This window comes from Chiloscyllium punctatum, chromosome 17, assembly GCF_047496795.1.
Source record: "Chiloscyllium punctatum isolate Juve2018m chromosome 17, sChiPun1.3, whole genome shotgun sequence".
Taxonomy (NCBI): domain Eukaryota; kingdom Metazoa; phylum Chordata; class Chondrichthyes; order Orectolobiformes; family Hemiscylliidae; genus Chiloscyllium; species Chiloscyllium punctatum.
The window spans coordinates 41575903-41844839 of record NC_092755.1 but is presented as its reverse complement, the minus strand read 5'-3'; the positions used below and the strand labels follow the sequence as shown (position 1 = coordinate 41844839).

At 42.7% G+C, this 268937-nt stretch overlaps 2 protein-coding genes, 1 long non-coding RNA gene and 1 pseudogene across 4 annotated transcripts; 2 read left to right on the top strand and 2 right to left on the bottom strand.

Moving 5' to 3' along the window:
• Positions 1 to 25488: 25488 nt before the first annotated feature.
• On the bottom strand, positions 25489 to 168044 carry LOC140487759 (glutathione hydrolase 1 proenzyme-like). 2 transcript variants are annotated; one of them, XM_072586992.1, is made up of 13 exons: positions 167986 to 168044; positions 122312 to 122482; positions 119895 to 120025; positions 112458 to 112550; positions 108801 to 108993; positions 92139 to 92299; positions 59153 to 59308; positions 49894 to 50030; positions 46593 to 46780; positions 42843 to 42970; positions 35905 to 36017; positions 34715 to 34828; positions 25489 to 26540 (listed from the first exon to the last, which is right to left on the bottom strand). In XM_072586992.1, the coding sequence occupies exons 2-13, from the start codon at positions 122476 to 122478 to the stop codon at positions 26388 to 26390; spliced, it is 1734 nt and encodes a 577-aa protein (XP_072443093.1). In that variant the 5' UTR covers positions 122479 to 122482; positions 167986 to 168044; the 3' UTR covers positions 25489 to 26387. The 2 variants fall into 2 exon arrangements, with proteins under 2 accessions (XP_072443093.1, XP_072443092.1); XM_072586991.1 differs by lacking the exon at positions 167986 to 168044 and adding an exon at positions 129314 to 129377.
• LOC140487639 (general transcription factor II-I repeat domain-containing protein 2B-like) lies at positions 166225 to 166976 on the top strand (annotated as a pseudogene).
• Positions 168045 to 168218: 174 nt separating the features above from the next.
• Positions 168219 to 247545, bottom strand: LOC140487638 (putative glutathione hydrolase light chain 3). The gene is given in 10 exon segments (XM_072586926.1): positions 168219 to 168359; positions 193846 to 193965; positions 196306 to 196418; positions 197159 to 197163; positions 197451 to 197638; positions 207631 to 207767; positions 221428 to 221558; positions 239652 to 239819; positions 242278 to 246785; positions 247436 to 247545. Coding segments are annotated over 9 exon segments (1062 nt in total). The 5' UTR covers positions 242337 to 246785; positions 247436 to 247545.
• Positions 247546 to 247608: 63 nt separating this feature from the next.
• On the top strand, positions 247609 to 253237 carry LOC140487758 (uncharacterized). The gene is made up of 2 exons (XR_011962938.1): positions 247609 to 247854; positions 251883 to 253237. It is a non-coding gene; the product is annotated as an uncharacterized lncRNA (long non-coding RNA).
• Positions 253238 to 268937: the final 15700 nt, after the last annotated feature.

Below are 268937 nucleotides of genomic sequence, written 5' to 3'. Positions count from 1 at the left end.
CTCCCCCTGCCTCTCTCCCTCTGCTCCCGTACAGCCTCCCCCTCCCTCTCCCTCTGCTCCCGTACAGTCTCCCCCTCCCTCTCTCCCTCTGCTCCCTTACAGTGTCCCCTTCCCTCTCTCCCTCTGCTCCCGTACAGTCTCCCCCTCCCTCTCTCCCTCTGCTCCCGTACAGTCACCCCGCCTTCTCTCCCTCTGCTCCCGTACAGTCTCCCCCTCCCTCTGCTCCCGTACAGTCTCCCCCTCCCTCTCTCCCTCTGCTCCCATACAGTCTCCCCCTCCCTCTGCTCCCGTACAGTCTCCCCCTCCCTCTCTCCCTCTGCTCCCATACAGTCTCCCCCTCCCTCTCTCTCTGCTCCCGTACAGTCTCCCCCTCCCTCTCTCTCTATTCCCTACAGTCTCCCTCCCTCCCTCTCTCTCTGCTCCCGTACCGTCTCCCCCCCCTCCCCCTCCCCCTCCCCCTCCCTCCCTCCCTCCCTCCCCCTCCCCCTCCCCCTCCCCCTCCCTCCCTCCCCCTCCCCCTCCCTCCCCCTCCCCCTCCCTCCCCCTCCCCCTCCCCCTCCCCCTCCCCCTCCCCCTCCCCCCTCCCCCCTCCCCCCTCCCCCTCACCCTCCCCCCTCCCCCTCACCCTCCCCCTCACCCTCCCTCCCCCTCCCCCTCCCTCCCCCTCCCTCCCCCTCCCCCTCCCTCCCCCTCCCTCCCCCTCCCCCTCCCTCCCCCTCCCTCCCCCTCCCTCCCCCTCCCTCCCCCTCCCTCGCCCTCCCTCCCCCTCCCTCCCCCTCCCTCGCCCTCCCTCCCCCTCCCTCTCTCTCTCTCTCTCCCTCCCTCTCTTTCTCTCTCTCTCCCCCTTCCTCTCTCTCTACTCCCGTACAGTCTCGCCCTCACTCTCTCTCTGCTTCGGTACAGTCTCCCCCTCCCTCTCCCTCTGCTCCCATCCAGACTCCCCCCCCCCCCCCCCCCCCCCGTCTGCTCCCATGCAGTCTCTCCCCCTCCCTCTCTCTCTACTCTAGTACAGTCTCCCCCTCCCTCTGCTCCCGTATAGTCTCCCCCTCCCTCTCTCTCTACTCTAGTACAGTCTCCCCCTCCCTCTGCTCCCGTATAGTCTCCCCCTCCCTCTCTCTCTCTACTCCCGTACAGTCTCCCCCTCTCCCCCTCCCTCTCTCTCTGCTCCCGTGCAGTCAATAGACAATAGGTGCAGGAGTAGGCCATTCTGCCCTTCGAGCCTGCACCACCATTCGATATGATCATGGCTGATCATCCTTAATCAGTATACTGTTCCTGCCTTATCTCCATAACCCTTGATTCCACTATCCTTGAGAGCTCTATCCATCTCTTTCTTAAATGAATCCAGAGACTGGGCCTCCACTGCCCTCTGGGGCAGAGCATTCCACACAGCCACCACTCTCTGGGTGAAGAGGTTTCTCCTCATCTCTGTCCTAAATGGTCTACCCCGTATTTTTAAGCTGTGTCCTCTGGTTCAGCATTCACCCATCAGCGGAAACATGTTTCCTGCCTCCAGAGTGTCCAATCCTTTAATAATCTTATATATCTCAATCAGATCCCCTCTCAGTCTTCTAAACTCAAGGGTATACAAGCCCAGTCGCTCCAGTCTTTCAGCGTAAGGTAGTCCCGCCATTCCAGGAATTGACCTCATGAACCTACGCTGCACTCCCTCTTTCCTCAAATTTGGAGACCAGAACTGCACACAGTACTCCAGGTGTGGTCTCACCAGGGCCCTGTCCAGCTGCAGAAGAACCTCTTTGCTTCTATACTCAGTCCCTCTTGTTATGAAGGCCAGCATGCTATTAGCCTTCTTCACTATCTGCTGTACCTGTATGCTTACCTTCATTGAGTGGTGTACAAGAACATCCAGATCTCTCTGTACTGCCCCTTTACCTAAATTGATTCCATTAGGTAGTAATCTGCCTTCCTGTTCTTGTCACCAAAGTGGATAACCATACATTTATCCACATTAAACTGCATCTGCCATGCATCTGACCACCCACCTAACCTGTCCAGGTCACCCTGAAATCTCCTAACATCCTCCTCACATTTCACCCTGCCACCCAGCTTAGTATCATCTGCAAATTTGCTAATGTTATTACTAATACCATCTTCTATATCATTAATATATATTGTAAAAAGCTGCGGTCCCAGCACTGATCCCTGCGGTACCGCACTGGTCACTGCCTGCCATTCCGAAATGGAGCCATTTATCACTACTCTTTGTTTCTTGTCAGCCAACCAACTTTCAATCCAAGTTAGTACTTTGCCCCCAATACCATGCGCCCTAATTTTGCTCACTAACCTCCTATGTGGGACTTTATCAAAGTCTTTCTGAAAGTCCAGGTACACTACATCTACTGGATCTCCATCGTCCATCTTCAGAGTTACATCCTCAAAAAATTCCAGAAGATTAGTCAAGCATGATTTCCCCTTCATAAATCCATGCTGACTCTGACCTATCCTGTTACTACTATCCAGATGTGTCGTAATTTCATCCTTTATCATCGACTCCAGCATCTTTCCCACCACTGAGGTCAGACTAACTGGTCTATAATTTCCTGTTTTCTCTCTCCCATCTTTCTAAAAAGTGGTACAACATTAGGCACCATCCAATCCGCAAGAACTGATCCCAAATCTTTCGAACTCTGGAAAATAATCATCCACGATTTCTCGAGCCACCTCCTTCAGTACCCTGGGATGTAGACCATCAGGCCCTTTTCAACCTTCAGACCTAACAGTCTCTCCTACACCAATTCCTGGTAAATATAAATTCCCGTCAGCCACTGTTACCTCAGGGAGATTGCTTGTGTCTTTCCCAGTGAACACAGATCTGAAGTACCAATTCAATTCTTCTGCTGTTTCTTTGTTCCCCGTAATATATTCTTCAAGGGCCCAGCTTTAGTCTTAACTTTTTTGCCTTTCACATAGCTTTTACTATCCTCCTTTATATTTTTGGCCAGTTGACCTTCGTACTTCATTTTTTCTCTGCGTATTTCCTTCTTAGTAATCCTCTGTTGTCTCCCCCTCCCTCTCTCTCTGCTCCCATGCAGTTTCCCCTTCCCTCTCTCTCTCTGCTCCCATGCAGTCTCTGCCTCTCTCTCTCTCTGCTCCTGTGCAGTCTCTGCCTCTCTCTCTCTCTCTCTCTCTCTGCTCCCGTGCAGTCTCCCCCTCCCTCTCTCTCTGCTCCCATGCAGTCTCTGCCTCTCTCTCTCTCTCTGCTCCCGTGCAGTCTCTGCCTCTCTCTCTCTCTCTCTGCTCCCGTGCAGTCTCCCCCCCTCCCTCTCTCTCTGCTCCCATGCAGTTTCTCCCTCTCTCTCTGCTCCCATGCAGTCTCTGCCTCTCTCTCTCTCTCTGCTCCCGTGCAGTCTCTGCCTCTCTCTCTCTCTCTCTGCTCCCGTGCAGTCTCCCCCCCTCCCTCTCTCTCTGCTCCCATGCAGTTTCTCCCTCTCTCTCTGCTCCCATGCAGTCTCTCTCTCCATCTCTCTCTGCTACTGTGCAGTCTCTCCCTCTCTCTCCGTCTGCTCCCGTGCAGTCTCTGCCTCTCTCTCTCTCTGCTCCCGTGCAGTCTCCCCCTCCTTCTCTCTCTGCTACTGTGCAGTCTCTGCCTCTCTCTCTCTCTCTGCTCCCGTGCAGTCTCTGCCTCTCTCTCTCTCTCTCTGCTCCCGTGCAGTCTCCCCTCCTTCTCTCTCTGCTCCCGTGCAGTCTCTGCCTCTCTCTCTCTCTGCTCCCATGCAGTCTCCCCTCCTTCTCTCTCTGCTCCTGTGCAGTCTCTGCCTCTCTCTCTCTCTCTCTGCTCCCGTGCAGTCTCCCCTCCTTCTCTCTCTGCTCCTGTGCAGTCTCTGCCTCTCTCTCTCTCTGCTCCCGTGCAGTCTCCCCTCCTTCTCTCTCTGCTCCTGTGCAGTCTCTGCCTCTCTCTCTCTCTGCTCCCGTGCAGTCTCCCCTCCTTCTCTCTCTGCTCCTGTGCAGTCTCTGCCTCTCTCTCTCTCTGCTCCCGTGCAGTCTCCCCTCCTTCTCTCTCTGCTCCCGTGCAGTCTCCCCCTCCCTCTCTCTCTGCTCCCGTGCAGTCTCTCCCTCTCTCTCTGCTCCCGTGCAGTCTCTCCTCCTCTCTCTCTGCTCCCGTGCAGTCTCTCCCTCTCTCTGCTTTCGTGCAGTCTCTGCCTCTCTCTCTTTCTCTGCTCCCGTGCAGTCTCTCCCTCTCTCTCTCTTCCCGTGCAGTCTCTCCCTCTCTCTCTCTCCTCCCGTGCAGTCTCTCTCTCTCTCTTCTCCTGTGCAGACTCTCTCTCTCTTCTCCCGTGCAGACTCTCTCTCTCTTCTCCCGTGCAGACTCTCTCTCTCTTCTCCCGTGCAGACTCTCTCTCCCTCTCTCTCTTTGCACCCGTGCAGTCTCTCCCTCTCTCTGCTCCCGTGCAGTCTCTCCCTCTCTCTCTGCTCCCGTGCAGTCTCTCCCTCTCTCTGCTCCCGTGCAGTCTCTCCCTCTCTCTCTGCTCCCGTGCAGTCTCTGCCTCTCTCTCTTTCTCTGCTCCCGTGCAGTCTCTCTCTCTCTTCTCCCGTGCAGACTCTCTCTCCCTCTCTCTCTTTGCACCCGTGCAGTCTCTCCCTCTCTCTGCTCCCGTGCAGTCTCTCCCTCTCTCTCTGCTCCCGTGCAGTCTCTCCCTCTCTCTGCTCCCGTGCAGTCTCTCCCTCTCTCTCTGCTCCCGTGCAGTCTCTGCCTCTCTCTCTTTCTCTGCTCCCGTGCAGTCTCTCTCTCTCTTCTCCCGTGCAGACTCTCTCTCCCTCTCTCTCTGTGCACCCGTGCAGTCTCTCCATCTCTCTCTCTGCTCCCATATAGTCTCCCCCTCCCTCTCTCACTACTCCTGTACAGTCTCCTCCTCCCTCTCTCTGCTCCCGTACAGTCTCACCCTCTCTCTCTTCTCCCGTGCAGACTCTCTCTCCCTCTCTCTCTGCTCCCATGCAGTCTATCCCTCTCTCTCTCTGCTCCCGTGCAATCTCCCCCTCCCTCTCTCTGCTCCAGTACAGTCTCCCCCCCCCCCCTCCCCTGTTCCCGTACAGTCTCTCCCTCCTACTCTCACTACTCACGTACAGTTTCCTCCTCCCTCTTTCTCTGCTCCCGTGCAGTCGCTCTCTCTCTCTGCTCCGGTGCAGTCGCTCTCTCTCTCTGCTCCCATGCAGTCTCTCCCTCTCTCCCTCTCTCTCTGCTCCTGTGTAGTCTCTTTTTCTCTGCTCGAGTGCAGTCTCTCTCTCTCTCTCTCTGCACCTGTGCAGTCTCTCTCTCTCTGCTCCCGTGCAGTCTTTCCCCCTCTCCGTCTCTCTCTCTCTGTTCCCATACAGTCTCTCCCTCCCTCTCTTTGCACCCGTGCAGTCTCTCTCTCTCTCTCTCTCTCTCTCTCTGTTCCCGAGCAGTCTCCCACCCCTCACTCTCTCCCTGCTCCCGTGCAGTCTCCCCCTCTCTCCCTGCTCCCATGCAGTCTCCCCCTCTCTCTCTCTCTGCTCCCGTGCAGTATCCACCTTTCTCTCTTGCTCTCTCTCTCTCTGCTCCTGTGCAGTCTCTCCCTCCCACTCTTTGCACCCATGCAGTCTCTCTCTCTCTTTCTCTGCTCCCGTGCAGTTGCCCTTCATGTCCTGTCTAAATCTTTCTCCTCTCACCTTAAAAATATGCCCCCTAAGATTGAAATCCCCTGCCCTGGGGAAAAGACTCCTGCTGTTCACCTTTTCTATACTCCTCATGATTTTATAAAACTCTATAAAGGTTTTATGTTCCAGTGTAATAAGTCCCAGCTTACCCAGCCTCTCCTTATTACTCAAACACTCCATTCCCTGCAATATCCAATGTCGCAACTCCTGTACTCAAAGGACTGAGCAATGAAGGCAGGCTTGCTGAATATCTTCTCCACCCTGTCTTTATGTGACATAATATTCAAAGAGTTATGTGCATGAGCCCCTCGGTGTCTCTGTTCTTTCAATTGAGTAAGTCCTGCCTTTGTTTGTTTTGCCAAAAATGCAAAGCCTCGCATTCATCCAAATTAAACTCCATCTGACACTCTTCAGCCCAGTGACCCAATTGATCAAGATCTCTTTGTAATCTTAGATTACCTTCTTCACTGTCCACAATACCACCAATTTTGGTGTCATCTGCAAACTTACTATCTTTTGGACAAAAGCATTGTAGGTCAGGCAACATCCTAGGAGCAGGAATGTCAGATTTTCAGGCAGGACCCTTCATCAGAACTGGGGAGGGTGAAGGGGCTTGAGAAATAAATATGGGGAGGAGGGTGGGGCCCCTAAAATGCCAACTATCCAGCTTCTTGGATGCTGTCTGATCAGCTGTGCTTTTTCCAGCATCACACTTTATCAATATAAATTACATAAATGGACCCAGCACCAAGCCATGAACACTGCTGGTAGCAAGTCTCCAGCCTGAAAAACAAGAGGGGAAGAGAAGAGAGGGATGGTCAGATTGTGGAGATAGGAGACAGCAAGACCTGGCTATGTTAACAATCAATAGATCAGAGAGGTGGATGGATGGAACTTCACAGTACTTTCTACAAAGTCAAGGCACAATGTCAGAGATTGGCAGGTGAGTGCCTGATCAGCCTGCACTGGCTGAGGAAAGCCCAACTCCCGTTTCCGCAGCCCCCCCGCCATCAACCCGCAATCTCACCATATTCTACAAAGAGTTCATTGAGAGTGCCATGAGCTGCTGCATCACTGCATGGTTCAGGAATTGCACCGTCTCGATTGTAAGACCCTGCAACAGATAGTGAGGACAGCTGAGCAGATCATCGGGGGCTCTCTCACCTCCATTTACACCACACACTGCATCAGAAAGGCTAGGAGCATTGTGGAAGACCCCACACATCCTTCACTCAAACTCTTGTCCCACCTGTGATCTGGCAGAAGATACTGGAGCATACGGTCTCTCACGGCCAGACTGTTCAATGGTTTCTTCCCTCAAGCCATCAAGCTCCTTAACACAGTATAATCAGACTCTTTCCCATCTGAAATTCTTCTGTATTGCTGCTAGAAAAATGTCAATTATTTATCATTCTTCTGTTACACTGTAACTTGCGGGTTTTACACTTCTTATGCACTTTATGCCATGTACAATTGTATAGTTGGTGCTGTCCAAGTAGCACTCTTGGTACTGGAGGAACCGGCACCACTCCCCACCTCTTCCTCCACTACATTTATGACTGCATCGGTGCCACCTCGTGCTCCCGCGAGGAATTTGAGATGTTCATCAACTTCACCAACACATTGCACCCCAACCATCTCTGACACCTCCTTTCCCTTCCTGGACCTCTCCATCTCTATTAATGATGACTGAGTTGACATTGACATTTTTTACAAACCCACCGACTCCCACAGCGACCTGAATTACACCTCTTCCCACCCTACCTCCTGCAAAAATGCCATCCCGTATTCCCAATTCCTCCGGCTCCAACATATCTGCTCCCAGGAGGACAAGTTCCACCATAGAGCACACCAGATGGCCTCCTTCTTTTGAGACCGCAATTTCCCTTTTCACATGGTTGAAGATGCCCTCCAAAGCATCTCATCCATATCCCATACCTCTGCCCTCAAACTCCACCCCTCAAACCTTAACAAGGACAGAATTCCCCTGGACCTCACTTTCCACCCCACCAACCTTTGCAAAAACCACATCATCTGCCAACATTTCCGCCACCTCCAAATGGACCCCACCACCAGGGATATATTTCCCTCCCCACCCCTTTCCACCTTCCGCAAAGTCCCGTTCCCTCTGTGATTACCTGGTCAGGTCCACGCCCCCCTAAAACCCACCCTCCCATCCTGGCACCTTTCCCTGCCACCGCAGGAATTGCAAAACCTGCGCCCACACCTCCTCCCTCACCATCATCCAAGACCCCACATCCATCAAAGTTTTACCTGCACATCCACCTATACCATTTATTATATCCATTGTTCTCCTCAGCACTGGGGAGATTGGACGCCTTCTCGCAGAGCGCTTTAGGGAACAGCTCCAGGACACCTGCACCAATCAACCACACCGCCCTGTGGCCCAACACTTCAACTCCCCCTCCCACTCCCGAGGACGTGCAGATCCTGGGCCTCCTCCACCGCTGCCTCCTCACCACCAGACGCCTGGAGGAAGAACGCCTCATCTTCCACCTCGGAACACTTCAACCCCAGGGCATCAATGTGGGCTTCACCAGTTTCCTCATTTGCCCTCCCCCCACCTTACCCCACTTCCAACCTTCCAGCTCAGCACTGTCCCCATGACCTGTCCTACCTGCCAACCTCCCTTCCCACCTATCCGCTCTACCCTCCTCTCTGACCTATCACCTCCATCCCCACCCCCATTCACCTATTGTACTCTTTGCTACCCTCTCCCCAGCATCCCCCCCCCCCCCCCCACCCCATTTATCTCTCCACCCTGATGAAGGGCTCCCTGCCTCTATTCCTGATGAAGGGCTTTTGCCCGAAACATCGATTTTCCTGCTCCTCGGATACTGCCTGACCTGCTGTGCTTTTCCAGCACCACTCTGATCTAAACTCTGGTTTCCAGCATCTGCAGTCCTCACTTTTGCCTACTGGAGGAACACTGTCTCGGTTTTACTGTATCGGTTGTATATGGTAGAAATGACAACTAAAAGCTACTCTATTCTGATCAAAACATTTTGAAGTGTCTATTCTTGTTTAAAATATGAAAGTGGTTAAAACTAGTCCTGAGTAAATTTAGATCTGCGATTAATTGTGAACATTTTGATTGAAGAATGCAAGTCTTGGAATAGATATGGAGGCATTAGTTAAAATTAATAGTTTATACTGGATTCTGAAAGAGAGAATGGAGTTTTTTTTTAATCATAGATAATATCTTACCATTCCTGTGCAAGTAAGATGGTTCAGATACTTAGTTTGTCTTTTGGGAGCATGTAGCAATTGTCTCCAGCTGATCAATCACAGGACCTTCAAGTTTGAGAGGCAATGTGGAACATCAGGGAAAATAAGAAGTTCCACAGAAGTGAAAGTTCAGCATCGTAGGTGTGCCGCCATCCAAGAAGTGTAGCATAAGGCAGGACGCCCAGCAGCTTTGGGGACTGTTATCTTAGAGACTGTAAAGTGTGAGTATACCTTGAAGGAGTGCATTCCAGATGATGGCATCTTTGGGCATGCATGTGCAGCCAGAGGGCAGCGAAGTGTAGAAATGTTGGTGTCCCCAGTCCCCTGGTGTTTCTGCAAGATTTCCACATGTTGTGTTGCCTCATAGTAGAGGACATCAACGAGATAGCCAACCATATTCTGTATGGGGAGGGTCATGGGCCAATGGTTATGGTACACATTGGTTCTGTAACAGACCATATATTTTTCCTTTTGTATTATCAAGTGGAAAATCAGTCAGACATTGGCATATAACTAAGGCACGCAGGGAGAGTTATTTGCAGATACGTTACTTTTTGAAACAGCGATGTTGTTAGTAGAAAATCAGCCAGATATTGCTGTACAACTAAGATATACAGGGAGAGTTATTTCATCTGTAGTTTGCAGATGTGTTGCTTTTTGAAGCAATGCGGTTGTTGCTTCATCAGAGTTGAGAACGTGGTGTTGAAAAAACACAGCAGGTCAGGCTGCATCTGCAGAGCAGGAGAATCAAAGTTTTGGACATAAACCCTTCATGCCCGAAACGCCGATTCTCCTGCTCTTTGGGTGCTGCCTGACCTGCTGTGATTTTTCCAGCACCACACTATCGATTCTGATCTCCAGAATCTGCAGTCCTCACTTTCTTCTGTTACTTAATCAGACAGAGTGGCACCAGGAATCTTTGTGTCAAGGGGAAAGCCGCCTAGAATCAGCTTATGGATTGGTCCAGGTGCAGTTAATAACAGATCTGAGAGACGTTCAGCAAATAAGAAGCATTGCTCACCATTTCCATGTGTGTGTGAATGAAAAATCTAGAGGCTCTAAAGAAAATATCCTAATTAAAGAAAAGACCCAGGTCCACCCAATCAACTATTCAATCAAATGTTACGGAGACAACATTGTATTACCATCAGTAAAAAAAATTTTTTAAAAACTACAAAAAATTATTCAACCCAGCCTTGTGGTATAGGCTGTTGATCCACAGAATTTGTTTTCCTGTCTATACTTTTCCACCCATACTTCCTCTTTTGTCTGTCATATATATGAAGATAGGATATTGGTGCAGTCTCTTCTGGAATATTGTGTCCAGTTCTGTAAGGCCTGTTATAGAAGCATATTATTGAACCAGAGAGTGTTCAGAGGAGATTTACTTAGATGTTGCTGGGTATGGAAGGTTTGAGTTATAAAGAAAGGCTGGATAGGCTGGGACTTCTTTCACTGGAGTGTAGGAGGTTGAGGGGTGACATTATGGAGGCTTATAAAATCATGTTAGGTATGGATAGGATTAATGGTAGGTGTCTTTTCCCTAGGATGGGGGCACATTTTTAAGGTAGGAGGAGAGAGATTTAGAAAAGACATGAGGGGCAAATATTTTACAGGGAGGACTAACCTTCCTGAGTAAATGGGCACAGTTACAATGTTTAAAAGACACTTAGGTTTTGAGAGATATGGGCTAGGACCAGGCAGGTGGGACTAGTTTAGTTGGGATTCGGCATGGACTCATTGGATCAAAGGATCTGTTTCTGTGCTGAAAGACTCTATGACTCTGTGTTTTGGGGATTTAACGGGGTATGGTTTAAGTTGCATTTTAGCAATTAGAAATCCAGTCATTAAAGAATAAGTTTGTTTATAATAATGGAGTTATTTTCCTGTTAATGAAACCTGGTATTTTGTTCCTAATAGCAGTCTGTCAAATGAATTGATCATTTAGTGGTTTAATTAGCTCATTACACATTTATGATTTGTGGGTCACAATTATCAGTGCACTCTTCCCAAATTCACAGAGTTCATAACAATATCAATCACAGCTCTTCAAAAGCTAGTGTGCTTCCAAATAAACCTGTTGGACTACAACCTGGTATTGTGTGATTTTTAACTAACAACATGGAGAGTGTGATTGAGGTCGCATGGCCGGGTTCTTAAAATAATGAGGTAGAACATGAAAAATTCAATCTCAGAATCATTCCTATCTTTACCATGGACTTATGAATTCACTGGAGTTCACAAGGTTAAGTCCATTCCCAATGTTAGCACTGGTCTATCACCTGTCGATCACTATTCAAATATTTGAAATGACGCGTTTATCAAAGACAGGACTCTCCAAGGTGATACAATTTCAAGTCAACACTATTATTATTTACGGAACCGTGAACAGAATTTAAGGGAAACACTATTTGCCCATGCTAACAAGTACCAATCATCTCAAGTTACCAAATGTAGCACCATTCCTAGTGTTAGCCTGGACTGGATCAATCCTAGTTTAATATGGAGGATAGGACACACTGAGCTGTCACCAAGTACAGGTGTTAGGAAAGTCATGCTCAAAATTAATATATTAAACATCAAAGTGATGGCTGGGCATGTGATATATTGCTGCTGTGGTATGTAGGAGCTGATGGACACCAATACAATCCACAATGAGCACATTTGTAGCTAGTATTGATTGTTGGAGGTACTTCAGCTCAGAGTTGATGACCTAGAAACCGAGGTGTGGACACCGCAACACATCAGGCAGAGGGAGAGTTACCCGAACACTGTTTCTTGAGACAGTCACACTCCTTATAGAAAATGTAGTCTGTGGCCAAAGGTAGAAGGATATGACTGCAAGTGAGGTATCCAGTAGTAAGAGTCCCGCAATTTCTTCATTGGGTCATATCTGAATGGTTGAGCCACTGCTCTGAGACAGCTGGAGAACATACTGTCCTCTCTCCCAGGATCACAGCAGCAGTCATGTTCACAACACTGACAATCCAGCAGTGCTGGTTGGTACCTGTCAGCGAGCCATCACAGACCACTGCTGTGATCTTCTGATGTTCGAAAGAAGAGTCACTGAACCTGATTAATTCTGTTTTCCATCCATAGATGCTACCAGATCTGCTGAGTTTTTTTACTGCAATTTCTATTTTTGTTAAAGGAATGCACAAGGATGACTTGTTGAATTTGTGTAGAATTTTTAAATATTAGTTCATGGAATGTGGGCATTGCTGGCTAGACCCAGTATTTACTGTCTATCTCTAAATTCCTAGAGGACACTACTGTGGGCCTGGAATTACATATAGGTCTTCCCTAAAGGACCATCATGGATCAGAAGAGTAAAGTTGGTTAAAACCTGATAATTTTATTTCAGGAATCCAGCCAGCTGAATGCTGTGAAAGTATTGAACTGACGGATGGTAATTGGTGGCATCCTTGTACAATGTGGATTTTGGGCTGTGTTCACAGGTATCAGGGTCAACAGAGGCCCTCATTAACCATTTATACAGAATGTGAATGTGTCAGCTAACTCATCCTTTTCTCCTCTCCTTGTCCTCTGCTAGTTGTGCAGTCATGGTGGTTATGAAACCTGCAGCAGTGGGACCTTTGCTTCACGACTCAACTGTTTGTTGTTAGTGATCTACAGAGTTATTGTACATATGCTGGTCACATCTGATTCACTTGCAGAGGGGAGTCATGAACTCATTATAGAGATGGTCCTCCAGTTCTCACCCCATGGCTTTGCATGGTGATGGAAGAATGCTGGCACAGCAGATGGCACATAATGAACACTGCCAGGATAATAGGTATCCAGCAGTCACACTCCAAATGCACATTCAGCCTTTGATAACCTTTACAGTTGATGTACATATCAGCATTGAGACTTGGTGCCTTATAAAGCCACCTTGTGCTAAGTTTCGATAGTGGATTCAGTGGGACTTAACAAAAACCTCTATGAATTAAGACTATCATCGATTGTCACAGATTAGGTGCTGGAAGACTGGAGATTGGCTACTGTGGTGTCATTGTTTAAGAAAGGTGGCAAGGACAAGCCAGGGAATTTTAGACCGGTGAGCCCTACGTCGGTGGTAGGCAAGCTGTTGGAGGGAATCCTGAGGGATAGGATGGACATGGACAATACAGGGAGAACTAACCATTTGGTTACATAACTGGCTCAAAGTAGAAGACAGAGGGTGGTGGAGGGTTGTTTTTCAGACTGGTCACCAGTGGAGTGCCACCAGTGGAGTATAAGAGGTACAGTTTGTAAGTTTGTAGATGACACCATAATTGAAGGTGTAGTGGACAGCAAAGAAGGTTACCTCAGATTAAAATGAGATCTTGATCAGATGGACCAATGGGATAAGGATTAACAGCTGGAGTTTAATTTTGATAAATGCGAGGTGCTGCATTTTGGGAAAGCAAATCAGGGCAGGACTTATACACATAATGGTAAGGTCCTAGGGAGTGTTGCTGAACCAAGAGATTTTGGAGTGCAGGTTCATAGCTCTTTGAAAGTGGAGTTGCAGGTAGATAGGGTAGTGAAGCAGACATTTGGTATGTTTTCCTTTATTGGTCAGAGTACTGAGGACAGGAGTTGGGAGGTCATGTTGTGGATGTACAATTTAAGCTACTTTTGGAATATTGCATGTAATTCTGGTCTCCTTCCTATTGGAAAGATGTTGTGAAACTTGAAAGGGTTCAGAAAAGATTTACAAGCATGTTGCCAGGGTTGGAAGATTTAAGCTACAAGGAGAGGTTGAATAGGCTGTGGCTGTTTTCCTTAGAGTGTTGGAGGCTGAGGAGTGATCTTATAGAGGTTTATAAAATCATGGGCATGGATAGGATAAATAGACAAAGTCTTTTCCCTGGGTCAGGGAGTCCAGAACTAGAGGGCATAGGTTTAGGGTGAGAGGGGAAGGATATAAAAGATACCTCAGGGGCAACTTTTTCACACAGAGGGTGATGCATGTATGGAATGTGCTGCCAGAGGAAGTGGTAGAGGCTGGTACAACTGGAACATTTTAAAGGCAATTGGATGTGTATATGAGTAGGAAGGGTTTGGAGAAATATGGACCAAGTGCTAGCAAGTGGGTTGGGATATCTGGTCGGCATGGACGAGTTGGACTGAAGGATCTTTTTCTGTACTGTACATCTCTAAGACCTATGACTTGTCAAAGCTACTGCGTTTCCAATTATTTAACTTCAAACTAGCCAAATTCTTTAATTGTTTGTGATAATACTTGGATTATTCAGTTACAGTCTGTGGCACAGAGAAGTATCAGTAAGCTGAGGAATGAGAGGGGTGTAAGAACTGAATCAAAGAATTCTATTGATTTAAGAAAAGGAGGAGGCCAGTGAGACTTCAAATGTAACCAGTCTTGGGCTGAAAAGTGGCAAGTAACATTCACGCTACACAAATGCCAGTCAATGACCATCTCCAATAACAGGCAAGATTTCCACCATCCTTCTACATTGATCATCCTTCATTGACCATCTACAGGTCAATGGTATCACCGTCAATAAAGTATGGTGCTGGAAAAAGCACAGCAGTTCAGGCAGCATCTGAGGAGCAAGAGAATCAAAGTTTTGGACTTAACCCTTCATCAGGGCCCATGAAGGGTTAAGCTGGAAAAATCAACTCTATTGCTCATCAGATGCTGACTGATCTACTGTGCTTTTTCCAGTACCCACTTTATTAATTCTGACTTCTCCAGCATCTGCAGTCCTCACTATCTCCTAATGGTATTACCATCCCTGAATCCCCCATTATCAACATCCTGGGGGTTACCATTAACTGAAACTCTACTGGACTCGCCATGTAAATACAATGGTTATAAGAACAGATCAGAGACTAGGAATACTGTAGTGAGTAACTTACTTCCTAACTCCCTAAAGCTGACTCACCATCAACAAAGCACAGTAGGGTGTGTGATGGAACACTCCTCACGTGTCTGGATGAGTGCAGCTCCAACAACGTTCAAAAAGCTTGACACCATCCAGAAAAAAGCAGCCTGCTTGACTGGTACCACATCCATCACCTTCAACATTCTCTCCTTCTCCCACTGATGCGCAGGGGCTGTAGGGTGTACCATCTACAAAATGCACTTCAGAAATTTACCAAGGCCTCTTAGATCTTCCAAACCCATCTTGAAGGACAAGGGCAGCAGATGCATGGAAGGTTCCAATCTTCAAGTCTAACAGTGAGAGCTGGTACGTGTTTGGCTGTACAGGCAGTTTCCAGTCAGAATCACTGAATAGCTAGGTGAAGCAGGAATCCATGTTGATTCTTCCCATTCCTAATACAGCAGTGAAGCCCACATAGTCCCAGCTGCAATTAACACAGCACAGGATGGAATCAAACCTGCTGGTCTATAGAATTTGGTATTAGATATAGATTTTATTGTCACATGTACTCGGGTACAGGAATAAAGAGTACATTGGAAAGCATACAAAGTTGCCATTCTCTGCTGTCATCTTAATATACAATGACGTTATCATTGATGCTTGTGATTTCTTAACGCCAACAGAGAATAGGAGACACCTTGATGTATCACAGCTCTGTAGGCAAAATCAAGCATTGCACACCGATTCCATTGCAGGGATTTTGTGGTTAAATTCAACCATGATCGATTGATTGATAGTGCAAACTCAAGGGTCTGAACAGCCTCCTATTCTTGTGCTCAGAAATCTCACACTGATTTCATTGCAGAGATATTCTGAGGCAGAATGCCTCGGCTGTGGATGCTGCCATTGCCACCTTGCTCTGTGTTGGACTCATGAATGCACACAGCATGGGGATCGGGGGAGACTTCTTCATGACCATTTACAACGCACAAACAGGTAGGTGCCATGTTGTCTGCTAATTTGAGATTCTCCATGCAGCCCAGATGAACAATCCCTAGGCTGTTGCAGACAGATCAATTAAGATGCTCCATAGGACAACAGGGTGGCTCAGTGGTTAGCACTGCTGCCTCACAGTGCCAGGGACCCGGGTTCTACCCTCTGATAACTGTCTGTGTGGAGTTTGTACATTCTCCCTGTGTTTGTACGGGTTCCCGCTGGGTGTTCCAGTTTCTCCCACAGTCCAAAGATATGCAGGTTAGGTGGATTGGCCGTGTTAAATTGCTCACAGTGTTCAGGATGGAGTGTCGCTCCCACTTTGGATCCTGCCAAATCATTCCCAAGAGCAAACTGAATTCCTGGAACTGACTCCCTGTCAATCACTTTCACTGTAAGTTCCTCAGTCTTGAGTTGGCTCTCCAGCCTGATCTTACTTAGCGGAATGCTAAATTTCTGTCCATCTATCCCACAAATTATTACACTCTTGGTTAACAGATCAGAAAGAGTACATATTCGCTCATCCCTTACTATCAGCAAATGATTAGATCCTGTATCTCTCAAAATTATAACTTCTTGTCCTTCTCCTCCTGTTCTTTCATAGAACATAGAACATAGAACAGTACAGCACAGAACAGGCCCTTCAGCCCACTGATCCTCATGTATGCACCCTCAAATTTCTGTTACCATATGTATGTCGAGGAGTCTCTTAAATGTCCCCAATGACCCTGCCTCCACAACTGCTGCTGGCAATGCATTCCATGCTCTCACAACTCTCTGTGTAAAGAACCCGCCTCTGACATCCCGTCTATACTTTCCTCCAACCAGCTTAAAACTATGACCCCTCGTGTTAGTCATTTCTGCCCTGGGAAATAGTCTCTGGATATCGACTCTATCTATGCCTCTCATTTCCTTGTATTAGGCCCCCCTCCTCCTCCTTTTCTCCAATGAAAAAAGTCCTTATAAGATAAGCCCTCCAGTCCAGGCAGCATCCTGGTAAACCTCCTCTGAACCCTCTCCAAAGCATCCACATCTTTCCTATAATAGGGCGACCAGAACTGGACGCAGTATTCCAAGTGCGGTCTAATCAAAGTTTTATAGAGCTGCAACAAGATCTCACGACTCTTAAACTCAATCCCCCTGTTAATGAAAGCCAAAACACCATATGCTTTCTTAACAACCCTATCCACTTGGGTGGCCATTTTAAGGGATCTATGTACCTGCACACCAAGATCCCTCTGTTCCTCCACACTGCCAAGAATCCTATCCTTAATCCCGTACTCAGCTTTCAAATTCGACCTTCCAAAATGCATCACCTCGCATTTATCCAGGTTGAACTCCATCTGCCACCTCTCAGCCCACCTCTGCATCCTGTCAATATCCCGCTGCAGCCTACCACAGCCCTCTATACTGTCAACGACACCTCCAACCTTTGTGTCATCTGCAAACTTGCTGGCCCATCCTTCAATTCCCTCATCCAAGTCATTAATAAAAATTACAAACAATAGAGGCCCAAGGACAGAGCCCTATGGAACACCACTCACCACAGACTTCCAGGCAGAATATTTTCCTTCTACTACCACTCGCTGTCTTCTGTTGGCCAGCCAATTCTGTATCCAGACAGCTATGTTCCCCTGAATCCCATTCCTCCTGACCTTCTGAATGAGCCTACCATGGGGAACCTTATCAAATGCCTTGCTAAAGTCCATATACACCACATCCACAGCTTGACCCTCTGAGTAAACTTTACCCACAGAGGTGAATCCTTTGTAGAGATCAGGTACTAACTCCATACCCAGTCCCTGCCTGGGCTGTGCACTCTCCTACAGCTCTTCAGTTCTTCTAGGGGTGTCCTTTATTACTTTCACTAATGCCACTGGTTTAGCTTGTTTTACCACATCTTTTCCCACAGTACCTTTCTTTAATAACCAGCACTGTGTCTTTACGTGTCCCACCTTCTGGTGGTGAAAACACCTTTTCCCAGTGCCCTTCTTGAACCACCAGCTGTGTAATTTTCTGTGTCCCAGTCCATTACAGTGAAAACACCTGAGGCCTTTCACCTCCTCCACCCTCTTGGGATTCTTTAACCTGTGGTAAAATTAGATTAGATTAGATTACATTACATTACAGTGTGGAAACAGGCCCTTCGGCCCAACAAGTCCACACCGACCCGGCGAAGCGCAACCCACCCATATCCCTACATTTACTCCTTACCTAATACTTCGGGCAATTTAGTATGGCCAATTCACCTGACCTGTACATCTTTGGACTGTGGGAGGAAACCGGAGCACCCGGAGGAAACCCACGCAGACACGGGGAGAACGTGCAAACTTCACACAGTCAGTCGCCTGAGGCGGGAATTGAACCCGGGTCTCTGGCGCTGTGAGGCAGCAGTGCTAACCACAAAATCTTACCAGCATACTTTCTTTTGGAGTGTAGGATCCCCCCTTCTCCCAACTTCTATCTCACACAGGATGAAATTCTGGCCAGATGCTTGTCTTACGCACTAACATGAGCTCATCTGCTAATTCTGCTGCTCCTCTCACTTCCTGAATTTTCTGTTTCTCCATGTGAATTTTTGCCATCTCTGGAAGTGAGGTCTTAAACTCCTCTTGCAGAAGAATCTCTCTTAGAGCCTCAAGATCTTACCTATTTTCAAAGCAAGCACCCATCAATCAAAATGACTATGTTTAATTCTTTCAAACGCAACATAAGTCTGACCTGGTTCTTTCTTTCTGTTTCTGAACCACTGTCTATATGCTTCTGGTACCAATCCATAAGTACTTAAAATAGCCTGTTTGACTCTTGATAACCTCTTGACCCCTCATCTGGATGCACAGCAAATACCTCACTAGTTCTGCCAACCAGTTTAGTCTGAATTACCCATATATTACCCATATATTACCCATATATTACCCATATATCCTCAGATCACTCCATCTGACGAGTCAATTTTTCAAATGAAATAAAGAAGGCCTCAACATCTTTCTCATCAAAATGTGGCCGAGTTTTGACACATTTATATTTATCACTACCTTCTCTTTTAATCACCATCCTGTTAACTTTGCTGACTAAGTCACAACTTCTCAAGTTCAAATTCTCTCTTTCTCTTTCCCTTTCTTTTCTATCTCTTTGCTCAGATAAGAACCTTCTCTTTTTCCTCTCTCCCCCTCTTCTCTCTCTCTCTCTCTTTCTCTCTCCCTTTGTTTATCTTCTAACTTCATTTTCCTCAATTGTAATCTAAGTTTTTTTTACCTTTACTGCACTTGTCTCTGACACACCTAAGTGTTTGAGTAACTCCCCTACAATTTCAGCTTTACTTTTGTCCTTGGTTAAACCCAAATCTGACTTATTTGCTAATTCTAAAAGTATGAACATTTTCTTTCCTTCTATACTTTCTTGGCAAATTTGAGATTCATCTTCAAATCCCAGAATCTCTTTAGCAATTTTAAGAGCCTCACTTTTAATTTAATCAACCACAAGTCACCAAAATTAAATAAATTGCCTTACCCACATTTTATTTAAAGATCTGGGACACTACCCTGTAGGTGTTTCAATCTGCTGGGATTTTTCATACCTTCAAATCTGTCTAAACCAGTTCAAATCCCAGTTGAGCCTCCAAACTGTTATGACATGGGGTAAACCCCTCAACTAATTTAAAACCCGCAACATAGAAAAGATTTATTCCATGCAGTAATCAGTGCAAATTTGAGAGATCAAGAAATATTTAAAGTAAAAATTAACAAATTTATTTCTTAAAGTATAATAGAGAACAACTATTTACAACTCCTTCCTCTAACCTTTCTTTTACCTTCCCTTCTACAACACTAGTCCAATAAAACTCCTGTTTAAGATTTAGAAAACAAAATTTCTTATCTCAAAACCAGGCAGCTTTTGGTTCTTCTCTGTATTCCTGACTTCTTTTCTTCTTCTTGAGGATTCTACTTCATAGGTTACTGATCAATAAAGGTTCTCTTAAGAGAGGTATTTTTCAGGCAGTCATTACATGGCTGTTGGCAGTTCTCCTCCCAACTGTTAAATTTTCCATGGTCTTGTATCCCCAAAACATTGCTTTATGTCATTTAAGACTGTCAATATACTCAATTCAAACTTGATTGGAGTTTGGTATTTTGGGGTATAACTTAAACTGATTGGTCGAATTCAAATTTGTTTTTGTCTCCAGGCAACCAGCTAATCGAGTTGTTCAACCAAATGTTACTTTTTTTTTCAGAACACTTGGTGCTGTCAGGTGCTACTTGGTGCTACTTACTAATAACTTTCTTAAAGGTACAGTGCACCCACATCTTCATAACAATAAGCCATATTTTAGTTTCAGTTTGAAGGCTGCACAACCCAAACCAATACTCTAAATTCCTGATGGAAACAGGGATAACTATAATTACAAAAAAAAGCATTACCTATGGCTATGAAAGAGCAGTTAAAGTTCAGAATACCAAATTTCCTGCCGAGCCACTATTCTGGCATATGACAGAAATGACACTGAGTTCAAGACATCTATGGCCATCTCTTACCCAGCTTTAATTATCATACTAGAACAGAATCCAAAAGGGCATGTCATGTGTGTCAATTATTACTACTAAATTCATCCCAGGATTGCGGCACGGTGGCTTAGTGGTTAGCACTGCTGCGTTATAGCGCCAGGGACCCGTGTTCAATTCCCAACTTGGGCAACTGTCTGTGTGGAGTTTACACATTCTCCCTGTGTCTGCGTGGGTTTCCTCCGGGTGCTCCGATTTCCTCCCACAGTCCAAAGATGTGCAGGTTAGGTGAATTGGCCATACTAAATTGCCCATAGTGTTAGGTGCATTAGTTAGGGGAATGGGTCTGGGTGGGTTGCTCTTTGGAGGTTCGGTGTGGACTTGTTGGGCCGAAGGGCCTGTTTCCACACTGTAGGGAATCTAATATAATCTAAAAGTCTCATATTTCAAGGTGGAATTGGAGACCCTTCAGAGACAGACCTTGAACATACCTGGCCATATGCATGTACAAATCTAAAGGCAATAAGTCTTTCTGAGGTACACAGAAATACCTACAGACATTGTAATTTCACCAGTCAGCAACACATACAAGTAGTGTCTATTCCCCTTATAGAATAATGTAATCATTTTTTGATTCATTCTGTAGATTTGAGCATTGTAAATATGAGGACAGTGTAAAAAGCAAGGAATTTACAACAAAACCTGAATTAAACACTGGTTCTGTCTCAACAGTTTCCAGTTCTGAGCACCATACTTCAGGAAGAATGTGAAGACATTATAGGGGGTTCGGTTCCAGGGGTGATTGGAGACCATAGGACTTGTTCTCCTTGCTAATGAGAAGATCAAGAAAATGTGTGTGAGAGGTGTGTGAGATATTGTATTATGAGATATTGTGTTATCGGCTATCTTTATTAACTCATTCACCAGCTTACTGTATTCATTAATACGGGGTTCCTGTTCATAACCCTTTACTAACCAGTTATTTACTATAACATGGTTTCACTCATTCATTCGTGAAACCATGGTTCTATAGTGGCCAAATTTAAAAACAACCCTTTTAAACTCATTGCTGCATTTCTACATGTTATCAGCTCTTGCTACCTCTGAATAAGTGCAACATACAGAACCATACCATCCCCATCAAGTCTCCACGAAACATTATAATATTAATCAGCCCTTCCCAACCCATCTCCTGGACCTGAATAGATTAAATACCTTTTAACTGGGCCATTATCCCTTTAAGCGTTTCCATGAAATTGCATGAATGAATGAAACTCATATAAGCAAATAGTAAATAAATCTCAACTGCAGTGATCAGTTTAATATCCTTTATTCATTTATTAAGTATAGGTACACTTTTTAACTTATTAGAACTTATAGGCCTAGTATTTTAACAAATATTTACTAACATAAAAGATGAAGGGACTAACACCTCCTAATTATAAATTAGATTCCCTATAGTGTGGAAACAGGCTCTTCGGCCCAACCAGTCCACACCGACCCTCTGAAGAGTAACCCACCCAGACCCATTTCCCTTTGACTAATGCACCTAACACTATGGGCAATTTAGCCTGACCAATTCACCTTACCTGCACATCTTTGAACTGTGGGAGGAAACCGGAGCACCCAGAGGAAACCCACGCAGACACTGGGACAATGTGCAAACTCCACACAGACAGTCGCCCGAGGCTGGAATCGTATCCAGGTCCCTAGTGCTGCGAGGCAGCAGTGCTAACCACTGAGCCACCATGCCGCTCACTTATGCAAGCAGACCGGACAGGCGTCCCATCAGAAGTAGCAGCCAGCACTTAGCATATCTCCTGTATTCCAGGACAGAAGCCCTTCAATCTGTTGTGTACTAGAGATAAAAAATGTAAAATCATAGTAATGGAATTTCAATATATTTAAGAACTGTGTATAAAGGAGCTCTTGTAAGAACAGTATTTCGGGATTCTATTGCCGCCTCGAATATGTGCTGTGATTGCTGAATAAAAGAGGCTATTTTCACCACTCACTGATCTCTGTCATTATTTGAACATCATCCCACTGGTGTTTGCATAATCATGAAGAATTCTGACAGAAAAGATAGGATGAAGCTGTTTCTCATAGCAGAAAGAACGAGATTAAGAGGAACAAGTTCAAGGTGACTGACAAAAGAAACAAAGGAAGAAGTTTCCTTTCCTAATGGACATTAGTGAACCTGTTGTGTTTTTACAATATTCCAACAGCTTCATTTTCAGTTTCATACATATCAGCTTTTATTTAAAGATTTGTAAACTGATTTCAAGTTCTGAAACTTTCAGTCACACTTTCTGCATTATTAGGAATACCTGTCCAGTAATATAACCACTACGTCATCACATCTGATGTTTTAGCTTAGAAAAGGAAGCATTACTTACTCATGATGTCTCATCCACTGTTTCAAATTATCAATAGGTGTCAGACATGAGTCAATAAGAGAACCTGAGAAATAATTGGTGTACTGACAGCTCTCAATTCATTCCATGCCAGTAGATAAACAATTGCAAAACATGATGAAATCTGTGAGATGAGATTGTAGGAGGGGCTTTAAAGTGATCAATGAAATTTTGGAAAAATAGTACAGTATGCATTTTATCCTCTATTGCATAGTGGTACAAATTTCAGTAAATATTTCAGATATGAAAGGACTTCAATGGTAGGTGAGTGTTGTTGATATGTTATTGTCTTTTCATGTTTGGGTATGTTTGGGTAGTACAAAGGGTTCTTGTACAGAGAGGTACACACATAGCCAACCTGGCTGTTGTTATAAACAATAATGTCTACTGCAATCTACCATAGATCAAATGACAGTGACTGTGCCAAATGTTAAGTTCCATTAAACAAGGTATTGGCAGCTTATGGCTGGTCACACTGGTGACATGGATGAATTGGAAATAAATTTAGAAGTGCCCACTTATCTACTGAAGAGAAAAGTGAACAGTGAGAAAGGAATATACAGGACACATTCCTTGATCGTTGACAGTTCCTTCAAACTTGATAAAGCTGGAATTGGCACAGTATTTGAGGAGCAAGAAGGTCAATGTTTCACGCTGGACCCTTCACTGGGACTGGGGAGGGGAAGGGAGCTGAGTGTAACTTTAGGGTTGGAAAAAGGGAAGTGAAAAATGAGTTATCTATTATATACAAAGGAAAGCTGCATGGAGAGTACAACGAACTGACTGTCCACAATGAACAATTGCAGGTTCCTCATTTGCCACTAAAATTAGCATTGATCCCTACCCCTCCTCTGGTGTCATTGCTCAAGAATCAATAAATCACTGAAATATATTTCTTACATTCAGCTCTGGGCATTCTTGGCATGTGCAGTTTTCAAAAGTTTTATTTCTGCTAATACTTGTTTCTTGTTGAATCAAACAGATATATACTCCTTTATTGTGAGTTATTTGAAAATCTATTTATTTACAATTTACTTATTTACTTTAAAGTGAATGGTAGATGAAATTCTCAAAGCTTTATTCAGGCACATTACAGCTTTAAAATATGAGTTGCTCCTTTTTTTAACTAATTCATTTTTTTATAATTGGCTCTCAGACACACATTCAAAAAGGCAACTCACCATCATTTTTTCCCAGGCAGCGAGAGATTAGCAATAAATGACGGCCCAGTCACTGAAACCCACATCTTATGAACAAATAAATATTCAGGTTATCTACATACATTAAAACAAACAGTGGTTCTAATATCAACCCTGAGGAACATCACAGGAGTCTGAAACCACAGTTTTCTGTTGTTTGTTCCAAGCTAATTTTATATTTGCATTGTCACTGCCCCCTCAAAATCTGATGCACTTTATATTTGTTACCACATCTATTGTGTGGTACTTCATTAAATGCTTTTAAAAATGTATATTATGATCCATACATTTTCCATAAACTACTTAATTCTGTCTCATTTTATTTTCTTGCCTTATCTGGAGAGCTCAAACTTTGGATGCTGTTCCTATATTTCTCCTCACAACAGTGTGGTCTCCTCTGAACCATCACATTGATATATTAAATGACTATTTGATCCGGCAGTTTTTCAATTTCAGCCTATCAGGATCAAATCTCTTTTCAACTACTGAAATTAGCCATTTTACTGTCAATTATTTTTATCTTTGATTGTATTTATTCCTTTTTTATACCTATTCTAACCTGATGATATTAATAAGTCTTTAAACCCAAGTATTCCACTTACCCAATTTCATTCTCTAATTCTAGTTCCTTCCTCATTAGCTGGAAACATAGCAATCAGAAAGCTCTCTTGTACATATTTTAGGAATTCATCTTCTTTTGCCCTTTACACTGTTATGTTCCCAGTTGATATTGGGGTAATTGAAATTTCTCAATATCACGACACTGTAGTTCTTATATCCTTAATTTGTCTGAAAATGTGCTTGTATATAACCTATTTGATATTTGGTGGCCTGTAGTATACACTGAGAATAATTCCACTATTGCTCCTTAATTCTGACCAAATAAACTCTGTTTTTGATCCCTCATCTATACCAGTTCTTTTTTTAAGTGTTCAACTTCAGACATACCACTATGGCTTCATGATTTTGAGATACTGGATCTCACAAAAGTACCACTTAAACGTAAATACGTTGACATGTGGAACTGATGAGCAAGTGTGTTTTTGGAGCTGGATACAAAGCATGGTCTAAAAGTATCTCTCTTATTCCAGTATTGATAGAATTATAGCAATATAATACAATAGCACTGTTAGTCTAATTGTACTACTTTTCCTAATAACAATGCAATTTTCTCCTCTTCAAGTATTTATCTTTGAAAGTTTTTTTTAACCTGTCAGACAATGAACTTAAACATAAAGGATTCTCAAAATGTTTTCAAGGAAACATTCAGGACAAAGCAACATTCGTGATTGGCACCCCATCCTAGAGCTTAATAGTACTTCTCCACAGGTACTCATAATAGCAGGGAGTACTACCTACAAGAAGCACTGTAGTGTCATTAGTGACATGGGCAGCAGGTGCTTGGGAGCATTGCTACCTACAGTTTGCCCTCCTAATCACACAGTATTCCTGACTTTGAAATACGTTACTGTTCCTTCATAAATTCTAGATCAAACTCCTCAATTCTTTCCCTCAGGGCAAATGAATTGCAGTGATTCAAGAAGACGGCTCAGCACCACTTTCTCATGGTCATTTATGGATGAATTATAACTGCCAGTCTTGTTAGTGAAACCCCAGTATCCATGATTAAATAAAAATGATGCAAAACAAAATTTAGGTTTTATAATTTATTGACAGTTGCATAATATGGCAGTGAAATAGTTAGTAGAATTATTCACAGCAAGAGAGGAACATAATTGCAAGGATTAGAGCATTCTAAAAGAATAAAAATAGAGAAAAAATGAATATGTTAAAGAACTCTGAGGACAATTTGTTTCAAGATCACATAATTCACTAATTTTGTCAGTTAGAGAAATGACTAGATGACATTGATTATATTGAATACAAAAGATTACATCCAGTCCATAGAATAGCAGCAATAAAAGGGGACAGAACATCTCAAGAGGTTTTCCTGCTTGTCTGCTAGAACTTTGGTTCAGGAGCTCATGTGTCAGCAGCGTTTATGTTCATTATCTGGCATTGCTTCCACTGAAGGTACTAAGATCATTAGTAAGGTACTAAGGTACGAAGAAGAGTGCAGAAAGTCACCCTTGTGTATGTATTGATTGAGATCTGAGGTCCTGAGAGGTGTGCAGCTTCTCAGTTTTAATTTGGGTTTCGTTCCCGTTACCACCGCCCACCTATTGGACCCAAATAATCCAGCTTTGAATTCATTGCCTGGAAATTGTTAAACTGAATAACAGATAGAAATTTTTTCCAGCAACTTAACACTTGGATCTGATGAAAATAAGATTAATAATTGACAAAGCCCTGCCTTCAACACAAGGCAATCTCTTTGTAACACCCTATTGGGTCCTGCTTTATCAAGACAGATCTTTGCAGAATAAAAATACAGTAAATATCTAATATATATTGGCTTGATAAGCTTGATAAAATGACATTGCTTATTAAGTACTTTCACTCATCGTCACTCCATTAGTTAATTATTCATGAAACCCCATATCATGCTGCTGTAAATATGAACTTTAACACCATTCTGCTGATCACAGTCCCACAGGCCCATCAGTAACCTGCAGGTTTGCCCCCTTTACGGTAGTCTGATTCAGCAAACCACTTTCCTTCATCTCTAACGATGGCCTGGACTACACCGCCTGATGTAAGCTTGGTTATCATCTTCAATGTGTGGTGTCTCTCTTGCAAGCCTTCTTGCACAGCCTACAAAACCAACAAAAGTCAGTAATTGTGAATTCATTATCAAAGTTTTGACATAGTAATAAAAATAAATATTCCAGATGTTTCCTGATATGGGAAGGTATAGATGAGGAGTGGATATAATGGATGAAGTTGTGCGGTACCAGTGAGTCTTTATGGCTCTTCAATTAATTCATGGCTAATCTGTACAACAACCGAATTTATATGCTTTTGACCCAGAACTTTATTATTAATGTTTGTTTTAAAAGCTTTAATTTTTCCCTAGCACCTAAAGTCATTTTAGAGAAGAGAATTCAGTGGACCAAATCTTAAAGTTTTTGTGGTTGTCTCAGTTTTCAGGTTTCACAGAGGCTCACTTTCCACAAAGCCTAGCAAGATTTCTTGTCATATCTTTTAAATTCATCTCATTAACCATCTACCCCTCCCCATGATGATCCTCACAACTGATTCTAATCCCATTCTACTACTCACCCTCATCTACCCAGACATTTGGCTTTTGATAATGGCAGACTGGTCAAGAGAATAAGAGCCAATGAGATCCAAGGCAAAGTGGCACATTGGATTCAAAATCATCTGAAAGGCAGAAAGAAAAGAATGATGATAGAGGGATGTTTCTGTGACTGGAAACTTGCTACTTATGGAGCTCCACAGGGATCATTGCTGGACTCCTTGCTGTTTATGGTGTAAATTATGACTGGACTTAAATGTAGGGGTATGATCAAGAAGTTTATGTATGACATAAACATTGGTTTGGTGATAAATTGTGAACAGGATAACTGTTAAGTGCAGGAAGTTAGCAATGGACTGGATATGTGGGTAGAGCAATGGCAAACAGAATTCAACCTGAAGAATTGTGAGGTAATGCACTTATTAGATTAGATTACAGTGTGGAAACAGGCCCTTCGGCCGAACAAATTCACACCAACCCTCTGAAGAGCAACCCACCCAGACCCATTCCCCTACATTTATCCCTTCACCTAACACTACGGGCAATTTAGCATGGCCAATTCACCTAAACTGCACATTTTTGGACTGTGGGAGGAAACCGGAGCACCCGGAGGAAACCCACGCAGACACACGGGGAGAATGTGCAAACTCCACACAGACAGTTGCTGGGGAGAGCTAAACATTATTAATGATAGAACCGTGGAAAGTATTGAACATCAGAGGGACTGTAGTAAGCATGTTAGATGAATTGTCCATGCTAAGCTGCCCTATAGTGTCCAGAGATATGTAGTCTGGTGGGTTAGCCATAATACAATGTGGGGTTAAGGGAACAGGATGGTGGTGTTGCTGGGTCTGGGTGGGATACTCTTTGGGAGAGGTCAGTGCAGAAATACGAGGGCTAAAAGGGGCAATCAAATGTCCTTTGCAAGTAGGATTAATTTGAATCCCCAAGTATTTTATATGTATATAAGAGAGTAAGTAAGGAAAGGTAGGTCCACTTCAGGACAAAGGAGGAAATTTATGTGTATAGCCAGAGGAACTACTTGAGATCCTGAATGTGTTCTTTGGCTTGGTATTCATGAAGGAGAAGGATATGGTGAGATTAGTTAATATTCTGGGACATGTTGATATTAAGGAGATATTGGGTTTTCTTGAAAAACTTCAAGGTAGATAAGTCTCCAAGGCCTGATGGGATTTAGAGTCATCGAGGCATAGAGATGTACAGCATGGAAACAGACTCTTTGGTCCAACCCATCCCAACCCAATCTAGTCCCGCCTGCCAGCACCTGGCCCATCTCCCTCCAAACCCTTCCTATTCATATACCCATCCAAATGCCTTTTAAATGTTGCAATTGTACCAGCTTCCACCACTTCCTCTGGCAGCTCATTCCATACATGTACCACCCTCTGGGTGAAACAGTTGCCCCTTAGGTCCAGGATTTATCCCAGGATACTGAAGGAGGCAAAGGAGGAGATTGCTGGGATCTTCGCAGAGGTCTTTGTATCCTCTTTAGGCACAAGCAAGGTCCCAGAAGAACAGCCAATGTCGCTCTTTTGTTCAAGAAGGGCAACAGGGATAATCCAGGAATTTATATGTCGGTCAGCCTTAGACCAGTTGTAGGGAAATTATAGAAGAAGATTCTTAGGGATAAGATTTAACTCACATTTGGAGAAGAATGGACTTATTAGGGATAGATGTTTTTGTGCTGTACTGTTCAATGTTCTATTTTCTAAATACTTACTTTGGCTCCTATTTCTTATGATCTGTCAGTCTGTTTTCATACTCTGTCTTGGATTCCCTTATTTACAAACAACCTGACATCTGTCATTAGCACACTTTTTATTATCTATCGCATCGATCATAGAGGGAGTTTTGCATTTGCTGCCCACCGCCCCTCCCCATCCCTACAACCCTCCTTTCTGTTCATGGGAATATATCTTGAGTGGACCTGAACTGTCTCTTTAAATATATAGTACAGTTCAGGTACAATTTTATCTGCCAGCTTTTGATTCCTGTTTACCTTGACCAGATTCATTCTTACTGAGTTGAAGTTGATTTTGCTCCAATTAATTATACTTACTCTGTTCTTTCCAAAACCAAACTCTTGTGATATGAAAATTGTTCTCTAATGATACTCTACTGATAATTGCATCATAAGTCCAACACATTCCCAAGAGCCAGCTACAGCAATCCTTCCCTCTGGTCTTGAAACATACTCATCTAGAAATTCTCTTGCGCACACTCTATGAATTTCTGCCCTGTTTGCCCTTTTTCATTACTATAATCCCATATGAAAGCCCCCCATTATAGCTATCATAGAATTCTTACACTTTTCTGTATTGCCCTTGCAAATTTGTTCCTGCACATTTTTCCAACAAGTTTATGGCTTGTACAGTACACCAAACAATGCAATTGTACTTCCTCTGTCTCTCTCTCTCACTAGCACTGCAGTGTTTTTCTTAAATAATACTGCCACCTACTTTCCTTCCTTCCTAAACTTTCCAAAACAACTTGAGGCAACCATTAATATTTAATACATAGTCTTGCCCTTCTTTGTGAATCCATTATTGCCACAAACATTTGGGTTTGCCAATCACCAACCTTTTTTACTACTTTTTATGTACTCACATACATGCACATTAACCCTAAGTCAGACTTCATTACTTTTCTTCTTACTTTGAAGCAAGCTAATATATTCTAGTGTTATATGTTTCTCCACTTCTCTGTTCAACTTTGTGACCCTCTTTTATACTTGTCCTGATTCCCAGTCTCACAACTGCCAAGTTGGTTTAATTCCTCCCCAATAGCATTGATAAATCATCCTGCAAGAAAGTTAATCCTTTGTCTATTTTGGGGCAACCTCTTCAGCCTGAATAGGCTCCATAGCCCCTAGAATTTATGTCATTGTCCCAGATATTGAAAGCCCTCTGTTTTGCATCTTTTCACCAGTCAGGCATTCACCTATTCCATCCTCCTAGTTCAACATTTATTTGTGCATGATAATGCAGAGTAAACTAAATATTATTGCTTTTGTGGTTCTCCTTGATAACACCCCAAATTCTGACTGCAGGACCTTATCCTTCTTTCTACCTATGTCATTGGTACCAAAGTGGACCACAGTAATTAGCTGTTCACCCTTCCTGTTCAGGATGTTCTGGATCTGCAAATTGACAATCTTGAACCTGACATCAAGAAGGCAACATACTATTTTGCCTGCATCAAAAAATGCTTGACTGCTTCCCCAGCTATCAATTCTGTTATCATTACTGAGCTTCCAGTCTGCTCTGTGCTCCTGGATATAGTGGAACCAGCGATAATGCTACAGATTTAGCTCTAACTGTACTTCCCTAATATACCAGAATTTTCACTAATATCACCTCTGCCCTGGAACCTCATCCCTCCAACTGCAACAAGAATTGAACCCCCCTGGTCCTCACCTTCCACCCCACCAATCTCTGGAAACAACACAGTCTCCTCTGCCACTTCCACCACAGTCTGACCCATCACCAGAGATATATTTCCCTCCCCACCCCCACAGCATTCTGCAGAGACCATTCCTTCTGCGACTCCCTTGTTAGATCCATGCCCCCCTCACCAACCCCCCCTATCTACTCCCAGCACCTTCCCTTGCCACTGCAAGAGGTGCAAACCTCCTCCTCCTTCACCTCTATCCAAGGGTCCAAAAGATCTTTCCACATCTGGCAGAGATTTTCCTACACATCTAAACATTTCATCTCCTTTGTCCGTTGCTTTTGATGTGGTCTTCTTGACATTGTGGAGGTAGGATGCCAACTTGCAGAACGTTCCAGAGAACCTCTCTGGGAGACATATGCACCAAACAACCCCATCGCATTGTGGCCGACCACTTCAACCACCCCCCCACCCCCCCCCAAGTCCAAGGACAAGAAAGTCCTGGGCCTCCTCTACAGCCAAATCCTTGCCATCTAACTCCTGGAGAAGAGCACTTTATTTTCCACCTTTAAACCCTCCAAACACATGGCATCACATCAGTTTCACCAGTTTTCTCATCCCTCCGTCACCTCATCTGAGATCCACCCCTCCAACTCAGGCCCGCCCTCTTGAACTGTCCCACCTTTCCATCTTCTTGTCGGCTCCACCCTCCACTCTGACCTATCACCATCATGCCACATCTGCACATACCTATCGCATTCCAAGCTACCTTCCCCCAGCCCCAACCTTCTCCTATTTATCTCTCAGACCCCCTCCCTACACCTCCACATTCCTGATGAATGTCAACACTCCTGTTCCTCGGATGCTGCCTGACCTGCTGTGCTTCTCCAGTGCCACACTTTTCAACACTATTTAATTATTTAGTAAATAATAAAACTTACTATTTAAAATAAGAAGGACTGATCTGTTGCTTCCCTTCTGCTGATGGCACTTGAAGATTGAACTGAGATATTAATTTTCTGAAAATTTAGAACGGACTTGTATTACTACCTCTTACAATTTATTTACAACTTCATCTTCTGAATTTGATTTTGATTAGGCACTGATTGTAATCGTGTGAAAAATTATATAATTATAACTTTAACTGCAGTTTTTAATGATCTGCACTAATTGTCCCAGAAGCTTTAAACTGTAGGAGTAGAAATTGAGAAAGTACAAAGACTAAAAAAAGGTGGGGTGAGAATCTGGTGTTGTTGACTATTGGTAGTGAAACATCAGAAAGAAATGGCTAAGAAGGACTAGGTAGGTGGACAATACCAGATACTGAATGGATGGATGATAGTGACACAGTAAACAGAGTGATAAGCCTTTGGTCTCTCAAGGCTTATGACTAATTGTGAATGTGAAATGCTCAGTAGTATTATTTACAACTCCTCAAGTAGTGAGACAAATCATGTTCGTGTACAGCAAGTTCTGAATAATATTGAGGCTTGAGCTCATAAATGGCAAATGTTAGGCAATAATCATCTCCACCAAAAGAACAGGTAGGAAGATCGTATGAGGAAAGGCTGAGGCACTTGAGGCTGTTTTCATTGGAGAAAAGAAGGTTTAGGGGTGACTTGATAGAGGTGTACAAGATGATTAGGGGTTTAGAAAGGGTTGACCATGAGAACCTTTTTCCACGTATGGAGTCAGCTATTACGAGGGGGCATAGCTTTAAATTAAGGGGTGGTAGGTATAGGACAGATGTTAGGGGTAGATTCTTTACTCAGCGAGTCGTGAGTTCATGGAATGCCCTGCCAGTAGCAGTGGTGGAATCTCCCTCTTTATGGGCATTTAAACGGGCATTGGATAGGCATATGGAGGATAGTGGGCTAGTGTAGGTTAGGTGGGCTTGGATCAGCGCAACATTGAGGGCCAAAGGGCCTGTACTGCGCTGTATTCTTCTATGTTCTATGTTCTAACATTTAACCTTCTTTCCTTGACATTCACAGACACTGCCATTACTTTATCCTTGAGCATAAATACCTGAGTGTTACCATCAACCCGAAACTAGGCAGGTGTTATGAAGTGGTGGCCGAACCCCTATGTTAATTAACCAAAACTCAAATAAGCTTACTTGCCTCATAATCTGTTAAAATATGAATGACAGAGAACTCCCAAATTCCACTATTTAAAAAAATAACATCAATTTATTTTCTAACTCTAAAAGTGAACATTAAACAAAAACTGTTGACAAATCTAAGCCCCCCTTTCTCTTAACTGCTTGCTGTCTGACTCCAACTCTATAAAATAGGCTATTCCAATAAGACACTAATTAAAATTACATTAACTTAATCTCAAAATCACACAGTCTCTGTCTTCTTCTATGTCTTCACTCTTTTGGCTGCTTATCTCCCTGGGCCATCTTCTTTCTCTTTATTGCAAGTATGTTTCACATGAAAATACACCTTTGATAGAGAATGCCTTCTAATTTCCTGAGGAGCAAGATGTTAAATAGGTAGTTAGTTCTCTGGCTTTATGGTAGTTGCTTTCCCGCTAATTTTCAAAATGACTAATTGTGGATGTGAAATGCTCAGTACTTAGTATTATTTACAACTCAAGTAGTGAGACAAACCATGTTCATGTGCAGCAAGTTCTGAATAATATTGAGGCTTATATTGAGGTTTATAAACCTCCCCCCCACCCCCCTGGGACACATTAAATTCTTATAATTTTATTGGCTTCCAGGCGTCAAAACAATAAAATTCAAATTGCATTAGCTTCTGGTATCCTGGGCATAATCTGATTGGTTAAATTCGAATTGTTGTCAAAGCAACAACCAAAACTCAGGTACCCATTTAAAAGCCAGTTGTTACATTTGGAACAGACTGACCTTTAGCTGGCAGCTGCAGCTGTACTTTAAATTCAGAAAAGCACTTTCTATCTGAAAGTGACCATACACGCTTTTGATTTTGTAACATTGGGAAAACCATAATAAGTCCTGTGGCTATAGGAGCAGGTTCTGTGTTTTCTGAGGTGAGTTATTTAGCTCTTGACACCACAAAGCCTGTCCATTATCTACAAGGCATCAGTTGAGGGTTTTATTAGAATTTCCCTGAATGGTTTGTTTCTAGTAATACTCAAAGCTCTGCAACATCTAGGACAAAGTAGCCCTCTTGATCAACACCCCAACCACCACCATTCACTCCCTCCAACACCGGTGTACAACGACACTAGGATATACAATAAACTGCACTGCAGCTAATTGCCAAATCTTCTTCAATAGCACTTTCCAAACCTGCGCCCTCTAGTCCCTAGAAGAATAAGGGCAGTAGATATACGGGAACATGACCACCAGAAGTTCACCCCCCAAGCCACACATCACTGTTGCTTCACAGTTACAAGCACTAGGGGAGGTGGGGAGGGGGTCACGGTAGCTCACTGGTTAGCACTGCTGCCTCATAGTGCCAGGGACCCGGGTTCAATTCCAGCCTCGGGCAACTGTGTGGAGTTTGCACATTCTCCCTGTGTCTGCGTGGGTTTCCTCCGGGTGCTCTGGTTTCCTCCCACAATCCAAAAATGTGTAGGTTAGGTGAATTGGCCGTGCTAAATTGCCTGTAGTGTTAGGTGAAGGGGTAAATGTAGGAGAATGGGTCTGGGTGGGTTACGCTTTGGTGGGTCGGTGTGGACTTGTTGGGCCGAAGGGCCTGTTTCCACACTGTAAGTAATCTAATCTAATCTAATCTAATCTAAAAGTATTCACGTGATTTGACCATCTTTTAGAGGAAAATTAGATAAACCACAAAGTTATTAAGGTGCAGAAGGATGCCATTCAGCCCATCACATCTGCACTAACTCTCCCAGCATTTCACGTGAGTTCTATTAATTAATTCTGAACCCTAACTACTTGCTGTGTGAAAACCTCACATTTTCTCACCTCACATTTGCTGCTTTTGCAAAAACACTTTAAATCTGTCCCCTCTGGCTCTCGATCTTACTACAAACAGGAAGAGTTTCTCCCTATCTAATCCAATCAGACTTCTCATGATTTTGAAAGACTGTATCAGATGATTTCAGCTCTTCAAGGAAAACAGAAATATTTGAAAAACATTGAAACAAAGAAAGACACAGGGCTCATTTGTGGAGTGCAGTGAGTGTAGCTGACACACACATAAATGAATGCATTGCAAGTTTGTATATTTCCATGATGGTAGATACCATAGGAGATTCTTGCAGCCAGAGAGGTGGGAGATGAATGGAAATCTGTAATTTACAAACCTGATGGCAATAGTAAACAACATCTAGTTCATACATTATGCACAAAATGTACACAAACCTTCTCCATAGCTTCTTCAACTTGAGTCACATTGGGGAATAGTTGATTGTGAACTCTGGGTTCATTCACAGCTTTCTTAACATTGTAATTAAACCACAGCACGTTCATTATAACCTACAAATATAAGAAGGAACAGTGAATGAATCAAATGACAAGTTAGACTTCCTCACAGTCTCCTAATATTTAGTCATAGAGTCATAAAACACAAAAACAAGCCCTTCAGCCCAACTTGTCCATGCCAACCAAGTTTCCTAAAATTGACTAGTTCTATTTGCCTGAATTTGGTATATATCCCTCCAGATCTTTCCTATTCATGTACCTGTCCAAATGTATTTTAAATGCTGTAACTGTGTCTGCCTTTACCACTTCCTCTGGCAGCTTGTTCCACTTACGCATCACCCTCTGTGTAAAAAAGTTGCCCATTAGGTCCCTTTTAACTATTTTCTCTCCCACCTTAAACCCAGCAAAACCTAAACCCTTTGATTTTGAATTAGGCTATCCTGGGGAAAGACCTTACCTAAGCTATGCTCTTCGTGACTTTGTAAGTCTCTATGAGGTCACCCTTCAGCTTTCCACACTTCAGGGAAAAAAGTCCCAGCCGATCCATCCTCTTATTGAGTTGGCATAGTGGCTCAGTATTTAGCACTGCTACCTCACAGTGCCAGAGACTAGAGTTCGATTCCAGCCTTGGGAAACTGTCTGAATGGAATTTGCTGATTCTCTCCGTACCTGCGTCAGTTTCCTCTGGGTGTTCCAGTTTCCTCCCACAGTCCAAAGATGCGCTGGTTAGGTGGATTGGCCATGTTAAATTGCCCATAGTGTCCAGAGGTTTGCAGGTTAGGTGGGTTCACCATGGAAAATGCAGGGTTAGAGGAATATGGAAGGGGGTGGCTCTGTGTGGGATGCTCTTTGGAGGATTGGTGTGGACTTGATGGGCTGAATGGCCTGCTTTCACACTGTAGGGATTCTAATACTCAAACCTTCCAGTCTCAGTAACATTCTTGTAAATCTTTTTTTACACGCTTTCCAGTTTAATAACATCCTTCCTACAGCAGGGAGACCAGAATTACACATAGTACCTCCAAATATGGCTTCATCAAATGTCTTATACAGTTGCAACATGATGTCTTAACTCTTTTAACCTGTTTCCATGCACTCCGTTTAGATCCTCATATTCCATTAATACATACCAGAGCAGTTGCTGTCGTGATTTTTGTTCCTCCTGATCCTCCCACCACCATTTTCACTGACTTGTTTTTATCAAGTATAATGACGGGGCACATAGAGGATAGAGGTGTTTTACCTATTGAGAAAAGAATATTTTTTAAAGCGTTATGGTCAATTGCATTTAGGAATATGTTTATTAAGTATAATATTGAATACTGGGGCATTGAAAAGTGAATCACACTTCAATTATCATGTGTAGACTTTTTAAAAAGAAATTCTTCCGTGGATGTTGGTATCACAGCAAGGCTAACATTTAGTCGCATCTTTAATTGCCATTAAGAAGGTTCTGCTGTATTAAATTCTTAATGGCTTCGTTCATGTGGTGTATGTTTCCACTGCTGTCACATGACAAAATCAGCTTGTATCAAGGAAATGGGACAGTAAAAAGATATATATTCCCTCCTTGACCTTCAAGACCTGTCTGCGACTTTTGGCATGTTTGACCACATCATTCCCCTCTAACCGTTTCCCAGCTGGTGGGACTGCTCTCACCTGTTTAGATTCTTATCTGTCTAATGGTAACCAGCATGTTGCTTGCAATGCTCATCTCTCTTCCCTCTCTGTTACTCTTATATACTCCAAGGATTTATATTTGACCCCTTCCTATTTCCCAAATACATGCTGCCCCTCAGTAACACCATACAAACAGGATTAGGAATAGGCTATTCAGACCCTTGAGCCTGCTCAACTATTCAATAAGATCAGTGTAATTTGATTGTGCCCTCATCCATATTTCTATCCCTGATAACTGTTCACCGTCTTGCTGAACAAGAAAGGATGAAATAGGCAAACTCAGTTGTCAATCTTCCTTCAAATCTTCTGGGGACTAGTTCCGAAATTGTGAGTCAAGCAACAGTCTGACATAGTCATACTCATGAAATCATACCTCTCAGACAATGTCCCAGACACCACTATTACCAAGCCTGAGTATGTGCTGTTCCGGTGGACATAAAAGGCATAAAAATATCAATTGTTGTATAGGTGCAGCTGCAGTGCTGTGGAGTATAGTTTTTGATCTAGCAGCAAAGAAGGAACACTAATGTATTTCTGAGTCAGTACAGCTTGGTGGGAAACTTGCAAGTCTGCTGTCCCCATGCAGCCCTTATTCTTGCAAGTACTAGAGATGGTGGTTTGCAATGCGCTGGAAAAGAACCTCAGTGGGTTGTTGCTTTACATCTTGCGGTGTAATTGACGGAAAGAGTGAATGTAATAGTCGAGGATGTAGTGCAATTCAATTGATTGTTTTGTCATTGATAGTATTGAACTTCTTGTTAAAGCTGAAACCATTGAAAATGGAGAGTCTCGCTTGTGTCTTTTAGATACTGAACAGCGTTTAGGGTGCCAAAAGGCAAGTCTTGAGCTTAGAATATTCAGCCTCTGAACTGTTCTTGTAGCTGTAGCTTTTAAGTCCTGTTCCAGTTATGTTTCTGGTCAGTGGTAATCCCCATTTGATGTCAAATATCAAGAGCAGGTTGTTAGAATCTCTCCTAATGTGGATGATTATTGCCTTCTAATTGTGTAGTATGAATTCATTTTCTACTCATCCATCTGAGGCTGAATATTTCTCAAGCCTTGTTGAACACAGGCATGAACTGATTCATTATCTCTGGAGATGTGAATGCAACTGAACATTGTGTAATCATCTGCAAACATCTCCACTTCTGAAGGTGTGGTCATTGAAAATGTTTTTGAAAAAAATGGACCTGGCTAATCACAATGAAAAACTTCTGCAGTCTGATTGTCAACCAATAATCATAACAATTTTCCTTTGATGTAGTCCTGACTCAAGCCAGTGAAGACATTTTCCTGATTTTCATTGAATGTCAATTTGACTGAGGCAACTTGACACTACACTTGGTCAAATGTTGCCTTCATGTTAAGGACATGTCTCATCTCTGAACTTCAGATCTTTGATGCTTTTTTGGATGAAGAGGTCTGAAACTGGATGGTTCAGGTTGGTCCCAAACTGAGTACTGATAGACAAGTTATCAGTAAGTATCTTCAGCATTTTCTATAATATTTCCAGTATTATTGTTATTGTTAAGTGTTTTTCATAATACAATTGCTGACATTTCTCCTCATTGTTGATAATTGAAATTAAACTGATGGGTGGTCAATGGCAGATTGGTTTAGTTCTGTCTTTTGTGTTCAGAGCATAATTGGGTAGTTTTCCACTTTGTCATATTGTAATGTTGTACCTATATTGAAACAGCTTAGCTAGATGTGCAAGTCTTGGAGCACAAGTCTTCAACACTAAAGCTAGATGTTGGCCATGGTCCATGTTCATTACTGTATTCAATGTGCTTAGGATTCCTGCTCTTTGGAAAATTATATGGCATCATTCACAAATAGATGTGACAGAACAGCAGAATTTTGATGTGATCTGGAGAATTGTGAGGCTATTTAGTTTGCAATTTGGGATTAGTGGTTACATGATATGTTTCACATGAATCCATGAAAACTTACATTTCCTTATTGAAAATGACACCCATGCAGAGGGACAATTGGAGCTTTTTAGACTGGGTTTGATAGGTTTTTGTCAATTATGGATAACAAGGCATCTGGAAAAATGTTGAGCAATTGGAATTAAAGTCAGCGATATGATTTAAGTTTTTACAAACTCATTCAGAAGATACAAGCATCTCTGGCTAGGTCAGAATTTATTGTCCATTTGCAATTGTCCTTCAGAAGATGTTGCTGAGCTGATTTCTTGAACTGCTGCAGTCCATTTGTTTTAGGGACACCCACAAATGCTGTTAAGGAGGAAGTTCCAAGAATTTTACCCCAACACAGTAAAGGAATTGAGTGGCAGAGCAGGCCTGACTGGTTGAACGACCTTTACTTGTTCTTAACATTCTATAAAAATTGACAAATATAAATGTCATTCTGCTATTTTTAAAGGGTACAAGGGGAAATTTAGGGGACAAAAAATAAATTAGTAACATCTGTGGTTTAGGAATGATTCCCACCTTGGGCAACTGTCTATATGGAGTTTGCACATTCTCCCCGTGTCTGCGTGGGTTTCCTCCGGGTGCTCCGGTTTCCTCCCACAGTCCAAAGATGTGCAGGTTAGGTGAATTGGCCATGCTAAATTGCCCATAGTGTTAGGTGAAGGGGTAAATGTAGGGGAATGGGTCTGGGTGGGTTGCTCTTCGGAGGGTCGGTGTGGACTTGTTGGGCCGTAGGGCCTGTTTCCACACTGTAAGTAATCTAATCTAGATAAGAGTTTATCGTAAAGAATAGAATAATTGAAAAAAACATCTGCCATCAGACACAGACAGCATAGATTTATAAAACTTCAGCACTGTGATCAAGAGTAACTGAGGGAGTGACAATCAGAGGTACGCTGTTTCCCATTTCTGTTGGATCCTACTTCTGCTGGTGGGAGAATAGGGTTGGGAAATGACATGAGAGCAATCCAAATACAACAGGGACAAGGAAACCCAATTTTCTCTGGAGCAAGGCCTTCTAGAACATAGAACAGTACAGCACAGGAACAGGCCCTTCGGCCCACAATATTGCGCTAATCATGACACCAAATCCGTTCTGCCTGCCATTGGTCCAAACCCTCCATTCCTTGCATATTTATATAAGTCCCTTAAATGCCTGTACTGTATCTGCCTCCACCACCACCCCTGACAGTGCATTCCAGACCCCTACCACTCCTTATGTAAAATAACTTGTCCCTCACATCTCCTTTGAACTTTCCCCCTCTAAGCTTAAATGCATGTCCCCTAGCATTAGACATTTTAACTCTCGGAGAAAGATTCCGACTGTCAATCCTATCTATGCATCTCATAATTTTATAGACTTCTGTCAAGTCCCAGCTCAGCCTCTGCTGCTCAAGATAAAACAACCCAAACTCATACCCTGTAAACTAGGCAGCATCCTGGTAAACCTCTTCTGCACCTTCTCCAAAGCTTCCACAAATTTCCTGTAATGTGTAACCAGACCTGAATGCAATATTTTAAAGGTGGTTTAACCAAAGTCTTGTAAAGCTGCAACATGACATCCTGACTCTTGTACTCAATTCCCTGACCAATGCCATATGCCGTATGCTTTCTTTACCACCCTATTTACTTGTGTGGCCATTTTCAGAGAGCTTTGGACTTGAGCCCCAAGATCCCTCTGTATGTCAATGCTGTTTAGTGTCCTGTATACTTTACCTTGACATTTAATCTCCCAAAGTTCAGCACCTCACACATATCAGGATTAAACTCCACCTGCTGTTTCTCTACCCATATCTGCAATTGATTTATATCCTATTGTCTCCTTTGATCACCTTTTAAACTATCCAAAACTCCACCAATCTTTGTATCGCCTACAAACTTACTAACCCACCCATCTACATTTTCATCTATATATCTCACAAACAGCAGAGGTCCCAATATACATCCCTGCGGGACACCAGTAGTCACAGACCTCCAGCCTGAAAACACCCTTCCATCACTACTCTCTGTCTTCGATGAGCAAGCCAATGCGGCCATGTCGCTGTGGTTCCCATGTATCTTAACCTTCTGGATGAGCCTACCATGAGGCACCATGTTGAAAGCCTTACTAAAATCCATGTTAACAACATCCATTGCTCGACCCTCATCAATCATCTTTATCATATCCTTATATTCTATCAAAATTCTATCAAGTTAGTAAGCTTTATCCTGCAGAGTGTGGCATAACATTCTTTTCGGGTATATCCAAATACAGAAAGGGGCAGAAAAGATCGATGGAACTGTAAAGTTCAATCCAATTTAATCTCCTGCCCTTGAAACCTTGATTTGAAAAGTGCTGTCTGTGACACCTTTTTTAAAAATCTGCTTGGAATCTCAATAAATGCTTGTATAACCTCAGTGCTATCACTATATAACTGATGCTGATGGATTGTTTCCATGACTTTATCACAGTGGGATAATATTAGTTCTGAAGAAGTATCAAAATGATAATTCTGTTTTCTCTTGCCAGATGCTGCTAAACCTCTGAGTTTCTCCACAAATTTCTGTTTTTGTTTCAGCATTTGCTGTTCTTTGTTTTATATTAAAATAAGTTCAATATTGGAGGTCTAAGACATTATTAAAGGATTAACGGTTTTTGATGTTAGCTAATGAATACAAATATTAATTTATTTAATTTCTTAAGTAATTGAGGGGACTTAAATGTACTCAATGAACTTTTAGATATTTTCATAAAGTGAAATCTGTATAGATATCTAAAATTTCATTTGATTTCTTCTTAGCATAACTCTGGAGGTCTTCCTACTTAGTGACTTGGCATGAAGGATGCAACAGCAAAGACTGGCATGCTGGCATTGGGGTTATAAGAGGCCATGGGTCATGGGATTGACATGCTTGGGGACGTGCAGAGTAGAATGGGGTTGGCATTGATGTGGGGCATTGACAGTGGATGGGGTCGCAGCTAGAGGGGCAAATATTTAGTACCTCAACTGAGACAGAATCCCAGAGAATTGACCACCTTATAACCAGCTCAGCTTAGCACTCAGTGGCTCCTATGGCAGACTCTGATCAGTTATCAGAGACACCATTTAAAGATCTACCCAGTCTGGTGTTTTAATACCATTCCACTTTTAACACCCTTCTTGTGTTATGCATGCCTGGAACTTCAGAATGTTTTCAGCACTCAGGACAAAAATGAAGTATTTTAATGTAAACACTTTAGATAAAATATTGCTGAATATATGGACTGTACTGTCTAGGAAGACAGTGGGGATGGTAAATGTTGGCATGTTCAAGAAAGAAAGGACAGATATTTGGCAGGGGTACGGGTACGAGTAATAGAATAACATTGGGCTATTTAAACTAAACTGTGTGTCACCCCTTACTTATTATTCTCTTTTACCCATCTATCATATGATGATATATCACATCTTATCCTTAGTTTCTCCATTTAAAAGGAACAAGTTGTGGTTCAATACGAACAGCATGCATTCAAGACCAATGCTTTATGCTGAAGCACTAAAGCTAAGCTGATGGTGTATTGTTCTCTAGCCGGCCTTTTAGGTAGTTGTGAAGCATTATATAACACAACTTGAAGAGAAAAAGTATTTTCAACAGTGTCCCATTCAGTTTTTAAATACATAGTATTCATAAAAGCAGTTTATCTTGCTATTCCATGTCAGTTTTTACAGGAACTGGCTGTATTTTTTCTGCTACTTTTTCTGCACTGCAATGGTGACTTCAAATCAAAAGTACTTCTTTGCTTAAAGATGCTTCACATGGTCCCAGTGACATGAAAATTGATATCAAGTTACAAGGTAGCCTTTCTTTGAAATAAGCAGTGACAGTAAAGTGTTCAAACTAAGTTATCTCAGCTGCTGCTGTGATGGAATTAAGCTAACGTGGAATGTATAAAATATGTTAAAACCTTCCCTGTAGGTTGTTAACCTACAGAATGTATTTTTTACTCATTGTTGGAACATTTGTATTTGTATTTTTTGATATATCTGAACTTTTTTTTGCATTAACATCCCAAAAGAAGGTAGCTATGTTTTTGAAAGCGGTTTAAAAACAGAGTAATAAGTAAGATTAAGATGAAATATTCCATTTGAAGAGTCACCAGCATTGAAATAGTGAGCTGAGTGGTCTCTTTCTGAGCTGTAACTTTGATGCTTCACTCTACAATTTGAAAAGGTGGCGGAAGCAAACTCCATCATAACTTTGAAAAGGGAGGAAAAGATTTCAGGACTCCAAGAAAAAAGTGCAAGGGAATGGGACTCATTGGATAGCCCTGTCAAAAGCTGACACAAGCATGATTGACTACACAGCCTCCTTCTCTTCTTTAAGATTCTAATTTTTTAGTGTGAAAAACATGCATGTCTCTTTAAGCAAGATTATAGTCTAGCAGCACTAAGTTTAATTTCCGTTGTTTGAGTCTACTGATCAAAACAGACCTGGCATGATGAAGTTGGCTGGGGAAGGTGGAACATCAAACCCATTCAGAATGCCTGGTGAAGAAAAGTCATCCATTTCATTATTGAAAATGATTCCATTTTTGCTGGTCCTCACCTTTGACCCAAAGCTGCAAAACAACAAAAATAAGACTTTATTTTAATAACACCAAAGATTCCTTATTCCATCCATTCATTATATAGAAACAGCACTCATTTATGTCTCAGTGTTCAACACCCACCCAAAGACAGATTAATACCAATTATCGCTACTTACTTTCATGCAAGTATTTTAAAATCCATAATCTATATGAATGATTTGAATTTGAATATAATATTCCCAAGTTTGTAGATGACAGTAAATTAGGTACGAGTGAAAGCTGTGTAGATTAGATTACTTTAGATTAGATTACTTACAGTGTGGAAACAGGCCCTTCGGCCCAACAAGTCCACACCGCCCCGCCGAAGCGCAACCCACCCATACCCCTACATCTCCCCCTTACCTAACACTACGGGCAATTTAGCATGGCCAATTCACCTGGCCTGCACATCTTTGGACTGTGGGAGGAAACCGGAGCACCCGGAGGAAACCCACGCAGACAAAGGGAGAATGTGCAAACTCCACACAGTCAGTCGCCTGAGGCGGGAATTGAACCCAGGTCTCTGGCGCTGTGAGGCAGCAGTGCTAACCACTGTGCCACCGTGCCGCCCACCAGATTTAGAGGATTTAGAGAGGCAAATGAATGAGCAAAAATTTGGCAGTTGTAACATAATGGAGTGAAATATGAGGTTATCTATTTTGATAGGTGGATCATGTTCTAAGAGACAGCATATTTTCATTTTTTGGGCAATAAAATGAAATGGAAGTTGGACAGCTTTAATTATAGAGTCATACAGAAAATTTTGCAACTTGAAAAATAGGCAAAGCACCATTGAGTTGTGCCACACAATTTTGTGCTCTCGAAACAAAAAGTGGGAATTGGGGGGGGGGGGGGGAAGTCAATACTGAACAATACCAGGTATCTTTCAAGTTGAAGAAGTTCTGTCTGGTAACCACTTTGATTTGTTGAGTGTCAAATTGAGTGCAAAACGCCAAGAACATGAGAGAGTGAAAACATCTAGCATCCTCTCTTTCTATGGGCAAAAAGGCAGAAAACAGCAGAAAGTTTGAAAGAAAGGATTCACAAAAGGGAAGACCTAAGTACTTGAGCAACCACTGAATTGAACAATGATCATAACCATACAGACAACATCATCTCACCATTGCAAACACCAAAAGGAGTATGAGAGAAAAAACACTTTCCACTTTGTGGTCTGGTCTTTTTTTGTTCAGAAGTCATTTTTTTCCATGCACAGTATATTTGTTAAATTGTTTGGGCTGAATTCTATCAGACATCACTGAAATGTCAATTTTGATGGGTTTTGAGGAGGGTTTCTCTCCTAGCAAGACTTCACCACTTTCTCTGAAATGCATTTCATTCGCTGCGCACAGTGCCTTTACGGTGCCCTGCTAAGCCTTACTTTCTTCTTGCACGTCCAGTGCAGAGTCCACCAGCTCACCAAACAGTTTTTCGATTTTATATCTGACATAAAAAATCAGAAGTTACGAACAACATCTCATCTTTTGCCTGGGCAGCCTGCAGGGCAAAGGACTCAACATTGAGTTCTCCAATTTCAAATAACCTCCCTTCCTATCCCTGATTCCCTTCCCAGCCCCTCCTTTCATTCCTCTGACTGACCCTTCCTTCCTGCTACCAACCGGATTCGTTTCTCCCATCAACCTACCTGGTCACTCACTCTACCTATGTACATTATCCCTACCTCACCACCTTGCCCCTCTCCCCACCCAAAACGTTCCCCCATCATTTTTCTGCTCCTCGGATGCTGTCTGACCTGTTGCGCTTCTCCAGCACCACACTCTCAACTCTAATCTCCAGCATCTGCAATCCTTACTTTCGCCCATTTGACCCAATTGGTCTATTCTGTTGTTTATCGTCTTTTGATCTTACTTCATTTCATCCTGTCAGCATATCCTTCTCCCTTTCTCCCTCAGGTACTTTATTAGTTTCCCTGAAAGATATCTATGCAATTCCCCTTGAATAAAGTGAGGACTGCAGATGCTGGAGACCAGAGTTGAAAAATGTGGTGCTGGAAAAACACAGCAGGACAAGCAGCATCTGAGGAGCAGGAGAATCGAAGTTTTGGGCATAAGCCCTTCTTCAGGAACGTCGATTCTCCTGCTCCTCGGATAATGTGGTGTTTTTCCAGCACCGCATTTTTAATTCCCCTTGAATAGCAAGCTCCAGACTTCAACAGTCTTGGGGGTACTATGGTTTTTCCTGACTTCTTTATGATGTTTATTGGTAATTATCTCATATTTATGAAACTTTAGTTTCATACACGAGCAGATGTGAAGACATTTATATATCTCCTACATTATATATTCCCCTATATTTATATGTCAGGGAATGGGTCTGGGTGGGTACGCTTCGGCGGGTCGGTGTGGACTTGTTGGGCCGAAGGGCCTGTTTCCACACTGTAAGTAATCTAATCTAATCTCTCCTATTAAGAATTTACCATCTCAGATTTTAAAAGTCACACTTTCTCATTCTTGGAGAAAAGGGCCTCTATCTCTTTTTCGATAATTATAACCTACAGTTTTAGAATAAATCTTCTTTGCATGTTCTCTTGTGACTCTATCTTCTTTTTGTAATATGGAGACCAGAAATGTGCACAGTACTCTAAATGTGAATAGATGATACCACTCTGTACCAATTGCAGCCCATGGAGGCACACTAGCTCAACTGCATTACTACTCAAAATATTTTGCCTGCAACTCCTCAGTTCACCTGTAACACAGCAGGATCAATAGTCATATTTTAATTTAATTGCTGCCTCTTTGTCTTTAATTAATTCAGTGGTGCTAGCATTGCTAACTCACTGAGGTCAGGAGCTGAATGGTCCTGGCACAACCCATGCTGAATATTAGTAAACAGGTTACTCCTTTCCACTTGGTAGAACTGCCAATATCCTCCTTCAAAATCTGTTGATGATTGAGAATAGACGGATAGGGTGGTATTTGGTTGGGTTGGGTCTGCTTTTTGTGCACAGGGCAATTTTCTGTGTTGTCAGGTAGATGTCAGTACAGTAACGGTACTGAAACAGCTTGACCAAGATTCTTCATCCTATGTTGAGAAGAACTAGGTAGATAGTAATAAGGAGATAGACTGAGTCAGAAAGGGGTAGATATGGAAAGCCAAATCAGAGGTGGTGGGACCCAGTGCATACAGATATGAATGAAGAATGATACTCCATAGGCCATTATGGGAGCTTCAGACAGGTGAATGTTAGGTAAAGTCCTATAAGAACTATAATATGAAAGTACTTGCAATGAAAAAGCAACTTCAATGGCAAAAGTATAACCTAAGAATTCTACAGCTGACTAAATACTTCTGATCTATAGTCACTGTCATTATGTAGTAAATGATAAAAGGTAAAGTTATGGTGACTGACAAGTGTAGGGAATCATCATTCTCTTTCCTTTATTCTTTTGTGGGATTATTTCTCTATCTTCCCTTATTACAGCTCCTGTTGTGGCTAAAAAGAGCTATGGAAAAGTTCATATACCAAATGATTCACCCCATTACTCTCTCATGCCCAACTTCAGCAGGACCAAGAAGAAACATCAAGGGGAAGACGCAAATAGAGATATTATCACCGTGAATGAATATTTTAAGACCAGTAATCTCTTACTATAAATTAATGGTGCTGGTTACTGACACTGCGCTGCCATCCTCTGCTACAAGGGACAAATGGGATGTCCCATGACCATCGGTGGTGTAGAACTCAGGCTCATAGTATCCTATAGGATGTGTTGTATTGTCTGTGATTTTACTCCACAGCTTTGTCGCGAAATACTCTGAAGTCATATTGGAAATAAGCTGTTAGTGAAAAGAATCCAAAGAATAAAATGATTAGTATAGAAAAGTGAATCTCTCTCTTCAGAAATTAAGATTTCAATGCTGTCTAGGCTAAATGGATCAAAGTCTCTCTATCTTCTAAATGTTCAGGTTTTCCATAAAATGGGCTTGTGAAGGCTCAACCTAAAGTGCAAAAACACACAAGTCAAATTTAAAGGTTCAGTCTCAGGACAGAGGATAGTTGATGTTAGAAATGTGGTGTCACACAGGATAGTCAGATATGCTTCTCTGACAGTAACCTGAGGCATGTCAGTAAGGCAGTGTTCAGTTTGTGCAGCAAGTTCCAGCAACTGGTGCACATCATTTCAGAAACTAGGCTGCTTCTTCAGAGAGGATTCGCAGTGAGAGCTTCTTCAAGGAAGGCATCCTTGCAAGAAGGGCTCATACCCGAAACATCAATTCTCCTGCTCCTTGGATGCTGCCTGACCTGCTACGCTTTTCAAGCAACACATTTTCAGCTCTGCTTCTTCAGAGAATCATAATGGGCTACTATGATTCTATGAATGTTTCTAAACGAAGGCACAGAAACTTGAACCCTTTCAAGTTTCACAACATCTTTCCGATAAGAAGTCAGAATTGCACGCATTATTCCAACAGTGGCCTAACCGATGTCCTGTACAGCTGCAACATGACCTCCCAGCTCCTGTACTCAGTACTCTGACCAATAAAGGAAAGCATACCAAACATCTTCACTATTCTATCTATCTGCGACTCCACTTTCAAGGAGCTATGAACCTGTACTCCAAGGTCTTTGTTCAGTAATATTCTCTCGGACCTTACCATTAAGTATACAAGTCCTGCCCTGATTTGCTTTCCCAAAATGCAGCACCTCACATTTATCTGAATTAAACTCCAACTGCCATTTCCTAGCCCATTGGCCCATCTGATCAAGATCCTGTTGTAATCTGAGGTAATCTTCTTCGCTGTCCCCTAGACCTCCAATTTTGGTGTCATCTGCAAACTTACTAACTATACCTCCTATGCTCACATCCAAATCATTTATATAAATGACAAAAAGTAGAGGACCCAGCACCGATCCTTGTGGCACTTCACTGGTCACAGTGGAATCTGAAAATAAACCCTCCACCACCACCCTCTGTCTTCGACCTTTTGAGCCAGTTTTGTATCCAAATGGCTAGTTCTCCCTTTGTTCCGTGAGATCTAACCTTGCTAACCAGTCTCCTATGGGGAGCCTTGTCAAATGCCTTACTGATTCCCTATAGTGTGGAAACAGGTCCTTCAGCCCAATAAGTCCACACCGACTCTCCGAAGAGCAACCCACCCAGGTCCTGGGGATTTATTCACCTTTATGTGTTTCAAGACATCCAGCGCTTCATCCGATGTAATATGAATGTTTTTCAAGGTTTCACCATCTATTTCTCTACATTCTCTATCTTCCACATCCTTTTCCACAGTGAATACTGATGCAAAATACTCATGAAGTATCTCCCCCGTTTTCTGCAGCTCCACACAAAGGCCGCCTTGCTGATCTTTGAGTGGCCCTATTCTCTCCCTAGTTACCTTTTTTGTCCTTCATGTATTTGTTAAAAACCCTTTGGATTCTCCTTAATTCTATTTGCCAAAGCTATCTCATGTCCCCATTTTTCCCTCCCAATTTCCCTGATTTCGAGTGAAACATTTTAATCTAGGCAAGATTCTAGTGAATCTCTTCTATACTCTCTCAAATGCAATCACATCATTTCTGTAGTGTGACAACCAAAACTGCAGACAGTACTCTAGTGGTGGTCTAATGAACATTATAAATGAAAACTGAAAGAACTGTGAACACCTGAAATCAAAAACAAAAACAGAAATTGCTGAAAAAGCTCTGCGCGTCTGGCAGCACCTGTGAAAAGAAACCAGAGTAAACATTTTGGGTCTGGTGACCCTTCCTCAAAACATTTTAAATAAGCCACCGTCATAACCTTGCTTTTGTATTTAATGCATTGATGAAAAATGACATATGTCTTTTTAACTGCCTTATCTAGTTGTCCTGCTGCCTTTTAAGGATCTATGGATATGCACACCACAGTCACTCTGATTCTCTATACACCCCTTATCTTGTTATTCCACCCAAAGTACATTTTTCAGGATTAAATTCCATTTGCTCTATTAAACCCACCTAATCAATCCATCTATTTGTCCTGTAAGCTCAGGCTTTCCTCCTCAATATTTACCACACCAGCAATTTTCCTGCCATCTGTAAACTTACTGATCAAGCCTAGATCATTGATGTGCTTAACAAACAGCAAGGGATCCAGCATGAACCCTGTGATACTCTACTTGACAAAGGCTTCCAGTCACAAAACATCCTTCGACCATTACCCTCTGTTTCCTGACACTAAGCAAATTTTGGACACGATTTGTCAAATGGCCCTGGATCCCTATGGGTGCTTAGCTTCTTAACGAGTCTGTCATATGAGACCTTGTCAAAAGTCTTACTGAAGTCATCAACTGCATTACACTCACCTGCATCTCCTCAAACAATTCAAACAAATTTGTTACATAATCTTCCATTTAAAAAACCATGCTGACTATCCTTGATTAATCATTGTCTTTTCAAGTGGAGATTGATTTTGTCTCTCAGAATTGTTTTCTAGTAATTTCCAACTGTTTCCAATGTTAGATTCACTGGCTAGTTGTTTCTTGAATTATCCCTACCATAGAACTTGAATAATGGTACCATATTAGTTGTGCTCCTCTGGCCAAGGTTTTGAAAGTTAATGTCAGAGCTCTTGTCTCCCACAGCAATGTTCTCACTTAAAACCTTAACTGTCTTCCAGCTCCACATACAGATTGTCACTTTAATCCCTTGAGTTAATTATCAATGAATTTGGTGTCTCCAATCAATCTTACAAACCCATCACATAGTTCTGGGAAGCCCAGAAGATGACGGAAGAAACTTCAGTACTTTTCCAGTCTCATATGCATATGATTACCTAGACATGGCCTAACACACACTCATGGACATTCAAGGTGGGACAGGAATGAATGACAATTCAGTTAGCATGCAGTGTGACTGTACAAGATGAAGTTGTTGCAATTAACTGAACAACATTAGGCTGATAGTTTACCTCAGTCATGTTGACAAATAATGGGTCTCCCATCAAGCTTCTCTTTGCATACCCAAATTTAAATGCTTCAACTATTCGATGATATGTCAAGGCTCTCTTTTCCGGGGAAGAAACACTATCTGAAGTAAAACTATAACCTGTAAATGAAAAGCAAATTGAGATAAAACATGGGAATGCAATTATCTAACTAAATTCCACTAATAATCCAAGTAATTTGGGATAAAGATCTGTGCCATTTTAATGTGAGATCAAAACATTAATGAAGTGCAAGTAAGTTCTACTAATTTGGATAGAAGCCAATGTTCCAACATTCTTATTACATGAAAGGAAATTCAGGTACATTAGTCTTACATCAGAAGGTAATAATTGATCACCGAGAGAGTTTCCCGGATAAAATAATCTGTTAAATGAGAGTCAACACATTTTCTGAAAGGAGAGATCCTATCCACTGTCCCACATGAAACAACTTCTCCGTTTGATTCGGAAAGTAACTTGACTGATTGCCACAGTCACAATCCCAGTCATACTTCCCTACTATTGGTGTGCCAGAGGCCAAGGGCTATAATGGTTCATGAAGACACTTCACCAATGCCTTTTCAGGAAACTTTAAGGATGGACAGTCAATGTTGGCAAAGCCAGCAATCCCCACATTCCATGAGTGAATAATAAATAAAGGAAAGCTGTATCCTATGTCCCCATGAGAGTTTGTGTGGACCCATATTAAAAGTTGGCCAGTAGCATTGTAGATGTAGACAAACTACTTCCAGTGGAAAACAAACAAGTACCTCAGCAGAAGGAGCATCGAACTAATTCAAGGACTTGTACTACCAAAGCCATGACTTAAAATAGGACAGTTTTTAATTTGGATACATCATATAGAACATAGAATAGTACAGGCTCTTCAGCTTACGATGTTGTGCCGAGCATTTATCTTGATCTAAGATCAATCTAACCTACATACCCCTCAGTTTTCTGCCATCCATGTGCTTGTCCCTAATGTCTCTGACTCTACTACCACCACTGGCAGTGCATTCTATGCACCCACCACTCTGTGTAAAGAACCTACCTCTGAAATCTCCCTCCTGGAGATTTCTTCCTCCTATCACCTTAAAATGATTACTCCTCGTGACAGCCTTTTCTGCCCTGGGGAAAAGTCCATCCATGCATGTCTCTCATGTATGCCTCTTCATTTCCTTGTACACCTCTATCAAGTCACCTCACTTCCTTCTTGTCTTCAATGTTAAAACACCCTCCCTCACTCAACCTCTCTTAATAAGACAAGCCCTCCAATCCAGGTAGCATCCTGGTAAATCTCCTCTGCACCCTCTCTAAAGCATCTACATCTGTTGCCTAATGAGGCAACCAGAATTGGACACAATATTCCAAGTGTGGTCTAATCAGGGTTTATTAGAGATGCAGCAAAACCACACGGTTCTTGAACTCAACCCCCTGCTAATGAAAGCCAACATAGCATACATCTTCTTAACAACCCTATTAACTTGGATGGCAAGTTTGATGGATCTATGCACACTGACCTCAAGATCCGGCTGTTCCTCCACACTGCCAAGAATCCTGACTTTAACATTGTATTCAGCATTCAAATTTGACCTTCCAAAATTAATCACTTTGTATTTATCCAGGTTGAACTCCATCTGCCAATTCTCAGCACAGCTCTGTATCCTGTCACTGTCCTATTGTAGCCTGCAACAGCCCTCCACACTATTTACAACACCATCGACCGTTTTGTCAATGGCAAACTTTCTAACAAAGCCTTCAACTACTCCATCCAAGTCATTTATAAAAACTACAAAGAGCAGAGGCCCAAGAACAGATCTCTGCGGGACACCACTGGTTGCTGATCTCCAGGCGAAATATTTACCATCCACTACCACTCTCCAATTCTGTATTCAGACAGCCCAATTTCCCTGTATCCCATACTCTGAACTTTCTGAATGAGTGTATCGTGGGGAACCCTGTCAAATGTTGTACTGAAATCCATCTATAGGGAGGAGAAAGTGAGGACTGCAGATGCTGGAGAACAGAGTCAAAAAGTGTGAAGCTGGAAAAGCACAGCCGGTCAGGCAACATCTGAGGACCAAGAGAGTCAACGTTTCGAGGATAAGCTCTTCATCAGGAATGTTCCTGATGAACGACTCTCCAGCTCCTCAGATGCTCCCTGACTGGCCGTGTTTTTCCAGCACCAGACTTTTTGACTGAAATCCATATACACCATATCCACGGCTCAACCTTGGTCAACCTGTTATTGACAAACTAGTTGTATTTGTTGGCTGAATTTCTAAAATAAGCATCTCAACTTCTGAATCAACTAGGAGACAAAGCAAAATATATTTGCTTTTAAAAATGTATGTTTTCTGTGCAGAGTGAAGTTCTGAGATCCTGCTCTCCCATGTTGTGCTAATTCCTTTTCCAGTTGGAATAAGGTGGTGGAAATGTTGCACTTTCAGCACCCAATGCTCTCCCAATTGAACTCGTTTGGGAGATATTCAGAGGCAATAGCAAATGGCTGACTAGGGATAGCTCATTCTAATCTTGTGTTTGCATAATAAGAACTCTGCCTCTTTTTATGACTTGGAGATGCCAGTGTTGGACTGGGGTGTACAAAGTTAAAAATCACACAACATCAGGTTGAAGTAGGAGTGGTGCTCTGAAAACTAGTGTGCTTCCAATTAAACTTGTTGGACTATAACCTGGTGTTATGTGATTTTTATCTTTTTATGACAATTGCATTCTCACATCCAGGCTGCGCTTTCACAATCATAATGGTGAAAGGACCAATGAACATGAGCTACCTTCTAACCAATCGCTGGGCTGCCTGTACAGATGCATGGTGTACCACCAAGCTGCTGAAAATTCCACTTTTAACTGAAAGGATCAACTTTTTTAAAAACTCTTCCATCACTCCCTTTTGACATTTCCCATGACGAGTACTGTTCTCCACCAATGATCTTTGGAAATGATCCACCTGAACCAATTAGATACTGGAGTTCGCCATTCAGGGTCTCTGAAGGCTCACCTGCCATTCAGTTAGGTCATTGCTGACCTATATATTATTTGCTTTTATTAACTTCCATTGTCTTTCTTTGATTTTGTAAACCTTGATACCCGCCTAGCAATCTATCCATTTAGGCATTGACGTTTTCAATTGACCTGCCTTTAGTAGTTTGTTTAGAGAAGACTGTTCCAGATTTCCACAATATTTTGTTTGAAGAAGTAGCTTCTGACATCATCCCAATGAATTTAGTTCTAAAGCTGTGGTTACAGTTCTATGTTCTGCCCAGTCCCACCAGACGGAATCATTTTTCTCTCGATATGAGCCTGAGCAGTGTGGTTGGCTGCACACTAGGGCAAGATTGTGCTTTCCAAATACTGGAGAGATTAGAACCTAGAACATAGAACATTACAGAGCAGTATAGGCCATTCGATCTTATCCTACATTATTCCATTTTCATCCAAGTGTTTATCCAATGACCATTTAAATGCCCTTAAAGTTGGCGAGTCTACTACTTTTGCAGGCTGGGCGTTCCATGCCCCTACTACTCTCCGAGTAAAGAAACAATATCGGACATCTGTCCTATGAGTATCACCCCTCAATTTAACATTATGTCCCCCCAGGCTAGTCATCACCATCTGAGGAAAAAGGCTCTCACTGTTTACCCTGCCTAACCCTCTGATTATCTTATATGTCTCAAATTAGTTATGGCTATTTATGCATAAATATTACAGCAACCATTAGGTGAGGGCAGGCACGTGGTTAAACATAATCTGAGATACCTATCTTGCCTTGCAGATTCATTAAGGGTCATGAAGTTGCTGAATTTCAGCAGTATATGCAAACTAAACTCACTTCCAGATTAAAAAAAGACCTTGATCATTTTAACCATTCATTAATCAGTGTGTTTGATGTTTATTACTGCCTGACAACCTTTCTGGCAGTAACAACAGTTATCATCATGTGAGGTATTAGTACTTGGAAATTCTAAAAGCAGCTATTTAAACTATTTTTTAAACATTGTCTTTTTTTCTCTCTGAATCATTTCGTATCTGATTTGCCATTGAATTGATCCATTTAAGTTACACTTGCTTCTCAGTCTTTCTGATTGTATTTGTTCAATAATTTAGTTATGTAGTTTCTTATTCATTCAGTCAGGTACCAGATTCCATATTTCCTTCATTGTAGTGGGAAAGAAACCAGAATTTGGTTGTTTGGATATTGTTCTCATTATTTTACAAGGATTTAATATTTCAATGCAGAGCAAATCAGTAAACTGTTGCCTCTGACAGTTGCTGGTCGATTGAATACTTTCCTGATCCAGATTTTTCAGCAGCTGGGTATCTGGGTGGATGGGTTTACCTCTGCATATTTAAGCTTATATCAAAACATGTAAAAATGTATTTAGATTTGAAAAGCCATGGCTTATGTATTGTGACAAGTTTAGTTCATATTTGCCGTATGAAGCAGTCAAATCCTTGCCATTCGTGTTGTATCAGACAGGTGAAGTCTTTCTTCTTTGTGAAATTAATGACACAGCAGCACAACTTGAGCATTTTAAAGATATTTAACCACATGCCTGCTCCTTGCATGAAGATGCTGTACCATTTATGCACAAATAATGCTGAGCACTGTGTTGTTACTATAGAAACATAGGAACAAGACAGGAAGTAGGCCATTCAACCATTCAAGACTGCTCTACCATTCATTACAATCATGGCTCATCCTCTCTCTCAATGCCATATTCCTGCTTTTAAAATCTTAACAAGTTATCAATCTTTTTCATTGATGTAGTCAGTAGCTTGGCCTCCACAGCTTTCTGAGATAGTGAGTTCCATTGGTTGACTACCTTCTGGGGGAAGAAATTTCTCCTCATCTCAGTCCTAAATGACTACCCCTGTGATCCCTGTTATCCAATCAACCCAGTGGAAACACCCTCCCCACATCTAGTCTGACTAACGACAATGACAGCATAAAGTATGCAATGAAGTCAGCAAGTAGTTAAGAAGGCAACTGGGATTTTGGCCTTTATTGCCAGGAGGTTGAAGTTTAAAAACAGGAATGAGAGGTGATCTTATTTAGACATACCAGATTCTGAGGAGGCTTGACAGGGTAGATGTTGAGAATAAAAGCAAAATATTGCAGATGCCAGAAGTCTGAAGCAAACACAGTGCTGGAGAAACTCAGCAGCATTTGTGGAGAGAGAATTTGAGTTAATGTTTCAAGTCCAATATGATTATTTATTATGTTCTTGTGATCAATTCCTGTTCACCTGATTCTGAGACCTTCAGTGTATTTCTGCAATTGTCTCAGTAGGGATTACAATGACAATAATTCAGCAGGTCAGATCTTGATATTGATTTTAATTAAGAGATGGATTATCATAATTAGCTGTTGAACCTTTTCAAGCAGTTATCCCTGGAGTTGCTTAAAAGCCCCAGTGAGTTATGACAGGATTGAATTAATACAGTCATTGCTTGAATTTCTACCGATAGTGCTGGTACATTGTGGATGTGTGTTTTGCGCATTCAGCAAATTCAAGCCATGGTGCATTGATTTTGTGGTTCCTGAAAGCAATATCATTTTGGATTCAGTATTCTTTCCTCACCTTCTCCACCTACCCTCTCTTCCCTCCAATACAAAAACTGCTACTAACAGAATAGCTCAGCTGTCCCTGCCACTTAGTCACAAGCCCCGAAGGAAGCATGTTAGCCATCATGGGGAAAGATTTTCTTTTCATCTTTAATTGTTTTTTTCTGTTCTGCATCCCTGTATCCATTTAAATAAGACTGTTCAAAATAAAGCTGTATTTTATAAACTTAAAATTGAAATTCAATTATGAGAAATCTAATTGTAATTTTGCAGCCATTAAGCAACAATGACTCCACTTGGCTCCACTTCCAAACAGTACAACTTGCTTTGTTTCTCGTTCATTGCCTTGATGTGTTAAAGTATTCGCTGAGAAATTTTTTTTTCTGGAGCAGCGAGGAGAGAGGGAGAGAGGAGTCGGGGGCTGGCAGGGTGTAAGTTTCCCACTTAAAAAGGACTTACCTCAAGAGTCAGGCCTTTTTGTTTCGCAGCAGCAAGAGCTGGGAATAGTTGGGAATACCTTGTGAATAGTTGGAGCGCACACTGAGCAGGAGAGGACACGGCACTGCTGAGTAAGTGAAGTAATATATTTGGAAGTGCATCCAACTCCAGTTCCTTGAAAACCGCGTTAGGGAACTGGAGCTGGAGCTGGATGAGCCAATATTTTTAAAACTGAACAAGCTAATATCATGTCAGCAGAAAAAATAAGCTTTGGATAGAAGTACATCATTGGTTACCGATATATTTTAATCCATACATGCCCAGTTTAAAATAATGTTCAGCAAATATTTTGAGTAAACTCCTTTCTTGGTTCATGTGTGATGTGAATAAGGTTACTGTCTCTTGACTACCTTGAAAAGCAGTCTGTGACAAGGATATGTAGGCAAAGGTAATGGAGTTCTTTTGAGTAAACATCAGAAGTTAAAATTGCAATGTCAAACACAGAGATCCCAATGCTTTAGGTACCTTTTAATATCTTTGAAGAAAGGATTTAAAAAAGGCATGGGGGCCTTTTGTGTACACAATGTGGTTCGTGTGTGGAATGAACTGCCAGGGAAAGTGGCGGATGCAGGTAGAGTTACAACATTTAAAAGATAAGTTCATGAATGAAAAGGTTTGGAAAGATGTGGGCCAAGTACAGAGAGGTGGGACTAGTTTAGTTTGAGAATATGATCAGTGTAAACTAATTGGACTGAAGGGTTTGTTTCCATGTTGTATGACTGTATGGCTCTATGTCTTTATGAAGCTGTCTCATCACATCCTCAAAGAACTCAATAAAGCTTGTGAGGCATGATCAGCCCCTCACAAAGCCATGCTGACTATCTTTAATAATCTTTAATATATAACATATATAAATCCAATAAAGAGATGGGAGTAGAAATATTTCTTAAGGGCTTTGGATTTGGAAAAATTTGGATGTAAGGAATTCCCTAGGTGAGCTGAAGCAGTGCATTGGTGGAAATCTACTGAGTAGAATGATGCAAGGTTTGTACTGAGTCCCTGTATTCCTAATTTACAACGATGCCTGGATTCAGAAATAAAACTTTATATTTAAACAAAGTACAGTTGACCCTAAATTAAGAAAGCAGTTGATTACTAAGGCACCCAAAGAACTGTGGTAGCAGCGAGTCAAGATTTGTAGATGAAATTCAGTCTAGATAAATAATGATTCTAAGTGTAGCTTTTCATTTTATGTGTAATCCAGAATAAAGTTATAAAGCTTATACAGCATGGAAAGAGGTGCATTAGCCCACCATATCTATGCTGGTCATAAAAAAAAAGATCTATTCTGAGCCAATAATCCGTCAGTTGCCCATAGTATTGCCCATTGTATGCTATGGCATTTCAAGAGTTTGTCTAAAAAGCTTTTAAATGTCTTCAGGGTTCCTGCCTCCACCATTCTTTTTAGGCAGTGAGTTCCAGATACACACAACCCTCTGAGTGAAAACATTTTTCCTCAAATCCCTTCTAAACCTCCTGCCCCTCGCAAGTAAAATTGTGCACCGAATTATTGACTTCTCACTTTGAGGAAAGGTTTCTCCCTAACTATTCTATGCAGCTCAGCTCAATCAGATCCCCCCCCTCAGCCTCCTTGCTCTAAGGAAAATAACCCTTCTCTTCAAAGCTGAACAACCCCAGCCCAGGCAATATCCTGATGAATCTTTGGCGTACCATCTCCAGTGCAATCACATCCTTCCTATAATTAGATTAGATTACTTACAGTGTGGAAACAGGCCCTTCGGCCCAACAAGTCCACACCACCCCGCTGAAGCGCAACCCACCCATACCCCTACATCTACCCCTTACCTAACACTACGGGCAATTTAGCATGGCCAATTCACCTGACCTGCACATCTTTGGACTGTGGGAGGAAACCGGAGCACCCGGAGGAAACCCACGCAGACACGGGGAGAATGTGCAAACTCTACACAGTCAGTCGCCTGAGGCGGGAATTGAACCCAGGTCTCTGGCGCTGTGAGGCAGCAGTGCTAAGCACTGTGCCACTGTGCCGCCCAATGTGGCAATGAAAACCAATATTCCAGCTGAGCCTGACCTAGCATTAAATACAGCCATTATAAGCTCCCTGTTCTTGTGTTCAATTCCTCAACTTCATGGCTCTGAACTGGTTCCAGGAGTAGCAGTGAGAAACCCTAGAGAAATAGCAGGTTGAACAGTTTTCAGTCCCATTAAACAGCAGCAACGACGGGTCTGACAATGTAAAGCCTTACTCAACAGTCTTTGAACTGAATGGACAACCATTCAGCTCAAAAGAGGCAACAACACTAAGTTATGTCTTGTAACAGCTGGGGAATCCAACATTGTTTTCAATGACCAATGGGTGGGGAACCCTAACCTTCACCAGGCCAAAGACTTTTGCACATGACTGTACCTCCTAACCTGGATTCAAAACTGTCTTCCAGCTCACTAACTTTTTGTCCATCCCTCATCCCAAATTTATTCCTCCTTCACACCCCTCGAGCCCTAGGCACACATTTCAGATTTAGTTTGTTTTTGAATATTTGATCAGGAAAACAATGGAATTAGAATAGCTGTGCTGACTCCATATCTTCTGCCCTCAATTGCCACGTACCCGATGAAGATTTTCTAAGCACTCAGTTACATCTCATTTATAAATAGTTATTTATAAATAGTCCAAAGATGTGCAGGTCAGGTGAATTGGCCATGCTAAATTGCCCATAGTGTTAGGTAAGGAGTAAATGTAGATGTAGGGGTATGGGTGGGTTACGCTTCGGCGGGGCGGTGTGGACTTGTTGGGCCGAAGGGCCTGTTTCCACACTGTAAGTAATCTAATAAATCTAATAAAATAAAAAAATCTAATCTAATCTAATCTAATCTAATCTAATAAATCTAATCTAATCTAATAGTAAGTAATCTAATAAATCTAATAAATTTCACAAACTGATGTGGGAAACATGAAGCTTGAGGAAGTCAAATATAATCGCTGGAACAAATAATGAAATCAATACTGGAAGTCTGAGCAGGTTATAACTCAATGATCTGGTGCACAACCAAAGGAGGATTTCTGTGGACCTTATTTATAATAGGAACGACAGAGAAGCTAATTACATTTTATTTCTGGCAAGTCCTGTTGGTATTACTTATACTGCTGACCTAAATGTCACTGCTGTGATATCTCACCCTTCAGGATGTTCAGTATTAATCCGAGCACAAGTCCACTGGAAGGAGCGTTGGGCACAAACAACGTGTGGTCACCAATTGATATGTTTACCATATCTTCAGATAATGCATAATGAGCTTTGTATTCTTTCAGATCTTCAAGAGTTATAATCCCACCTGAAGAGGAGAAAAGAATTCAATACAAAGATGTCAAATAAATATTTCATCATATAGGAGGGTAGACGTAAGCACATTATCATCACAGTGGTCAACTGTCCCCCATCTTACTCAGTTTAACTAGCACAGCATACAACATGACAAAATGGAAAAATCAGTTTATATGTAATTCTGAGGAAGGTCATAATAGCCCATATAAAGGTACTCTTAAGATGTAAGCATTGCAGTATTTACTTCCTATTTCTGTTATTTTAGATGAGATGATGAAAGTCTTCCTGAATTGCTAGAGTCTGTGTTGAGGTGATCACAGTACTGTGAGGGAGCTACTTCAGTGTTTTGACCAAGTCAGAAAGAAACATGCCCAATTTAAAATGGTGTTCAACTTGGAAGACAAGTTGGAGATGACAGTGTTCCTTTTTGCCTGTTGCCATTGCATTTCTAAAAGAAAATCATATTTAGTTAACTTACTGAGATTTTTTGAAGAGGTAAGGGGAGGGTTCATAGGATAGAATTCCGACAGTATAGAAAGAGGCCATTCGGCCCAACAAAGTCACACTGACTCTCTGAAGAGCAACCCAACCAGAGCAATTCCCCTACATTTCCCCTGACTAATGCACCTAACTACATGTCCCTGCACACTATGGGCAATTTAGCATGGCCAATTCACCTAACTTGCACATGTTTGGATTGTGGGAGAAAACCAGAACATCCAGAGAAACCCACATAGATATGGAGAGAATGTACAAACTCCACAAAAACAGTTGCTGAAGGCTGGAATCAAATCCAGGTCCTTGGTGCTATGAAGCAGCAGTGTTGACCACTGAGCCACCATGTTACCCGTGATGAAGGTAATTCTGTTGATGTAGTGCATATGCAATGAGAGAAGTATCAGATGATACATTTTAGTTGAAAGAACATGTAGACATTGTACAAACACTTCAAAGAGCGAACAGGAATAGAGAGACCTAGGTGTGTGCATATATATGTACATAAATAATTAAAGACAGCAGGAGAGGTCAAAAGAGTGTTTAATAAAGCATATCATATCTTAGTCTTCATTAAAATGGTCATTAGTACGGGAGCAGGAGGTTATGCTGAACTTGTATGATACACTAGTTAGACCTTGCCTGGAATATTATGTACAGTTCTGGGTCCCACTCTTTAGGAAGGAAGTGGGCACATTGTTGTTGAGGAGGTTTTAAACGAATGTGGCAGGGGGCTGGGAACTAGAAGAGAAGACAAGTAGACTGTGAGGTAGAAGAACAAATAGGTAAACAGATTATGGAAAGATGTAGAGACAGGAGGGTAGTGGTGATGGGAGATTTTAATTTTCCCAACATTGACTGAAATACACTTAGCGTCAGACGTCTGGATGGGGTAGAATTTGTTAGAAGCATCCAGGAGAGTTTTCTAGAGCAGTATGTCAATAGTCCAACGAGGGAAGGGGCCATATTGGACCTGGTATTGAGGAATGAGCCAGGACAGGTGGTAGAAGTTGCAGTGGGGGATTTCTTTGGCATCAGTGACCACAATTCTGTAAGTTTTAGAATACTCGTAGACAAAGATGAGAGTGGCCCTAAGGGAAGAGTACTAAACTGGGCCAAGGCCAATTATATCAAAATTAGACAGGAGCTGGGAAATATGGATTGGACACAGCTATTTGAAGGGAAGTCCACATTTGATATGTGGGAGGCTTTCAAAGATAGGTTAGAGAGAGTGCAGGATAGGCATGTCCCATTGAAGGAGAAAATGAGGACTGCAGATGCTGGAGATCAGAGCTGAAAATGTGTTGCTGGAAAAGCGCAGCAGGTCAGGCAGCATCCAAGGAGCAGGAGAATCGACATTTCGGGCATGAGCCCTTCTTCAGGATTGAGGAAAGTGTGCCAAGCAGGTTAAGATAAAAGGTAGGGAGGAAGGACTTGGGAGAGGGGTACTGGAAATGCGATAGGTGGAAGGAAGTTAAGGTGAGGGTGATAAGGTGAGGGTGATAGGCCGGAGTGGGGGTGGGGGCGGAGAGGTCAGGAAGAAGATTGCAGGTTAGGAAGGTGGTGCTGATTTCAAGGGTTGGGACTGAGACAAGGTGGGGGGAGGGGAAATGAGGAAACTGGAGAAATCTGAGTTCATCCCTTGTGATTGGAGGGTTCCTAGGCAGAAGATGAGGTGCTCTTCCTCCGGCCGTCGTGTTGCTATGGTCTGGCGATGGAGGAGTCCAAGGACCTGCATGTCCTTGGTGGAGTGGGAGGGGGAGTTGAAGTGTTGAGCCGGGTGTCCCAGAGGTGTTCTGAAACATTCCGCAAGTAGGTGGCCTGGCTCCGCAATATAGAGGAGGCCACATCGGGTGCAGCGGATGCAGTAAATGGTGTGTGTGTGGAGGTGCAGGTGAATTTGTGGTAGATATGGAAGGATCCCTTGGGGCCTTGGAGGGAAGTAAGGGGGGAGGGGTTGGCGCAAGTTTTGCATTTCTTGCGGTTGCAGGGGAAGGTGCCGGGAGTGGATGTTGGGTTGGTGGGGGGTGTGGACCTGACGAGGGAGTCATGGAGGGAGTGGTCTTTTTGGAATGCTGATAGGGGAGGGAAGGGAAATATATCCCTGGTGTTGGGGTCTGTTTGGAGGTGGCGGAAATGGCGACGGATGATACGATGTATATGGAGGTGAGTGGGGTGGTAGGTGAGGACCAGTGGGTTCTGTCCTGGTGGCAATTGGAGGGGTGGGGCTCAAGGGCAAAGGAGCAGGAAGTGAAGGAGATTCGGAATGCTGATAGGAGAGGGGAGGGAAATATATCGCTGGTGGCGGTTCAGAACGCTGATAGGGGAGGGGAGTTTCCCCCCCAGACGTGATCAACGATGCTCTCCACCACAACTGCAATCTCCCCCCAGACGTGATTGACGATGCTCTCCACCGCATCTCCTCCACTTCCCGCTCCTCCGCCCTTGAGCCCTGCCCCTCCAATCGCCACCAGGATAGCACCCCACTGGTCCTCACCTACCACCCCACCAATAGCCAAGAGGAAAAGGGAAGCATATATAAGGTCCAGGCAGCTAACAACAGAATGGGCTCTGGAGGAATATCGGAAGAGTAGGACCAATCTTAAACGACGAATCAAGCGGGCTAAAAGGGGTCATGAAATGGCTTTAGCTAGCAGAATTAAGGAGAATCCCAAAGCATTTTATTCTTATATAAGAAGCAAGTGAGTAGCTGGAGAAAGGATTGGTCCACGAAAGGATAATGAAGGAAGGCTGTGTGTCGAACCTGAGAGAATGGGTGAGATTTTGAATGATTACTTTGCATCAGTGTTCACTGAGGAGAGGAACATGATGAACGTTGAGATTAGAGATAGAAGTTTGATTAGTCTGGATCACATTGACATATGTAGGGAAGATAGGTTGGGTATGCTAGAGGTTATTAAGGTGGACAAATCCCCAGGACCGGATAGGATCTATCCCAGGTTGCTGAGGGAGGCGCGAGTGGAAATAGCTGGGGACCTGACAGATATCTTTGTGGCATCCTTAAACACAGGTGAGGTGCTGGAGGACTGGAAGGTTGCTCATGTTGTCCCCCCGTACAAGAAGGGTAGTAAGGATATTTCCGGTAACTACAGACCATTAAGCCTGACATCGGTGGTGGAAACGTTGCTGTAGAAGGTATTGAGGGATAGGATCTATTTATATTTAGAAGAGAATGGGCTTATCAGTGATAGGCAACATGATTTTGTGTGGGGGAGATCGTGCCTCACCAACTTCTTTGAGGAAGTGGCCAAGTTGATAGATGAAGGAAGGGCTCATGATGTCATATAGGTAAAAACAATGACTGCAGATGCTGGAAACCAGATTCTGGATTAGTGGTGCTGGAAGAGCACAGCAGTTCAGGCAGCATCCAAGTAGCTTCGAAATCGACGTTTTGGGCAAAAGCCCTTCATCAGGAATAAAGGCAGTGAGCCTGAAGCGTGGAGAGATAAGCTAGAGGAGGGTGGGGGTGGGGAGAAAGTAGCATAGAGTACAATGGGTGAGTGGGGGAGGGGATGAAGGTGATAGGACAAGGAGGAGAGGGTGGAGTGGATAGGTGGAAAAGGAGATAGGCAGGTCGGACAAGTCTGGACAAGTTATGGGGACAGTTACTGAGCTGGAATCTGCCCTCACTCCCAGCTCTACACCCACACCAGATCCCAGCTCCCAGCCCTGTCGAGTTTTCACCATCCCCCCAGACCTCACTGAGGACGAACGATCAGTCCTCAGCAAAGGACTCACCTTCATCCCCCTCCGTCCACGCATCAATGAATTTAATACACACCGTGATGTCGAACAATTCTTCCATCGCCTCCGCCTCCGAGCGTACTTTCACAATCAGGACTCCCGCCCACCTTCTGAGGACCCCTTCGCCCACCTCCAACACACTCCACCACCTGGACACCCCACGCTGGCCTATTACCTGCCCTCGACCTCTTCATTTCCAACTGCCGCCGGGACATTAACCACCTCAACCTGTCGTCCCCCCTCCCCCACTCCAACCTCTCACCCTCACAACGCGCAGCCCTCCAATCCCTCTGCTCCAATCCCAACCTCACCATCAAGCCAGCGGATAAAGGGGGCGCAGTGGTAGTCTGGCGCACTGACCTCTACACCGCTGAAGTCAAACGCCAACTCGAGGACACCTCTTCCTACTGTTCCCTCGACTATGACCCCACCCCCCCATCACCAAACCATCATCTCCCAGACCATACAGAACCTCATCACCTCAGGAGATCTCCCACCCACAGCTTCCAACCTCATAGTCCGGGAACCCCGCACTGCCCAGTTCTACCTCCTTCCCAAGATCCACAAGCCTGACCACCCTGGCCGACCCATTGTCTCAGCATGCTCCTGCCCCACTGAACTCATCTCTACCTACCTCGACACTGTCCTATTCCCCCTAGTCCAGGAACTCCCCACATACGTTCGAGACACCACCCACGCCCTCCACCTCCTCCAAGACTTCTGTTTCCCTGGACCCCAGCACCTCATCTTCACCATGGATATCCAATCCCTCTACACCTCCATCCGCCATGACCAGGGCCTCCAAGCCCTCCGTTTTTTCCTCTCCAGACGTCCCCAACAGAACCCTTCCACTAACACTCTCATTCGTTGGGCGAACTGGTCCTCACCCTTAACAATTCCTCCTTTGAATCCTCCCACTTTCTCAAGACCAAAGGGGTAGCCATGGGCACACGTATGGGCCCCAGCTATGCCTGTCTCTTGGTTGGCTACGTAGAGCAGTTGATCTTCCGTAATTACACCGGCACCACTCCCCACCTCTTCCTCCTCTACATTGATGACTGCATTGGAGCCACCTCGTGCTCCCGCGAGGAGGTTGAGCAATTCATCAACTTCACCAACACATTCCACCCTGACCTTAAATTTACCTGGACCATCTCTGACACCTCCCTCCCCTTCCTGGACCTCTCCATCTCCATTAATGACGACCGACTTGACACTGACATTTTTTACAAACCCACCGACTCCCACAGCTACCTGGATTACACCTCTTCCCACCCTACCTCTTACAAAAATGCCATCCCGTATTCCCAATTCCTCCGCCTCTGCCGGATCTGCTCCCATGAGGACCAGTTCCACCACAGAATACACCAGATGGCCTCCTTCTTTAGAGACCGCAATTTCCCTTCCCACTTGGTTAAAGATGCCCTCCAATGCATCTCATCCACATCCCGCACCTCAGCCCTCAGACCTCACCCCTCCAACCGTAACAAGGACAGAACGCCCCCTGGTGCTCACCCTACACCCTACCAACCTTCGCATAAACCAAATCATCTGCCGACATTTCCACCACCTCCAAACAGACCCCACTACCAGGGATATATTTCCCTCCCCACCTCTTTCCACCTTCCGCAAAGAACGTTCCCTCCGTGACTACCTGGTCAGGTCCACACCCCCCTACGACCCACCCTCCCATTCTGGCACTTTCCCCTGCCACCACAGGAACTGTAAAACCTGTGCCCACACCTCCTCCCTCACCTCTATCCAAGTCCCTAAAGGAGCCTTCCACATCCATCAAAGTTTTACTTGCACATCCACTAATATCATTTATTGTATCCGTTGCTCCCGATGTGGTCTCCTCTACATTGGGGAGACTGGGCGCCTCCTAGCAGAGCGCTTTAGGGAACATCTCCGAGACACCCGCACCAATCAACCACACCGCCCCGTGGCCCAACATTTCAACTCCCCCTCCCACTCTGCCGAGGACATGGAGGTCCTGGGCCTCCTTCACCGCCGCTCCCTCACCACCAGACGCCTGGAGGAAGAACGCCTCATCTTCCGCCTCGGAACACTTCAACCCCAGGGCATCAATGTGGACTTCAACAGTTTCCTCATTTCTCCTTTCCCCACCTCACCCTAGTTCTAAACTTCCAGCTCAGTAACTGTCCCCATAACTTGTCCGGACTTGTCCTACCTGCCTATCTTCTTTTCCACCTATCCACTCCACCCTCTCCTCCTTAACCTATCACCTTCATCCCCTCCCCCACTCACCCATTGTACTCTATGCTACTTTCTCCCCACCCCCACCCTCCTCTAGCTTATCTCTCCACGCTTCAGGCTCACTGCCTTTATTCCTGATGAAGGGCTTTTGCCCGAAACGTCGATTTCGAAGCTATTTGGATGCTACCTGAACTGCTGTGCTCTTCCAGCACCACTAATCCAGAATCATGATGTCATATACATGGACTTTAGTAAGGTGTTTGATAAGGTTCCCCATGGTAGACTAATGGAGAAAGTGCAGTCACATGGTGTGCAGGGTGTTCTAGCTAGGTGGATAAAGAACTGGCTGAGTAACAGGAGACAGAGATTAGTAGTTGAAGGGAGTTTCTCGAAATGGAGAAAGGTGACCAGTGGTGTTCAACAGGGGTCAGTGTTGGGGCCACTGTTGTTTGTAATATGCATAAATTAATTGGAAGAGGGCACTGTTGGTATGATCAACAAGTTTGCAGATGACACAAAGATTTGGGGAGTAGCAGAAAGCATAAGGGACTGTCCGAGAATACAGGAGGATATAGATAGACTGGAGAGTTGGGCGGAAAAGTGGCAGATGGAGTTCAATCCAGACAAATGTGAGGTGATGCATTTAGGCAAATCTAATTCTAGAGCTAATGATACAATGAATGGAACAGCCTTGGGAAAAGTTGATGGGCAGAGAGATCTGGGAGTGCAGGTCCATTGTACAGGTGGATAGAGTGGTCAAGAAGGTATATGGTATGCTTGCCTTCATCAGACGGGGTATTGAGTATAAGAGCTGGTAAGTCATGTTAAAATTGTACAAGACATTGGTTGGGCCGCATTTAGAATACTGTGTACTGTTCTGGTTGCCACATTACCAAAAGGATGTGGACACTTTGAAGAGGGTGCAGAGAAGGTTTACGAGGATGTTGCCTGGTATGGAAGGTGCTAGCTATGAAGAGAGGTTGAGTAAGTTAGGTTTGTTTTCATTAGAAAAAAGGAGATTGAGGGGGGACCTGATTGAGGTTTACAAAATCATGAAGGGTATCGACTGGGTGGATAGAGACAAGCTTTTTCCCAGGGTGAAGGATTCAATAATGAGAGGTCACACTTTCAAGGTGAGAGATGGAAAGTTTAAGGAGTATATACGCAACAAGTACTTTACACAGAGGCTGGTGGGTGGCTGGAATGTGTTGCGAGCAGAGATGGTAGAGACAGGCACGGTAGATTCATTTAAGATGCATCTGGACAGATGCACGAGTTGGTGGGGAGCAGAGGGATCCAGATGATTAGGAATTGGGCGACAAGTTTAGACAGTAGATTGAGATCGGCTCAGGCTTTGAGGGCCAAAAGGCCTGTTCCTGGGCTGTAAATTTTCTTTGTTCTTTGTCCTTTTGTTCATTGGAGAGAGAGCAAAAAGATTTACAAGAATGGTTCTAGAGATATGGAAATGCAGATACAAAGACAGATTGGAGAGGTTGGGACTGTTTTCCTCAGAGGGGGAAGGCTAAGTGAAGATTGGATAGAACTGTTTAAAATCACAAGGACTGGACAGAATAGACAGGATGAAACTGTTCCCACTCACAAAAGTTCAAAGAACAAGTGAGGACAGATTTAAAGTGATTTGTAGAAGAAGTACATGTGAGGTGAGAAATTCTTTTCACACAAATGAAATGCTCTGCTCAGAAACGTTCAATAGATGCATTCAAGAGAGCATGAGGTGATTTTTTAAAATGAAATAATGTGTAGAGTTATGGGGTAAAGGTTGCAAAATGGAAGTAAATCATGAAATCGATTCATCAGAGAGCCTGTGCAAACACTACCAGGGATCTAGGTATAGTTTGAGCCTTGTAAGACTGTGTGGAGTTTACACATTCTCCCCCTGTGTCTGTGTAGGTTTCCACCAAGTTTCCTTCTTCAATCCCAATGTGTGCAGATTAGGTGGAATGGCCATGCTAAATTGCCCCAAAGTGTCCAAGCAAGATGAATTAACCATGGGAAATGCAGGGTTATGGGGATGGGGTAGACCTTGGTGGGATACTCTTCTGAGTTGGGGCAGATTTGATGAGCCTCATTCTGCACTGTAGTGATTCTGTAGTAGAAGTCTGCTGTTGGCAACCAGCCACATCTCACATTGTAATCACTGAAAACTTTAAACTTTTGTTTCCATCTAATAATTATTCAGGGACTCAGGTTTCAATTCAAACTAAATGAGTTCAAATCCGCAATGGAAACTGTTTGAATTTAAATTCAATAATCAATCTAAAATTACAGGCTGCTCTCACCAATGGTGACTATGACAACTATTACCAATTGGTTTATGAATGTCCTTTATAGAAGGAAATCTGCCTTCCTTCACTTCCATCTAGGGCCCTAAACAGTCCTTCCAGGTGAGGCAGAGGTTTACCTGCCTCTCTTCCAACCTAGGTGCATCAGGTGCTCCTGATGTGGTCTTCTCTACATCAGGAAGACCTAACGTAGACTTGGGGAACGGCTCACTGAGCATCGCAGCTGGGTCCGCAGGGTCCGAATGGATCTCCCTATCATTGTCCATTTCAATTCTCTTAAGCAATCCCTTTCTGACATGACCAACTGTGGCTTCCTCCATTGCCGAAACAAACCACAGCCCCTGTTGAAGGAACAATACCTTATCTTCCGCGTGGGCACCCAACTGCCCGGAGGTCTCAACATTGAGTTCTCCAATTTCAAATAACCTTCCTCCCCATTCCCCTACACCCTTCCTAGCCCAACCCCCTCCCTGCCACTGCTCCCTGCCACTAAACAGATTCATTCCTCCCATTGACCAACCAGTCATATCCTCTACCTATCTTCACCTATCCCCCACTTCACCACCCTGGCCCCACCACCCCACTTATCCGCAGCTCCCCTCACACCCACCCCAGTCCTGAAGGAGGGTTACACCCAAAACGTCAACTTCTGCACCTCTGCTGCCTGGCTTACTGTGTTCTTCCAGCCTCCTGCCTGTCTCCTTAGGATTCCAGCATCTGCAGTTGTTTTGTCTCTAACCATGTTTGTTCCTTACTTGGTTTAGGAGAAAGTGAGGACTGCAGATGCCGGAGATCAGAGTCAAGAGTGTGGTGCTGGAAAAGCACAGCAGGTCAGGCAGCATCCGAGAAACTGGAGAATCAACGTTTTGGGCATAATTCTTGTTGAAGAGCATAAGCTTGAACATCGATTCTCCTGCTTCCCTTACTTGGTCTTGCCTATATCTGCCTTACGTTCTACAGCCAAGTGGTTGATTCTTAACTGAGTCTGAAATGACCTAGCAAACAACTCACTTCAAAGTCGGTCAAGGATATGCAGCAGATGCTGGTCTTGCCAGCGAAATCCATATCCCATGAAAGAATAAAGAAAAAATTTAGGAAATTCTCGTGATGAGAAAAAAATCATTCAGCGCAGTGAATCTTATTGCTGCTAAGTAATATAGCTTATTTCCCAGGTTTTTGATATCTGTGTCTTTGCCAGGCCACCAAATGCAGCTCATTGTGAGCATTTTCGTTTTCTCAAGCTTATTTATCTTAGCATCTAAAAACACTTAGTCATATGCCTTCTTCATTGATTTCCAAATTTCTCTGAAGCTATTTTCACCTTGTCTATTTATCTACCTTTTTGCATTTTAACCATCATTGTGTCTCTAGTCTGTAATGCACAAGTTTCACAGGGTATCCTCATACCTCATGTCTTATGTCCTTAATATCTAGGATGAGTTACCATTGCCACTTTTGTGCAAAAATAGAATAGGCTGATGTAATAGCAAGAAATATAGATTAGATTACTTACAATGTGGAAAGAGACACACTGACCCACCGAAGCACAACCCACCCATTCCCCTACCCCTACATTTACATTTACCTAACACTACAGGCAAATTAGCGTGGCCAATTCACCTAACCTGCACATCTTTGGACTGTGGGAGGAAACTGGAGCACCCGGAGGAAACCGACACAGACATAGGGAGAATGTGCAAACTCCACACAGTCAGTCGCCTGAGGCGGGAATTGAAACCAGGTCTCTAGCGCTGTGAGGCAGTAGTGCTAACCACTGTGCCACCGTGCCACCCACAGATCTTTTCTAAATACACAAACTTCTCTCTGGTTGGACTCAGGCCTAGCAGAAGGAGCTGTTGTGGCTCTCCTTTCAGTCTGGAAAGAATCAGAATCTACAGAAAGGTGTCTAGGCCGAAACAGATAGTTTATTTTCCTTCCTCTGTGGGCCCAGGAAAGATGGGAATCTTTCTTCAGGTCTAATACAGAACAGGCTCACTCTCCTATCTATGATGCCCTCTGTCATCTCTGTCTCCTAACCTTCCTCTCTGATGCCCTGAATGAGGTGAAAGATTCACTGTTTCAAGGTGGTGTTTTGGGGAGTAACAGAAAGCCATGACATCCTGGCCATTGTTTATCCCTGAGCCAATCCAGTAAAACCAATTATCTGACAGTTATTGCTGTTTGGGAGCTGCTGCTGCTATGTTTCCAACATTGTAGTGGATACATTTCACAAGTAATTTATTGTAAAGTGTTTTGAGACAATGTGAGATCATGTAAAGTATTAACCAGGATTTCTATTAGTGTATTTTACATTGCATTCGATAATATTTCACAGATTGTTCTTGGAATTTGTGGTATTTATTCCTGTCTATAATTTGACATGTCTTGGGATGTTTTTCTATTTTCATTAATTGAGAAAAGCATGGTATAAATATAAACCTGTGTAGATTATTTCTTTAACTATACCTTTTTAAAAGTTTTTGTCAGTCAATTGTCATTCCTCTGGGGTTATAAAATATCTCCTTATCTCTATCTTCACTAGCTCTGCCTTGATCTCCGTCGTCCTCAGGACTGGTTTCGGGTTTTAGTGGGCAGGGTTTCCCATCTGCAGGTTGGTGTAAAGGATGCCAATAGTAGCACACCGTTAAAACAATTGCCTCTGTGGAGAGGTCCCATTAACAGCGGTGGGTGATGTGTGTTTTTACAGTCTTCTCCCCAATCTTAATCATGTATGATACCAGTCCAATTTTTTTAAAAGATAATTCCTGGGATCCATGGAGAGCTGACATTGAAGATCCTTATGTGGGCAGTCTCTTCCAGTGGAACTGGACTGTGTGGCTTATGTCCACCATGGCCCCTTTGTTAGGCTCATTGCTTAAGTTCAGCCTGATGCCCAGGTTTAGGAAAGTCAGGTTAAGCATGGTCTAAAAGTATTAGCCATTAGTAGTTCTGCCAAGGCTACACCTATCATCATATGAAATTGTTATCTTATAGTTGAAGAGGAAACATGCAAGCTTTGTTTCCAAAGAACTTGTAGTTTGTTTTCTCATGCTTCTTTTAAACATCTGGACTGCCTGCTTGACTAGCATATCCGAGAATAGGTGTTGTGCAAGTCTGCCTTCGCCCATTTATCTTGGTGAAGTTTTTCTATGGTGTTGTAGGAGTTAATCGAAGCTGTTCAGTGCATGTTAATCGATGTTGAATGGGTGTTGATAAGGATTAAGAACATAGAGCCCATAAATGGCCCTGTGAAGTCTGCGTGGACTCGCATCCAGGGTCTCTCCGGCTATTCCCAGTAAGGCTGCGGTTGGGGCCTTCTGGTTTTCCTTTGCCTCTCTTGACCAGGCTTTTGATATCTGTGTCTTTGCCAGGCCACCAAATGAAGCTCCTCGTGAGCATTTTCATTTTATAAATTCCTAGGTGGCCAAACAGCAATTCTTAAAGTGTCGTCGCAGGTTCAAACTGGAGACATCCACCCAGGCTACCACAAGGTAAAGCCATCTTCTTAATTCATGACATCTTGAGATATAGGGTTGCAACTCTTCTGTAGGACTTCCTTGTGGCCCTAATTTTAGGTAAATATGACAGAGCTTTGCCAACATAGGGTCCTTTTGGGTCCAAGTCTGGATTGGTTTGGCAGATAGTGGTGAAGTGTCTATGAAGCTCAAACTCACAATGACTTCATCCACTTTCAGAGGTGAAGGTAGGCTAATGGGTAGCAGGTGGCTCAAGGCATCCATTATCACTTTATGTCACCCTGGATGATGTTCCAATGTATATTCTTGAGCAATTAATAGCTGTGCCCAGTATTGAACCACATCTGGTTCAATCAGTAGCTTCCTTTGGGACACAATACAGAGGAACCTCGATTATCTCAATTTCAATTATCCGTATATTGAATTATCTGAAGGAGATCTCGAAGTCTTGATAAAAGCATGACATCAAAGAGGTGTTTCCACTTTCAATGCACCTTTCATTTACAATGATTAAATATGAACTCGGCTCACTGAAATGCTGCCTAGAAAAGTCCTGGATATTGATGGGAGTGCAGGCACTGTCTCCAAATGACAGATTGCCTATCCTCTCTCTCTCACCACACTTACCCTGAACCCCCCCTTCCCCAGATAATCTCTCCAACATTGTCCTGTACAGGACAAAGGTGGAAACTGACAAAAACGTTGCTGCAAAATGTTGTGTGTGTTTTTTTTTGTGTGTGTATGTGTTTGGAGACTCACCCCCACAAAGGCAGCAGCAGTCTAACTGTTGGTGTCCAGCCTCTCTACCCAAGAGACAGGGGAGGACAGGAGCAAGGGGGCTAGGGTGGATGGGTTGGATGTGTGGCGGGGTCGGACATGGGGTGGGGTTTGGGGGGTCATGGTTGAGGGAATTTGGACAGAGTGGGGGTTGGGGGCCAAGGTTGTAGCAGTTGGAGGGGTGGCATGGACAGGAACGGGATTGGGGGAGTCGGACAGGGTGGGGTGGATGGTGCGGGGTTGGGGAGGGTTGGACAGGGCGGGGTTGGAAAGGGTCGGATGGGGGCGGGGTGGACGGGGCGGGGTTTGGGCTGGGTCGGATGGGGTGGGGTGGACAGGGGCGAGGGTTGGGGGGTTGGACGGGAGCCAGCGTTGGGGGGGTCATATGGGGGGTGGGGTTGGAAGTTCAGGTAGGGGATGGTGTTGGGGGGGTTGGATGTGGGTGGTGTGTCAATCCCATTGCACTGATGGTGGTGTGGGGGTCGGGAGGCTTCAGCAATGCTGCAGGTCTTTTACACATGTGTGTGTGTCTGCTCAGAAACCAACCCTTAGACAGAGAGAGGGAGCAAGGTGGGCAGAGAGAGGAAAAAGGAAACTTCAGAAAACACCGAGCCCCAGAGGAGAGGCATTAAATCAATTAACCAAATAATCAATTATCCGAATGAAATAGTGCCATTCCTCATTTGGATAATCAAGGATCCTCTGTATTTATTAATTCCATAAGCTGTGCAGTCCTTAACATTTCCCAAAGTACTCACCCATACACGTAGTGTTCCAGCAATTTCCGCAGTCTCATCAAGGATTCAGTAAGCGGTTCCCTTGGAAGTCTATTTATCATGTTAACATGTTACACTGAAGTATATCAAATTGTTTAGGACCATAGTGGTCTGCTACCATATCTATCAGTTCATCAGCGCTGTGGACGCTGGGTAGGTTGCATTCTTTCTGAAGCAGAAATTCACGGCCCAACAGGCAGACGGGAGAATGGCCTTTTGTCAATGATCACCTTCTATCCTGTTTGTAAAAATATGTCATTCTTTCAGTGTACTGAGGCCAATCCTCCACAACAGCATCATAAGGCTGCAGTTTCCCAAAGAGCATCATTTTCAATATTTCCTCATCACGACCTTATCAGGTTCTTTGAAAGGCAAGGCTGTCTGAAACACTTCTTGACTCTCATCACTAATAGAGTCATAGAGTCATAGAGATGCACAGCATGGAAACAGACCCTTCGGTCCAACCTGTCCATGCTGACCAGATATCCCAACCCAATTTGGTTCCACCTGCCAGCACCTGGCCCATATCCCTCCAAACCCTTCTATTCATAAATCCATCTAAATGCCTCTTAAATGTTGCAATTGTACCAGCCTCCACCACTTCCTCTGGCAGCTCATTCCGTACACGTACCACCCTTTGTGTGAAAAAGTTGCCTGTAGGTCTCTTTTATATTTTTCCCCTCTCACCCTAAACCTATGCCCTCTAGTTCTGGACTCCCGACCCCAGGGGAAATACTTTGCCTATTTACCCTATCCATGCCCCTCATAATTTTGTAAACCTCTATGAGGTCACCACTCAGCCTCCAGTGTAATGATTCAAGAAGCCTGACTGGAAAGGGACATCATTTATTGCTGAACACCAAAGTAGACTCACTACTCGTGGCATACATAGGCTAGTACCAGCTCAAATGCAGATAATTCTGCAGTTCCATCCCTGGGTCTGCTTTATACATATCTCAGGTGATGAGTTCCAGGCCATTGTCTGTTACCGATGGAACTCATACTCAATAAGCTCCACAGGGAGATTAATTAGAGGTTCCCTGTGGGCCTTGTAGGGGTTATGTTTTCACCCCCTTATCAAGAATCTGTCTATAAAAATATTCAAAAACTCAACTTCCATTGTGTTTTGTGGAAGAAATTTTCAAAGATTCACAATCCTTTTTGAGAAATATAATTTTCTTTATCTTTGTCTTAAATGGACACTGCTTTATTCTGAAACAGGATTAAATTTCCCAAAAAAACCAAACATACTTTCCACATCCACCCTGATAAGATCCTTTTGTGGTTAAATCAAGCCACATTTCACTCTTCTAAACTCCAGTGAATACAAACCCCTAGCCTATCCAATCTTTCCACATAAAACAACCAGCCCATTAGTTTCATAAACATTCCCTGAACGGCCTCTCTAATGCATTTACATCCTTTCTTAAATAAGGAATACTGTACACAGTATTCCAGATGTGCTTTCACCAGTGTCCTGTATCGCATAGAAACATAGGATATAACAACCATTCAGCCCCTCAATCCTGTTCTGCCATTCAGTATGATCATGGCTGATCATCCGAGTACTTGTTCTTGCTTTCTCCCCATTCCCTTTTTTCAAAAAATAAGTAAAACTTGTCGGTTCCAGAAATACACCAGGCATTAGCACTTTCCCACTGGATGTTGCAATCTTCATAACGATAATATCCGTATTTCTTTTCCAGAATTCTGAACTTCCTGTTATTTACATCTGCATTGGTTTCTTGATTTTCCTCCAGCCAGATTTTTCCCAGTCTTCTGTATTCATGTCAGCCTCATCATTAATTGAAGCATCACCATCCCACTTTTGTGTTCAATTCCCCTCACAGTAAATTGGCTTTCCAAACTGCTTGCTATACCTGCATACCAACCTTTGCAATTCATATACGAGGACACACAGATTGTGTGGTGCACCTCAGAGATCTGCAATCTCTCACCACTGAGCTAATGTGCTTCTTTTTCATTCTTGCTGCCAAATTGGACAATCTCACAGTTTTCCACTTTATAATTCATTTACTAGATTTAGCCTGTGCGCTAAACTATCATATTCCTTTGTAGCTTTCTTGTGTCCTCTTCACAATTTACTTTCCTATCTGTCACTGTGCCTAAATTAAATTGTGACATAATTAAATATTAATCACAGCCACATGCATACAGAATTCACTCAGTTTGAGTTAATGTTACCACTACTGAGGTATGACAATGATGACAACGTTGAATTTTTTTTTAAGATGACAGGTCTCTTTCATGCCCCTCACCTTCATCAGGCTGTTCAAGCACCTCACAAGCATTGCTACAAGAAGGGGATGAAGATCCATGTAAGGACAGTTCATGACAGGACACAGGTACACCATCCACCATCTCAAATATAGAAACCTCAGTAAGAATGGAAGGCAGGCAGCTGGGATCTCACATGATGTTTCACACATCATAAATGATTAGGAGCAGGGTGTGAAAGATGGACAGCTGCACAGAATCACCTGCACAGAGTACAGGATGCTTCAAGCTGCACAGCTAAGGTTCCATCAACAATTTTGGAACAGCCCCTTTCAGAGGCACTGCACACGATTGAATGAGTCCATCTCTAACTTCAGTGCTATGACGTGTGAGGGCTTTTGCTCTGATGTCTTTGTCCACAGAACGAGTGATCACCTGAATGGTGCATCAGACATAGCTCCCACCTGTGGCTTTCACTATTATTCCACCCAGAATAGCATTACTGGTGACCCAGGGTGCAGAACCTAGAGGATGCTGGGTTTGTATCCCAGCCATAGTCATAGTAACCAATGTGGTGTTGCAAGTTCCGGAGGTATTGCCTCTTATTTGGCCAGCAACTCTAGGTGGGTGGGATTACCTGCTTCAGGTTTGTAACTTCAGCAGAAAACCCATCAGCAGTCAGCTGCCTGATTAGAACATAGAACTGTACAGCACAGGAACGGGCCCTTCGGCCCACAATATTGTGCCGAACATGATGCCAAATGAAACTACTTCGTTCTGCCTGCCCTTTGTCCATATCCTTCCATTCATGTGCTTATCTAAAAGTCCCTTAAATGCCCTTATTGTATCTGCCTCCACCACTACCTCAGCAGTGAATTCCAGACTCCTACCACTCTCTGTGCAAAAACCCTGGCCCTTACATCACCTTTGAAATTTTCCCCTCTCACCTTAAATGCATGCCCCCCCCCCCCCCCCCCCCCGAGTATTAATATTTCAACTCTGGGAAAAAGATTCTGACCATGTAAAATGCATCTCATAATTTCATAAAATTCTATCAAGTCTTCTCTCAGCTTTCACTGTTCAAGAGACAACAACCTGAGCTTTCCTAGCCTTTCCTTATATCTCATTCCCTTTAACCCAGGCAGCATCCGAGTAAAGCTTTTCTGCACACTCTCTCCAAAGCCTCCACACCCTTCCTGGAATATGGTGACCTGAACTGAATGCAGTACTATAAGTGTGGTCTAACTAAACTCTTTTAAAGGCACCCTGACTTGTGTACACAATTCCCTGACCAATAAAGGCAAACATGCTATGCACCTTCTTCACCATTCTCTCTACTTGTGTGGCCATTTTTAAGAAGCTATAGACTTGAACCTCAAGATCCTTCTGTACATCAATGCTGTTTAGGGTCCTGCCATTAACTGTACACGTTTCCTTAACATTTGATCTCCCAACGTGCAGCACCTCACACTTAACATAGAACAAACATAGAACATAGAACAATACAGGACAGAACAGGCCCTTCAGCCCACAATGTTGTGCTGAACATTAGCTGCTTTTAGAATTTCCAAGTACTAATACCTCACATGATGATAACGGTTCAGTGCCAGAAAGGCACGGTGGCACAGTGGTTAGCACTGCTGCCTCACAGCGCCAGAGACCCAGGTTCAATTCCTGCTCCAGGCGACTGACTGTGTGGAGTTTGCACGTTCTCCCCGTGTCTGCGTGGGTTTCCTCCAGGTGTTCCGGTTTCCTCCCACAGTCCAAAAATGTGCAGGTTAGGTGAATTGGCCATGCTAAATTGCCCGTAGTGTTAGGTAAGGGGTAAATGTAGGGGTATGAGTCTGGGTGGGTTGCGCTTCGGCGGGATTGTGTTGACTTGTTGGGCCGAAGGGCCTGTTTCCACACTGTAAGTAATCTAATCTAAAAGGTTGTCAGGCAGTAATAAACATCAAACACACTGATTAATGAATGGTTAAAATGATCAAGGTCTTTTTTTAATCTGGAAGTGAGTTTAGTTTGCATATACTGCTGAAATTCAGCAACTTCATGACCCTTAATGAATCTGCAAGGCAAGATAGGTATCTCAGATTATGTTTAACCACGTGCCTGCCCTCACCTAATCGTTGCTGTAATATTTATGCATAAATAGCCACAACTAATTTGAGACATATAAGATAATCAGAGGGTTAGGCAGGGTAAACAGTGAGAGTCTTTTTCCTCAGATGGTGATGACTAGCCTGGGGGGGACATAATGTTAAATTGAGGGGTGATACTCATAGGACAGATGTCCGATATTGTTTTTTTACTCGGAGAGTAGTAGGGGCATGGAACGCCCAGCCTGCAAAAGTAGTAGACTCGCCAACTTTAAGGGCATTTAAATGGTCATTGGATAAACACTTGGATGAAAATGGAATAATGTAGGATAAGATCGAATGGCCTATACTGCTCTGTAATGTTCTATGTTCTAGGTTCTAATCTCTCCAGTATTTGGAAAGCACAATCTTGCCCTAGTGTGCAGCCAACCACACTGCTCAGGCTCATATCGAGAGAAAAATGATTCCGTCTGGTGGGACTGGGCAGAACATAGAACTGTAACCACAGCTTTAGAACTAAATTCATTGGGATGATGTCAGAAGCTACTTCTTCAAACAAAATATTGTGGAAATCTGGAACAGTCTTCTCTAAACAAGCTACTAAAGGCAGGTCAATTGAAAACGTCAATGCCTAAATGGATAGATTGCTAGGCGGGTATCAAGGTTTACAAAATCAAAGAAAGACAATGGAAGTTAATAAAAGCAAATAATATATAGGTCAGCAATGACCTAACTGAGTGGCAGGTGAGCCTTCAGAGACCCTGAATGGCGAACTCCAGTATCTAATTGGTTCAGGTGGATCATTTCCAAAGATCATTGGTGGAGAACAGTACTCGTCATGGGAAATGTCAAAAGGGAGTGATGGAAGAGTTTTTTAAAAAGTTGATCCTTTCAGTTAAAAGTGGAATTTTCAGCAGCTTAGTGGTACACCATGCATCTGTACAGGCAGCCCAGCGATTGGTTAGAAGGTAGCTCATATTCATTGGTCCTTTCACCATTATTGGTGGAGAACAGTACTCATCATGAGAAAAGTCAAAAGGGAGGATACAGAGCTGGGCTGAGAATTGGCAGATGGAGTTCAACCTGGATAAATACAAAGTGATTAATTTTGGAAGGTCAAATTTGAATGCTGAATACAATGTTAAAGTCAGGATTCTTGGCAGTGTGGAGGAACAGCAGGATCTTGAAGTCAGTGTGCATAGATCCATCAAACTTGTCATCAAAGTTAATAGGGTTGTTAAGAAGATGTATGCTATGTTGGCTTTCATTAGCAGGGGATTGAGTTCAAGAGCTGTGTGGTTTTGCTGCATCTCTAATAAACCCTGATTAGACCACACTTGGAATATTGTGTCCAGTTCTGGTCGCCTCATTAGGCGACAGATGTAGATGCTTTAGAGAGGGTGCAGAGGAGATTTACCAGGATGCTGCCTGGATTGGAGGGCTTGTCTTATTAAGAGAGGTTGAGTGAGCAAGGGTGTTTTCACACTGAAGACAAGAAGGAAGTGAGGTGACTTGATATAGGTGTACAAGGAAATGAGGGTCATAGATGAAGAGGCATACATGAGAGACATACATGGATGGACTTTTCCCCAGGGCAGAAATGGCTGTCACGAGGAGTAATCATTTTAAGGTGATAGGAGGAAGGTATAGGGGAGATTTCAGAGGTAGGTTCTTTACACAGAGTGGTAGGTGCATGGAATGCACTGCCAGTGGTGGTAGTAGAGTCAGAGACATAGAACATAGAACATAGAACATAGAAGAATACAGCGCAGTACAGGCCCTTCAGCCCTCGATGTTGCGCCGATCAAAGCCCACCTAACCTACACTAACCCACTATCCTCCATATACCTATCCAATGCCCGCTTAAATACCCATAAAGAGGGAGAGTCCACTACTGCTACTGGCAGGGCATTCCATGAACTTACGACTCGCTGAGTGAAGAACCTACCCCTAACATCAGTCCTATATCTACCCCCCCTTAATTTAAAGCTATGCCCCCTTGTAATAGCTGACTCCATACGTGGAAAAAGGTTCTCACTGTCAACCCTATCTAACCCCCTAATCATCTTGTACACCTCTATCAAATCACCCCTAAACCTTCTTTTCTCCAATGAAAACAACCCCAAGTGCCTCAGCCTTTCCTCATAGGATTTTCCTACCATACCAGGCAACATCCTGGTAAACTTCCTCTGCACCCGTTCCAGTGCCTCCACATCCTTCCTATAGTATGGCGACCAAAACTGCACACAATATTCCAGATGCGGCCACACCAGAGTCTTATACAACTGCAGCATGACCTCAGGACTCCGGAACTCAATTCCTCTACCAATAAAAGCCAGTACGCCATATGCCTTCTTCACTGCACTATTTACCTGGGTGGCAACTTTCAGAGATCTGTGTACATGGACACCAAGATCCCTCTGCTCTTCCACACTACCAAGTAGTCTACCATTAGCCCAGTAATCCATCTTTTTATTACTCTTACCAAAGTGAATCACTTCACACTTAGCTACATTGAACTCCATTTGCCACCTTTCTGCCCAGCTCTGCAGCTTCCCTATATCCCGCTGTAACCTGCCATATCCTTCCTCACTGTCTACAACTCCTCCGACTTTCGTATCATCCGCAAACTTGCTCACCCAACCTTCTAACCCTTCCTCCAGGTCATTTATAAAAATGACAAACAGCAATGGTCCCAAAACAGATCCTTGCGGAACACCGCTAGTGACGGCACTCCAAGATGAACCTTTGCCATCAACTACTACCCTCTGTCTTCTTCCAGCCAGCCAATTCCTAATCCAAACCTCCAACTCACCCTCAATGCCATATCTCTGTATTTTCTGCAGTAGCCTACCATGGGGGACAAGCACATGGATGGCAGTAAAATGAGGGGTATGTAGGTTAGATTGATCTTAGATGAAGATAAATGCTCGGCACAACATCGTAAGCTGAAGAGCCTGTACTATTCTATGTTCTATATGATGTATCCAAATTAAAAACTGTCCTATTTTAAGTCATGGCTTTGGTAGTACAAGTCCTTGAATTAGTTCGATGCTCCTTCTGCTGAGGTACTTGTTTGTTTTCCACTGGAAGTAGTTTGTCTACATCTACAATGCTACTGGCCAACTTTTAATATGGGTCCACACAAACTCTCATGGGGACATAGGATACAGCTTTCCTTTATTTATTATTCACTCATGGAATGTGGGGATTGCTGGCTTTGCCAACATTGACTGTCCATCCTTAAAGTTTCCTGAAAAGGCATTGGTGAAGTGTCTTCATGAACCATTATAGCCCTTGGCCTCTGGCACACCAATAGTAGGGAAGTATGACTGGGATTGTGACTGTGGCAATCAGTCAAGTTACTTTCCGAATCAAACGGAGAAGTTGTTTCATGTGGGACAGTGGATAGGATCTCTCCTTTCAGAAAATGTGTTGACTCTCATTTAACAGATTATTTTATCCGGGAAACTCTCTCGGTGATCAATTATTACCTTCTGATGTAAGACTAATGTACCTGAATTTCCTTTCATGTAATAAGAATGTTGGAACATTGACTTCTATCCAAATTAGTAGAACTTACTTGCACTTCATTAATGTTTTGATCTCACATTAAAATGGCACAGATCTTTATCCCAAATTACTTGGATTATTAGTGGAATTTAGTTAGATAATTGCATTCCCATGTTTTATCTCAATTTGCTTTGCATTTACAGGTTATAGTTTTACTTCAGATAGTGTTTCTTCCCCGGAAAAGAGAGCCTTGACATATCATCGAATAGTTGAAGCATTTAAATTTGGGTATGCAAAGAGAAGCTTGATGGGAGACCCATTATTTGTCAACATGACTGAGGTAAACTATCAGCCTAATGTTGTTCAGTTAATTGCAACAACTTCATCTTGTACAATCACACTGCATGCTAACTGAATTGTCATTCATTCCTGTCCCACCTTGAATGTCCATGAGTGTGTGTTAGGCCATGTCTAGGTAATCATATGCATATGAGACTGGAAAAGTACTGAAGTTTCTTCCGTCATCTTCTGGGCTTCCCAGAACTATGTGATGGGTTTGTAAGATTGATTGGAGACACCAAATTCATTGATAATTAACTCAAGGGATTAAAGTGACAATCTGTATGTGGAGCTGGAAGACAGTTAAGGTTTTAAGTGAGAACATTGCTGTGGGAGACAAGAGCTCTGACATTAACTTTCAAAACCTTGGCCAGAGGAGCACAACTAATATGGTACCATTATTCAAGTTCCATGGTAGGGATAATTCAAGAAACAACTAGCCAGTGAATCGAACATTGGAAATAGTTGGAAATTACTAGAAAACAATTCTGAGAGACAAAATCAATCTCCACTTGAAAAGACAATGATTAATCAAGGAAAGTCAGCATGGTTTTTTAAATGGAAGATTATGTAACAAATTTGTTTGAATTGTTTGAGGAGATGCAGGTGAGTGTAATGCAGTTGATGACTTCAGTAAGACTTTTGACAAGGTCTCATATGCCAGACTCGTTAAGAAGCTAAGCACCCATAGGGATCCAGGGCCATTTGACAAATCGTGTCCAAAATTTGCTTAGTGTCAGGAAACAGAGGGTAATGGTCGAAGGATGTTTTGTGACTGGAAGCCTTTGTCAAGTAGAGTATCACAGGGTTCATGCTGGATCCCTTGCTATTTGTTAAGCACATCAATGATCTAGGCTTGATCAGTAAGTTTACAGATGGCAGGAAAATTGCTGATGTGGTAAATATTGAGGAGGAAAGCCTTAGCTTACAGGACAAATAGATGGCTTGATTAGGTGGGTTTAATAGAGCAAATGGAATTTAATCCTGAAAAATGTACTTTGGGTGGAATAACAAGATAAGGGGTGTATAGAGAATCAGAGTGACCGTGGTGTGCATATCCATAGATCCTTAAAAGGCAGCAGGACAACTAGATAAGGCAGTTAAAAAGACATATGTCATTTTTCGTCAATGCATTAAATACAAAAGCAAGGTTATGACGGTGGCTTATTTATAATGTTTTGAGGAAGGCTCACCAGACCCGAAATGTTTACTCTGGTTTCTTTTCACAGGTGCTGCCAGACGCGCAGAGCTTTTTCAGCAATTTCTGTTTTTGTTTTTGATTTCAGGTGTTCACAGTTCTTTCAGTTTTCATTTATAATGTTCATTAGACCACCACTAGAGTACTGTCTGCAGTTTTGGTTGTCACACTACAGAAATGATGTGATTGCATTTGAGAGAGTATAGAAGAGATTCACTAGAATCTTGCCTAGATTTAAAGTGTTTCACTCGAAATCAGGGAAATTGGGAGGGCAAAATGGGGACATGAGATAGCTTTAGCAAATAGAATTAAGGAGAATCCAAAGGGTTTTTAACAAATACATGAAGGACAAAAAAGGTAACTAGGGAGAGAATAGGGCCACTCAAAGATCAGCAAGGCGGCCTTTGTGTGGAGCTGCAGAAAACGGGGGAGATACTTCATGAGTACTTTGCATCAGTATTCACTGTGGAAAAGGATGTGGAAGATAGACAATGTAGAGAAATAGATGGTGAAACCTTGAAAAACATTCATATTACATCGGATGAAGCGCTGGATGTCTTGAAACACATAAAGGTGGATAAATCCCCAGGACCTGATCAGGTGTACCTTAGAACTCTGTAGGAAGCTAGGGAAGTGATTGCAGTGCCTCCTGCTAAGATATTTGTATCATCGATAGTCACCGGTGAGGTGCCAGAAGACTGGAGGTAGGCTAAAATGGTGCCATTGTTTATGAACGGTGGTAAGGTCAAGCCAGGGAAGTATAGACCAGTGAGCCTGACGTCGGTGATGGGCAAATTGTTGGAGGGAATCCTGAGGGACAAGATGTACATGTATTTGGAAAGGCAATGACTGATTAGGGACAATCAACATGGCTTTGTGCATGGCAATTCATGTCTCACAAACTTGATTGAGTTTTTTGAAGTAGTAACAAAGAGCATTGATTATGGCAGATCTGCAGGGGCGGCACAGAGTCTCAGTGGTTAGCACTGCTGTCTCACAGCGCCAAAGACCTGGGTTCAATTCCCGCCTCAGGCAACTGCCTGTGTGGAGTTTGCACATTCTCCCCGTGTCTGCGTGGGTTTCCTCCGGGTGCTCCAGTTTCCACCCATAGTCCAAGGATGTGCAGGTTAGATGAATTGGCCATGCGAAATTGCCCTTAGTGTTAGGTGCATTTTCAGGGGTAAATGTCGGGGAATGGGTCTGGGTGGGTTGCTCTTCGGAGAGTCGGTGTGGACTTATTGGGCTGAAGGGCCTGTTTCCACACTATAGGGAATCAGTAAGGCATTTGACAAGGTTCCCCATAGGAGACTGGTTAGCAAGGTTAGATCTCATGGAACAAAGGGAGATCTAGCCATTTGGATACAAAACTGGCTCAAAAGGTAGAAGACAGGAGGTGGTGGTGGAGGGTTGATTTTCAGATTCCACTGTGACCAGTGAAGTGCCACAAGGATCGGTGCTGAGTCCTCTACTTTTTGTCATTTATATAAATGATTTGGATGTGAGCATAGGAGGTATAGTTAGAAAGTTTGCAGATGACACCAAAATTGGAGGTCTAGGGGACAGCGAAGAAGATTAGCTCAGATTACAACAGGATCTTGATCAGATGGGCCAATGGGCTAGGAAATGGCAGTTGGAGTTTAATTCAGATAAATGTGAGGTGCTGCATTTTGGGAAAGCAAATCAGGGCAGGACTTATACACTTAATGGTAAGGTCCTAGGGAATATTACTGAACAAAGAGACCTTGGAGTGCAGGTTCATAGCTCCTTGAAAGTGGAGTCGCAGATAGATAGAATAGTGAAGAAGGTGTTTGGTATGCTTTCCTTTATTGGTCAGAGTACTGAGTACAGGAGCTGGGAGGTCATGTTGCAGCTGTACAGGACATCGGTTAGGCCACTGTTGGAATATTGCGTGCAATTCTGACTTCTTATCGGAAAGATGTTGTGAAACTTGAAAGGGTTCAGAAAAGATTTACAAGGATGTTGCCAGGGTTGGAGGATTTGAGCTACAGGGAGAGGCTGAACAGGCTGGGGCTGTTTTCCCTGGAGTGTCAGAGTTTGACAAAATTATGAGGGGCATGGATAGGGTAAATAGACAAAGTCTTTTCCCTGGGTTGGGGAGTCCAGAACTAGAGGGCATAGGTTTAGGGTGAGAGGGGAAAGATATAAAATAGACCTAAGGGGCAATATTTTCATGTATGTGTATGGAATGAGCTCCCAGAGGAAGTGGTGGAGGCTGGTAAAATTACAACATTTAAAAGGCATTTAAAGGCAATTAAAACATTTAAAAGGATGGGTATATGAATAGGAATGGTTTGGAGGGATATGGGCCAGGTGCTGGCGGGTGGGACTGGATTGGGTTGTGATATTTAGTCGGCATGGACAAGTTGGATCGAAGGGTCTGTTTCCATGCTGTTCATCTCTATGACTCCTATGTTTCAGCTCTGATAAAGACTGATTAAGTTGGGATTGTTGTCATTAGAGTAGAGATGGTTGTGGGGGTGATCTGATTTAGATATAAAAAGGTATGAGGTGCATAGATGGATTAGATAGGGAGAACTTTTCACCTTTGTAGAAGGATCAATAACCAGGGTTACTGTTGCAGTAAAGTGAAAACCATGAGATTTAGAGGGGATTTGAGGGAGAGAAAAGTTTCATGTAGTTTCATAAAGTTACAAGAAGTTTCAAAAGGGTTGGGAGTATTTGGAACTCACGGCCAAAGGGGCGGTAGAGGTAGGAACCATCAAGACACTTAAGATCTGTTTAGATGAGCACTTGAAATCTTAATATACAAAGCTATGGGGCAAATGCTGGAAAAATAGGATTAGAATAGATAGATGTTTAATGACTGGAATGGACAAAATGGGCCGAAGGACTTGCTCTGTGCTGTTAAAAATTCTATGACTCTAACCTGTTTGCATCCAGTTTTGATTCAGCCATTTTGGAAATCAAATGAACACAGTCAGATCTCATCCACAATTTTAATTTTCCACAAAAAAGAATATATTTTGTTCTGGAATTATTGGAAACTGTACAGCCTAAAGAACCCATCAAGAATCAAACCAAATCTTTTCCAAGTCAAACATACAAGTACGTGTGCCTTTTGATAAAGTCTTGAAGAACAGGTTAATATTCCAATAGAACTTGAGAAACAACTATCTTTAGATGAACAACATCACTGTTTTCTCAAACAAATAACACCATCACTAATTAGAGATGCTGTTGTTGTAGAAGAGGCAATCGAATTTCCCCAAATATTATTGTAATTACACCAACATAAGACCTTTCCACAAGTACTACTTGTTCAAACTGCCAGATTGATTAAATCTCTGAACGAATGGAAATCAGCAGAAAAAGAAGCAGCTGATCAACTTCATACCTTGTCATAGGCATCTAATAAACAGAATAATCAAGTCAAAGACTTGGGGAGCAGTGGGAGAGATAAGGAGAAATTGTACACTACATGTTATAAAAATGAATCATTAATATTAATAGCAAAGGGAGAAAAACTTAGAAAAGAGTGTTGTGTGTAGGCTTTTGTACTTTAGAACAACTTTGTGATGATGTCAATAAGCTGTCCCTAGTAGGTGTAAATACCAACATGGGAGGAGTTAGATAGATAAATAATACAATATTGAAACAGTTCAATAATCTCTTAGCAATCCAACATTCAGATTAGAGTCAGGTATGCCTAAGATTACCATGTACAGCAGTAGTTAGCATTAATATGCAGCAAACAGGGTTCTAAAGTAATTTAAGCTGAAAGACAGCTCTTTACATTGCCTTCTCCTTAATTAGAACAGAGAACATAGAACAATACAGCACAGAACAGGCCCTTCGGCCCACGATGTTGTGCCGAACATTTGTCCTTGCTTAAGCACATATCCATGTACCAATTGCCACGTAAAGGTCACCAATGATTCTGACTCTGCCACTCCCACAGGCAGCGCATTCCATGCCCCCACCACTCTCTGGGTAAAGAACCTACCCCTGACATCCTCCCTATACCTTCCACCCTTCACCTTAAATTTATGTCCCCTTGTAACACTCTGTTGTACCCGGGGGAAAAGTCTCTGACTGTCTACTCTATCTATTCCTCTGATCATCTTATAAACCTCTATCAAGTCATCACTCATCCTTCTCTGTTCCAATGAGAAAAGGCCCAGCACTCTCAACCTATCCTCATACGACCTATTCTCCATTCCAGGCAACATCCTGGTAAATCTCCTCTGCACCCTCTCCAAAGCTTCCACATCTTTCCTAAAATGAGGCGACCAGAACTGCACACAGCACTCCAAATGTGGCCTAACCAAGGTCCTGTACAGCTGCAACATCACCTCACGACTCTTGAATTCAATCCCTCTGCTAATGAACGCTAATACACCTTAGGCCTTCTTACAAACTCTATCCACCTGAGTGGCAACTTTCAAAGATCTATGAACATAGACCCCAAGATCCCTCTGCTCCTCCACCTAACTAAGAACCCTACCGTTAACCCTGTATTCCGCATTCTTATTTATCCTTCCAAAATGGACAACCTCACACTTGACAGGGTTGAACTCCATCTGCCACTCCTCAGCCCAGCTCTGCATCATTGTTGGCCTTTGCAGACGACAACAGCCCTCCTCACTATCCATAACTCCACCAATCTTCGAATCGTCTGCAAATTTATTGACCCACCCTTCGACTCCCTCTTCCAAGTCATTAATAAAAATTACAAACAGCAGAGGACCCAGAACTGATCCCTGCAGAATTCCACTTGTAACTGGGCTCCAGGCTGAATATTTACCATCTACCACCACCCTCTGACTTCGACCGGTTCGCCAGTTCTCTATCCAACTGGCCAAATTTCGCACTGTCCCATGCCTCCTGACTTTCCGCATAAGCCTACCATGGGGAACCTTATCAAATGCCTTACTAAAATCCATGTACACTACATCCACTGCTCTACCCTCATCCACATGCTTGGTCACCTCCTCAAAGAATTCAATAAGACTTGTAAGGCAAGACCTACCCCTCACAAATCCGTGCTGGCTGTCCCTAATCAAGCAGTGTCTTTCCAGATACTCATAAATCCTATCCCTCTGTACCCTTTCCATTACTTTGCTGACCACCGAAGTAAGGCTAACGGGCCTTTAATTCCCGGGGTTATCCCTATTCCCTTTTTGAACAGGGGCACAACATTCGCCACTCTCCAGTCCCCTGGCACCACCCCCATTGACAGTGAAGATGAAAAGATCATTGCCAACGGCTCTGCAATTTTCTCTCTTGCTTCCCACATAATCCTAGGATATATCCCGTCAGGCCCGGGGGACTTGTCTATCCTCAAGTTTTTCAAAATGACCAACACATCTTCCTTCCTAACAAGTATCTCCTCTAGCTTATCAGTCCGTTTCATACTCTCCTCTTCAACAATACGGTCCCTCTCATTTGTAAATACTGAAGAAAAGTACTCATTCAAGACCTCTCCTATCTCTTCCGACTCAATACACAGTCTCCCACTACTGTCCTTGATTGGACCTACCCTCGTTCTCGTCATTCTCATGTTTCTCACATACACATAAAAGGCCTTGGGGTTATCCTGGATCCTACCCGCCAAAGACTTTTCATGCCCTCTCTATGCTCTCCTAATCCCTTTCTTCAGCTCCCTCTTGGCTATCCTGTATCCCTCCAATGCTCTGTCTGAACCCTGTTTCCTCAACCTTATGTAAGCCTCCTTCTTCCTCCTTACAAGACATTCAACCTCCCTCGTCAACCAACGTTCCCTCACACGACCACCTCTTTCCTGCCTGACAGGTACATACCTATCAAGGACATGTCGTATCTGTTCCTTGAAAAAGTTCCACATTTCAACGACATCCTTCCCAGACAGCCTATGGTCCCAATTTATGCTCCTCGGATCCTGTCTTGCAGCATCGTATTTACCCTTCCCCCAATTGTAAAACCTGCCCTGTTGCACGCACCTATCTCTCTCCATAACTAAGGTGAAAGTCACAAAATTGTGGTCACCATCACCAAAATGCTCACCCACTAACAAGCCCATCACTTGTCCCGGTTCATTACCAAGTACCAAATCTAATATGGCCTCCCCTCTGGTCGGACAATCTACATACTGAGTTAGAAAAACTTCCTGGACACACTGCACAAACACTGCCCCGTCCAATCTATTTGATCTAAAGAGCTTCCAATCAATATTTGGGAAGTTGAAATCGCCCATGACTGTGACTTCTGCATCTTTCCGAAATCTGTTTCTCCACATCTCTGCTGCTATTGGGGGGCCTATAGTAAACACCCAACAAGGTGACTGTACCTTTCCTATTTCTGACTTCAGCCCATACTACCTCCAAAGGCAGATCCCCCTTGAACTGCCTTTCTGCAGCCGTTATACCATTTCTAATTAGCAACGCCACACCCCCTCCTTTTTTACCACCCTCCCTAATCTTACTGAAACATCTGTAACCAGGAACCTCCACCAACCATTCCTGTCCCTCTTCTATCCACGTTTCCATGATGGTTTCAACATCGTAGTCCCAAGTACCGATCCACGCCTTAAGTTTGCCCACCTTATTTCTGATACTCCTTGCGTTGAAGTATACACACTTGAACCCATTTCTGTGTCCGCAAGTATTCCCTGTCAGTGCTACCTTCTCCACAGCCTCCCTACATTCTTGAACACCCTGAAAAACAGCTAACCTACTTCCTGGACTACAAGTCCGGATCCCATCCCCCTGCCAAATTAGTTTAACCCCCCCCTCCCCCCCTGAAGAGTGCTACCTCCCAGGATATTGGTGCCCTTCTGGTTCAGGTGCAACCCGTCCTGCTTGTACAGGTCCCACCTTCCCCAGAATGCAGTCCAATTGTCCAAATACCTGAAGCCCTCCCTCCTACACCATCCTTGCAGCCATGTGTTCAACTGCACTCTCTCCCTATTCCTTGCCTCACTGTCACGTGGCACCGGCAACAACCCAGAGATGACGACTCTGTCCGTCCTAGCTTTTAGCTTCTAGCCTAACTCCCTGAGCTCCTGAATGACCTCCCCACCCCCCTTCCTACCTATGTCATTGGTGCCAATGTGCACTTACCCAGATTAAACTCCATCTGCCATTTCTGCGCCCATATTTGCAACTGATCTATATCCTATTGTATCCTTTGACAACCTTCTGCATTATCATCAACTCCACTGATCTTTGTACTGTCTGCAAACTTACTAACTCACTAATCTACATTTTCATCCAAGTCATTACAAACAGCAGAGGTCCCAATATGGATCTCTGCGGAACACCATTAGTCATGGACCTCCAGCCTGAAAAACACCCTTCCACCACTACCTTCTGACTTCTGAATCCACGCAGCCAAGTCGCTGTGGATCCCATGCATCTTAATCTTCTGGATGAGCCTACCCTGAGGGGACGGCACGGTAGCTCAGTGGTTAGCACTGCTGACTCACAGCACCAGGGACCCAGGTTTGATTCCAGCCTTGGGCAACTGTGTGGAGTTTGCACATTCTCTCCATGTCTGTGTGGGTTTCCTCCGGGTGCTCCGGTTTCCTCCCACAGGCCAAAGATGTTCAGGTCAGGTGAATTGGCCATGCTAAATTGCCCATTGTGTTAGGTGTATTAGTCAGAGGGAAATGGTCTGCATGGGTTATTCTTCGGAAGGTCAGTGTGGACTTGTTGGGCCAAAGAGCCTGTTTCTACACTGTAGGTAATCTAATCTAGACCTTGTCAAAAGTCCATGTAAACAACTTCCACTGCTCTAACCTCATCAATCACCCTCATCACCTCCTTGAAAAATTCAATCAAGTTAGTAAGACATGACCTGCCCTGCACAAAACCATGCTGACTGTCCTTAATTAGTCCATGCTTTTCCAAATGTACATAAATCCTACCCCTAAGAGTTCTCTCCAATATCGGCCCAAACACCAATATGAGACTCACCAGTCTATAGTTTCCTGCATTATTCCTATTTCCTTCTTGAATCTAGGAACAACATTGGCTACTCAGCAGTCCTCCAGGACTTGTCCAGTGGCTAGCGAAGATACAAAGATCGTGGTCAAGGCCCCAACAATCTCCGCTCTTGCCTCTCTCAGTAATCTGGGGTAGACACCATCAGGACCTGGGGACTTATCCGCCTTAATGCTCTTCAAGAGACCAAACACCACTTCTTTCTTGATCTCAAAATGACCTAACATATTAGCATGCTCCAAACAAATCCCACTATCCTCCATATCTTTTTCATGAGTCAATACCAATGCAAAGTACCATTCAGGATCTCAACCACATCCTCTGCCTCCAAGCTCAAATTCCCTTCTTTGTTCTTGATTGACATAAGATCAGTGAGTGTTCTTACCAAGGTGTCTCACCAGGAAGCTCTTCTGCTTTTGAACTTTGTCTAAAAGTGAGAAAATTTGCCTGAACCAGGCAGTGCCACAGTGAGCTGCAGCAGGGAGCTCTCCATGGCTGCTGGGCAATTGCAGGTTAGCCATGAGAGCAATGATAATGAAAACAAACAGTGGAATTGGCTGACTCTGTGCAAGCAGCTTCCACCTTTAACCCTTTGACTCACACCCCTCTTCCATATTATAAACTTCATATGCAGTCTTGTAACCTACAAATCTACAACTGCACACGTGAAGGTAGGGCAATTGTTGACAGTGTCCATATTGGCTCAAAGCCCAGTGGACTTCAGATAAGAGCATCCAACTGGTCCAAGGAGATAAATACATAATCTACATCTAAATCCTCTGCAGCCATTGGAGTAGCCTCAGCAGGAATAGTTGAAAAATGAAAAGTAGAGAATTATACTTCTATAATTGTACGCATATGGGTGTTGAACGCATGTTAAATTATTAATGTTGCTTTTGTTTTCTATGTGTATGTAAATGAAAATTTTCAGCTCGCTGCAGTAACATTCAAGAAGCCTGAACCTATTGAGGATAAAGATTGGCACCAAAGCTATCATTTTCAACATTCACTTCCTTCACCACTATTGTTCATGGCAGCTATGTGTACTATCTACAAGATGCATTTCATTCCTTGCAAAAACTCTTGACAGAATTTTCTCAACCTATTTTCTCTACACTTGGAAGAACAAGGGCAGCAGGCAATGTGAACACCACCATCTCCAATTTCCCTTCCAAGTCAATCACCATTCGAACTTGGAACTGTGTTACAGTTCGTTCAATATCACTCGGTCAAAATTCTGATACTCTAACAGACGTTTGTTGTACGTACATCACAAAGACTGCACTGAGTAGTTCAAAAAGGTGCACCACCACCTTATCAAGGCAATTAAAAATGGACAATAAGTGCTAGCCTTGCCACCACTTATACATTGTGTCCGTAAATGAAATAAAAATAAATAATTGAAAACACAGTAATCAGTTGATGGGGCCAGAAGCTCCAACCTACCACATATGCTCTCTAAATGCTGCTACCAAGCTGATACGATGTAGAGACAGGAGAAAGTGAGGACTGCAGATGCTGGAGATCAGATCGGAGAGTGTGGTGCTGGAAAAGCACAGTCAGTCAGGCAGCAACCGAGGAGCAGGAGAGTTGACATTTCAAGCATAAGCTTCTCATTAGGAAAGCAGGAGAGTTGATGTTTTGACCATAAGCAATGTTGAGAAAGTGAACTGTACGTTTTCCCACCTGCATTCCTGATATCAGTCACTATCTGTTGGGAGAGAGATCCGTTGTAAAATGTGTCAGCTCCTTCATCTGCCAGAATCTGATAAGTTGCAGCTAATCTTGGAAATTTAATTATTTCATTTTCCTGGAGTACTTTGCCATTGGAATTGCAAAATATTTCACTGTTAAGAGACAGACAAGGTGTTGAGTAACAGAACAGAATAGTACATTTAAACATGTTCAAATGTTGCATTTTAACAAAAATGCACTATGTATTGCCTTCCTTCCTCCAACAGACATGTGTACAAAAGCACAGTATTCTTTTCAGCCCTCTTTATTGTGTTAGTAACCAAATTTTCCAGAATAACTTGGAAAAGGAATTTCAAATGTTCAAATAATAGCGACATGATGACAACACTTTAAGCGATTTGCTTTTCGAAGCAAACTTGCTTTTTTTTTTACAGTGCAAGCTTTTCTGAAGACTTTTCTCTCTCACTGAATTTTGGTGATCTTCCATGCCTCATTTTAACTCTTCACAAATTTGATCTTTCCAACCTCAGCATGAGCTCTCACCTGCATTCCTGAATCACGGCATCTTGCTAACCATAGCGGTTCTCCTTCTCCAGATCCTGGAAAACTAACTTTGTCTCTGAGTTCTCAGGGATATCTCAGACCTTTTCCTCTCAAAGTCCACCTACATGATTATGTGAATCACATCGGCCTTGTATCCACATAGAATCAGCTATCCGTGAGATGCCAACTCTCTTTCATCTTGGAAGCAAATGGACAACTTAAAGTATAGCTATTCACGACATGACATTCTTAACAACGTTCTGGGACCATGGAGGCAAACATTCCTGTAAAATCCTTGTAAGATCTTCCCAGCAAAACATCTGGGCTCCCTTTAACTTCTAAATATCAAATCATTCAGACTTGCTGTCAGGCAGACATCAGAATAGGCCACATCATCCCCTTCATTTTAGTTCAAATTAAGGACCAGACCCAAATATAGTTTTTTTTATTTGTCAAAATGATGATTTTTAAAAAAAGCCATGTACCTTAACAGCTGTGGTAGATCGTTTATATTAGACGTAAGCAAAATTTTGCTCTCACTGAATTCCAAACTACACATTTTCTGGGGGATGTCAACAGTTAACTTACATTCCAGAAAGCAGCAAATGAAGGATAGAATTGGATAGGTTAACATGGTAGTTAAGAAGGCATATGGGACGCTTGCCTTTATCGGTTGAGGCACAGGTTATAAGAGCAGGGAGCTTATGCTGGAGTATTGTGTGCAGTTCTGGTCACTGCATTAAAGGAAAGGTGTGATTGCACTGGATGGGTTGCAGCAGAGATTCGCTGGATGTTGCCTGGGATTGAGCATTTCAGCTATAGAGAGAGGTTGGATAAGCTTGGGTTGTTTTCTTTAAAGCAGATTGAGGGGGAACCCTGATACAGATGCATAAGATTGTGAGGGCATAGAGAAGGTAGATCTCCTTCGTCAAAGGGTCAATAAAAAGAGAGCATAATTTTAAAGTTAAAGGTAGGAGGTTTACAAGGGATTTGAGGAAAAACATTTTCACCCAGATAGTGGTAGGAATCTGCAATGCACTGCCTAGGATGGTAGTTCAGGTGGGAAACGTCACAACCTTTCAGAGGGTAATGGGGGGGGTTCGTTTTCAGACTGGAGGCCTGTGGCCATTGGTTTTCCACAAGAATTGATAAGATTAGATTCCCTACATTATGGAGACAGGCCATTCGGCCCTTACAAGTCCATACCGACCCTCTAAAGAGTAACCCACCCAGACCCATATCCTACATTTACCCCTGACTAATGCATCTAACACTATGGGCAATTTAGCATGGTCAATTCACCTGACCTGCACATCTTTGGATTGTGGGAGGAAACCAGACACCCAGAGGAAACCCACATAGACACGGGGAGAATGTGCAAACTCCACACAGACAGTCAGCTGATGCAGGAATCGAACCTGGAACCCTGGCACTGTAAGGCAGCAGTACTAACCACTGAGCCACCATGCCACTTCAAACTCTCACATTTATCCTGGATTTGAACCCAGGATTTCTCATACTTAACAATTTACCCTTTGGTGCTGGGTCCACTGTTTTTTGACATTTATATCAATATTTGGATGTGAATATAGAAGATATGGTCAGTAAGTTTGCAGATGACACCAAAATTGGTGGAGTGGAGGATAGCCAAGAAGGTTACCTCAGAGTACAACAGGACCTTGATCTGATGGACCGAGGAGTGACAGATAGAGTTTAATTTAGATAAATGTGTAATGCTGCATTTTGGTAAGGCAGATCAGGGCAGGACATACCCATTAATGGTAAGGTCCTAGGATTGTTGCCGAACAAAGAAACCTTGGAGTGCAGGTTCATAGCTCCTTGAATGTGGAATCGCAGGTAGACAGGTTGGTAAAGAAGGTGTTTGGTATGCATGCCTTTATTGGTCAGTACATTGAATATGGGAGTTGGGACGTCTTGTTACAGCTGTAAAGGACATTGTTCTGGATTAGTGGTGCTGGAAGAGCACAGCAGTTCAGGCAGCATCCGAGAAGAAGTAAAATTGATGTTTCGGACAAAAGCCCTTCATCAGGAACACAGGCAGAGAGCCTGAAAGGTGGAGAGATAAATGAGAGGAGGGTGGGGGTGGGGAGAAAGTAGCATAGAGTACAATAGGTGAGTGGGGGAGGGGATGAAGGTGATAGGTTGGGGTGGGGGGAGGGTGGAGTGGATAGGTAGAAAAGAAGATAGGCAGGTAGGACAAGTCATGGGACAGTGCTGAGCTGGAAGTTTGGAACTGGGGTGAGGTGGGGGAAGGGGAAATGAGGAAACTCTTGAAGTCCACATTGATGCCCTGGGGTTGAAGTGTTCTGAGGCGGAAGATGAGGCGTTCTTCCTCCAGGCGTCTGGTGGTGAGGGAGCGGTGGTGAAGGAGGCCCAGGACCTCCATGTCCTCAGCAGAGTGGGAGGGGGAGTTGAAATGTTGGGCCACAGGGCAGTGTGGTTGATTGGTGTGGGTGTCCCGGAGATGTTCCCTAAAGCGCTCTGCAAGGAGGCGCCCAGTCTCCCCAATGTAGAGGAGACCATATCGGGAGCAACGGATACAATAAATGATATTAGTGGATGTGCAGGTAAAAGGACATTGGTTAGGCCACTTTTGGAATAGTGCATTCAACTGTGGTCTCCCAGCTATAGGAAAGCTGTTGTGAAACTTGAAAGGTTTCAGAAAAGATTTCTGAGGATGTTGCAATGGTTGGAGGGTTTGAGCTATAGGGAGAGGTTTAATAGGCTCGGGCTGTTTTCCCTGGAGCGTTGGAGGCTGGGGGGTGACCTTATAGAGGTTTACAAAATGATGAGGGGGGGCATGGATAGGGTGAACAGTTAAAGTCTTTTCCTCAGGGTAGAGGAGTCCATAAATAGAAGGTACAGGTTTAAGGTGGGAGGGAAAATATGCTAAAAGTGCAACGTTCTCACGTGGAGGGTGGTGCGTGCATGGAACAAGCTGCCAGTGGAAGTAGTGGAAGTACAATTCCAACATTTAAAATGGGTATATGAATAGGAAGGGCTTAGAGGGATATGAGCCAAATTCTGCTAAATGGCACAGGATTAATTTGGGATATCTAGTTGGCATGGAGGAGTTGGACCAAAGTGTCTGTTTGCATGCTGGGCATTGCTATGACTCTAACTACTTAGATAAGCACTTTAAGTGTCATAACATTGAAGGCTGTGGGCCTAGTGAGGAAAGATGGTATTAATGTAGGTTGTAGTGCATTTTAGGTGATACAGACTCAATGGGCCAAAGGGACTCTTCTGTACGGTATGATGCTATGACTCTAATTCTCTGAATGGAGCCAATATTTACAGACTTTTGTTTGTTGATATATTTACTACAAACATACAGCTTCCAACTAAACCTTTACAATTCTTAGACTGCCACTATAAATTGGCATAGCACAAGTGAACCCCTAAATGATATCCACGACGCTTATAAAATAACACACAATTGAAATTCAACAATAACAGTCAGGAGCAATAAAGCAAAGGCTGCTGTAGTTGATCAGTGACACAAATTATATATAATATGCTGATATACGTGCGTGCTCTGAATAAAGTCAGAATAATCAAATACGCCTTTTTTTGGGAAATCCAAGAACATAAAAAAGGTTGAGAACTGATGGGAGAGAATGCAGAAAATTAGAGATAGTGATTGGAAAACTTCAACTTGGATTATAAAGGAAGACTCAGGGAATTAAACAGTCCTGTCACTTTAAGATTTGAAAGAGGAAATGTTTTTCTAAATCTGAGTTGTGTGAGTTTTGTGGAGGGATTTCCGACATGGAGAGGTGAGATTTCTCATTGTTTCTTTCCAAACTTACCTCATTAACTATCTACCTCTTCCCAAAAGAACTTGTCACTCAGTAAATATCCTGCAATTCACTAGCAACCCTTTCAGCAAAGGTCATCTTTAAAAGCTGCTTGTGCTTAATGATGAAGTCAGTCTAAAACTATCCTGTATGATTCTTTACATTTACCCTAGACATTGCAGAGAGGGGTATTTTGGCATCCTTGTTTGTGGGCAGGAACCTGTGTGACTTGCTGGTCAGGGTGATGCAGAGGAGGGCTTTCCTCTTCCCTTAGAATCAGCTGTGGAGACTATCACACCAGACCATGCCCTTGCTCGTCTGAGGTTTCCATCCAGGCTAAAACAGTCTCAGCCTTCTGGAGGGATGGTCAGCACTGTAGGAAGTAGGTCAGTGACATCCTCAGGATCAAGACAGAGTTACCAGTCTCCACTAACGAGAAAGAAGTGGAGACTGATAAAGATGCTGAGGGACCAACATTGATGCTGAGGAAGTCAGGCCTGAGAAAACTTGGCAGCAACTCGATTTGAGGCTAATTGATTTTGCATTACCATCTGTAGATGCTCGGAATTATGGGCCAAATGTTCCTGTCCTCATAATGATACTAGATATATAATTTCAATCATTAAGCTGCTTTGTTTGGCATAAGTTCAACGTGACTTTTTTTCCCCTTTGCATCCATATCCTGTTACTGAGTACATCTTTAAAATACCACAAACAAGTGCAATAAATAATCAAGAAAGCTCATGAAATGCTAGCCTTTACATCCAGAGGACTGGAGTATAAGGATACAGAAATTATGCTGCAGCTACAAAACATTGGTTCGATTCTGTTGGAGTATGTGAGCAGATCTGGGCACCACATATTTGGAAGGATGTGTTGGCCTTGGAGGGAGTACAACATAAGTTTACAAGAATGATACTTGGACATTAGGGTTTAAGTTATGAGAAGAAATTATACAAATTAAGCCTATTTTGTCTAGAATTTAGACTGTTAAGGAGTGATCTTTTCAAAGTCTTCAAGGTAATAGCAGGAAATGACAGAGTAGATAAAGATAAACCATTTTCACTATTTGGGGATTCTTGACCTAGGGAGTATAGTCTGAGAATTAGGGCTAGACTGCTCAGGAGAGATGTTAGGAAGCATTTCTACACATAAAGGGTAGATGTTAGGAAGTCTCTTCCGCAAATGGCAGTTGATGCTGGATCGGTTATTAATTTTAACTCTGAGATTTTTGCTGAGTCAAATACCGCATATGAAGTCAGGCTAACCTCACAGTGAATGGAAGAACGATTTGAGTTATTAAATGGCCTAGTGATATTCCGATGTTTTAGTGTTTAGTTTTCTGGCTGAGCAGAAAACTATAGAGTTATGCATGATTACATAGGAGATACGCTTACCGGTTTGCAAGAGCCATTCATCTATCACTGAGATGTCAAGTTGAACTATGCTGATTGACTCCCGAAACTCAAACATTTAGTTTAACTTCTTAATTTTCAGAGGTTATATTCTTTCCAGAGTGCAGCAATGACTGAGCCTCAGTGCACTTTGCATTGTTGATCGTATTTTGAACATCTACAGTTATTGTCACTGTTCAAGGTGGATTACAAGGAAAACATACCAGAAGTCTTAACAGATTTAAAAAGACCATTTGACTGTCTTACAAATTGTTTCATGTGTAATGCTGTAAAGAAGGTTCCCACTGTGTTCCTAAAATGATTCAGTGTTTTTTGCATAAAAATGTTCATTAAGATCTTCTTTAAATGTATAAGTTGGTTGAGAGAGGCCAAAGTGAACACAGACGCCTTTAGATTGATTAATGATGGGAACCAGAAAATGACATAAGAGTTGTATAAATACATTGAATCAACCTTCACAGTAGAAGACACAAATAGCATTCCAAAAATACTACATAGTCAAGGGGCAAAAAGGGGACAAGAAATAAATACAATAACTATTACTAGAGAAAAGGTCATAGGGAAACTAGTGAGCTAAAGGCTGACAAGTCCCTTAGGCATTGGCTTGTATCCTAGGATATGAAAGAAGGTAGCTGCAGAGATTGTGGACACACTGTAGTAATCTTTCGAAAATAGTTATATTCTGGAAAAGCTGAATTAGAGAAGTATTTGTGTAACACCTTCATTTAAAATGGGATTCAGCAAACAGGTAACTATGGGACAGTTACCTTAACATTCATTAGGAAAATGTTAGTCTATTATAAATTTTGTAAGACAGAGCATTTAGAAATACATCATATGTTCAGAGTCAACATGTCTTTATGAAGTAAAAGTCATACTTGACAAATTTACTATTTTTGGGGGGCAGGTGAAGAGCAAGATAAAGAAAAATCAGTAAATATAATAAATTTGGATTCCCAAAAGGAATTCAATAAGGTTACCCACAATGAGGTTATTTAATAAGAACCCATGGTGTTGGAGTAATATTGAGCATCGAGAGAAGATTGGATAACTAATAGAAAATAGTGAATTAGGATATAGGGGTCATTTTCAGATGGTAACTAGCAAAGTACACTGGGATCGGTGCACAGGCAGCAATTATTTACAATTAAAACTGATGACTTAGATGAGGGAAATGAAAGTACTATCACCGCATTTGCAGATACACAAAATAGTGGGAAAACGAGTAGTGAGGATGATATAACAGGCTGAATCTTATGTTTTATGATTAAACCTGAGCTGTGTTTATTCTTTTGGAGGGTTATTCATTGCTTTCCTGCCATATTTGCCAAACTGACTTCATTAATTACCAACAATGCCCTAATGCCCCAAATCGCATATCTGATTTTGGCCCATCTTACCACGTGCCATTGCCACAACCACTCTCTACTCAGCTGATATCTGCTAAAACATCACCATTCCTTGTGCTGTAAGGTCATTGTGTATTTAGACAAGCGTGACAATCTGACATTGCTTCTCACTGGCAATGGTGGCACAGTAACCACTAAGCTACGCTGAGTCCAGCACACAACTGCATGGCTGACATTCCTTTGCACATACAAAATCATTCACTCACCTGGATCTTGTCAAAACACAAATACATATATTTCACTTACATGTAGATACATGCCATCTAAACATCTAAGTTCTTTATAGTCCATCCCCAATGCCCACTGAAGACCTGCATCTTGTCATTATCCAACAGGGGAACATCACATATAGTGAAGTGATCAGACAAAAACAAAGATAAATGTGAACTTTTAGTTACAGGAAGCAAATGTGAATACAAACAAAGCCAATCAGGTTTCAGTATTATGAACAAAGGTTATTTTAGTAATGATGATTTTCCGCTACACCGAACAGGCTTGTATGAAAATGAGTATCAATGAGATTCTGTCTGGCTTGTAGCATCCAATGCAGCTTTGCTCTGTCATGTAGAAAGACAGGTTACTCCCCCTCAATGTCCTCTTTCTCAGAAGACGACTGTTCCCAAAAGCATTGAGACTATACCATGGGTATATAGTACATTGTGTTGGTTGATAAAAATAGAGGTATCAATCCCCAGAGCTGTGATTGTCCATGTTTATTCCTGTTAAGAAAATACCGTGTAGAGAGCTTAGAAGTTAAATGGTTCTGATTAAAAGATGTTATCAAAGGGTTAGCATTGATGCACAAGTGAGGTGCTCATCCTGAAACAATTTTTTGCGGTTATGTCCTTGTCACATGCAAATCTTTGTTGAAGAGCTATCAGATATCTATGTTCTTTAAATGGTGATGAAAGGTGCATGAATTGCTGTGTGTTGTGTCTCCTTTGATGTCCCAAATTTGAATCCTGGCAATCATGTGAGGCAGTACCACTGTAGTGGTAGCTGCAGTGAGGCATGGACAACATGGTGGTTAGCACTGCTGCCTCACAGCACCAGAGATCCAGATTCAATTCCACTCTTGGGCAACTATCTGTGTGGAGTTTGCAAATTGTTTCTGTGTCTATGTGGGTTTCTGATGGGTGCTCCAGTCTCCTCTCACAGTCCAAGGATGTACAGGTTAGGTGTATTGGCCATGCTAAATTGCCCATAGTATTCAGGGATAGATTAGATTCCCTACAGTGTGGAAACAGGCCCTTCGGCCCAACCAGTCCACACCGACCCTCAGAAGAGTAACCCACCCAGACCCACTTCCCTCTGTCTAATGCACTAATGCACAGATTAATTGTGTTAGCCATGGGAAATGCACAGTTACAGGGATAGGGTAAGGGAATGGATCTGGATTGGATGTTCTACGGATGGTAGGTATAGTCTTGTTGGGCTGAATGGCGTGTTGGGGTTCTAAGAGTGGCAGATATTGAGCACACAAGATGTCTGATGGAGATGGCAGGCATCCATTCTTTTGTGTGACAATCATGTAGAATGGCAAACTTACAATGCTAACTTACACCTATATGAGAATGAATAGGCAATGATACCTACCATAGCAGAATGCAGCAAATCATACAAACGTTTTGGGATATTGAAATCAGGGTCTGTTGAGTAAACCAAGTGCACTGACATCTGTGGCCACTACCAGGCTGCCTTCATCATCAAGATGACTGCTTGTTGCCATTTCTAGGGAAAAGCACTTCTCTCATTGACAGCCTGCAGGATAGCTTCTAGGGTGGCATCAGTGAACCATGGCATTGGTTTTTGATGGGCCTCTGACAACTCCAGGAGTATGGTGATGAGTAAGGTTGTATGTTGCTGCTGCTTTGCAGCAAGTGAAGTGCTGTCTGGGTGAATGAGGTCCCTTCAGAATCTTGTGTGTTTAAACATAATTGTCTTGATTGTTTCTCAACACCAGTGAATAATTGAATCATTCCCTCATTTATTGGACAATGTTCTCATACAAGCCCCAATTTAATGATTGTTCGCTGTACTGCCTCCAATAAAATATATTCTTTCTTAAATTTGGAACCAAAATATTCCAGATGTGATCTCCTTAAATGTTGTTGTAAGTTTTTGTTTATTTTTTTCCTCCTGGCATGGAGCTTGAGCACTTTCAGCTGCTGGTTCATGTGCATCATGTTTCTGAAGTTGCAATGGCTGAGGGACCCACTATCATCTCCCCAGTTCAAGAACTGAACAAAGATTTGATTATTACTGTACTACAAATCCTATGCTATAAAGGCCATTTGCCATTTGCCTTCCTATCTGATTGCTGTATCTGCATGCTAACTTACTATATTCCTCGAAAGTCTATTCAAGTCACGCTGAGCATCAACATTTACAATAAAACATAAACAAAGAACTGGAGATGTTGAAAATCTGAAACACAAAGTGCTGGAGAAACTCAGCAGGTCTAGAAGCATCTGTAGAGAGGGGCAGAGTTAGCATCTTGAGTCCAGCGACCCTTCATCAGATCTGTGAGAACAAGATTTAGAGGTTTCAATCCTTTCAAAAACAATTATGTTTTGGTCATCTTACAACCAAAGTGAAAATCTTCACACTTACCAACATTAAACTCAATTGGCCATCTTGTTGTCGACCCATTTATTCTAACTATATCTCTTTGCAGCCTATGTCTTACCCACAGACTCTTTTCTACCTAGCTTCCACCTAGTATCGTCAGCAAACTAAGATACTCTGTAAACTCTGTCAAACTCTGTCTCTTTACCTGAGTCATTCATATAGTTTGTTAGTAAGTCAGGGCCCATCATTGATCCTTGTGACCCTCCACTAGTCGTACTGCGCCAACTTAAAACTTGCAAGTAGCATTAAAAACATGTCATAGTTACATAAAGAAAAAGCCACTAGTTCAGAGTTCTGTTGGTGCACCAACAGAACTAAGAGTGGGGGTATTGTCAATGACACTGAGGAAATGGCAGACATGTTGAACAATTGTTTTGTTTTAGTATTCACAGCAGATATTAGGCCATTCAGCCCATCAAGTCTGCTTTGCCATTCAATCATAACTGATAAGTTTCTCAACCCCATTCTCCTGCTTTCCCCCCATAACCCTTGATCCCCTGGACAATCAAAAATTTATCTATCCCCATCTTAAATATACTCAATTACCTGGCCTCAATATCTTTATGTGACAGTGAATTCCATACATTCACCATTCTCTGGCTGAACAAGTTTCTCCTTATCTCCATTCTAAAGGTCTTCCCTTTACTCTAAGGGCTCAGATCCCAGTCTCTCCTACCAATGGAACCATCTTCCCAGCATCCACACTGTCCAGGCCATTCAGTATTTTGTATGTTTCAATTAGATTCCCCCCTCATCCTTCTGAACTCCATCGGATATAGTCCCAGAGTCCTCAAAGGTTCCTCATATATTAAGCTTTTCATTCCTGGGACCATTCTCGTGAACATCCCCTGAACCTGCTCCAGGGCCAATACATCCATCCTGAGATATGGGATCCAACACTGCCCACAATACTCTAAATATAGCCTGACCAGAGCCTTGTAAGCATATCCCTGCTTTTAGTTTAGATTCCCTACCTGCACATCTTTTGTGCTGTGGGAGAAAAACGGAGCCCAGAGGAAACCAACACAGACACGGGGAGAATGTGCGAACTCCACACAGACAGTCACCCAAGGCTGGAATTGAACGTGGGACCCTGGCACTGTGAGGCAGCAGTGCTAACCACTGAGCCACTGTGCCACTGCCCTGCAAACATTGCATTTGTCTTCCTAACTACTGATTCAACCTGCAAGTGTACTTTGAGTGTATCCTGGACTAGAACTGCCAAGTCCCTTTCCAGTTCAGATTTCTGAGTTTTCTCACCATCTAGAAAATAGTCCATGCTTCTATTCTTCTTATCAAAGTGCATGACATCACACTTTCCCCATTGTACACCATCTGCCACTTCTTTGCCCACTCACCTAACCTGTCCAAATCCTTCTGCAGCATCCCTGCCTCCCGGATAGTATCTGTCCCTCCACCTATCTTTGTATTATCTGCAGACATAACCAGAATGCCCTCAGTTCCTTCATCTAGATCATTAATGTATAACTTGAAATGTTGTGGTCCCAACACTGACTTTTGTGGAACACCACCTGTCACCAGCTGCCATCCTGAGAAAGACATTTTTATCCCCACCCTCTGCTTTCTGCCAGGCAGCCAATCTTCTATCCATGCTAGTACCTTGCCCCTAACACCACGGGCCCTATCTTACTCAGCGGCCTCCTGTGCGGCACCTCCTTTGTGGCATTCTTGAAATCCATGTGGATAACATCCATTGGCTCTCCTTGGTCTAATCTGCTCATGGAAGATGACTTGCTACAACTCCCAAAGAAATTAAGAAAGGATCAGGGACAAGTTCTGAATAAAATTCGCTTAAGCAAATCATCAATAATGTGGAAAATATTGGAACTGACAAGTGACAAATCACTCGGACCTGGTGGTTTCCATCCATGGGTGTTAAAGGAGGTAGAAGAGTATATTGCCAATATGCTCATCATAACCTTTCAGAGTTCCCTGGATTCAGGAGTTGTACCTGTAAATTGGAAACTTGGGATAGTAGGGAATTGCAGGCTAACTAGCTGGACACCTGAGGTGGGGAAATTGTTGGAGTCTGTAATCAAGGACTAGGGTAACTGATCATCTCAAAAACTTTCATAGAACATAGAACAATACAGCACAGAACAGGCCCTTCGGCCCACTATGTTGTGCCGAACATTTGTCCAAGCTTAAGCACCTATCCATGTACCTATCCAATTGCCGCTTAAAGGTCACCAATGGTTCTGACTCTGCCACTCCCACAGGCAGCGCATTCCATGCCCCCACCACTCTCTGGGTAAACAACCTACCCCTGAAACCCCCCTATACCTTCCACCCTTCATCTTAAATTTATGTCCCCTTGTAACACTCTGTTGTACCCGGGGAAAAAGTCTCTGACTGTCTACTCTATCTATTCCCCTGATCATCCTATAAACCTCTATCAAGTCACCCCTCATCCTTCGCCATTCCAATGAGAAAAGGCCTAGCACTCTCAACCTATCCTCGTATGACCTATTCTCCATTCCAGCCAACATTCTGGTAAATCTCCTCTGCACCCTCTCCAAAGCTTCCACATCTTTCCTAAAGTGAGGCGACCAGAACTGCACACAGCACTCCAAATGTGGCCTAATCAAGGTCCTGTACAGCTGCAACATCACCTCACGACTCTTGAATTCAATCTATCTGCTAATGAACGCTAATACACCATAGGCCTTCTTACAAGCTCTATCCACCTGAGTGGCAATATTCAAAGATCTATGAACATAGACCCCAAGATCCCTCTGCTCCGCCACCTTACTAAGAACCCTACCGTTAACCCTGTATTCTGCATTCTTATTTGTCCTTCCAAAATGGACAACCTCACACTTGACAGGGTTGAACTCCATCTTCCACTCCTCAGCCCAGCTCTGCATCATATCTAAGTCTCTTTGCAACTGACAACAGCCCTCCTCACTATCCACAACTCCACCAATCTTCGTATCATCTGCAAATTTACTGACCCACCCTTCGACTCCCTCTTCCAAGTCATTAATAAAAATTACAAACAGCAGAGGACCTAGAACTGATCCCTGCAGAACTCCACTTGTAACTGGGCTCCAGGCTGAATATTTACCATCTACCACCACTCTCTGACTTCTCTATCCAACTGGCCAAATTTCCCAATATACCATGCCTCCTGACTTTCTGCATAAGTCCACCATGGGGAACCTTATCAAATGCCTTACTAAAATCCATGTACACTACATCCACTGCTCTACCCTCATCCACATGCTTGGTCACCTCCTCAAAGAATTCAATAAGACTTGTAAGGCAAGACCTACCCCTCACAAATCCGTGCTGGCTGTCCCTAATCAAGCAGTGTCTTTCCAGATACTCATAAATCCTATCCCTCAGTACCCTTTCCATTACTTTGCCTACCACCAAAGAAAGACTAACTGGCCTGTAATTCCCCTATTCCCTTTTTGAACATTCGCCACTCTCCAGTCCCCTGGTACCACCCCTGTTGACAGTGAAGACGAAAAGATCATATCCAACAGCTCTGCAATTTCCTCTCTTGCTTCCCACATAATCCTAGGATATATCCCGTCAGGCCCGGGGGACTTGTCTATCCTCAAGTTTTTCAAAATGCCCAACACATCTTCCTTCCTAACAAGTATCTCCTCTAGCTTACCAGTCCGTTTCATACTCTCCTCTTCAACAATACGGTCCCTCTCATTTGTAAGTACTGAAGAAAAGTACTCATTCAAACCTCTCCTATCTCTTCCGACTCAATACTACTGTCCTTGATCGGACCTACCCTCGTTCTCGTCACTCTCATGTTTCTCACATATGCATAAAAGGCCTTGGGGTTATCCTTGATCCTACCTATCAGTTAATCAGAGAGAGTCAGCATGGTTTTACAAAGGATAGGTCATGTCTAATATACCTTTTTGAAGAGGGGTTAAAGGTGATGGACAGAGGTAGTCAATAAATGTTGTCTATATGAACTGACAGAAGACTTTTGATCAAGTCCCACACAATGGATTATTGGCTAAGGTGAAAGCCCACAAAATTGAGGGCAATTTACTGACATGGATAGGAAATCAGTGGAGTGGCAGGAATCAATGTAGGGACCTCAATTATTCACAGTATCCTTAACAACTTAGATAATGGCATAAAAAGTAAAATATCCAAATTTGCTGACAACACAAATTGGGCAGAATGTTGGGCAGTGTTGAAAATAACCTAAAATCACAACTGGATATTAATAGATTAGGTGAATGGGCAAAGCTATTATAATTAGATTTTAATATAAACAACTGTGAGGTTATCCATTTGGACCAAGAAAAGATAGATTGGGGTATTATTTTAGAAGGCATAAAGTTAATGTCCCATTAGATTTGGAGGTTCAGGTGCATAGCTCTTTAAAATGTCACAAATAGAAAATAGTCGAGAAAGCTATTGAAATGCTGGCCTTCATATCTAAAAGGCTGTTTATAAAGATGCAGGTGTTATGCTGCATTTGTACAAAACCCTAGTTAGACAATGCATGTTTACAAATAATCATCTTGGAATTCATGGATTTCATTATGAGGAGAGATTAAACAAATTAAGCCTGTTTTCTCTAGAAGTTAGAAGTGTAATATAATTGAAGTCTTCAGGACATGAACAGGGAAAGACAAGGTAGATAAGAAACTATTTCCACTGGTTGGAGATTCTAGAATCAAGGGGCACAGTCTAACAACTGGGCCAGGCCATTCAGGAGAGACATTAGAAAGCACTTCTACACACAAAGAGTAGTGGAGATTTGGAATTCTCTTTCTTGAATTATGGTTGATGCAAATTCAATTATTAAATTTAAATCAGAGAAAGGTTCTTTTTATTAAGAAAGGGGTATCAAGGGATATAGGCGCAAGGCAGGCGCATGGAGTTCAGATCAGTCATGATCTCATTGAATAACAGAGCAAACTCATGGGGCTGAATGGCTTACTTGTGCTCCTATATTTTCTGTAAACTGAAAATATTCTGCTAATATCCAGTTTTTGCTTGCTGTCCATTAACCATTGTTAAGATTTCCTTAATAACTGATGCCAATGTTTTTCTAATGGTTGATGTTAGGCTAACTGACCCGCAAATTCTCATTAACACTGTTTCTTTCTCGAAATGAAGCAATACATCTATCAACTTCCAATCTGATGGGGCTATTCCTGAATCTTGAAAGTTTGGAAAATTGCAGCTAACATATCCCTATCTCTTTCTTAACCCTAGCTGTAGGCCATTGAGTGGAAGAGATTTGTTGGATTTTTTTCTTTAAATTTCACAAATAATGTTTTGTTGCTGATTTCAATTACCTAAATTTACAAAGAAATCAGAATCTGAACAAAAATCATTCTACACCCAAAACATTAACTCTGTTTCTTTCTCCAGATGCTGCCACATCTGTCAGGTTTTGCCAAAACTTCCAGTTTTTGTTTTATAGCTTAATTTTCTGAATATTTCTAGCATCTAGTTTACTCCGTATTTCTGGTAGGCTCCTTGTGTCTGACATAATTAATTCAAATACAATATATTTATTCAGTACTCCTACCATTTCCTCATTTTCCCATGACAATTTCTCCTATATCTGTTAACAAGGGGCCAATGCCACTTTTTTCCTTTGATTTATTTACAAAAGTTCCGATAATCTGGTTCGGTGTATGTCTCCTTCTTTAGTAAGCCATGAATGGGTTATTTTTGCTGAGTTTTAGATTTTGAGTGAAATATTTTGAATCGTTCTTTACATTTTTTCCACTATTTATTTATAACTATACCTTTTAATCAATGTAGCCAGTCAATCCAGTTCTCCCTTCATATTCATGCAATTGGCTCTGTTATTATTCTTATTTGAGATTGGAGTTCAAATTCACTTTCAAATGTAACATGGAATTCAATGATGTTGTAATCAAGATTTTCAGTGGATCTTTTGCTATGACATTGCTAATTGACTGTGTCTCACTCCATAATACCAGATCTAAAATAGGTTTCTACAAACACATCTTTGAGACTGCCCTTGACAACTTGCCTGTCCCAGTCTATATGAAGAATATAGATGGTCCCTCCAACAGACAGCATCTCTCCTCTTTTGAACAGAAAGCACAACATGAGGCAACTAATTATTTGAACCAGGCAAAACAGTGGAGCAGGATTCATTCTTGACTTTCAAATTTTCAGTAGGGGCCAATGCCTCCCATTAAATTCTAACTGTGGGGTGTAATATTTAGTTTTGGATCCATATTATAAAAAGCCCAAAATGTCACTGGAGAGAATATTTAAAAAAATATGATTAAGACACGAGAACTGTATTATATTTATCAGGATAGGATGACCAGGCTGGGTCTCTTTTCTCTTGAAAAGAAAAAGCTGAGGGATGCCCTAAAAAAGAAATTAAAACTGTTGAACAGTTTGAGAGAGTAAGTAGAGACAGTGTATTTACAGTTGCAAGAAGCAAAGCTGGAGACCATCAGTAAAAGATAGCCACTAAAAAGTCAAATCTGAAATTCAGAAGAAATTTATTTACCTTGAGAACTGACAAAGAGTAGTTGAGGCAAATTGCTTGGATGTATTTAGGGAAAGTATATACGAAAAAGAGAGCAACCAATAATTCCAATGGTTGAAAAGTGGAATCATGCACATGTGGAGCATAAACACAATCGACTGGCTAGCCTCTGTAGCCTGTTTCTGTAATTCTTTGAAAATTGAACTCTTGAGTTATAAAAATTGTTGCTCAAAGTGCTCATCAGACAGGCAATCTCAAGAGTGAGCAGCCTGGATTTAGAATTTCCTTCAACACCCAATATACAGTTGTTATTCTCAGCCGAGAGTCACATTGCTGTATCTTACCACAAAGACTGGTCTTTCTCAATGTCTTCCTTACGTTCCTCTATGGCATCTGCAAGAGCTCGATGAATGGGGAATCCTTCTTTGGCAAGTTTGATGCTTGGTTCAAATAACTGTTTCCATGGTAACCGTCCATGTCTTTGATGTGCTAATTGGTATCCTCGGATTTCACCAGGAACTGCTATGGCCAATCCTCCTGTCAGTAGGTCCAAAATTAAACAACAAATATGTTTTAAAGTGAAAACCTTTCCAGTTCAATTCAAGTTGTCTGCTCATGTTTATCTCACTGAGTAATGATTAGACCAAAGGAAGAACTCCATTATTTTCAATTGTTAAGATCCTCCAAGTAAACCAGAGCTTTCACCTTGGCATCAACTTTTGATGCTTCATAACATACATTGAGATAATCTTGAACAATGTTCATCACCATTTTGACTCTTCAGATACTGCAGCATGACCTGAATAACATCAAGGCTGGATAACCAGTTGGTAAGTAAAATTCAGGTCACACAAGTGCCAAGCAACAACCATCTCCAACAATTATTTCCCCTTGACATTCAAAGGCATTTTCACTGCTGAGTCCCCCACTGTCAATATTCTAGGAGTTACCATTTACCAGAAACAGACTTATAATAGCCAAAAAAATAGTGGCTACAAGAACAGGTCAGAGGTTAGGAATCCTGCAACATTAGCTCAACTCCTGACTCTCAGTGCCTATTCACCATCTACAAGTCAGAATTATGATGGAATATTCCCCATTTGCCTGGATAAATACACTCAAGAAACTTGACACCAAGACAAAGCAGCTTACTCGATTACCATAAACATTCACTTCTCCATTAATGATGATCAGTCACAGAAGTGTGTACCATCTACAAGATAAGGTGAGAGACTGCAGAAGTCTGGATGCAGAATGATCTGGATGTCCTCATGTGTGGTTCACAAAGGGTTAATACAATAGAGTGTCAGTATTTTCTACAAGGAAAATTAAATTCAAAAGATTGTGTTTCATTTGTACCAGGCATTGGTGAGACCACTTTGGAGTACTGTTTGCAGTATTGGTCTCCTTGTTTAATAATAGATGTAAATAATTTGCAGGCAGCTCAGAAAAGGTTTACTATGCTAATACCTGGCAAAAGATTGGATAGGCTAGGCTTGTACCTGCTGGAGTTTAGAATGTTAAGCAACTTAGTTAAACCCTGCAAACCTTGATGGGTTTTGAAAGAATTGTGGGAGAATCTAGAAATAAGTCATCACCCAGTTAAGCCAGCAATGACGAGAAATTTGTTTCTTCTTTTTAATCAATGTGAATCTCTGGAACTCTCTACGTCAAAGGGCAATAGATTATTGGTAAGCACTGGGGTGAAAAGCTATTAGGATAGGCAGGAATATTGAGTAATCAAATCAGCCGTGATCTAATTAAATTGTGGAATGGGCCCACTCCTGAGTAGATGAGTAGCCTACTCCTGCTCCTAATTTGTATGTTTTATCTAGCTTTCTGTTTCCTGAACCCATTGATAGAATGCATGTAACTATATTAATAAGACGTGGCCACGATGTTAAATCACATTTACACAGCAGTGATGTCAGGAAACACAAAAACTATTAACACCCATCCAATGAGATAATGAGTTCAATTTATTGCTGTTTACCCTTATATTATGGACTGGGACAGACCCCTCAAAACATTTCAAGAAGGTAGCTGAGATCTTTATTTTAAGCCAGTATAAACTGCACATTCCAAGAGAGATGCCATTGGTCAAACCACTTGGTTTTAAACAAAAAAGAATTTTTTACAAGATTACAGAATGAAACATTAACAAAAGACAATAGGATACAGAATAACTTTACCTCTCTGAAAACCCAATAGATTATCCCTACTTAATGATGCAATGCCCAATACTTACAACAATCCCCATAAACACCCCTTGGCACAAAAGGTAAAATCAAACATAGGAGAAAATTCAGAGAGAGATCAGCATGGACCTGCTTCTTTGGGTCCAGCAGCTTTTACATCACTACTGCTAAAAACCAAACCAAATCAAAGATAAGCTGAGCTGGGAGAACTGGCCGCTCCCCTTTCATTGAACAAGATTTTTTTTACAAAAACTAGAAAGCCTATTGCCAGAGGCAGTATCTATTAGCCAAAATCAAACTGGCCCTGAAACCCTTCAACTTAAACTTTTTGGAACCTGTGTCTTTTACAACCTCTCTGAAGAAAGAAAACAAGGACAACATAACCTTGTTAAAGGAGAGCTTCATCACATCTAGTGTGGGGGAAAGTGTCTTCAATAGCAACTAAACCCCAGTCCCACAGTGAGAAGGCTGTTTGATCAAGCACCAATCAGCCACTTTAGAGCTGGCAAGGGAGTTAGTCAGTCAAGTGCCTTGTCACTGAGGTCCCATCCTCTCTGGAACTGCTGACCTTACAGAGAGAACAATATGTTTCAGAAGCTGCAAGGAACTGCAGAGCATCACAGGTTGTACAGCATGAGAAGTTGGACTGGCACAAGCTTTTATAATCCAGAGATTGCAATGTGGGAGAGAGGGTTATGAGGAGTCAGAACCAAGGGCAGTGGGGTTGATTTCAGGCCAATGTCCTAACCGTCTCTTAGATTAGGGAAAATGGAGGTCTTCTCTAACCTGGCAGGCAGACTGACCTGGGATCCTGTCAGGAAAACAGATACATTTCCCACCTGCTGTGAAGACAGATAATTGGGTTGGTGGCTGGCTGAGGCCCTGAAATGATTGTTAATTGACTATTTAAGGGCCTTAATCAGTGACACGTTGGGAAGTTGTCCATGAATTTTAGGTCTTGATTACTGAGCTGGCAACAAAGAAATGGTGTTTTTCCCTCACACCCACAACCTTTACCGAGGGGAAAATTCCACCTGAAGAGTTCATTGTTCAACTGGAATACAACTTGTTTTAGGAAAGGTGGAGGCTCCCATCCTGACTTTATTTCACAAGAGCTGAAACTTATCAACCAGAAGTTCTCTGCTTTGATCCATAGTCTACACAGGGGTAGCCAAATCTTAGCCAATGCAGGAATCACTCACAGGGCCTGAGATTTTGAATAGGCTAAATAAGATAGCCACTGCTGATTATCACCCAGTAATTCCTCATGTTTAAATAAGCTGCTGACATGAACATCAATAACACATGAAAATGCAGGTTTTTGAAAGTGGGGTGACACAGTGGCTCAGTGGTTAGCACAGCTGCCTCACAGCACCAGGGTCCCAGATTCAATTCCAGCCTTCGGTGACTGTCTGTGTGGAGTTTGCACATGCTCCTGTGTCTGCGTGGGTTTCTTCTGGGTGCTCCAGTTTCCTCCGACAGTCCAAAGATGTGCAGGTTCGGTGAATTGGTCATGCTGAATTGCCCGTAGTGTTCGGTGCATTAGTCAGAGGGGGGTGGGTCTGGGTGGGTTACTCTTTGGCAGGTCAGTGTGGACTGGTTGGGCTGAAGAGCTTGTTTCCATACTGTAGGGAATCTAATCTTATCAGAAGGCTCACCTGGAGCTTTCAGTAGACAGGGAAAAAGCCTCTAATTTCAGCCAGTGTTTGGAATGCCGGAGCATTTTCATCAGAAACCTACTTCTTTTAAATTCACTAGCAGGAGTATCAACAGGAATGTACTGATTTCTGTTCTAATGATTACCTTTACGAGAAGCTTCATCTGTTTCATTAATAAACATATCCCTTGATGCACTAATTGGGGCCACTTCTCTGGCATTAATTGTTTCTACTTTTCCTGAAAAATAAAAAAAAGGTATCAAATCATAAGATTATATTATAGATTAAAATCTGTGTTCGGCATTCATAGCAAAAGTTAGTGTGCAATTTGAAAAAATTGAGTCTCATCTCTCTATCTGCATGAAAACACAGTGAAGATGTCTTTAACCCTAAGTGCCCAGTAAAAAACAAATTAAAATCACCAAGGTTACTTACCTACTGTCGAGCTGCACAAAATCACCAGCCATGATTTTCTTTATGAATGGCAAGGCTGGCACAGATTAGATTAGATTAGATTAGATTACTTACATTGTGGAAACAGGCCCTTCGGCCCAACAAGTCCACACCAACCAACCGAAGTGCAACCCACCCAGACCCATTCCCCGACAGCTAACACTATGGCCAATTCACCTAACCTGCACATCTATGGACTGTGGGAGGAGACCAGAGCACCCGGAGGAAACCGACACAGACATAGGGAGAATGTGCAAACTCCACACAGTCAGTCGCCTGAGGCGGGAATTGAACCAGGGTCTCTAGCACTATGAGGCAGCAGTGCTAACTACTGTGCCACCGTGCCGCCCACAGATCTTTTCTAAATACACAAACTTCTCTCTGGTTGGACTCAGGCCTAGCAGAAGGAGCTGTTGTGGCTCTCCTTTCAGTCTGGAAAGAATCAGAATCTACAGAAAGGTGTCTAGGCCGAAACAGATAGTTTATTTTCCTTCCTCTGTGGGCCCAGGAAAGATGGGAATCTTTCTTCAGGTCTAATACAGAACAGGCTAACTCTCCTATCTATGATGCCCTCTGTCATCTCTGTCTCCTAACCTTCCTCTCTGATGCCCTGAATGAGGTGAAAGATTCACTGTTTCAAGGTGGTGTTTTGGGGAGTAACAGAAAGCCATGACATCCTGGCCATTGTTTATCCCTGAGCCAATCCAGTAAAACCAATTATCTGACAGTTATTGCTGTTTGGGAGCTGCTGCTGCTATGTTTCCAACATTGTAGTGGATACATTTCACAAGTAATTTATTGTAAAGTGTTTTGAGACAATCTGAGATCATGTAAAGTATTTTGAGATCTGCTGAGATCATGAATGATACTATATAAAGGCAGGATCTTTCTTTTCTATCTTGAGTTTCAAATACATCATTACACATCATTGAGTCAAAATCCTGGAATCATCGACCCTATAACCATTCTCAAAGCGGCACAACTACTTGCATACTCAGAGCACTCAGGGATGGGCAGAAATGCAGTTTTATCCATGTCTTACCTATCACAAGAATGTATGAAAGATATTTGAGTTGAGTTCCCAGATTAAATTCTGACCAAGAAGGTAGCCAATTTTATGTCTTAGTTAGTCACTCAATTTTTAAAACAATGATTTAACGTATTTTTCTAATCAACCTGTTTAGAGATGTTATCACACCTCTAGAGCAGGTGGGACTTGAATCGAGGCCTCTCAGTCTGGGGTTGATGCACTACCACTGTGCCACAACAGGGACCATAATCAGTCAATTATGGCAAGAGTACCAAGTAAAAGCACATGATACAATATCAAATCAAAAAGGTCGAATGGCACACTAAAACTGATGCACATACTGAGTGTAAAGATTGTCAAGAACATTGTCATAGATGTGACTGGGATATAGCAGGATACCACTAATATAGAAAATTCTCATAATTTTAAGTACGATAATGCTGTTTTCTGCATGGTATGTTAATTGACAGAGAAACCCAATTAAGAAAGAACACTGATGAGTAAAATAATAAGCCATAGCTCCGGTACTGCTCAAAAATCTCCACAGATTTGCAGCAAGGTGTGATGAGTTACATGCACTTGTGTTCTATACTACTGAATGAGAATACAGAATTGTAGAGTCATACAGCACAGAAACAGTCCATGCCAAATATAATCCCAAACTAAACTAGACCCATCTGCCTGCTCCTGGCCAATACTCCTCCAAATCTTTCCTATATATATATATATGTATATATATATATATAAAATATATAAAAAAAACATGTGAACCATGCTCTGTGTAAAATATTTACCTATGTCTTTTCTAAATCTTTCTCCTCCCACCTTAAAAATATGCCCCCCCTAGTGCATCCCTTATCCTAGGGAAAGTACAACTACCTTTAATTCTATCTATATTTTTCATTATTTTATAAAATTCTATCAGTTGTCTGTCAACCTCCTGCACTTCAGTGAAAACATGGACGAATCTTTGCATTTTAGCAAAGCCAGCACATATTACCCTGTTAAATCCTCTGTAAGACGTATGCAGTATGCAAGAACTACTTAGAAATTTGAGACTTGCCTATCCAGAAATAACTGTGGCTGGTGGAGGTAAGGGAAGTGACACAATGTTTGTGTCATTCAGTTCTTTGAATGGCTCAGGTCTGCAATTGTCCTCGTTTTTCTTTGGAAGCCATGGCATTGGTAATGGAAAGAATAAAAAGCTGGTATCAATAATGACGATCATGACTCTGATGAATTGTCATTAAAGTTTATCTTGTTCAGCAGTGATTATTTGAGAGGGATATCTGCCACCATTAGCTGTCTGAGTTGCCATTTCGTTGTATCAAATCACTGCACATAACTGTAACAAGACTAAATCCCAGGACCAACTATCATCAAACCTCGAAATATTCATCCCAGGCAACTCTGCAAAAGCCTCCTCACCAACATCTGTGCAAAACTTGGACAGATGTTCCAGCCCAGTCAAACACCAGACTATCATAGAGGAAGTGAATGATGAAGCTGAAAGATGCAGAACTCCAGTCTCTGACCATCTCTTATAGCCACAGTATTTATGACTGGTCCAGTTAATTTTCTGGTCAGTGGTAATGCCCAGAATATTTATAGATATGTCTTTTAGATTTCTATCATCGGCAACATATTGGTTTTGTTTCATTCGAGGTGACACTGACATGTGTGCCTCAGTTATGTTAGGTGGCTTTTCATGTGATATTTTGTGAAATGCTTTTGAAAAAGTCAATATACAATCAAATCTCTTCATTACTTTGTCAAACATATCAATTAGATTAATAAACATAGTCTGCATCTTACAAATCCATGTTGACTTTTAGTTAATTCAAATCTCTAGAAGTGCCTGTTTATTTATTCCACAGTTATAGTATTTAAAATCTTACCCACTAGTGATATTGAACTTACTAGCCTGTAGTTCTTCAAAATGCCCTTCCTTGCATATTTCTTGAACAACAATTTCACATTTTCCAAGTTTCTAAACCTTTGACACTTCCCATATATGTAGCAAAGTTTGGAAGGTTGCCTTCATCGGTTGGGGAAATGTGCACAAGAGTCAGGATGTCATATTGCAGCTTTATAAGACTTTGGTTAGATCATATATAAAGTATTGCATTCAATTCTGGTTGCCACATTACAGGAAGCAGACTTAGAGGATGCAGAAGACTTTTACCAGGATGCTGCTTAGATTAAAGGGAATGAGCTATAAGGAGATGCTAGAAAAACTCAGTTTGTTTTCTCTGGAGTGGCAAAGACTGAGGGGAAACTTGATAGAAGTCTATAAGATTATGAGATGCATAGATATGGTTGACAGTCAGAATCCTTTACCCAGAGTTGAAATATCTAAAACGAGGGATCATGCATTTAAGGCGAGGGAAGTTCAAAGGAGATGTGATGGGCAGGATTTTTACGCAGTGTGGTAGGGAGTCTGGGGTGCGATGCCAGGGGTGGTGGTGGAGGTAGATAACATAGGAGCATTTAAGAGGCTTTTAAATAAAGACATGAATATGCAAAGAATGGAGGGATATGGACCAAGGGTGGGCACAAGGAATTAATTTGATGTAATGTTTGGTACAACAAGGCCTGTTCCTGTCCTGTCCTGTACTTAGTTCTAAAACAAGCCTTTCCTTCAGCTACCCGCCATACAAGACACCCAGAAGAGTCAATCTATCCTTTATGAGAAAAACTGACCTTTCCGATAAACACTGCCTGTGAATTTTCATCCTAGCTTTACTATCTCTACTTCACTAATGTTTTGTCAACATTCTCTTCCTTAGTTACCACTAATATAAAATAGCCTTATCCATGGCTTAAAGATCATCTTCTTTGTCCCTGTTAGGCGCGATTCGAATTTGTATTACCCATTGACTATTTATATTGATTTTGTGTTTAGATTAACTTGCATTCTTTTCTCATTTTCTCTTCTTGCCAATCTTATTTTTCTCTGACCTGGTCCTGGACCTGGACTCTATGTTGAGAATTCAAAGGGCAATTTCCCAAAGAACAAAGAAAATTGCAGCAAAGGAACAGGCCCTTTGGCCCTCCAAGCCTGTACTGATCCAGATCCTCTACCTCAACCTGTCACCTATTTTCTAAGGATCTGTATCCCCCTGTTCCCTGCCCATTCATGTATGTCTAGATACATCTTAAAATGACACCATTGTTCCTGCCCCACCACCTCCAGTGGCAACGTGTTCCAGGCACCCACCAACCTCTGCGTGAAGAACTTTCAACACATATCTCCCTCAAACTTTTTCTCTCTCACCTTAAACTCATGACTCCTAGTAATTGAGTCTCTTATTCTGGGAAAAAGCTTTTTGCTCATCACCCTGTCTATACCCCTCATGATCCCCCCTCAAAGATGGAGGTCTTTATAATGAAAATAATTCTAATCTACTCAACCTCTCTTCATAGCTAACACCCTCCATACCAGGCAACATTCTGGTGAATCTCCTTTGCACCCTATCCATGGCATCCACATCGTTTTGGTAATGTGGCTAACAGAACTATATGCAGTATTCAAAATGTGGCCAAACCAAAGTCCTATACAACTATAACATGACCTGCAAACTCTTCTACTCAATACACCATCCAAAGAAGGAAAGCATGTCGGTTGCCTTCTTGACCACTCTATTGACCTGCGATGCCTCCTTGGGGGTACAATGGACCTGAACACCCAGATCTCTCTGTACATCAATTTTCTCCAGGGCTTTTCCAAATACCATATAGTTTGCTTTTGAATTGGATCTTCCAAAAGGCATCACCTCGCATTTGCCCGTATTGAACTTCATCTGCCATTTCTCAGCCCAACTCTGAAATCTATCTATATTCTGCTGCATTCTCTGACAGTCCCCTTCACTATCTGCTACTCCACCAATCTTAGTGTCATCTGAAAACTTGCTAATCAGACCATCTATGCCTTCCACTAGATCATATATGTATATCACAAATAACAGTAGTCCCAGTGGTCACAGTTCTCCATTTTGAGAAACTCCCTTCCAATACTATCCCCTGGCTCCTGTTGCCCAGCCAGTTCTCTATCTATCTAGCTATTACATTCTGGACTCCATGTGACTTCATTTTCTCCATCAGCCTACCGTAGGGAACCTTATCAAACGCCTCACTGAACTCCACATATATGACATCTACAGCCCTTCCCTCATCAATCAACTTTGTCACTTCCTCAAAGTCAATAAGTTACCAACACATGACCTTCCCTGCACAAAACCTGTCATTGATAAATCCTTTTTATTTCAAATGTAAATAGATCCTATCTTCAGTACCCTCTCCAGCTGCTTCCCTTCTACCTACGTCAGGCTATAATTACCTGGATTATCCTTGCTACCCTTCTTAAACAAGGGGACAACATTAGCAGTTCTCCAGTACTCTGATACCTCACCCCATTCAAGGATGCTGCAAAGATATCTGTTAACTATCCTTAACTACTTTCTCTCTTGCTTCCCGAAGTAACCTGGGATAGAATTTTTCCAGTCCTGGTGGACTTGTCCACCTCAATCCCTTTTAGTATACCCAACACTTCCTCCCTTCTTATGCTGACATGACCTTGAGTAATTAATCATCTATTCCTAACTTCAACATCCGTCATGTCCGTTTCTGCGGTGAATACTGATGCAAAGTACTCATTATGAAACTCACCCATTTTCTCTGACTTCATGCATAACTTTCCTTTTTTGTCCTTGAGTGGGCCAACCCTTTCTCTAGTTACCCAGATTTTGGGATTTTCCTTAACCCTTTTTGCTAAAGATATTTCATGACCCCTTTTAGCCCTTTTCAGATTGGTCCTACTTTCCTGATATTCTTCCAAAGCTTTGTTTGTTTTCAGTCACCTAGACCTTATGCATGCTTCCTTTTTCCTCCTGGCTAGTCTCACAATTTCACCTGTCATTGATGGTTCCCTAATCTTGCCATTTCAATCCCCCATTTTCCCAGGGACATGTCCTGCACTCTAATCAACCTCTCTTTAAAAACCTCCCACATATCAAACGTGGATTTAACTTCAAACAGCTGCTCCCAATCCACATCTCCCAGCTCCTCCAAATTTTGCTATGTTTGGCCTTCCCCCAATTTAGCACTCTTCCTTTAGGACCACTCTCGTCTTTGTCCATGAGTATTTGAAAACTTATGGAATTATGATCACTATTCCTAAAGTAATCCTCTACTGAAACTTCAACTACCTGGCCGGGCTCATTCCCCAATACCAGGTCCAGTGTAGCCACTCCACAAGTTGGACTATTTACGTACTACTCTATAAAATTCTCTTAGATGCTCCTTACAAATTCTGCTCCATTTAGACCTCTAACACTAAGTGAATCACAGTCAATGTTGGGATAATTAAAATCTCCCATCACTATCACTCTGTTACTCCTACATCATTCCATAATTGGTTTAGCGATTTGTACCTCTCGCTGTTGCCTATAGTATAGCCCCAACATTGTTATTGCACCTTTTTTATTTCCGATCTCTGCCCATATTGCCTCACTGATCGAGTCCTTCATAGTGCCCTCCTTCAGCACAGCTGTGATATCCTCTCTGACCCTCCTGAGGGAGGAAATTCCAAGATTTTGACCCAGCGCCAGTGAAGGAGCGGCAATATTCTTCCAAGACTGGATGGTGAAGGTGGTGATGTTCCCACATATCTGCTGCCATTGTCCTTCTAGATGGAAGTGGTCCTGAGTTTAAAAGGTGCAGCCTGTGGATCTTTGGTGACTTTCTGCAGTGCATTTTTTAGATCGTATACTGCTGCTACTCAGCATCGGTGGTCCAGGGACTGGATGCTTGAGATGTGGTGCCATTCAAGTGGGCTGCTTTATCTTGATGGTATCAAGCTTCTTGAGTGTTGTTGAAGCTGCACTCATCCAAGCAAATGGGGACTATTTTATCACACTCCTGACTTGTGCCTTGTAGATTGTGGAATTGGGAGGTGAGTTACAAATGGAGTATAGCACACTGATGGAATTTTCAAAACAGCCCCGGGATTGTTCCTCTGGTATGCATGGAATATCTCAAATTAACAGAAAAAGTAATAGAATGAATGTGAAGGTACAAAAGGAGTAACATGGCACCTACCTGTTTGTGCGTTGTAAATGGTCATGAAGAAGCCTCCCCCAATCCCCATGCTGTGTGCATTCATGAGTCCAACACAGAGCAAACTGGCAATGGCAGCATCCACAGCCGAGGCATTCTGCCTTAGAATATCTCTGCAATGAAATCAGTGTGAGATTTAGCGCAGAAATAGCATAGGATTAGACCCTCAAATCAATCATAGTTAACCTTAGCCCGAAAGTCCCTGCAATGGAATCAGTGTGCAGTGTTTGATTTGTCTGCAGAACTGTCAGACATCAAGCCGCCTCCTGTCCTGTATCAACCTCAATAATTCACTGTCTCAGTAACAACATCATGGGAAAAATGCAAGAATAAATTATATGAATCAGTAAGTCCTAAGTTGAGAACCATACTGTACTAATATTGTTACAAAGGTGCTTTATATTGAATATTGCCTTGAGGACATACATTTTGAAGGATTGTGGAAATCTGGGTTATTTAAACTTTAGTGTAATACCTGGACTTGCTTTTTAAGAAAAAGGTAATTGAAAGTTCACTGTGTACAATGGGGATATTCTTTTAAAAGGCTTCCTAGAAGTCACATGACTGCTGATAAATGCTTGTTTTGCTGTGAACTTCTGCGAGGATTGCTTGTTTGAACAGAGACTGGTGTGGAAAGGTTCATGCTTAATCAGGTCCAGTTGAGTGGAAGCCTGCCAAGAACAAAACAGAAATTGCTGGCAAAATTCAACAGGGTTGGCAGCATCTCTGCAGAGAAAGTAGAGTTAACATCACTGGACTCAAATCATTAACTCTCCAGCAATTTTTGTTTTTATTTCAGAGTTCTATCTTTAGCGATCAATAGTAAAACACTTCCCACCACAGACGTCATGCTAATTAACCAACAGTTACCTGTTTCCTCCATCTGGGTTATTATTTACTATTTGCCAGTCTGATGGAACCTTTTCCTCAACCTAACAGGTTTGGAAATACCAATGCATCTCCTAACTTATCCACCAGCTCATTAAGATCCTAAGATGTCAATGGATCCAGAGGGTTGTCATTCTGCAGCTGCAACAGGTTGAACAAAGAACAAAGAACAAAGAAAATTTACAGCCCAGGATTAGGCCTTTCGGCCCTCCAAGCCTGAACTGATCCAAATGTACGATCTAAACCTGTCGCCCAATTCCTAAGCATCTGTATCCCTCTGCTCCCCACCTACTCCTGCATCTGTCCAGACGCATCTTAAATGAATCTACCGTGCCTGTCTCTACTACCTCTGCTGGCAATGCGTTCCAGGCACCTACCACCCTCTGTGTGAAGTACTTACCGCGTGTATTCCCCTTAAACTTTCCACTTCTCATTTTGAAAGCGTGACCTCTCATTATTGAATCCTTCACCCTGGGAAAAAGGCTTGTCTCTATCCACCCTGTCTATACCCTTCATGATTTTGTAAACCTCAATCAGGTCCCCCCCTCAATCTCCTTTTTCCTAGTGAAAATAAACCTAACCTACTCAACTTCTCTTCATAACTAGCACCTTCCATACAAGGCAACATCCTCATAAATCTTCTCTACACCCTCTCCAAAGTGTCCACATCCTTTTGGTAATGTGGCAACCAGAACAGTACACAGTATTCTAAATGCGGCCGAACCAATGTCTTGTACAATTTTAACATGACTTGCCAGCTCTTATACTCAATACCCCATCCAATGAAGGCAAGCATACTATATACCTTCTTGACCACTCTATCCACCTGTGCAGCAACCTTCAGGGTACAATGGACCTGCATTTGCTTAGTACTATTTTCCTTGTACTTGTAATTTCATTAAGTTCTTCTCTACTTTCCACCTGCTGATTTACAACAGTGACTGGAATGTTTTTTACATCCTCTATAGTAAGGGTAGAATCAAAGTACTTGCTCATTTCAGCTGCTATTTCCTTATTATCTGCGATTGGCTTTTTATTGTCACTGTAAACCTTTGCCCAAAAGTCCCTACAATGGAAACAGTGTGCAATGTTTGATTTGTCTGCGGAGCTGTCAGACATCAAGCTGCCTCCTGTCCTATCCCAACCTCAATAATTCAACCTAACTAAATAATGCTAGAGGACCAATACTGACTTACTCTTTTCCTTTTTAAACACTTCATAGAGTGACAGAGTCAGACCAAACAGCACAGACACAGACCCTTCAATTCAATTCTTCCATGCCAACCAGGTTTCCCAAACTAAACTAATCTCATTTGCCTGTGTTTGGTTGACGTCCCGCTAAATCTTTACTATGTAAAACATGTAGGAAAGGGCTACATGAGATTTGAAACAAAGACTATGTGAAGAATAACCATCAACATGAAGCGGTTTGGCTGAACAGCTTGTATTCTCTGTTTTCCACTACTCCTCCAACTGACAATGTGAATCAAGGCCCTTTAACAGACACTCACCGGCCAATCTCTGAACATCTTCCTGCATCTGCAGCAACAGCAGCTCTATCGAATGAATACGCTGGCACTTTCCTGGGCTTCAGCCCAAAGTACAGGCCCAGGGAGAGGGTGAGGGCTAATAGTACCACAATGAAAAACCCAATGGCTCCTTTAGCTCTTTTATTCATTGTTCTACAGTGAAAAAAAAGGTAACATTCAGGTCTGGATGTGATCTCCAAGAAGGTGTGAGAAATGGTTATCATGATATTAGCTCAACAAAAATAGAGTAGAACATTTCAGGGATACAAATCCGCTATTCTGGAAACAAGCCCCATTTTTGCAACATAATAAAGCTGTTTAAAAACACGAGTCAGATAATTACCAACTTTAAAATTCTGTTCTCAATTTCTTTCACAAGGTCCAAAGAATTCATTTGAATGAATTGTTAACATGTTCCATTCTTGAGTTTGTTCACAAGTCGATTTAATACAAGTTACAACACATTACAGGAAAATATAAAATAGCCATTCATAAGTTTGAATTAATCTTTATATGTCAGATCTTTAAATTATTATTATTATAGCACTCTGCATGGGATTGTGATCGTAAGTATGAGTGTTCATAAGACAGACATTTATAAATCAGGAAACCGCTTGCGTATGCCATTTTGTTTAGCCTTATGTGCACCAAATTATAAAAGAATTGGACAAAATGAAGTAATGATACATTAAAATGTTTTGCACTCAATCAAGCATTTTTAAAGTGCACTGTTGTAATTTTAAAAATGCAGCAGGCAACTTGAGTACAAGGCCCCACAAATGGCAATAAGATAATAATTACATTATCTGTTCAGTGATGTTGGATGATGTATTGGTATTCAGGTTACAAGGGAGAGCGAGCGTTGGGTCAAGAGTCGTGATATCCTAGCTGATATTAGGAAACTTAATCAGGGAATTGGACAGGATAAGTAGTTCTTTAGATACTATATTCTTACCTATAAAAATACTTTCTCCAGCTATTTCACATGGAATTACAACTTTCTTTATTGACCTCAATGCATTGTCATCACCTAAAGGAAGTAATTTTTTCTATATTGTTTCAAACCTCACTCATGGTTATAGAATCCCTAAGCGTGGAAACAAGCCCTACAAGTCCACACCAACCCTCTGAAGAGTATCCCTCCCAAACCCACTCCCCATTAGTCTACATTTTACCCCTAACCTACACATCCCTGAACATTATGGGCAATTTAGCGTGGCCAATTCACCTGATCTGCACATCTTTGGACTGTGGGAGAAAACCAGAGCACCAGGTGGAAACCCATGCAGACATGAGGAGAATGCACAAACTCACCCAGACAGTTGCTCAAGCCTGGGTCCCTGGCACTGCAAGACCACAGTGCTAACCACTGAGCCCTTGGCATTGTTTTATTGAACTATTTTCCCACTTTTCCCACAAAGGTACCACTTTCGCACAGAACAGGTAAACAAATTAGGTTCAGTTTACTTGAAAATAGGATAGATTTTCTTTTCAGACAGAATGATTGCACAATTCATACATACAAAGAAACATAGCTACACACACTTACGTTAACAAGCTGCAACCTGCACTCCCGTTGGTCACAATGCCTTATTCTGGTCCATACCTCATTGACATATTCAGCCCTTACAGCAATTAGATTAGATTAGATTACTTACAGTGTGGAAACAGGCCCTTTGGCTCAACAAGTCCACACCGACCCACCTAAGCGCAACCCACCCAGACCCAATCCCCTTCACCTAACACTATGGCCAATTTAGCAATGTAACAGCATCTCTATTTTCCCTCAAGATAAAAATCACATGCATTTATAATGAAAATACATGTGAAATTATGCTGGCCATAAATATTTTTACACCAAAATAAGAATGGAAAATTTCAAGTGGGTCCAAGACCTTATGTGAGTATTTTAAAATTCATTTAAGATCCAGTGGTAGTATGACCTTCCTGAGATCTGGGCTTCACACAGTGATGTTCTTGACTTGTTGCTGTGTTGATCTCTGAGTGTTGTTGGTGTTAGCTGTTGTCATTTTGGTTTTCCTCACTTCTGTTTTCTGTGGTTATCTTTGAGGATATTCTGTGCAAAATTAAAATACTGCATAATATTACGAGCTGGCTTCTGTTCCTTCTCAGTGTTGCTCCATTGTTGTGACTTATTAGTACCTACATCACTGAATACATTGCTTGGTCTGTGGGTAACTGGGTTCCCTGGTTTGGGAATATTGACTGAAGTTGCCGTCATGATCTTTGCTGGTGAATCTGTAGACCTGGAATAACGTGGTGAGGCTGTTACATGGCTTGTGCATCATTTGGTACACATATATCTAAACGGTTGGCTGCTTATTGTGGCCTACTCTCCGATATGATCTCATCAGATGTAAGGAACAAAATGAGTTTTGTAGTCTTTGGACAGAACTTTCCTTTCTGAGGCTGAGTGTGGGGGCAAGTGAAAAAGTGGGAGGGAACTCTGCCCTGTGCAGGGCGGTTTATATGTGTGACTATCTTGTTCTTGGCATATTAAATATTCAGGGAAAGGAGAAACCAAGTTGTAGCATTGGGCGAGAGTAAAGTTCTGTTTACCATTGGGACTTTTCAGGCTTTTAACTTCCAGGCACATATTTGAAAGGACAGCACTTCACTCTCTGCAATCCAGAAGCATTAGTTAACCACTAAACACCACCCTTAGAGATGTCAGTGAACAAGCAAAGGCAATGCCATGCTTTCGAGAAGGGAAATTATTTTCCCTGTGGATGTTAACAATACGCCTAATCAACAGACAACTGCACAGAGGTGACTGCGATGTTATCCCCCATGGGAGACTGAAGAGAATCCACCTTTAGTGTCACAAGAGGATGAATGGTCTGTTGTGTTTTGTCAAGAAATATACCACTGTCTATGGACTGCTTAATGCTCATGTGTGTGTGAGTTAGCATTACAAGATTGCCACTGTAGCTGACTGTCATATTCAAGTTTCAGTATCAAGCATCTCCATCAGATGCCTCATGTGCAATCGATGTATTTAACTTCATTGCACCAACTAATGGAGCACAACTGGTACTACAGTGGTACTGCCGCCCATACACCTACCAGGATTCACACTTCAAACATAACAAAGCTACAACACTCATGTACCAACAGTATCTATATCTAAGTGAACATACACAACTGACAGCCTTTCATGAAAGGCTTACTTGAGGAAATGACACACCAACAAAAATGGCCTATTTAAATTGAGCCCCTTTTGAACTGAGTCCCATTTGACAGACCAGGTCATGTTTATGAGCTTTAGTCAGTGTAGCTGTCTCACTTGAACAGGATTGTTAACTCAATTACTTGCCTCCACACTCAGCCTCAGAAAGGAAAGTTCTGTCCAAAGACTACAAAACTCACAGTGGCACAGTGGTTAGCACTACTGCCTCACAGCATCAGAGACCCGGGTTCAATTCCCACCTCAGGCGACTGACTGTGTGGAGTTTGCACGTTCTCCCCGTGTCTGCGTGGGTTTCCTCCGGGTGCTCCGGTTTCCTCCCACAGTCCAAAGATGTGCAGGTCAGGTGAATTAGCTATGCTAAATTGCCTGTAGTGTTAGGAAAGGGGTAGGTGTAGATGTAGGGGTATGGGTGGGTTACGCTTCGGCGGGGCGGTGTGGACTTGTTGGGCCGAAGGGCCTGTTTCCACACTGTAAGTAATCTAATCAATTAGGCTTAACCTCTAACACGGTAAACGTTTAGCAACATCAAGTCAGACTGCCTATGACTGAGACTTCTCATGAGTTGATCAATATGGAGACATTTCAAACCCAATGCTTTCAACACTTGGGCAAAGAAATTGCTTTTTCTGAAGGAGTCGACTTAGCGAATTCATTTGTCTCATCAGAAAAAGGAAGAAGATGTGTACCTTGTCAATTTCACATCTCACATATAATCAAGTTTGGTAACAGACATGTGTCCTGGTTTTGGCTCACAAGATTGAGCCCTGAACTGAATTCCAGTCAGGTTAGATGTTAGAGACTATTCATAACATCTAAATGAATGCAAAATTGGTTCTTGCTACTTAGCAGTTGGGAACCTGATCCACCTAAAAAATTCTGATAACTTAATAACAAATATTTTATCTGCCATTAGGGACCAGAAATTTCCTTCCCAATAAATTAAGTGTCCTCCCTCTGCTCACCTTTTGAAAAGATTTGGATAGGCTTGGAAAATTCCACCCATTGTATCTGCCACAGATACATTTGAAATATCTTTTAACTGTCTGACAATTGGAAAAGTAGTTACTATGAGGAGACCGTCATCACCATTTATGATAAATTAATGTGTTACAACTTTAGAAACTGTATATCCTCATAAGATTCTGTCATTCCCATTGTCCAGAGGTTCTTTGTGTTGATTTGTTTGGTGACTCTGGGAAACGTCACACATTCTCACAGTCTTCTTGATATCATTGTTGATCCCTGATCAATACATAGTAATCTATGTCCAGCATCATTCCATGCCCACATGTCCTTGATGTATCTGTGACAATATGTCACCAACCTTGAATGCAAGCCTTTTTTTCCCTTCAAAGGTTATGCCTCTGTATGGCCAAAAACATCTGAAAGTGTCTGCCACCTTTTATTTTGTGTCAGCCATTCCTCTGATAACCTTCCATAGAATCTTCAGTTATGGATCATTAGGTGTTTCTTCCTGAAGTTGGTTACATTTGTACTGATCAAAATTTATCAATAAATACATCTTCCATCTTGTTGTCTATGCTGTCTATTTTGTAAATCAATTGGAATTTCTACATTCTTCTTCAAATTTGATGATCTGCTCCAATCCCCAAGGTATCTAACTGACATCAAAATTCTACTAATGTACATTTATAGGTGCCTGTGGAATCTTATATTATCAAATACCAGAGTAAGTATTTCATCTCTAAAATGAAACAATTGGATAGCATATGAATCACTCCACCTGAGGCGTGAACAGTACTCCAAAAATTTGTGATTTTAAATAAATCTGTTGGACTATAACCTACTGTTGTGCGACTTCTGACCTTGTCCATCCCAGTTCAACACTGGCACCTCCACATCATGGCTAGCATGGATGTGTGACTGGGATATTTAGTGAATGCATTGACACTTTCTGAACATGTTTTTATCAGAACAGAGAAAGAGAAATTAACGGACAAGGTATACTTGAATTTTCAACAGGCTTTTATTAAAGTCTCCTACAGAAGGTTGGTAAACAAAACTAAATTACATGGGATAGCTGGTAGTGTAAAAAACAAACAGTAGGAATAAATGGGGTCGTTCTCATGTTGGCAGGTTGTGACTACTGGAGTACCACTAGGTTGGGGTCAATGTTGTTCACAATATATATATATAATCAATGATTTTGGATGCAGGAATTACAGGTAATATTTCCAAGTTAATTGATGACATGAAGGTGATTGTGAATATCTCTTGAGGAAGATGCAAAGTGGCTTTAATATCATTTGTACACTTAGTGATGCAAACATTTCGTCCCCTGTCTAGGTGACATCCTCAGTGCTTGGGAGCCTCCTGTGAAGCGCTTCTGTGCTGTTTCCTCCGGCATTTATAGTGGCCTGTCTCTGCCGCTTCCGGTTGTCAGTTCGAGCTGTCAGCTGTAGTGGCCGGTATATTGAGTCCAGGTTGATGTATTTGTTGATAGAGTCTGTGGATGAGTGCCATGCCTCGAGGAATTCCCTGGCTGTTCTCTGTTTGGCTTGCCCTATAATGGTAGTGTTGTCCCAGTCGAATTCATGTTGCTTGTCCGAATTCATGTTGCTTGTTGCATGTTGCCCGAGCTACAAATCTTCTCCCAAACTTTGAGACTTAGTGACTAAGCAAAAGCATGGCACAATATAATGGAAAAATATGGTGCGAAAAATGTATGGTTATCCATTTTGATAGGAAGAGTAATGTGCAGATGTTATGACCAGGCCTTGGACAAGGTCCCTCTGCCCTTTCTGCTGCCCACTCACTCACGTGGGACATCCCCCTACCTCCCCTATTAGTAATAGCTGTATTCCCCACTTCCATTTCCATAATGCCTACCTATCTCATATTCCAGGAGAAAGACAGCCCTCAATAGGACAGAAGACTCAAGACGGGTATTGTGCAGTTCGACATTAATCTCCTCACCCTTTATCTTGAAGGACCCTGATTTTGACTACCCCACAAAGGTCTGAGGCCAGACTGACAGGTCACCTTTGACTTACTGAGTCAGGACTCACTGAGCTAAGGCTTAGGGTGCAGCATTGAAGTCCAGAAGCATATTGTAATTGGATTGGAGATGTGCCATGAGGGTTCTGAGAGGCTGGTACATGTTGGATGCCAATGTCCATGGATGTGGGGTGCATATGGCTGGTGCCTATGGAATGCACCCAGAGATGTTTCTGTCCGGAGTTGAACATGGAGATTGCTCAAAACGAGCCGCAAACTTGATCAGATAGAAAGCTGAATATTAATGAGGTGAGTTGTGGCATTAACAAGGTAGTTTAACAAATAATAATGACCGTCAGTCAGCATTACACTGCTGCCTAGTGAGAAACTCATCACGCTAGGTTGTGAAAAGCATGGAAGATGAATCAAGATTCACTTGACATCAAGATGGGCCTGGCTGCACATCTGACTGGAGCCCAAGTCACTCAGACCCATGTAAGGTACTACTAGTTATTACCATTTATTTGCTGAACAAAAAAACGGAAAGAACTGAGGATATTGGAAACAAAAAAGCAAAAACAGAAATTGGTGGAAAAACTCAGCAGGTCTGGCAGCATCTGTGCAGAGAAAATTCTAACTTTAATTTTTCTCCAGCCTGACCTGCTGAGTTTTTCCATCAATGTCTGTTTTTTTGTTGTTATTACCATTTATTTCTTCTCTATTTTTTCTTTTTTTTAAATTTTATAGCTTCTAAAGAAATTCACCATTATGAAATAAATAAGTTGCTTAAGAATTAAGAAAATACATCATATTACCTTCTGTGGTATGACGTTTTGACGAGAAATTAACCATTGAAGGTACGTGGACTGAAGTTGGATTAATCCACGATCTGCCACTGTGCTCTTGATACATTTGAACATTGTCCAGGTGGGACTAGAGACTTTAGCACAGAGGTTTTATAGTGATCAAGATTTATTAAAAGATCTGTTGAGTATCAATTCTGTTGGCATGGTGCTTGTTAACTTTTAACTTTAAGAGGTTGAAGGTTGCAGTGAAAGTACAGCGACCGATTCTTTAACCCTAAGGCTGCCATATCCAGGGAAAACCATTATTTACATGAGCTGGCTTAATTTTTAACTAGGTAAAAACAATGACTGCAAATGCTGGAAACCAGATTCTGGATTAGTGGTGCTGGAAGAGCACAGCAGTTCAGGCAGCATCCGAGGAGCAGTAAAATCGACGTTTCAGGCAAAAGCCCTTCATCATTAATTTTTTACTCCCTACAGTAACCAAAAATAAACCATACACTAATATCCTTGTTCATCTTCCCTTCCCTCCACCCTTCCCCTTTCGGTCTGCCTCTCCACTGCTCTCCACTGCTCTCCACTCCACCATAAAAAGGTCCATTACATAAAATCAACTCCTGTTTCCCTACGTTCTTGTAAACCACTATGCCATCTCCAATTATGTCTTATAAAACAAATAACTGCAGATGCTGGAGACCTAGAACAAAAACAGAAATTGTTGGAGAAATTCAGCAAGTCTGGCAGCATCTACGAGGAGGAAATAGTTAGCATTTTGAGTCTGGTGACTTTCATTAGAATTGAATTTATCCAGTAATTTATGTTTTTGCCCTGAATATATTTTCCTTGAATATGTTGTCACCTCCCAGAACTATGTACATTTTTTTCTTGTAATTTCAAAATTGAATCTCTCTGTAAGAAGATAGGAAATAGGAACAGGACCAGACCATACAGTCTGGCCTGCAAGCTCTGCTATTCATGACTGATCTTGGGCTTCAACTTCACTTTTCATCACCCCTCAATTTGCCGTTATGCCCCTTCGTACAAGCTGACATCATCATTCTAGGAAAAAAAAGACTTTCACTGTCTACCCTATCTAATCCTCTGATCATCTTGTATGTCTCTATCAAATCCCCTCTCAGCCTTCTTCTTTCCAATGAGAACAGACCAAAGTCTCCCTCCTTTCCTCATAAGACCTTCCATCCAGACCAGGCAATGTCCTGGTAAATCTCCTCTGCACCTTTTCCAATGCCTCCACATCCTTCCCAAAATATGGTGACCAGAACTGTACACAATATTCCAAGTGAGGCCGCACTAGCAGCATGACATTGCGACTCCAGAACATAATCCTTCTACCGATGAGACCTAACACACTGTATGCCTTCTTAACAGCACTATCAACCTGGGTGGCAACTTTCAGGGATCTATGTACATGGACTCCACTAGTAACCGGGCTCCAGGCTGAATATTTTCCATCAACCACCATTCGCTGCCTTCTTTCAGAAAGCCAGTTTCTAATCCAAACTGCTAAATCACCCTCAATCCCATGCCTCTGCATTTTCTCCAACAGCCTACCATATAGAACCTTATCAAAGGCTTTACTGAAGTCCATATATACCACGTCAACTGCCCTACCCTCATCTACATGCTTGGTCACCTTCTCAAAAAACTCAATGAGGTTTGTGAGACATGACCTACCCTTGACGAAACCATGTTGATTATCTGAAATTAAATAGTTACTTGCTAGATGATTATAAATCCTATCTCTTATAATCCTTTCCAAAACCTTTCCTACAACAGAAGTAAGGCTCACTGGTCTATAATTACCTGGGTCATCTCTACTGCCCTTTTTGAACAAGGGTACAACAGTTGCAACCCTCCAGTCCTCTGGTACTAAACAACTCAAATATCAAAGCCAAAAGCTCTACTGTCTTCTCCCTAGCTTCCCAGAGAATCCTTGGATAAATCCCATCCAGTCCAGGGGACTTGTCTACTTTCACTCCTTCTAGAATTGATAACACCTGTTCGTAACTAACATCGATCCTTTCTAGTCTAATATCTCATTCTTCTCCTCTACAATGTTCTCCTTTTCCTGAGCGAAAACCGATGAGAAATGTTCATTTAGCACCTCTCCGATCTCTACAGGGTCCACACTCAACTTCCCACTTCTGTCTTTGACTGGCCCTATTCCTGCCCTAGTCATCCTTTTCTTCCTCACATATGATAGAAAGATTTAGGGTTCTCCTTTATTCTATTTGCTAAAGACTGCTCATGTCCTCTCTTTGCTTTTCGTAACTCTCTCTTTAAACCCTTCCTCGCTGATCTGTAATTCTCCATCACCTCATCTGAACCATCTTGCCTCATCAACACATAAGCCTCCTTCTTCCGCTTAACAAGGGATGCAATTTCTGTAGTAAACCACGGTTCCCTTACCTTATCACTTCCTCCCTGCCTGACAGGGACATACCTATCAAGGACACACAATATCTGTTCCTTAAACCAGCTCCATATTTCCATTGTCTGCATCCCCTGCATTTTGCTACTCCATCCTATGCATCGTAATTCTTGCCTTATTGCATTATAATTGCACTTGCCCCATTGATAACTCTTGACCTGTGGCATGTACCTATCCCTTTCTATCGCTAAACTAAACATAACTGAATTATGGTCACTCTCTCCAAAGTGCTCACCTACAGCTAAATCAAACATTACCAAGCACCAGATCCAGTGTGGCCTCTCCTCTTGTCGGCCCTTTGACATACTGTGTCAGGAAACCCTCCTGTACACATTGGACAAAAATTGATCCATCCGATGTTCTAGAGTTATATTAAGTCCCCCATAATGACCACCCTCTTCCTTTCACTCCTACCCAGAATAAATTTGCTAATCCTCTCCTCCACCTCCCTGGAGGCTGATAAAAAACTCCAAGCAATGTGACCTCTCCTATTGCTGATATCTCTCCCTATTCCTTGCCTCGCTATCACATGGCATGGGTAACAAACCAGAGATAACAATTCTGTTTGTTCTAGCTCTCAGCTTCAACCCTAGCTCCCTGAAATCCTGCCATACATCCCTATCCCTCTTTCTACCTATGTCGTTGGTACCTATGTGGACCATAACTTGGGGCTGGTCACCCTCTCCCTTCAGGGTCCCAAAGATACGATCCAAGAGATCATGGACCCTGGCACCTGGGAGGCAACACACAAACCACGAGTCTCGTTCGTTCCCAACAAACCTTCCATCTAGGCCTCTAACTATTGAGTCCCCAATGACTAACACTCTCCTCTATACTACCCTCTGCTTCCTTACCATCAAGCCAATTTTGTATCCAATTTGGCAGCTCACCCTGGATTCCATGCTATCTAATCTTCCAGGGCAGCCTACACTTCATCAAAGAACTTGTGAGGCATGATCTACAACCCACAAAGCCACGCTGACTACTCTGAATCAAACTCTATCTTTCCAAAGCACTCCTTGACAACAGGCCCATGACAACCTGCTCTTCAGAGGCTTGACTTCAGAGTGACTTGCTGAGGTTCTCCTTCTGGTAGTGGTGACTGCGCCAATGTTCACCTTGACAGCCAATCCAGTCGAAGCATGATAAAATATTTTCCACTTACGTGGATGAAGGCAGTTCCACCAGTACTCAAGAAATTCAACACCAATAAACTTGCTTGGTTGGCAGGCCACTGTCCACCTTAAAAATTCATGTTGCCCATCATCAGTATACTGTACAAATGTGTAAAATGAATCTATAAAATGAATCTATCCCAGCAGTTACTGTATCAGAGGTCAGATCAGTTTTCCTTCATGTGAATCCAAGGAATGTGATGGGACCAGACGGAGTACCAGGCCGTGCACTCAGAGGATGGCCAGATCAACTGGCAGAGGTTTTCTTGGACATCTTCAACCTCTCCCTGCAGCTGGCCACTGTCCCTGCCTGTTTCAAGATGGCCAACATCATCCCTGTGCCTAAGAAGGCTCAAGCAGCATGTCTCAATGACGAGATTAGATTAGATTAGATTACTTACAGTGTGGAAACAGGCCCTTCGGCCCAACAAATCCACACCACCCCACCGAAGCGCAACCCACCCATACCCCTACATCTACCCCTTACCTAACACTACGGGCAATTTAGCATGGCCAATTCACCTATCTTTGCACATCTTTGGACTGTGGGAGGAAACCGGAGCACCCGGAGGAAACCCACGCAGACACGGGGAGAATGTGCAAACTCCACACAGTCAGTCGCCTGAGGCGGGAATTGAACCCAGGTCTCTGGTGCTGTGAGGCAACAGTGCTAACCACTGTGCCACCGTGCTGCCCTGTAGTCCTAACCTCGGTGGTCATGAAGTGCTTTGAAAGGCTGTTCATGGCATTAATCAACTCCAGCCTCCCCACTACTCTTGACCCACTTCAATTTGCCTATTGGACCAATAGATCCACGTCAGATGCCATTTCACTTGCCGTTTACTCCTCCCTATAACATCTTGACACCAAGAACAGCTACGTAAGAATCCTACTCATTGACTACAGTTCAGCCTTCAACACTATTATCCCCTTGATCTGATTACTAAATCTAGTGATCTCAGACTAAGCCCCACTCTCTGCAACTGGATCCTCAGTTTCTTGACCCACAGGCCACAATCAGTGAAGATTGGGGACAATATTACATCCTCACTAACACACAACACTGGAGCCCCCCAGGGGTGCGTACTCAGCCCCCTACTATACTCACTGTATACCCATTTACTGTATTTACTGTATCCGCTGCACCCGATGTGGTCTCCTCTACATTGGGGAGACAGGCTGCCTACTTGCGGAACGTTTCAGGGAACACCTCTGGGATGCCCGCACCAACCCCAACCGCCCCTTGGCTGAACACTTGAACTCCCCCTCCCACTCCTCCATCGCCAGACCCTGACCACATGACGCCTGGAGGAAGGGCGCCTCATCTTCTGCCTAGGAACCCTCCAACCACACGGGATGAATGTAGATTTCTCCAGCTTCCTCATTTCCCCTCCCCCCACCTTATCATAGTCCCAACGCCCGGATTCAGCACCGCCCTCTTGACCTGCAATCTTCTTCCCGACCTCTCCGCCCCCACCCCCTCTCCAGCCTATCACCCTCATCCTCACCTCCTTCCATCTATCATATTCCCAGCGCCCCTCCCCCAAATTCCCTCCCCCCCTACCTTTCAACTCAGCCTGCTTGACACACTAGCCTCATTCCTGAAGAAAGGCTTATGCCCGAAACGTCAATTCTCCTGCTCCTCGGATGCTGCCTGGTCTGCTGTGTTCTTCCAGCACCACATTTTTCAACTCTGGTCTCCAGCATCTGCAGTCCTCACTTTCTCCTCACTGTATACCCATGACTGCTTTGCCAAATACCAAACTAATGCCATTTAAACTTTGCTGATGTCACCACCATAGTCGGTCAAATCTCAGATGGTGACAAGACAGACTAAAGATGGGAGGCAGAAGACTGGAAAATTGGTGCACAGAGAACAATCTAGCTCTCAATACCGGCAAAACCAAGGAACTCATTATTGACTTTCGGCGGAACGTTACTCATGCCCCCCCTACACATTAACAGGTCAGAGATGGAACTAGTGGAGAGTGTCAAGCTCCTGGGAGTGGCCATCCACAACAAGCTTTCTTGGACTCTTCACGTGGGTGCACTGGTTACAAAGGCCCAACAACGTCTCTTCTTCCTCAGGCAGCTGAGGAAATTTGCCAATTTTTATAGGTGCGCCATTGACAGCATTCTGTCTGGATGTATTACTATCTGGTATGGCAATTGTACCATTCAAGATCAGAGACGGCTACAGAGAGTGGCGAACTCGGCCGGACAATCACAAAGGCCAACCTTATCTATAGAATCCATCTACCAGACCTGCTATCAAGGACAAGCTGCCAGCATTCTCAAAGATCCATCCCACGCTGGCAATGTTTTCTTACAACCTCTACCATCAGGGAGAAGGTACAAAAGCCTGAACACACCCACCAGCCGGGTTTTGTAACAGTTTCTACCCTACTGTTGTTAGAATACTGAATGGACTCTCAAACTCTTAACATTCACCTGTACCTGTGTTTTTGTTTTTGCTGCTGTTTACTTATTACTTAGTTATCTATGCTACTTAACTATTGTGATCTGCCTGTATTGCTTGCAAGACAAAGCTTTTCACTGTGTCTTGGTACACATGACAATAAATTCAATTCAATTCAATTCAAATGACCTGCAGCAACACAGAAGTGTGAGTATTACTCTGTACTTTCCCAAATGAGCGTAACTCCAACAAACCTCATGATGCTTAACACCATCTAGGCCAAAGCAACAAGCAACATAATGATAGGTACCCCATTCACCACCTTAAGTGGTTACTCCCATCACCACCATGCACAACGACAGCAGTTTGTGCCATCGACAAGAATCACTGGAGAAATTCACCAAGGCTTCTCCGACAGTACCTTCCAAACCCACAAACTCTACTACCAGGAAGGATTAGGGCAGTAGGTGCATGAGAATGCCACCATCTGCATATTCTTCTCCAAGTCATACATCACCTTGGCTTGGAATAATCTCGTCAGTGCCACTGGGTCAAAATCCTGGAACTCACTTTCTAACAACATTTTTTCTTATCTGAGCCACAGTGAGAAACTCTGGGATGAATCTAACTAAAAATCAGTAAAATGTCATTTTTTGGCCAGAGAGAAGTGAGTTGAAGATGTAACTGGCCTTATCCGGTTAATAAATTTCCCTATGGTGAAGGGTATTGCTAATCGTACACATATGGCTTCACCCGCACCATATATAGATGCAGAGCGGTACCATAATAGCAAAGGATTGCCAATTCTAAATCTGCAGTGATCAATTAGTGTATGACCATGCTCAGGACATCATGGTCCTGAGGGATGTAACTTAACAGCGTGTAAGATGCCATGTATTCTGTGCCAGTGCACTATTCCATTAATATTTGAACCACTACATCACACTGGAGAGTGTTGCTGTATGACAAGAGCAAACCACCAAACACTCAGCTCATGATAATAGCAAATTACTGCAGTTGCTGTAATCTGAAAACAAAAAAGGGAAAATGCTGGAAAATCTCAGCAAGTCTTGCAGAATCCGTAAGGAGAGAAAAGAGCTGACGTTTCGAGTCTAACTGACCCTTTGTCAAAGCTGGCATGCTGACATGCAAGCACACTATTAGTGTGACCATACAATGGTTCTGCTGCTTGGACCATTCAGAAAGAGCCCTGCAGTACTCACCAGAACATCATCAAAATTAGTAATTTTGTAATAACATACAGGAGACTTTTCTAGAGCAGTATGTCAATAGTCCAATGAGGGAAGGGGCCATATTGGACCTGGTACTGGGGAATGAGCCAGGCCAGGTGGTAGAAGTTGCGGTGGGAGATTTCTTTGGGAACAGTGACCACAATTCTGTAAGTTTTAGAATACTCGTAGATAAAGAAGAGAGTGGTCCTAAGGGAAGACTACTAAACTGGGTCAAGGCCAATTATATCAAAATTAGGTAGGAGTTGGGAAATGTGGATTGGATACAACTATTTGAAGGGAAGTCCAAATTTGAGATGTGGGAGGCTTTCAAAGATTGGTTAACGGTAGTGCAAAATAGGCAAAGGATAGGAAGGGCAAGATTTGTGAACCGTGGATGACAGGAGTAACTGTACAAGTAGCCAAGAGGAAAAAGGAAGCATACGTAAGATCTAGGCAGCTAAGAACAGAACGGGCCCTGGAAGAATATTGGAAGAGTAGGACAAGTCTTAAACAAGGAATCAAGCGTCTAAAAGAGGTCACGAAATAACTTTAGTGAGGAGAATTAAGGAGAATCCCAAAGAATTTTATTCTCATATAAGAAGCAAGCAGGTACCTAGAGAAAGATTTTGTCCACTAAACAATAACGAAGAAAGGCTGTCGAACCTGAGAGAATAGGTAAGATTCTGAATGATTACTTTGCATCAGTGTTCACTGAGGAGAGGAACATGATGAATGTTGAGATTAGAGATAGATAGGCCCCATTTGGAGTACTGTGTCCAGTTTTGATCCCCACACCTCAGGAAGGATATACTGGCATTGGAGCATGTCCAGTGGAGATTCACACGGATGATCCCTGGAATGGTAGGCCTAACATATGAGGAATGGCTGAGGATCCTGGGATTGTATTCATTGGAGTTTAGAAGATTAAGGGGAGATCTAATAGAAACTTACAAGATAATACATGGCTTGGAGAGGGTGGACGCTAGGAAATTGTTTCCGTTAGGCAAGGAGACTAGGACCCGTGGACACAGCCTTAGAATTAGAGGGGGTAAATTCAGAACAGAAGTTTCTTCAGTTAGAGAATGGTGGGCCTGTGGAATTCATTGCCACAGAGCACAGTGGAGGCTGTGACGCTAAATGTCTTCAAGGTAGAAAATGATAAATTTTTGATGTCACAAGGAATTAACGGCGACGGGGAAAATGCGGGTAAGTGGAGTTGAAATGCCCATCAGCCATGATTGAATGGTGGAGTGGACTCGATGGGCCGAATGGCCTTACTTCCGCTCCTATGTCTTATGGTCTTATAGTCTTAAGATTGGCTACTCTGGATCATATTGACAAAAGTAGGGAAGTTATGTTGGGTAGGCTAGAGGTTATTAAGGTGGACAAATCCCCAGGACCGGATAGGATCTATCCCAGGTTGCTGAGGGAAGCGAGAGAGGAAATAGCTGGGGATCTGACAGATATCTTTGTGGCATCCTTAAACACAGGTGAGGTGCCGGAGGACTAGATGATTGCTCATGTTGTTCCCCTGTACAAGAAGGGTAGTAGGGATATTCCCGGTAACTACAGACCATTAAGCCTGATGTCAGTAGTGAGAAAGTCTCTGGAGAAGGTACTGAGGGATAGGATCTATTTATATTTAGAAAAGAATGGGCTTACCAGTGATAGGCAACATGGTTTTGTGTGGGGGAGATCGTGACTCACCAACTTAATAGAGTTCTTTGAGGAAGTGTCTAAGTTGAGAGATGTAGGAAGGGCTGTTGATGTCATATACATGGACTTTAGTAAAGCATTTGATAAGGTTCCCCATTGTAGACTAATGGAGAAAGTGAAGTCACACGGTGTACAGGGTGTTCCAGCTAGGTGGATAAAGAACTGGTTGAGCAACAGGAGACAGAGATTAGTAGTTGAAGGGAGTTTCTCAAAATGGAGAAAGGTGACCAGTGGTGTTCCACAGGGGTCCGTCCTGGGGCCACTGTTGTTTGTAATATACATAAATTAATTGGAAGAGGGCACTGTTGGTATGATCAGCAAGTTTGCAGATGACATGAAGATTGGTGGACTAGCAGAAAGCATAAGGGACTGTCAGAGAATACAGGAGGATATAGATAGACTGGAGAGTTGGGTGGAAAAGTGGCAGATGGTTTTCAATCCAGACCATTTAGGCAAGACTAATTCTAGAGATAATGATACAATGAACGGAAGGGCCTTGGGAACAGTTGATGGGCAGAGAGATCTGGGAGTGCAGGTCCATTGTACCCTGAAGGTTGCTGCACAGGTGGATAGAGTGGTCAAGAAGGTATATAGTATGCTTGCCTTCATTGGATGGGCTTTTATGTATAAGAGCTGACAAGTCATGTTAAAATTGTACAAGACATTGGTTTGGCCGCATTTAGAATACTGTGTACAGTTCTGGTTGGCACATTACCAAAAGGATGTGGACGCTTTGAAGAGGGTGCAGAGAAGGTTTACGAGGATGTTGCCTGGTATGGAAGGTGCTAGCTATGAAGAGAGGTTGAGTAGGTTAGGTTTATTTTCATTAGAAAAAAGGAGATTGAGGGGGGGACCTGATTGAGGTTTACAAAATCATGAAAGGTATAGACAGGGTGGATAGAGACAAGCTTTTTCCCAGGATGAAGGATTCAATAATGAGAGGTCACACTTTCAAGGTAAAAGGTGGAAAGTTTAAGGGGGATATACGTGGTAAGTACTTCACACAGAGGGTGGTGGGCATTTGGAACACATTGCCAGCAGAGGTGGTAGAGGCAGGCACGGTAGATTCATTTAAGATGCGTCTGTCAAATGCATGAGTAGCTGGGGAACAGAGGGATCCAGATGCTTGGGAATTGACTGACAGGTCAATTTGGATCGGCTCAGGCTTGGAGGGCCGAAGGGCCTGTTCCTGGGCTGTAAATTTTCTTTGTTCTTTGTTTGAGTAATGACCTACTGTATCCTGCAAATCTCACCATCCTAAGTAGAATCCTTGCACCACTTCTATTGTGAGTAGCTAAGAAGGAAGAAGAAAAATAGAAGAAAGGGGAAGAAGAGGAGGTAAAGACAAGGAAATAACACGTCCTCTTTCTGTCAGGCTGATCATGAATGGCTCATCTGTCAGTGACCACAACCAAAACTCCTCACTCTGGAACAGTCTCGACCATACAGTCTCCCAGACATTGAAAATCACTGCATTCACTTGGCCACAATGCAAAAATAAAGTGCCACAAAATATCCATCAGTTGTTTTCCGTACGACATCCTGTGGAAGCCCTTGTCTGAATTACTTGCAACAGAACTCACGTAGGCTTGACTCTACTGGAAAGCAAACTGTTGTTTTTATCTTGCTGTGGTGCTAGTTATTTATGCTTAATGCCATAACCCATCCAGATCTCATCCCTAAACTAGCCCCTAATGTATACATAGTGCCAATAATTGCAGTGGTGGCTATGAGCATGAGATAGAGTCACAGTATCAATTGTCAATCTGTTTTTCCTCTTGCAATTTAAAGTACTGCACAACAACCTGGCCAGACCATTATCCACTGGTATCAGAATGGAGAAATGATCAAATGTTGGATAGTGGTGACTTAATGTGCTGGCATCCCTTGAACAAAGGCTATCCTCCTGGACCTGACTGATGCCCACTGATAACCATGACAAGCTTTCTTCCTTTATGCCTGAGCTAAGTGGCAGGGCAATACAACAGTAATATGAGTCTGCTCTAGCTGAAAGGGCAAAACGCAAAAAGGCAAGTTAAAGTCATGCAAAGTAGAGATGTTTTGAACATCCAAGTAGGGTCAATGTAAGTGAATGCTGTGACAATGTGCAAAATGTACCTGAGGATGTACCCTTGGCTAGTCCATGAGCTAGGTTCGCATCTGCTTCAAACACTCCACTTGTTAGAGTCACACCTGGCACAAAGGAAGCTGGTTGTGGTTGTGGAGGGTCAGTTAACTCAGCTCCAGGACATCTCTGCAGGAGTCCCTCAGGGTAGTGTCCTAGGTCCAACAATCTTCAGCTGGTTTACCAATGACCTTCCCTTTGTCATAAGGTCAGAAGTGGGGATGTTCACCGATGTTTGTACAGTGTTCAGCACCGTTCACAACTCCCCAGATACTGAAGCAGTCCATGCTCAAATGAACAAGATCTGGACAAAATCAGGCTTGGGCTGACAAGTGGCAAGTAACATTCGTGCCACACAAATATCAGACAATGACCATCACCAATAAGACCATCATGTTAACCACCGCCCCTTGAAATTCAATGGTATTACCATCAGTGAATTCCCTACATCCTTGGGGTTACCATTGACCAGAAACTCAATTGGACTGATCACATAAACACATTGGTTACAAGAGCAAGTCAGAAGCTAGGAATACTGCGGCGAGTAACTCACTTCTTGACAACTCAGAGACTATCCACCATCTACAAGGCACAAGTCAGGAGTGTGTTGGAATACATTCCATTTGCCTGGATGGGTGCAACTCCAACAACAGTCAAGAAGCTTGACACCATCCAAGACAAAGCTACCCACTTGACTGGCTCCACATCTACAAACATTTAATCCCTCCTCCACCGGTGTTCAGTAGCAGCAGTGTGTACTATCTACAAGATGCACTGCAGAAATTCACCAAAGATCCTTAGACTGCACCTTCCAACACCACGACTATTTCCATCTAGAAGGACAAGGGCAGCAGGTACTTGGGAACACTACCATCTGCATGTTCCCATCCAAGCCACTCGCCACTCTGACTTGGAAATATATCACCATTCCTTCATAGTCGTTGGGTCAAAGTCCTGGAATTCCCTCCCTACTGGCATTGTGGGTCAACCCATAGCAAGTGGATTACAGTGATTCAAGAAGGCAGCTCACCACCACCTTCTCAAAGACAAATAGGGATGGTCTAACAATGCTGGCCAGCCGGCAACATTCAAATCCCACAAATGAATTTTAAAAATCCCTGAGCACACAGTATCCTTGTTGCAACATTACAATGAGAGTTACTGGTGCAGCATTAAAATCCAGAAGTATCCTGTCAGTGGATTGGAGACGTGGCAACAGGGTTTTCAAAGGCTGGCACATATCAGATACCAATGTCCATGGATGTGGATTTCATGTGACAAGGTATTTAATAAGCTATAATCTCCCTTAAATTGCTAATGTGCTGTTGCCTCGCAAGAATCTTGGTGTGTCGCTTGTGAAAAGCATGAAAGATGGTGCAAGGCACTCCTGATGCAGAAATGCACTTGTCACTGGACTCTGCCACACACCTTACCATAGTCCAGATAACTCAGACATGTACAAGATTCCATCCAAAGTATTTGTTCAATATCTCTGCTGCTTTCTCATTTCTCATGATAATTTCATCTTGATTCTGCTTGAAAGGAACAAATACTCCCCTTTTTCTGTATTTGCAAAATCTCTTACAATCTATTTATATATTCAGAGTGTCATAGAGATGTACAGCATGGAAACAGACCCTTCGGTCCAACCCTTCCATGCCGACCAGATATCCCAACCCAATCTAGTCCCACTTGCCAGCACTCGGCCCATATCCCTCCAAACCCTTCCTATTCATATACCCATCCAAATGCCTTTAAATGTTGCAATTGTACCAGCCTCCACCACTTCCTCTGGCAGCTCATTCCATACACGTACCACCCTCTGGGTGAAAATGTTGCCCCTTAGGTCTCTTTTATATCATTTCCCTCTCACCCTAAACCTATGCCCTCTAGTTCTGGACTCCCCAACCCATGGGAAAAGACTTTGTCTATTTATCCTATCCATGCCCCTCATAATTTTGTAAACCTCTATAAGGTCACCCTTTAGCTTCCGACGCTCCAGGGAAAACAGCCCCAGCCTGATCAGCCTCTTCCTCTGTTCTCAAATCCTTCAACCCTGGCAATATCCTTGTAAATCCTTTCTGAACCCTTTCAAGTTTCACAACATCTCTCCAATTGGAAGGAGACCAGAATTGCAAGCAATATTCTAACAATGGCCTAACCAATGCCCTGTACAGCTGCAACTCACAACTCCTGTACTCAATACTCTGACCAATAAAGGAAAGCATACCAAACACCTTCTTCAATATCCTATCTACCTGCGACTCCACTTTCAAGGAGCTATGAACCTGTACTCCAAGGTCTCTTTGTTCAGCAACACTACCATTAAGTGTACCTTACCATTAAGTGTATAAGCCCTGCTAAGATTTGCTTTCCCAAAATGCAGCACCTTGCATAGCCAGTTTAGTTTTATATTCAAACTGGTTCCATTTATATCAATGCTTTGCTGGTCATTTGTTCATTTCTAAACATTCCTGATCCCTGGATTTATTACAATTCTTTTCAACATTATAAGCCTTTTCTTTTAATTTACTACTGTTCTTAACCTCCTTAGTTAGCTCTTTCAAAATGGCAGAATGGGCTGAATAGCCTGCTTTTCCACATCCTTTTCTGTTTCTATGAAACTTAGAGATATCTAGTGAGAAAACTGGAGAGACCCAGAAACAAAAGAGAGATAAAGGAGAAAAACAGAAAGACAAAGCTTTAAGCATAATATTCTCCTGCACAGTGGTTCTGGAGCTCCATCACAAACACAGAAACAAGAGCATCTTCAACCAGGATTGTTGCTTGCACACTTGTTCAATGAAGCTGTATCGAAAGAAAGGGGAAATCATGCTTGACTACTCTTGGAATTTTTTGAGGATGTAACTCTGAAGATGGACGAGGGAGATCCAGTAGATGTAGTGTACCTGGACTTTCAGAAAGCTTTTGATAAAGTCCCACATAGGAGGTTAGTAAGCAAAATTAGGGCACATGGTATTGGGGACAAGGTACTAACTTGGATTGAAAGTTGGTTGGCTGATAGGAAACAAAGAGTGGTGGTAAACGGCTCCATTTCGGAATGGCATCAGTGACCAGTGGGGTACTGTAGGGATCAGTGCTGGGACCGCAGCTTTTTACAATATATTAGCAAATTTGCTGATGATACTAAGCTGGGTGGCAGGGTGAAATGTGATGAGAATGTTAGGAGATTACAGGGTGACCTGGACAGGTTAGGTGAGTAGTCAGATGCATAGCAGATGCAGTTTAATGTGGATAAATGTATGGCTATCCACTTTGGTGGCAAGAACAGGAAGGCAGATTACTACCTAAATGGAATCAATTTAGGTAAAGGGGCAGTACAGAGAGATCTGGGTGTTCTTGTACACCAGTCAATGAAGGTAAGCATGCAGGTACAGTAGGTAGTGAAGAAGGCTAATAGCATGCTGGCCTTCATAACAAGAGGGATTGAGGTTCTTCTGCAGCTGTACAGGGTCCTGGTGAGACCACACCTGGAGTACTGTGTGCAGTTCTGGTCTCCAAATTTGAGGAAAGACATTCTGGCTATTGAGGGAGTGCAGCGTAGGTTCATGAGGTCAATTCCTGGAATGGCAGGATTACCTTATGCTGAAAGACTGGAGCAACTGGGCTTATATACCCTTGAGTTTAGAAGACTGAGAGGGGATCTGATTGAGACATATAAGATTATTAAAGGATTGGACACTCTGGAGGCAGGAAACGTGTTTCCGCTGATGGGTGAGTGCCGAACCAGAGGACACAGCTTAAAAATAGACCATTTAGGACAGAGATGAGGAGAAGCTTCTTCACCCAGAGAGTGGTGGCTGTGTGGAATGCTCTGCCCCAGAGGCCAGTGGAGGCCCAGTCTCTGGATTCATTTAAGAAAGGGTTGGATAGAGCTCTCAAGGATAGTGGAATCAAGGGTTATGGAGATAAGGCAGGAACAGGATACTGATTGAGGATGATCAGCCATGATCATATTGAATGGTGGTGCAGGGTCAAAGGGCAGAATGGCCTCTTCCTGCACCTATTGTCTATTGTCTATTGTCTAATTTCAACAATTATGCTAATATCAGGGATTATAATATAGCCCCGCCCCAATTATCAGCAGGAAACTGAGAAACAAATTTGTAAGGAGATCTCAGCTATCTGTAAGAATAATAGGGTAGTTACAGTAGGGGATTTTAACTTTCCAAACATAGACTGGGACTGCCATAGAGTTAAGGGCTTGGATGGAGACAAATTTATTAAGTGTGCATAAGAAAATTTCCTGATTCAGCATATGCAAAACTTGACGAACTCTTGAGAAGTAAGGCAGGGCATTGACTGAGGTGTCAGTTGGGGAGCACTTTGGGGCCAGTGTTTATCATTCCTTGAGTTTTAAATAGTGATAGAAAAGGTTAGACCGGCTGTAAAAGTTAAAATTATAAATTGGAGGAAGGCCAATTTTGATAGTATTAGGCAAGACCTTTCAAAGGTTGATTGGGGTTGGATGTTCGTAGGTGAAGGGACTGCTGGGAAATGGGAAGCCTTCAAAAATGAGATAACCAGAATCCAGAGTCGGTATGTTCCTGTTAGGGTGAAAGGCAAGGCTGGTAGGTACAAGGAATGCTGGATGACTAGACAAATTGAGATTTTTGTCAAAAAAAAGGAGGCGAATGTGAGATATACACAGTAGAAACCGAGTGAATCTCAGAAGAGTTTAGAGGCAATAGGAGATCAGGAGGGCACAAAGGGGACATGAGATAGATTCGGCAGACATGGTTATGGAAAATCCAAAAGGATTCTACAAATACGTTATGAACAAAAGGTTAACTAGGGAGAGAATAGGGCCCCTTAAAGATCAGGAAGGCCACCTATGTGTGGAACCGCAGGAGATGAGAAGATACTAAATTAGTATTATGCATCAGTGTTTACTGTGGCAAAGGAAATGGAAGATATAGAATGTGGGGTAATAAATAGCTACATCTTGAAAAATGTGGGTTAAGATTAGAGTGGTGCTGGAAAAGCACACAGCAGATCAGGCAGCATCCGAGATGCAGAAGAATCGACGTTTCAGGTAAAAGCCCTTTATCAGGAATGAGGAAGGTGAGAAACATTGATTCTCTTGCTCCTCGGTTTCTGCCTGACCTACTGTGTTTTTCCAGCACCACTCTAATCTTGACTCTCATCTCCAGTGTCTGCAGTACTCACTTTCGCCTACATCTTGAAAAATGTCCATATTAAACAGGAGGAGGAGGTGCTGGAGAGCTTAAAATGCAAAAAGGTGTATAAATCTCTGCAACTTGATCAGGTGTACCCTAGAACTCTGTGGGAAGCTAAGGAAGTGATTGCTGGGTCCTTTGATGAGATATTTGTATCATCAATAGCCATAGTTGAGATGCTGGAAGACTGGAGGTTGGTTAACTTGATGCCACAATTTAAGGAAAAGCCAGGGAACTATAGACCAGTGAGTCTGACATCAGTGGTGGGCAAGTTGTTTCAGGGAATCCTGAAGGACAGAATTTACGTGTATTTGGAAAGGCAAGGACTGATTAGGGATAGTCAATGTGGCTTTGTGGGAAATTGTGTCTCACAAACATGATTGTGTTTTTTGAACAAATAACGTAGAGGATTGATGAGGGCAGAATGGTAGACGTGATCTATATTGACTTCATTCCTCATGAAGGGCTTATGCCTAAAACGTTGATTCTCTTGCTCCTCGGATGCTGCTTGACCTGCTGTGCTTTTCCAGCACCACAGTCTTGACTCTCTATGGACTTCAGTAAGGCGTTCAATAAGGTTTCTCATGGTAGCAAGGTTACATCTCATGGAATATGGGGAGAATTAGCTATTTTGATACAGAACTGGCTTAAATGTAGAAGACAGAGGGTGGTGACATAGAGTTATTTTACAGACTGGAGGCCCACTGACTAGCAGTGTGCCCAAAGAATCAATACTATGTCCACTGCTTTTTGTCATTCATATAAATGATTTAGATGTGAACATAATAGGAGGTATAGTTAGTAAGTTTGCAGATGACACCAAAACTGGAAGAATAGTGGAAAGCAAAGAAAGTTACCTCAGAGTACAACGGGATCATGATCAGATGGCCTGATAGGCCAAGGACTGGCAGATGGAATATAATTTTGACAAATGTGATGTGCTGCATTTTGGAAAGGCAAATCAGGGCAGGATTTACATACTTAATGGTAAGATCCTGGAGAGTGTTGCTGAATGAAGAGACCCAGGAATGCAAGTTCATGGTTCCTAGAAGGTGGAGTTTCAGGTAGCTAGGATAGTGAAGAAGGAGTTTTGTCAGTTTGTCTTTATTGGTCAGTGCATTGAGTATAGGAGTTGGCAGATCATGCTGCATTGTACAGGACATTGGTTAGGCCACTTTTGGAATACTGCATGCAATTCTGTTCTCCTGGTAGGAAAGATGTTGTGAAACTTGAAAGGATTCAGAAAAGATTGACAAGGATGTTGCAAAGTTTGGGGAGTTTGAGCTATGTGGAGAAGCTGAATACGCTGAGGCTATTTTCCCTGGAGCATCAAATGCTGAGGGGTGAATTTATGGACGTTTTAAAATCATGAGAGGCATGGATAGGGTGAATAAACAAGGTCTTATCCCCAGGGTAGGGGAGTACAAAATTAGAGGGCAAAGGTTTAAGGTGAGAGGGAAAAGATTTAAAAGGGACCTAAGTGACAACATTTTCATGCAGAGGGTAGTGCGTGTCTGGAATGAGCTGCCATAGGAAGTGGTGGAGGGTGGTACAGAAACAACATTTAAAAGGCATTTGGATGGTTATATGAATAGGAAGGGTTTAAAGGGATATGGGCCAAATGCTGGCAAATGAAGCTAGATTAATTTAGGATATGGATAAATTGGACTGAAGGATCTATTTCTGTGCTGTACAACTCTATGATTCTCTAACTTCCCAGGTTTATCAAGCTACCAGAAAACCAGAGACAGGAAACTGAATGTCATAATTGTGCTCATAGTAGCATCTGTTCAAAACAATGAAAGTCACCTCCAAAATAATACCTGGGACTTGTCCTCAATTCTAAGCATGATCCAACGAAACATTATGGCAATGTATGTAGTTTGTTTGGAGTCAAACCTTTGCCACTGTTACAGTAGGGCTGTGAGGGAAACCCCACATGACTCTCAGATGTGTGCTTTCTTTAGAACAAGTATACTCTTTAAAACCAAAATAGGCTAAATCTTGGCTTAGATAGAAACCTAGTACTTTTAGTATCTGTGTTGAGATAGTGATCAGGAACAGCCAGGATCTGTGGTGAAAGTTCACTCAATTTCTTTCACAATATCTTGTTATTTACTTTAAGTAATCAAATGAAAGGTAACTGAGTCATAACGAGATACTGAGTAATGGTATGCAAATATATATATAATGATATTTATCACACTAATATATCGGTAAATGAGGGATTCAGAATAAACATTTCAGATCAATGACACGGAAGTTACAAACTTTATAGTCAAGAAGTATCTAATGAATCACATTCTTTCATTTGATGCTTTTTATTCTTTCGTGGAACGTGGGCATTATAAGACACCTGCATTTATTGCCCATACATAATTATGGGCCTCTACAATCCTTGAAGTATAGGTGCATCCACAATACTAATATTAGAGAAGGAGCTGATTATCATACATTGAAGATGAAAAGAAGAAAAGATATTTAATTTTTCTGTATTTTTGATTGTGGATTGAAATGAGTAAAGAACTGGTTTAAAAACAAAGCTTTTAAAAACAATTTAAAGAAACTTATTGCAAGTGGTGTTAACATCGTTGCTTTGTTCAGCCAGAGGAAAGCAGAATGCAGATAGGCTGACACAAAGTGAGATTCAGCTAAGTTCAAAATTTTTTACTGTTCAGGAATCAAGCAAAGCAAACACCAAATGTTATCATAAATCACCTGCCATGCTTCAACAGCTAGGAAAGCACAAGTCAAGCATGAATTAAAAAGCAATTTGTGGTTTGTTATAGGATATAAATTACACACTAAATGGCAGAAACAACTAAGACAGATCTTATGAAATAGCTGAACAATCCACAGTATATATGGCACAATGGCAGTCACAATATCCTTCAAGGGCAAAAGATAAGACTGAAGTATTTGCAACAATCTTTAGCCAGAAGTGCCAAATGGATGATCTATCTCAGCTTCCTGAAAAGATCCCCAGCATTATAGTCTTCAGCCAATTCGATGCGCTCCATGTGATGTCAAAAAACAGTCAAAAAAGCACTGGGTACTGCAAGGAGTGTGGGCCCTAAAAACATTCTAACAAATAGTACTGAAGACTTCTGTTCCAGAATTTGCTACTCCCATAGCAAGGCTCTTCTAATTCAGCTACAACCTTGACATCTACACAACAATGTGGTAAACATCCCAAGTATGCCCTGAACACACAAAGTAGGACAAATCCAACCGGGCCAATTGTCACCCCTTAAGTTTACTCTTGAGTATCAGTAAAGTAATAAAAGGCAACATCAACAGTGCTATCAAGCAACATCTGTTCAGCAATTATCTTCTCAGTGATGTCCAGTTTGGGTTCCGCCAGGCCCATTCAACTTCTAAGCTCATTACTGCCTTGATTCAAATATTGACAAACCAGCTGATTCCAGAGGAAGGTGAGAGTGACAGTCCTTGACATCAAGGCCAGGTATGGCATCAAGGAGCCTGAGTAAAACTGGAGTCAATGAGAATCAGGTTAAAAACTTTCCACTAGTAAGAGTCATACCGTAAGAAGATGGTTGTAGCTGTTGGAGGTCAGACCCAGGATATCTGTGCAGGGGTTCCTCAGGTAGTTCCTCAGCCCAATCTTCCTCTGTTGCTTCAATAATGACCTTCCCTCTATCATAAGATCAGAGGCAGGAATGCCCACTGAAGACTGCCCAGTTATCATTCCTCAATTACTGAAGCAGTCCTTGCTCAAATACAGCAAGACTTGAACAAAATCCAGGCTTGAGCTGAAAAGTGACAAGAAACATATACACCACACAAGTGCCGGGCTATGACAAGAAAAGACATTTTAACCATCAAACATTGGCACTAAATGGTAATAGTGTCAGTGAATTCCCAGTATCAATATCCTGGGAGTTACTATCAACCAGAAACTGAACATGACTAGCCCTATAAATACCGTGATGGAATACTGCAGTTAGTAACTCACTTCCTAACTCCCAAAGCTCCCCATCAAATACAAGCTTCAAGTGAAGAGTGACTCACACTGCAGCTCCAACAACTTGGAGAATAACTTCAAGAAACTTTACATTATCCAGGATAAATCATCCCGCTTGTTTGAGCAAATTCCAAAAAATCCCAAGGCATTGTGCTGTAAAATGGGATTAGAATAGTTAGATGATTGTTTTTTGACTGGCACAGACACTTTGGGCCTTTTTCTGTGCTGTAAGTCTCTACAACTCTATGAAACTATTACTGTGAGGCTCAGGGAGAATAATCCTCCCTACTGCAGGCATCATATTCATTCAGTGGCTTTCATTCACTTCATACTCCCAAAACACAAACCGATTCCTGCTTTCTGAAGTTCCTTCTTAGTCACTAGGGAACACTCAGCACCTCTCTTGCTCATGTACTCTCTCTTGCTCAAGAACTAACCGTTCTTGCATCCTCTTCCATTGGACACAATCCTTTCTCTTGCCTCATTGCAGGAAATCCAGGGCCACATCCCTGAACTGATGTCTCCACAGCATCTTGACTGACCTACCTGAAATCCCTGGGCTGTTTGCACTTAATTGGCAGGATTGGCCATGGCTAACCTTTGTAGTGTAATCAGATGAGTCACTTGACCGTCTAACTGACTACAGTACTCACGCACCCCACTAACAACTGTTCTCCTTGATTCTCACACAGCAGCATATGCTTGTTGCACATACAGTTTGTTAACTGTGTCAGCTGCTGACACAAACGGCAGGTCTGATGTTGATGTAGCACACTGCCATGGAGTAACACAAGTGCACCCCTTGTCAGACTGATAGAATGACTGTTCAGTGATCACCACCATCACAGATGGCCTGCCTCCCTCTCTACACACACACACACGGACACAGGTACACATAGACGCGCACACAGGCACCCACACACACACTTGCGCCCCCTCACAGACTTAAGACACCCTGCACTCACTACACGCACACATACACACACATTCTCACACTCACAACCCCCACCCAAGACAGACAGACACACACACACAGACAGACAAAGACCCACACGCACACACATATTTTGTGTGGTGAATTTGTACTTGTACTTTGCTCAAAAACTACATACATTCATGTAGAACTCTGAGCTCAAAAACTGCATGAATTTATGTAAAACTCTGTTATCTCACTTTTTAGATTAGAATCAATCTAAACATCAGGTCATAGACAGAGAACACAGGGGGCTAACACCTTCAACATATTGTCTAGCTATCACTATTGTTAACAGCTAACCCGAGAATGCAACTTTAAAAAAAAGGGTTTTGTGATTTACACATGAAAGAAGTGTATTCTAACAGATGAAAGGCTTAACAGACAATCAATTTTTCAATGCATAATTTCAGTTACATCACACTGCAAATTTTTGCTATAAATTCTGTGTTACGATCGAGCCCTCCACAATCACCTGATGAAGGAGTGTCACTCCGAAAGCTAGTGTGCTTCCAATTAAACCTATTGGACTATAACCTGGTGTTGTGTGATTTTTAACTTCTGAGCTTGGTTAGCTCTGCGTCTGTTATACAATGTCAACCAGCCTAGGCATTTTAGATTCACTTTGGGTTTTCTTTCCCTGTTTTATCTTTTCAGTTTCCTTTCTTGGTTTTTATTTTCATTTTCAGTTTTCAGTTGCCATTTTCAGTTAAAGTCTCCCTCAAAAAATGCAAGTTTTGAAAGTTCAGATTTTACCATGCTCTATCATGCATGTCAGAATTATTCACACTATTGCCAGCCAGTCCTTGATCCACCATAAACTGTTTCTTATCACCTTCATTACAACATGCATGCATATTTCAAGTATAAATTGCCTATGCTACTTCCATCTCAGATTCCAAATTTTTCTACTTTATTCAGCTTCATCATGATGATTGAATTTTAAGTTTGACAACAAAATGTGAGAAGTAGATTGTGACTTATTGCCTTATTGACACCTTTCCATTCCCTGTATTACTGTATTGATTGAGATCAGCTGGAGCTCATTGACAATGATGTCATTGATTGGCTCAGGTTAACAACCAAATCAGGAAAGCCTTGGCTGACCAGTATAGCCAGGAGATTATAATCTCCTCAACTGAGAACTGACTCAAAGGTGGATGGCCAAAGTCAGTGTCACTCTGGGTTATTGTGTATTTTAGAACATAGAACAATACAGCGCAAAACAGGTCCTTGATGTTGCGCCAATCTGTGAACTAATCTCAGCTCATCCCCCTAAACTATCCCATCATCAGCCATGTGCTTATTCAAGCTTTGTCTAAGTCTTCCTAATGTATCTGAGTTAACTACATTAGCAGGTAGGGCATTCCACGCCCTTACCACTCTCTGAGTAAAGAACCTGCCTCTCAAATCTGTCTGAAATCTATCACCCCTCAATTTGTAGTTATACCCCCTCGTACAAGCTGACATCATCCTCTAGGAAAAAAACTTTCACTGTCTACTTATCTAATCCTCTGATCATCTTGTATGTCTCTATCAAATCCCCTCTTAACCTTCTTCTTTCCAAAGAGAACAGACAAAAGTCTCTCAGCCTTTCCTCATAAGACCTTCCATCCAAACCAGGCAACATCCTGGTAAATCTCCTCTGCACCTTTTCAAATGTTTCCACATCCTTCCAGAAATATGGCGACCAGAACTGTACACAATATTCCAGGTGTGGCCGCACCAGCGTTGTGTAAAGTTGCAGCATAATATTGCGATTCTGGAACTCAATCCCTCTACCGATGAAACCTAACACACCCTTTTAACAGCACTATCAACCTGGGTGGTACTTTCAGGGATCTATGTACATGGACTCCAAGATCCCCCTGCGCATCCACACTGCCAACAATCTTTCTATTGACCCAGTACTCTGCATTCCTGTTATTCTTCCCAAAGCGAATCACCTCACATTTAGCTGCATTGAACTCCATTTGTCACCTCTCAGCCCAATTCTGCAGTGTATCCAACTCCCACTGCAACCTGTAACATTCTTCCAAACTGTTGACTACTCCACTGACTTTAGTGTCGTCTGCGAATTTACTAATCCATTTACCTAAGCCTGCATCTAAGTCATTTATAAAAATGAGAAACATTTTGTATTCTTTTTAAAAACAAAACAGGAGATTAGAATCTCCTCAGTTGAGGACTGACCCAAAGCTGGCTGTATTGTCCAGCAGTCGCTTAATGTCCCTAACATCTCTGACTCTACTACCACCGCTGGCAGTGCATTCCACGCACCCACTACTCTCTGCGTAAAGAACCTACCTCGAACATCTCCTCTATATCTTCCCCCAGTCACCTTAAAATTATGACCTGTCGTGACAGTCATTTCTGCCCTGGAGAAAACTCTTGACTATCTCCTCTGTCTATGCCTCTATCTTGTACTTATCTTGTACTATCTTAACTTGTACGCCTCTATCAAGTCACCTCTCTTCCTTCTTCTCTCCAGTGTGAAACGCCTAACGTGTCTTCATAAAACATGCCCTCCAACCCAGGCAGCATCTTGGTAAATCTCCTCTGCACCCTCTCTAAAGCATCTCCTTCCTTCCTATAATGAGGTGACCAGAACTGGACACAATATTCCAAGTGTGTTCTAACCAGGGTTTTATAGAGCTGCAGCAAAACTTCACGGCTCTTAAATTCAATCCCCCTGTTAACGAAAGCCAAAACATCTTACGCCTTCTTAACAACCTTATCAATTTGGGTGGCAAGTTTGAGGGATCTACGTACATGGACCCCAAGATCCCGCTGTTCCTCTACACTACCAAGAATCTGTCTTTAATGCTGTATTCAGCATTCAAATTCAACCTTCCAAAATGAATCATTTCACCTTTATCCAGTTTGAACTCCATCTGAGCTCAGCTCTGCATCCTGTCAATGTCTTGTTTGTAGCCTGCAACAGACCCAACACTATCTACAACACCACCGACATTTGTGTCATTGGCAACCTTACTAACCCATCCTTCCACTTCTTCATCCAAGTCACTTATAAAAGATACAAAGAGCAGAGATCTCAGAACAGATCCCTGTGGGACACCACTGGTCGCTGACCTCCAGGCAGAATACTTTCCATCAACTACCACTTGTCTTCTTTCAGCCAGCCAATTTTATATCCAGACAGACAAATTTTCCTGTACTCCATACCTCCTAACTTTCTGAATGAGCCTACCATGGGGAACCTTATCAAAGGCCTTACCGAAGTCCATATACGCCACATCAACTGCTCGACCTTCACCACCTTGTCTCGTCACATCCTCCAAGAACTCAATAAGGCTTGTTAGGCATGACATGCCCCTCACAAAGCCATGCTGACTATCTTTAATCAAACTATGGTTTTCCAAATAGTCATAAATCCTATCTCTCAGAATCCTTTCCAGTACCTTGCTTACCACAGATGTAAAACTGACTGGTGTGTAATTCCCAGGGATTTCCCTATTCCCTTTCTTGAACAGAGCAACAAAACATTCGCCTCCCTACAATCATCCAGTACTACTCCCGTGGAGAGTGAGGAAGGAAAGATCATCATCAGAGGAGCAGCAATCTCATTCCTCACTTCTCATAGGAAACTTGATATATTTGATCCGGCCCTGGGGTCTTAACTATCTTGATACTTCCCAGAATTTCCAGCACATCCACTTTCTTAATATCAACCTGTTCAAGCCTTTTAACCTGGTCTACGGTGTTCTCACTATCAACAAGGTGCCTCTCTCTCATGCATGTTGAAGCAAAAAACTCATTTACGGCCTCCCTTACCTCTTCAGACTCCAAGCACAAGTTTCCTCCACTATGCTTGATTGGCCCTACCCTCTCTCTGATGATTCTTTTCTTCCTCAAGTAAGTGTAGAACGCCTTTGGGTTTTCCCTAATCCTTCCTGCTAAGGTTTTTTTGTGCTCCCTTCCAGCTCTCCTCAGTCCATTTTTGAGTTTTATTCTAACTACCCTGTATTTCCTCTAAAACTGTGCCAGATCCTTGCTTCCTCAACCTTAAGTAAGCATACAGGATTATTAAGGGGATGTTCCCCTCATGGGAGAGTCTAGGACAAGAGGATGTAGTCTCAGAATAAAGGGATACCTCATAAAAACTGTGATGATGAGGAATTTCTTCTCTCAAAGGGTTGAGAGTCACTGGAACTCCTTGCTACAGATAACTTTGTGGGTATAGTCTTTGTGTATATTTAAGGATGAAATATAAAGTCTTGATCAGTAGGGAATCAAGGGTTATGAAGAAAACGTCAGGAAAGTGGACATAAGAAATATCAGAACAGCCATGGTCCTATTGAATGGTGGAGCAGGCTTGAGGGGCTGAATGGCCTATTCCTGTTCACATTTCCTATGGACTGAGGACCTTATGATCTAACATTCTTAGGGGGCTTGTCATGAAAGATGTGGAGAGCTTCTTTTCTCTTGTGAGAGAGTCCAGGACCAGAGGACGCAGTTGCAGAATAAGGGGTCACCGTTTTAAGATAGAGGTGAGAAGGAATTTCTTCTCTCAGAGAGCAGTGAATCATGTTTTTCTGCAATTTGCAAAGACATGTGATATGGCGACCATTGCCTGCAATCAGCATTTGCACTCTAATTACTTATACATTGCATCCATTTCACATGGACAATGATATGATTGCAAGTAGTGTGAAAGTACATTCTGCAGGTGCATGATAAATGCAGTTGCCCCTTGAAGGGTCTCCTGTCACAGAGGAGTGGAGTCCATGTTTTGATCATCAAACTGACACAGGCTTGCCCACTCTCCAGCCATGGTCCTCACCAATTTCCATTTGTACATTGCTTTTCGCAAATGGCAGATCTGGGAAGGCAATGCAGATCGAGTTGGACACAGTGCATCCCAGGCTCAGCAAAATAGTCAGGCTGCCTTCATGAACTTCCATGTCCCTTTCTATCAACACTCCCTCGACAACCCATCACAACATCATAATTGCCACCTCAAGCTGAGACACCAGCTATCTTCCTTGTGCCCTGAGCCCTGTCACTACAATTTGGTGATGTCCACCATTGTGCTGCACAGTCCTCCTGTGATATGGAGATACCTGTGTAGTGGTATCTCCATATCACTACACATCCCGCAGTATTTTTGTTTATTCATTCATGGGATGTGGGTATCACTGGCTGGTCAGCATTTATTGCTCATCCTTGAAAAGATGATGGTGAACTGACTTCTTGAATCAGTGTAGACCATGTGCATTAGGTTGAACCACAAGGCCAAAAGGGAGGGAATTCCAGGATCCAGCAACACTGAAGGAACAGTGATAGATTTCCAAGTCAGAATGATGAGCGGCTTGGAGGGCAACATGCAAGTGGTGGTGTTTCCATATATCTGCTGCCCTTATTCTTCTAGATAGAAGTGTTCATGTGTTTGGAGGGCACTGCGGAAGGATCTTTGGTGAGTTTCTGCAGTGTATCTTGTAGATAGTACACACAGAATGCTCACGACCGTCAGTGGTGGAGGGAATGTATGCTTGTGAATGTGGTGCCAATCAAATGGACTGCTTTGTCTTTGATGGTGTCAAGCTTCTCGAGTGTTGTTGGAGCTGCATCATCCAGACAAGTGGGAAATTTTCCATCACACTCCTGACTTGTGCCTTGTAGATGGTGGACAGGCTTTGGGGAGTCAGGAGATGTGTCTCTCGCTGCAGTGTTCCTAAGCTCTGACCTGCTCTTGTAGCTATTGTGTTTATATCATAGTCATAGATTCATGGAAACAGACCCTTCCGTCTAACTCATTCATGCCAACCAGTACAGGTATCCCCCACTTTTCAAAAGTTCCCTTTACACCACTTCACTTTTAGAAAAGACCTACATTAGTACCTGTTTACGCTAACAAAAGAAATCCAAAGAGGATTTTCACTTTTACGAAAAATGTAATTGCTTCTTCGTTTTATGCTATTTCGGTTTCTTAGGAACGCTCTACTTTCAGATAGCGAGGGAAACTTATAATCCTGAATTAATCTAGTCCCATTTGCCAGCACTTGGTCCATATCCCTCTCAACACTTCTTATTCATATACTCATACAGATGCTTTTTAAATGTTGTAATTGTACCAGTCTCCACCACTTCCTCTGGCAGCTCATTCTATGCATACGACAAAGAGGTCGAATGCCTTGCTAATTAAAACTAAATATCCAGAAAAGCTTGGCTTGCCCCATATTTGTTAAAAATGTGTGAATGAAAGAAGATCCCTGATTTCCCTTGCATAAATAAAATGTAACTATTTATTTATTTAACCCTAACAGAGAAAACTAACCAAAACTATTAACAAACCAAATACTCTTGTGGATTTGTGAGGGGTAGGTCTTGCTTTACAAGTCTTATTGAATTCTTTGAGGAGGTGACCAAGCATGTGGATGAGGGTAGAGCAGTGGATGTAGTGTACATGGATTTTAGTAAGGCATTTGATAAGGTTCAATAACGAGAGGTCATGCTTTCAAGGTGAGAGGTGGAACGTTTATGGGGGATACACACGGTAAGTACTCCACACAGAGGGTGGTGGGTGTTTGGAACGTGTTGCCAGTAGAGGTAGTAGAGGCAGGCATGGTAGATTCATTTAAGATGCGTCTGGGCAGATGCATGATAGGCTTATGCGGAAAGTCAGGAGGCATGGGGTAGAGGGAAATTTGGCCAGTTGGATAGAAAACTGGCTAACCGGTCGAAGTCAGAGAGTGGTGGTAGATGGTAAATATTCAGCCTGGAGCCCAGTTACAAGTGGAGTTCCGTAGGGATCAGTTCTGGGTCCTCTGCTGTTTGTAATTTTTATTAATGACTTGGAAGAGAGAGTCGAAGGGTGGGTCAGTAAATTTGCAGACGATACGAAGATTGGTGGAGTTGTGGATAGTGAGGAAGGCTGTTGTCGGTTGCAAAGGGACTTAGATATGATGCAGAGCTGGGCTGAGGAGTGACAGATGGAGTTCAACCCTGTCAAGTGTGAGGTTGTCCATTTTGAAAGGACAAATAAGAATGTGGAATACAGGGTTAACGGTAGGGTTCTTAGTAAGGTGGAGGAGCAGAGGGATCTTGGAGTCTATGTTCATAGCTCTTTGAAAGTTGCCACTCAGATGGATAGAGCTTGTAAGAAGGCCTATGGTGTATTAGCGTTCATTAGCAGAGGGATTGAATTCAAGAGTCGTGAGGTGAAGTTGCAGCTGTACAGGACCTGGGTTAGGCCACATTTGGAGTACTGTGTGCAGTTCTGGTCACCTCACTTCAGGAAAGATGTGGAAGCTTTGGAGAGGGTGCAGAGGAGATTTACCAGGATGTTGCCTGGTCATACGAGGATAGGTTGAGAGTGCTCAGCCTTTTCTCATTGGAACGGTGAAGGATAAGGGGTGACTTGATAGAGGTTTATAAGATGATCAGAGGAATAGATAGAGTAGACAGTCAGAGACTTTTTCCCCGGGTACAACAGAGTGTTACAAGGGGACATAAATTTAAGGTGAAGGGTGGAAGGTATAGGGGGGATGTCAGGGGTAGGTTCTTTACCCAGAGAGTGGTGGGGGCATGGAATGCGCTACCTGTGGGAGTGGCAGAGTCAGAATCATTGGTGACCTTTAAGTGGCAATTGGATAGGTACATGGATAGGTGCTTAAGCTAAGACAAATGTTCGGCACAACATTGTGGGCCGAAGGGCCTGTTCTGTGCTGTATTGTTCTATGATCTATGTTCTATGCTCTATGTTCTTTCCCCTAACTAATGTTACAACACAGCGGTGAACAAAGAAAATTTACAGACCAGGAACAGGCCCTTCGGCCCTTCAAGCCTGAACTGATCCAAATGTACTGTCTACACCTGTCAGTCAATTCCTAAGCATCTGTATCCCTCTGCTCCCCACCTACTCATGCATCTGCCCAGATGCATCTTAAATGAATCTACCATGCCTGCCTCTACTACCTCTACTGGCAACACGTTCCAAACACCCACCACCCTCTGTGTGAAGTACTTACCGTGTGTATCCCCCATAAACGTTCCACCTCTCACCTTGAAAGCATGACCTCTCGTTATTGAATCCTTCACCCTGGGAAAAAGTTTGTCTCTATCCACCCTGTCTATACCCTTCTTGATTTTGTAAACCTCATTCAGGTCCCCCCTCAATCTGCTTTATTCTAATGAAAATAACCCTAACCTACTCAACCTCTATTCTTAGCTAGCACCTTCCATACCAGGCAACATCCTCGTTATCCTTCTCTGCACCGTCTCCAAAGCGTCTACATCCTTTTGGTAATGTGGCGACCAGAACTGTCACAGTATTCTAAATGCGGCCCAACCAATTTCTTGTAAAATTTTAACATGACTTGCCAACTCTTACACTCAATACCCTGTCCAATGAAGGCAAGCATACCATATACCTTCTTGACCACTCTATCCGCCTGTGCAGCAACCTTCAGGGTACAATGGACCTGCACTCTCAGATCCCTCTGCCCCTCAACTTTTCCCATGGTTCTTCCATTCATTATATAATTCGCTCTGGAATTAGACTTGCCTAAATGCATCACCTCACATTTGTCTGGATTGAAAGCCATCTGCCACTTTTCTGCCCAACTCTCCAGTCTATCTATTTCCTCCTGTATTCTCTGATAGTCACTTATGCTTTCTGCCACAACCTTTCTGCTAATTAAACCAAACACCCAGAAAAGATCACCTCGCCTCATTATTGGTTAAAATATGAGTGACAGAGAACTCCCAAATTCCACTATTTAAAGAAAATAATGTCAATTTATTCCTTAACTCTAAAAGTCAACATTAAACAACTACTTTTCATTCATCTCTTAACAGCTTATTATCTGCCTTCAACTCTATAACACTACACTAATCCAATCAGTGTCTGTCTTCTTCTAGCTGAAGATCTCCCTGGGTCATCTTCTTTCTTTTACTGTGAATATATTTTTTACATAGAAGATACCTTTGATAGAGAATATTTTTGAATGACAGTTACACTCTCAATGGCAGTTACCCTGTCTGACTTCAAACTGCCTGCTTTTTTTATACCCCCAATATCAGATCGTCTCATTGGTTTGAGGTTGGCAAAAACAATAAATTCAAACTCGATTGGGTTTTAGTATCCTGAAGCATAATTTAAACTGATTAGTTAAATTCGAATTGTTGTCAAAACAACAACCAACTCAGATATCTAACTCACAGCCAAATGTTACATATTTTCAATTTTCCAGTAAACACAGAGTGCTTGCTGGTCATATGACAGGTGCTTGTAAGCTCTCAGTGCAAAACAACATTCACTCTCTCTTAAAGTACCGTATATACCTTTAACTTTATAACACTAACCACTACCACTACTTGAACACAATTCTATTACTGTTCCAATAATACAATTACTAAACATTATATTAACTTAATTTCTCCAAGTCCGTATAGCCTCTTACGTTGTCTTCCTTCCAGTTTTCCAATTCTGCTGTCTTCTCCCTGGTTTGTCTTCCTACTTTTTTCTGCTTTTACAGGAAAAGGTACCTTTTGATAGATAGTGCCTTCTGAAATTTCTTTGAGAGCAAGATGTCTATTTCTTCAGATGGCATTTGCTCTTCAAATCTATGGTGATTGCTCTGACCAATTTTGAAAATACCTTTGTTTTATACACCCAAAATTGCTCCCTTTCAATGATCTGATGTTATCAATACAATAAGTTCAAATTCAATTGAAATTTAAATTAATTGATTAAATTTAAATTGTTGTCAAACAGCAACCATTTAACAGCAACCAGGTATCCATTTAACAGCCAGTTGTTACATGCATTTATTTTGGAATAGCCCATCTCCTAGCTGTTCTGCATTTTAACAGCTGTGGCTATGCTTTACATTTCCTTTAAAATGCAGAAAACACCTTCTATCTTAAAGTGAGTCAACCCTCAGCTCCAGTGAAAACAGCCCCAGCCTATTCAGGCTCTCCCATGGCTCAAGTCCATTTCAGTTTATGGCCAATGGTAATTCCCAGGATGTTGATAATGGGGTATTCAGTAAAGGTAATATCATTGAATGACAAGGGGTGGTGGTTAGATTGTCTTATTGGTAATGCCCATTGCCCAGCCTTTGTGTAGTGTGAATGTTACTTGTCACTTGTCGGCCCTTGGAGCATGCTATGAGTTGGATATCCAAGATGGCTAACTGGCGGAGCTAGGTATCAGAGCAAAGTTTATGAATGTTTTTAATGCAGAAGTGGATAGATCCTTGTTAAGCTAAAGGGTGATAGGAGAGAGCTGAAAGTGTGTTGCTGGAAAAGCGCAGCAGGTCAGGCAGCATCCAAGGAGCAGGAGAATCGACGTTTCGGGCATGAGCCCTTCTTCAGGAATGAGGAAAGTGTGTCCAGCAGGCTAACATAAAAGGTAGGGAGGAGGGACTTGGGGGGAGAACGTGGCCCCCAAGTCCCTCCTCCCCACCTTTTATGTTAGCCTGCTGGACACACTTTCCTCATTCCTGAAGAAGGGCTCATGCCCGAAACGTCGATTCTCCTGCTCCTTGGATGCTGCCTGACCTGCTGCGCTTTTCCAGCAACACACTTTCAGCTCTGATCTCCAGCATCTGCAGTCATCACTTTCTCCTCGGTGATAGGAGAGAGCCTGGAATATTGAATTTAGTTTACAGTCAGATGACCTACAATCTCATTAATTAGTGCAGCAGACTCAAGGAGCTAGATGGCCTACTGTTGACTTGTATGTCCACAATGTATGTGATGAGGCATTGAAAAGAGTCAAAACATAGGAAAGGAAAGCCCATCTCAAATGAAACAACAGAAATGCCAGAGAAACTCAGCAAATCTGGCAGCATATGTGGAAAGAGAAACAGAATTAATGTTTTGGATCTAGTGGCCCTTCTTCAAGCCGGATGACCACTTCACCTTTCTACTGAATCATGGTTTATATAAAACTTGATTCCATTTATTTTCATTCATATTTGTCATCTTTACTGAAACCAATTTATTATTACTAGGCTTAAAGGCTCCATTTATTCCTTCACACTGTGAGCTTTCTGAAGTAACAGATTTTCACAATTTTACCTCCCTTTATCAGAAAAATTGTTTCCTTATTCCACTTGTGAATAGCTTTCATCTAATTTTAAGCTTAAATTGATGAAAAGCATACAATTACAAAGATGTTTGATACAGTTAATTAATGAAAAGATGGAAATATTGGATGTCCAAAGAATATGTTAAATTGCTATGAGCAATACAAAGATTAATCATAGAGATGAATAGAATTCAGGCTTTTATATCTGAAAGATGAGACTACAAATGGATAGAATTGACATGGTAGGAATCTAAAGCCCTGGTTAAATCTTATTAGGAGCAATGTGAACAGTTTGGGCATGATAGGAATTACATATTCACACTGAAGGGAGTTCTGTGTATATTTACCACCATAAGAATTAGGATTATAAACTCAATTAAATCCATTAACAGTCCTGTGATCACAATTGGTGGCATCATTTGAGTTGAAGCAAGCAGCATAAATCTCTGTGCTACCTACTCATCAAAATGATAATTGCATGGCAGTTGACTGGCAAGAGAATAAAAGGGGGACTGATTGTGTTCATGGCTAGCATCATATATGGCCTCCACAGCTTCAATGCAGTCTGCCTTGCTCAACAATCCATCAATATTAAATAACCTGTGCTATCAGCAGAGGAAAGTACTAACTTTATCATTTATCATTTGGATTGCGTGTATGGGCTAAGTTAGAATTTTGTGAGGGAATAGAATCTGGAAATTTACCACATTTGATGCTCATGCAAAAAGCAACAATGATCTTCATAGTGTTCAGCAGAGAATAAAGAAAGCAATCAACAAGATTACCTATGAACTATTGAAAAGGCAACCCGGACAAGGTGATGTGATTTCTTCCTTTACACAAGAACATCACATGTCATGGTATCATATAACTGTTTTAAAGGAACATTGCTTGTCTGGCTTGGAATGTACAGAATAACACAACAAACAGGACAAGACAATCAAGAGGAATTGGAAGTCTTAATAACTGGAACAGGGGAGAAATAAAATTCCACAGAACTTATGGGTATCCCCGACAGAAGTAAATGACATTAATATTGATGTGAGTTTGAAAAGAGTTCTTAGGGGAAGAAGGAAATAAATCTTGGTTTATTTATAATCCTTGTAACTATAAACCATTATATAATAGGGTGTTTGTTTTGCACACAATTAAGTTTGCTTTTATTGTTGTAAAATGTAAAATCGTATTATGTAGCTTTATTGCATAAAATGAGGTGTTATGATTTATCTTTCGATGTTAACTCTCCTAAATCAAATTGGTGAGGCTGTCGGTATGCCAGATACTTTGCAGGGCTATCACAACAACTCAAGAATCTATCTTCCAATACATTATGCGGAATGCTGAGGTTTTACTTTGGAGGAATGACAGTGACAATGTGAAAAATGAACCTTATTCTTCTCACAGGATATCAGCAACCTATCTGCGAATTGCTTTGCTCTTTCCAGCCATCTCTCCAGCTCACACTACCTCTGCTCATGCCAAGATAGTGCAAGCTGAGACCAGGTTTACTTGGATCAGTATTGCTGAGATTTCTCGCAAGGCCAACTGCACTCTGTCCCCAGTAAAAGCTTTCCCCACTCTGTCCCCAGTAAAAGCTTTCCCCACTCTGTCCCCAGTAAAAACTTTCCCCACTCTGTCCCCAGTGAAAGCTTTCCCCACTCTGTCCCCAGTAAAAGCTTTCCCCACTCTGTCCCCAGTGAAAGCTTTCTGCCAGCCATGGTGCAGCCACTGGGATGGCATGAAATGGGAGCACTGGGACAGGCAAAGACACATGTAAAACAGATGCCAAATGAAGAAACAGGTTGATGTTGACATAAACCATGATGACATGATTTATAAGTCTGGCTCGGAATGTTTACTTTCCAGTGAAAGGGATTCCCCTGGTATCCTCAGTGAATCATACAGAACAATGTCCAGTCTCCAGGCAGCAGTCAGCTGTGTTAGTCAATTTTGTCACCCACATTTGGTTAATCACATAAGTGTATACCTTATAGCAATGCAACAAACATCTACTTATGTTACTCAAATTCGGAGATGTCTACAGGTTACATTGAAGAGGCAGACAGCTGGATCCACAACACAATGTTGGTAGCGGTAGTTGCAACATGGTGAGATGCTAGTGGTATAGAAATGATTTTTCAATAAAACCTAACATGCTGACAGTGTGACAAACATCAAACTTCACAAGAAAATAAAGACAGAATTAAACAAAGATTAGGTCTTTGGAGTCAGGGCCACAGCCTGAATGAGATGGAATCCATCTTGTCCTTTCCCTGTCCCACTGCTTAACTCAGAGTCTCCTCCTTCAACCCACTTAGTGATCCATTTGGCAGCTTAGTCGCTAACCTGCTCACCAACTATGCTGCTGATCTACTCACCAATTCAGTCTTCCACCCATTTACCAACTTCCAGCTTCACCTCTCACCTGGCCAGCTAATATCCTGTCCCTCACAGACTCCCCTAATGTCTGTAAACTCTCCATCATGTCCAATGCTCAGGACTCAGGCTGAGTGAAGGTAAGAATGTGTTCATACGGACCACCAATCAATTAATGGGCAGCACGGTGGCACAGTGGTTAGCACTGCTGCCTCACAGTGCTGGAGATCCGGGTTCAATTCCCGCCTCAGGCGACTGCCTGTGTGGAGTTTGCACGTTCTCCCTGTGTCTGTGTGGGTTTCCTCCGGGTGCTCCGGTTTCCTCCCACAGTCCAAAGACCTGCAGGTCAGGTGAATTGGCCATGCTAAATTGCCGGTAGTGTTAGGTAAGGGGTAAATGTAGGGGTAGGGGTGGTTTGCGCTTCGCCGGGTCGGTGTGGACTTGTTGGGCCGAAGGGCCTGTTTCCACACTGTAATGTAATCTGTAATCTAATCTAAAAAACTGGTTTCTCCTCTGTGCTTGGCTGCTGATAGACTCAACAGTGAGAAAGAGAGAAACAACTTCTGATTGGGGGAGAATCTCCTTGCAGAATCATTCACATCTGTGTTTGTTATAAATCATGTCATCATGGTTTATGTCAACTGTGGGGGACTCCTTGGTGGGCTGTATACTTACCCAAGGGCTACTCATTGACAAGCCTGTAGAGCAGCCTTTGATAATCTTTCACAGGGAGATGTTAATTTTATTGAATAAATTGATTTGTACACTCAGACTATAGTGACACAATGATCAGCAAATCAGAATAGACAGAAATAAATTCATCAGGAGTAGATGCAAGACCAGGAATGCATCAGAATCCATCCACCAATACTTGACATATTTCTGAAATCTGCTGATACTAATGACCTGGTGGTTTTTTATGAAAACTTATCCTCAACATAAAAAAACATTGTTGGTCAGATATTAGCCTACAATGGGTAATTACTTATTCCAACTTCAGTCAAAGAGATCATGAAGAACCTACATCAAGGTTACTTGGGCACTGCCAAATGCAGAAGAAGGCCTCAGTTATCAAGGTAGATATTGAGAAATGATTTCAAATGTCAAATATGCACAACACACCGAGAAGAACCAAAAGCTATAGCCACATTACCTTACATCAATGACATATCAGAAATGATTCCCAGACTAGTCAGACCCCTCGGCATTATGATAGCCCACAAACCTACCAACTCACTTTAAGGTGACCATTGAATTTAAAGGATCCATTAGATACTACCAGCAAAACTAACATCATTAACAAGTTACCATACAAGAACTGTAAAAAAACACTACATCAGGCAAACTAGCAGGAAGCCTGACACCAGAATACATGAACACCAATTGACCACCAAAAGACACACCCACTATCACTAGTTTCCATACATACAGACAAAGAAGGATACCACTTTGACTGAGACAACACACACATCCTAGGTCAGGTGAAACAAAGACACTCACAAGAAGTCTGAGAGGCATGGCATTCTAACCAGAACTCCATCAATAAACACATCGATTTAGATTAGACCTGGGCATTTTATGGGCCGTGGGCCATATCCGGCCTCTTGGTCATTCCTGCCCACATGAGGTCAATCTTAAATTAGAACATAAATGAAAAAGTATTTATGCCATGCACGCAATATTTATGCCATGCTTTTGTTTTGTAAAGGATGCTTTTTTTATTTACGTACGGACGCACATGCGTGTGCGTGCGTAAACAGCTAAAAGTGGTGCTGGCTGGTGAGCCCTCAAAATGTCAGCTCATGCCAAGACAAGTTATGTCATATCCCACAAAATCGCCAGAAACAGTAAACCGTTTTCTGATGGAAAGTTTATTAAGGAGTGCTTGTCGGACTCTGCAGAACTAATATGCCCGGAGTAAAAGGAGGCATTTGAGAATGTGCCCCTCTCCCGACGCACTGTAACAAGAAGGATTGGGGACATCACAAGAAATCTGGAGCTTCAGCTGCAGTACAGAGCGGTCAACTTTGACTTTTTTTCCTCGGCTTTGGATGAGAGCTGCGACGTACATGACACAGCCCAGCTTCTCAACTTCGTACGTGGGATAACTACCGACTTTAAAATGACGGAGGAGCTGGCAGCCACGCAGTCAAGGAACAACAACTGGTAATGATTTGTTCACGGAGGTAAATGCATGTTTGGACACAATGGGACTAAAATGGGACAAGCTAGCGGGTGTGACAACGGATGGTTGTCCAAATCTAACTGGAAAACATGTTGGACTCTTAAAGAGAGTGCAGGATAAAGTGACAGAAATTGACCCTGAACAGAAATTGGTATTTTTGCATTGTATTATACATCAGGAAGTGTTGTGTAAGTCAGTGTTAAAAATTAACCATGTGGTTGATGTTGTAACTAAAATAGGTAACTTCATTAGGGCAAGAACACAGGCAGTTTGTTGCACTTTTGGAGGAAAATGAGACTGAACATCCACACAGCTGTCAGGTGGCTCAGCCTGGGCAAAATGCTAAAAAGTATATGGGACCTGAGAGAAGAGATTCAAGATTTCTGTGTGAAGAAAGGGAATGGCATTCCACAGCTTTCAGATGCAGACTGGATTGCAGACCTTGGTTTTGCTGTTGATGTGACTGCACTTTTGAATGAACTAAATGTGAAACTGCAGTGCAAGGGCCTTTTTGTGCATGAAATGTACAACTTGGTGAAGGCTTTTATGAGAAAGTTGCAGCTTCTCTCAAGCCAAATGGAGGACAACATTCTCACCCACTTGCCAACACTGAAGGAAGTCGCACCTTCAGCTGATCACCTCCACAGGCACTCATCGATGTTAGAAGCACTGCATGGTGAATTTTCAAGGCAATTTCAAGACTTTGAAATGGTTAAGAATGAAATGCACATGATTTTTTTCCCCATTTACATGCAATGTGGAGAATGCTGCTAGTGATGTTCAGCTTGAACTCATTGACCTGCAGTCTGACACACTTCTGGCAGAGTACTTTAGGTCAGTCTCACTGTTTGATTTTTACTCTTCCCTCAAAGAGGAGAACTTCCCACACATGAGGAGGCATGCTCAGAAGATTCTAGTCCTCTTTGGATCTACCGATATATGTGAACAGACATTCTCAGTAATGAAGTTCAACAAATCCAAATCCCGATCCTCTATCACTGATGATCACCTCCCAGCTGTCCTTCACATATCCACCTCAGACATTCACCCAGATCTCAGTCACTTGTTCAAGCCCGAAACAGACTGGATTCTTCTCACTAAACAAATAAAATGAACTGAAAAACATCAAAAGCACTTACTGCTGTTTGTATAGAGTTGATTATTGTTTGTAATACTGAACAATAATGAAACAACTTTTCATTATTGGTTTGCGAGATTAACATGTTAAAAATAAAATGAAATACTGAAATGATTGTTTTTACTGTTTATTTCTTCTCTATTTGACCTACTCCACAATTTCATATCTTTATTGTAACAGAATATCCTTATTCTTTTGATTATAAGTTTCAGTGCAAAACTATATGATTTAGTACTTTTTACAATGGGAGAAAATTAATACTGAGCAGAATTATGTTCATCTTATTGTTGGTTCGGCCCTCCAACACAACTCAGGTGTCTCATGTGGTCCCTTGGAAGAATTAATTGCTCACCTCTGATTTAGATCTTACTACCTCCCCTTGACCCACCTTAAGAAACCAAGACCTATAAATAGAGAGGCGGGACATACCACCAGCGCTTCACCAGAGACTCTCACTGATGATGTTACCTAGTATGGTGACAAAACATCTCAACGAGCTAACTTACAAACTTATCATCAACTTGAGCTACAAATCTTCTGAAAAATTGCTAGCTGAAAGTATTTCACTTCCTTTGCAATCATTTCTCCCTGTAATCTTCAGTTACTTTAAAATTTTTGCATTTAAAAAAATGGAAAAATATGTACCTGGATGAGGATACTGTTGAGGCTGTAATGGAGGTAATATCCCCCTTTTCAATGTTTATCCAAGTCCTGCTTCCACAAGATGTATAGCAAACTGATCAACACAGCTCATTGGAAGAAGCTGACTTTTTTTAATGACAATGTTCATACCTATTTCATCCTGGGTCAATTATTTGTAAAACGTTATTCAATACTGCTCCATTTAACTCAATTATAGTTAGCAATTACACAGCCAATCAGTAACCTGTAGGTTTGCCCCCTTTAGGATAGTCTGATTCAGCAAACCACTTTCCTTCGTCTCTGACTACACTGCCTGATGTAAGCTTGGTTATTGTTGTCAATGTATGGTGCCTTTCTCGTAAGCTTTCTTGTACAGTCTGAAAACACAAACATGCATAAGAGGTTTGCAATTATGAATTTCATCTAACATTTGATTTACAAATAAAAACATAATCTTGCAAACTACTGATACTAGAATAGTATCGATGAGGAGAGGATACGTTTTGCAATGTTCTGTGCTCCTAGTGAGTTCTTGCAGGCAATCAGTTAGGGGTAGAGAGAGCCCAGCAGTATTATTGCTAGACTAATAATCCAGTGGTGAGAGTGTGGTGCTGGAAAAGCACAGTAGGTCAGGCAGAATGAATCTTATTTCTAATGAAGGGCTCTTGCCCGAAATGTAGTTTCTCTTGCTCCTCGTTTGCTGCCTGACCTGCTGTACTTTGTCAGCACCACACGCTCGACTCTGATTGCCAACATCTGCAGTCCTCACTTTCTCCTATTAATTCAGAGGCCCAGGCAATGTTCTGGACTTCTAGGTTCAAATCCCACTACTGCAGATGGTGCAGTTTGCAACCTGGAATTAAAAAGTTGAATGATGACCATGAATTGCCAATTGTTATGAAAAACCCTTCTGGCTCACTAACATCCTTTATGTAAAGATGCTGCCATCTCTACCTGGCATACATGTGACTCCAGACCGACAAAAATTTGGCCAACTCTTAACTGCCCTGTGGGCAATTACAGATGGGCAATAAATGCTGACCAAGCTATCACCATCCTTATGTTTTAAATGCATTTTAAAAAAACCCACAGTAACAAGCAGATCTCATCCCACACAGAATTAAATTGTGGCTGATCTATACTCAAGAAATGAGCCCTAATTATATTGCTATGGACCTTGAATCACAAATAAGTGTTTTGCAATGAAGCATGATTGGAGTTAGGAAGCTGTTTATTTCAATGATAAATGCTGAAATTATAAAAGAAAGATTTAAGGAAGTAGAGGGCTGAACTTTACTAAAAATCGACGAAGTGCATATTTTGAGGAGTTTCGTGGAGGGCTGCTCTCTGTGAGATATAGCAAGTTATATCAGGCAACTCAACTCATTATGGATCCACCAAGCCCCTGTAGTGCTGCATTCATGCTATCATGCCACAGAACTATTTGCCACTGCCAGGACCTCCTGGGATTCACATCTTCAATGCCATATTGAAACACCAGCTGTACGTTAAATCAATTGTTGCCAGCCCGTTCACAGTACATGTAATAGAGAAATAGAAAATAAGGATAGGAGTAGACCATTCAGCCCTTCAAGCTGCTCCACCCTACAATATGATAATGGCAGATAATCCAACTATATCCTTTCATCCCTTTAGTCGTAAGAAAGTTGAGATATGTGGGTGTTTCTCTGGTTGGAGATCAGTGATGAGCAAGGTGTCGCGGGGTCAGCGTTGGACACGCAACCTTTCATGACATATATATAAATGATTTGGAAGAGGAGGCAGACTGTAACGCATCCAATGTTTGCTGATGACACTAAATTGAGTGGAAAGGCAAACTGTGCAGAGGATGTGGAAGGTCTGCAGAGAGATTTAGATAGGCTAAGTGAGTGGGCAATGGTCTGGCAGATGGAGTACAATGATTAGATTAGATTCACTACAGTATGGAAACAGGCCCTTCGGCCCAACAAGTCCACACTGACCCTCCGAAGAGCAACCCGCCCAGACCCATTCCCCTAAATTCACCCCTGACTAATGCACCTAACACTGTGGGCAATTTAGCAAGGCCAATTCACCCAACCTGCACATCTTTGGACTGTGGGAGGAAACCGGAGCATCCAGAGGAAACCCACGCAGACACAGGGAGAATGTGCAAACTCCACACAGACAGTCGCTCAAGGCTTGAATTGAACCTGGAACCCTGGTGCTGTGAGGCAGCAGTGCTAACCACTGACCCATAGTCCCACCCACAATGTTGGTAAATGTGAAGTTATTCACTTTGCAAGTAAAAATAGTAGGTCAGAGTATTATTCAAATGGTGAAAGATTGCATCATGCTGTTGTGCAGATGGACTTAGGAATGCTTGTACATGAATGGCTAAAAATTGATTTACAGGTGCAACAGGTAATCGGGAAGGCAAATGGAGTAATGGTTTTCATTGCTAGAGGGATTGTACCTAAGAGCAGGGAGGTTCTGCTGCAATTGTACAAGGTGCTCGTGAGGCTGCACCTGGACTATTGTGAGCAGCTCTGGTTTCCTTACTTGAGGAGGGATATACTGGCTTTGGAGGTAGTGCAGAGGGGTTTCACCATGTTGATTCTGGAGATGAGGGGGTTACCCTATGAGGAGAGGTTGAGCTGCCTGGGACTGTACTCACTAGAATTTAGAAGAATGAGAGGGATCTTACAGAAACATATAAAATTATGAAAGGGATAGATAAGATGGAGGCAAGCAAGTTGTATTCACTGGTAAGTGAGACTAGGACAAGGGGATATGGTCTCAAGATTAGGGGGTGTAGATTTAATATAGAAATGAGGAGAAACTGCTTTTTTCCAGAGAGTAGTGAATCTATGGAATTTTCTGGCCAAGAAAACAGCTTCATTCAAGACACAGTTAGATGGTTTTTGCACAGTAGGGAAATTAAGTGTTATGGGGACAATGCAGGAGGAGTTGAGATGATGGATAGAAATGGCCAACTCCTGCTTCTATTACTGTGAAGAACTATATATAACTCCTTGAAAACATTCAATGTTTTGGCCTCGACCACTTTCTGTGGCAGAAAAGAAACAAATGGAAGAGAAAAGATTCTGAGGATGCAAAGTTGGCTCAGCTCACACAATGGAATCTCATGTTTGTAAATTCATGACTATTTACATAGTCATCTGTCTGATTGGCTGTCATTGTAACAGTAGCTGAAAGAATCAAGCTGCTATTGGTGTGAATTGGTATAACAGAGTGTGCAACATGTTTGCCCTCTTGTCTGTTCACAGCCTGGTAAATATGACAAAGTACATGGATGCCTGTATGACAATGCAAAGTCAGGGCAAAACTATTGAGAACATCCAAGAAGGTGCCAAGTGAGTGAGCACTAAAAAGTGAAGAACTCTCAGGTGCACCCTACTGTGATACATGAGATGGGACCAGAGTTTTGAAAAACGTGTTTGCAAAATGCCTGTTACCTATATTACAACAAAAGATGTTGGCGCACTCCAAAGTGCAGCGCTAAAATGGGGTATTGTATTCTAAGTGAGTGGGAGATGTGCTATGAGGATGTACTGAGATTGATTTGGAGATGCCGGTGTTGGACTGGGGTGGACAAAGTTAAAAATCACACATCAGCAGGTTATAGCCCAACAGGTTTAATTGGAAGCACTAGCTTTCGGAGCGACGCTCCTTCATCAGGCTCCTGAAAGCTAGTGTGCTTCCAATTAAACCTCTTTGACTATGACCTGGTGTTGTGTGATTTTTAATGTAGTGAGTTGGTGTTTGACTGATGACAATCTGCATGAGCCCAGGGTTGGTACAATTAGCTGCTGTGCGCAGTACGTGCCCTGAGGTGTTGGTGACTGCTGGCCAAAACAGACACCCTCATGAGTAAGTGGCAAGGTGGAATCACCAGGTTCTCACTCTAACACTTATGTCAGGAATTATTGCCATCTTCATTCTGTCTGCAGCCTGGGAAAACAGCAAACTGCATATAAATAATGTATGATTAGATGCATGCAAACAGGCTTCTTGCCACACATTAACAAGGTTCTTATCATGTCATTAAAAAATTAGGAGGAAAATGAAACTTGTTTCGCTTGACATCAAGGATCTAACTTTTCTGATCTCTCATACTACCCCAACTGACACACCATTGATCACAGCACTCAGAGTTTTGAATAATTCAGACTTTGAGGTGGGAATTGGAGTTTTAAGAATATTATTTACAGACTAGCTGAAATGCATGAATCACTTGAGGTGAAATTTGATCTGTGTTGCAGTTTTCTGGTTATTCTTTCACACAGGACTGTAAGAGAATCAAAATATCTTTTATTTTCTCCCAAGTTGAAGAGACAGGTTTATACCTGGCCAGCTCAATAATTTGAGGAATAAAAACTCGACTGGAAAATGCCATTTTTCTGTCTGTGTGTGAAAAACTGCTTCCTGATATCAGTGTTAATTACCATAATTCTAACTTTTAGACTTTATGCCTCTCATTAGGATTCTGGGGTGATCCAAGATGGAGGACAGTAAAACATTGTGGCTGGAAGAGTGTTATGGACCAGGCCAGACTCCCTCAAAATATTTCAAGAAGGAAACCCAGACCGTAACTTTTCTGTTGTTTTAAGCAGGTATACAGTGGATATTTCAGGAGTGATTCAGCTGGTCAAAACCTCTCTGTTTTAAACAAAACAACATTTATTTCCAAGATTACCAAATGAAACACAAACAAAAGAGAACAGAATGCAGAATAACTTAACCTATCCAAAAACCCAACAGACCAACCAACTCAATGGTACTGTTGGAAATACTTGCAACAGTCCCCATAAATATTTAGATTAGATTAGATTACATTACATGTGGAAACAGGCCCTTCGGCCCAACAAGTTCACACCGACCCGTCGAAGTGCAACCCACCCATACCCCTACATTTACCCCTTACCTAACACTACGGGCAATTTAGCATGGCCAATTCACCTGACCTGAACATCTTTGGATTGTGGGAGGAAACCGGAGCACCCGGAGGAAACCCACACAGACACGGGGAGAATGTGCAAACTCCACCCATTTAGTCGCCTGAGGCGGGAATTGAACCCGGGTCTCAGGCGCTGTGAGGCAGCAGTGCTAACCACTCTATCACCATGCCGCCCACAAAAAATTTCCTAGACAAAAAGGTAAAATCATGTGGTTCTTAGAGGAGAAAGAGATGGCAGAGAGATTCAGCATCGAAGCTTCTTCCACTGTTGCTGTTTCTTTGGATTCCCCAGCAGCTCAGAACAGCCAGACTGCTCAAACCAAAACAAATCAAAGACAGGTTGAGCTGGGAGAACTGGCCACTCTGCTTTCATTCTAAAACTGTTTTTTTTCAAACCTAAAAGCTTCTTCAAGTTGGAAAAAAAAGACATCTTGGAGCCCATGATTTTATGCCCCTCTGAAAAGAAAGCAAAGAACAACATAACCTTGGTAAAGGATCATCACATCCCACCACCCCCCACCACCCAAAAAAACCCATCAATATCCAAAGATGGCAGAGGGATACAGATGCTTAGGAATTGACTGACAGGTGTAGACAGTACATTTGGATTGGCTCAGCCTTGTCTATTTACTCTATTCATGCAACTGATGATTTTATAAACTTCCATAAGGTCACTCCTCAGCCTCCGATGCTCCAGAGAAAGCAGATCCAGCCTATTCAACCTTTCCCTGTAGCTCAAATCCTCCAATCCTGGTAATACCCTTGTAAATCTTTTCTGAACCTTTTCAAGTTTCACCATATCCTTCCCATAGGAGGGAGACTAGCATTGCACACAATATTCCAAAAATGGCCTAACCTCTATGTCCATAGTATGACCTCCCAACCCCTATACTCAATGCTCTGTTCAATAGAGGAAAGCATACCAACTTGATGAACTTCTGCCCATTTCTCATCTGTCTGAATATGTGATAGTCTCCATTTCCTCATTAAGACATAATTTTTAAGGTATACATTTTTCAGGGATACATTTGGACTCTTTCTCAGTGTCAATTGATACAATTGCTTTAAATTTTCATCTTTGTGCTGTAATTCAGTTAATTTATCTGAGCTAAAGATTTGTACTTTGTCAGCTCTTGGCTCCTATTTTGAGTCAACTATTTGATCAAATAGAGTCTCTGCTAATTTCATTTCAACTTTCTTATCTATACTCTTTGATCGCTTCTGTTTCAACTGGTGACTGTGACCTCATTATGACACAGTCAGGAAATATCCCAAGATATGCGTTTTTTAATAGTTCAGTTGCCGGCGTTTCCACTGGCTTTTCAATCACAGTAGCACTCTTATGTGTAAACCGGCTAAATCGTTAGCAAAGACAAATCGTATTCCTGGAGCTGAGAGTTTGTACATTGCCTTCTTCAGTCTTCACTGGACACTCTAACCTCACTCTATGTAATTGAGCACTTTATTTCTCACTGTAAATTCTCATTACTAGCACGTTTTCTGGGAATAGTCCTTCAGAGTACATATCTCCTCATGACATCCACTCAACAATTGAGAGGATCCTGTTCTCTCTTAATATTATAATCTCTTTACTAGCACAGGCCAGGAGCAGCAGGTAAACTTTACCTTCGCAGGTAAATGGTTTAAGAAGATCTGGCACTTTCTCCTTAACCAACCTTCGGCCAGGTTGTACATTCTGGTGCAGCTTTCTGGCCTCCACTGTGTTTTCTGTTACCACTCCAACAAAATTCACTGGCTTATCCTGTTTTCCTACATCTGGTTTCCCAGTGCTTTTTCTAACCCACCAACACTGCGATTTCATGCGGCCTACTTTATTGCAGTGAAAACACCACAGCTTTTTAACTTCTCTCTCCCCTTCAAGTTCAAATTCTCTCGCTTTCTTTCTTCCTTTCTTCTCTCTCTCTCTTTCTTTCCCTTTGTTCTGCTAAAACAATTCATTCTTGTTCTCTTTCCTGTGATAGGGCCTTCTTTTTCTTTTGTTGAGCTAAAAATCTTCCCTCCTTTTATGTTCTAACTCTTGTTGCCTCACTTGCAATTTAAATTTTTCTAACTCCATTGCATTTCTCTGATACATGCAAGCACTTGACCAACTCCATTACAATGTTAGCTTTCCTTTTGTCCCTAGTTAAACCCAATTCTAACCGCTTTGCTAATTCTAAAAGTATATCTTTCCTATGTCTTTGTAAACTTTCTTGGCAAATTTGGGAAACACCTTCAAATTCTAGAACCTCTTGAGCAATGTTAAGATCCATTTCTAAAGACCTTATTGGCTTTTCCAGCACATTTAAATGTTCAGCTATTTTGGTGAATATTTTTGGAAACACCAGAAATTTCAGTTCCACCCTGGTTGCCAACTCCAGCAACTTTGTCTTGCTCACTTTCTGTAAAACCCCCAAAGTCACTTCTTCCACCCCCAGAAAACTCTTAGTGACTGAAAGAACCATTGCTATCCCAACCAACTGAAATTAACACCCAGAACAAAAGACACTAACATTTACCACTTGCTGCCTACAAGTCCAGCAACCCTAACCCCAAATTGAAACTATAGAACAAATCCCACAAAGAGCCCCCAATCTGTCATGGACCAGGCCAGACCTCTTCTTAACATTTCAAAGAGGAAGCCTAGACTCTAACTCTTCCAGTTGTTTAAAGCAGGTATGCAGGTTAGAATAGAAATCACAACTCCTTGTCATTTACCGAACCAAAATTCCAACCACCCGGTTACTGAAGTGTCCACCCCAGAATTTTCAGCCAATTCACGTGAGAGGGTCGTCAATCCTTGTAAGGCTTGAGTAATCAAGCCATCTGGGGCCATGTTATTCGGAATAAAGGTACAGCAACTTCCCCCTAACATAACACCAACTCCCCCTTTTTCTGCCAACATCATATCTAAGGCCATCCTATTTTCCCAGGCCATCCTGCTTGTGGCATCTAACTGTTCAGCGTTTCTGGTGTAATTTATAAATCTTTGTTGGTTGTAAAAGATGTAATTAATCCAATTGACATTTTTATTAATCGTAACCCACCAGAAGAGAGACTCAAATCCATCTGTTATCTGGTTATGGGCCTTAAATTCGTCAGGCACCCCTCTGGGAACCCCTATCAAGTCCAAATAAATATCATCATCAAAGGAGGTAGCAAAGACTGACCGTGCCCTCCTCCTTTTCTTCATTTCAGGAATCTCACCTCGTTCAAATGCTAGGGTGAATGGAATAGGCAATTGTACAATTGCACAAGTGCTTCGCCAGTCAGAGGGCATAGTAGGTCTTAGGATCTTTCCGCCACAGTACCACCAATAATCCGCTCGGGGTATCTTTAAAGCTGAATAGTTTCCTCCCCACTCTGTCTCGGAAACCAATTCAATTTCCGAGCATGACTTTAAGTCTCCTAGAAATCGGGACTGGTCTGACCCCGCCTTCGTACACAGGAGGTGTGATTCGCAACCATGTCCGAAAATGAAGGGGGAATTTTTAATTCCTCCTTCTTCAGGGAGGGAACAACAACAACAAAGACTGGGTCTCATCCTGATACAGGGCATATTATACCGCCCGAGTGGAAAGGGGACCACGCGAGCCACCGGTCTACCTGAGGCACATGCAGAGCAATTGCTTTTATTCAGATTTTTCATAGTGTATTTCACCCATTCAACCCAAGCATTTGTATCCCTGTATTCAGTTTCTATTTCAATGGTCTGTTTTAAGTCCTTTACCTCTATAATTGTTTAGTATTTTAAGGTCATCGGGAGGGTGGTGAAAGGTTGTACCTTATTATCCAGTAGTTCTGCCCGTGTTCCCTATCTTACGCTAATTCGAAAACAACAGCCTGAGAAACCATTCCCGTTTGTTTTCATTTCTATCCCAAATAGGGGGCCTGGTGTACTGTGACGAGACCATTATACCAAGTACCATCCCCGAGGCCATCCCCAAAGGACTTAAGATGTATCTCTGAGCTACGGTACTGTCTCTGATTATCTACATCCCCACAATTTACTAAACTGCATGCATCAGGTCTATTACTTGTGGATTATCAGACTCAGGGACCGTTAATAACACATATGAAAATAATGTTTGACAAAATCCCAATACTAAGAGGGCTAGTATCATAACTTTAAGCATCCCCAGCATTCTAAAAATCATGCTGAAGCACAAAAAAACTTAATATACAATCCTACAGAAATAATCCCATGCTCATGTCACCACTGTACAATCAGTTACTCAAAGTCTCTTTAGCCTGAGTTTCAGCGGATCTTGCGTTGATTCGGCTGTCCGGACTTCTTCCTCAACTGGAGATTCCACTGTCCCTTTGATCAGAGTGTAGTGAGTCCAGCCTTTCTCTGCCAACCTTATCGCTGTTTCAGTGGTCAAGAGAGCCTGGTACAGTCCTTCCCAGTCTGGTTGTGATTTAATCTCTGCCCATGATTTTACTAAGACCCAATCTCCCAGTCTGAGCAGATGCACAGCGAATTCAAGAGGTGGAATCTGTGCCAATAAACCATGTTTCCTGAAGAAAAACAAAGAGGACAAGCCCAGTATATGCTTCTCTAAGAACAAATCTTTAGTTTCTGGGATTGGCAGTGGCCAGAGATAGGAGCTTCCCGAGGAGTGGGACAGTAGGTATTAGGGAATAAACCACCGCTTCCTGTGGATTCAGAGCTGCCTCTTTCCTTACCTCATCAGCCAGTAATGCAGCTTTCCATTCTTTAATTAACAATGAATTAATTCAGTCATGTTTTAAATTAACCAGGAATCAATATGACAGGTCACTGAGATTGCGTGAAGGGATCCTGCCAATTAATATTGATTCAGGCTAGCACAATCGATTTATTATAAATATTAATTATTAATTATATATGATATAAATATAAAAATCATTATCTGTAATTCAGAGTGGAAACGCAACAAGTGACTAAAACATTTTTAAAACTGTAAGTGGACAGTTCTGTTTGTTTACCAGTCACTTGTGACTTCTCATTCTGTTTCTGTAATTGTTTTGCTTGAGCACATTCATTTTTAAGAACCTCAACAGATTTCATAGCACCATTTGCAATTACTTCAATCCCAATTTGGTGACAGTATCTTGTCATGAGTGCAAAACTGATTCTTCGTGCCTCTCATCACAAAACTGTCGCCATAATCCAATTAACTCTTTTGTTCCCACTCCCTTGGGCTTAAAATTTAAGGATGACCTTACTGCCCCTGTATCGACTCGGAATACTACGTCCTCTTTATAAATTCCCACCTTTAAATTTATCAAGGGTTCCTGGTGGGTCCCCGGGGGCAGGAACTCCTGACACCCCTATTTTTCATCAAGGTTCATAAATGCCTTTGCTTCCTTTTTCAGATCTGGACACATTCTCTTAAAGTGACCTGTCTTTCCACAGCAATATCATCCCGCCTGTGGGGATTTCCACTTTGCTCTTCTTTCCTGTCCACCAGACCCCTTAACATCTCCTCCCCGACCATTCCAGTTTCTTTCTCCTTTTAGTTTTGTCTTTTTCTTTATTATCTCATCAACCGTGGGCTAGCATTATTTTTGCCTTTTGTTTCGGCTTTTCGTCCTCTCTCCTTTCAAATACTCTCTGAACCTCCCTCAGCAATTCATCTAATGGTTTCTCACTCCATCCCTCTATTTTCTGTATTTTCTTCTGAATATCTGTCCAAGACCTAGTCACAAAGTATATTTTCGACAATCCTTCCCCTACTGGCCCCTCTAAATCCATCCCAGAATATTTGCACATAGAGTCCTTCAGTCTTTGTAAAAACTCTGAGGGACTCTCTTCCTTTTCTTGACATACCTTAAATGCCTTGGTTAAATTCTATGACTTTGGGGCAGCTTCTCCAATTGCCCTTATTAATAAATTTTTCATAATTTTCATCTTTTCCCTATCTTCTTGTTTTTGATGATCCCAATTGGGGTCTCTTAAGGGGAACTTATGCTCTGCCTGACCTGCTCGTTCAGTTCCCATGGGGTGTTCCCTGTCCCAGACCCCAAATGCTGCTTTCCTTATCAACCCTCTTTCTTCTCCACTAAATAAAATATTTAGTATGGACATCAATTCTGTCCAAGTATATACATGTGGACCCAGGAATTGATCAATCTGTTCTGACAAACCTACCGGGTCTTCTATAAGTATTTTAATTTCTTTTTTAAAGGACCTTACTTCCCCACTAGTTAAAGGGGCATTAATCCAATTTCTCTTTCCCAGATCGGGACCTCTCTTAATGGAAGCATGTTTTGGACCAACATTTCTTCCGCCTCCCCTTCACTTTCTTCTAATCTTTCCATTTGGTTTCTGGTGCGTTTTGCAATCGGGACCTGACTTTTATCTATTTCCTGTTCTGTCTCAGACGTGAGACATCCCCCTGCCCCAGTCCCACTGCCTGCCCCTGACTCATACCAGAAACTGCCACGGGCTGCTGGATCCTTCCATATGGCGGGGGTAAATTATCTAATACCTCCCATGGGGATAGAGGTGGTGCACTAGGGATTTTCTTTTCATCTATTTTTACAGTGCACATCTGTATTTTAGATTCACCCTTCCAACAGGAGGCATAATCAGACTCCTCCTGACTGAAGGGTTCTTTTTCATTAACATATAGATTTAAATATTGACAAACCCAGTCTTCGTCTGACCCGTACTTTGGCCAGAAGATGGCAGGACGAAGAATAGGTTCCTTAATCCATACAAAACAACAATACTTTATCATCTTGCAAGGTTTGTGAAGGTTTGTAGCTCAGGTTCAGGTTTAGGGTGTAGGTTTGCTTGCTGAGCTGTAGGTTTGACATTTCATTACCTGGCTAGGTAACATCATCAGTGGCGACCTCTGAAGCAAAGCTGTTGTCTCCTGCTTTCTATTTATATCTTTCTCCTGGATGGGGTTCCTGGGGTTTGTGGTGATGTCATTTCCTGTTCGTTTTCTGAGGGGTTGATAGATGGTATCTAGATCTATGTGTTTGTTTATGGCATTGTGGTTGGAGCGCCAGGCCTCTAGGAATTCTCTGGCATGTCTTTGCTTAGCCTGTCCCAGGATAGTGTTGTCCCAGTCAAAATGGTGGTTTTTTTCATCCGTATGTAGGGCTACGAGGGAGAGAGGGTCATGTCTTTTTGTGGCTAGCCGGTGTTCGTGTATCCTGGTGGCTAACTTTCTTCCTGTTTGTCCTATGTAGTGTTTGTGGCAATCCTTGCATGGAATTTTGTAGATGACGTTGGTTTTGTCCATGGGTTGAACTGGGTCTTTTCAGTTTGTTAGTTTTTGTTTGAGAGTGTTGGTGGGTTTGTGTGCTACTAGGATTCCGAGGGGTCTTAGTAGTCTGGCTGTTATTTCTGAAACTTCTTTGATGTATGGTAAGGTGGTAGGGTTTCTGGCTGTGTTTGGTCTGCTTGTCGTGCAAAGCAAAGACATGCCAGAGAATTCCTAGAGGCCTGGCACTCCAACCACCACGCTATAAACAAACACATAGATCTAGATGCCATCTATCAACCCCTCAGAAAATGAACAGGAAATGACATCACCACAAACCCCAGGAACCCCATCCAGGAGAAAGATATAAATAGAAAGCAGGAGACAACAGCTTTGCTTCAGAGGTCGCCACTGATGATGTTACCGAGCTAGGTAATGAAACGTCTGGATATCAAACCTGCAGCTCAGCGAGCAAACCTACACCCTAAACTTTATCATCTTCTTTCTATCTTTTTGTTGTGTGTGTGTGTTCGTTTTGTTTCCAATTTCCCAACATCCTACCCAACGGACTTTGGGAGGAATGTTGCCAGGGACGCCTCCCTTCTCAATGGAGGATTTTCCTTTACTACTTGTTGCACAACCCATTTCACCCTGGTTCACCACCCAGTGGCCTCAATCACCTCTCCCAATAGGAATCCAATCCCTACAGAATCTGAGGATTCTTTCCCCAGAAAATCCTTGAGTCCAACTCAAAGTAGGGCACTTTTTAGGGATTAGCCTGACCCCTGTCAGGTGATTCTGGTGTCCTTGTAAATCGCGAAAAGGCAATCGAGTTAGGGGTCCCACCCCTATGAACCAGAAACCTCGAGTCCAACACGAGGTAGGAGTTTGGTACTCCCGAACCCTCAGGTTACTTCGTTAGTCCCTCAATACTACTACAACCCAAGCCCTAGCCACCAAGGTAGTACTTAAAAGTCAGTTTTCTTACCTTGGTCTGTGCACAGAGTTACCTGGCTGTTGGACGTCTTCCGGTTGTGCCTTCTCCCTTAGGTCCCACCCAAGGTCCCCATGAGTCCAACTCAAGGTACACACACTCACTATCAGCTGGTTTGGAACGACTCTTAAAGGATTCAATTCAGGCAATCCCTTAAGCCACCCACCGCTGAAAAACATGAGACAGTTCTAAAGGAACGGGGTGTGCCTTCTCAGTTATCGACAGTGGGAGCCTTTACAGGAGCTGAAATTCATCCCAGACAAGAGCCCCCAATTGTGAGAAACAAACCCACTTAATCAATAATTTTCAGTCCGAGTCAAAGAGTTCCGAAGCAGTACATTTATTCAAACATCTTTCAAGATGGGTGGCTCTAAGAGGAGAGACACACCTGACAGTAAAATACAGAGTTTTTAAATACTTTTCTGAGGGGTCTCTCGACACCCCTACACTAAGCAATAAACCTATCATAAGTGTCTATTTCATTCTATCCCCTTATTTGGTTATTACTTTTGCCCGTTATTCCTTCATTTGGCAATTCCCTGCACGCAAGCCTAAGCTGATCATACTTATTAATTACCTCGCTTGTTTTTCTTTTAAGTCTGTCTTATTTGGCTGTCCTTGTTTGTTACAGCCTTCCTGTTGTTTTGTCCAGTTCCTCTTTTCTAACCTTCTGACTTCTGAGATCATCCTTTACTATGTTGATAGTCCAAAAAGCACACCTACAAACTATGAGCTTATTGCAAATGCCCCTCCTGCTTCTTTTGTGGTCAACTACAATACTCAAAGTTATTTATTAGCTTAAAACTATTTCTTTAAAAGACCCTCTATATTCGTTAAAATCAACATACACCTAACAACCTGAAATTTTTCTCTCTCACCAACAGCAACATAACCTTGTTATAGGGACAGCATCATCACACCTCCCTCCTTTTAAAAAAATCAATATCCAAAGATGGCTTCATTTTAAAACCCCTTCATCTCACACTGTTAGTACTGTTAGGAAGTTCCTCAGGTTGATTCTGGAGATGAGGGGGTTACACTACACTAGTTACACTCGTGGTTATCCACGTTGGTGGCAAGAACAGGAAGGCAGATTACTACTTAAATGGAATCAATTTAGGTAAAGGGGCAGTACAAAGAGATCTGGGTGTTCTTGTACACCAGTCAATGAAGGGAAGCATGCAGGTCCAGCAGGTAGTGAAGAAGGCTAACAGAATGCTGGCCTTCATAACAAGAGGGAAGAAGCAAAGAGGTTCTTCTGCAGTTGTATAGGGCCCTGGTGAGACCACACCTCAAGTACTGTGTGCAGTTCTGGTCTCCAAATTTGAGGAAAGACATTCTGGCTATTGAGGGAGTGCAGCGTAGGTTCACGAGGTCAATTCCTGGAATGGTGGGATTACCTTACGCTGAAAGACTGAAGCGACTGGGCTTGTTTACCCTTGAGTTTAGAAGACTGAGAGGGGATCTGATTGAGACATATAAGATTATTAAAGGCTTGGACATTCTGGAGACAGGAAACATGTTTCCGCTGATGGGTGAATGCCGAACCAGAGGACACATAGAACATAGAACATAGAACATAGAACAATACAGCACAGAACAGGCCCTTCGGCCCACGATGTTGTGCCGAACTTCTAACCTAGATTAAGCACCCATCCATGTACCTATCCAAATGCCGCTTAAAGGTCGCCAATGATTCTGACTCTACCACTCCCACGGGCAGCGCATTCCATGCCCCCACCACTCTCTGGGTAAAGAACCCACCCCTGACATCTCCCCTATACCTTCCACCCTTCACCTTAAATTTATGTCCCCTTGTAACACTCTGTTGTACCCGGGGAAAAAGTTTCTGACTGTCTACTCTATCTATTCCTCTGATCATCTTATAAACCTCTATCAAGTCACCCCTCATCCTTCGCTGTTCCAACAAGAAAAGGCCGAGAACTCTCAAACTATCCTCGTACGACCTACTCTCCATTCCAGGCAACATCCTGGTAAATCTTCTCTGCACCCTCTCCAAAGCTTCCACATCTTTCCTAAAGTGAGGCGACCAGAACTGCACACAGTACTCCAACTGTGGCCTAACCAAAGTCCTGTACAGCTGCAACATCACTTCACGACTCTTGAATTCAATCCCTCTGCTAAAGAACGATAATACTCCATAGGCCTTCTTACAAACTCTATCCACCTGAGTGGCAACCTTCAAAGATCTATGTACATAGACCCCAAGATCCCTCTGTTCCTCCACCTGACTAAGAACCCTGCCATTAACCCTGTATTCCGCATTCTTATTTGTTCTTCCAAAATGGACAACCTCACACTTGGCAGGGTTGAACTCCATCTGCCACTCCTCAGCCCAGCTCTGCATCATATCTAAGTCCCTCTGCAGCCGACAACAGTCCTCCTCACTGTCCACAACTCCACCTATCTTCGTATCATCTGCAAATTTACTGACCCACCCTTCGACTCCCTCATCTAAGTCATTAATAAAAATTACAAACAGCAGAGGACCCAGAACTGATCCCTGTGGAACTCCACTTGTAACTGGGCTCCAGGCTGAATATTTACCATCTACCACCACTCTCTGCCTTCAACCGGTTAGCCAGTTTTCTATCCAACTGGCCAAATTTCCCTCTATCCCATGCCTCCTGACTTTCCGCATAAGCCTACCATGGGGAACCTTATCAAATGCCTTACTAAAATCCATGTACACTACATCCACTGCTCTACCCTCATCCACATGCTTGGTCACCTCCTCGAAGAATTCCATAAGACTTGTAAGGCAAGACCTACCCTTCACAAATCCGTGCTGGCTGTCCCTAATCAAGCAGTGTCTTTCCAGATACTCGTAAATCCTATCCCTCAGTACCCTTTCCATTACTTTGCCTACCACAGAAGTAAGACTAACTGGCCTGTAATTCCCGGGGTTATCCCTATTCCCTTTTTTGAACAGGGGCACAACATTCGCTACTCTCCAGTCCCCTGGTACCACCCCCGTTGCCAGTTAAGACGAGAAGATCATTGCCAACGGTACTGTAATTTCCTCTCTTGCTTCCCACATAATCCTAGGATATATCCCGTCAGGCCCGGGGGACTTGTCTATCCTCAAGTTGTTCAAAATGTCCAACACATCTTCCTTCCTAACAAGTATCTCTTCTAGCTTAACAGTCCGTTTCACACTCTCCTCTTCAACAATACGGTCCCTCTCGTTCGTAAATACTGAAGAGAAGTACTTGTTCAAGACCTCTCCTATCTCTTCTGACTCAACACACAGTCTCCCACTACTGTCCTTGATCGGACCTACCCTCGTTCTCGTCATTCTCAGGTTTCTCACATACGCATAAAATGCCTTGGGGTTATCCTTGATCCTATCCGCCAAGGATTTTTCATGCCCTCTCTTAGCTCTCCTAATGCCTTTCTTCAGATCCCTTCTGGCTATCCTGTATCCCTCCACTGCTCTGTCTGAACCCTGTTTCCTCAACCTTATGTAAGCCTCCTTCTTCCTCTTTACTAGACATTCAACCTCCCTTGTCAACCAAGGCTCCCTCACACGACCATTTCTTTCCTGCCTGATAGGTACAAACAGCTTAAAAATACGGGGTAGACCATTTAGGACAGAGATGAGGAGAAACCTCTTCACCCAGAGAGTGGTGGCTGTGTGGAATGCTCTGCCCCAGAGGGCAGTGGAGGCCCAGTCTCTGGATTCATTTGAGAAAGAGTTGGATAGAGCTCTCAAGGATTGTGGAATCAAGGGTTATGAAGATAAGGCAGGAACAGGATACTGATTAAGGATGATCAGCCATGATCATATTGAATGGTGGTGCAGACTCGAAGGGCAGAATGGCCTACTCCTGCACATATTGTCTATTGTCTATTGTGAAAAGCTGACCTGGGAGAACTGGCCGCTCCCCTTTCATTCTACAAGTGTTTTTTTTATTTAAAAGCTTCTTCAAGTAGATAAAGTAGGAGAAAGTGAGGACTGCAGATGCTGGAGATCGGAGCTGAAAAATGTGTTGCTGGAAAAGTGCAGCAGGTCAGGCAGCATCCAAGGAGCAGGAGAATCGATGTTTCGGGCATAAGCCTGAAGAAGGGCTTATGCCTGAAACATCGATTCTCCTATTCCTTGGATGCTGCCTGACCTGCTGCGCTTTTCCAGCGACACATTTTTCAGTTAAAGTAGATAAACCTAGACATCTTGTAACCCATGACTTTATGACCCCTCTGGAAAAAAAACCCAAGGACAACAAGTATCTCTGACAACTGAGTTTGTTCTAAGAAAAATAAACAAACAGCAAAAATCACAGCTGACCTTAGAGAAGCAGTGTGTGGGAACTCACAGCAGGGGAGCAGCTAAGTAGCTTTTTAAGATGTAACCTTATTGTTTTCCTTTTGTAAATTTACAACAGTGAGTAGAGTGCTTTTTATTTGATTGTATGTTGCTATGAGATCTGTCTCTTGATTAAACTTTAAAAATATCAAAATATAAGGTTCGAAGCCAGCCTGGAGCAGTGTTTTCAGAGCAGTAAGAGTGTTCGATTTTCTGGGTCCATAGGTTGTTAAGGTGCAAAGTTGGCCTTTAGTAGAGTGATGTGTGAGATCAGGTAGAGTTTTGATGTTACTAATGATTATGTCTACAGGAACTGTGTTCGGTTGCGAATTCTATTCGATTATATGGATTGGTTAAATGGCAGTTGAAGGCAATGAGGAATTTTCAGGAGCTAGGAGGTGGGATGGATAGCAGTTGCAGGAAGATAGATAAACCTAAGATACAGTCAGGTAGAATGATGACCTCCAGGAAAGCTAGGAGAGGGAAGCAGGTAGTGGAGGAGTCTCCTATGGCTATCCCCATCTCAAACAAATTCGTTGTTTTGGAAAACGTAGAGGGTGATGGACTCTTTGGGAAATGTAGCACTGACAGCCAGGTTTCTGGTACCACCACTGGCTCTAATATAATGAGGGATACACCAGGTTCCAACCAATCAATTGTGATGGGGACTCTCTAGTCAGAGACACAAACAGACAATTCTGCTGTCAACAGCAACACATCAGAATGGTTTGTTACCTCTGTGAAATCAGTGGATCTCAGAGAGGGTGCAGAATAATCTCAAAGGCCCCTGTGGATCCAGTAGGAGATTGTTGTACACACCAGAACTAATAACATAGGAAGAGAAAAGGGTGACATTCTGAGGAAAGAATATAGGAAGTTAGGCAGGAATTTAAAAAGTTCATAATATCTGGCTTATTCCCAATTCCACAAGCTTGTGAGGGTCGGAATAAGAGGATAGAGTAGATGAATGCATGGCTGAGGAGCTGGTGCAGGGGAGAAGGATTCACATTTTTGGATCATTGAAATATCTTCTGGGACAAAAGTGACCTGTATAAGAAGGAGGAACCTAAATTGGAAGTGGACGAATATACTGACGGGGATATTTGCTAGAGCTGCTTGGAAGAATTTAAAATTTGTGGGGGATGGGATGGTTGGATCAGAGAGAGCCCAGAGAGATAGTAAGGAAACAGATGATGCTAAGACTACTCCAGATGGGAAAATGTGTAAGTCAAACAGGCAGGACAGGCAGGAACAAAGTAGACAACGAGGTGAGACTGATAACTTAAACTGTATTTCACTGCAAGAGGCCTAACAGATAAGGCAGATGAATTCAGTGCATCATGAGGAACATGGGACTGGGATATCATAGCTGTAATTGCTAATTTGTGTGGTTCAGGGCTGGCAGCTTAATATTCCAGGGTATAAATGCTATAGGATGGATCAAAAGGGAGGCAAGAGAGGAGGAGAAGTGGTGTTTTTGATTAGGGATAACGTTACAGAAGGCATTCCTGGGAAGTTATTTGGGTGGAACTGAAAAATAAGAAAGGGATAGTCATTTTATTGTGATTGCACAATAAATCCACCCTAATAGTCAGAAATTGAGAAACAAATTTGCAAGGTGATATCAGTTATGTGTACAATTAAAAAGGTGGTTATGGTAGGGGATTTTAGCTTTCCAAACAGACTAGGACATCCATAGTGTTAAGGGCTTGGACGGAGATGAATTTGTTAAGTATGTACAAGATAATTTTCTGATTCAATATGTTGAGGTGCTACTATAGAAGGTACAAAACTTGACCTATTCTCGGAAAATAAGGCAGGGCATGAGACTCGGGGTGGGGGGGAGCACTTCGAGAGTAGTGACCATAATTCTATGAGTTTTAAAATAGTGATAGAAAAGGATAGACTGTATGTAAAAGTTAATATTCTAGACTGGAAGAATGCAAGAACTTTCAAAAGTTGATTGGGGGTGGATGTTCACAGGTAAAGGGTTGGCTGGAAAATGGCAAGAATTCAAAAATGAGATATCTGGAGCTCAGTTCCAGTACGTTCCTGTTAGGGTGGAGGGCAAGGCTGGTGAGAACTGCTGGAATGACTAGACAAATCGAGGTTTTGTATAAGAAAAAGAAGGAAGCAGAAACTGAGTGCTTCCCCAGAAGAGTATAAAGGCAGAAGGAGTACATTTAAGAGGGAAATCAAGAGGGCAAAAAGGGAACATAACTTTGACAAATAAGTGTAAGGAGAATCCAAAGAGATTCTACAAATACATTAAGGACAAAAGGGTAACTAGGAAGAGAATAGGGCCCCTTAAAGATCAGGCAGCATCTCAGGGGCAGGAGAGTCGACGTTTCAAGCATGAGTTCTTCTCGAAATGTTGACTCGCCTGCTCTCGATGCTGCCTGACTGGCTGTACTTTTCCAGCACAACACTCTTCAACTCTGATCTCCAGCAGTCCTCACTTTTTCCCCTTAAAGATCAGCAAGGCCACCTACGTGTGGAACCGCAGGAGATGGGCAAGTTATTAACTGAGAACTTTGCATCAGTGTTTGTTGTGGAGAAGGATATGAAAGATAGAGAACATATGGAAATAAATAGCAACACTTCAAAAAATTTCCATATGATAGAGGAGGTGCTGAATGTCTTAAAATACATAAATTTGGATAAATCCTTGGGATCCGATCAGGTGTACCCTCAACCTCGGTGGGAAGCCAGGGAAGTGGTTTTGAGGTCCCTTGCCATTTGGCAGCCACGGGTGAGGTGCCAGAACACTGGAGGTTTACTAATGTGGTGCCTGTGTTTTAAAAGTTGGTAAGGAAAAGTGAGGGAACTAAAGACCGGTGAGCCTGACATCAGTAGTGGGCAAGTTGTCGGGGAGAATCCTGAGGGACAGAATTTACACGTATTTGGATAGGCAAGGACTGATTAGGGATAGTCAACATGACTTTGTGCATGGGAAATCATTTCTCACAAACTTGATTGAGTTTTTTGAAAAAAGAACAAAGAAGACTGATAGGGCAAAGATGTGGATGTGATCTATATGAACTTCAGTAATGCATTCGATAAGGTACCTCGTGATAGACTGATTAGCAAGGTTAGATCACAGAACTGGCTCAAAGCTGGAACACAGAGGATGTTGGTGGAGAGTTGTTTTTCAGACTGGAGGCCTGTGACCACAAAGATCGGTGCTGGATCCACTGTTTTTTGTTATTTGTATAAATGATTTGCATGTGAACAAAGAAGGTATGATTAGTAAGTTTGCAAATGACACCAAAATTGGAAGTGTAGCGGACAGCCAAGAAGGCTGTGGAGTTGAAATGCCCATCAGCCATGACTGAATGGCGGAGTGGACTCGATGGGCTGAATGACCTTACTTCCACTCTTATGTCTTATGGTCTTAAGGTTATCTCAGATTACAACAGGATCTTGATCAAGTGGGTCAATAGGCCGAGGATTGGCAGATGGAGTTTAATTTAGATAAATGTGAGGCGCTGCATTTTGGAAAGGCAAATCAGAACTAGTATACTTTGAGATGATGGTGCTACTTGAACAAGGTTTGGCTGTCCTTGTTTTTTTTCAGAAGGGTTGTAAAGATACAGGTTCTGAAATGTATGCATTTATTGATTTGAAGAAGCTTCTCAGTTTTAAAAAAACTTGGATAATGAAAGGGAAGTGGCCAGTTTTCCCAGCTCAACTTTCTTCTGGTTTGGTTTGGTTTTATCAAGCAGTCAGATCTTGAGGTTGTTGGTCAAAGAAACAGCTACATGGAAGAAGGTGTTCCATGCTGCATCTCTCTGCCATCTGTCTCTCCTGTAAGGCCCAGTGTTTGATTTTATCTTTTTTTGCCAAGGGAGTTATGGGGACTGTTACAGGAATTTGGAATAGCATCATTAAGTTAGGATAGGTTTTTGGATAGGTTAAGTTAAATGCATTCTGTTCTCTGCTTCATTCAGTAATCTTGTAAATAAATTCTGTTTTGTCTGAAACTAAGTGGTTGTGCCAGCTGCATCACTCCTGGAATATACACTGTACTCCTGCTTAAAACAACTAGAAAAATTAGGATCCAGGCTACTTTTTTGAGAGGGTCTGGCCTAGTCCATAACAACTTAATGTAAGGTTCTGAGGAGAGTTGCTGAACATTGGACTGCAAGTTCATGGTTCCTTGAAAGTGAAGTGGCAGCTAGATAGGATAGTGAAGGTGGTGTTTGGTATGATTACCTTTACTGGTCAGTGCAATGAGTATAGGAACTGAAGGTCATACTGCACTGTTTAAGAACATAGAACAACACAGTACAGTGCAGGCCCTTTGGCCCTCGACATTGCGCCTACCTGTGAAACTGACCTACAGCCCATCTAACCTACACTATTTCATTATCATCCATATATTTATCCAATGACCATTTAAATGCTCTTAAAGTTGGCGAATCTACTACTGTTGCAGGCTGGGCATCCATGCCCTTACTACTCTCTGAGTAAAGAACCTACCTCTGACATCTGTCCTATACCTATCACCCTTCAGTTTAAAGCTATGTCCTCTCATGCAAATCATCACCATCTGAGGAAAAAGACTCTCACTGTCCACCCCATCTAATACACTGATCATTTTGTATGTCTCTATTAAGTCACTCTTAACATCCTTCTCTCTCACGAAAACAGCCTCAAGTCCCTCAGTCTTTGCTCATAAGACCTTCCCTTGATACCATCCTGGTAAACCTCCTGTGAAGGTAAAAACAATGACTGCAGATGCTGAAAACCAAATACTGGATTAGTGGTGCTGGAAGAGCACAGCAGTTCAGGCAGCATCCAACGAGCAGCGAAATCGACGTTTCGGGCAAACCTCCTGTGAACCCTTTCCAAAGATGCCACATCCTTTCTACAATATGGTGACCAGAGCTGTACACAATACTCCAAATGTGGCCATACCAGAGTTTTGTATAGCTGCAACATGACCTCATAGCTCTGAAACTCAATCCATCTACCAATAAAAGTTAACACACCATATGCCTGCTTGACAACCCTATCAACCTGGGTGGCAACTTTCAGGCATCTATGCACATGGACACCAAGATCTCGCTGCTCATGTACACTGCCAAGAATCTTACTATTAGCCCAGTACTCTGCATTCCTGTTACTCCTTCCAAAGTGAATCACTTCACACTTCTGCATTAAACTCCATTTTCCAACACTCAGCCCAGCTCTGCAGCTTATCTACATCCTTCTGTAACCTGCAACATCCTTCCGCACTGTCCACAACTCCATCAAATTTGGTACCATCTGCAGATTTACTAATTATCCTTTTAAGCCCTCATCCAGGTATTTATAAAGATGATAAACAGCTGTGGATCCAAAACATACCCTTGCGGTACACCACGAGTAGCTGTACTCCAGGATGACTACTTTCCATCAACCACCACCCTCTGTCATCTTTCAGCTAGCCAATTTCTGATCCAAACCACTAAATCACCCTCAATTCCATAACTCTACATTTTGTGCAATAGCCTACTGAGGGGAACCTTATCAAACACTTCACTAACATCCATATAAATCACATCAACCGCTTTACCTCATCCACCTATTTGTTCACCTTCTCAAAGAACTCAAAAAGTACAGGACATTGGTTAGCCAGTATTGGAATACTGCATACAATCTTGATCTCCCTGCTATAGGCAGAATGTTGTGAAACTTGAAAGGGTTCAGAAAACTTTTACAAGGATGTTGCCAGGGTTGGAGGAATTGAGCTATAGGGAGAGGCTGAATAGATCGCGGCTATTTTCCCTGAAGCATTGGATGCTGAGGGGTGACCTTATAGAGGTTTATAAAACCATGAGAGGCATGGACAGGGTGAATAGGGAAGAAGGTGGGGGAGTCTAAAAGTAGAGGGCATTGGTTTAAGGTGAGAGGGGAAAGTTCTAAAAGGAACCTAATGGGCAACTTTTTCATGCAGAATGTGGAGCATTTATGGAATGAGCTGCCAGAGAAAGTGGTGGGGTGTGGTACAATTACAACATTTAAAAAGCACCTGGTTGGATATATGTATAGGAAGAGTTTAGAGAGATATGTGCCAAGTGCTGACAAATGGGTTTATTTAGAATTTATTTATTTAGAATATCTGGTCAGTGTGGATGAGTTGAATCAAAGGGTATGTTTCCATGTGCGTAACTCAATGGCTCTATTAGCCCGAGAGAAAATAATCTCTTGATGCCTTTTCCATCAAATTGTTGCAACATTTTAAACATCTCCATCAGATCATCTCTCAGTCTTTTGTGTACAAGGAAATATGTATTCAGTTCATGCATCATTTCTTCATCAATTAACCTATAGGACCAAGACTCATATTGGAATAAGGTAAAGCATGGACTCTCAATCTGCATCAGTTGTCTGCCTAAGCTCACCAGCAACAGAGAACCTCAAAAATTTAAAGCTCACTTTAGGAACCTGATTAGAAGTAATTCTGGGCCTACTGACCATCATAGTGGCACAAATAATGTGTGACTCTGTAGACCAATGGCATGATAATCTCTTCTGAAAGGATTTGACCTAACTCTTCTCTCCTTGATCAGGTGCACAGAAGATGGATGAATTTCCCATACTGTGAACCTGGTCTCTAAAATATTGCTACCTCGAAATCAAATTTTCTGTCTGGGGATGTGGGTTGGATTATAAATCAAGGTAAGCAACTGTTGAACACCTTAAAGGTTACCAAGTGTAAAGCTGGGCCTTAACAATATGGCATTGAGTCCAAAATCTGAAAATAAATACAAAAATACATAATATTCCTTCAAGCTTCATCCCTCTGCTCCCCATACTGCATCAATGCCAACCTATGTCACATCTTGCCTTGTCTCCACTCACACACCCTTCATATCTATGTCTTTCTTCTCACTATTCAACCCCCCCTCCCCCCATAGTCCTTTATTGATCTTGTGTAAACTTAGTGCCAATTCATGAAATTCCAGCCTCTCCAAATGAGTACTTTGCCCTCATTTATCCGGTAGTTACCAAGGGCAGATCTCTGAACCCAGATCTAAGTTGTATTAAATATTCTAAGTGCCTATTGAAAAAAAACTCCTTCATAAAAATGCATTTACCACAATTACATTCCTTCAAATAAACATTTCATTTCAGTGTGGAATCCCTTATATCAACATTTGATGCATTTATAATCCCATTTCAAGAATCTATAACCACTTGTAGCTGTCAATCATACTGTGCAATATGGAATCTGTCTATGATAACAATACGATTGTAGAATCAGTCATGCAGCAGTAATTTTATAATGGAAATCCCGAAACCTATGTCAACAGACAGAATGAAATAGCAAACAATTTTAATTGCAAAATAGCAGACAGGTTTTTAATACTTTAGGCATTTTCTACATAGATTTTAAATGCAAAAATTTTAAATGCCTTGACAGCTTAATAACATCCTCTGGTAGTTCCTCGTGAAAGATTTCCAGTTTAATTTTGACATATCTATTGGCAATTCCAATTGACTTGATAGTAATATGTTTATGTACTTTATTTACACACATTTATGCCCGCTATTACAAAAATGCAATAAGAACAACTCCTACAAAACTCAAGAAGCCCCACACCTTCCAGAACAAAGCAACTAATTCAACTGGCACCCAATCCATAATCTTTAACATTCATTCCCTCAATCAACAGCATATAGTGCCAAAGTTGTGTGCTATCGACAAGATACAACAGAGCAACTTACATTCTTTCAGCAGTAACGTTGAAACCTAGACCCTTTACCATCTTGAATGAAAAGGACAAGGACAGAAAACACATGGGAACATCATCAGCTACAGATTCCCCTTAAGCCCCTCACCATCCTTTCTTCAAAATCTCACTTGCAGTGAGTCTAAAATCTGGAATTTATAACCTAACCACATTGTGGGTGTACCTGTACCAGATTAATTCAAGATGGAAATCCTGAGAGAAGATTTAGCAAAGAAAGACTTTAATAGAGTGTAAAAAGAAATTTTCTGATTGCCATTAAAATAGACAGAGGCATCTTTAAGGGAAATTTGATAAATATTTTAAACAGAGGAAGACAAAGGACTTACGGACATTGTGTTGTTGGTTTATATTTGCTATGATTGCAAAAAGCTGGGAGAGAAATGATGCACTGAATGACCATAGTTCCAGTATGATTGAAAGGTTCTACCTCAATATCTGTGCAAGATTCTTGAGACTAGGAGCGAAATTGATTGCCTCTTTCAGCTGTAACCATTCTATGTTCCATTTCTGTGAAACATGAGATGGTTGGGTTTGGACATGCAGGTGAACTGGGGGAGAGAGGTGAGTAATGGAAAAATGTAACAAATAGATGCTATGGAAAACTAGTCTTTTCAGGTATACATGCATAAAACACTTACAACAACCTCCTCTATCACTTCCTCCACATGAGTCAGACTGGGAAAGAGTTGATTGTGAAACCTAGGTTCAGTGACAGCTCTCTTAACATTATAATTAAACCACAACACATTCATTATCACCTAGAAATAAAGAACAGCAAATTAACCAAATAGTAAAGGTATACTTCTGAAGCATGTGACTAGGAATGGTCCCATGGTTCCCCAGTGTGTGACTGGGAACGGTCCCATAACTCACCAGCGTGTGACTGGGAACAGCCCCATAACCCCCCAGCATGTGACTGGGAACAGCCCCATAACCCCCCAGCATGTGACTGGGAACAGCCCCATAACCCCCCAGCATGTAACTGGGAGCAGCCCCATAACACCCCAGAGTGTGACTGGGAACAGCCCCATAACCCCCCAGCATGTAACTGGGAGCAGCCCCATAACACCCCAGCATGTGACTGGGAACAGCCCCATAACCCCCCAGCATGTAACTGGGAGCAGCCCCATAACACCCCAGAGTGTGACTGGGAGCAGCCCCATAACTCCCCAGCGTGTGACTAGGAATGGTCCCATAACCCCCCGGCATGTGACTGGGAACGGTCCCATAACCCCCCAGAGTGTGACTGGGAATGGTCCCATAACTCCCCAGCGTGTGACTGAGAGTGATCCCATAACCCCCCAGCATGTGACTGGGAACGGTCCCATAACTCCCCAGAGTGTGACTGAGAGTGATCCCATAACCCCCCAGCATGTGACTGGGAATGGTCCCATAACCCCCCAGCATGTGACTGGGAATGGTCCCATAACCCCCCAGAGTGTGACTGGGAATGGTCCCATAACTCCCCAGCATGTGACTGGGAATGGTCCCATAACCCCCCAGAGTGTGACTGGGAATGGTCCCATAACTCCCCAGCATGTGACTGGGAATGGTCCCATAACCCCCCAGAGTGTGACTGGGAATGGTCCCATAACTCCCCAGCATGTGACTGGGAGCAGCCCCATAACTCCCCAGGGTGTGACTGGGAATGGCCCCACTGCACCCCAGTGTGAGACTAGGAATGGCCCCACAACTCCCCAGCATGTGACTGGAAAGGAAGGTAATTGATGGAACAGCTAAAGATGGTTGGGCCAAGGACACTACACTGAGGAACCCCTGCAGAGATGCCCTGGAGCTGAGATGACTGACCTCCCAACAACCATCTTCCTAAGTGTCAGGTATGACTCCCACCCACAGAGAATTTACCCCTGATACCCACTGATTCCAATTTTGCTAGGGCTATTGATGCCACTCTTTACCCCTAACCCTAACCCTAACCCTAACCCTTCAAAAAATTCAGAAAATGCATGATTTCCCAAGCAGAAAGCCATGTTGACTATCTCTAATAAATCCATGCCTTTCCAAATGCTTGTAAATCCTGTTCCTCAGGATCTCCTACAAGAACTTTTGGAGGCCAATTGTATCTGCCCCTGGGTAACAATGCAGGTATCTTCCAGGTAACTATCCTTGATCCAACCATCATAAGCTGCTTCGTCAATGAAATTGAATAATTGAACATTGTTTCACACAATCTACATCTCCTCAGATACTGAAACAGTGGTTGCCTTTATTCAGCAAGACCAAGACACAATTCAGCGTTCTAAATCTACTATCATCAACATTCTGGGAGTTACCACTGACCAGAAACTGACCAGGCATAAAAATAGTGTATCAACAAAAGCCATTCAGTGTCTAGGAATACTGTGAGAAGTAACTTACCTTCTAGCTCCCCAATTCCTGTTTACTCTCTACAAAAGGCAAAAGTCAGGAGTGTGATGGCATACTCCTCACTTACCTGGAATTCTGCAGTAAATTAAGCACCTCGGATGTAACTACACTGGGGGAGTCCGGTTGAAGGATGAGTATGGATCCAGCACAGGACCTGCTTGTCAGCAAGGTGGGCCCAGTGACAGAAAATGTCACCGGAAAAGTGGTGACTCCAATATTGGTGGGTCTGGTGCAGGTGGCAGAGAGGTGGTGGCACAGGTGTCATTAGTGATCTGGCTCAGGCCTCATGGCAGAGGTAGCAGAATGAAGGGGACTCTCTTTCAGCCAAAACTTTTTAGTCTTAAACTATTCAATATTGTGCCAGATTGTGGCAACAGTTGAAGCTTTTCACTGTATTTTACACATTCCTGATGAAGGGCCTATGCCTGAAATGTCAATTCTCCTGCTCCTCAAATGCTGTCTGACTTGCTGTGCTTTTCCAACACCACACATTTTGATAATCTAGTTTACTGTGTTGTTCATTGCAGAGTGTAAGTGACAACAAATCATCAGTCATTTATTCACCTCGTGGATTACAGAGGTTCATTAAAACATCTCACCACCATCTCCTCAAGGACAGTTGGAGATAAACAATAAGCATTGGCCTTACAACAAAGTGCACACCCCATGGACAAATATTTTTAACACACTTTTAGATAATTAGTACATACCAGAGCAGTTGCCGTGGTGATCATTGTTCCTCCTGAGGCTCCCACCACCATTTTCACTGACTTGTTTTTATCAAGTATAATGGCAGGGCACATAGAGGAAAGAGGTGTTTTACCTATGGAGAAAAGAATATTTTTTAAATGACTCATATTCTGACAGTATAAGAATTCGTTCATCAAGTGTGGTATGAAACATTGGAACATTTGTTAGATCGATCTCAGTTGAATTACTATGAGGGTTTTATTTTCGAGAAATTACTTCATGGCATATAAGACCATAAGACAAAGAAATAGAAATTAGACCATTCAGCCTATCGAGTCTGCTCTGCCATTCAATCATCAGCCAAAACATTCTCAATGATATATTATGTAGATAGTAACAGCTTAGAATCAGGCCATGTGGCCCAGTTGGTCCATTATGGTTAACATCCTCCTCTGATCTCTACCTCATTCTGTCCATATGTCCCTCCATTCTCTCACATGTACTATCCCAACTTTCCCTTTCACATTTCATCCAATTCATGTGGAATAAGTTCTACATTCCAACAATTTTCTGGGTAAAATAGTATCTCCTGATTTCTTTATGATATTTCTCAGTAACTGTCTTCTATTTATGGAATTTAGTTGCCAAATCCATCTACAATTGGAGTTCTCTGCATTTTCTGATTAAACCTTTTCAGAATTGTGAAGGCTTTTATTAAGATGAACTTTCTCATTCCTGGAGAAAAAAAGGTGCTACCTGTTCAGCTTTTCCTGACAATTCTAAACTTCACAGCAGTGGCATTTTTCTTGGCAAATCTTCTTTGCACTTTCTCCAATACCTATATTTTTTTCTAGCCCATTACCTTTGAATTACAGTCACTGTTATAATAAAGGCAATGATAAAAGTAAAGTTATGGTGACTGGCAAGTGTAGGGAATCATCATTCTCTTTCCTTTATTCTTTTGTGGGATTATTTCTCTATCTTCCCTTATTACAGCTCCTGTTGTGGCTAAAAAGAGCTATGGAAAAGTTCATATACCAAATGATTCACCCCATTACTCTCTCATGCCCAACTTCAGCAGGACCAAGAAGAAACATCAAGGGGAAAGAAACAAATAAAGATGTTATCACCGTGAATGAATATTTTAGGACCAGTAATCTCTTACTATAAATTAATGGTGCTGGTTACTGACACTGCGCTGCCATCCTCTGCTACAAGGGACAAATGGGATGTCCCATGACCATCGGTGGTGTAGAACTCAGGCTCATAGTATCCTATAGGATGTGTTGTATTGTCTGTGATTTTACTTCACAGCTTTGTCGCGAAATACTCTGAAGTCATATTGGAAATAAGCTGTTAGTGAAAAGAATCCACAGAATAAAATGATTAGTATAGAAAAGTGGATCTCTCTCTTCAGAGATCATTCTTTAAATGCCGTCTAGGCTGAATGGATAAAAGTGTCTCTATCTTCCAAATGTGCAAACGTGCAAAAACACAAACTAATTTCAAATGGTCAGTCTCATTCATAGAGGACAGAGAATAGTTGATGTTAGAAATGTGGTGTCACACAGGATAGTCAGATATGCTTCTCTGACAGTAACCTGAGGCATGTCAGTAAGGCATGTTCAGTTTGTGCAGCAAGTTCCAGCAACTGGTGCACATCATTTCAGAAACTTAGCTGCTTCTTCAGAGAATCATAATGGCTACTATGATTCTATGATTATTTCTAAACAAAGACGTAGGCTATGCCTTTTGGTCCATCATATTCATGTTGGCTTATTGAATGGTCTGTCCAATTAGTCCAACTCCTCACTCTTTTGCCAGTATCCTTGCACATTTTCCCTTTTGTAGAATGAATCTAATTCCCCTTTGGTTATTATTGAATGTGCTTCCACAGTCAGACAGCGTATTTCAGATCCTAGCAAATCTTGTGGTGGGATGAGAGTGACTACTTTTGAAGGTCAGGCTGAATTTTACAATGTGGCATTCTGGTCCCCAAACCACTAGAAGGGAAGTTGGTAACTACCTTATTGATGTCATGACTCACTAGGGTAATGTGCTGAAAATCAAGACTCATCATTGTGAAAAGATTTTGTTAAGCAATCCAAATTCCCCCAATTTAACTGACTGATGAGCTCAGGTTTAAAGAAAGCAGTCCCCAAGTTTCTATACTTACCATGATAATTGTCTTGTTTTTAACTTGTGGGCAATATGAATTGCTGACTTACACCTGTACAAGGGGATTTAATTATAGGAGTAGAGATGTTTTGCTGCAGTTATGCAAGGCCTTGGTGAGGCCATTCCTTGAGTATTATGTGTAGTTTTGGTCTCCTAGTCTGAGGAAAGACATTCTTGCTATTGAGGGAATCCAGAGATAGCAGGACTGACAATATAATGAAAGAATGGATTGACTGGGCTTTTACTTACTGGCATTTAAAAGAATGAGGTGTATCTCATAGAAACGTATAATAACCTGATGGGACTGGACAAGCTAACATGTGAGAAGACTGTCCCGATGTTAGAGAATTCCAGAAGGAGGGGTCATAGTCTAAGAATAAGGGGTAAGCCATTCATGACTGAAATGAAGAAACATTTCTTCACTCAGATGTGAACCTGTGCAATTCCCTCCCACAGAAAGATATATTCAAGAGGGAGCTGGATGTGGCCCTTCTGGGAAAATGGATCAAGGGGTATGGAGACAAAGTAGGAGAGGATACTGAAATTGCATGATCAGCCATGACCATATTGAATGGTAGTGCAGTTTCGAAGGGCTGGATGACCTACAAAACTTCTGTAAAGTCCTCCTTCTCAAACAGATGACAGACAAAGACAGACAAGCCAATGATATTAAGAGTAGAAAGGGGAAAACATATTGGAGAAGCCAGCTTGAAGCACTAGTCTGGGTCACGGAATTCAATGAGCTGCTTTCTTTCTCTTCCTTTCAATTCTTTTGTTGTTCTTTGCTGTTGACACAAGGTTGTTTGCACACCAATGGTGTCTTTCATTCACTGTCACACAGTCATAGGGCTGTACAGCATGAAAACAGACTCTTCAGTCCAATTCATCGATGCCATCCAGATATCATAAATAAATCTAGTCCCCTTTGCCTGCATTTGGCCCATTTCCCTCTAAACCCTTCCTTTTAATATAGCCATGCACATGCCTTTTAAATGTTGTAATTGTACCAGCCTCTACCACTTCCTCTTCAGCTCATTTCATACACACACCACCCTCTGCATGAAAACATTGCCCCCTTAGGTCCCTTTTAAATCTTTGCCCTCTCACCTTAAATCTATGCCCTCCCCACCCTGGAGAAAAGACCTTGTCTATTTACCCTATCTATGCTCATGATTTTATAAATCTCTATTAGGTCACCCCTCAGCCTCCAATGCTGCAGGAAAATAGTCCCAGCCTATTTCAGCCTCTCCCTATAACTCGAACCCTCCAAGCTTGGCAACATCCTTATCTGAATCCTTTGAGTTTCATAAAGTTCTTCCTATGTAGCAGGGAGACCAGATTTGCACACAATATTCCAAAAGTGGCTTAACTAATGTTCTGTACAGCTGCAATACGACCTTCCAACTCCTCTACACAATGCACTTACCAAGAAAGATAAGCATACCAAATGCCTTCTTCACTATTCTGTCAACCTTGGACTTCACTTATGAACTTGCACTCCAAGCAACACTCTCCAGGACCCCACCAGTAAGCGTATAAGTCCTGCCCTGATTTGCCTTTCCAAAATGCAGTACCTCACATTTATCTAAATGGTTGAAAAGTGATCATGTTACTGAGTTTATAGGGATTTGATTCCTCCTTCAGTTGGGGACTTGCAGAGAATGGTGTCTGTTACTGGAGACTTTCTGATGCCTACACACAAGAGAAAGGCAGACAGACAGACAGTTTGGATAGGTTTCTGCCAAACTGGTTCCAAACAAACCAGGAGCCAATCAGCGCATTCTTGTCAAGTGGTTTTTGTTTAGCTTAGAACCCATCAGATTCGTGGACTGTTCCAGAGAAAACAGTAAATACAACTCACAATGTGCTCCAATAAACATGTAAACTAGAGCCATCATGCTCCACAGTCTTCTTGGTTTAAAGGGCATCTTTCTTTTGTTTTAGTCCATAGATCAAAAGTAAAAGAAATAGAAAATGTGGTATTTACACTGATTGTAAAAAAAAGCCGAAAAAGGCATGGCTGGAAAAGTACGCAGGTCAGGCAGTATTTGAGGAGCACAAGATCCAACGTTTTGCGCATAAACCCTTCCAAACAAAATCAGGCCATTCCCTGATGATATAACTGTGCAGGTAGCTTTAACAGGGCTGTGTCAGACTTCCACCCTCAATGGAAGGAATGTCTGCCCTTAAGAGCTGCCAACCCATATGATTTGCTAGCAACTCCAACAGAGCCAGCAGAGAATAGAGGATGTTACTGGGACTGCAAGTCAGGAAATGTCACAGGCAGTGCACAAGATAAGCCTGGGTTTCTTCGGAATAGAATCTGGCTCACGGGGAGGTGTTTGGAGATGTGGTGCATGTTGCAAGCTATGCAGGGATTCACAGACAGGGCATGTTATGGAAGCATTTAGTTGTTAGTCAAGCTTAGGGCAGACAGCTAAGGAGGCACCTAACCCATGAGACATACTTTAAGAATTGGATCATCGATGTTCAATCCATATGAGCTACTTAATGTGACTCATTGCCAAAATCACATCCATCAGTAAGCTCCAAGTTGCCCCCTAAGCTAGTAATAAACAGAGTATGGCACCCCAGAAATGAGAGTTGGATCAGAGTTGGGGCTTGACCCAACACATATGAAATTGGTTGTAGTTGTTGAAGATCATTCATCTCAGTTCCAGATCTTGAAAGGAAGTTCTTAGGGTATTGTCCTCAGCCAAGATATCTCCAGTTGCTTTTTCAATGACATTTCCTCCATCATAGAGCCTGTTGCGAAGAGCTCAGTCATGGCAATGGCAGCAACAAGGTAAGTCCAGAATGGGAGGTGAGGTGAGCAGCAGTGGAGGTAAATTTGGGTTCCAGATGGTATCTACATCCAGCACAGACTCATGGAAGCCACGGATGCAAGGCTCAGTATGGACTGGGTAGCATTGGTGGCAACTGCACTGGCAAGGACTCATGGTGGCAGCAGTGTTGGAAGGCGAGATAGCACCAAAGAGTGGCGACTCTTGATTCAGCGGCAGCGCAACAAAGGAACTCGTGGCTAGTTGTTCCAGGCCCATGGCTGAGCACTTAACAAGACAGCAAAGTTAAAATTTATTTCCTTATTTTTCTGCCTTTAATAGCATTTTAAGATGGTACTAGAGAGTGGTGACACGATATAACACTCCTTCTGTATTTTAGAACAAGATACATGTGACAAAAAATAAATCAAAGTGGGGATGCTCACTTCTAATCACACAGTGTTTGGTACCATTAGCAACACCTCAGATATTGAAATGTCCATGTTCATATGTGGTAAGTCCTGTATCAGGGTCAAAGAAGCAAGTAACATTTTTATCACTTAAGTGCCAGACACTGACCATCTCCAACAAAATGGCATCACCTGCCATTGACATTCAATTGCACTACTGTCACTGCCCATGTCCTGGGGGTTAAAATTAATATTCATTAAACTGAATTGAACAAACCATATGAATACTATAGCTGCAGGAGAAGATTAAAGTCTGGGAACTCTGCAGCAAATAACTTCTGTGTCAACAACACCAACACATCCTCCAGAAGGCACATAGCAGAACAGGTCTCCAATTGCCTTAGTAATTTTCACTCCAAACGACATTGAAGGGCATCGACGCCATACATAAGACATAGGAGCATTCAACCCATGAGTCTGCTCCACTGATCACTGAGGTCAAAGCTGATTTTATAATCCTCAGCTCTCTTTCGTGTCTTTCAGTATAACTTTTGACTCCCTTACCAATTAAAAATCTGCCTATCTCAGCCTTGAATATATTTAACAACCTTTGACAAACCTTTCGGTAAAGAATTCCACAGATTCACAGTCCTCTGAGAGAAGAAATTCCTACTCATTTGAATTAAACGAATGACTCCTTATTCTGAGAGCATGCAGACTGCTTCTGGACTCTCCCATAAGAAGAAACAACTTTGCACTCTGTGAAGTCTAAGAATCTTGTGTCCATACCCATGATCAACCGATTAACTTTCTTTGGACTGTCTCAAATGCCAATGTACCTTTCCAGGTCAAAGTAGCCCAGTTGATTAGCACCCTTTCCTTCAACTTCAACATTCACTTCCCATACAACTGATACACACTGACAGCAGTTTGTACCACCTACAAGATACACTGCAACAAAACCAAACTTCCTTTGACAATAATTTCCATACCAAGGACCTCCACTGTGCAGAAGGACAAGAGTAACAGATGCATATCAGCACCACTAGCTGTGAATGGCTATCATCTTCATGCTAGATGCCATACCATTCCTGCTACCATACCATGATCAACATCTTGGAACTCCCTTTCCACTAACACTGTGGATATACATTCACCCGATGAACTACAGCAGTTGTAGGAGGCAGCTCACAAGTACCTTTGCAAGTATAGTTAATGATCAGGAAGAATGCCAGTGTCCATGTTTTCAATGTCCCATATTTTTTCTAAAAGGCTTGCTGTGTTCTCTTGTTGTTTTTGTGTGTCATCCTAACTTTGTGCGCTCTGATTTGCAGATGCTGGTGTTGGATGGGGTGTACAAAGTTAAGAATCACAGACCACCAGGTTATAGTCCAACAGGTTTAATTGGAAGCACTAGCTTTTGGAGCATCGCTCCTTCATCAGGTGGTTGTGAAGGACACAATTGTAAGACACAGAATTTATAGCAAAAGTTTACAGTGTGATGTAACTGAAATTATACATTGAAAAATACCTTGATTGTCTGTTGAGTCTCTCTGGGATCCTTTTGCCTGTGGAAACAGTTTCTCCTTCCTAAAGAAGAAAATACTTCCTACTGTTACGACACCCAGAAAACTCACCTCTCTTTGTAATCTATTAAAATATGAGTGCCAAAGAATTCCAAAATTCCACTATTTAAAGAAAATAATATCAACTTTTTTTTAAACTCTAAAAGTGACATTAAGCAACAACTATCACAACCCAAAGCCCCCCTTTCTCTTAACTGCTTATTAACCACCTATATGCTGTTCCAATAAGACACTTCTTAAAATTACATCAGCTTAATTTCAAAACCACACAGTGGCTGTCATCTTCAGTGTCAACCTTCTTCTGGCTGAAAATCTCCCTGGGACATCTTCTTTCTTTTTACTGCGAGTATGTTTCATATGAAAAGGTACCTTTGATAGAGAGTGTTTCCCAATTTCTTGGATCTGTCTCAATGACAGTTGCTCTCTCTTTCTCTTTAGTTTTTAAAATGTCTGCATTTTTATATGCCCAATATCGGATCATCTCATTGAATTTATTAGTTTGCCAACATTGAACTGTTCTGGGAAAAATCATCAGCCTCAGAGTCAGAGTTGTGGTTCAACGACAGAGTTTATTGTACAAGAAAATACTGGAACTCCAGGGAGGGAAAGACACCAACAGCACAGTGGTCAGCTGCAAGTCTTTTCTCCACCCAGAGAGCATGTCAAGATACTTTTATACATTTTATACATTTAACTGTATGGAGTTTGCACGTTCTCCCCGTGTCTGCGTGGGTTTCCTCCGGGTGCTCCGGTTTCCTCCCACCGTCCAAAGATGTGCAGGCCAGGTGAATTGGCCATGCTAAATTGCCCGTACTGTTAGGTAAGGGATAAATGTAGATGTAGGGGTATGGGTGGGTTACGCTTCGGCGGGGCGGTGTGGACTTGTTGGGCCGAAGGGCCTGTTTCCACACTGTAAGTAATCTAATCTAATCTAATCTAAAAAACCTCAGTGATGAGGTTATTATCTTTGTAACATAGTTTGTTTATTGTAAACATTGCAGAAGCGTTGCTAGTTTCAGTGCAGTCATTGTCAGTTCCAGTGCAGACTTGTCCAAGACATTGGTTTGGACACATTTAGAATACTATGTATAGTTCTGGTCACTGTATTACCAAAAGGATGTGGAGAGGGAGCAGAGAAGGTTTGCAAGGATGTTGCCTGGTTTGGAAGGTGCTAGCTATGAAGAGAGGTTGAGCAGTTTAGGATTGTTTTCATTAGAAAAAAGGAGATTGAGGGGGGACCTGATTGAGGTCTACAAAATCATGAAGGGTATAGACAGGGTGGATAGGGATAAGCTTTTTCCCAGGGTGAAGGATTCAATAACGAGAGGTCACGCTTTCAAGGTGAGAGGTGAAAAGTTTAAGGGGGTTACACATGGCAAGTACTTTACACAGAGGGTGGTAGGTGCCTGGAACACGGTGCCAGCAGAGGTGGTAGAGGTAGGCACAGTAGATTCATTTAAGATGCGTCTGGACAGATGCATGAGTAGGTGGGGAGCAGAGGGATACAGATGCTTAGGAATTGAGTGACAGGTTTAGACAGTGGATTTGGATCAACTCAGGTTTGAAGGGCCGAAGGGCCTCTTCCTGGGCTATAAATTTTCTTTGTTCTTTGTTAATTTCAGCACGGTCATTGTCAATTTCAACACCGACATTGTCAATTTCAACGTCGGCGCAGAAGTCCATTGCTGCAGTAATGGGCGCTAATCACTCTTCCTTGCAAGGACAATTACTGCAGCCCTGGCTATTAGCTCTTTGTATGGAGTCTGTATCAGACTGTTAGCATTTCTATTAAAGGTATTGTCTGGACCCAGCGGGCAGTATACAGTACTCATGTGTATTCTGTTCCCCACCTGCCTTGAACTAATCAACTAGATTGTGAGTGTATTGTGCTGGCATCCAAGTGGCCCCAGGCAGTATCTGTGTTTGCTCTGCTGAATCTTTTCATGTTGTGGTCCAGCGGCCATCTTGTGTGTCAAGTGGCCAATTTATGGCTCAGCGGCCATCTAGTGTGTCCACGTGCCTAGTGTCACCTTGCCCTGTGCCATCTCTCACTGCAGAACCAAATTTGATTGGGTTTTATTATCCTGGACCATATTTGAAACTGATTGGTTAAATTTGAATTGTTGTCAAAATAGCAACCAAAATCAAGTATCCATTTCATAGCTAAATGTTACATATTTTCAATTTTCCAGTACATTGTGGCACTGCCATCTAGTCATATATTTGCAAGCTCTCAGTTCAAAATAGCATTCTCTCTCTCCCACCTTCAACTTCATAACACTACATTTGAATACATTTCCTAAATCTCACATTAATCTTTCCTTCTATAAAGGAGCAATCCCAGTTCATCTTTCCTCTTCCCCAGACTGAGGTCCATCATTTGCATTGTACCTCATTTCATATGTCAGCAGTTTTATCAGTTTGAAACTACATGTCTCAAACTTGAGAATTATTCCAAGCCCTACTGCCTCACTTCTGGATAGATCCAAAACCTAAACTACAAGATCTATAAAAATAGCATTCCAATAAATGGGAGCAATCATTACAATGGTTGAGGGACCTGGCATTGTTACGCAGCAATGTGAAGACAAATTTCCAATCAGCAATACATTCAATATTTTCTGATAGAACTTTATTTCTTTTCATGAAAGATTAATATTGCAGGTGGAGATCTGACTGTGGTCATTTTGCTTCTTACTGTGAAATTGGGTAGAGTAATTGTAAATTGGGAGACAGGAAGTTTGAATTTGGTGTTTGTAAAATGCTCATGGGGAAAAGCATCGTGTGTTCCTTGAAAATATGGTGCCTTTTCTGTGCTTAGAGATTAAAATGGATGTCTATGAACAGCAGCTTGAGATTGCAATCAGAGAGCCCAAACTGAAACATTTATATTGAAAGCTGTACAGTTAGTAGGTCAAGCAGCAGTTTTTGCCAAGACAGCAGACTTCTGCATTTAGCCAAATTGAACTAGATATCTAGATACCAAAAACCTATTAAATTTAAATATGATGGCTTTGACAACATAGGACCAATCCCATTGTAAGGAATATTGAAATGTCATCATGGGTGTAAAAGGAGGGGACAAGGATGCCAGAGCTTGCTGCCATCTGCCACAGCTAACGGCTCTCAGCTCTCTCAAGAGAATCACTGGCTCTCACGATCTCATCTATGTCTTATAGAAAGCACCATCTAAATAACAATGGTACCAACAATGGAGAAGGCTTCCTGTCAGAAAAATCAATGAAGAAGGTGTTCCTGACAGAAGAATCAACACAGATGGCACAGAACATTCCAGAACACATAACTTAGCTATGATTTCAAGAGACTAAATTCTGTTTTTCTTTCTTTATGAATGGGATTTATATTTATTGGAACAGTATACCATTAGAATCTTGCTTTATTTGGAAACAGTTAGTAGTTAGAAGGGATTTATTCGGTTTGTTAATTGTTTAATTAATTTGCTCAGTGTTAGAGTCAAAAAATGTGGTGCTGGAAAAGCACTGCTGGTTAGACAATGTCTGAGGAACAGGAGAGTTGACATTTCAGGCATAAACCCTTCATCAGTTCACTGTTAGAGTTAGATAAATAAATTGTTACTTGCCGATTTGAGTGAGTGCCAGGAATTTATTGAACCACTAGAAGTTACTGGGAAGCAGGTTACACCACTTTTCACATTCTTCTTACAGATTATAGGGAGGAGGTGCTCTGTTTGGTTGTTTCAGTTTTAGTTCTTGAGGAGTGTCAATCTCTGTTTTATAACACTTCCCATGTGGCTGAATCAAAAAAACATTCACACTCTCAGTAAACAGCTTATTATCAATGAACTTGGTTTTGCCAATCAATCTTCCAAGCCGATAACATCGCTCCAGAAAATTACAGAAGGAACCTCTGCACTTTTCCAGTGTCACATGCATACAAATACCTAGACGGCCCAACTCTCACTCATGGACAATAAAGGTAGAGCAAGAACTAATGACAAAAGGTCTATAAAATCATGAGGGGTATGGATAAGGTGAATGGCAGGCGTCTTTTCCCTAGGATGGGAGATTCTAAGACTAGGGGTCATAATTTTAAGGTGAGGAGAAAGATTTAAAAAAGATATTTTACATGTGGAATTAACTTCCAGAGTAAGTGGTGGATACAGGTACAGACACAATGTTTAAAAGATATTTGGATAGTTACTGCAATACGAAATGTTTGGAGGGATATGGGCCAAGTGTAGGCAGGTAAAACTAATTTGTTTTGGGATTATGGTCAGCATTCACTGGTTGGATTGAAGGGTAAATTTCCATGCTGTATGACTCGATGACAATTCACTTAGCATGCAGTGTGACTGTACAAGGTGAAGTCATTTCAATTACCTGAACAACATTGGACTGATAGTTTACCTCAGTCATATTGACAAATAATGGGTCTCCCATCATACTTTTCTTTGCATTTGCAAACTTAAAGGCTTCACCTGTTCGATGATATGTCAAAGCCCTCTGTTCTAGGGAGGAAATGCTATCTGAAGTAAAATTATAACCTGGAAATAAAAAGGAAACTAAAAGAAAACATGACAATTAAATGATCTAATTAATTCACAATTAACCTATGGTATTTATGATACATTTCATTCCTCAGAGAGTGGTTAGTGTCTGGACATTGTTATTGAAAGGTATGGCTGGTAAGAATAGCACTGATGTGTTTAAGGAGAAGTTAGCTCAGTATACGTGGGTTAAATGAATAGAAGATCCCAAAGACGGTTAGAAGGATGTTTGCGAGTACTTGAATATTTGTTCATACACCATGAGCCCAAGCTAAAACATTTGTATTGAAAGGCCATACAGTAAGCAGGACAAGCAGCAATTTTTACAAAGCCAACAGGCTTTTGAATTTATCCAATCAAAAGGGTTCCGAAAAGATTTACAAGGATTTGCCAGGGTTGGAGGGTTTGAGCTAAAGGGAGAGGCTGAACAGGCTGGGGTTGTTTTCCCTGGAGCGTCGGAGGCTGAGGGGTGACCTTATAGAGATTTATAAAATCATGAGGGGCATGGATAGGGTAAATAGACAAGGCCTTTTCCCTGGGGTGGGGGAGTCCGGAACTAGAGGGCATAGGTTTAGGGTGAGAGGGGAAAGATATAAATCGCACCTAAGGGGCAACTTTTTCATGCAGAGGGTGGTACGTGTATGGAATGAGCTGGTACAATTGGAACATTTAAAAGTCATCTGGATGAGTATATAAATAGGAAGGGTTTAGAGGGATATGGGCCAAGTGCTGGCAAATGGGACTAGATTAGGTTGGGATATCTGGTTGGCATGGAGAAGTTGGACGGAAGCATCTGTTTCCGTGCTGTACATCTCTATGACTCTAAGTTGAACCAGGCACTGATACACCAAAAATCTATTAAATTTAAATGTGATGTGTTTGACAATGAGAGACCAATGCTATTGTAAGAAATATTGATATGTCACTATGGGTATAAAAGAAGGGGGCAGTTGAACAAAGACCCCAGAGCTAACAGCCCTCGTACCTACCCGAGAGAGAGAGAGACAGACAGACAGATAGACAGACAGAGACAGTACCATTAGAATCTTGCTTTATTTAGGAGTAGTTAGCAGTTAGAAGAAATTTATTTGGTTTGTTAATACTTTAGTTAATTTGTTCATTGTTAGAGTTGAAAAAATGAATAGTTACTTGTTGATTTTTAAGTGTGTCAGGGATTTATTTTGTTTAACCACTAAAAGTTTCTAAAAAACAGGTTACATCACTTTTCACACCCTTTTTATAGATTATCGGGCAAAGTGCTCCTCTTTGGATATTTCAGTTTTAGTTCTCAGAGGTCAACCTCTGCATTATATCAATTGGATGATTTTTTCAACAGAAATAATGTGCAAGGGTATGGAGAAAAAGCAGGAGATTGCCACTTGGTGATGGTGCTGTTTTGAAAAGCCAGCATAGGCCCAATGGGCCAAATGGCCCCCTTCTGCACTGTAACAATTCTTTGATTCCAAGGCAACCTTGAGTTGGTAGAAAAGGACGGGAGTCTTAATTAGGTGGGAAATCAAAACCCAAATTGCCAACAGTGGATTAAAGTTTTGATTTCTTGTTAGAAGGCAGCTTTTGAAGAGATAGCCTTCCCAACAGTGATGATCGGAGGTTTTTCTCCCATGCATTCTCTAAAATCTCCATGGATTATGTTGATAATCATAATTTGGTTAGTGAAAAATGAGATATGTGTTCACAACCCCAGTAAGAGACATGTTCCTGCCAGGATAGACTTCATTTCTTATTCGTCAAAATTTGAGCGTGTACAGTCTCAGTTTTCCCAATCCATGCAGTGAACATATATTATTTCATAAGACTTCCTCATTAATAGCCCAGTTCAGAACAGATTTTGCAAGAGTGGTAAGGAATGCACCTTCTCCAGGCACTTGCTCTTCAGCAGCTTCAGTAGAATAAGTCTTGCAAGACCTTTTTATTGTCTAAGGGTTACTGTATAAAGAATGCAGGACAGCTAGCCTGTCCAACTGTGGTAGCCTCAGTGGGTCACAGCAGAGTTCATTGGAACTGAACAGAAAGCAGCAGATAAAAATGGGAAGGTTGAGAGGTATGGGCAGGGAATCTAAATTAAAGAACATGGTTGCTTAGGGTGGTAGGCAAGAGGAAAACAGAGTAGATTAACAACGATACTGGCAAGGATAATGAAGAAATGTGGGAGTGTGCATTTAGATAAGGTCACTGGAGTGTTGAAGCGTATTGTTGAGGATGAAGTAGAGATGAGTGAGATAAGGAGTTGATGCAGGGTAAGTCTGGGCTTGGGGAGATGGGTAAGTGCAAAATTTAGGGAGAAGATCAGGAAGGTGAAGGGAAATAATGAATGGGGCCACAGTGACTGAGAGAGGTTGAAGCATGTTAGAGAAACCAGAGGATAACAGAAACCCAGCTATGGGCATGAGGAAGAATTGCAGTGGGGAGGGGATTGAGGAAGGAATTAAAAACATAAAAAACGAGGAGGAGCAGGCCATTCTACCCTTTGAGCATGCTCTGCCATTCAAGATAATCATGGCTGATGATACAACTCAGTTCCCTACCTTGCTTTCGCCCCATATTCTTGATCCGTTTAGCCTAAGAATTAACTTCCTTGAAAACATTCAACATTTGACCTCAACTGCTTTCTGCAGTAGTGAATTCAACAGGCTCAACTGGATGAAGAAATTTCTCATTTCAGTCCTAAATGGCCTACCCTATATTCTTAGACTGTGCCTATATTCTTAGACTAATTCTGGACTCCCCATTCATCAGGAATATTGTTCTTGGGTTTACACTGTCCAGTCATCATCATAGAATAATAGAATGCTAGAATCCCTGCAGTGTGGAAACAGGTCCACACTGACCCTCCTAAAAGAATCCCACCCAGACCCATTCGCCTATAACTCTACATTTCCCCTGACTAACCTACATATCTCTGAACACTATGGGCAACTTAACTTTGGCTAATTCACCTGACCTGCACATCTTTGGACTGTGGGAGGAAACCAGAGCACCTGGAGGAAACCCACATAAGCACAGGGAGAATGTGCAAAGTTTACACAGTCACCAGGGGCTGGAATCGAACCCAGGTCCCTGGCGCTGAGTCACTGTGCCACCTGTTAGAATTTTCCAGGAGATCCCCCTCATTCATTAAACTCCAGTCAATATATTCCTAACCAATCCAGGTTCTCATCATACAGCAGTCCTGCCATCCCAGGAATCAGTCTGGTAAATATTTGTTGCACTGCCTCCACTGCCAGGACATTTTCCCTCAGATGAGGAGACGAAAACTGCACACAATACTCCAGGTATGGTCTCACCAAGGCCCTGTACGTCTGCAGCAAGACATCCCTGCTCCTGAATTTGGAAGAAAAATGTATGGATACCTTTGGAGAAAGTGAGGACTGCAGATGCTGGAGATCAGAGCTTAAAAATGTGTTGCTGGAAAAGCGTAGCAGGTCAGGCAGCATCAAAGGAACAGGAGAATCGACGTTTCGGGCATCAGCCCTTCTTCAGGAAAGAAGAAGGGCTTCTTCCTGAAGCAGGGCTTATGCCCGAAACGTCGATTCTCCTGTTCCTTGGATGCTGCCTGACCTGCTGTGCATTTCCAGCAACACATTTTAAAGTATGGATACCTTTGTCAGGTTCATTTAGAGTTCCTGCTGAGAGTGCCATAGAAATCAGAGGGTGTGTGCACTGTTTACATGAGATCTTACACAGCTCAAGCTCCCAAAATGTGTGAAGCAAAACAAAATACAAACACCACATTGAAGCATTAACTATGTGCTTGTGCAATGCAAATTACTTTAGATGAACATTTGATGAAACTCAGTGCAAAGACCAACTGTGGCTGAGAGGCATTCCCACCCTGTTGGGAGTCTTTCATTCTAACATTTAGAGTTAAGGCTTCTTTGTTTGGCATTCAATTAAAGATTTTTAGGGACATAGATCCAATGACCTCTAACATTCAGTTTCTGGCTCAGAGTATTAGTCAGGAATTATTGGGAGTGTGTGGCCTTCAGATGTATTCCTCAAACCATACATTTCTGGTGCAAGGTGGTAGCAGAGTAACAGGACTGTGGCGGCCCATCCACTCCCTTTTGCTTTGCTGCTTGATTTTACTTTTGCTTCTGCTCTTTTCTTTCACTTTATTTTCCTTTTCATCGGCTGTTTCCTTCTTTTCTGTGGCATTTATTGGCAGCACCGCTATGGTAGTGAGAGTGGGATGCAGGCGAACTGGCAGGCGTGGCCTCTCTTGGCGATAGGAGGTGGCAGCGGTGAGGACATTCTCCCCATGTTCAGAGCCAGAGGCATCAATACCAAGGTAAGGATGACAGCAAAGCTTCCTCAGCGATCAGGTGTGGCAATGCCGGCAGCAGTGTTCTCTTCAAGATAGCAGCACTGGCAAGGTCACATCTGAGGCTGAAATGGAACGTGTGGCCTGGCGGCAGCCTGGCCTTGTAGTAGAGCCAAGGGACTCTTGGTTGCGGGATAGTATGGGTTCAGTGATAAAGGCATGGTGCTTAAAATGGGGTGACTTCTGCATCGGTGGTTCTAGTGTAGACAGCGACGAGGCAGTGGAGGTCTCCCTTGTGGCTAGAGGCCTGCATGGACTAGTTCTGAACTTTTTACTTCATTATTTTTCTAATTTATTCCTATGACCTATAATGCTGGACAATTTATTTCTTTACTTTTCTAATTCGTTTTGTTTCCTAAGAGTATCTGTACCTCGATACCTTTGTATCTAAGATGGCGCTATAATGTGGTGACAGTAAACTTTTCACCAAACTGATTTAAGTACATGACAATAAAGCTAATTCATTCAAATTCAATGTGCAAAGGGCAATCATCCATTGAATAAACTTGAGGATTACACAATTCAGTATGCAGTGACACAACACATATCACACATGCTGTTGAAGTTTATGCAGCTAAAGTTCTTTCTTCCCCAAGGTCATGTTCCTTACAGAGAGGGCACACCAGAGCTTGGTAGTGATTATTCTTGCAGCCAGGTTCTCTTATGCCATTTATAGTTACTGACCTCTGCAGCTATTTCAGTCCAGTCTGGCTTTAGTTAAAAAATTACACAACACCAGGTTAAATCCAACAGGTTTATTTGGAAGGACTAGCTTTCAGAGGACTGCTCCTTCATCAGGTGGTTGAAAGCTAGTGCTTCCAAATAAACCTGTTGGAGTATAACCCAGTGTTGTGTGATTTTTAACTTTGTCCACCCGAGTCCAACACCAGCTTCTCCACATCAGTCTGGCATTGTCGGTTGGGAGAATCTCCTGTTGCCATCCCTAAGAAACAGAATGTCCTCTCTGTCCCTGACAGCTTGAAGGAGAACCTTCACCATCACTGGCATTACTGAACCATGTGGCCACTTTCCTGTGCGATCACTGATATCTCCACAGGTGGGTGGGGTGGGCAATACAGGTTGGTGATGCTCCTGGTTTGCAGAGGGTGAAATTCTATCCAAGTGTTTTTTCGCATATGGTATCCAGAGGTTGGAAGTCCTGGTGGTGATGAGACCATCCTTCCTAATGAAATTCAGCTTTCTACTGAAGAAGAAAAAAAAAATCAAGAAACATGAATCTGATCAACCCTCAAGCAGAAGAAATGCGTGCTTTTATGATCAATACAAAACTTCGAAGATTCTGTCCAAAGCTGAAAGAGTTTTCAGCCCGGACTGCTCAATGGACAGTCCTGAGCTTCCCAGTATCACAGATGCCAGTCTTCAATCCTCATTTGCAATCATTAGCAACAGAGTCTGCCCACAGACACTTGGCTTCAGTTTTACCCTCAACTCAACATTTCGGCCATAAGCCCTTTATCAGGAACGTCAAGTCTCCTGCTCCTCGACTACTGCCTGACCTGCTGTGCCTTTCCAGTGCCACCCTTTTCAACTCTGATTCTCCAGCAACCACATCCTCACTTTTTACAAAAAACACCTAACAGACTTGGCTAAACATGAACACAATAGCAGACCTTGAGAGGAGAGGCAATTGCTCTTGATGCGAGTGCAAGACCTGATTGAGCGCTACATTAAGGAACTCTTTAGTAAATTGGAAGTCAGGGCCTTTCCCTCCATGTCATCTTGATATAGAAATAGATCACCTTTTCTTCATCACTTTCAGGGCCAAATCTTGGAACGCCCTACAGCACTTGAATAGTTCAAGACAGCAGAGATTGCTAAGTAAGATCAGTAAAACTATTAATGCAGTATTGATGGTCACCATAAAGGAATTTAGGACAGTTTAATTGTTTTGTAGCCAAGTCAGTTTGGTAGTATTCTTCAAAAATACATGACAACAGAACTAGTTTTACATCAATACTGGCAAACTAATAGAATCAATTATCAATCTAGAGGATTTCCTCTGCGCAATCATCTGTTAAAGGGTATTTGCAAAGGTTGATCTCCCCTCTGCTCTTCCACGTTAAATACTGTTCCACACTAAAGACTGATTTCATGAAGCCAGTGGACCCATGTTATAAAGTATGCAAAGCCATTGTGGATCCAGACATGCTTATTCCCATGGGGACGTAAAAACACAGAAGGAGAATCAGAGTGAAAATCCAAAGATTGATTGATCAGAATTGATGATAGAGAACTATTCTTGTCACATGCACAATTGAAAATTTGTTAAAAAGCATACAGTCAGAATACTTTCCATGAAAGAGGTGGCAACTTAAATTCAGGAGTACTGATCTGAAAAGAACTGGATGTGAATTAGGATTTCCTTGGATAGGAGGGAGCAACAGACAAGTGGAAATATGCTGATTAGAATTATTCTTAAGCTGTAGCAGTATTTGGATTCAGAAAAAAAAACCAAAATGTGACTAATTTCAGTTGATCCCAAGTTGGGAAACAGTCAAATCTAAGACATCATGTATTGACATGAAGACAAAGTTTACAGGTGGGCTGAACTATGTAAATGAAATTCAATGTACAGAACTGTAAGATGCTGCAATGTACAGAATTGTAAATAGACATTGCTAACTTGACTTATGGATCAGCAGAAAAACCTAGAAGTAATAGAAGACTTTTTACATCTTATAACAATGACATTGATTGATTCTGACAGCACATGTTTAATTGCCAAATGCAAGTAAAAAGCTCTTGTGAAACTATCCAGCAAAAGAACTATAAACTATAGAAATCAAAAAGTTTCAAATTCAGTCCATGCTCTTAACTGTGTCTGGCGTCTAGCCAGTGTTGCCTGGAAGACACCAGGACTGTGGAATTTGCTGAAATTCATGTGGTTCCAGATGCATATTATATCACACAATGAGTACAGCTTAGAAACAAGCCATTTGGCCCATTGAGTCTACACCAGCATTCCAAAGAGCATTGCAGCCAGGCTCAATTCCCCCCTACCCTATCCCTGTGTTTCTAATGGCTAACCCACCTAACCTGCACAGCTCTGGACACTATGGGGCAATTTAGCATGGCCAATTCACCCAACTCGACATCTTTGAACCGTGGTAGGAAACCAGAGCACTCGGAGGAAACCAACACAGACATGGGGAGAACGTGTCAAACTCCACTCAGATAGTCACTCAAGGATGGAATCAAATCCGGGTACCTGGCACTGTGAGGCAGCAGTGCTAACCATTGCGCCACTGTGCTGCCCGTGCTATTATGGCACAACTAAAATGAGGTTGCACTGACAGTTGCATTCCACCAAAGAAAACAGTTATCAAGTCAAACTATTGCAGATGACATTCTTAAGTTAAAGATTGCATGGGGAGGGGCAGGAGCAGCAGGCAGGCATGACAGAAGAATGGCTCTCAGTGTCCAGAGGTTGCAGTAATACAGCAAATCATGGAGAAGTTGGCAGCTGCCATTAGAGAGACAAATCCAACGATGTCAGAGGCCCACCCCTGCAGTCATCAGCCAGTCTTTGGTCCTTAGGACCGAAGCCATGGTGACAGGGGGAACAGAGAATCTGGTATGTACAGCAAGAAACCCCCACCCCACTCTCACAGGGCAGTGCCAAGAGAAACTGCAACTAGGCCCCTCAGAAACCTCCTCTCAGGACACTGCAGAAGTGGACAAGCTCTGCATCTCCAATCTGCAGCACTCCCCAACCCTTCCACATTCATCTGGCAAGAAGACCCTCAGCATGTCTGGACTATCTGGATACAAACACCACACTACAGACTTGGCTGTCCAAATCTCCAGGGCAAACAGGCTCCACTGCCAGGAAGCACCTGGACCTCTGACTGCTAGCTGTACATTTCTCAAACCATGTTAGCCCTTCACCTCCCCCTCCACAATGGAACTCTGGGACTCACTGTACCCGAATCCCTGCATGGACTTTGGCAAGGACTACTCCCTGAAATTTTGAGACACGGCTGCTTGCAGTATGTTTGCAGCCTAAGCTACTGGCAGGTGATGCAGTGAGAGATAAAACAAGATAAAATGCCCCTTGCTGAGCAGCAATGCAAGCTGCCTCATTATGTGCCAATGAGTATAGTCATGACAAGGCAAGGCATGGATGTTGCAAGCATGCAGGTATGTGCTAAGTGAGTAAATACTGAAAGAGCAAACAAATACCCGAGAAGGAGCCTGATCTAATTGGAGAGTTCAATGCCCCTCCCTGTGTGCAGAGAGGCCTTGTACTAGTATTTCAATGCTAGCTGTCAATCCGCCCTGCAATGCAAAAGTGTGTTTCTAGAGAGCAATGCCAGCACATTGGAGAGGAGCTGAGGTAGTCATGAAGGGTTGGCAGATCTTGGACGCCAGGTCCATGAATGAGGGTCCCCATGAACCCTGAATGTTCAGAGAAAATGCAAGGTGAGTTCACCAGGTACCCACTCTGGTTTCTCAATTATTGGAACTGGGATAAAGTGGGGGGGTGGGGGGTGGGTAGGGAAATGAGGAAACTGGTGAAATCCACATTGATGACATGGGGTTGAAGGGTCTCGAGGTGGAAGATGATGCATTCTTCCTCCAGGCATTTAGTGGTTAGGGAGTGGCGACAGAGGATGCCCAGGATCTGCATATCCTTAGCAGAGTGGGATGGGGAGTTGAAGTGTTCAGGCACAGGGCAGTGCGATTGGCTGGCACGTGTGTTCTCAGAAGCGCTCTGTAAGTAGGCATCCAGTCTTCCCACTGTAGAGGAGACCGTATCAGGAGCAAACTGATACAGTAAATGACGTGTGGAAGTGCTGGTAAAACTGCAGGAGTTGCAAAACCTGCGCCCGCACCTCCCCAACATCTCCATCCAAGGCCCCAAAAAAACCTTCCAAGTCCATCAAAGTTTCATCTGCACTTCCACATGTCATTTACTGCATCAGTTGCTCCTGATGTGGTCTCCTCAAATTAGAACATAGAACATAGAAAAGTACAGCACAGAACAGGCCCTTTGGCCCACGCTGTTGTGCCAAGATTTAATCCTAATGAAAAATATAATAACTTAACCTATGCACCCCTCAACTCACTGCTATCCTTGTGCATGTCCAGCAGTCGCTTAAATGTCCCTAATGACTCTGCTTCCACCACCACCCGCTGGCAACGTATTCCATGCATTCACAACTCTCTGCATAAAGAACCTACCTCTGACGTCTCCTTTGTACCTTCCTCCTAATATCTTCAAACTATGACTCCTCATACCAGTCAATCCTGCCCTGGGGAAAAATCTCTGGCTATTGACTCTATCTATTCCTCGCATTATTTTGTACACCTCGATCAGGTCTCCTCTCTTCCTCCTTCTCTCCAGAGAGAAAAGTCCGAACTTTCTTCATAAGGCAAGCCCTCCAATCCAGGCAGCATCCTGGTAAACTTCTTTGCAGAGCTGAAAATGTGTTGCTGGAAAAGCGCAGCAGGTCAGGCAGCATCCAAGGAGCAGGAGAATTGACGTTTCGGGCATGAGCCCCTCCTCAGGAATGAGGAAAGTGTGTCCAGCAGGCTAAGATAAAAGGTAGGGAGGAGGGACTTGAGGAAGGGGCGTTGGAAATGCGATAGGTGGAGGGAGGTTAAGGTGAGGGTGATAAGGTGAGAGTGATAGGCCGGAGTGGGGGTGGGGGCGGAGAGGTCAGGAAGAAGATTGCAGGTTAGGAAGGTGGTGCTGAGTTCGAGGGTTGGGACTGAGACAAGGTTGGGGGAGGGGAAATGAGGAAACTAGAGAAATTTGAGTTCATCCCTTGTGGTTGGAGGGTTCCTAGGCAGAAGATGAGGCGCTCTTCCTCCAGCCGTCATGTTGCTATGGTCTGGCGATGGAGAACTCCAAGGACCTGCATGTCCTTGGTGGAGCGGGAGGGGGAGTTGAAGTGTTGAGCCATGGGGTGGTTGGGTTGGTTGGTCTGGGTGTCCCAGAGGTGTTCTCTGAAACATTCCACAAGTAGGCGGCCTGTCTCCCCAATATAGAGGAGGCCACATCAGGTGCAGCAGATGCAGTAAATGATGTGTGTGGAGGTGCAGGTGAATTTGTGGTGGATGTGGAAGTATCCCTTGGTGCCTTGGAGGGAAGTAAGGGAGGAGGTGTGGGCACAAGTTTTGCATTTCTTGCGGTTGCAGGGGAAGGTGCCGGGAGTGGATGTTGGGTTGGTGGGGGGTGTGGACCTGACGAGGAAGTCACGGAGGGAGTGGTCTTTTTGGAACGCTGATAGGGGAGGGGAGGGAAATATATCCCTGGTGGTGGGGTCCGTTTGGAGGTGGTGGAAATGACGATGGATGATACGATGTATATGTATGGTGGGGTGGTAGGTGAGGACCAGTGGGGTTCTGTCCTGGTAGCAATTGGAGGGGCAGGGCTCAAGGGCAGAGGAGCAGGAAGTAGAGGAGATGTGGTGGAGAGCATCGTCGACCATGCCTGGGGGGAAATTGCGGTCTTTGAAGACAGAGGCCATCTGGGTTGTTCGGTATTGGAACTGGTCCTCCTGGGAGCAGATGCGAGAGGGAAGAAATACAATAACTAACTATCACTGGAGGAAGTACGAGGGAAACTAATGGCGGTAAAAACTGATAAGTTCCTGTATCTTTTGGGATGCATCTTAGGATATTAAATGAAGTAGTTACTGAGACAGTGGATGAACTGGGAGTAATGCTAAGGTTCCTTAAATTCTGGAAAGGTCCCAGAGGATTGGAAAATGGCAACACTGTAATCAAAACAAAGAGACAAAAAATTTTTTTTAAAATATCTGTTATTGACAAAATGCTAGAGTTTATTATAAAAAGTGCAATAGCAAATCATTTAGAAACACAGAAGATGACCAAGCAGAGTCAGAATAGCTTTATGAAGGGGAAAGCATGCCTGCCAAATCTACTAGAATTCTTTGAGGAGGTAGTAAGCATGATAAAGGGGAAACAGTGGATGTAATATAGAATTGTAAAATCTCTACAGTGTGGAAGCAGGGCATTTGGTCCATAGGGTTCACACCAATCTTCCGAAGAGCATCCCACCCAGACCCATCCCCTACCCTATCCCTGTAACCCTGCATTACCCATGGCTAATCCACCTAGCCAACACATCCTTAGACACTATTGGCAATTTAGCATGGCCAATCCACCTAACCTGCACATCTTTGGACGGTGGGAGGAAACAGGAGCACCTGGAGGAAACCTATGCAGACATGGGGAGAAGAGGCAAACTTATACAGACAGGTGCCTGGGGCTAGAGTTGAACCTGAGTCCCTGGCATTGTGAAGCAATGGTGCTCATCACTGTGCTGCCCAAGTATCACACAAGTCTAGGTACATAAGATAAGAGCCCATGGTGTTTGCGGTAGTATATTAGCATGGAATAAGGACTGGCTAACTAATAGAAGATAGAGAGACGGATAACAGGAGGAATTTTTAAGGATTATGACTTGTAACCAGTTGAGTGCTAGTGCCACAATTATTTACAATATATATTAATAATTTGGACGAGTGAAGGAAATATATTCTCAAATGACACAAAACTGGGTGGAAAGGCAAGCAGTGAGGATGACACAGAGTCTGCAAAGGAATATAGACAGGTGAAGCAAGTGGGCAAAACTTGTTAATAGATTATAATATGGTAAAATGTGAGGTTGTGCACCTTAGCAGGAAGAACAGAGCATTGGAATTTTATTTAAATGGAGAAATACTGCAGAAAGTTACAGTACAAAGGTATTTAGGAGTCTTCATGCATAAATCACAAAAAGCTAGCATCCATGTTCAGCGGATAATAGAGAAAACAAGTGATCAAATGGTATTTATTTCAAAGTGAATGGATTTTTAAATAGGGCAGCATTACTAAGGCTATACAAAGGCATTAGTTAAACTACAACCTGAATACTGTGCAGAGTTTTGGTCACATTATCTAATAATGCGACCTTACATTGGAAGCCTGTCACAGAAAATTTATTAAGTTGATCCCAGATATGGAGCAACAGTTTTTCAAGGAGAATTTTTAAAAACATCATTCACAGGTTGAGGGCTTTGTTAGCTAGTCTAGAATTTATTTCCCATTCCTAATTGCTCAGAGGGTAGTTAAGAGTCAACCACATTGTTGTTGGTCTGGAGTCACAAGTAGGTCAGACCAGGTGGAGATGGCAGATTCCTACCCTAAAGGATGTTCGTGAACCAGGTGGGTTTTTCCTGACAATGGTTATGTGATCATCTTTTGACTCTTAATTCCAGATTTTTATTGTGTTCAAATTCTACCATCTTCCATGGTGGGATTTGAATCAGGTCCCTGGAACATTCCTGAGTCTCTAGATTAACATTCCAAGCAATGGTAACATTAATCGAGTGTATGGTGGTGGAAAAGCACAGCAGGTCAGGCGGCATCCAATGAGCAGGAGAATCGATGTTTCAGGCATAAGCCCTTCATCAGGAATTCATGAGATAACATTAGACCAAGTTAGTTGGACCTGTATTAGCTGGAATTTGAAAGATTGAGAGGAAACCTTATTGAAACGTATAAGATTCCACCAAGAATGTAATAGTGATTTACTGGGATGTTGTCTGGTCTGGAGCAATTCAGCTGGGAAGAAAGACTAGAAAGGCTGGGGTTAGTTTTTTTTAAGAGCAGGGAAGGATGAGGGTAATTTTGATCAGGGTGTACAAAGTTCTGAAGGCAAGGACAGGGGTAGATAGGAAAAAACTACATTCTGCAGAACATCTGATCAAAGTCAAAATGTTAACTCTATTGAATATTTCCAATACATTATCTTTCATATCAGTTTATTTATTTGTGTAGCTATTGTGTGGGAAGCACAGAAATAAATGATGTGATTTGATATGATCACAGACAGACATTATCTCACAGGATAGTGAGAATTGCACATACTTAAGAGTATCACAGTGCGGTGGCAGTGCAGCACAATTATATTTGCTAGAAGCCAGATATATTTACAGACAAGTATATGAAAGCTATACATCTCACACAGATCATATCAAGCAGCAGCAGTCCAGAATAGACAGCACTGACATACACACCCAGCCATGCTTTCAAACTTCAGAACATGTTGTTTAATGTTGGATGCTACTCAGTGACTGGACATCACTTGCTGAACAGTTTCAAACGTGCAAAGAATTAGACTAACACCTAATTTACATTTGTTAACTGTTGGCAACTACATGGAGCATCTCAAATGATCAGTCTGCAATAGTTTGTTCCTCTGAGTTGCACGGAGAATCTCAAATTAACGAAGTGGTAGGATGAAGGTAAAAGATACAAAAGAAGCAACATGGCACCCACCTGTTTGTGCGTTGTAAATGGTCATGAAGAAGCGTCCCCCAATCCCCATGCTGTGTGCATTCATGAGTCCAACACAGAGCAAACTGGCAATGGCAGCATCCACAGCCGAGGCATTCTGCCTCAGAATATCCCTGCAATGTCAGATGTCCAAACACAGAATAACAAGAGGCCAATCAGACCCTTGCATTTGTTTTGCCAATCAATTAGATAGTCTTAGAATTAGAATCATACATAGAAACAGACCGTTTAGACAAACCAGAGCATGCTAAACATAATCTCAACTAAACTGGCCCTCCTGTCTGCTCCTTGCCCATATCCCTCCAAATCTTTCCTATTCATGTACTTAGCCAAATGCATTTTAAATGTTGTGAAAAGTACCCACATCCACCACTTCCTTTGGAAAGTCATGAACCACACTGTGTAAAAAAAAAAGTTGCCCCCCATGTCTTTTTTAAAATCTTTCTTCTCTCACCTTAAAACTGTGCCCCCTGGGAGAGATCCAAGATGGCGGAGGTCTAACCGGCTGCCTTGCTGAGCTCTGCACCACAACTCAGGCAAAGTGGTGCTTTTACCCTCCTCACCTAAACTATCTTGGAGAAAATTGATAGTTAAATATTAGTAGAGTTGCTACATACCTTTCCTCTAGCAAGGGAAGATGGCTAGAGGCAATGGGTCGACTAAATTGCAACATGCAGGACTGGACACGTCCATGGCCACAGCTTTGGCCTACTCTGAAACCCCGATAGACTAGAGGGCTTGGCTGCAGAGTTCATGAAGATCCAGGAGATGATCGAAGTGTCGATCAAAGAAAGTCGCACCAGGCCAGAGCCAATCTCCTCCGTGCTACAGGAGCATGAGCAGGAGCTGGAAGAACTCAAGAAGCAAGTGGAGGAGGTCGAGTAGCGGATCACAGTGTCGGAAACTGTGGTCAAGTCCTCGGTGAGCGGATCCAGATCCTTGAGAAGTAGGCCTTAGTACAGCAGGTCGATAACCTCGAAAATAGAGGTCAAAGAAAAAAAATCCGTGTTGTCAGGCTGCCGGAGGGAGAGGAAGGCGAGCAGCCAGCCAGTTTTTTTTGAAGACTGGCTGCCGTGATTTCTTGGCTGGGAGGCCGAGGTGGGCTGGGTGTGGATCGACAGAGCTCACTGGGCTGTGGTGAAAAGGCCTAATTTGGATGAGCACCCCATCCAGTCCTAGTGCGATTCCAGTGTTATTGGAACAAGCAGAAGGTAATAGAAGCCTTCAAATTGCTAGGGAAGAATCCACTGGCCCTGATCTACAAAGGATCCAAGATTATGTTTCTCCAGGGCTTTTCTGCAGTGTGATTCGCAAAAGGATGTCCTTTGATGAGGTGATGAGACTGAGGGATCTTGGTATTCAGTACTCTACAAGATACCCAGCGATATTCCGTCTTACCCATGATGGGTCTGTGCATTTATTTGATTCATCAGATAAAGCGAAAAACTTTCTGGACACTTTAAAATAGACTGGATGATTTAAAGGATATGGACAATAATGGTTTTTCTTCCTCTTTTTTGTGTACTTCTCTCTCTTATTACAGAATGTGTTGTGGGATTTTTTTCCAGTTTTAATTGAAGTTAATGCATGGTTGCGGATGGGTTAGGTATTCTTCATAATACCGGTTTTTCTTTCCTCCTATGCTGGAGTCTAGGGCACAGTTCAAGCTAGGAGGAGTTATGGAGGTGTGTGTGGGTAGAGTAAATGCTCCCTGTGGGCAGGGGTAGAGTCCTCCATCAAGTGTCCTTTGTATTTGGTTTAGTTTGTTGGTTTTTAGTAGATGTAATTTTTGGAAGCTCTGTTAATGTAGTTTTAGTGTGTGTATTTTCTAGGCTCCATGAGTCTTTATTTATTAATACTCAGTGTGTTGTAAGTAAGGTTCTTCCACTCTGGATTCAAAGGTTGTTATAGAGGGACATGGCAAATTTCTTCTTAAATGGTGCACCTGGGATATTAAGGGGAGTCACTTGCCAGTCAAGAGAAAAAAAGTACTTGAGTCTCAGGAAAGAGATGGTTGATATCACCCTTTTGCAGGTAACTGACTGTGAAGATAAGGAACATCTAAAGTTACAGCAGGGTGGGTTTGATCAGGTGTTCTTTTCATCCTTTATCACTAAGAGCAGGGGAATGGCTACACTTGTTCAGTAGAGTCTCCCATTTAAGTGACTAGGTCACGTTAAAGATGAGTATGGGTGGGTTGTAATTTGTAAAGCCTTTATACATGGTGAAGAGTATGGCATTCTAAATGTCTATTGTCCCCTGGTATACACCCTGAAATTCCTGACAGGTGGACATACCAAATTGATTGCTCTTGAAACTCTATGTGCTATCATAGGGGGAGATTTTAATGGTCTCATGGACCCACGGTGGATAGAATGCCCAAAGGTCCCCGAACAATCTCTCCACAATCGAAACAACTGGTTGACTTACGTGTGGAATTGGGGCTGGTGGATGTTTAGAGATGTCTCCACCCTACGGGTAGGTACTTTACCCTTTTATCTAACCCACACAAGTGTCATACTAGGATTGATCCTTTCCTAGCCTTCTCGGTTTTTCTGGATTTGGTCATGTCCTGTACAATTGGAAATATTGCCGTTTGTATTCCTGTACAATTGGAAATATCACAGCAGTATATTTGGAGGTCAAGATTGAGGACTATGGAATAGGCTCACAGCATTGGTGAATGGATGCCTTTACTCTCAAGGACAGTAAGTTTATTGAGTACTTTCGAATGAGTTTAAAGTGTTCTTGACCATTAATTCGGGTAGAGCTAGCAACCAGTCTATATTTTGGGAGACTGCTAAGGCCTATGCTAGGGAGAGTAATTATCTCTTACTCGGCCCGTCAGAAATGACAGTAAAGAGAGCAGCAGTGTCTACTCGAGGCACAGCTGAAGGCAGCCAAGTTGGCATAGTTTGATAGGCCATAGGTGGCTAAACTACGGTGAGTCACAGCTCTTCGGGTGACTTTGAACTCCGTGCTCTCTCAGACAGCGAAGAGAGAACTCTCTTTTGCGAAACCAAGTTTGTTTGAGCATGGCGATAAACCAGGCAAATACCTGGCATATCTCACCAGGAAAAAGAATGCCCCCCAATCTACTACAGAGAAGGCACTGGGGTTCCTACTTGTGCCTCTAGAAAGATCCATGCTGCGTTTCGGAGATTTTACTCCGAATTATGCCAGTCAGAATGTTGTGAAGATAGATTGGCTAAGATGGAGTCTTTTTTATTAAGAACCTGGGCCTTCCAGGTGTGACCTCTGAACAGACATCTCTCCTTAATGCCCCCTTAACAGTGCAAGGGATACAGGAGGTAATAAATCAGCTCCCAAGCAGAAAGGCACCCAGCCCTGATAGTCTCCCTAATGAATGCTACAAAGAATGTATAACTATATTGTCAGGGCCGATGCTGGACATTTACAACTACTTGTACATTCATGACTGCCTCCTGCCATCCATGAGAGAGGCTAATATCTCTCTTATCCTAAAGAAAGGGAAGAGCCCGGAGGACTGTGCTTCATATAGGCCCATCTCCCTTCAAAATTCAGACTTCAAAATTTTGTCCAAGACTCTTGTGCTAAGATCAGAGAAGGTATTGCCCTCTATTAAGGAGGACCAGATGGATTTTAAAGGTCCACAAATCCTCCAACATTATTAGGAGATGACTAAATATGATCCAAGCGTGTCAGCAGCGATTAGTTCAGACATTAATGATCTCTTTAGACGTAGAAAAAGGCATTAGACTGGGTGAAATGGCCCTATCTTTTTTACACTCTGGAACGGTTTGGTCTAGGTAAGGTCTTTATCCAGGTGGGTAGGGGTCCTGTATAGTGATCCTGTGACTATGATTCCCACCAATGATGTAAGATTCAGTCATTTCAGTATTTGTAGGGCCAGTCGACAAGGTTGTCTCCTCTTACTTCTACTTTTTAATGTAGGTGATTGAGCCGCTGGCAGATGCTATCCATAGGGACCCGAATATAACTGCCCCATAAGTGGGATCAAAGGCACACAAGATCACATTATATGCGGATGATGTTTTCCTCTTCTTATCAAACCTGGCAGTTTCTGTAATCCATTTAACACTACGCATTAATTTATTTGGCCTTTTTTTTCGTGATAAGATAAATTTTGCAAAGTCTGAGGCTATGCCCATGGGGGCTCTTAGGGGAATACCAGACATTGAGCATAAATCACGGTTTTCTTTTACATGGTCATGGGGTGGGGGGGGTGCTGGTTTTCATTACTTTGGTATTTTTGCTACTCCCACCTTTGCTCAGTTATTTAAGGCTAATTTTTTTCGCTTTCTTGACAAAATTAAACAAGACCATCAAAGATGGGCGGCCCTTCCAATATCCTGGTTAGGTCGAATAGCCCTTATTAAAATGAATATCCTTCCTCACTTGTTATATCCCATGCAAATGCTCCCTCTGATGTTTCCCAAGAAAACATTGCGGAGACTTACTGACTGGTTTAGTTCTGTTATTTAGCACTTCAGACAGCCCCTCATTAAGCTCACCAAATTGCAACCCCCAAGGGTTGCTGAGAGTAGACTTTCCAGATATTTACAAATGAGAGGGACCGTATTGTTGAAGAGGAGAGTGTGAAACGGACTGGTAAGCTAGAAGAGATACTAGTTAGGAAGGAAGATGTGTTGAGCATTTTGAAAAACTTGAAGATAGACAAGTCCCCTGGGCCTGACAGGATATATCCTAGGATTATGTGGGAAGCAAGAGAGGAAATTGCAGTACCATTGGCAATGATCTTCTCGTCTTCACTGTCAACGGGGTGGTACCAGGGGACTGGAGAGTGGTGAATGTTGTGCCCCTGTTCAAAAAAGGGAATAGGTATAACCCCGGGAATTACAGGCCAGTTAGTCTTACTTCGGTGGTAGGCAAAGTAATGGAAAGGGTACTGAGGGATAGGATTTATGAGTATCTGGAAAGACACTGCTTGATTAGGGACAGCCAGCACGGATTTGTGAAGGGTAGGTCTTGCCTTACAAGTCTTATTGAAATCTTTGAGGAGGTGACCAAGCATGTGGATGAGGGTAGAGCAGTGGATGTAGTGTACATGGATTTTAGTAAGGCATTTGATAAGGTTCCCCATGGTAGGCTTATGCGGAAAGTCAGGAGGCATGGGATAGAGGGAAATTTGGCCAGTTGGATAGAAAACTGGCTAACGGGTCGAAGTCAAGGTGGTGGTAGATGGTAAATATGCATCCTGGAGCCCAGTTATAAATGGAGTTCCGCAGGGATCAGTTCTGGGTCCTCTGCTGTTTGTAATTTTTATTAATGACTTGGAAGAGGGAGTCAAAGGGTGGGTCAGTAAATTTGCAGATGATACAAAGAGTGGTGGAGTTGTGGATAGTGAGGAGGGCTGTTGTCGGCTGCAAAGAGACTCAGATATGATGCAGAGCAGGGCTGAGGAGTGGCAGATGGAGTTCAATCCTGTCAAGTGTGAGATTATCCATTTTGGAAGGACAAATAAGAATGCGGGATACAGGGTTAACAGTAGGGTTCTTAGTAAGGTGGAGGAGCAGAGGGATCTTGGGGTCTATGTTCATAGCTCTTTGAAAGTTGCCACTCAGGTGGATAGAGCTTGTAAGAAGGCCTATGGTGCATTAGCGTTCATTAGCAGAGGGATTGAATTCAAGAGTCGTGAGGTGATGTTGCAGCTGAATAGGACTGTTGGTAAGGCCACATTTGGAGTACTGTGTGCAGTTCTGGTCACCTCACTTTAGGAAAAATATGAAAGCTTTGGAGAGGGTGCAGAGGAGATTTACCAGGATGTTGCCTGGAATGGAGAATGGGTCGTACGAGGATAGGTAGGGAGTGCTAGGCCTTTTATCATTGGAACGGCGAAGGATGAGGGGTGACTTGATAGAGGTTTATAAGATGATCAGGGGAATAGATAGAGTAGACAGTCAGAAACTTTTTCCCCGGGTACAACACAGTGTTACAAGGGGACATAAATTTAAGGTGAAGGGTGGAAGGTATAGGGGGCGATGTCAGGGGTAGGTTCTTTACCCAGAGAGTGGTGGGGGCATGGAATGTGCTGCCTGTGGGAGTGGCAGAGTCAGAATCATTGGTAACCTTTAAGCGGCAATTGGATAGGTACATGGATGGGTGCTTAAGCTAGGACAAATGTTCAGCACAACATCGTGGGCCGAAGGGCCTGTTCTGTGCTGTATTGTTCTATGTTCTATATTAAGAGATACCAACTGAACTCCCTCCTGTCTTTTGAGAGTGACTGGGCTTGTGAGGACCCGAAGTCAATATGGTTGGATATCAAGGCCTCCCAGGCAAAGTGCCCTCTAACTGACCTGTTGTTTATGAATAAGATGAGAACAGTTGTGGAATACTGTAGGAATCCAATCATAAGTAATACTGTCAAAGCATGAAGGGCAATGCGACAGAGTCAGGGCAATATATCTAAAACCTCTTGTCTCACCCCTATAGCTGGTGTGCTGGGATCCTGGCCAGGGATAATGGACCATGGGTATAAACTGTGGGCAACTAGGAGAGTCTCCTGTCTGGGTGACTTGTTTGATGGGGAGATCATGATGTCCTTTGACCAAATAAGCCGCAAGTATGGGTTATCTAGCAGAGATCTTTTTTGTTTTTTTCCAGGTGAGGAACTTTATACAAAAAAGAACTACGCTTTTGACCAACCCCTACAGATCCAACACAGAGAAGAGGGTGCTTCATGCCAACTGCACTCTTTCGGTTAGTACTCTCTATTGTCTACTGGGAGGTGATTCCTCAGTTGATATTGAGTGATTATATGAGGTCTTGGAGAAGGAGTTAGGAGTTGAGATCTTCAAGTCATGGGAGGGCATATGTGAGAAAGATCGTAGGACACATGCCATGCTGTTGAAGATTCTTCATAGGGCCCACCTGGCCCCAGATCATCTTTCAAAATTTAAGGTGAGAGCATCCTCAAGTGCAAGGAGGAAGTGAGGACTGCGGCCACTGGAGATGAGAGTCAAGTGTTCATCAGGAATGAGGCTGGTGGGCCAGTAGGGCTGAGATAACTGGGAGGGGGTTAGGGGTGGGGAGGAAGGTAGCTGGGAATGTGATAGGGAGATCAAGGTGGGGTGGGGTGGGTGTGATAGATCAGAGAGGAGGGCGGATAGGTGGGAAGGAAGATGGACAGGTCAAGAGGGCAGTACTGAGTTGGATCCTTAGGCTTCCCTAAGTGTTAAATAAATACTAGTATTCTTATGCACTGTGGTCCAACCACAGGCTTTGTAAGTACTGGAGTGCTGTGGCCGAAGTGATAGAGGTGGTCTTGGGGACCGAAGTAAAGATGGACCCAATCTCACTTCTTCTGGGCTGATCCAACTTACTTGCTCTTGACACTCATGGAAAAAAGCTTTTTGATATCCTCACTTTGTGTGTGAGGAAAAATATTCTGATGTGGTGGATGTCTGAAAACCCGTGGGGGGTTGGCATAAAAGTTAGTTATTGAACACATGCCCCTGAACTTTCTTACAAAATATGGTGCACCAAAATATGAAACATTTTATAAAACATAGCAGCCCTTTCTGGCTTACTTAGATGCAGACGTATCTGCCATTTTAAATTAGGGCTTTTGCAGACTGGGTGCTCCCCAAGAGCAAGAATTTCAAAAAAATATGGGTGTAATATTGAATGCTCTCAAAGGTTGGGAGCTATTGTTTCATTGCGGTGAATGGTGTTATCTATTTATTCATTTTCAATTGTTTATTCATTTATTTTCACTGAATTGTTTATCTCAAATGAGTACAGGTAGTTCTTTACCTTTGTAAGAGTAGTGTAGGCATTAGTTTATTGTTGTAATTTTATAAAAGCAATTTTTTATCAATAAAAATATTATTGAAACAAAAAAATGTGCCCCCTCATCTTGAAATGTGCCATTCTAGGGAAAAACCAACTACCATTAACTTTATTGAAAACCCTAATTATTTTATAAACTTCTATAAGACCTTAGTTAATCTGAACTCCATTCACAGCCAACTCTGCCTCAAAGCATCCCTGCAATTAATTCATTGTGAAGTTTATACTCAGGTTTTCATTCTGCTTAAAAGGCCTCTGGGACTTGTTCCCAGTTAGTAAAGTGATCTGGTCTACCAGCCCTTAACTGGCAGCTCCTCAACCTTTCCCACTAACATGTCATGCCCATCTATGCAAATTCATACCTCCCTCATTCCCATGAACCATCATATTGTTTACCAGTCCACATCTACCCACCTTCCATGACCACTTACAGCACACATGCCAATTCAGCAACAATGTATACCTATCCATGCACTTTTACCGCCTTTACAACCTGATACCAACTTATTCTAACAGTTTACCCACCCACTCAATGGCACTGTTTAATCCCTGGGCCAACTATGGCCAACTCATACCAACACCTGACCTTCCACACACTTCTATGCTCCCTATATGAATTTAATGCCAACTCGTGTGCCTCCATCACACAATGCTTTATCCTTGCACCACCCCTTACCCATGCCAACATATCTAGTATTCATCCTCAGGAGCCATGCTGAGATTAAATAACAAAGTATCATTGGAGACTTTACTATCAATGTGCTACATTTTAATATAAAAGTGAATTCAATTCTCTCAAGAGCTCCTTCTCTCACAAAGGGAACCAATCCTTCATAAGCTCTTGCACATGTTAATGAAGTGGTGAATTTACAATCCCTCTTCCCCTCCTCACTGTAATAATGATAAGTTGTGAAAGCAGTCTAACAGTAATTGCATTACAATGCTAACCATCCACCCTATTGATATTAATTTGTGCTTTCAACATTAAATTTAAAATAAAACTTATGTAACCTAAAGAGCAGGAGTTCAAATATCTTTTCAGCTTGCTAGTTCTATCTACTAGATCCACTTATGATTAAATATTGCAGGTAGTTCTTCTATAACGTGTGTTTCATCAGTGAGAATGGCTATAACGTGATTAATGAATTGTTGACGCTGTTAGCATAATGCAAACCTTCTGCTGAACGGGTATAGCGTGTTGTCCATTTGCATGATCTTCTACAGTGTGATGCCTGTAGCAATTTCCCCATAGCCCAAGGTTGCACAGAGACCCAACTGTATAGTAGAACAATCTGTATATGTTAAAACACTGGAAAGTGGACCACATTCCAGCCAGTTTGAACTTTGTGCTGGGAAAAAGTTCAGATTGTCTGTTATCTGAATTACATTCCACCCCCGACCTTCTCCAACCCATCAATAATAGGGCTGGTCAGAAACGTGGCAGGACTCTTAGATCCAAGATTCCACCATCATTTTGTCTAAGGGACAGAATTTTCACAAGTCAGTAAAATCTTAGCCCTCATCGTGGTCCAGCTTCAAGCCCACCTGAGAACCGATCTACAGGAAATTGGACTAATTAAAAATCCTAATTTTTACAAGAGTTTTAACGAAAGCATTAACTCAAGGAAACTACAGATCTGGCATGAAAGGGATTTACAGAATCTACATGGGCTTATACATGTACAAAGATTACATATAAATGTGAGTCTGTGTGAGAGTGTGAGTGCATGTGGCCCAGCAAAGGCTGATAGCCAAGTTCAGTACTCATGAGGATAGCCTCAACTGGGATCTTGGGTTCATTAGATTAGATTAGATTACTTAGTGTGGAAACAGGCCCTTCGGCCCAACAAGTCCACACCGACCCGCCGAAGTGCAACCCACCCATACCCCTACATGTAGCCCTTTTTACCTAACACTATGGGCAATTTAGCATGGCATGTTAAACTAGAGGTGACCCCACTGCACTCACACTCGTACTCACGCAGACCCTCATGCACACACCCCCCAAATTCACCCACGCTTATGCCCTCTCACAGGCTTATACCCTGTCACACTCACTTTACCAAGCATGCACACATGCAAACACACACTTTCTCACACTAACTGACTCTCCTGCACATGCACACACATATGGGGTGAATTTGTATTTGCAGAATTATATTTGCAGATACATTCTATTTTGCTCAAAAATACACAACCTGCAGACAGTCAATATATGCAATATTTTGTAAATTCCACTTTGGAAATAGAACCAGTTTGACTCAAGATTGGGATATAGGCAGACTCCAATCTCACACCTTTAGTGCATTGTCTGAGCTGAGATGTCACCAATCTAGGTTTGTTCAATATCATTTCAGTTGCATGACACCAATCTTTTGCAATAAATTCTATGTTTCATGGTCCTGCTTCATGGCCACCTGATGAAGGAGCAGCTAATGGTTCCAAATAAACCTGTTGAACTATAACCTGGTGTTGTGTGAGTTATTTAACGATATGATATTAAAATGTATATCTTGGTGAGATAAGCAAGTTCATACATCAATATCAACCTTTGTTGCAATCTCCTCCAAAATATTGATAGGCTAGGGCAGCAATGTAAAGAGCTGCAGGTTGCAGCAAATGTGCTGAACAATTGTAATATAGGAAAGGTCAAAACTATAATAACTGGGAAACACACGAAGTGCTACTAGAGAACCAGTTATCAGCCCATTACAGCATAATCAGCACTTTTGGGAAAGCACCAAACACAGGAGATAGTGAGAGGTCAGACAAGGAAGGAATTTCTATGGGAACCCCTGCCAACCTTTCCCAAAACTGCAGGCCCACTGGCCCCCTTCCCACTCCAGAAGGAATGGGCCCCCGGTCACTCAACACAAAACATCACTAGAGTGGTTATAGTTTTCTTTGCCACTCCTGACCCATCCTCTGATGAAATTTATCAGTAACTGCTAATGCATGGCTCAGATGAGGAGGAACAAACCCGGCTTGTCATTACGTGCCTTACTCCCACAGTATTTTCAGCTCTGCCAGAGCCTTAAAATACTGGCAACAGAACTCTGAAACAAATGGAGACAGTGGCCTTAGCTGCCATTAATGGGAGGAATCCCATAAAATGGTTTGTATAAGTGCCACCAAGAGAAGGGGAACTTTCCACTTCCTTTGGTCACAGTGGGTGACTCCAAATCAGGTATGTAGACTGATCCCATCCCACAGATCAACAGTAAGTAAAAACTGGTACATACTCTCATTACACACACTGCTGAGAGCAGAGCTCAGACAAATTAAACATTTGACCCAATGGAAATCCCTGAGCTCTTGGAAAACTGATCAAGTAGATTGGATGGGGCGGTGTTTGTGCAGTGTGTCCAGGAAGCTTTTCTAACGCAGTATGTAGAGTGTCCAACCAGAGGGGAGGCCATATTGGATTTGGTACTCGGTAATGAACCGGGACAAGTGGTGGGCTTGTTAGTGGGTGAACATTTTGGTGATGGTGACCACAATTCTGTGACTTTCACCTTGGTTATGGAGAGAGATAGGTGCGCACAAGGAAGATTTTACAATTGGGGGAAGGGAAATTACGATACTGTAAGACAGGATTTGAGGAGCATACATTGGGAGCATAGGCTGTCAGGGAAGGATGTGGTGGAAATGTGGAACTTTTTCAAGGAGCAGATACGACGTGTCCTTGATATTTATGTACCTATCAGGCAGGAAAGAAATGGTCGTGTGAGGGAGCCTTGGTTGACGAGGGAGGTTGAATGTCTAGTAAAGAGGAAGAAGGAGGCTTACATAAGGTTGAGGAAACAGGCTTCAGACAGAGCAGTGGAGGGATACAGGATAGCCAGAAGGGACCTGAAGAAAGGCATTAGGAGAGCTAAGAGAGGGCAGGAAAATCCTTGGCGGATAGGATCAAGGATAACCCCAAGGCATTTTATGCGTATGTGAGAAACCTGAGAATGACGAGAACGAGGGTAGGTCCGATCAAGGACAGTAGTGGGAGACTGCGTATTGAGTCGGAAGAGATAGGAGAGGTCTTGAACAAGTACTTCTCTTCAGTATTTACGAACGAGAGGGACCGTATTGTTGAAGAGGAGAGTGTGAAACGGACTGTTAAGCTAGAAGAGAAACTTGTTAGGAAGGAAGATGTGTTGGACATTTTGAACAACTTGAGGATAGACAAGTCCCCCGGGCCTGACGGGATATATCCTAGGATTATGTGGGAAGCAAGAGAGGAAATTGCAGTACCGTTGGCAATGATCTTCTCGTCTTCACTGGCAACGGGGGTGGTACCAGGGGACTGGAGAGTAGCGAATGTTGTGCCCCGTTCAAAAAAGGGAATAGGGATAACCCCGGGAATTACAGGCCAGTTAGTCTTACTTCTGTGCTAGGCAAAGTAATGGAAAGGGTACTGAGGGATAGGATTTACGAGTATCTGGAAAGACACTGCTTGATTAGGGACAGCCAGCACGGATTTGTGAAGGGTAGGTCTTGCCTTACAAGTCTTATTGAATTCTTCGAGGAGGTGACCAAGCATGTGGATGAGGGTAGAGCAGTGGATGTAGTGTACATGGATTTTAGTCAGGCATTTGATAAGGTTCTCCATGGTAGGCTTATGCGGAAAGTCAGGAGGCATGGGATAGAGGGAAATTTGGCCAATTGGATAGAAAACTGGCTAACCTGTCGAAGGCAGAGAGTGGTGGTAGATGGTAAATATTCAGCCTGGAGCCCAGTTACAAGTGGAGTTCCGCAGGGTTCAGTTCTGGGTCCTCTGCTGTTTGTAATTTTTATTAATGACTTAGATGAGGGAGTCGAAGGGTGGGTCAGTAAATTTGCAGATGATACGAAGATAGGTGGAGTTGTGGACAGTGAGGAGGACTGTTGTCGGCTGCAGAGGGACTTAGATATGATGCAGAGCTGGGCTGAGGAGTGGCAGATGGAGTTCAACCCTGCCAAGTGTGAGGTTGTCCATTTTGGAAGAACAAATAAGAATGCGGAATACAGGGTTAATGGTAGGGTTCTTAGTCAGGTGGAGGAACAGAGGGATCTTGGGGTCTATGTACATAGATCTTTGAAGGTTGCCACTCAGGTGGATAGAGTTTGTAAGAAGGCCTATGGAGTATTATCGTTCATTAGCAGAGGGATTGAATTCAAGAGTCGTGAAGTGATGTTGCAGCTGTACAGGACTTTGGTTAGGCCACAGTTGGAGTACTGTGTGCAGTTCTGGTCGCCTCACTTTAGGAAAGATGTGGAAGCTTTGGAGAGGGTGCAGAGAAGATTTACCAGGATGTTGCCTGGAATGGAGAGTAGGTCGTACGAGGATAGTTTGAGAGTTCTCGGCCTTTTCTTGTTGGAACAGCGAAGGATGAGGGGTGACTTGATAGAGGTTTATAAGATGATCAGAGGAATAGATAGAGTAGACAGTCAGAGACTTTTTCCCTGGGTACAACAGAGTGTTACAAGGGGACATAAATTTAAGGTGAAGGGTGGAAGGTGTAGGGGAGATGTCAGGGGTGGGTTTTTTACCCAGAGAGTAGTGGGGGCATGGAATGCGCTGCCCGTGGGAGTGGTAGAGTCAGAATCATTGGCGACCTTTAAGCGGCATTTGGATAGGTACATGGATGGGTGCTTAATCTAGGTTAGAAGTTCGGCACAACATCGTGGGCCGAAGGGCCTGTTCTGTGCTGTATTGTTCTATGTTCTATGTTCTATGTTCTACCGTGGGAGAACAACAAAACCTACTTAATTACTTACAAAAAGCTTGTCACTGGAAATTATTTAATTGGGGACAATCACTCCATTACATTCAAACAGTGTCATTCCTGAAGAAGGGCTTATGCCCGAAACGTCGATTCTCTGCTCCTTGGATGCTGCCTGACCTGCTGCGCTTTACCAGCAACACATTTTCAGCTCAAGCAAACTTTCTCTCAACTTCTTACCAAGTCCTCACTGCAAGAATCACACCTAATTGCAGCCCCATTTTCCCCATGCACCATTCCCAAAGCAACTCACCTCTTGCATCCCTGGCACCTGTGCCATTGTTCAAAAGCTGTTGTGCACCTGCATAGGCAGTGTCAATGTGGAGCTGCCCAGTGCAGTTCCTGAAATTTGCCCCATTCCTAATTGACTTGATCATGGAGGACAAGGAGCAAGAGTGGAGAGCACAACGCCAGAGCAGGTCAGCCTGGTCCCAGTTTGCCATCTATGTGGAAGCACTCAGACATCTGGACGAATGTGGGAAGATGATCCACCAACACAAGCGCTTTCATCTTCTCACCGGTAGCTCATAGTAATTATCTTTGCTACTGCACCCACCTCCCACCAAGGCTCATGCTCTACCATTCACTCTGATGGACTTAGTATCTTCCTCACTCACCCTCACCCAACCCAATCCTTGAAACCACAAACTCTACAAGCTCTCTGCAGTGCCCAGTCACAGGATATGTTCCCACTTGCACCAGCTGTGCTACGCACTTCATCTTCCACAATACTAACTACTCTAATTCCAGGCGGGATAGAGCAGAAACAAGAGGGATAGTGTGATGCTCATCAATTCATCAAATTAGCTTCTCACCCCTTATCAGGATAGAACTTGCCTGACTACTCCAGTGGGGCCTGGACTGATATCGAGACAACACTTAAAATGTGTCAGCACCACAAGAAGAATGGAAACAAAATACCCACATTTTTGTAAAAATTGAGACATCGCTGATATCTTTTTTGCTTCAGAGGTTTTTCTTCCTGATATGTTTCTTCTAATGATTTCAGAAACTCAGGGACAGAGTCAGAGGAATGAGACTAACATCAATAGTATGTGGTTTGAACATAACTGTGGCATATTCTGCAGTAATAAAAATAAGTCACTGGACTTTGCTATACTTCAGTAAATACTCGAGTTTAGACAGAGAATTCAAGAAATTGAGTTACTCAAAGTCTACCAGGAACTTAACCAGAAAAATGGAGGCAAAGTGGTTACCAGCAGATATAGAAAGACTCCAAATCAATGAGTCAGACGCTCATCCAATGTTTTGGGGGTGGGAGGGGGGGCACATATCTACCTATAGGGAAGTTGAAGTGGCCTCTGATTGGTCAGTTGTGCAATATAAGAGATCTCAAGGATACTCCCTCATTGCCTTTGAGATAGGTACTTGCTTGATGCTTGACAACAACACTCAATCAGTATTTAATGATATTCCTGATCTTTCTATGAGCTGTTTACATTTTTATAAGTTGTAGGCTTGGTTCATCAACTTGGTCTCCAATTTTAAAAAAAAATAATTCCATTGACCTCATATCCATAAAGATAACAGCAACTATGTGCAACATATTCACATTGCCCATACATTTGTTTAATTTAAAAGAGGCATTAAAACACTGGGTATTGGTGAAAAAAACCCACATTTTGTTCATCTCACGCTCATTAGGACAATTCAAAAGAAAGAAATACCCATGAATTGGTATTCCCAATATTTATCCTGCAGGTCAACAAAAGCATTTAGAGTAAGAATCATAGAGATGTACAGCTCGGAAACAGACCCTTCGGTTCATGCCAACCAGATATCCTAACCTAATCTAGTCCCACCTGCCAGCACTTGACACATATCTCACAAACCCTTCCTATTTATATACCTATCCAGATGCCTTCAAAATATTGTAATTGTACCAGCGCCCACTACTTCCTCTGGCAACTCATTCCATACACGCACCACCCTCTGCATGAGAGTGTTGCCCCTTAGGTCCCTTTTAAATTTTTCTCACCTTAAACCTATATCCTCTCGTTCTGTACTCCCTCACCCTAGGGAAGAGACCTTGTCTATTTACCCTATCCATGCCCCTCATGATTTTAAAAACCTCTATAACGTCATCCTTCAGCCTCCGACACTCCAGGGAAAACAGTCCCAGCCTACTTAGCCTTTCCCCATAATCTTTTCTAAACTCCTTTCAAGTTTCAGAACATCCTTCCAATAGGAAGGAGACCAGAATTGCACACAGTACAGGTAGAAGATCCTTTATCCAAGCATCCAAAAACCGAAAACTCCAAAATTAAAGTTTTTTTGTTAAGTTTTCTCATTAACAAGTCAACATTGTTTGGCGAGCAAACAGTTAACCCAAGTCAATACCCACTCAGTTTGTGTCACTCAGATGCGACATGGGGGGGGGGGTGTGGCCAAGCACCGACAGACCTGGGGTTTCTCTGTGAATGCCCCCAAATCGACACCCAGTGTGTGTCTGCTTCTCCGGCAAGATATTAAAAAATTTCACCATTAAACTGTCACATTCGAAAACCGAAAAATTTTGAATTCCGAGAAATAGCTGGTCCCGTGCATTTCGGATAAAAGGATCTTCTACCTGTATTCCAAAAGTGGCCTAACCAACGTCCTGTACAGCTGAAACATGACCTCCCAATTCCTGTACTCAATACTCTGACCAATAAAAGGAAAGTGTACCAAATGTCTTCTTCACTATCCTATCTACCTGCATCTCCACTTTCAAGGAACTATGAACCTGCACTCCAAGGGCTCTTTGTTCAGCAACACTCCCCAGGACCTTCCCATTAAGTGCTGCTGTAATTTGTTTTTCCATCTAAATTAAACTCCATCTGCCTCTCCTCAGCCCATTGGCCCATCTGATCAATATCCTATTATACTCTGAGATAACCTTCTTCGCTGTCCACTATACATCAAATTTTGGTGTCATCTGCAAACTTACTAACTGTACCTCTTATGCTCACATCCAAATCATTTATATAAAATGATGAAAAGTAGCAGACCCAGCACCGATCCTTGTGGAACTCTTCTGGTCACAGGCCTCCAGTCTGAAAAGCAACCCACCACCACCACCCTCTCTATCTCCAACCTTTGTATACAGTTGGGAACTAAAAGGACAGCTGGAGTCCAAACCTGAAAAACTGATTCCTTTCCCAATGATTTCTTCCTTATCTTAAGTCAATACAACTCCATGATTCAAGTCCTGTGCTATTCTCATATTTGCCTGTCTGTTCACTCAGGTTAGGAGAAAGTGAGGACTGCAGATGCTGGAGACCAGAGTTGATAAGTGTGGTCCTGGAAAAGTCCAGCAGGCCAGGCAGCATCCAAGGAGCAGGAGAATCAATGTTTCGAGCATAAGCCCTGAAGAAGGGCTCATGCCCAAAACGTCAATTCTCCTGCTCCTCAGATGCTGCCTGGCCTGCTGCACTTGTTCAGTCATGCTGCTCTGTGTTACAGTCCTAAACCAACCACTGACCGAACAATCCAACAAATAGAAATTACAATTCAAGGGAACAGACAATTAGTCTTTAACTAACAATGAATGGAAACAGTACCTTTGACAAATTGAATCTACTTTCTTCAGAAAATGAAAAACTGAAAAAAACTGGATAATTTGATTAAATTGTAACACACAGGATTAGATTAGACTTATTGTTGCATGCCCCAAAATAAAGTGAAAAGTATTGTTGTGCACACTAGTCGCAAAAAGTTGCCACTCACGGTTGCCATCTTGGATCTCTGTTAATGTTGCATTATATTATTGCAATAGCTTTGATAATTTTGGTCTAGCAGCACACCTTTTCTGTTTTCTCCAGTCATTGTTTGCCTCATGGTTCAGTTCCCGATCGGCTGCAAAATCTCTGGCTTCTCTTTCCTCTTGTTCCTCATCAGATTCTCCTCCAGATGATACTGCTGGACAGCGGTTCAGATCTTGGTTCCGGGCTCCTCTTCCACAGTCTCTGTCATTCCTATGGTCACCACGTCTGAGCTAGGGTCAGCTCTAGGCCCGAGACTGTGCGGGGCCAGACCTCAACTGAATCCCTTGTGGAAAAGGATTGTCCTCCTGTTCTTTTTCCAGGAAGCAATACTTAATAATGCTGGAGGAGGCCATTCAGCCCATTTATGACTGCATTGAAAATGCCTATCCTTGATCTTGCTCCCACCTTGTCTTCAAACTGCTTTTCTTTACATGTATTTATGCAATTCTCTTGTGAAAGTTTCCTTTAAATTTACTTATAACACTCTTCAAACTGTGTTTCAGATCATAATGTCTCAGGTGTGGGGAGTGAGTGTTAAAATGAAGAGGAGATGGGACAGGGTAAATATAAATAGGATCTAGATGAGGGACCTAGATGAAAGGATAGATAAGAATGAATCCATGAAAGTAATCAGGTGAAATGCTTTTACACAGTGGCTTGTAAGATTGAGAATGGATTATCAGAGTTTTAACTAAAACCAAGAAGAAATTAAATAGTTAGTTGATGATAAACAGACCAAGTGGGATAGGAATATGGACCATGAGGAGAATAAACGTCAACATGAATAGTTGGACTGAACAACCTGAATCCTGTTCTCCATTATTCCTCTGCCAGACAGAGTTAAGATCCTCTAACAGAGGCTCACCGGCCAATCTCTGAACATCTCCCTGCATCTGCAGCAACAGCAGCTCTTTCAAAGGAATAGGTTGGCACTTCCATGGACATTAGCCCAAAGTACAGGCTCAGGAATAGGGCAAGGATCTCCATTATCAGAACCATAATTGAGATTAACTCCTTTGTTCCATAGTATTTTCTGAAAGGGAAACAGATACAAGATTCAGCTCTGGCTTGATTGCCGAGATGATGTCAGAAGTGGTCACATATCTTAAAAGTACTTAGTTGGCTGTAAAACAGATTTTGGCATCCTATTGTGAAAAGCGTTTCAGAAATAAAAATATTTTTCTTTTTATTTCAAGAGAAGGCATCATGTCATTGAATGTGGTGCAATGCGTTGGGTGATATGGCAACCATGGTTGAGTTGCTGGTGATTTTTTGCAAAGTGACACAGTATGAGACTTTCAGCAGTACCCAGTGTACAGGGACAAGATAAAATTATAAATGGTTTGAATGAGCAGTGATTAACAGAGGTTGGTGCTTGATATATAAAGGGTTTGGTGCACTGAATCATGCTGTTTGGATGGACCCCTAGGTTTTTGAGTCAGCCAAAGTGAAGGAAAAAGTGATTTAAATTTAAAGTCAGGATGATGCTAAAATTTGGTGTTAAAAATGTTCAACAACCTTGCTGCTACTGCTGCCTGGAGAAATGTGTTCTAAAGGCTTGTGACCTTCTAAAAGAAGAAAATGTCATCTTACCTTTGTCTCCAATGGGAGTCCTATTATTTTGAAACTGTGTCCTTTAGTTTCTCCTACCAATCTTGTCCTTTATCACCCCTTATCACCTTATATCAGAATATAGTTGATTCCATTCTATTCATTCTCCAAAATGTCTTCCTCATGGTACATCCATTTTCACAACTGCTGTGCTACCAATTCCATTCCCAGGTCTGGCTGGTGTCACAGGTTCCCTCCTTAGGCTTCCTAAATCCTACAATAACCATCACCAATCCACCAACCACACCTTACAAAGCTCCGGTCTGCATTCTGTTCTTCTGTTATTTCAGATCACTCTTCAAATAAGGTCCTTTCACGTTTTCTCCAGATCCCTGAAACCTGTCAATCTGTTCTTATTCTCCAAATGTACAAAACAGGATAAAAGGCTGTCAGACCCCATGATTGCATCCTTGCTCATCTTGGATTTATCACTCTAATCCTCCTTCAATTTCAGTGTGTCAGAATCCTGGAACTCTCTTTCCTAACCACACTGTGGTGATGGTTACACCATGTGACTGCAGCAGTTCAAAAAGGCAGCTCACCACCACCTTCCCAGGGCAATGAGTGTTGGGTCATAATACTGGGCTAGCCAACAACACACAAACCATGCATATGAATTATAAAGTAAGTTGGGAATGCTAATAGTTAGAATAGTCAGTAAAAGTTATGGTCAGTAGAATGTATCAAGCTCGAAAAGCATCGCATTAGATAACATCTGTACACAGATGACATCCAGCTCCACTTCACCTCTCTCAATTTCCTCACTGTTAGAATCCCTACAGTGTGGAAGTAGGCCACTTGGCCCATCAAGTCCACACCAACCTTCCAAAGAGCCTCTCATTCAGACATACTCTCCAACCCTATCCCTTAACTCTGCATTTCCCATGGTTAATCCACCTTGCCTGCACATCCCTGGACAATAATAGGCAATTTAGCACAGTCAATCCACCTGTACATCTTTGGACTGTGGGAGGAAACAGGGAGAATACTGAATGGTTTGGACAGGGTGGATGTTGGGAAGATGTTTCCATTGGTAGAAGAGACAAGGACCTGAGGGTACGGCCTTAGAGTGGAGATAAAGAGAAACTCCTTCAGACAGAGAGTGGTGAATCTATGGAATTCATTGCACAGAAGGCTGTGGAGGTCAGATCATTGAATATATTTAGGACTGAGATAGATAGGTTCTTGAATATAAAGGGGATCAAAGGTTATGGGGAGAAAGTGGGAGAATGGCAATGATAAACTTATCAGCCATGATTGAATGGTAGAGAAGACCTGATGGGCTGAATGGCCTAATTTCTGCTCCTATGTCTTATGGAAACCGAAGCACCTGCAGGAAACCCGCAAATTCCACACAGACACCCCTGAAAGTCGAATTGAACCTGGGTCCCTGGTGCTGTCAGACATGCATAGCATAGTATGCTTCTGCCAAGTTAACATAAGCTAAAGATTTAGATTAGCTAAATTGTCACCTTGAAGCCAATTTTAATGACAAAAACTGCAAAAGGCAGGTTGCTACAATATAGAAACATCTGCATTCAATGGCAGTGTTTTCTGCCAAAATTAGGGGAAGTTTCTTATGTTCTGTTCTTCAAACAGTTCAAAGATTTATTGAGATACTTGAGTTCAGAACTTCACCTGAGAGCCAAAAAAGCTGCAATTTTAAAAGGGGCTGCCAAGATGCTGATTGAAGGACGGTACATTCCTTTTGTCCTCTGAGGTAATTTTGAGGTGAAACCCAGTGAAGGTGGGGATTGCCCCGACCCTGCCTGTGGATGGGGTTGACCTGGTGGTGGAGTAGGGTTTCTGAGCTTGAGGCTTATTTGCTCTGTCTGTTGTTTTTTTGTTTCTTTCCTTTTTTTCTTTTTTATTCTACTTACTTCTTGTTGACGAGCTCGGTTGCGGCAATAGCATCGGTAGTGGCTGCATCTGTACTCATGGCAGTGGCGGAGTCGAGTTTGGGTCAGTGCAGTTCTTGCCAGCAGTGGTGAGGTCCAGAAAGGATTCACAGTGGTGTCAGTGGAGGTGTAGGTGAAGGTGAGATGGCGCCAAAGAATAGTGTCTTTCATTCCAGCAGTGGTGGCACAGCAAAAGGGACTTGTGCCCAGCCATCAGGTCCATGGGCCATGATGAAACACTTCACAAGAAGAACTGCAAACTTGAACACTTTTTCTTTATTTCTTTATCCTTCAGTCTTCATACTCTTATGTTCTGTTTTTTTTGTATTTTCATATAACATTGGAGAGTGGCAACACTGTACAACACTTTTCACTGTATTTTGTAATAAAATGCATGTGACAATAAATATATTAAATTTTTAAAAATGGGCTAGAGCATGATAGTAGGACTGAACATTCTCATGTGGATCAACCTGGCAGTAATGCAATGTAATGTTACAGTCAAATCGTCACTCCAAATGCCGCAATATTCAACCATTTGCTGTTAAAGAACAGTTCTGGGACTGAGCTATGTATCTTTTTAGATTTTTTTAAATCCACCGCTTATTTTTAAGTTGTATGAAAGTGTGTTACGTTAGTATTTCTTCTCATATGCAGTAATTCACTCCTATTGTCACTTCAAGAAAGCCTGGTCTCCTTTTAAAACATAAGTACATTTCGGTCCAGGAAAGAGGTATCCGCAAGGGAAGGGATCCCTTCAATTTTTAAAAATGTTCCTTTTTATTTTTGAAACATTTCCTTCTAGATCGGAGGAAATTATAGCGATATTGAGGGATTTGAAAACAAAGATGATAATTTTTACATCAAGACTTTGCTAACGGAGAGCCAATATATGGGGTGACAGGTGAATCGTGTTTTTTAGGCGGATATAGTTTTCTGTATATTTTATTAGAAAGCATAGGAAGCAATGCAACAAGTGATTCATATTTGAGCTCAGTCTGCTTAGAGGAAGCAACCAGAAAGAAAAGCATAAATGCTCTTCTCTGTGTAGTATTCTTATCAATTTCAGTAAGGCCTTTGACAAGGTTCCACATGGTAGACTGCTCTGGAAGGTTAGGTCACATGGAAGGTCACATTCCTGATGAAGGACTTATGCCCGAAATGTCGATTCTCCTGCTCCTCGGACGCTGCCTGAACTTCTGTGCTTTTCCAGCACTATACTCTTGACCTAGGTCACATGGAATCCTAGCAAATTGGATACACAGTTGGATTGAGAGGGTAATAGTGTCGGACTGGAGGCCTGTGACTAGTGGACTACCCCGGGGTTGGGGGCCGGGCGCATTGCTGTTTGTTATCTATATCAGTGACTTGGATAAGAATGGATAAGGCATGATTAGTAAGTTTGTGGGTAACACTAAAATATGCAGTATTGTGGAGAGTGAGGAAGATTATCAGAAATTGCAGTAGGACCTTGATCAGCAGGGGAAGTGGGATGAGAAATGGCAAACGGAATTTAATATAGATACGTGTGAGGTCTTGCATTTTGGAAAGTCAAATCAAGGTAGGAGTGAGAACATAGACCAGTACAGCACAGTACAGGTTATTTGGCCCTTGATGTTGTGCCGACCTTTTATCTTAGTCTAAGATCAAACTAACCCATGTATCCTTCATTTATACTATCATCCATGCACCAATCCAAGAGTCAATTAAATGTCCCTGATGTATCTGACTCTATTACCACTGTTGGCAGTGAATTCCACACACCCACCACTCTCTGTGTAAACAACCGACCTCTGACATCTCTCCTAAACCTTCCTTCATTCACCTTAAAATTAATCCCCCCGTGATAGCCATTTCTACCCTGGGAAAAAGTCTCTGACTATTCACTGTACCTATGCCTCTCAACATCTTGTACACTTCTATCAAGTTACCTCTCATCCTTCTTCACTCCAATGAGAAAAGCCCTAGCTCCCTCAATCTTTCTTCATAAAACATGCCCTCCAGTCCAGGCAGCATCCTGGTAACTCTCCTCTGCACCCTCTCCAAAGCTTCCACATCTTTCCTATAATGAGGCGACCAAAACTGAACACAATATTCCAATATGGTCTAACCAGGGCTCTATACAACTACAACATAACCTTGTGGCTCTTAAACCCATTCCCCTGCTTATGAAAGCCAACATACCATATGCCTTCTTAACAACCCTATCAACTTGGGGACTTTGAGGGATCTATGTACACAGACCCCAAGATCCTTCTGCTCCTCCACATTGTCAAGAATCCTGCCTTTAACCATGTATGCTGCACTTATTTTCAAACTTTCCAAATGAAAGACTTCATACTTTTCCGAGTTGAACTCCATCTGCTACTTCTCAGCCCAGTTCTGCATCTTGTTAATGTCCTGTTGCAACCTACAACAGCCCTCCACACTATCCACAACTCCACCAACCTTTGTGTCATCGGAAAAATAACTTACCTACCCTTCCACATCCTCATCCAAGTCACTTATATAAATCATAAAGAGCAAAGGTTCCAGAACAGATCCCTGTGCAATGCCACTGGTTACCGAGCTCCAAGCTGAATACTTCCCATCTATTACCACCCTCTGTCTTCTAAGAGCCAACCAGTTCTGTATTCAGACACACAAATTTCCCTGTATCCATATCTCCTTACCTTCTGAATGAGCCTACCATAGGCAACCTTATCAAACGCCTTGTTCAATCAATGTACACTACATCCACTGCTCTCCCTTCATCAATGTGTTTTATCACCATTCTCAAATTCAATAAGGCTTTGTGAGGCATGACCGGCCTCTCACAAAGCCATGCTGACTATTCATCATCAAACTAGGCTTTTCCAAATAATCATAAATCCTGTCTCGCAGTATGCTCTCCAATAATTTGCCCACCTCTGATGTAAAACTGACTGGGCTATAATTCCCAGGATTATCCCTATTTCCTTTTTTGAACAAGGAGATAACATTTGCCACCCTCCAATCATCTGGTACTACTCCAGTGGACAGTGAGGATGCAAAGATTATCGCCAAAGGTGCAGCAATCTCTTCCCTTGCTTCTTAGGTTTAGATTAGATTAGATTACTTACAGTGTGGAAACAGGCCCTTTGGCCCAACAAGTCCACACCGACCCATTCTCCTACATTTACCCCTTCACCTAACACTACGGGCAATTTAGCACGGCCAATTCACCTAACCTGCACATTTTTGGATTGTGGGAGGAAACCGGAGCACCCGGAGGAAACCCACGCAGACACGGGAAGAACGTGCAAAATCCACACAGAGAGTCCCCTGAGGCGGGAATTGAACCCGGGTCTCTAGCGCTGTGAAGCAGCAGTGCTAACCACTGTGCCACCGTTCCTGTCTGACTCAGGGGACTTTGGGTCAAGGTTAGAGTGGTGCTGGAAAGGCACAGCAGCATTTGAGGAGCAGGAAACTCAATGTTTTGGGCAAAAGCCCTTCGTCAGGAATCAGGGGACCTAGTACCCTCAAGTTTTTCAAAATTTCCAGCACACCCTCCTTCTTAACATCAATCTGTTTGAGCATATAAGCCTGTTTCATGCTGTCCTCACAAACGAGAAGGTCCCTCTCACTCATGAATACTGAGGCACTATATTCATTAAGGGCGTCCCCTACCTCCTCTGACTCCAGGTACAAGTTCCCTCCATTATTCCTTATTGGCCCTACCACTCCGGCCATCCTCTTATTCTGCTAGACATGTTGCAGATAATACTCATTGATGCTCCTGAAGGTCAGTGGTGGAGGGTGTGGCTGTTTATGGATGTGTGGCCAGTCATGTCCAGAATGGTGTCAAGCTTCTTGAGTCTTGTTGGAGTTGCACCTGTCCAGGCAAGTAGGGAATCATTCCATAACACTACTGACTTGCGCCTTCTAGATGGTGGACAGTTTTGGGAATCAGGAGATAAATTACTTACTGTACTATTCCTAACCTCTGTCTGCTCTTGTACCCACTGTGTGTATGTGTTGAATCTAGTTGAGTGTCTGGCAACCACCTGAAAGCTAGTGCTTCCAATTAAACCTGTTGGACTATAACCTGATGTTATGTGATTTTTAACCTGGTAATTGAAAACTGCCAGCATGTTGACAGTGGAAGATTCAGTGATGGTCACACCACTGAAGGTCAAGGAACTCTGGTTCGATTGTGTCTTATTTGAGAATGTCATTGTCTGGCATTTGTATGGAACAAATGTTATTTGTCACTCTTCAGGCCAAGGAGAGAGTGAGGACTGCAGATGCTGGAGATCAGAGTCGAAGAGTATGGTGCTGGAAAAGCACAACCTGTCAGGCAGGACTCTCAAGGAGTAGGAGAGTCAATGTTTCAAGCATAAGCTTTTCATCAGGAATGTCAGGCCAAGCCTGGTTATTGTCCAAGTCTTGTATTTGGACATGGACTGCTCCACTATGTCTCCAATTCTCATCTCTCCACAGGACAAGAATCATTTCAGGACATTCTTTTCCTATGAAAGAAAAAAAAATAGAGTGACGCCTTAAAACATGATAGGTGCCAACTTGATTAGTGCTCAGATCTGCTATCTACTCCTGCACTAAAACTGATTGACAGGGTAAATGTCGAAGATGTTTCCACTTGTGGAGGGATGCAAATAAATAGACATTAGTCATGCATGAATCAATGGTGCAATTCAGAAACAAATTCTTTGACCGAATATAAAACAAGATGATGTTGGAAATATTCAATCTGGATGGTAACATCACTGGCTCGAGAGAAAGAGTTAATGTTTCCCTTCTGTGGACTGAGGCAGAAAAGTCATATAATATAAAGTGCATTTCTCTCTCGACAGGTGCAGGAAATTTCTGGTTGATAGAATCTGTTTTAGATTATCCAAACAGCGTTGAGACTTTGAAACTCATGACAAGCGTTTCAGATCTCAGTCTGCTCTGGGAGTTCATGAATTACATTCCACGCCGGTCTGTACACAGCTCCCACTAGAAGACTATTCATACTTGAGTGTGAGAACGGATTTAGTTTTCCCACCTGGCAGCATTCAGCGTTGAAAGTGCAAAAGATTTGATCAACAATGAATGTATTCTTGGCAAGTCGAAATTCAAACATTCTTCGCAGGATAAGAAAATATTCTGTTCATTTTACCTATTGAGATTCCAGTATGTCCCACACCTCTCTGTTCTGTAGTCATTTACAGCCAGGACAAAGGGATGGTCACGTACTTTAATGTATTAACGGGTTCCATCATCCCGAGCCCATGCCCCTTGTGGCCGAAACACCACAAAGCCCATTACGCATGCGCAGTGTGCCGCGTCTGGAGCATGTGCAGTACCAGACGCGACGTGGAGCCAGAGGAAGCGGACGACAAAAAGATGAATAAAAGATTGAAATGAGAAAGTGAGAAATTGATTAAGTGGGAAGTCTATGAAGCGAGCGGAGAGGCTTTATGAAGTCTCAGAGTAACCGTAGTCGCCGGATTGTAATATACCGATGAGTGTTTTGTCGCGAATGATCCGGGATTGCTATTTGCTGGCTCTGGGTGGCCGCCGCCATCTTTGTTGGGGGTAAGTGTTCCCTGAGGAACCTGTGAGGCGCCATGTTTATCCGGGGCGCCGTGTTTATCCGGGGCGCCGTGTTTATCCGGGGCGCCATATTTATCCGGGGCGCCATGTTTATCCGGGGCGCCGTGTTTATCCGGGGCGAAGTGTGAGCGGAGCATGGGGGTGGCGTTGTTCGGGGCGGGCAGGGTTCACAGAAAACAAATTCAAACCAAAGGTGTTTTTCTTTTCTGATTTTTTAAAATCCTGGATTGATCGTGATCGATTTTGCAATCTTAGAGGAAACTCAAACATGACATAAGGATTAGATTATAGTGTGGAAACAGGCCCTTCGGCCCAACAAGTCCACACCGACCCTCCAAAGAGCAACCCCCCCAGACCCATTCCTCTCTGACACTACGGCCAATTTAGAACGGCCAATTCACCTGAGCTGCACATCTTAGCACTGTGAGAGGAAACCCACGTAGACGTGGAGAGATTGTGCAAACTCCACACGGAAGGCTGGAATCGAACCCAGGTTCGTGTGAGGCAGTAGTGCTAACCACTGAGCCACCGTGCCACCCATAATAAGTATCTGAATATGTACGATTAAATTTATGTGTTCTGTCTGTATCAGGAAATTAACTGAGATACACTAATTGTGGTTAGATTAGTGGTGGCTCAGTGGTTAGCACTACTGCCTCACAGTGCCCAGGTTTGATTCCACTCTGGGGCGACTGTCAATGTTGAGTTTGCACATTCTCCCCATGTCTGTGCGGTGCTTCCTCCAACAATCCAAAGATGTGCAGGTTAGGTGCATTGGCCGTGTCAAATAGTCAGGGGTATATATAGTATAATAGGGTAAGGGAAGGTGGATTAGTCTTCGGAGGGTTGGTGTGGTTTTGTTGGGCTGAAGGATCTTTTTCCACAGTGTAGGGATTATTTATGATTATATCTACGGGCTTAGTTATCAAAAAGAATCACACAAAAGAATCATAAAGTGCTAATGGAACTATAAATGCTATTCAGTCCAGGCTAGCTCTCCAGAGCAATCCAGTCAGTCACTTTCTCCTAGTCAGGCCTATTCCCTTGTTTTTATCTCTGTGCCTTTGCATATTTCTCTCAAATGCTGGTTCAGTTCTTTTGAAATCAATCAAGATTCAATTTTATTTGCGGACTAATTAATCTATCTTGTTAGCTTCAAATATCTATGCCTGCGAATCCCTGAGACTGTGCACACTTCTTAGTATTGTACCATTGCTTCTTCATATCCCTCCTGCTATAATACATCACTTCACTATAGGGGAGGTATCCCTGGAAATTGAATAATAAGATGTGCGTTTGATCAAAGTTTTGGGGATATGATTGGCGACTGATAGTGGAGTGAGAGGAGGACTGTTTCTTTGGATGCGGAATCTAGGATGAGCAGTCATGGTCTGAACATGACATCAGGTTCTAGCATATTTTCAGGTCAAGTGTCCCAGATCCTTATTACTGTCTGATGGTGCAGAAATTGCAGAATTCTGTATTCAGTCTGGAAGGTTGGAAAGTGTCAAATTGAAAGAAAGCTGCATACCTTGAACTCCCATGAGTTTCATTGGAATGGTGCAGAAGTCCTACAGGACAGACTGGTATAAAAGATGAAGTCACATGAGCTGACAAGATAGATACAGAACCAGCTGAGCATAGGAAACAGAGTATAGCGGTGGAAGGATTCTTTTTGGAATGGTGGGTTGTGACTAGTTGTGTTCCACAGGAATCAGTGCTGGGACCTCTGCTGTTCATGGTCTACATAAATATTTGGAGGAAAACGTAGCTGGTATAATTAATAAGTTTGCGGATGACACAGAGTTGTGGAAAGTGAAGAGGAGTTGCAGATGACATAGCAGGATCTAGATCAGCTGGAGGCATGGGTAGAATAATGACAGATGGTGTATAATCTGGACAGATGTCAGGTGATGCATTTTGGAAGGTCAAATACAGGTGGAAATTGTACAGTGAATGGTAGAACTCTGAGGAGAATTAATATGCAGAAGGATCTGGGTGTGCAATTGCTGAAGATGGTAGTGCAGGTAGATAAGGTAGTTAGAAAAAGGCCTATGGCATGCTTGCCTTTATTGGAAGGGGCATTGAATAGCGTTATAGAACCTTAATGCTGTAGCATTATAGAACCTTAATTAGGCCACATTTAGAATATTGCATACAGTTCTGGTCACTACACTACCCAGAAAAATGTGGATGCTTTGGAGAGGGTACAGAAAAGGTTTACCAGGATGTTGCCTGGTATTGGGTATTTTAACTATGAGGGAAGGTTGGAAAGACTGGGTTTGTTTTCATTGGAACACAGAAGGTTGAGGGGCGACCTGATAGAAGGCCAAGAGACTGTGAATGGAATGGAAAGATTGGAGTTTGTGAGGCTTTTTTCTCCTCAAGGTGGAGGGATCAATTACGAGTGGACATATGTTCAAGGTGCAGAGGGGATGTTTAAAAGAGATGTGAGGCAAGTTTTTCACATACAGGATCGTGAGTGCCTAGCATGCGTTGCCAGAGGAGGTGGTGGAAGCAGACACAATCGCGGGTTCAAGAAGCACCCCGATGAATACATGAATAAGTAAAGAATATATGGATGCTGTAAGTGAAGACGATTATAGTATGGAAGGGCAAAATGTGTTGGCAGAAGCTTGGTGGGCTGATGGGCCTGTTCCTGTGCTATATTGTTCTTTGTTCTTGACAGAGATTTGAGAGTGGGCTGGAAAGTTAAAATGATAAATAAAACAAAGAGCAAAGAAAATTTACAACCCAGGAACAGGCCCTTCAGCCCTCCAAGCCTCCAATGATCAGAAGCTAATGGTCCAGCTTACAGACTGTATGGATATTGTTCTGCAGGTTAATAACCCAATCTCTCCCAGTCCAAAGATGTGCAGGTTAGGTGAATTGGCCATGCTAAAATTGCCTGTAGTGTTAGGTGTAGGGAAATGGGTCTGGGTGGGTTGCTCTTCGGAGGGTCAGTGTGGACTTGTTGGGCCGAAGGGCCTGTTTTCACACTAAGTAATCTAATCTAATCTCTCTTTGCTGTTCACGGTGTGGAGCAGATCCCATCATGAGCAGTGAGGCCAGTAATGCGTAAGGTGCAAACGATTCATTTATTTTCATCTTGCAAAGGGCGGCACGGTGGCACAGTGGTTAGCACTGCTGCCTCACAGCGCCAGAGACCCGGGTTCAATTCCCGCCTCAGGCGACTGACTGTGTGGAGTTTGCACGTTCTCCCCGTGTCTGCGTGGGTTTCCTCCGGGTGCTCCGGTTTCCTCCCACACTCCAAAGATGTGCAGGTCAGGTGAATTGGCCATGCTAAATTGCCCGTAGTGTTAGGTAAGGGGTAGATGTAGATGTAGGGGTATGGGTGGGTTACGCTTCGGCGGGGCGGTGTGGACTTGTTGGGCCGAAGGGCCTGTTTCCACACTGTAAGTAATCTAATCTAATCTAATCTAAAAAAAAACCATGAAGATAGTCTAAAGAAAGATGTGTTATTTACAGAGTAGGTTTTAAAATACAGCAAACCATTACCAAAGTACTCCACTCTCTGCTAAAGGAAATCCTAACTGTTAGAATGAATATGATCCCCTTGTTTTTTCAGTAGGTTTGAATTTTCGATCAAATGCATTCTGACACATGGAGCAGTTTCTTCCAGTTTGAACCTGCCGCAGACAGTTCTGGAAGTGATACTTTTCCCAAGCATGGCTTGATCTTGCCTTTCAGTTTGGGAGATCCTGTCAATACTTTAATTACATTGCTGGAAGATAAAGTCCACCTCCTTTAATGCTATCCATTTTTCTTAGTTCTCCCACAGAGAACAGAGTTTTATGTAGCTCCCCATTGGGCAACAGGTTCCCTTCCTTGAAGTTTATTACTGAACCAGTTCCGTCAAGAGCTTTCATGGTCACATTGTTCTCTTGCCACCTCCACAAATTACCAGATTTATTCAGTCCAATTTTCAAGTACTGCCTTTGTGTTTGAGAGTCACATTTCTTTCTTTCTGTTTTTCATTCATTTTACAGACAATTGGAACATTAGCAGTCAGTAAACTCAAACGTCACTTCAGATTCTGATTAAAATATTGCATTCATCAGGACCTCAATATCATCAGGCTTTGATCATGGAAGCCAAAACCAGTGTTTGTGCTGAGAGACCATGGCAATGTGGAGACTGTGGGAAGGAATTCAAATATCCATCTCATCTGGAAAGTCATCGGCGTAGTCACACTGGGGAGAGACCATTCACCTGCTCTGAGTGCGGAAAGGGATTCATTTGGTCATCCAACCTGCTGACACATCAGCAAGTTCACACAAGAGAGAGGCAGTTCATCTGCTCAGAATGTGGGAAAGGATTCACTCACTCCTCCCACCTGCTGACACACCAGCGAGTTCATACCGGGGAGAGACCTTTTAAATGTTCAGACTGTGGGAATTGCTATAAAAGTTCTGGAGAACTAATGTCCCATCAACGTGTTCACACTAACGAGAAACCATTTGGGTGCTGTCACTGTGGGACTCGGTTTAAACGATCATCTCAACTCACGATACACCAACGAGTTCACACTGGAGAGAGACCGTTCATCTGCACAGTGTGTAAGAAGGGATTCATTCACTCTTCTGACTTAGTGAAACACCAGCAAGTTCATTCTGATGAGAGACCTTTTAAATGTTCAGACTGTGGGAAATGCTATAAAAGTTCTGGAGAACTGATGTCCCATCAACGTGTTCACACTGATGAAAGACCATTCAGATGCTCTCACTGTGGGACTGGGTTTAGACGAATGTCTAACCTCACTGTACACCAGCGAATTCACACAGGGGAGAAACCATTTACTTGCTTTAAGTGCGGGAAGGGATTCACCAGATCATCGTATCTGCTGAAGCACCAGCAAGTTCATTCAGACGAGAGAATTTTAAGTGTTCAAAATGTGGGAACTAATATGAAAATTCTGGATAATTAATGCCCATGAACTTGTTTGTGTTATTGAAATACCTGGAAATGCTCAGTTGTGGAAAATGCTTTAAAAATTCTCAGCTGATGATCCATCAATGTGCTCACACAAAGGAGATTGTTCCAGTGCTGTCACTGTGGAACTGTGTTCAGGTGATCATTTCAACTCATTGTACACCAGCAAGTTCACACTGGGAAGAGACTGTTCATCTCTTTCGAGTATGGGAAGAAACTAGCTTGATCATTCCACTCTCTGAAACACCAGCGATTCCACAAGTAACCACAGTCGTTCCATTTTGCTGTTAATCATGTTTGGGAATGAGGCTATTTCGTCAGGGTCTGTCTCTACTGATGTTAAATTGACTTTCCTTTAATTATAGGTTTTTGATTTTCTGGATAAAAATGAATAAATTAGCTTTGTGTTAAACACGCAATTCATGTTTTTTTCAAATATCACAAACACAACTTGATTACTTTTGACCTTCTTAGCGAAGGGATTTAGGAGTAAGGATGTCCTGCTGCACTAGCTGGAGTATTGTGTACAAGTGCAGTCTCTTTATTTGTGAAAGAAGGGAGGCAGTGCAGTGAAGTTTTACTAGAATGAATCCTAGGATGGCAGGGCTGACATACAAAGGCAGACTGGATCAGTTAGGACTAGTTCACTAGTTCTCATGGAAACCAAAAGGTTCTGACAGGACTACATAGGATAAACACAGGGAGGATGTTTTCAATAAACAGGAAGTCCAGAATCATGGGTCACACTTTAAAGATATGGGCTAAGCCATTAGGACTGAGAATAGTGAGCTTCTGGAACTTTCTGCACTTGGGGCCAAAACACTAAGTGTTTTCAAGACTGACTTAGATATAATTCTTGGGGTGAATGGGATCAAAAAGTATGCAGGAGAAAGCAGGAACAGTTGGACAATCAGCCATGATTGTGTTAAATAATGCAGCAGGCTTGAATGACCAAACGGTCTATTAATATTTTCTTTGTCGATGGTTATTAGTTTCTCTAATACTTTTTCTCTTGTGATCATTATGTTTATTTCCTCCCCTCTTTACTGCTTGACTATTTAGTATTTTTCAAATGTTTGACTGAGGAAAAGTATGTTTAACTTCCTTACTCCCCATTGTTATCATTTACGCAGCCTCATTCTCCAAGGAGCTGATGTTCACTGTTCTCTCTTTTTATTTATTGCAAGAATTAATTGATCATTGTTCGTCCGCAAACATCTATAAGCCCCTTGTACACTAGCATTGTGGGAGGGTCTTCACCACATTAGTGTACAGCTGTTTAATAACGACTAACATTGTGGAAAAGAAAACACATTCGATCAAATCGTTTTGTCTTGCACACTTAGGCATATTCACAATAAGCACCAATGGAAAGAGTAACAAACATTTCATACTGTAAGAGAAGACTGCTGACCAGGTGAAAAATAGACACTTGGTTGGTCAAGGCATTGCAAAAAAAAATGCGTAAGTTAAGTAGAGTCCTACAGCACGGAGACAGGCCCTATGGCCCAAAATGGTCCATGCCTGACCAAAATGTCCGCGCTAACCCCATTTCCCTGCACTTGGCACATATCCTTCTAATCCTTTTCTGTCCATGTATTATTCAAATGCCTTTTAAATATTGATAATGTAACCACCTCAACCACTTCCACCTTCAGTAAAGAAGTTGCCTCTCAGCTTCCCTTTTATTCATTCCTCTCCAACCTTAAACTGATGCCCTTGATTCCCCAACCCTTGGAAATTGCATTCATCCTATCCTTGCCTCTCATGGTCTTATATACCTCTATAAGGTCCCCTCTCAGTCTCGTATGCGAGCCTGTCCACCCCTATAACACAGACCATTGAGTCCAGGTAACATCCTTGTAAGTTCCTTCTGCACTCTTTCCAGTTTACTAACATTCTTCCAAAAACAAGGTGACCGAATCTGAACACAATCCTCTCAAGTGCAGCCTCACCAATGTCCTGTACAACTGCAACATAACTTCCCAACTTCGATAGTCATTGATGAAGGCCAGCCTCCTTCATTGCCCTAGTCTAATCTGTGACTCCACTTTCAGAGAGCTGTGAACCTGAACACTAAGATCCCTCATGTTCAGTACACTTCCAAAGGCCCTACCATTCTTTATGAAACTCCTACCCTGATTTTACTATATAAAATGCAAGCCTTATCTATGTTAAACTCCATTTGCCATTTCTCGGCCCACTTACCCACCTGATCAAAGTCCTGCTGCAGTTTCTGAGGACGTTCCTCACTGTCCATGATACCGCCAGTTTTAGTGTCATCAAGAAACTTAATATTCATGTGTTGTACATTCTCCTCCAAATAATTGATATAGATAACAAACAGTAATGAGCCCAGCACCAACATCTGAGGCACTCCACTAGTTACAGGCCTTCAGTCTAACAAGCATCTTTCCACTATTACCCTCTGCTTCTTACCATCAAGCCAATTTTGTATTCAGTTTGCCAGCTCATTCTGGATTCAATGTGTTCTAATTTTCAGGAGCAGCCTACCATGTGGAACCTGATCAAAGGTCTCACTGCAATCCATATAGACTATGCCTACCGCCCTGCCCTCATCAACCTTCCAGGTCTCTTCATCAAAGAACTCGAAGAAATTTGTGAAGCATGATCTCCCATGCACAAAGCCATGCCGATTACAGTAGCGCCTCGACTTATGAACTTAATCCGTTCCGGGACCCGGTTCGTGAGCCGAAAAGTTCGTGAACTGAATCAATTTTTCCCATTGGTCGGATAGCGTAAGAATGCTTGGACGGCTGTTCACAGCGCACTCGTCAAAGACGAACTGAATGAGGTCAGGCGAGACCCGAGAGCTTTTGCGTTCAACAAGCGCGTAGCAAAGCAGAACAGTGAAACTACGTGGTCGCACTCTGGCTTTTTCGTTCGTACCTTCGTTCGTACCTTAAATTTCGTACGTACGTTGAAGCCAAATTTTACGTACAATCCTGTTCATAAACCGATTTGTTCGTGAACAGGGTTGTTCGTATGTCGAGGCGCTACTGTACATCTAATCAAACCCTTTCTTTCCAAATGCATGTATATCTTGTCTCACAGAATCTTTTCAAGTAACTTACTCACCACAGGTGTTAAGTTTACTGATCTATATTTCCCAGGCTTTTCTTTGCAGCCCAATGGCGTAACATTCACTACTCTCCAGTCTTCCGGGCCCTCACCCGTGGCTGTTGATGCGAAAATATCTGCTGGGGCCCCCATAATCTCTTGCAGTGTTCTTGGATATATCTAGTCAGGACCAGGCGATTTCTCCACCTTCATAAATTCTAATACATCCAACACCACCTCTACTGGCATATGGACCATCCAAGAAATCGCCACTACCTTCCCAAGTTTTCATGTCCTTCTCCATAGTAAACAGGAGAAATATTTGTTGAAAACCTCACCCATCTCCTGTGGTTCTACACATACATGTGCACTTTGGTCCTTAAGGGCCCCTATTCTTTCTCTAGTTATTCTTTGTCCTTTAATATATGTAGAGTACCTCTTTGAATTCACCCTAATCCTCTTAGCCATAGGTATTTTGTGCCCTCGTTTCACCCTCCTGATCTCCTCCTTCAGTGTGCATTCCCTGCATACCTCCAGGGATTCCCTTGATCGCAACTTCCTGTATCTGAGCCATGGCTCCTTTTTTTTCTGATCAAAGCCTCATTATCTCTTGACATCCAGGGTTCTGTCGTCCTGCCAACCTTTCCCTTCACCCTCACAGGAACATATAGATCTTGAACCCTAGTTATCACTCTTTTAAAGGCGTCCAACTTGCCAGAGGTGCCTTTCTGCAAACAAACTACTCCAATCAACCCCTGCAAGCTCGTCTAATTCCACTTGCCTTGTCCCAATTTAGAACTTGAACCTGTGGACTAGTCTTGACCCTCTCCATAACTATTTTAACATTAATAGAACTATGATCACTGGTTCCATTGTGCTCCTCTGCTGTCATTTCTGTCACCTGTCCTGCCCTATTTCCGAGTTTTGCCCCTTCCTGAATAGGATCCTCTATATATACTACTGAATTCATTTAACAAATTCCACCCCATCAGCCCTTAATGCTATGACAGCCCCAGTTTACGCTAGGAAAATTAAAATCCCCTACTATGACAACCCTATTGCTCCTGTAAGTGTCCTCAGTCCCCCTGCATATTTGATCCTCTAATTCCCATTGACTATTTGGGAGCCTATAGTACAACAACAATAACGTCACCATCTCCTCCTTATTTCTTAGCTCCACCCAGAAAGCCTCACTGGAAGATCCTTCGGTTATTTCATCTGATTACTGCTGTGATACTTAATCAAAAGTGCAACTCACCCTCCCCTTCTTGCACCACTTCTGTCCTGCCAAAAGCACCTGTACCCTGGCACATCAAGCTGCCAGTCCTGTCCCTCCCTTCGCTATACTTCTGTAATGGCTGTAATATCCAGTCCCACATATCTATCCACAGCCTGAGTTCATTGGCCTTACCAGTCAGCCTTTAATCCAGCGGGCATTCCTTTCTCCCTATCGTGTTCCAGCCTGACGTGTCTCTTCAACCTGTTATTTCTGATTACTATATCTCCTTCGAGTCTCACACTTGCCTCTCTGCTGTTGAGGATCCCATCCTACTGCCAATCTAGTTTAACCCCTCCCTTGTAGCAGTGGCAGAGTTGCTCAGTGGTTAGCACTGCTGACTCACAGTATCAGGGACCTGGGTTCGATCCCAGACTCAGGCAACTGTTTGGAGTTTGCACATTCTCCCAGTGTCTGCACGGGATTTCTCCAGGTGCTCTGGTTTCCTCCCATAGTCCAAAGATGTGCACGTAATATCAATTGTCCAAAACTATGTAGTTTCCCCTCTCACTGTCTAGTTCTGGACTTCCCTACTCCAGGGAAAGGACTTCATCTATTTATCTTATCCATGCCCCTCATGATCTTGGAAACCTCTACAAGGTCACCCCTCAGCCTCTGACACTGTACAGAAAATAGCCCCATCCTAATTCAGTCTCTCCCTACAGCTCAAAGCATCCAACCCTGGCATGCAATATTCCAAAACTGGCCCAACCAATGTACTGTGCATATGCAATATGACCTTCCAACTCCTATGCTAAATACCCTGATCAATAAAGGAAAGCATACCAAACACCATCTTCACTATCCTATCTACCTGCACTTCAAGGTCTCTTTGTTCAGCAACACTCCCCAGTGTTGCTATTAAGTGTATAAGTTTTCCAAATTGCAGCACGTCGCATTTATTTAAGTTAAACTCCATCTGCCACTCCTCAGCCTACTGGCCAATCTGATCAAGATTCCAAGAATAACGAAGCAGAGAGCATAGATTTAAGGTATTTTATCAGAAGCAGCAATGATAATATGAGGAGGAATGTTTTTGTGTCATGAGTATGAGTATAATCTGGAATGTGCTGCCTGAGAGTGTTGCGGAGACTATTTGAATTGAAACCTTTATGAGGGAATTGAATCATTATCAGAAAATGAAGAATGTGCAGGGTTATAGGGAGAAAACCAAACTGTTTCAAGGTTATCCGCAATTCTCCAACAAGCTGGACAACATGAGAAATCCCCTTTGGCTGAGAACCCTTAAAATGGACATTAATTTCTGCTTTTTGGGCATGACTCTCAAAGGCAAGAGTGAGAGGTATTCATCCCTGCAACTCTGGGTCAGACACCTGCCCACACAAAATCCAGACCATTGCCAAGACCACTCTCAGCAAGGGAAATCAAAATGTTGGAAGCAACTCAAAAGCCCAGAAGGACTGTACTAGCCACATTATGAGATGGCCCCACATGTGGGCTGTACTAACATTCTTCTTTAATTGCCTTCAGTGACTGTCACCACTTCACTTCTCTGTAGCTGCTACCCAGCCTGTTTTCTCATGGATTTCTCTTCCTCTGTCCTCACCTCTGACTCACCCTTGCAGACCCTCCTCCCCTCCCTTATAGCCACAAAATAAATAAGGGAAATCTCTGACAAAATGGCATAACTTCAAACTGTCACTACACCAGTTGTAGCATGTTCCAATAAATCCTCTTTTATTCCCCACTCACAGAAATGGACTAGGACTGTCTCCATGGATCAAACCAATTCCTCCCTGTATTCCTTTGGAATGAAGTGTGCATCATTGGATGCGAATCTTGGAGTTGGGCTTTATGAGGGCAGCAGGTTGGATTCAATGCTGCAGGCAGGGAAGAAAAATAGAGCTCCCTACAGGTCCAGGCTGGCAGCTTGAGTTTGTTGTGATGTTTGTGTCTGATGCCTGCTAATGCATATATACCCAGTCAATGTTTGTATCTGGTGCCTAGTAATGTACATAGACCAAGTCAATGTTTGTGTCTGGTATCTGCTATTGCACATAGACCCAGTCAAGTATGAGAATTTATTATAAGTTGTCCTGTGGTAACAGGACACTTCAGAAGTAATGATTGAACAAAGTCAAAGTGAATTTATGAAAGGAAAATCATATTTGATAAACTTGGGAGTTTTTTGAGGATGGAACTAGCAGAAAAGGTACAGAGGCACCAGCATTTTTGCTCTAATTAACTTTTCAGAATGCTTCAAATAATGACCCAAACAGGAGATTGCTAAACAAGTGGGAAATTATAATGGATTGAGGATCAAAGAAAAGGGGAGGAATAAATGTGTAATTCTCAGGTTGGCGAGGTGTGACTAGTGAGGCATCACAAGGATCATGTACTTGGACTCTGGCTGTCCACAATCCATATCAATGTGGGAATGTGGGAATCGATTTCTAAGTTTGCAAATGATATAAAACTTGGTGGGAATGTGAGTTGTACAGAGCATGCAAAAAGGCCTGAGAAGTTTCGAAAGACTGAATGAGTGGCTAAGTATATGGCAGTTAGAATATAATGTGGACAAGTGTGAGCAACAAAGGTGCAGAATATTTCCTGAATGAACAGAGTTTGGAAAATGTTCGTATCCAAAGGTATCTAGGTGTCCTTGTTCATAAACTTACATTTAGGTACAGCAAGCTATTTATGATGTAAATATATGTTGGCTTTTATCACAAGAAGATTTGAGTTCAGTAGAGTCATAGAATCCTACAGCATGTGTTGTGGAAAGATCACCCAATACTCTGCAAAATTTACCAAAGGACACAGAAATCCTTCATGAAGTTAAACTTTTATTTGCAAATACAAGCTTTCCTGTCTGCCCAACCCGCTCTTGAGCCTTTTCTGTTTATACTTTTCTAGTTCCCACGCTTATCTGGTAGCAATCACACTGTTGGGCTATCACCTGGTGTTGTGTGGTTTTTAACTTTGTACACCACAGTCCAACACTGGCATCTCCAAATCTTATCTGGTAGCATTAGTATAACCAATCATACTAGCTTGCTATTGGACATAGACCCAGTCAAGTATAAGTTGCCTGGAGAGACAATAGTCCTGGGAATTCTCACAAAACAAACTCATTTTCCTTTCCAGGCAGGATGAACTAATCATCTAAACTAATCATCTTCTGCCACACTGGTCTACTGCTTACACTTCATCTATCAGATTACACCACCATCTTCTTAAGCATTAGTTCATCACTGACGTGACTTAATTAGCCTATCATTGTGTGCTAACATTATATGTTACCTGAGCTCTGTAAACACAATCCTATGCATGCATTACACCACTAGGTTAACTACGTAACTGCCAAATTAACTTGCATATGTTCCATACACAGAAACAGGCCTTTTGCCCCAAACTGGTCCATGCCAACCAAAATGTCCATTACGCTAACCCCAAATCCCTGCACTTGGCCCATATCCTTTTACACCTTTCCAATCCATGCATTTGTCCAAATGCCTTTCAAATGTTGTTAATGTTTCCATCTCAACCACTTCCGTTGGCACCTCATTCCATGTGCGTACCACCCTCTGTTTAAAAATGTTGCCCCTCAGGTTCCCTTTTATTCTTTCCCCTTTAACCTTAAACTGATACTTTCTAAGTTTGCAATTCCCCAACTCTGCCAAAAAGACTGAGTGCATTCACCTATCCTTTACTCTCATGATCTGTTGCACTTCTGTAGGAACCCCCTCAGTCTCCTATGCTCAAAAGAAAAAGTCCCAGCTTGTCCAAGCTCTCCCGATTACTTCGACAATCGAGTCCTGACAAAATCCTTGTAAAGTTGATCTGCTTACTGAATAAAAATCTGTCTGTCTCAGCCTTGAATCGTTACTGAACCAGCCTCAACAGCCCTGTACCTAATCGAATGCCACAGATTCACTCTTCTCTTCGAGAAGAAAATTCTCCTTGCAGGCAGCATGGTGGCTCAGTGGTTAGCACTGCCACCTCACAGCAACAGGGTCCTGGGTTCGATTCCAGCCATGGGCATTTGTCTGTGTTGAGTTCACACATTCTCCTCGTGTTTGCGTGGGTTTGCTCCGGTTTCCTCCCACAGTCTAAAGATATACAGGTCAGGTGAATTAGCCATGGTAAATTGCCCATAGTGCTATGTGCATTAGTCAGAGGGAAATGGGTCTGGGTGGGTTACTCTTCTGAGGGTCGGTGTGAACTGGTTGGGCCGAAGGGCCTGTTTCCACACTGTAGGGAATCTAATCTAATCTCTGTCTTAAATGTGTGACCCCTTTGTTCTGAGATTATGCTGTCTGGTCCTCGACTCTCCTGTTACTGTTTCAACTCTGAGCTATTAGTCTGATTCCCACATCAACATTATTTTTCCAAAAATAGACTCTATTTTTAAAATGTATAACCAAGAAAGATGATAAGACAATTTCGACCAGAATATTACATAACTTATTCTTGGGGCAAGCTGTACCACTCGATTCAATTGATATACAGGTAGTTCTGCTATTAGTCAGTAGTTGTGTTCCCTTGTGACCCATGCTATACAAAAATTGCACAATATGAATACACTTAAAAGTGTTGCCGATATAATCATGTTAGAGACAACATGCATTTTAATTGTTTTAGAAAAAGAGTTCCCGATTCACCCAATCGCATTACAGCCAATTAGCATTATTGGAAGACACATCATAGCAGAACCACCTGTAACCAGGTGGCCAGCTCAAGGGTAAAACATTTCAAATTGGAAAGTGCAATTGATATAAAGTTCTCGAAGCATCATGTTTCACTCTGATCTATTTTCGATACACTTGAACACTCAGTAGTTCTGACTGTTGTCATCATGAGGATGTTTATAGCTCCTATCCCAGCAGAATAATTTTTCCTCATTTCATATAATCATGCATCGACCCTTCGAAGAGCACCCCACCTAAACCCACCACCCACTCCATCCCTCTAGCTCCACTTGGCATTTTTACCGTGGCTAACTCAGCTAATCTGCACATCTTTGGACACCCCAGGCAACATGTTTTTAGCATGGCCAATTCATGTAACCTGGAGAACACTGGACAAACATGCAAACACTACTCTGACCATTCCTGGCACTGTGCAACTGTGCCTCCCCTCTTTTACCCTCTGAACCTGTATTAGTATCTCTGTACTAAAAACCTCAGTGTCTTTGTTTGGGTTTCCCTTGGTGCTGCCAGAAGCAAAGCAGATATATTTGTGTTACTGATGAACATAGTAAACAATTCAGTAAACTACGTTGTCCTTTCTCCTCAGGGTCAGGACGTTGTGAGGATGTGGGAGCTTCTGACTGTTTTCAGAATGACAGGTTGGATGTTGCCATTCTGGAGGCCTTGCTGGAAGGTGGGTGTGAACAAGGTCTGGAATGTCAGAATGGTAGGGGCTGGATTCTCTGGTGTTTTCATGCTGGGATTTAACATTAGGCTCCTGATACAGCCTGAAGTGAAAACAGAGCGTCAATAGACTAGATGCACCTTAGCAAGCGTTTTCACAAGGTCCCACATGGCAGACTGGTTAGAACAGGAATCGAGCCTGTTGTATCTAATCCTGGCAGGAAGCTGACATTGTTTGTATTTGTAGAGCATTGTAATTCCACCTATAAGCATCCTTCAATTGTGAAACTGAGAAAACTCATTCAAATATTATCTCCAATTGAGATGAACTTGGAAAAGCTGTAATTTCTTGGGTGACAGAGAATTGGGGCACAAAGGGAAAATGCAGGTAAGTTTAAATGGTTTATGGTGCATTTTACCAAGATTTCAGACTCAACAATCAGAGAATTTTGGTTGAAGATTGATCTTGGGCTTAGTATTTATTATTTATAAATTGGATATGGTTATTGCCTGAGCCAGCATTTATTGCCTGTCCTTAATGTCCTGGAGGATGGTTCGGGAACAAATCCATTGCCGTGTGTTTGCAGTCACATGTAGGTCAGACCTAGCAGAAGGTGTCATGCCCGAAACGTCAATTCTCCTGCTCCTTGGATGCTGCCTGACCTGCTGCGCTTTTCCAACAACACATTTTCAGTTCTAGATTACTAGATCAGTGACATTAGCATTACACCACAATTTGTTTGCATTGCATCCATCACAAAAATTTAAAATGAACTGTTTCCCTTCTGTTTGGTGTCTCAGCCTCTAATTCCCTTGGGCACAAAGGCCAAGAGAACCTGGATTAGCAACTGAAGCTGGCTGTGCCCTGGGAGAGAATGGATATTGTGCTTTTGGCAATTTTTACCCATGACAAACATTAGAAGGTGAGTGCCGGTGTGCTTGGCCCAACTTTCATGCTTTATTGCAGGTTAAATTTCTTCTTTCTTGCAGATACCTTGCCATGAATTATCAAACCAATGGCAAGGATGAAAAAGGAGTCGGAATGGAGACGCTTCTTTTGGGCCTAATGTGAAGTGGCCAGAATGTAAACCCAAATGTCAGCCATTGTTTGCAGACAATGCAGAGTTTGTCATCCCTAACAACCTGATTCTCTCACCAATGCAAGTGTAACAGGATTAAGATTTTCTTACCATCCAGGAACCTGGAACTGGGACCAAATGGGGATGCTTTGCCCCACTTGGCACCAGTGAAATTGGAATTGCAGTGTTCCCAGAGACAGCCTCCCACTGAGTCATCTCTGTGCTGTAATCATGTTCCTGTGGCCAGATTATCGAAAATGGTCTAATACCAGGTTGCTCATCAGGCATCGGCTAATTCAGTGGGTTAGTTTCTTTAAAACAACAAAGCATTGGAGTCATACCTGGCCCAAACAGAGATGGTTGTAGTTCTTGGATGTCAGTCATCTCAGTTGCAGGAATTTCTTAGGGTAGTGTCCTAGGCCCAACCATCTTCAACTGCTTCATCAATTACTTTCCCTCCACCATAAGGTCAGAATGGGGATGTTCAGCAATGATTACTCAGTGCTCAGCACTAATTGCGACTCCTCTGGTACTGAAGTTCAATTGCAACAAGAGCTGGACAATTTCCATGCTTGGGCTGACAAGTGATACATAAATTTTATGACACAAAAATGCCAGGTAATGACTATCTTCAGTAAGAGACAGTCTAACCACCGTCCCTTGATATTTAATAATGTTACCATCACGGAATCCCCCACTATCAACATCATTGACCAGAAACTCAACTGGAGTTGATACATCAACACAATGGCCACAAGAGTAGGTCAGAGGCTAGGAATACTGTGGTGAGTAACTCACCTCCTGACTTCCCAAAGCCTGTCTAACATCTACAAGACTGATGTCAGGAGTGTGATGGACTATTCCCCACTTGCCTGGATGGATTCAGCCTCAACAACATTCAGGACAAAACAGCCTGCTTGATTGGCATGACATCCACAAACATCCATTCCCAGCAATACCAAAGTTTAGTTGCAGCAGTGTGTACTATTTACAAGATGCACTGTAGAAATTCATCGTCCTCGATCAGCACCTTCCAAGCTCACAACCACTTCCCTCTAGAAGAACAAGGGCAGCAGATGTATGGGAAGACCTTCAAGTTCCTCTTCAAGTCACTCACCACCCTTACTTGGAAATATATCGCCGTTCCTTCACTGTCACTTGGTCAAAATTGTAGAATCCCATCTTTACGGGCATTGTAAGACTGCAGCGGTTCAAGAAGACAGCTCACCACCACCTTCTCAATGGCAACTAGGGGCAAGCAATAAATGCTGGCCAGTTAGCGAAGCCCACATCCCATGAAGGAATTTTTTTAAAAGTGCGAAACTTTGATGCTGACATTACCACAAATCAACTGTGTCAGCAACTTGCAAATCCACAGCAGAGTAACTGCCTAGAAAAGTCACAACATTCTATGCACATGACATGTGGAATCTTTAAAGACAAGAACCTTTAAAAACTTATCACAAGTGCGGGAGTCCTCCATTTCTGTTTTTCAGCGGCAGCAGCAACTCAAAGGACGGGAGCTTGCATCAGGGGCCTGCCGGGAGCAGGGAGTCACTGATTTGTGCTTTTAAATTTGAAGTCAGAGAGCAGAGGTTTCTGGGAAAGGAGGGACTTCTTATTTTTATTTCCATCCAGCTATATAAGTCAGTGTTTTCTCAACCTGAAACCCTACCTTTGTAGGGCCTCCCACCCAACCACCTCCTCTAATCTTAAAGACCGGGTACATATCAGGTAAGCGTCTCTCCTTTTTTACTTTGTGATAAGGGGACTAGCAGGGATGGCAGTGCAGAGAGAGCAATGTTCCTCCTGCATGATATTTGAGGTGAGGGATGCCATTAGTGTCCCATCCATCTGCAGGAAGTGCACCCAACTCTCACTCCTCCAAAACCGTGTTAGGGAATTGGAGCGGGGGCTGGATGGACTTTGGATCATTCGGGAGGCAGAGGCTGTGATAGATAAGAATTACAGGGAAGTAGTTACTCCTAGGCACGAAGAAAGCTGGGTGACTATTCGAAGGAGGAAAAAACAGTCAGTGGAGGGATCTCCTGTCGTCGTTCCCCTGAAAAACATGTATACCGTTTTGGATATTGTTGAGGGGGACAACTTACCAAGGGTATGCACTGGGCCCAGGTCTCTGGCACAGAGCCTGTCCCTGTTGCACAGAAGGGAAGGAGGGAAAGGAGGAGACTGTTGGTCATTGGGGACTCAATAGTTAGAGGCTCAGATGGAAGGTTTGTTGGGAATGAACGAGACTCGCGGTTGGTGTGTTGCCTTCCAGGGTCCGTGATGTCTCAGATTGTAACTTTGGGGTCCTGAAGGGAGAGGGTGACCAGCCTCAAGTTGTTGTCCATGTAGGTACCAACGACATAGGTAGAAAGAGGGATAGGGATGTAAGGCAGGATTTAAGGGAGCAAGGGTGGAAGCTTAGAGCTAGAATAAACAGAGTTATTATTGCTGGTTTGTTACCCGTGCCACATGATAGTGAGGCAAGGAATAGGGAAAGATATCAGCTGAACACGTGGCTGCAAGGATGATGCAGGAGGGAGGGTTTCAGGATTTTGGATAATTGGGGCTCATTCTTGGGAAGGTGGGACCTGTAAAAACAGGATGGTCTTCACTTGAACCAGAGGGGTACTAATATCCTGGGTGGGAAATTTGCTGGTGCTATTCGGGTGGGTTTAAACTAGTTGGAAGAATGTTACAGGTTGCAGGGGACTTGGATAAACTGCAGGATTGGGCTGAGAGGTGGCAAATAGAGTTCAATGCAGCTAAATGTGAGGCGATGCACTTTGGGAAGAATAACAGGAAGGCAGAGCAGTGGGTAAATGGAAAGATTCTTGGTAGTGTGAATGTGCAGAAGGATCTTGGAGTCCATGTACATAGATCCCTGAAAGTTGCCACCCAGGTGGATAGTGCTGTTAAGAAGGCGTGTGTGTTTCATTCGTAGAGGGATTGAGTTCTGGAGCCGCAATATCATGCTGTAACTATACAAAACACTAGTGTGGCCACACTTGGAATATTGTGTACAGTTCTGGTCACCATATTTTGGGAAGGATGTGGAAGCATTGGAAAAGGTGCAGAGGAGATTTACCAGGATGCTGCCTGGTCTGGAGGAAAGGTCTTATGAGGGAAGGCTGAGAGACTTGGGTGTGTTCTCATTGGAAAGAAGAAGGCTAAGAGGGGATTTGATCGGGACATACAAGATGATCAGAGGATTATATAGGATAGACAGTGAAAGACTTTTTCCTAGGATGATGACGTCAGCTTGTATGAGAGGACATAACTACAAATTGAGGGGTGATAGATTTAAGACAGATGTCACAGGCAGGTTCTTTACGCAGAGAGTGGTAAGGGCGTGGAATGCCCACCTGCTAATGTAGTCAACTCAGCCACATTAGGGAGCTTTAAACAATCCTTAGGTAAAGCACATGGATGATTTTGGAATAGTGTAGGGGGACGAGCTGAGAATAGTTCACAGGTCGGTGCAACATCGAGGGGTGAAGGGCCTGTTTTGCGCTGTATTGTTCTATGTTTTAAGGTACAGATAAAGCATCATGGATTAGCTGTGAGAAGGTAATCAGTGTTTCAATCTCTTAAGTTATTCTTATAGATAATGTCACAAAGCTAGTTCCTTTTCTTTCTAAAAGCTGTTCCTTGGCTCAAGGATACTTTGTCTTGATTTTTTTCAGAGGGATAATAAACCAGGCCGTGCTCTGATCAGTCTGGTTTGAAACAGAGATGAAAAGAATTTTGAGAGGTCTTTTGTGTACATGTAAACAGACGAGACTTCAGGCAAAGTGTTCGTGTTTTAAAAGTGACCTGTGTTTTGAAAGCTCTCTAACTGAGCAGATTAGTTCAGTCTTGAACTTTGTGAGGAGTTCAACGATGAGCTGTATGGAAACTCTCTCTCTAACTCTCTCTCTGCTTTCAACTTCAACCTGTAAGCATGTGTTCCATTTATACTTTTTTTAAGGGGAGTTTGCTATTGGGACTGTTGTGTACATTCGGAAAAGCATAATTAAGTCTCGTTTGGACAGATTGAGTGGGCTTCTTTATTCTGTCTTTGTTTTTCATTGTGCAATTTTGTGAATAAATTTTTGTCTGCTTTAAAATTAGTAGTCAACCTAGCTATCTTACTCTGGGTAGTTTTCACTGTACTCTTATTGAAACAAATCACAAAGTTATGGTCTAGGCTGCTTGCTTAACAATGGTTTGAATGGTCTGGCCTAGTCCATAACAATAACGAATACTATGTTCTTAATCTTAAATTTTGCCTGAAGCCTCTCAACCTCAGGATGACTTGGTTGAAGGAAGGGCATGATGATTGGCAACTAAATGTTCCAGGGCACAGACACTTCAGGCAGGACAGGGAGGGAAGTAAAAGGGGGGATGGAGTTGCATTGCTGGTCAGGGACGATATCACGGCTGTGCTAAAGGAGCACATTATGGAGATCTTGGATAGTGAGGCATTATGGGTGGAGCTGAGAAATAAGAAGGGTGCAGTTACATTGTTGGAGCTGTATTACAGGCCTCACAACAGTGAGCGTGAGGTAGAAGAACAAATCGATAAACAGATTATGGAAAGATGTAGAGGCAATAGGGTAGTTAGATTAGATTAGATTACTTACAGGCCCTTCGGCCCAACAAGTCCACACCGACCCTCTGAAGAGCAACCCACCCAGACCTTCACCTAACACTATGGGCAATTTAGCATGGCCAATTCACCTAACCTGTACATTTTTGGACTGTGGGAGGAAACCGGAGCACCCAGAGGAAAGCCACGCAGACACGGGCAGAATGTGCAAACTCCACACAGACAGTTGCCCGAGGTGGGTATTTGCCCAGGTCTCTGGTGCTGTGAGGTAGCCGTGCCACTGCGGTGATGGGAGATTTTAATTTTCCCAACATTGACTGAGATATGCTTAGCACCTCTGGGTCTGGATGGGGTAGAATTTGTAAGAAGCGACCAGGAGAGTTTTCTAGAGCAGTATGTCAATAGTCCAATGAGGGAAGAGGCCATATTGGACCTGGTACTGGGGAATGAGCCAGGCCAGGTGGTAGAAGTTGCGGTGGGAGATTTCTTTGGGAACAGTGACCACAATTCTGTAAGTTTTAGAATACTCGTAGATAAAGAAGAGAGTGGTCCTAAGGGAAGACTGCTAAATTGGTCCAAGGCCAATTATATCAAAATTAGTCAGGAGCTCGGAAATGTGGATTGGACACGGCTATTTGAAGGGAAGTCGACATTTGAGATGTGGGAAGCTTTCAAAGATAGGTTAAAGATAGTGCAGGATAGGCATGTCCTGTTGAAGGCAAAGGATAGAAAGGGCAAGATTT

Coding starts and splice junctions, on each gene's coding strand:
- LOC140487759 (XM_072586992.1), bottom strand. CDS start 122,478: ATGAATAAAAGAGCTAAAGGAGCCATTGGGTTTTTCATTGTGGTACTA. Junction 50,031..59,152: donor AATACTGAACATCCTGAAGG/GTGAGATATCAC, acceptor TTTCATTTACAG/GTTATAGTTTTACTTCAGAT. Junction 26,541..34,714: donor TTGAAGAAGCTATGGAGAAG/GTTTGTGTACAT, acceptor TTGGTTTTGTAG/GCTGTGCAAGAAGGCTTGCA.